This window comes from Sinohyriopsis cumingii, chromosome 8 (genome assembly GCF_028554795.1).
Source record: "Sinohyriopsis cumingii isolate HCF-2022 chromosome 8, ASM2855479v2, whole genome shotgun sequence".
NCBI classification, from domain to species: domain Eukaryota; kingdom Metazoa; phylum Mollusca; class Bivalvia; order Unionida; family Unionidae; genus Sinohyriopsis; species Sinohyriopsis cumingii.
In genome coordinates, this window is record NC_142968.1 from 115,088,574 (window position 1) to 115,376,931 (window position 288,358).

The following is a 288,358-nucleotide window of genomic DNA, read 5'->3' on the forward strand; positions in this document are numbered from 1 at the left end:
GGGACAAAATATTCCATTCACCAAAGGGAAAGTCACGGTGAAACTCCATTTTCGAAAACGGTTATCTCACGACTCGTCAGTCATGTATCCAGTGTACCGAGGCGTTGCTCGACAGCGAGGAAAAGGTTTAGGAGATATGTTAAAATCGGCTTTTCTTTCGGTGGCACCGGTGTTGAAACCGATGGTGACACGCGGATTGCACGCCTTGAAAGATGCGGCCTTGACACACGGCAAAGAATTTCTCCAAAATGTCATCATCGACAAACAAAACGCAAAAGAAGCCTTTTGGAGGGCAGGCAAAAATGTCTTGTTGCAAACGGGTAAAGACCTTTTGGGTCGACGAGAAACTTCTATAAATGCCCTGAACCCTACTGAGTCAGGCATTCCAACTTCCCTGACACCACAGCAAGGACAAGGCAGAAAGAGACGACGAAGAAAACACAATTTTACCAGACTTCACACTTCTAAAGCTAGAAAGACAAAGAAAAGATGAACCGTTCAAGATTTAGAGGTTTTTGATTATTAAAATATTGAGAAACAGAAAAAATGATGATCCGAGAGTCTTGCGCCTGTTCCAAGTCGGAACTGGATGTGTTTGCCATGCCACCCACCATGATGACCATGCAAGAATCCCACTGGGTGGAATTTCATCGCGTCTCCTCTTTGACGGATTCAGCACCTATCGAGTTTGAAATCAAAGCACAGCCCGAAGATTACATCGATCTGAATAGCAGTTACCTATACTTGAAAGTCCAAGTGAAGAAAATGGACAACACTCCTTCAGGAGCCGATGACAAAGTAGCTCCCGTAAACAATTTCATGCATTCTTTGTTCAGCTCAGTGGATTTGTACTTGAATAACAAACTGGTCAGTAGAAGCTTGGATACTTAGCCTTACCGAGCGTACCTGGAAAATCTCTTGACGTACGGAAAAGAGGCCAAGGGCACCCATCTGGATGCTTGTGTGGTATGGAAACCTGACACAGCGGGTGCAACCGCATTTACCGACCAAGCAATTGTAGCAGAAGATGGCAATCCTCACAATGCGGGATATATAGCTCGACGACTGAAAATCAAGCAAAGTCGTAGTTTAGAACTGATGGATCGTTTGCATTTGGACATGTGGTTGCAAGGAAAGTATTTGCTGAACGGGGTTGATGTCCGCCTGAGACTGAATCGTAGCAGTGCCGCATTCCATTTGATGGCCCATGCCAACGAATACAAAACTATCATTCAAGAAGCTCGTCTTTACGTGCTTCGTGTGGAAGTGTTACCTAAAGTGGGAAACGACATCAGTTACACGTTGAGCAGAACGACCGCCAAGTAACCCATACGAAGAGTGGAAGTGAAAACGTTCACCATTCCTGCTGGACTGTGATCCATGATCGAAGATCATCTGTTCCAAGGACAGTTACCCAAACGTTTAATCCTTGGCATCTTGAGCAATGCAGCCTTCAACGGATCCAGCACTATCAATCCTTTTGAGTTTAAGCATAACAATGTGTCCAAGATCGAAGTCAGTCACGATGGCAAAACCTTATGTACCAGACCCTTCGAGCCTGACTTTGACAAGAATTACTTGAGATCATACTTGTCCCTGTACGAAGCCACAGGTCAGTTAGGAACCAACACCAGTCATGGCATATCGTACAACGATTATGCAGGAGGCTATGCTTTTGGGGCTTTTGATTTCACTCCAGACCAAGGCAGCGACGAGGGACATTTCCACTCTATAAAATCAGGCCAGATTCGTGTGGAAATTCAGTTTGCAAAACGAGAACCTGATGAAACGTTAAACGTCATTCTGTATGCAGAATTTGACAATACGATAGAAATCAACAGATTAAGAGAAGTCAATCTACATTATTAGAAGCTATGGAAGACTGTTATCCCTCTTTACCTAGTGGAGAAACTTTGGACATGGAATGTGAAGAGACTGTGGAAGAAGAATCCCAAGACAAAGACGAAGAAGTCATCATGATGAAGTCAAGATGACCAGAACAAGAAGCCCATTTAGTTTCCTGTTTTGCTACAGTCCTGGCAGATAAAATGAAAGAATTGATCAAGGAAGAATACTATGGATGTCACAACAATCATCCCAGTCAAATTCAACACGACAAATGTCTGATGTTGAGTCAAGAAGAAAAATTGGACGAATATCTGGACAAAGCTTCGGGTCTCATCGAGATAGAATTCGTGTTGAATGAGTGGTATAAAGGCTTGGATAAACATTCTTCTCTTCCATTAACCTCTCTGGAGTGCCGTCGCATCGAATCTCTCTTTGACCAGAGTAAGAAGTCGGAGCTAAACGCCTGTGAAGAAGAAAATAAAAACAAGAAAACAAAAAAATGGATACCTGGGAACTTTATTATCTTTTGAACCACAGTTCGTATACTGCTTCTTGGAATCCTGTCGTATGTGCTAAAGATGAACTCCCTCATCGCAAACCTCAAGACCATTAAGCTTATGTGATCAACACGGATGACAGTCATCTCCCAGGAACCCACTGGGTAGCCGTCTACTTTCTTCAAGAAGGATGTGTGGAATATTTTGATTCCTATGGATTGCCTCCTTTGGAAGACGATATCATTGACTTTATGAGAAGAAATGCTCAGACCACACGATTCAATAATGTGAAATTACAAGGCACAGATTCCTTGGTGTGTGGACAATATTGTGTGTATTTTCTGCATCATCGCAGCCTGGGCTATTCTTTAGAACATTTAGTAACTCATTTTGATCATCGTTCTTCTTCAAAAAACGATGTGAAAGTAGATCGATGGTTCTGTGACCATTATACTTATCTTTTGTCTCAAGCTAGGAAACGGAGTGTCTATCAATGGCTTAATGACTTCCAACAGTGGAAATCACAATTTCATTCACAACGTTGTCAGCCTTGTCCAAAATAATGTGTTAGTTAAAAAATGTTTGTTATTTGAAAAAAATATTAAATGTTATATTGTTTAGTTAACGTTAGTGTTAAGTGATTTTGAATAAAAATGTTGTGTTTTGAAGAAAAAAATGTCTTTGTGGTTTGGCTGGCTAAAGGAATCATGATTTATGCTCTTTGACTTCTCTCTCTCTCTCCAATAACACTCATTGAACGTTCCGACTCGAAAACCGTGTAGGGATGTTTTCCTTCACGTCCCCGCTTTGACTTTAAAACCGGGATAGACTCCAGTCTAACCATCCATTAAAGACTCATCCTGCTACGAAGATGTACTCCAGACTAGCTAAGCTAAACGAAGCCTACGTAAATTTGCATAGGGTCAAACACAGTCTCATACCGAAGCCAGAAGAGATAGAGAATGTGAGAATGTTAAAAGTCACTAGACCTAATAGAAGAGCTCTTCAGAGAAGAAATTAACAGGGAGAAAGACTAATGGACAGAGAAGTACAGACTTCAGAAACAGCAGAGAGAGCAGCAACAGCAACAACATCAGCAGCAGCAGCAGCAACCTGAACCTAACAGAGGCTTTGTCGACTGTCGTATCGATACCAAAGAGTTCTTCTTCTCTTTCCGAAGAAGCAGACCTTATCGTGGGAGAAAGCCTATCGTCAGAGCAGGCCGCAATCTTAGAACCTAAAAGATTGCCCTAGCTTCAAGTTCACACACAAACAAAAACAAAACAGCCCTTTTCAGGGCTACCCCAACCTCTAGAAAAGAAATAACAATCGACTGCCTATAATAAGTTAAAAATAGAAGTGCGTGTATAAGTACATGACTTCTTTATCTTGCTTGGAAAGTGAGTGTGTGTGTGTGTGTGTGTGTGTGTGTGTGTGTGTGTGTGCAAGTATTTTATTTAAGTGGCTTGTCAATTTTTTAGAATAATGATGGGTAGTATAAAGAAGTGAGTGAGTGTTTCTTTTAGGTCAGTGCGTTTTGGGTCATGATCTAGGTAATATAAGTTTTGGGTTTTAGGGGATGTTTTCCTTCACGTCCGTGCGTTTTATATGACGATCAAGGTAATATAAGATTTGAGTCTTAGGGGGATGTTTCCCTTCACGTCCGCGCTTTTCGTATAAATTGAAAACCGCTCGGCAGTCTAGCTACCCTTGTTGATTGATTAACACTAAAAAATGAGCAGAAGGCTAGCTAAACTTCTTGAACTTCATGTGCACCTGGAATATGCCAGGCTCATACTGAATGAGCTGGCTGCAGAGGCTATAGTGGAAGAAGGAAGGATGAAAGAGGAGGAGAGAAGAGAATAGAAGAGGTGGAAAAGGAGAGAGGAATGGCTGTACCACAGCCACAACAAGGAAAAATTTCAGAATCCCAGAGACAGAAGATTGGGGTTCTGAAGCCACTCATCCCGCCTCTGCACTCCCAGCGAAAAGAGTGAAATGAGACTGGAGTAGGAGATGCGTGTGCGGTGCCAGGCCAGGGAGGTGCAACCACTAACAGGTGTCTGTGCAGTTAAAAAAAAAACATTCCTTTTCAGGGCTACCCAGTACTCTGCAAAAGATATAGCAATCGATTTGCCAATGTGTGTATGTGGAGTAGTGTGAATATAAACACTGACTCTTTTGTCCTAGAGTGAGTGTATGTGTTTGTGTTTGTAAGCGCTCACGTACGTTTGTGTGGATAGTAGATTTTTAGGTTTTGTAAGTTTTCAAGTACGTTAGTGTGGATAGTAGATTATGGATATGTTTTTTGCTGCTTGGCGTGTGTGGATAGTATAGTTTGGGTTTGATTTGGCTGCTTTGCGTATGTGGATAGTAGATTATGGTTATGTTATTTATCTAGTCATTACTGTGTGAATAGTAGATAATATGAGAAGAGAAAAGTAGGAATGTTTTCCTTCACGTCCGCTTTTTATATAAAAGAACCCCAACGTTCATCGTTCGCACCAATCTACAAAGAATTAAAAAGAAGATGGCTTCGAACCACCTTGACAAAATGAAAAAATTGCAAGACGTTTTGGACACTTTAGGAATAGTGGAACAGATGTTAGTGAAACTGGACATAGAATAAAGATGGAGATCAACAACATCAAAAAGCTAAAGGAAATAATAAGTGACATGTTGAAAGAAATAAAGGAGGAGAAGGAAGATGAAGAGGAAAGGATAAGGATGAGAGCTTGGAATAAAAAAATTGAAAAGTAAGAAGAAATAGAGAAGAGGAAGAAAGAGGAGGAGGAGAAGCAGAAAGAGGAGAAAAGAAAGAAAAAGGAGGAAGAAAGAAGAGAAAAGAAGAGAAAAAGTGTAGGAGAGGAAATAAGAAGCTAGTGGAGGAATAGAAGAAATTAGAAGAAGAAGAAGAAAACCAAAGGCCCTTTTCAGGGCCACTCATAGGTCTCGAAAAGATATTCCCTTTCATGCCTACCTTTCTTTAATCAAATGTCTATTGTCTATTGTGTGTGTGTGTGTGTGTGTGTGTGTGTGTGTGTGTGTTCTATCCCTCTCCCCTGTTCAATTTTCCTTGACGCTAAACAGTCCCACCCTGTTCAATTTCCCTTGACGCTATACAGTCCCACCCTGTTCAATTTCCCTTGACGCTATACAGTCCCATATTCCCATGTTAAATTCCCCTTGACGCTATATCGTCCCAGGGGTTTCCGTAATGTTAAATTTCCCATTGACGCTATATCGTCCCAGGGTGGTTTTTAATGGTAAGTCCCATTGACGTTATATCGTCCCACTTTACTACTCTCATAACTGATGCACCCTTTGCAGATGACTGTGCCCTCATGGCCCATGAAGAGACTCACCTACACGCAATCGTGGACAGGTTCACTGAAGTCTCCAACTTATTTGGTCTCACAATTAGCCTAGGAAAGACAGAAGTCCCCCTACAGTTGTCCCAAACGCTGTCCCTTCACAACCCTGTATCACAATTGGCGACACGCAGCTGCTGAAGGTGGACCGTTTCAAATACTTTGGCAGCACAATATTCAGTGACGGCTTCCTAGAGAAAGAGATCACTGCGAGGATCCAAAAATCCACTCGGACGACTCTGAACCAAGGTCTTTCAGCACAAGGACATACGCCTTTCAAAAAAAGATAAAGGTATACAATGCAGTTGTCCTCACGTCTCTCTTGTATGGTTGTGAAACGTGGACTGTCTACCGAAGACATATCAGTCATTTGGAACAATTCCACCAGCGCTTCCTGAGATGCATCATGAGGATCAAGTGGCAGGACCGAATCCCCAATCAGGAAGTCCTTGATAGAGTTGACACAACAGGCATCGAATCCGAACTAATCCAGGTCCAACTTCATTGGACTGGCCATGTCATCCGCATGGATCAAAACGACGAGCTAGCCTAGGGCAACCAAAACCAAGGCCGCCCTCGGAAGAGTTACAAAGACAATCTCATGACGCACATCAAATGGACAGACCTTCAACCCCACCAGCTCGAGATCGCTGCTTCAGACAGAAGCCACTGGCGAGCTCTGACCAGAAAAGCTTGTTCCACCTTCGAGGTTTACCACCGTCAGCGTCTTGCTTCAGCTCGTGGGAGACGTCAAAGAGCTGTATCTCAGTCACCTCCAATCACCAGTGTCCCATGCCCCACCTGCAACCACCTGTGTGCAGCTGAATTTGGACTTCGGAGCCACAAGCGCGTCCACCGTCGATGAGATCGCACAACTTGTCTTCCTCGGCTCGAGAGACTACCATATATAACGTTGTAAATTTATGTCTGTCTTCACCTGGTTGTGATTATCTACGCAACGTGGAGTTATGAATCGTTTAATAGTTGTATAAAATTGATTTTATAAATCTGAATGTATACAGTGCAGGGCCGGTTACGGCATAAATTTACACCGGAAGTGAGAGCCAACTAGAAAGTCATTAGTATTGTTCAAGAGGTGTTTTTTTTTTTTAGCTCCTACTGATTGCGGACACACAACACTGTCACTTAGATTATTCCAGCCCACAACTGTTTTTACGAAGAAAGAGTTTCTAAATTGTTCTCTTCTGCATTGCTCAACTACAAATAATTTACTATTACTTGATACAAGTTTTTCCTACAATGTTTATACTTTCAAAATTTGGAAAAGATTTGGCTTTAATCTGGCGTTTTTGTCTTAATGATTTTAAAAGTATATTTGGTAGAGAGAGCCGGCATTAAGCCCTTGCCTACTTTATAAAGATGTAGTAGTTATATATTGGGAGTTATATATAAGGGTTTCTTAGCCCAACCCCTATTTTATATAAGGACGATCAGACAATCTTACCCATAGACCCCGAGATAGCAAAACAAATACGAAAACAATTCTGTCGAGGCAACAGCGTCGATTTAATTATTGATTACCTAACTTGAGGACTTATCATGGAAATCATCATAGTCGTCAAAACAAATAGGGTTGGCTCAGAAACAATCCAATACAAGACTACTGCGGTTTATATTTTATATTTTACACACAGTTTTACTATTACCTATTTTTGACATTCACCTAAAATTTTAGTGTAATAACCAATCTTAAAAGTCCAACTTGCTAAAATCAATACTATCAAACTTTTTGTATCATGACACGTATGTTCTAATGCCATCAGACCAATATCACTTATCAACAAAATTACAGAGACCAGATTTTATGATAACATCAGTCTCAATTTGATATTATTGCCATCATCCCAACATAACAAGAAAATCCGTCTAGCGCAGCCTTATAATTATCGAATCCTATAGCCTTACCGACTACATTTATTTTGATTCCTTTGGCTCGTTTTTTATAACTTTATTATAAGCTAGTTTTAGACAGTACACATTACATCCAATCCGATGTTTTTATGATAATCTGAAAGCTCAAATAATTCTCGGCTATCGTAAATCTTTTAATAAATATCATCAGATTCTACCTTGTACATTCGCGAGTCAGTATCTGTAAATAACAATTCTGCATCAGGCCACTTAACCTTAACAAAATCGTTGTGGAACAAGTACATTAACTTCTTTGAATTGTTTTAAATTTTCAGAGGGTTTAATATATCCTTGTTGTCGAACGCCTCGACGATAATATGAGAATCATATCCTCTGAAATTGTAAAAGACAACAGGAACAAAATCCAGTGTGGTATATTTTAAATTACATTTGTCATGTGAAGGACCGTGATACATTCAAGTAATATGACAATGATCTTTTACTTGATCTTGATCAAGCGCCCATTCACAAATATGACATATTTTTGTTGCAGCAAATTCGGCTTCTTGTTTTATTGTCAGCGATTTCATTGCTACTGTTTTAGCGAGTAACATCAGGATAAAATCAATATCGCTGATAAGATTTTTCAGAAGACAAACAGCAGGATCCGCTCCACGATACATTTTTATTTATTATTTTTGATAAACGTTTATCTGCAGCACGGAAAACTTCATATGCTAATCTACAAGAAATATGTTCTTGAATTTTTCTTGTCGACGATTTATCAGTTTTCTTTTCTGCTCCTAACACTGGAAGTGAAATAGACTCAAAATCTGCGTAAATTATAAAAGGCACTTTCATCTTGTGTCTGTAATTTGTAAATTGTAATATCTTTTCATCTTCGCCATTGGGTGGGAATTAATATTTCTGTTATTTTATGAAATCTCCAAGCTGATCCTGATGCTGTGTGCTCATCGATGTTCCTCCATATTTCTTGAAATATATTAACTGACAGCAACATCAAATCTGTCCCAGTTAGAATTCAACGAGATCTAGACGTAATATAAGGATCAGCAAAATCCTCGCGTTGCTGTTGAGATGCAAGTTGTTGAGATTCTTGAATCCCCAAAGAGATATTTAGCTTAGAAAACTGAACATGAAATTGTACTCCTAATTTTAGACCCTTGTTCATGTCAAACTCGGATTCAATTATTAGCAGAAGTAGATGATGCAAATTTATGGCAGATAAATTTACTAGTAAATGCTGATTATCATATCTCCTGCTGTTATCCTACCCGGCAAATGCAGTTGCAACTTTTATATTGATAGCTTTTTGTCGAGAATAATCTTCTCTTTGAGATATCACTCAATTTCAATATCGTATTACTATTGTTTTATATTTATCTAGTAGTACGATATGAAAATGTCAATAAAAGAAACAAAATTGCTATTATTACAATGACACAAACATTGTATCAGATGCCTATTATTATTTCAAATGGTTTTGCGAGATGTCAGAAAATATTATGGGTTCATCCTGGATATAATCTCTCTGCTGGCAACGAGCTAGGAGTTGTGATAAACATTCGAACAAAAAACTCAGTCGAAGTATTAATTCCAGATGGTTATAAATTTGGAGTGAAAGTGGAAGATGATAATTGTATAAGGAAATGTTTTCGGACGACTTCATCTGGACACTATTTAACGATGACATTCCAGAAGGAATGAGAGTTTATCATGTGAATGATCAAGTTACGGACAGTAACATTGCTAACATGTCTTTGCAGGACGAATACAAAACAACATCCGGTCTATGCTTCTTACTATGCAAATAGCAGAGGAATTATCAGAAATATCAGAACAAAATTATTACTGGATGTATCATTAGTAGTGGATATTTACTGGTAAGAGTATTAGGAACTAAAACCGACTATATTAAATATCTCTCACATCATTTTGTTTATGAGGGTTTCATGGGCCAGGCGGTTTAGTTATTGACCACATCAACGATATTCGAACTGACAACCGAAATGAAAATTTAGACCTTGTTTCACAGAAAGATAATGTTTATCGTGGTAGAGGAGGTACTATCAATTTTAGAAAATCTGCAAGACCTATAATAGCAAACATCTCTACTACAGGTGAAGGAATATTATTTCCTTCAATATCATCATCAGCAAACCACTTTAACACTGACTCAAGGTCAGTAAGATTTGTTGCTGATGGCATTTATAAATCAGCATTATCAAAAAAATGTAATGTCAGAATCTTCTTTCAATACGAATCACCTGCTGTTTAAAATACTTGTGCGACATCGATGCTTGTCACATATAAATCAATATTTTTATTTAAAATTTCCTTATCTTATTCGGCTAGGATCTTGCCATATCGGCCTCAGCATTGCAGACTAAGATAAAACAATGTTTTCGTTCTACTTCATAACGTTGCTGTCGCCGCGTATAACTGATAAGGATTCACCACATTATCTCGAGTAACACTATCTATTTTTTATATTTCACATAAAATGGAAAGAATTCTGCTGTTCAGAGATCAATTTTCAGATATATTTCTGAGATCTTCCCTTGTCAGACAACAGTGAGTCCACTTCATAACAGTATCCCTGTCATATCGAACAGATACATTTTTATATTTCTCAAGTTCTGATACCTCAGAATCTGTCAGTAACACGCTAAACGCCAAGCAAGGATCATATTTAACGATACAATTCACATTTTGTTGTTTGGTTTCATCGCTGATAAGTAGCTTGACAGCGTTGAATATCAGTTTAGCTTTGACGATGCTTCTTATTTCATCTGACATTTTATTACAGTAATTAGATAAAAGTCTTATGTATAAGAGATGTCCCAAATAACTTTGTTATTGGCGAAAAGATTGTTAGAACTTTGCTCTGATATCGATCGCGATACTGTAGACTGCAAGCACTCTGAGTGAATTGCATCAGAATTATGTGAATCTAAAACTTGTTGACAGTTAAGATGGAAATCATTTAAAAACTGCTAGCAGTCAAGATGCAAAGCATAAGGATTCGAAAACTCTCGCATTTGATCTTGAAATGTATGTATTTCCTGTCGTCGAGGATATATTTGCTGATGAGCTAGATACAATACGTCAAGAAATGCAAGTTTATGTCGCAGCAAAATCACGGTACAATGTAAACTACCACCTAGCTAAAAAGATAAAAAGTTTAATTTTACTATCTCTGAGCAACATATTTTCTGGGAGATGTTAAAACCGTTCATGAATCGTGGATATCTAGATGTTTATGGTCGTCAAAAAAGAGAAAAAAAATTGATTTTCTGTTTGTTAAGATTTTTAACCTGATGGGAAAGTGTGAGCACTCCGCACTAACAAGATCGCGAAGACAACATTTGATATGGTTGTGTAGGCCAGTGAAATGTAAGTCTATCCGCTTGAAATACGAAAAGATTTAATGTGATTGGATCGTGTAGTGTTCCACACCCTGCGATCGAATCGCTAGCGATTTAATCAAAGATTTTTTTATTTAATTAGTTGGTATCCAACTATTAAAACTATCACTATGACCTCTCCATTTAACCAAACTTCGCTTACTTTTCCTTGCTATTACTCGCTCGATGACGAATATATCCAGGTCTATCTTTTGTAGTTTCTGTTCGTTGAAACTTCAGTAATTTCTTCTCCAGGATTATTATCCCGGGCTAGATCATTCAGCTTATACGTAACGGGTATTGTTAAAATTTTATCCAAAACAAATACTTCATCAAACTAATTTGGGATAAATCCTTTTTCAAATGCTTTCTTCACTAAAGAAATTCTAACATGATCACTAACTTTAATATTATGTCTTCGGTACATATTCTCATTTACTAATACTGGATTATTAGCTGTTTCGTTTGGCGACATTCCAAGTGTTTTATGTTTAGTGTTATTGTAATCCGATACAATCTTTGGCAGATCATCAACATACCTATTAGTGTTTTAGTTGTTAGTTGCTTACAGATCTTTTTTTTGAAAGTGCGATTAAATCTCTCGACGTTGACGTTTTTTCCTTCTTTTTCTATGATATACTTGACGATGCTATTTTGTTCCAGAAACTGCTCGAAATGCTGAGGAAAAATCCCCGCTTCTTGATCAGTCCAAATTTTATTTGGTTTTCTTTCTGTGTTGATTATACTACCTCGCATCGCATTAGTTATAGTCTTTCCTGTTTTATCTATGACAGGCACACTAAACGCGTATTTGCTAAAAGTATCAACTAAGTTCATCAGGTACCATTTATTGTCGTTGTACTTAGCAACATTCGACATAGTTGCAAGATCTATCGCCCATATGTCTTCAACTGCATTTGAGACCAGCCTTCGTCGAGGAAACTTCTTTTTAAGGTATATGCAGTTGATGTGCGAGATTGCTGTGCACTCCATCGTCTCAGAGGATGGGTTATGGCGCATGCGCCTTACTGATTCGGGGCTTTCCAAGCCCAAGTTTACATTTTTTCCAATACTACCTTGGACTAGCTTACGATCAATTCGCTCTCACAGCCCGTGAAACATGCCCCCTTTTGATTACATATATCTTAGCTCGTCTTGCCTCATAATATCGCAACCATGTTTATCGATTTCGTTGTCAAGGTAACATATGTCATGACGCATTGCGATTTCATCAACCTGATTATACTGTTCTTGACCAGAAATTGGCTTGTCATTTTCATCATGTTGTTTATCGAGCGGGTTCTATGGACCTGTGTTTCTGTGACGAGGCAATATTCATCCACGGCTGGGTTTCGGTAATTTGCCAAATAACTTGTGAATATCTAAACAGGATCCGATTACAGCTCGCTGATTACATCACTGACCGTACGTTATTATTTTATCCCGCTCTATACACAGATCGTATTCAGCTTCACATTTACACGACTTGCCTGCAACTTGGCTTTGCATTTTTATTATAATTTAGTCGTCGACTAAAATAACATCAGGAATTCTTGCATTCCTCCAGCTAGTGAGTCATTCAGTTCAGCTTGCTTTAGAAACATACTCTTTTTTCTGCCACAGGTTGAACATGTACTTTTCAGCATTAGTATGTTATTTTTAGTTGTTTCCGTTGTTTTGTTTGTATTTTCCGTTTTACTTCTGCAAATCAGGCAATAATAAATTATTTTTATATTTGCTTGTTAGATAAAATTGCAATTTTGTATTTTTCCAGGCTTGGTTTAGGTATAAATTGTAATATAAATTTCAGACAATCGCTCAGTCCTTTGGATCCGGATGCTTGATAAACATAACACACCAATATTCACAAGCTGCAGTTTTAACTGGCTGAAGTGGATTAGAGGAGTAATTTATTTCTGTACTTGGACGATATAACGTACTGTTTGATAAGATCACTCGGTGGCAGCCCAAACGAATCAAAATAATTATTTTAATTAAGAGCTACCCAATGCGAGCTAGATCCGCCGTTGAAATTCTGAATCTTTATTACACAGCTTTATTACACAGCTTGCTGAAGGTGTTGGCAGAGAGAGGAATGATAACTAGTCCTTTGTAAATGCTCCTCGAAATCGTTCGATGTCTTTCAGTTTATCTTAAATCTCCAAGTTGTTCAACGGCGAGTACCAGGTAGCAACAGTCATCTCCCCCATCCTATTCGCAGCATATTCGGAAGAAGATTTCCAGCTATTCTTGCTAGCAACGGCCTATGAATCCACTTTGGACCGCTGTTGTTTTACGTTTCACAGGCAATTTTGTATTATAATCGTTAGGCAAAATCACTAGGTTACTAACTGTTTAATACCATCATCGGTGACTCCGTCACCGGAACCAGCCATTTATTTAGATGCTCCCGATATTTCCTCTGACGCTTCAGCTGTTCCTAATCTTCCTAGTACTGGTAATAATTTCGGTAGTACCGATTTTGCAATAGTTGCTAGTGCAGGCCCCAGAAAGCCTCATCGGATCGCGTGCGTCTGGCCATAGCAGTAACTTGTGCTGCTGATGATTTTAAAATAAATGGCTTGCGCAATCGTATGTTATTGATTTGCTTCTGTATTAATATCGGTTTTGCCGGCTGAGTGCTAGCACTCGGCGTTTCGAAATCTATCTTCAATGAAACTGACTGTCGTTTAATGATAGCTTGTGTTAGTTGTTTACCTTGTCCCGGCGGTAAGTTTATCTCGTGCATAATATATTTCATATGTTATGTTTCTTTTGTTTGATAAAATGTAATGTTCTTGCACATCACGCTTGCTGTAAAGTGCAAAGCACTTAACACCTGGATACATTCTTGCTAGAAAATTAATAAATTCTACCGCTTGTCTTGTAAAATTGTACTGGTCACATTCACACCAGGTATTTATACCTGGATAGTCTTTCTGCCTTTTATAGAATCGGTTGCCAAGAACCTATCAGATAAAATTAGCGCATGAGCATAATAATTATCAGCTGGAATCCCGCCTAAAGTCCATATGACCTCAATATCTGACATTGATCCAATAGCTCGCATGCTTACTGACGTCAAAGTGAAATATCGGATAAACTCTTCGACTGAAATTTTAATTCCACTGTCAGCATCCTGACACTTTGCATTGCTACCGTAAGATACATGTCAGCACGTGATAAATTTATGTCAGCTAATGTTGCAGCATTAGCTGCAAAGTTGCATTCGTTCTCTCGTTCAGGATATTGTTTAGAATTTATTATGACAAATATTCGTCTGACATCTGGACTGTCAAAACAGAATTGTTTTGTGTTTTACAATTACGCCGATCTTGTCGCTGAAACACAATAAAAACGTGTGTTGGTAACTGTTCAGTTGGTGCTGTTGTTATTCGCCATGTGTTATCAATCGAATTTGGTTCTGCGGTTTGATAAATTTTGTTTTGCATAAAATACACTTTCTTGGTATACGCGGTTAACATCGCCTCAAGTTCGATTGTTTTATCGATCGACGGAACGACTCGTGGCATCCATACAGCTAGTCGTGAAATTACAAACGGGTAATTTGGATAGCATCAGTACCAGCTCGCATCAAACATTCATTTTGTTCAGCTCGATCAAATATAAGTATATATTTGATACCACAAAATACTTTGTTATAGTCTGGACAGAATCCAAATAATGTGCTAAGCGGAACCATCATTGTTATTTGATTTGAGCTGTCTGTGAGTTTTTGTTGTTTAGCGTATTCCTTGTTATAATTAGGTCGCCGAGCATTACTAATTGCACTTTTTATTGCTGCTGCAACAATAGGTCCACTGGACGCATCTGCTGTAAGTGCATCTAAGCATGTTGTGCTGCTGGATCAGCACCAGCTGGTGTTAGAATCAGTCCATTTTTACTGCAGCAGCAGCATCAGTGTCGGTTTTAAATTCGTTTAAAACTGTATTTCCTTCTCCGGTATCTTTACACCACATCATATTTGTTGCAACAGATCGTGAGTAGTCGTCACTGAATGAAACGACGTGAGGAATAGTACTTGCTACTGGCAAATGCATAGGAATATCTGCTACAGTTTGATTGGCAAGCTGATATCTGGCGCTTTTGAACAAACATCAACCGTTGTTCACGAGTGATACCTGAATACCAGCATCAATATTATCAGGCGCTGCACAAACTAGTGCTGTGATTATTCGTCCCTGTACTTCAATTACGGCTTTGTGTGGCAACATATACACGTCTTCATCTCGTGTGTTAACTGTTCGTATACCCTGCTTGTTAGGCTCATTTGAATTTTCATTGAGATACTCAACGTATTGAAATTATGTTGTTGAGGTATCTGTAGTTATTTTCTAGGTCAGGTCAATGCAATTTTTCACAGACATTCTTTATCTGTTATTGTTAGATAAAATCGCGAGCGCTTTAAACTAAAGAGCAGCAATATTGGATCACATTTGAACTGGAAGTTTTTCTGGTGATTTTATTTTTGTTATCAATTTTCTAATAAATTCTTCGCCTGTCGGAAATAGAAGTTATTTTGTTGTTTTAATCAACGCTGCAGTAGTTTCTGATGTTGGTATATTTAAAAAATTACTTGTTTTATATCTTGCCAAGCACTCTGCCCTTGATTTTGTCAGCAATATTTTGTCCTACTGATGTGCCTGCTGAAGATGCGACTCCTGTGTCGAAAGCTTTTTATGCGTAGAATGCAATTGGTGCTACTTTATTTGCAATTCCAGGTACATTTTCAATTAATTTAGAGGATATGTTTCCGAAGAAACCTCCTACTATTTTCGTCGATACATTTTTCGTTTCATTTTGTTATAGAAACTGTCTTATAAAATTGGTTGTGGTCAGCTATATCAACTAGCTGTGATGAGCTAGGTCACTTACTGCAGACGTAGATAAGAAAAATACAATTTCGTTATTTAGCTCGAGCTGTCGACCTGATTGATCAGTCAGAGTCGTCGTGAATAGAAATATTTGATTTTCGACACTAACATTATAGTATATTATGTGTCTTGGATTTACTTGCATTAGCGAACCAGGTGGAGCATCAGGACTAAAAGAATAAATTGTTTGTCCTTGGCTACTTCGTGCTGAATAAGATCAAGTTGCAATTGAACAGTTTATCAAAATTCTATTTATTTATGTGATGCTGACAGCTGATTCATTATCATATGGTGTTGTTGCAACTGCTGCAGTTCCATACTGTTGTTTAATAAATCCGAGTAATGATCCGATTTTATCTTGTTTACTGGGATCGATGAACAAGTTTTTTTTTTTTAAAGAGTTATTCTTGATCTTAATGTATTATAGTTTGGAATTAGCTCAAAATTATCTGATGAGATACCGCTGCTGCCAGAGGTTATAAGATATTTTATTGTTTTGTTGATATCTTAACGTTGTAGTCGCCTTGTTTTATTTTAACATAATTCCAATCGATAATATGTTCTTTTCTTACTCCGAATGTAAAATCATCATTGATGCTAGCTTTAACATTTGCCATTGAGTTCCAAGCAGTAGCTGATACTAGTCCTATTCATCTTGATTAAGTTCGATTTGTAGATTATAAATAACTGACAAGTTTGCACTGTCCGCCATAGTCTGTGATGAATCAGTAGTAATGTTGATAACATTTCTTTTTTATCTGATAGATAAAATTGAACTGCTAACAGTTTGTGCTTTGCGGTTAGCGAATCAAATCACCATGTAAAATATAATATTTGTCGGATGTTAGATAACCGTTTGATATGAAATTATCTAAAGTATTAACGATTTCATTGTCGATTTCTGTGCTAACATTTCCGGCATCTTTTGATAATATTAATTGCATCAACCGGACAACTATTTCAGCTTGGGAGTTAGAGATCCTGACACCGGAATAAAAAATGTCATGTCTTTTTTTGCAAATGGATTCAGCTTTTCTAACGTATTGAGAAAATTTCCATCCACCAGATCCAACCTCTTTAATTTGAAAAATAAAACTAACCATACTTTTTATGCGGACATCAGCTGTAACACCGTCTCTTCAAAATCTAAAATTGTTCTCAATTTCTTCTGGTGATGATGACCGGTAAATTTTCAAGAGAGTCTCATCACCACTCATTTTTTTGTATAATCAAAAACAATCATTAAATTTCCTCTATCATCTTCTCCCCATTCCATTATATTATTTTGCTCAAACAAATTGATTACAAAATTCATCATACTCTTTATTTGTAACTGTTTGAAACAACTTGCTTAAACCATCAACGACCATATCGTCAGTTTTTTCTTTCTAGTCTGCTCCTTTGTCCTGTAGGAATCGGGTCACCTATTCGCTCAACAATTTGCTCAGCAACTTTCTTTTGTCCTTCAAATTTAGCAAGTAATCCTTTTTCTTTTAACTTTTCGATATTTTCAGGTGATACCGCAGAAATATCTGCTTATTTGCCAAACAGCTTCAGTAACAGGTTTAAAAAGTCTTACAATTTGTTCTGCTATCTGATATTGACCTCGATGATCCTGTGCAACCTTTGAAATAAAATGTCTTTAGAACCTCTATTCGTTTTGCGTTCAGTTTTGTAAGTATCTGTAAGATTAATTTTCACAATCTAAAACCTTATCTCTTCCACATCTGAACATGCGATTTCGATCTCGTGCTTCCTTATCAAATAAAAAGAAATTGTGATTTTCCTGAGCAGCAAGCTGATCCGACGCTAGCGTCTCGCCAGAAGCCTTGTGATAAAGCTCAGCAAATTTATCTTTTAATACACCCCCACACTGTTCTCGTGCTATATTTTGTAAGTCAATGTTGTCGAGTCCAGCGAACAATACAAAACATTCTGTATTTCGCCTAATAGATTTTATCTTATCTATCTAGCTGTTGCTGAGTGGGATGTCATCAAAGACAATTATTGTATGTTCATCCGAATCTAGCTTGGCAACTGGAATTAGATCTTGGGTTGTTTTATGATAAATATATCATCACCAACACGTAGTTCATTTTTCAGTTTTCGTCTTATTTACTAAGCAAACCATATTTATCCTGCTGTGGATTTATAGTGTAGATATAAACTCGATCGAAGTAAAACGATGTCTTTAAGTAACATATTTATCAGCAGGTTAGTTTTGCCAGATCCAGTTCGTCCTACTATCAGATAATGGCATTCTGGTAGGTCGTGGTTATGTTGATGTTTATTAATCGCTCCGTGTCAGAGTTAATGATGCTCATTCTATACTAGGTATTCACAAAATTTTATCAGGCGGTCAGAGTTAAATTGTATCGTGCGTTGAGAAATAATAATGAACTATTACACAAACTTTGGTACTCTAATCACTAACTCAACAGAAGAAAAAACTACAACCACTGCGGATGGCGCAGACTTAACAAATTATCTAAACAATATCTGGAGATACAATGGCAGGTAATTTAAGTATGTCAGATCAGCGAGTGCTTGACCTTGAAACGACATATCCACCAATCAATGCAGATAGCACACAAGCAGTAAGCTATTGTCATCTAAAGACGATCATAATAGTAAGTTATCGCTTAGAGGTGGAAAAATGACTGAAAATATCAATATGAATGGAAAAAATAAAAAATCTTGATACCGAATACCCTCCTGCTAATATAAATAACACGCAAACAGCAAGTTATGCACAGCTTAGCGCGATCGATAATAACAAGTTGTTCCTAACTGGTGGAACAATTGTTGGAAATATATAGATGTGGGCGGAAAAATAATATTTAATACTCAACTCGATTAGGCAACGTTGTCCAGTAACGAATTTGTCACAAATGTATCTTAAACAAAACAGGAGGCACACTTACAGGTGCGATAGATATGGTTGACAATAACTTCTACGTATGGACCTGCTCCTACATCCGATCTTGTAATTAAACAATATGTGAATAGTGTTACCCAATCGCTTGCGATTGGTGGTAGTACAAAACGAACTAAAACTAGGTTCGCTTATTTTCCACATCACTCTGATGCTATACATAATCGTTGGGGTTTTGCTGTATCTGCACCAACGCATTATCCAGGAAATAGTCCAAGTTATGCGTTTGCTTTTTAACAGTCCTGTATATGGAGGATTAAAGTGGATCACAAATGGAGAAATAAGTGAATTTTGGATACAAATACAGTGCCAGAAGCCGTAGAAATATGGAGATTTCAACTACGAGGTCGACTAAATGCTTATGTCGGACAAATTTATAATTGACAATTAGAAGGATCGAATGATGGTTCAACATGGACTATGCTGTACAAGGGATTTCTTGATTATATTACTACCTCTCGGCAATTTGTACTTGATCCTGTAACCACAAACAAATACTCGTAGTTTCTATTTATGTTGCCCACGCTATAGGTCCTTACCCAGGTTTGACGATGTTTCAGACATATACAGTTGACGATTTAATGTGATTGTAATATATAATATTTGTTGATTATCCATCAATCAGAGTCGCAAAAGAATTTTATAATTTTATACTAAACCCGAAAACGAGATCGAAATAGCTGATGTTGGTCAGTTAGATCCAGAAAATGTTGAGGATGCAAGAGTGATAAATACAATTGCTCGAATAAAAAAAAAAACAATCTTAAATTCCCCCAGTTTAAATGAGAACAGTGACAACCTTATTAGAGTTGCAGGAATGAGAGGCCCTCAGCTGAAATACGCGATCAGACACTTTGACATAATTAGCAAATACTGTCCTGTAAGTAACCGTTAGGAATGGCGATTGAAATTTAAAGGTTATTGGTAAATACTTTGATTGAGCTAAATAAAGAAAATCTTTTGACGATCGATAAATCAAATCTTGTAAAAACGAAATATCATGGTGGAAGAGCGACTGAAAAATATTCATGATGAGCTTGATAAACTAGCTGGAACAATACAACACAAGTTTTTAAAAAAGTGTAAGCTCAAAGACACATTTGCTAAACGTCCAGTATTTCATGCGTTAGGCATGGACTACTATAATAAAAAGAGGTTTACTTATCGGAAACGGTATATAATAGTGCTGATGCTAACCTGTTAACAACATCATATCTAGTTGTAATAGACTCTTTCATCGGTGATAAAAAGTATGATGTATATCACATTAATGCTGCACTAAACGCGGCATCAAATACTGAGATTAGGATTGAGTCATATGATAATGTTGAACGAGATATATTTTATCAAGAGCTGGACGATATTACAACTGTAGAAGCTAGTATTGATGAAGATTATGACGCACATGATAGCTCTACATAAATTGCGTTGAAACACTATAACAAAAGAAGCTGGAAAGTTACTGACAGATCCAAAGTAGAGAATTATAAAAGAGTTGATTGCTGGTTACCTAAACATGGCATAGATATAGAAGAAACAGATATTCGCGGTCATTTGAGTGTTTCAACAGCATATGCAATTCTCAGGTAGCAACTAGTACTTAAAAATTTTAAACTGGGTCAGTTATGTTATGATGTTAGTTTTAACGATTAAACAGAAGATATTTATCGTGACAGAGTATATGATATTACTAAAATGCCAACAAAGTTTGGTCCTTCATTTTTTTTTTTCAGATCGCAGTTTTAACAGATATCAGATATAATGGTATCTCATCTGAAGTATATGATGAGTACAGAGATTTTCTTGCTGGTCCTGTTAATAGTAAATTTAATGCTCTGGTTGATAAAGCTGCTGCTGAAAATACCTTCACTACGTCAGTTGAAATAATTACTGAAAGTTTTATAATGGCAAAAAGAAGAAGAAATTATTGATATCAATCATATCTCATCGGGTCTCTCAGACAATGACCGGGACGAGCTGATCGAATACTACAAATATTATCATTAAAAAAACTTTACAGTGAAATAACAGATGTGCTGAATTACATTTCAATGATACAAACAATGACTGGAATTGCGTCAGCGTGTGGAACTGCAAATCCGTTATTGCGGATAGATTCCGGAGTAGGTGTAGCTCTATCAGCATAAACAAAAGGATCGAGCCAAAATACGAGAATAAAAATACTTCTTGTAAAATAGCAATAGTGACCTACAATAAAATTCTTAATCAACTTCGAGCCTATCTCAGAGGTGAGAAGCTTATGTTAGATCTGATACAGGAATTACGTGTCAAAGATGATTTGCTAGTTTTTATGATACCGAACAGAGTTGTAAAATATGAAAAACGATATTTAGTAAACTTTGGGTGAAATATTTAATATGGAAGATATTACTGTGGAAGATACAACGTTAAAGAAGAAAATAATTCTTTTCCGAGGTAAGCATATGAGAATTATTCTTGACTATGAAAGTACAGCGCGTATTTCAAAAATAGATATAAGATGAAGTTGTCTCTGGTTCGCACAGAAAATTCGAAGTATTTTAGTAAGATTGCTTTGATCACAGACTCACTTTTGATGTCACTGATGATCATTACAATCCGATATCACAAGACAAATACACAAAAATCACAATTGACGAAGAGCTAAAAAAAAATGTGTTATGTCGATAAATCAATAGCTTCTCTTGAAATGGTATGAAGACGCTTGAACCTGGCTCTCTCATCAGTGGTAAGATAAATTTATATTTTTTATGTCATGATGATGAGAGTTATATAATAGCAAAAGCAGTGACTTTAAAAATAATTCGAAAAGTTTATCAACGATTTCTATTATTATGGAAAGGCTTGGTAAGTTATATTTGTAAGAGTGTTCTATTTTTGTCATGGAGTTTGAAATGTCTTTGATGACAACCGGTTTAAATTGGTCAATAAATATTTGAGCTTTTCCTTTGCTGTCATTTACTAAGAAACCTTTTTTCTTTAGTAGTGTTATGCCAAAATTGTCATGTTTTCTTGATTTTACTTATCTCCAGAATAGTTTAGTGCTTTTATTATCAAGTCCTTTTTAGATAGTATTATTTATGTAGTTGAACTCAGTTAGTTTAAATTCCACTTTTCACTGTTTCTGAAATAATTTGTATTCAGTCCACTGATTTATCTTTTTAGCTCGCTTGTAAAGCCTTGAAATACGTTTTACCATTCTCTTGAGTTTGTTATTAAACCATGGCACAGATTTTCGTGTGGTATAGAGCTGTACTGGAATATTGTGTCCATGATTTTGCAGATCGTGTTCTTAAAGAGAGAGCCATATATTTTCAACATTGTTTGCATTTTCGTATTCATTATTGATCTTTTTTTTTTTGTATAGTTGTACAGCTTCTAAGTATATGGTGTCCAATTCAGCTTTACAGTATGCAGTTCGTTTCCTTGGTTTTTGCTTGGTAAGTTGAGGTGTCATATCAGAATTTATTACCACTATAGCATGATCCCTAATGCCTGGGGTGCTGTACGAAGCTTTAACTAGAGATGGGTTGTTAGTGAACATCAAATCTAACACGTTTCCGTAACGATTGGGTTGATTATGTACTTTGGGTTAGGCATTGATCAATGGATAAGTCAATCAGTGCTTGTTGGATGTCCCTGTCTGCAGCTCCAGGTCTAATAGTTAATTTCTCCCAGTCAGTATCTGGAAAATTGAAGTCACGTGCTAAAATAATGTGTTTGTTTCTATTACGCTGCGAAATTCTATGTAAAGAGGCATTTAGTTGTTAGATATCTTTCATATTCCTGTGTGGCATATAAAAGGATGATAAATATTAATCTGTTGTTGTTTTTTTTAAGCTTAACCGTTGACCAAGCAATCTTGCATTCGGTAAGAAGTTGTGGTTGTTCATCTGCAACGAGTCCTTCCTTGACCCAAGTGAATATATCACCTCCACGACTACCTCTGTCATTTCTGTGAACTGAGTAATCTGGAGAAAACATTTCACATGATTTAATTGCATCTTTTTATGGGTCTTTCCATGGTTTAATTCCTTTTATCCACGACTCTGTTCCACATGTGAGGTCAGGTTTGATATATTCTAAAGCTGATATGAATTCTGATTTGTTCTCTCTTATACTGCAGCAGTTTACAGTTAATTAATAATCTCAGGTTAGCAATTTTCTTGAAATCGGTTGTGTTTGGTAAACCTGCATCAGATCCGCTACATGTGCTTTCAGATCTAATTGACTCTCTTACTCTTCTGCTTGATGATGGATGACTATGACTGTGAGGACTAATTGCAAGAAGTGGACATTTGAGGAGATATAATCAGGTGTAGAATCCATTTGTGTTAGTGGATAGTACGTATTTGATGTATGAAATTCGAAACTGTTACACGTAAATTTGTCCCCATTCAAGTTATCACATTTGCAAAAGTGCCATACAACGCTAGATCTTTCAAGATATGATATGTCTTTAGTGATAATATCCCCACAAGTTATTTGGTGCCATATATTGCAATTAGTAGAGCACACTCCAATCTGTGACCAAGTCACTGAAAGTTCATAATAGCCGCATGGGAATATAGCGCCATTTCCGGGTCCTAGGTTAGGCTGTACGTCACCAGACATGAGCTTGAAGGTGCTATCAACAGTTTTGATATATCAAAATGTTATAATCCAGAATGTCTTTGAATGGATTAACAGTAATCCATAAAGTATTTTAGTTTAAACAGTCAATGACCACTTTGTAATTCCAATGAATATTTTTAACAAATTATTCCTCCCAGTTTATATCTGAACACAATAAAACGTGATTCATCAGAGTGATATTAACATAGGAATGAATAATTTTGTCTACTTAAACATTATATAAAAACCTTAGACACAAGAAAATGACCAGAATGTGAGTCACAATGTCGATTCCAGAACATTATTATGTTTGTAAATAACGCAAGACTTTGAACTCACAGATCAGTAAACAACAAACTTGGTTTTCCGATTCAATTTGAACACGCGCCATCTAGCGGTTGTTTACAGATGTAAAGCTGTAGGCAGTAAGGAAAGCAAATATCTCACATCACAATTCCTCTAAAATGTCAACAATTTTTATAAGTTTACAATGAAAAAGAATGAACATCACTTTTTAGTAAAGTGCATGCAATTACGTTGATCATCATATAAAAAATTCCAGTCGAACTTGCTATGCCTGCATTGGCTTAGATTACAAAATATATTCAGTGTATCGTCTGATGTTTGATGATTATAGGTCATATACTGATGGTGACATAAATGTCCTTATAAGGTTAGGGTCTGCAATATCGTTTTATGGTAGCCAATATGGATCAAAATCAATAAAATGTTGCTTATGATCATACGACTCGTTCGTTAAAAAGAGTAAAATAAGTTAAACGTTCTTAAAATCAGTAATATTTGAATAATAATATTAAATTGCTTTTAATTTGTAATGTTGATATTCATGGATTTACACTTGAATTACATTTGTATGTTCGATTTTATCATTGGATCATTTCGTTTATTGTGGAAATATTATGCCAGTACAAGTGTAGACATTTCTTCGCATAGGTAAGTTGTATTTTATGTTTATTATAATACCTGCATACTACCATACTTAAGTTTGGCGAATACCCCGATAATATAGAGTTCTTCCCCCATGGTACGTTAATCTGGGTCAGCCACTATATGCTGTTTTATTTACATGTATGCGCTTCGATTGAAAACGATTTCTTTAGGAATAGAAAGAGGGAAATTCATTGAAACTTTTCAAATTATAAGTAAGCAGCAATAGCAAAACCTATTAGCATGTACCGGTAAGAACATAAGTACCGCGATAATACACCGTTCCGGGCTACCAAAAAATGTCTAAACCTTAACTGCGATGTATTTAGAGGATTCTGTCTTTTCTACTTGTAATTAATTATAACATCTCTCATACTTGATTTCAGCTGTAACAGTTATATTATTTTTACATGACTCTACAATATCCTACTTCTGATTAAAATTTGTTATCATTTGCTATTTCACCAGGATGATAAAGTCAAAGGTCATGTGAAATAACGAGTTTTGTAGATCTAGGTGTGATTAGATTTTTTAAGGTTCTTATTGTATCAGTATTTTGTTCATCTATTAACATACCCACATCAAAACAAATCATAAATTATTTTCCGTATAGCCTTCGGTCTCACATGTATACATAGCATGTTACTCTGTTATTGGCGGAAACAGGCATTCTCGAAAAGGAATCTTTTCTATCAATCACATGATGTGTCACCTGAAGTATCTTATGTAAACAAACAACCCGCACGAGGTAGGCTAAAATGGTCATATTCCGAACGCTGAGGTCTCGACAACTTCATTATTGAAGCCGACTACTGTGTACCTTACTAAAATACGGGAAGCAGTCAATTGGACTTTTTGCAACAAGTGTTCATTCAAAAAGCATATAATTTGAGTTCTTCTTACTGAAAAGTAATTTTAACATGACTCCATACGCAGGGGGTAAATCCGACCGTGTTATGGCTTATTCCGACCTCTGATACGTGTAATTCCGACCACCATATATGGACCGTACATATACAAGTTTCATCTATAAAATGCAAATATTTTGTTTATCTTGACAGATTTTAAAGCTTTAAATTGTTTTCATTTTTTTCAGATAGAGAGATAGCAGATAGAAAGCGATATCTTTATATAGATAATTGCAGATGTTGTTATTGAAATAATTGTGGAGAAAAATAACATTTTATATTTATTTAGATTTATACCTTTAATTTTTTAAATTGTTTTTAATTACATATTTATTCCCGATTTCTTTTCAAAGTTCAGTACAAACTAATCATAATCCTACATTTTCTTTAAGCTTGTGTTCTTGGTCGGAATTGTCCTCTTATGATAAAGAACCTGGGGTAAATCCGACCACTATACAGAACATTGTATGCTATTGTTATTTGTCATAAAACTGGTGCGATGTTTACTATTTTAAAGCTACGATAGCATAATTGTTATGTTATTGAAAGCTATAAAAATCTTGGATGATTGATGCACGACTAGGGTCCTGAATAATTTTTTTTAATTATGAATGCTGCTTCTGAACTCGCGCGGAAGAGAGAATACTGAGGCGATTACGTCATTTTGTCACGCGATGCCCTTGTCGCCTGGAAACAGCCTTACAAATTTGCATACCAATGAACAAAAAGGACGTGGCAAGTAATTTGGATATCTTTGTTGTAAATAGCCGGACGTACATCCACAGTCGGAAGTACCAAACTGGTCGGAATAGGACCATGTTACATTATCTCATAATTGATCTGGCGTTGTAGCGGAGGGTTAAGTATTGTTTATCAAACATAGAAACTCTACACCTGTGTTGGGTGAACAGGGAAAACAAACACATACATATATCTTTAGATAAACAGGGTGTCATCTCACAATTCCAACCCAGATGTGCTGGGGAGAATGGATGTCTATAAAAGTATTTAGTGTTGAGGTGGTGTTGTAACCAGCTTAGGACGTAGTCAACACTATACATGTTATTTGTCATGGTTTGTTTTTGTTTGTTTGTAATGGCTACTGAAGAGGATGAAGTCCTCTCAATTACCGACCGACCTCGAAACGACTCTGAATTTTGGGCATGAGCTCAGGGGTTCGTTACAAAGGGACTCACTAAACACTCCAAGACACACTAAAACTCTCCTAGAACACATTAAGACTTTATAAAATACCTACTTTAAATTTCAACAACAACAAAAACAAACAAAGAAACAAAAAGTGTGAATATTTTATGTAATAGGAAATGGAGCGAGGTAAAGAGTTGCGAAGGGAAATAACTCCCATTCGGACGAGGAGTGTTTGGGTGCAGTAACGTTAATATTTATTAATAAGTAGCAATACCACGTGGGAGCGAGACATTTCGACCCCAAGAAAATTCCCAAGTCATTTCGACCCTAAGACACTTCAACTCCATCCTAGTGACAATTCGCCCCCAATTCATGCATATTTAAAACGATAATTAGCACATTGCTAATATTAATTTCCACTAATCACGTCATTATTCATTGAAAATTTTCGTTACATGCAAGTTTTTATCCAAAGCATTCATAAAAGTGTTTGTTATACTTGTGTGTAAATTTTAGAACAATTTATAATAAAAACAGTTTATACTGTGACATTTCGATCAGATATATTTTGGTATAATATGAACTGAACTGTTAATTGTGACGATGGTGTTTTATCTTTGTGTAAAATGCCATAGGCATGCCAGGCCTTGCCAGCTTGCCTTGTCTTATAATAGATGCGCCAAACAGCAGCATCGCATTTACGATACAGGTTAGTGTAATAATTCATTATCTTTTTTTATTCTGTCAGTCTTCTTCTAAAAATCTTTATTTATTTATTTATTTCTGTGTTGATCATACCAAGTAGCATAGATGTTGCTTGTATATTCATACATTTTAGATATAAAAATATATGTAAAGATTTTATTCCTTCAAGCTTACCAACTTCATACAGTTGTAGAATTTCTTTATTTTTAGAACATAATGTAAATAATTAAATATTGAATTAGTCAATGATTAGCAAAAAAATCTTACTAGTGTCAATATTTCAGACTGACTCCAACATTGTTTGTAGTAATTGCGAAGTATTAAATGTTTGACTTTAAATACCGATATATTATGTTCTATAGCGTCAAAGGTATTTTACTTCTAAATTAATTATTACTGAGCATGAAGTTAGTTGCTAAATCTTCTTTACAGTAAATTAATACTACGATTACAGATACATATAAATTCTTAATAACTTTCTAATACACAATATATATATATATATATATATATATATATATATATATATATATATATATATATATATATATATATATATATTATGATTAGTAGTATATATAGCCTTATTAATTACAATGTATTTTTCATTTTGTGATTTTATGTACTTTGATTTCTGTATACGTTTAATTTCCTGGAGGAAGTTTGCAAAAATCTGTCTTTTGCTTTTCGGATTTGTATTTCCAGACGCTTTCATGTATGTCGTAAATGTGTTATTTTTTCGTTAACTGGTTATTGCTGCTGTCGTGAAGAGTCCTTCAATCATCCATGAAATGGAGCTTTGTCATGCTAAAAAGTTTATGTATTAGGTCTTGCGCGTGTTGTAGTTTTCAGTCAACGGAGTTTTAGAATGTTATTTATGAACTCTGCATAGTCATTAGTTAAATTCACGTGTTCAGTATTTGTGCAGCTAGGTTTATGAAGAAATATTAGCAGTATAGTGGGGCACCCTTAGCGTCAAAGGGAAAATACATTACAGACCCCCCCCCCCTTGGGCAACTCTGGCATCAAGACTTTTCAAATCACCCTGGGCAACTCTAGCGTCATGGGGAATTGAACATGGGGAATATTGCGACTGTATAGCGACAAGGTGTGTTGGGTAGTAGGTAAGTTCATTGGGCATGTTTATCGTCAGTGTGACGGGACATAGAACTGGATAGAATGATTGGCGGAGCTGGACATATAACTTTATAGAACGCCTGGTGGACATTGTTGCCAATGTCCAGTACCCTGACATCACCTCACCTATTCCATTCCTATTATCCCTATACCAACACCCAACTTTCCCTTATTGGTATACAAGCCCAATATTCCCCATATTCAATTCCCATTGACACTAAATGTGACCAGTGAACTTACCTGCTACCCTACACAACAACCCCACTTTCCCTTGTTGCTATTCAGTCCCAATATTCCCCATGTTCAATTCCCCTTGATGCTAGAGTTGCCCAGGGTGATCTAAAAAGACTTGACACTAGAGTTACCAAAGGGGGCGTCTGTAATGTATTTTGCCATAGACGCTAGGGTGCCCCACTATACTACTAATATTTCTGTAGTCTTAGTTTCAGGCTATTTGTAAAGTATGGTGCAAATGTCGGGTGTTGTTCATTGATGATTGTTTCCAGAAGTTTTGATTGGCTTTCAAAATCTATTGCAGTATTTGCATCTGTGATGCCAGCGGTACCAAATATTTGGGTCATTATTATATCACGTTCATTGCTTTCCACCCATATGTTATTTTGAACGAAGTGTCTGACATTATCCTTAAGATATTTGGTGCAAACATAACGCGTAGCCGAGGGGAATACAGGCTCTATTGGTTTGGTTACAATCTTCTCATCATCATTTCCAAATTCCCTCATTTCAGGCACTTATACTTCCATGGACTCAACTATCAAGGTCTGTAACAATACGCTCCAGAAAGCTCATGTAAGTTCTGTAAGAAGCGTCTGTGTACAGAAGTACAGGACTAATACGAATCGGATGTTCGTTTGTACTGTTTCCAACAACTCTTTAATACGTTATTCTATTGTTTTACTCATCAATAACTCTTTGATATGTTATACTTTCATTTTACTCGTCAATAACACTTTATGCAATTTGTTTTGTACATAATAATGCGAAGAAAGCACAATTTGTTAGAGAACACAATTATCAATAAATATGCATTACTATTTGATAGTGATGATAATGGCATGATCTATGAAAAGGTAATTTTGTATTTTCTTTATTGAAACATTGGAAAGTTATTTTGGTAAAGCTAGAAACTGGCTGTATTAAATAAATTTAAAATGATGAAAACCTACCTTTTTATATTCTCTTACTATGCTTGTGAAAACATTAATAACTTCTCAAATAAACCAGGTATGTGTTTCATTGTTTGGATTTCTTCTTTTAAGCAGTCTTTAATTTGGGACGAATCAGCCCATAATTTGCACTGAATAAGCATGGTCCCAATCAGTCATGATTCGAATCAGCATGATACATAGAGCAGCAAAACTGAGCAGGGGAAGAAAATTTTTAGTTGTGTTTAAAAACAAATTTGCTTTTGATATGAACAATGACGGTACTAATACGAAAAATACGCTTTTGCTAAAATGGATTCAGACTATCTACGAGCTACAATTTCTGCATTACTTAAGACATCTTTAGAATAAGAGACAAACACCCTTTCCATCAATGTGGACTAACATCTTTTAGAAACTCTTTTAAATAATTCAGTTTTCGACCAGTGTTCCTGCGATCTGTATCATGCAATGATATAATCGACTTATCTGCTAAAAAGAAGGCAAGGCTAAGTCAATTCTAAGAGGAGAGTTTATTTAATGTTAGGCGGCATCTATGGATACATGCCTCGTGGCAGCAAATAGGTTTAATTACTGCTCTTTCCAAAGGATTTTGAATCCTGTAACTGCATCATTTTTGCTCAACATGTGTCATATTTTTGGCATGTTTTTTCAATTCGCTATTGAGACAGAAATTCGTACATTGACGGAAAGAATGTAACATGTAGAACACCACTAAATGTATTTATTTCAGTAAATACGTCTTAGTAATAAGGCAGAGATATCGGAAATGCTTAATTACGCGTATTTGGACGCCAGTTTTTGATCTGGAACACAGAAAATCACTGAGGCGGGAGTCCTCCATACGCGTGTAATAGGTGTGCTGCAAAATTCAAAGACTTGCCAGTCCTGCTTCATCCCCCTGCTTAGTGGGAAAATGTGTTGATCATTTAGCTGTGCTGATATTTACAATGACAGAATTCAGTGACTGAAAGACCCCTTGATACATACATGTTGCCATTTTATAAGAGTACATAAAAAAGAACATGCAATAGCTGGGCAGCAAGTTCAAAGGCTTTGACTGGCGGCCGCATGGGAAAATGTAGCTATTTACAGTGATTGAATTCAGAGGCAGAAAGACCCAGAGATGTACATGTGGTCATCTATAAAAGTACATCAAATAAACAACTTTAGCTTTCGCTATTGTGTTCATTTCCGAATGTAGCGGAATAAGCAGTGCACGTGACCTCAGAATCAAGACATGTTAAGACTTAGACAAAATGCCATTCGTAAGTGGGTGACAAGTCGCCTAAAATGTAAACTTCACCTTCTTCTGTTAGGAAAGCTAAAACGACTTCGCCTTGTGATTTTTTAAGAGGTACATTGACTGACCATACCATATTTTTTTTTAAATGTCCCTCGCCTTAGCCCAGTTAGTTCTAGTGTTGTAGTGAAATGTATTCATCAGGGCATCAGTAGCTAGGCCTAGTTTTTATATCAATTACGTTGACAAACAAACTTTTTCCCATTCACAAGCTTATGTTTTGATAACTGATTGACCATTAACCCTTTTCCAAGTAAGGTAGCAACTATCAATTTCCTGCATATCCTTTGATGATAAAACATACAGAATTGTGTTTTAAGATCAGAATCGGTGATCTGGATATTTATTAACTGTCTCTTGTATGTTATTTCGTTGTAAAATTAGTTTGAAACTGTAAGTGAACCAGTAGGCCTAACGGGGAAATAATGGCGGACTTCGTTAAGTCTGGGATGTTTATTAGATTGTCTGTTTTCTTAAATCATCGGGCAAATATATTCAGAAAAAATATACAAATCATTGAAACCAAAGCCTAGGTATTATTTTATTAAAGATTTAACTTTAAAATGCAAATTATGTAGGTCAGAAACGTATGGGACAATGCTATGTTGTGAAATTCGCGAGATGCGCTTGAAGGTCTAAGCCGTTTTCTGAGTGGACACGTATTTGCGAAAATACGGGAAAAACGGCAAATCAAATACTATTTATTTGCCTAAAATCACTAGAAGTACGGATACAAATAAATAAACCATAAATTTGCGATCCTGTCAATGAACTGTTGTAATGAAGCTATATTATAGTGAGTGATTACATTATGAAAACCTCATATGTAAAAATTGATGCACTCACGTCTGTGTTGATTCTGTAAGAAAGAAGGGACTGCAACTTCTGATGGTGGGACTCCTATTTTTACCGAAATGGGAGTCCAGGACTCCTAGTTTTAAAATCCTAGCGAGACCTCTGTAGGGAATAAATTTTATTTTGCAATATACAGCATAAGAAGAGCAACAACTTGGCGGAGAGTTGATCTCTCTCTCCATATATATTATTACGACTGTTTGCTACGGTTCTTTCAGTAATAACATATTCTGGGTTCGCCTAGTACTGGCTTGAGGTGAAATGAATGTAGCATTTTGATTGTGGAGTTTGTATTGATATTTCTGTACAATAAAAGGCTAGAGTGACAGAGGAGATTATAGAGAAGAATGAAGAAAAGTGTGCTATTTAAAATTGTAAATAAATGCAGAATAAATTATGTTTTACTTTTTATCGTGTTCTCTTATTTCCTTTTTCTAATACTCACAAGATCACAATTACATTGACAATTACACAATAGTAATTTTACTTCATGACCATACATTTTTTATACAACATAAACCAAACAAGATTACTTTTTAATACACAAGTTTTCGTGTATACTTTAAGAAACAAAACTTTTAGCATAAATACTTTTATAAACTAAATTTGATATAATGAAGATTATGTTTTTCTAACATCAAAATATAATTATATTGGTGGCGAATTGTACTAACCCTATTTATAGAAATTCTGTAAAACAAAATCTTTAAATGAAATCTGGGCAATTCCAAAATTTTAGACAAATCTGAAATTTGTATAAATCAAAATCTGGGCAAATCCAAAATTTGGACAAATCCGAAATTTGTATAAATCAAAATCTGGGCAAATCCGAAATTCGGATAACTTTAAATCCAGTCCAAGTCCGAATTTTGATATTGTAATAACATAACACTTTCAAAGATGGTTTTTACCTGAATAAAATTAGTCATGACTGATCAAAATATGGATTTAGAATTTTGGTCCGAAAGGAGACAGACGGTTGTGACTTCTATGCTGTCAGTCTCTCGTCTGCAAGGACCGGAGCCTTATTTAAGGACATAGGGTACTAATTATACGAAAGAACTGTGAACCAGTCTAGAAATGGGTGAAGAAATAATAGAGTATTTACGGGTTTGGTTGTCCATAATTGGTTAATAATGAAATTAAAATTTTAGGAAAAATATCTTTTGAGAGCTTATCCTATATGTAATGTAAAAAATATATTGACAGATTTCTACTGATGCAATTTTAGCATTCTTACAGGCTTGACTCAGGAGTACTAAATACTGAAAGTAGCACCTAATTCATTTGGTGCAGAATCAATAACATGTGTTTCATGCACATGTAAATAAACAAAATGCCGCGGCTCATATGGTGTTCTCCACACATAAGCTTGCAGCAAGGTTAGATGTGCATGGAGAATTATAGGTCTCATCATCAGCACCCAGAAATTTTAAGTTATTGAATTTTGAATATGATAGTGTTTCCATATGTTTACTATTAGAGTTGAGTTAGTACCGTGTGTCCTTAAACACTCTATACCCGGATGTTTACACAAACATAAACAACGGGGACACTTGAGGTTCTCCGGTTCGGGTTATAAAGGAGAACGCTACCACCTCGCGCTGAGAACAATGGCGCAATTACAAACCTAGCATAACACGTTCCATGAGGTAATATTTGATTAAAATACACTGTAAACAAGTAAGGCATCATAAAATATCGTCATCTAGTAATATATAATTATCTAACAGTTACTTGAAACATATTGACGAAATAATCATCACAATAGATGAAATGAGTGTCGGTTGATGTCATTCAAAACCAACATGTGCTTTCAACGAGGGACCGTCTCAAGGCAATGTAATCATTGGAAACAAGGTACATGTATGCAACATTTTAAATAATTGTACTAAACATATAGATAAAATAAAATTGTGAGACTAGCATAGGTAATCTGTCATCTGGTTACATATCACTCTATCCATCCGACTAAAGATGTTAAAGCACGAATGACTAATTTTACAGGTAAACAAAATTATAAAGCCCTCTACTTGACCTAGGTCACAATTAGCATTTTCTGGAAATAATACGACTTGATGGAATTTTCCATTGTAGAACATTCTGGGTTCTCAACAAGATAAAATCTGTTATAAAATTATAATGCAAATTAAAGTGCAAGCAAAACGGTCATTTATTTGGTCTTTAACACATGCATATCAGAGTATACAAATGAATATTTATCCAATATTAATGCTTGATTAATGGAAAGAACACGTATTATGACTGTACCAATCATTAAAAAATGACCTTTGTATTCAGACAGTTTAGATTAATTGCATCTGATATATCAAGCATGACCTTGATGTAAAATCAAGGGAATTACAGAGCAACTTTCCTTCAAATTTTGATGCACATTTTGAAATGAAAATTTGTATACATAGCAAAATAGATGAGAGAAGTATGCATATATATATATAAACCAAAATGCATCCTTGCTGAAAGCTTGTGGCAAGCTTGCGGTAAGCTTTGTGCAAGCTTGTATACGCAAGTGCAGGCTTAGGCGAGATAGCTGGATATAACTGCAAGCTTGCACAAGCTTGCGCAAGCTTGTACAAGCTTTCTTGTTTGCTTCAGAAATTAAAACTAGCTTGCACAAGCTTTCTTGTTTGTTTCATAAAGTAAAACTAGTTTGCGCAAGCTTACTTGTTTTCTTCAGAAATTAAAATTAGCTTGCGCAAGCTTGTATTTTTCAGAAAGTAAAACTAGCTTGCGCAAGCTTTCTTGTATGTTTCAGAAAGTAAATTTAAACTAGCTTGCAACAAGTTTCTTCATATATATATATATATATATATATATATATATATATATATATATATATATATATATATACACATATTCATTGCTTGTGAAAGTTTGAGACCATGTATCCAAGTAGCAGGCACCATCACTGTCACGCCCCTACGAAAACAAATTCATGACTTGATGGACAATCATGAAGTGTTCATGAAAGTTCCTCAACTAAGTTCATGAACTTCAAGAATTTTGATGAATCATGTACTTGAAGTTCATGAACACACTGATTAATTTTTATGAACTATTATAATATCTTTGAAGTTCCTGAAATGTCATGAACTAATGGTTCATGAACAATTCAAGTACTTTGATGCAATACCATGGTATTTCTTAAAAAAATGTATATTAAATATCTATATCATTATATTCATAAAATGTTCATGAAAATTTATCATACAGACTTCTCACAATATTAGCGAAATTTAAATAAAGGTGAATTTTTTCTTCTTTTTTTAAAATGATATACTGTATAAAAGTTCATACAGATCTTTAATTCAATACTTGTGTACTTAACCTGAGTATTTCTGGATTAATATGGGAAAATATTTTCTGGCCAGCATCAACAAAATGTATTTGCTTTAAAAAGCTTTCAATGACTTTGTCCTAATGTTTTTTTTTTCTTCTCTCCATTACTGTTATAAACTGCATATTCTATTGACTTAGTCACAGGTTGCCAATTTGCAGTAAAAGCTGAAATATATTAACAATGATTATCCTGATTGGATGACTATGAAAAATGCGTGATATGATTGGTTAATATACGCGCGCGATTTCAACAGTTAAGCTTCCTCAGAAACCAAAGATGATGCAGATGGTTAGGCAAGAACCTTGAACAAAAACCGTGGACTCCATGGAATGGACAGATGAGAATATTTTCAATATCATTTTTTTAAAGTAAGTAGAAGTGCAGAGAAGCGATTTTGAAGAATATGAAGGAAATGATTTGGTGAGAGCAAAATTAGGCGGAAAAGCGTAGCAAGCCTGGATGACCAAAATTGAGTATCTTTTTCTTGGTCATTCGTGATTATTTCAGTAGAAGTTATATGGATATTTTATTGGTTTATATATGTCATCATATTATTTATAACCAAGCTAATGACACGATTTTGTTCAGACCTAATTTAAACTTGCTCATCGAAGTTTTGAAAATCACTAAACATGATCACCCCCACCCCCCAGTTCTCGATACCAGACGTGGTACGATATCAATAGGAGTTGAGATGTTCGAGATCATTTTCTTTTACATGACATCACTATTTCTATAATCTGATGTAATTTGGTAATTTAAAAAAAAAAACCTAAAGAAGATAGTTAATGCGTGAAACTGTTCACAATAAAAGTGCAAATAACAACGTGATGAAACCGGAAGCAGCTATACACAACATGCGGAGTCGGAGTGGATGCATTAGTGACATACTAAGGGCCTATACCACACAAGTCTGGCGTTTTATCAATAAAAAATGGCGAAAATATTTGAAAGCATGAAATAACCGTTATCTGTAATATATACGGTTATTTAGTGTAACGATGTAAAAAATTGTCATATTTTACTGAATAAAACATCCGTCTCCTGTGACTATACCTATGGCCAGACAGATTCAATGAATATAAAACAGTGACAAAATTCTGCAATAATATAAATGCTCAGTATTATGTGTAAGGGATTAAATCATTTTTGAGTTGGATCATATTATTCCAGTAAGTAAAGTGGGGTACAATGATAATGTGCTAAAAGCTAAAAACAATGTTGATCAGAGATTATCTGTAATTAACTAACTTTACCTTTTTCAGACCAGACAGCAGAAAAGTAAAATTGTTAGAGGATGAAGTTTGCAGGTTAAGGAGGAAAATTTGAAAACTGGAGGATCCAAGATGGAAGAGACATTAAATTGTGACTGCTGCAACAATGTTAAAGATCCAAACAGTAATCGGATGGAACAGCTTAAGTTGCAGAAGGAGACATTCAGTAGTGACAATGGACAGGATTTTATTAAATTATAGACCCTGAACATCTTCACCAAATAGGTATCAGACAGGTCAGTCTCTGGAAGAAGATTGGTCAGGATAAACCCCAGCTGAAAGACAGCCCCATGACGATGAAATATGCTTCAACAGTTGATTGCAGGCAACTGCCCCGATATCTCTTGAACATTTTTCAAAGAAAAATTACAGAACATACAAAAAGTGTTGCTAAGGGTAAAAAAAAGAATATCACTTGTCAGTTTAAATTTATCTGAAATCAAATACAGTTTTTAAGATAATATGTTGCATTTTATACTGTATTAACCCCATCCCCCATCTAAGGTTATTGTATGATTCAGGATGAAATAGGTATTTGTGACTTGTCAGGTAATCATATTTTGTTTTATAGGCACTGTTCATGAAGTCATGAATCATTGAGAAGCTTTGTTCATCATTGTTCATGAATATGTTCATGCACTTGTTCATGAATGATGATGATCCAATTTGTGAACTGTTTTCAGTTCATGCACATTCTAGAATAATTCATGAACCTTTTGATGAACTTTCATGAATGGTTCTTGAACCGAGTTCATGAACAGTTCATGCCAGTTCATTCATTATTCATGATCATTTTATAGGGACGTGACACTTACAGCTAGGGGAACACATAAAGCTTCTGCAGTCTTGGGTAAGCTTGCAGTGAATGAATAAACTTGAACAATGGAATTAAACTTAATGTTTTGGCGGAACAGATTTGTTTTCGTTGTTTACAATAGACCTGTCTTACATGTACTATATAAAAACTACAGTGAGTTATAAATTAGTCTGGGAAAATGATTTGGTGTTCCTTAAAGGTATGATATTCAGTCAAACCATAGGAGTCTGACTTTTTATCGTTTTATATTTATATATTACCGATAAGGTAATTCATGGTGTCAGGGATTTCGCCGTACGTCAGACTGCTGTGATATTTAATTACTATGACATGGCCATCCCATTCAGTAACAACTTTCAAGTTTTACTAAATTGAGCTTAAACTATTAGCCGAGTTTATCAATGAGTCTGGAATCAGGTCACAATTAATAGTTCTGGTTCAGTACCCATGAATGTAGTTCTAGTCTATTTTTAGAATATTTTTTACTCTGTCGTTTTGGTGGTGATAAAAAGAGTTTGATTTATGCATTTTTGGTAGGGATTTAAAGGTAATTGTTTATTCTTGAGAATATGAGCCCAGGGTGTGGTTGTCCATGTGTGTTTTGGCGACAGTGCACAGAGAGTAATAAGGTCTTAATGATGATCCGGAAGTGAAATCTGTGCTCTGTTTACAGTGCAGCCTGTCAAAAAAATGTGAGTCAACCTTTGACAAGAACTTCACCATGAAGTCATCTTTGAAGGTATTTTAGATCAACATATGATTTGTACTGATTGTCACACAGTGGAAAGGTCAGTACTGAGAAACAAATATAGAGAATATATAGTAAAATTAATTGTGTTCTATGTCCGTCTGTCATGTGCAGAGCCTTTTCTTATAGTGGGCAATACATTTTATCATCAAGAGTGAGAACTGTATTATCTTGAAAGGGACCAACCATTCATTTTACAGGAGGTGTCCTTTGTGGACTTTGACATATTTCTTCCTTGCCTATCATTTAAAAAAACAAGAATCACAATATTTCTATCACATGATAAAGTTTAATTTACTTTGCCTCTCTCTCTCTCCCTCTCTCTCTCTCTCTCTCTCTCTCTCTCTCTCTCTCTCTCAACAATCAGGTTAAAAAAGAAATGGACGAGAGAGAGATTAATTTTTAAGTAACCCACTTTTACGACAGCAGTGTGAAATGTATGTGACTTTGGAATCTAATAATCAAGACCTTCATCCAGTATCTGAACTTTCGACATAAACAAGACATCATCATCAGTCAGCCATTGAACATCGCAGAGCAGTGCAGCACAGCCACCACGTGCTGCGAAGACAAAGGACAAAAGTGGCAGTGGACAGCAACAAAAGGGCACTGCCGCATAAGGATTTTGCTGGAAGACAAGTGGGGCATCACAGGGAATACACCAGAGCACTTGTCACTAGGAAAATATATTAAAAAAAGGGAGTGAAAAAGGATTGGATAGGCATACAGCATGTGGGCCGTGACTAACCATAAGAATAGAAGAAAAATGGGGTGCGGCCATATACATAGAGCATGGAGCCCATGGTTATCTGTTTACCCAGCCTTTTAATCCGAATAAGCAAAAAAGAACAGATTACCAGTAACCAATTATTAATACAGTATTTTTTCAGTCATCTGCATACAAATTTAAACCCAATTGCCTAACAGTGAGTACATTTTTATTTGTCGCTTAGACAGTTAGTTAATTCAGAATGTTAGGGCCTTTAATTATGAACACTCTGTACTAGTATAATTAGGAATTGTTAAGAATTAAGAAAATTATAAGACTTTATTGAATTTTACTCAATTACAGAGGTGGCTTACCCAGCATTGGTTTTGTTAGGGTCCATTTAAAAATAACTGTACATAAATTTGATTAAGTACGAGCTGGTCTTCAGTATCTCCTTGTGGATAGCCTTCCGGCTGGAATTTCCCTCGCTTTCCACGTCTGGACATTTGTACACATGAGCGGAGATGTAGAACTATTTCCACCTGCCTAAATTAGGTGTCCCAGTGTGACATCATTGTTGCAGACCAATGTTGACTGATGTTACAAACTGCATTGGTTGACACCACAGTGATTGGTAAACAGAAAGTTTTTTTGGATCATGAGTGAATGGGTCTATTCCCTCTCATGAGTAGCCCTCCAGTCAGACCGTTATGGGTGCAAAAAAGGACTCATGGCTGAGGCTAAAATTATCAGTGCACTTTGTGCACATAAACGCCTGGGGGATGAGGTTCTCTTTCCTTCCCCCAGGAACAATTATCAGGCTGCCATGCAGTCAGAAACCAGTGCTTAATGTACTTATGAACGCATACCACTTTAATCCAAATAAGCATGAACTTTCAAACTGTGGAAATCGTTCTTTTTTTTCCATGTCAGTATGTTTTGTTTCGTTTTAACAGAGCTAGTTTCCGAGGTAGGCCAATGAACATAAAAAGCTTGATCTCTTTTTTACCTCAAATGTTTGACAACGTAGAAGTTACATGTTAAGATTAATGTTGAGAAATTTTATTTCAAATATTTTTGGCAAGTTGCAATTAATAATTATCATTGAAAACCTCACAACTCTTGTCTATAATTTATAATCAATGAGAAATATTTATGTTAATTTTGGTAATAATGACTTTCAGGTCTTATGTACAGCTCCACTCAAACGAATACCTGATAACCAGTATCAATATCATACATGTTTACTGGACACGAGAGCTCCCTCCCCAGTGTTTCAGACTCCATCTTAGTGTTCATACTGCTGTTTATTTCTGCCTCACTTGGCGGTAAAGATCAAAGAGCTAACTTAGTAGCACAATGACATTTTTTGGCTGTTTCATTACCATATATACCGGTAACCGAAAATTGGTACACTACTCTTGTGTCCCGAGAAGACCCAAACTAATGGCTGTGATAATATTGCTTTATCTGATGATACTGCATTCAAATCATGAATGTAAAAGAATTAAATATGTATATTTGGTAGGTCACTGACAGTTGTGGTCAAACTAGCTGAACATTAGAAGATGCATTAAAAATGAGAACTTAAAACAACTTGAGTTGTAAAGAAAGTTATCAAAAACTGTATCTGCTGTCATGTATTAAAGAATGCATTAATTATAAAAGCTATCAAAGAAATCAAATTCAGTCTGCATGTTAATAGATAGTAAAGGAAAGTTATGATGTACATAAGATTTAGTGATGAAGCCAGCAAAAAGAAAAGTTGACGCAGTCTGAGTCTAGAAATAGTCTAGAAATAGCCCTAAAAGTTGTTAATTCCATTTGTGAAATCCTAACTTTTTTAACAGTTTTTGTTGTTGTTGAAAGAAACATTTATATTTGTTTCATTTACATGATGTGATGAAAAAACCACTCAACTGCAGTTGATGGCAAACCTGCAGATAGATTTTGTGTCAATTATTATATTTGTCACATGTATAGAGATACTTGTATTCATTAAATTAATTTTTGTAAGCAACATTAATTGCTTAAAGAGGTGTTTACATAAAAATCTGTAAGACATCTACCTTTCAACAATTTTCAAATGAGAAAGCTAGTTTTCCATTAGTTTTATTTCATTGCATAAACAGTATTCTCTTCACCCTAAAACATGACAAATATAATTGTTCTACACTATAATAATTATTATTTTACCTTTATAATTAAAACAACTTGATAACATTGAGTTTTTTGAACAGTGAATGCTGTATTTAGTTGGATACAAGATTCTGCCAACAATATTTTTTTAAACAGTCTTTTAAACCTTTCAGACACTAACATTACTTTGGTTGCCACAGCAACCAAAGTAAATTTATAATTATTTATCATTTTCTGTATGGTTAGTATTTGTTCCTTATCAGTGAACTATACAAGTGAATATAATTCTATTTTAGATGGAGAAAAGTTTTTAATAATAACTACATAAATATTGCATCATCTAAATATTGTAACATACTGAAATGTAGAGACATGTTTGAAAGTAAAGTTTTAATTATCTAGCATAGGCCTAAAAGTAATGAACTGAGGATATGTGATATGTAGAAAAAATTAACTGTCCATGTACACATTCAGAATAACTATATTTGATGGAAAAGTATACACTATATTTGATTTATTTGGTCAAAAATTACTTTTCCACCCATTTTCTTTATTTGGTTGCTATGGTAACCATGAACACTCAAGAATTTCACCAACATTTTTAGTGTTTGCAATCTGCATGCATATTTGCATCACTTTATACAATTTCACAGGAATCTGATTTTTAATAATAGTTCTGAGCTGTTATATAAATTTGGCCCAAAAAGTCTGTATTGTTCGAAAACAGTTCAGCATGCACAGATGGTGCAGTTAGAAACAAATCAGCACTGGTTTCAAGGTCAAGCCAAACAACACAGCACTACCAGATACTTGAAGGGACTGTTTAACAAGTCCACCAAAACCAAGATATGTTGACACTTGGGATGTAAACCTAGTCTTAAAATACCTGTGTATCCTTTTTCCTTTGGAAACTAATCTTTAAGGTTATTAACAATGAACATGGTTGCTCTTATCGCTTTATCTACAGCTCCAAAAAAACAAACTCTAAAATCATTGAATTTACATAACATGACTTGTATGGCAGATACAATAGTATTCAGTTTTTTGGATTTGTTGTAAACTTCAAGACAAGGTTAGAATTTCCAGTTGGAACTACAACATTATAAGGATGAGAAGCTTTGTGCTATGCATACTTTGTTGCATTATCTTGACAGGACTAAAAATCTTCGGAAATCTACTCAAGTTCTGGTATCTTATTGTTGCTATAGAGTTGTGACATCTAGTACTATTGCAAGGTGGCTAAAAATGGTTTCAGAACAATCAGGAATTGACACATCTGAATTCAAAGCTCATTCTTACAGAACTGCTGCAGCATCAGCTGCTTTCAGACAAGGCTGTTCATTGCACAATACATGTATATTGAAAACAGCAGACTGAACATCAGTAAAGACTTTTTCAAAAATTTTATCTAAGGGATATTCAGGCTACTAGTAAGGGTTTTGCTAAAGCAGTCATTAATAGCATATAAATATTTTTTTTTGTTTGATCATGATTTACAGGTTAACATGGGGGCCCCCGGGTGGCCAAGTGGTCTAAAGCGCTCTCCATTATGGATCACTGCCATCTCACCTCTGTCTGCATGGATTCGAGTCTAGGATTCGGCTATTGTGGAAATGTGAGAAAGCTTGCCAGTAGCTTCTCGTGGGTCGGTGGTTCTTCCCGGGGTTTTCCCGGGTTCTTCCTCCACCATTAATACTGGCCGCCATGCAAAGCCTATCGTGTGCTGAAAAATGGCGTTAAACCCAACAACAGCAAAAGGTTAATGTGTTCCCTTTTTCCTATTGATACTTTTTAGAGACACCGTCAATCTTTAAAGATGCTGTGTATACATGTGAGGCCAAAGGCTTTATGGAAAATAATGAACCCCTCATCCAAGTGTTTATGAAGAATGAGGGGCATTATTGGAGTAAAGCCGGAGGCTGCACATGTATACACCAACCCAATCTTTGTTGCAAGCTGAGGTTTTACTACAATGGGGTTTTCCCTCCCTGTCTTATATAGTCAACAAAACACTTCAATTTAAACTATGAGATACCTCGTGGGTGGCTTGTTTATATATAATGCTTCAGGTGACACATCATGTGACTGGTAAAAATGTTTTCTTTTCTTTGAAGAGCACCTGTTTCTGCCAATGACAGAGTAACATACTATTTATACATGCTCAGCCTCCGGCTTTACTATAGTAAGGGGTCATCCATTTTGTACGTACGCAAAAATCTGGCAAAGCTTGACCCCTCCCATTACACATGCATACTTTTGTACACACACCCCACCTGTGTATGTACGTTTGATGCACCCACCCGGAATTCTATAGAATGGCCTATATTTAATCCATGCAAAAACGATCATGGATTACTAATATTAACGTGTTAAATAAAACAGATAGTCCACCGATGTTGAATGTCTGGCTGCATCAAAGAAATAAGCTGTGTAACTTTAAAAAGTTTGTCTAGTGTCCGCTTAAATTCAAATGCCACCTGAAACTGAACCCAGTTGAACAGGTTACGTATTAGATGGATTGTTGTTGAGGTTTCACATGCACATGCACCATTTCCTATGCGTGCGAACATTATCATTAGACCCCCCCCCCCCAATACGCAAGCCTGTGCATTTGGATTAAGTTAACCTTGATGCGTATATACTAAATGGACAGCCCCTAATGCCCCTTGTCCTTAACAGATGCTTGGATGAGGGGTTCATTTTGTATCAGTTTGTAGTTTTCAGTTTTTGCAGGCGTTTCAAGCCTAAGAAATGAGGAGTGTGGACCTAACTTAATGCAGATGATACATTTATCAACTTAACTGTTCTTTTCATCATCATATAAAAAGGTGTGATGTCAGATATTGTTGATATATTAACAGCTTTCAATAATTTCTTTATGTAATTCCAGGAGTAGCCATATTTAGAAGGCTAGAAGAAAGTATAATAATAATAAAAATAATAATAATAATAATGTGGGCTAAGTAAAGTGCCTAATATTTTTAAACTCTAGAGCATTACCATATTTCATGTTATATTTCATACATGAAAAATAATTATTAATTTCAGTGCATGAAAAATTATATGTAAAGTAAATGATTATCATTTGGTGGAACTGACCGTGTACGAAAAATAAAGGGATCATATCTGAACAAGTTCTACAGAACACACACTACTCGACAACCTAACTGTACAAACATACGATGTAAACATATATTTTCTGTCTCATTCTGCTCTCAACTCAAGAATCTAATTACAATAAAAATAAAAGTACTCAAAGACTTTTGTTGTTATTAATGAACAAGAGGGAGAGAGGATTATGTCTCAGTAGTTAAGGGGGGCACTTTACGTACAATGGGAATTAGCATTACAGACCCCCCCTGGGTTAGATTACGTACAATGGAAATTTAACATGGCGAAAAATCGTGGGTCAGATTACGTACAAGGGGAATTAACATGGTGATAAATCGTGGGTCACTCTACGTACAAGGGGAATTAACATGGCGATAAATCGTGGGTCACTCTACGTACAAGGGGGAATTTAACATGGGAATAAATTGTGGGTTAATATACGTACAAGGGGAATTGAACATGGGAATTTTTTTTAAAAAAAAAGGGGTAGGCAATTGAAAGGCTATCTCTTTTCGAGATATATGGCTGGCCCTGAAAAGGGCCTTTGGGTTTATGTTAATATTAATATTAACATAGATGGCATCTGTCACATCTTCTTCTTCTTCTTAAACTCCTTCTAACTGCCGGTCCATACACAAGTACCCTCTTGAGACATCCTTGTCTTTCTATATAAACTCTCCTCATCCATAGACTTGTATCTGTCCTATCAACAACAGTCCACTTGGACCGGACATACATGAGCATGTCCGTCCTGAACATCATTGTTGACACAAGGGTTGAAGATTGAACGTCGGTCCACATCTTGAGGCTCCGAGAAACAGGTGAATCAATGCAGTGAACGGCGCTTATTTATAGGCAGAGGTAGGATTGAAACGGATTGAGTTCATTCACCAATCCGAACACGCGTTACAGAATTCAGCCAGCCGCATCCAATCCGAAGAGAGCAGTCTGTGACGTCACGTAGTCAATATAGATTTGCTAGCGCTTGTGTGCAGTCAATCTATGCGACAGTGATTCAACATGACGGAAACTCAGAAAACGATCCAATGGGGTGTACCAGCAGGGGAGACCGCCCAAGGGAACCCGGACTTACTTTCAGAAGAGGTGAATTGGGATTTTGTGGATTTTCTCTCTTCGCAAGAATTTGTTCCGGAACCTGCGTTACCTTCTTCATTACCGCAAGTGGAGAATTTTAGACAGAGACAGAAAGAAGAATTGGAGAAATTTATGCAACGACAAAAGGAAGCGGAACAAGCTTTTCTCCTACAGCAACAGCAAGAAGAAGAGGTAAGAAAAAAACAACAGCAGCAACAGCAAGAAGAAGTAGCAGCAAAGAAACAAGAGGGTGAAAATCAAACGGTCACGGTACTTTTGGACATTTTAGCGGAGTTAAGAAGTCTGAAACAAATGTATCAGACTTCTTTATTACGACCGGAGAGAATACGACCTTCCCGAGCTAAACACGTCAACCCTGTGACTAAGCCTACCGTACCACCCTTAGTGATTTCAACTCAATCATCATCAACATTACGTAGTCCAGAAGTAGGCCTTGGCCGTGGCAAAGGCTTAAGGCAGTTAAAGTTGATTGCTTAAACTCACCCCTACACCAAAAAAGGCCCTTTTCAGGGCCACCCACATTTCTCGAAAAGAAATACAATTTCAATTTGCCAATAACTCCAAAAGAAAAAAAACCCCACCCATTTTACCTTATAGTACGTGTCTGTGTATGAGTGCGTGAGTGTAGCTTCTTATTTTAAAATCAAAACTCAAAGACACTTACCTTATATCATTAATTTATTCTTTTCTCCATTTTTTTTTACAATCCAATTCACAATTCACAACACAACACTTTAATTAAAAGTTCATTGACTTCTTCTGTCTCCTTGTTTAGTCTCTCTGTTTTTTGAATTTTTTCACCGTCACACTCTTTTCCTCTTCTTTCTCCTCCTCGCTTTCTTCCCTTCTTCTTTTTTTCTCCTGTTTCTTTTTCTTCACCTGTCTTCTTTCTTCCTCATAAGAATCCCTCTCTTCCTCTGAAGAATCCCTCTCTTCTTCTGAAGAATCCCTCTTTTCTTCTGACTCCTCTTGTTTCTTTTTTGGGCAATCTGGAGACCAATGTCCTTTTTCTTTACAATAATAACAGGTATCTTGACTTTTGTCTTTTTTAGTCCCTGTTTTTGTTCTTTTTTGACGGTCTGGACACTCTGAAGACCAATGCCCTTTCTTCTGACAGATATAGCAAGTATCTTGACTTTTATCTCTAAAAGAAGGAGAGTAGTCCGTAGGCTGGTCTGAAGAGAATTTTCTAATGACCCCTCGCAAAGCTCTGACGAAACGTTCCATCTGGTTAGTCTCTTCCATCGTTGTGCTCGGCTTGAGAGTGAAATGAATAGTGAAAGGACAAGACACACACCCTTTTATATACGCTGGTCTGCTATGACTATAAAGAAGCTCATGGTGTTTGAACTTGAGTCATTTGACTTTTTGCTTTCAAGATGAAACGATCTAATTCATTCGAGAAGAAAGAAGAAAGTAAGAGGCAGAAACGTGATCTATCGCCTCGAACCAGGGCTGAAATCTTGGCACAAATTCATGCCAGTGATTTTGAAGAGGACATGAGTGAACCAGAATTTGAAACCTCTAAACCAAGTTCACCACCCTTAGTCAACCCTGAAAAATACTATTCCATTCGAGAGACGGAAAAGCGCTCCTCTAGAAAATTTAGAACTACGGCTTACAAATACACAGTGAAGTTTAAAGATTTCAAGGCTGAAGTGCCGTTAGAGAAAGCAGAAGTGTTCATCACTGAGGTGTGGGATTCTTTGCTCACTGCACTCAAGCAGCAATGTCAACCCAAAGAAGACGATCGCTTGAGACTTTCCATACAACACGACGGTTTGAAATCCCCTGTTTGGATCGAGTTTTGCACCCCTGCAGAATTGACCGCTTCCAAAGTCATGGACAAGATTCAACACGTGCAACAATCTAATGACCAGTTTGACATCACCGATGGAAAAGCCACATTGGACGTGACCCACGTCTCTCCTCCTCAAGGAACTGGACGCAAAAAGATGTTATTGGTGGACGACCTTCGCAACACCAAAAAGAGTCTCGTCCGAATTAACAACTCTCATGACCAGATGTGTTTAGCCCGTGCCATCGTGGTGGGACGAACCTATGCCGACAAGAACGACACGGTAGAATGGAAAAGAACCTGGAACACTATTCAACGTTCCCATCGAGCCAAACAACGAAACGAAGCAGAACTCCTGTTGCAACAAGCTGGCCTGTCCAAAGACACACCCTGTGGCATTCCTGAGATGCAAAAATTGCAAGATGCCCTAGCTCCACGCTACACCTTAAAAGTGCACCCTCAAGAAATGCGCGGGCCTCTGTTGTTTCGAGGCCAACATTTTAAGGACGGAAAATACATTCATGTTTATTATCACGATGAACATTTCGATACCATTACCAGTATCACCGGATTCCTGGGATACAGTTATTACTGTGAGAAATGTGACCATGGTTATAATAATCGAGAGCAACACAAGCATTGTGGATTGAAATGCTCAGGATGTTTGGCCTCTTTACCCTGTCTGAGCGAAGAACCAGTGCCTTGTTCGACTTGTCTGCGCACGTTTGTTAGCCCTACTTGTTACCAACAACATCTGAAAACGCAAGGTTCACAGAAGAAATGCGCTTGTCAACTGCTGAGATTGTGCCCTACGTGTGGACAAGTCATACGTACCAATAATGTCAAGGCACACGTATGTTCAGGAAAGAAAAAATGTCACATTTGTCACCACATCGTGGACTTGGAACACCAATGTTACGTGCAAAAATACCAACCCCCACCAGAGAAAGAGGACGGTCACAAGAAGAAAGGCAATTTCATCTTTTTCGATTTCGAATGCATGCAAGAGACTGGTATTCACATTCCTAATTTCTGCGTGGCTCATCGAGCGTGCGAGAAGTGCATTCAAGGACCTATCTTCAGTCATTGCCCTCACTGCAGCAAGATTCCTGGAGGGCGTGAAAAAATCTTTCGAGGACCGAACACGTTAGCCGATTTTGCCCAATGGGTCTTAGACCCCATCGACAAGACGTGGAGCCAAGAGGACATCGAACTTTACGGAGATTGTCATCGTCATGCCACAGTGATGGCTCACAATTTCTCCGGATACGATGGACAGTTTCTTCTCAGATACTATACGGAACAAGGCACCGAGCGTCCTAAAGTGACTTTGAACGGAGCCAAAATCATTTTCATGCAAGTGGGACAAGTACAGTTTAAAGATTCGATGAGTTACTTGGCCATGCCTTTGAGTCGAATGCCTAAAACGTTTGGAATGACAGAAATGGCTAAAGGGTACTTTCCACACTTTTTCAATACGGAAGCCAATCAACATGCCGTTCGACCCCATTTGCCTGAGGCTCACTATTACGACCCCGACAACGTGCGTACCGAACAACGAGAAGCTTTCTACGCTTGGTACCAGATTCACGCCTCGGACCCTTTCGACTTTCAGGAAGAAATGTTAAAGTATTGTCGTTCCGACGTGGACATTTTACGGCGTTGCTGTGGAAAATTTCGAGAACTGTTCATGGAACACGGAGGGGTCGATCCTTTGAAAGAAGCTTGCACCATTGCCAAAGCGTGTTCCCTAGTGTATCGACAACGATCCATGCCTGAAAACACCGTGGCTGTCATCAGCCCTCAAACGACCCACTTTGTCAAACGTCAATACTCGGTCAAAGCCCTACGTTGGTTACATTACTTGTGCGACAAGGAAGACAAGTGGATTGAGCATGCCCGCAACGGAGGGGGCGAAAAGACCATCGGAACGTATTCGGTCGATGGGTGGGACTTAGAAAACCCCAAGATCGTGTACGAGTTTAACGGTTGCTTATTTCACGGATGTCCTGTTTGTTACCCTGACCGTGGCACTAAAAATCAGTTTTTGCAACGAACCATGGAAGACTTGTACCAGGACACTTGTCAGCGACGCCTAAAGTTGGAACAGGAAGGATACCAAGTGGTGGAAATGTGGGAACACGAGTACGATCACCGTATGAAAACCGATCCCGAGTTTAAACGCCTCGTGGAAAGTTACCAGTTCATGGACCCGCTGAACCCGAGGGATAGTTTGTACGGAGGAAGGACCAATGCCACCTGTTTGCTGTACCAAGTCGACGAAGAGAAAGGAGAAGAAATCAAATACTTGGACGTGTGTTCGCTGTATCCCTACGTGTGCAAATATTGTCGCTTTCCTGTAGGGCACCCGCAATTGTTAACGGAACACATCGACCTGAAAAACATTCGACAATACGAAGGCTTGATCAAGTGTAAAGTTTTGCCTCCCACGAACCTATACCATCCCGTCTTACCTCACCATTGTCAAGGCAAACTGATGTTTCCCTTGTGCCGTACTTGTGCCGAAACGTGCAACCAAGACCAGCCTTGTCATCACAGCCAGGAAGAACGGTCCTTGACGGGAACCTGGGTCAGCGTAGAATTGTTCAAAGCTCTGGACATGGGATACCAACTGTTAGAAGTGTACGAAATTTGTCACTTTCCCAAGACACAACAATACCACAAGGGTGATCCCAGTCAGAAAGGCATTTTCGCCGACTACGTGGATGCCTTTTTGAAACTGAAGCAAGAAGGCAGCGGCTATCCTTCCTGGTGTTACACTCCCGAAGACCAAATACAATTCAAAGAGAAATACTACGAACAAGAAGGCATCACTTTAGACCACATCGAGAAAAACGAAGGCAGGCGATCGTTTGCCAAAGTGATGTTAAATTGCTTGTGGGGTAAAATGGCACAACGACCGTGTTTACCCAAGACGGAATATTTGACAGAACCTTCCCGCTACTTCCAGATGATTCACGACAAAACCAAATACATGAAACACGTGGACGTCGTTCGAGAGAATTTGATCTTGGTCAATTACGAAGAAGATCTGGACTTTGTACAAGACGACCCTTTTGGAAATGTCATCATTGCGGCTTACGTGACAGCCCATGCTCGCTTAAAATTGTACGAAGCTTTAGAACTGTTAGGGGAACGCGTCCTGTACTTTGACACGGACAGTTGCATTTACATCCATCACCCGATTCAACATCACCCTAACATCGAAGGAGACCGTTTAGGAGCCTGGACAGACGAGCATCCCGACGACAAGATTCTAAGTTTCGTCAGTGGCGGTCCCAAAAATTACGGCTACGAATACCGGGACAAACAAGGAGAAGTGCACACGACGTGCAAAGTGAAAGGACTGACTCTGAATCATCGTACCAGTCGAGTGGTCAACTTTGGGGTATTGAAAGAAGCCTTGCAATCGGGAGAGGATGGAAACTTTAAAGTGACCACCTATCAACCGAACAAGATTGTACGTTTACCCACTCACCACATCGTCAGTCGACCCTTGGAAAAAGTCTATCAAATTGTATACCAGAAGCGAGTGCGACTTCCCAGTCACTTTACGTTGCCGTACGGTCACGTCGGTATTGGTCTGTATATAAAAAAGGAACCCTAGGCAAGATCGATAGTTCATTGGGACTACCAAGACCGAGCGAACAAGATGAATACTTTGAAAGAGACATCGTTCCAGTTTGGGGATTGTAAAAAGTTGTATCTTCCTCTAGTGTGACTAATACTGGATGGATAAGACCCAGGCATTGCGACGGAAAATGTCCGGAAGGAAACTGCGATTGTCCATGTGGTTACCATTGTAATTGCGTAACGGAGTTTGCAGACGAGTGCGATTGTGAGCCTTGCGATGGGTACGATGCTGTACGTTGTGACCTGAGCGATGCCGTAAAGCATCATGGGAACTTTAGTGTCACTACTCCTATCATGGAAAGGGATGCTGTGCGTGTCAAACCTGAGGGATGCGAAAGTGATGCCGCTCGTCCTCTTGGACATTTTACTGGGTTTCGTTTTAAAGGGGAATGTTCACCTTCACGTCTACCCCCCTACGGATGTCATCCAGCCCTGAGCAAACTCCTGTTCCTGTCACCCAACCCTCATCGAAACGAACCTGTGAAAGACGAATATTCGTTTCCTGTGCGTTTGTCGGAATACTGCGACTTTGAAAATCGTCTTCAATCGTTCAAAGGAAAATGGCCTAAGTATCTGGGAGGACCGACCCCCGAAGAATTAGCCATAGCCGGATTTTTCTACTTGGGCGAAGGAGATAAAGTCAAGTGCTTCAGTTGCGGTGTGTCACTTCACCACTGGGAACCGCAAGATTCGGCCTACGTAGAACATGCTCGATGGTCACCGAATTGTCATTACTTACCCTTAGTGGGACCGAGACATTGAAGTAACTTACCATGTCGTTGACGAAGAAGAAACCAGATTGGCTAGGAGTCAAATGTTGGACATCACCGAGACCAGTATTTAAACTTCATTTCAAAAACGATATTGAGTCATTACCTAAAGAACTACAAGAGAAGATTTACAAGGAAGTTTGGCAGGGGTTTGCCAGAGTGAAATCTCAGTGGGTCACTGTAGAACTTTTGTGTCGAGAAATTCATAAGAGGAAAGTGAAAAAAGTCAACCAGTGTGTTAGATTTCTTTGGGTCAAGGGTGCATTCATCCTATTGTATCGCTTTAGACCGTTTACATCAAAAGAGTTCAGTGACATTCTTGGACGTTACCCTGAATGGCAGTGGTCAGAAATTACTCACTATGTGGATTACTTTTGTGAATTGTACGGACTGACCTATTCATGAATACTTTACAAGAGAACATTCGTGCTTTGCCTGTGGAGTTGAGAGAAAGGATTTACCGAGAGCTGGTTGAAATACAAGTGAAACGTAAAGAACAACTGCATCCGATACGTCACCAGATCTTTAACCACTGGTACCTGAATGGTATAAGAGAACTGATTCGTCAGAAATCCTTTCAATGGTCAGACATTGTTCAAAACTTTGAGGTCGCTAATGATCGACATGTTCATGATTATGGTTACTTCGAGATTCACCTAGTGCAATGCATTGAGGAAGACAAGTTAAAGGATTACAAACATTTGTTACGTGGAATCTACTTAGAGGAAGATGAAACACCTAAACGAACTCTGACGTTTCGGTTACAGTATGCAAGATTTAGATTCGCTACTGGAGAACGAAGATCCCTGGCTAGAAAGTACGTGTATTGCATCCGAAAAAAAGAGAATATAAAAACAGGCTGCCATGCCACGGTTTATGTCACATGTCATCCAACAGATTCCGTGGAAGGAACTCAATGACCATATTCAAACCGTGGATCATTACCATCAATTATTACAAGAACTGTATCCATTCAATTTGGGACGACAAGTGGTGTGTGTCTTAGTGACTTGTTTTCTGGGATTTCGTTTACCAGCCGATTCTTTGTGGACTCTTTACGATCAGTACTTACCACCTCCATGGCCTTAAATGGTCACGAAAAACTTCTTTTGCTCAAAGCGTTGAGGTTTCATCTGGATACTTATCGACCTCAACAGGAAAAAAAGATTCGTCAACTTTTAGCTACCCAAGACGTGCATGACGATGTGTGTGTAGCTTGTGACTTACATCCCCATTGGACAGATGTCCGTGCCTGGAAAGAATGGGGTTTTGAGGCTTGGACCCAAGAAGTGGCCCAGTATGCACGAGAGTTGTTCAAGGAAAAAAGTTACTTTTCAACCCGTGTTAGTGACGGTGCCAGAAGAACCCGTCACCCAGGACAGGACTGTCGTGGACAGGCCTGAAAGACCCTTTCGGGAGGACACTTGTGTGACCTTACCCCCTACTATAGAACTGGTTAGAACATTACCCAAAACATGTTGTACAGACACTTGTGTTTATTCCACGTTCATAGTTATCATGTGCCTTTTATCCTTGTACTTAAGCCTTTGGCTTTTATGTATTTTTGTCTTTCGTATTCATGTTTGAAAAAAAAAACATTCAATAAACGTGTTCTGAAAAAGTATATAAACTCTTGTCTTGTTTGTTTTTCGTGTCACAAGTGACATTTCTCACACCATGGCTACCTCTGCTGTCTCTGCTCCCTCTTCCTCTACTGTCAAAGTCATCGACGAACACTTAGATCGTGCCAGTTGGGAGGCTTTGTATCTTCGCCATCCCTTTAACATGCTCATTGCTGGACCTAGCGGTTCAGGCAAAACCGAATTCGTCAAACGTTTGATCGAACATAAACATCATTTGATCGATCGACCCCCTGAACGAATCGTGTGGTGTTACAAAGAGTGGCAATCGGCGTACAGCCTCTTGCGAGAAAGTCAAGGCGATTCCATCGTGTTTGTGGAAGGCATTCCTAAAGAAGACGACGGCATCGTCTCTGACTCCCGTCAAACCCATTTGGTCATTTTCGACGACATGTTAGGAGAAGACGAAGAAGAAATTAAATTGTGGTTCACGCGCAAAGGGCATCACCGTAATGCCAGTGTCGTTTACATCACCCAAAATTTGTTTCAACAAAGTAAAGCCCATCGCACCATCAGTCTGAATGCGCATTACGTGGTCTTGTTTAAAAGCCCTCGAGATAAATCGCAAGTGCAAGTCTTAGCCAAACAGTTAGGAACGCCTTGGCTGACTCAGGCGTACGACGATGCCACTCAAACGCCACACGCCTATTTACTCGTCGATTTGAAACCTACCACTCCCGAGGATTTGCGATTTCGTACCCACTTGTTTCACCACTGGTGCCAAGACGGAGGGCATGTCCTGTACACGTCTCCGTCCTCGACTTCATTTCACTCCCCATAAAAAATCTATAAAAACCTCAGACCCTTTTTCGTCTGTCTCACACAGTGTGAACATGACGTCCCTTCAGTCGCATCTTCCCGTCAAATTGATTCGTGCCTTGTATGGCATCAGTCGAGAAAAAGATCCACAAACACGAGCTCGTGTCTTAGAAGCTAGTCTCAAAGAAGTCTTACGATGGTTCACGGTGACGGCACGTCAATTACTCCAAGGAATCATTCAGATTCCTCATCAAACCAAACGCTTTTTCGATCGAAACAAAGTCGCTTTGGTCCAACTGGCCGATCCCCGCATCGACACTCAAACCAAAAAACAATTCATTTTGAAACCTGGAGGGAGCGGTACTCTAGGAGGGGTCATCATTCGTTCACTCTTAAGATGGGATCCTAATGCCCCCAAATTTATCCCCAAAACAAAAGTCCAACGAAGCCCAAAGAAGAAAAAGAAAAAGACCAGGTCCCGAAGAAGAATAACTTCTCCAGTGGCAGGACCCTCCTCTTACCAGACACCACCCCGGAAAAAGAAAAGAAGCCCCCAAAAAATAAACAGAAAAAAGTCCCCAGAAAAAGAAAAGTCCACAGAAGAAAACTAGTCGCAAGAGAGGCACTTCGGCCAGGACGCAACCTTACACTCGCAAACCACGACCTGCCACTGCGGTGACTGCGTCTCCGGAAGCCTCACGTTTATCCACTTCTCCGTTGATGTCACCAGGAACTGAAGAGTACTTGGAGACGTTGATCACACCAAGAACTTCTCCGTTGATGACCCCCAAAAGAACTTCCCCAGTGGCAGGACCTTCCAATTTAGCGGCAGTGGCTGCTGATCACAAAGTACCTTCTCCCAAAATCAAAGTCCATGAAAGATCGGGCATGTTACAAAGTTTACTGGATTTGTCCAAGCAAGAACTGGCTCGATTTAGTCCGTTGCGTACCCCTGCACGACATGTCATGCCTGTCCTCAAACTGATACGACGTAAAGACAATCAGTGGCGACGCGTTCCAGTATAAAAAAGGCTTGTGACCGAGTAGGGTATCAGTGTTTTTTTGCTGCTCCTAAAGACTCAAAGAGGTCACCCTCCAGAAAACCCCAAGGAAAGAAAAGGAAAGGACTGCCACCACGTTTAGCCAAACATGGGGACATGTTATCTGTCCTGTCCAAAGCTTCTCCACCCCTACGAAAAACACTCATTCAAACAGCCTCCAAAGAGGTCATCGATACCGTGTGCGAATGTTGTTTGAACGTTTTGAAAGGCACGATCCCTTTGTCCAAACACCAGAAACAATGCTTAGGCAAACATCGTCACGTTCTTCGCCAAATGGTTCGAAAGAAAATTCCCATTCGTCAAAAAAAGAAGATGTTAGTGCAACGTGGAGGTATTTTACCTCTCTTGTTAGGCCCCATACTGAAAGGAGTCTTGGGAACCATGTTGGGAGGACTGGTGGGAGCAAGATAAAAAGGCCTCGGAAGTTCCAAGATCTCAGAATCGACCCCTGACAACCCCATGGAAGGACGAAAACTAGCTTTAGTGCCTTACAAACGATGGATGGAATACCATCGGTGGAAAGAACAACACACCCCGCATTTGCCTCCCAATCCCAATTTGAGCGAGATGTCCCAGTTACAACACGAATTGCAGTCCTTGATGGATCGCCAAGATTTGTCCGAAACAGAAAAATCGCAAAAGTACAGTCAACTCTTGCAACGACTGCAACTCTTTCACCAGAAAGCTTTAGACGAAACAGCTTTACCCACTCTAAAAGATTTTAAGACCTTGATGAAAAGTCCAGCACCATCATCATCATTACCACCACCACCACTACCATCCCCAAGGGTCACCAGAGATGCTACCCCACAAAGACCTGAGGAAGAAGAGATGCGCGAAGTGTTTCAAACACCGTCAGCAGCTCCCATTTCGAGTAAGATTGCAGCATCCTTGTTGACCCCGTCCCCCACACCCCAACGAGAAGAAATGAAAACTTGGGTTAAAAAGATGATGTCCACACCTCCTTCGACAGAAGTGAAAAAGAAAGAAGGGAAACCAGAAGCGAAAAAAGAAAAGAAGACCAAAGCCATTCCATTGCCACCACCACCACCACCACTACCTTCGACTTCTACTCCCGTAGCCCATCGGACACGTAAATCCGTTTCCAAACCACCCTTTCGACCAACCCAAAGTAGCATCACCGAAGAGTGGGTGACTTATTAACACACCAACACAAAATAAAAAATGGAAAAAGTCTTAGCCAGCATTTACTACGATCCCTCACATCCTGCAGGTTACGCAGGAGTTCAAAAATTGTATCGTGCTGCCAAAACTCGACTGAAAAGTCTCCGTTTACCTCAAGTGCAACGATGGTTACAAGAACAAGCTACCTACACTTTACACAAACCCATTCGACGCAAGTTTGCCAGAAGTCGCACCCGAGTGGAAGGCATCGATCATCAATGGCAAGCCGATTTAGCCGATGTCTCTCATTTGGCCAGCTACAATCGTGGCTACAAATATTTGTTTTGTGTCATCGACGTCTTTTCCAAATTTGCCTGGGTCGTGCCCTTGACTTCCAAATCGAGCAGCGAGTTAGTGCGAGCCCTGCAACGGGTGTTGAAACAAAGCGGTCGTCACCCTCTTCGATGGCAAACGGACAAAGGCACCGAATTTCTGAACCAAGCTTTCCAAAAAGAATTAAAGAAACGTGACATTCATTTTTTTACCACCGAGAATCCCGAAACCAAAGCCAGCATCGTGGAACGTTTTCAATGCACTTTGAAAGAACGCATGTGGAAATATTTTACGCATCACCACACTCTGAAGTACATCGATATCTTACCGCACCTGGTGCAAGCGTACAACCAATCTTACCATCGAAGCATCGGACGTGCCCCGCAAGACGTGACTCCCGACAACGAAGTGTTGGTGTTTGAGCGTCTGTTTGGTACGTCCCCGACGAGGGCTGTCCCCGAGAAAAGTGGAATGTTGGCCGTAGGAGATTGGGTGCGCATTGGCAAAACCAAACGCACTTTCGACAAAGGTTACTTACCTAACTGGACGACCGAATTGTTTCGCGTCACTGGACGAGTACATGGCCGTCATCCTGCCGTCTATAAATTGGAAGACATGAACGGAGAAGTGCTCAAAGGAACGTTTTATTTGCCCGAGTTACAACGTGTCACCAAAAAAGAAGACGACGTGTACGACATCGAAAGCATTCTCGAACGCAGAACCCGTAAAGTGGGCAAACGACGTGTCAAAGAAGTCAAAGTACGTTGGAAAGGATATCCACCCAGTTTTGATTCTTGGATCGACGCTTCGCAAGTCATCGACTATAAAAAGAAGTGACCATCATGCCCTTTCACACAACAGACGCAGCTACGTCGACCACTCCTTCTTCACCTAGTTCTTCTGTGCAAGATTTACAAAAACAACCCTTGTGGGTGTGGTGTGGAGAACGTGTGCCTAAAACGCAAGTCGTCTTTTTCTGCCAAATCTTCGTGGTGTATTGTGTCATCGGGGCAGCCATTGCCAATTTGAGTTTGCAACAAGGAGACAAACAATTGTGGACCATTTTATTGAGCAGTTGCATCGGTTACCTGCTTCCTAATCCTTCCCTGAAATTCTCCTCGAACGGAAACCTTGTGTCCAGTGCCAGTGTCAGTCACCACTCCAACAACCACAACCAGAACCCCATTTTGGACGGAGACACGCCTCTGACGTCCAGTAATATCCCCTCGGACAGTCACAGAACTCTGGAATTATGGGTCACGAAAACCAATTTTACTTAACCTTTCCCAGTGACAGTTCCATGGAGGTGTTTCCCCACAACACGTTGTGCTGTTACACGGCCAAATTACCTCAAGCCATCCCCTTAGATCACGAAGCCCATTGGGAAGTGGCTTTAGTAGAAATGATTCACCCTACACAAATCCAAAACATCACCGAAAAGCAAAACACTTTTGAGGTCGAGATCCTGAACCAACAATTGCAAGAAGCCATGAATGACATCGGGTTTTCAGGGGACACAAGACCAGCCAGCAATCCACCCTTCAGTATCTACACCTTGAAAATTCCAGCAGGGTTCTATTTTAGTGGCCAACATTTGGTGGACACCATTACTTCCAGGTTCGAGTTCGCCTTTGGCAAAGCCCTGAACAGAATCAAAAAAAGTGTCACCCTGGAGTACTATAAAGTGGCTCGTCGCTTCCTGATGAAATTTCAGGATACCCAAACGTTGTCCATCAGTTTTAATCGTGACTTGTTTGATATTTTAGGTGGAGACACAAAAATGGCTCAAAATTTTAAACCGAAGATCAACAGCAATACGGAATTTTACAAGTTCTTTCGATTCCCTGTAGAACTGAACCAAGGACTGAATTTGATGTTCGTGTACTCCGATGTGGTGGAGTATAACGTGGTGGGACACACCTCCGTGCCATTACTGCATGTCATTCCTTTCAAAGTGGATAGTAACACGACCAGTGACCAGGAAGGTGGAAACACTTACCACGTCCACCGGGAATTTGTACATCCTCATTATTTGCCTGTCAGCAAGTCGTATTTGGACACGGTCAACATTGCTATAAAAGGAGATTTGGGACAAAATATTCCATTCACCAAAGGAAAAGTCACGGTGAAACTCCATTTTCGAAAACGGTTCTCTCACGACTCGTAAGTAAGTCATGTATCCAGTGTACCGAGGGGTTGCTCGACAGCGAGGACACGGTTTAGGAGACATGTTAAAATCGGCCTTTCGTTCGGTGGCCCCGGTGTTGAAACCGATGGTGACACGCGGATTGCACGCCTTGAAAGATGCGGCACTGACGCAAGGCAAAGAATTTCTCCAAAATGTCATCATCGACAAACAAAACCCTAAAGAAGCCTTCATGAGGGCTGGCAAAAATGTCTTGCTGCAAACGGGTAAAGACATTTTGGGCCGACGAGACACACCTATAAATGCCCTGCACGCTACCGAGTCAGGCATTCAGCAAGGACAAGGCAGAAAGAGACGACGAAGAAGAAAATACCCTTTCACCAGACTTCAAGCGAGAAAGGCCAAGAAAAGAAGAACCGTTCGAGACTTAGACGTTTTCGATTATTGAGAAAGAACAGAACAAAAAATGATGCACCGAGAGTCTTGCGCCTGTTCCAAGACGGAACTGGATCTGTTTGCCATGCCCCCTACCATGATGACCATGCAAGAATCCCAATGGGTTGAATTTCATCCCGTTTCCTCATTGACCGATTCCGCTCCCATCGAGTTTGAAATCAAAGGACAGCCCGAAGATTACATCGATCTGAATAGCAGTTACTTGTACCTGAAAGTCCAAGTTCAAGATAAGACTGGAGGTGCTATAGACACTGAAGCGGTAGCTCCCGTCAACAATTTCATGCATTCCTTGTTCAGTGGAGTGGACTTGTACTTGAACAACAAACTGGTCAGCAGCAGCATGGATACTTACCCTTATCGAGCGTACCTGGAAAATCTCTTGACGTACGGAATAGACGCCAAGAACACCCATCTCGATGCCTGTGTGGTATGGGAAGCTGACGATGCGGGTCAGTTTGAAGAATTAGAAATTGATACAAAGGATAAAACTAAATCAACAAATGATGGATTTCTAGAACGAAGAAACAGAATCAAAGATGGACAGAGTTTAGAACTGATGGATCGTTTGCATTTGGACATGTGGTTGCAAGAAAAGTATTTGCTGAATGGAGTGGATGTCCGCCTGAGACTGAATCGTAGCAGTACCGCTTTCCATTTATTGGCTGATGCTGACGATTACAAAACCAAAATCCAAGAAGCCAGACTCTACGTACGCCGTGTGGAAGTGTTACCTAAAGTGGGAAATGACATCAGTCAGACGTTGAGCAGAACAACTGCCAAGTATCCGATCCGACGCGTGGAAGTGAAAACTTTCACCATTCCCAAGGGACAGCGATCCATGATCGAAGATCATCTGTTCCAAGGACAGCTACCCAAACGTTTAATCATTGGTATCGTCGAGAATGAAGCCTTCAACGGAGCTATCAATAAAAATCCGTTCAACTTTAAACACTTTGGCGTGTCCAAAATCGAAGTCAGTCGCGATGGCAAGACCTTGTGTACCCGACCTTTTGAACCTGACTTTAAAAACAAGAATTACTTGAGATCGTACTTGTCCCTGTACGAAGCCACGGGACAGTTAGGGACCAACACCAGTCACGGCATTACGTACGAGGATTATGCAGGAGGCTACGCTTTGTGGGCTTTCGATTTCACTCCAGACCAAGGCAGCGACGAGGGACATTTCCACCCTATAAAATCCGGCCAGATTCGTGTGGAAATTCAGTTTGCAATCAAAGCCACCGGTGCTGAAGATAATCCAACGTTGAACGTCATCCTGTATGGAGAATTCGATAATACCATAGAAATCAACAGTTTGAGAGAAGTCATTCTAGATTACTAGAAGTCATGGAAGATTGTTATCCCTCTTTACCTAGTGGAGAAACTTTGAACATGGAATGTGAGGAGACCGTGGAAAAAGAAGAAGTGATCATGATGAAATCGAGATGGCCAGAACAAGAAGCCCATTTAGTCTCCTGTTTTGCCAAACACTTGGTCGACAAAATAACAGAATTGATAAAAAAAAATTGCTATGGATGTCAAAACGATCATCCCAGTCAAATTCAACACGATAAATGCATGATGTTGAGTCAAGAAGAAAAATTGGACGAGTATCTGGACGAAGCTTGGAGTCTCATCTCGAACAAAGACGTGTTGCACCAGTGGTATAAAGACTTGCGTGAACATTCTTGTCCACCATTAACCACTCAAGAGATCCATCGTGTCGAAGCTCTCCTGAATCAGAGTGAGGAAACAGAACGAATAACCGTTTATTCGTCAGACATTTTCAAGCAAAAAGTCAGGATCGAATTGACGACTTATTATTACCTGTGAAGAAGAAAAAACCACACAAATGGATACCTGGGAACTTTATTACCTTTTGAACCACAGTTCGTATACGTCTTCTTGGAATCCTGTCGTATGTGCTAAAGATGAACTCCCTCATCGCAAACCTAAAGACCATCAAGCTTACGTGATCAACACGGACGACAGTCATCTCCCAGGAACCCACTGGGTAGCCGTTTACTTTCCTCAAGAAGGCTGTGTGGAATATTTCGATTCGTACGGATTGCCCCCTTTGGAAGACGATATCATCGACTTTATGAGAAGAAATGCTCAAACCACCCAATTCAATAATGTGAAATTACAAGGCACAGATTCCTTGGTGTGTGGAAAGTATTGCGTGTATTTTCTGCATCATCGCAGCCTGGGCTATTCCTTAGAACATTTAGTGACTCATTTTGATCCTCGTTCTTCTGCTAGAAACGATGTGAAAGTAGATCGATGGTTTTGTGACCATTATGCTTATCTTTTGTCTCAAGCTAGGAAACGTAGTGTCCATCAATGGCCTAATGATTTCCAACAGTGGAAATCACAATTTCATTCACAACGTTGTCAACCCTGTTCAAAGTAGATTGTATTTGAAGAAAAAAAATGTTTGTGATTTGAAAAAGATTGTTTGATGTTATAGTGTTGGAATATTGTTAAAAAATGTTAGAAATGTTGTTGTTTAGTGTTAAGTGATTTTTGAATAAAAAATGTTGTGTTTAGAAAAAAATGCCTTTGTCTTTTGTTTAGCTATAAGAATGTTGGATTGATGCTCTTTCATTTCTTACTATCCCTCTCATGAACGTTGCGGCTCGAAAACCGTGTGGGGGATGTTTTCCTTCACGTCCGCGCTTTGACTTTAAGAACCGGGTTATTTCCAGTCTAACCATCCATTGTCGACTCATCCTCCTAAGAAGATGTGTTCCAAACTAGCCAAGCTCAACGAAGCCTACGTGAATTTGCATAGGGTCAGACACAGTCTGATACCGAAGCCAGAAGAAATAGAGAATGTGAGAATGCTAAAAATCACTGAAGACCTAATAGAAGAGCTCTTCAGAGAAGATATGAACCGGGAAAAAGAAGAATGGACAGAGAAGTACAGACTTCAGAGACAGCAGCAACATCAGCAACAACAACAACAACAGCAGCAGCAGCAACCTGAACCTGACAAAGGCTTTGTCGATTGCCGTATCGACACCAAAGAGTTTTTCTTCTCTTTCCGAAGAAGCAGACCTATTGCCAGAAAGTCTATCCTCAGAGAACATCGCATTCTTAGAAACTAAAAAAGAATGCCATAGCAAACAGAAAAAAACAGCCCTTTTCAGGGCTACCCAATACTCTAGAAAAGAAATAACTATTAATTTGCCAATGTGTGTGTAGGTAGAGTAGTGTGAATAGAAACACTAACTCTTTTTAAAAAATGTGAGGGTATGTGTTTGTGAGTTTGTGTGTTTGTGTTTGTAAGAGCTCACGTAAGTTGGTGTGGATAGTAGATTAAAATGATGTCTTTTTTTGGTGTTTGAGGTGTATATTTGGGGTTAGATTGGATTGCTTTGCGTATGTAAATAGTCTATTGAAGTGATTTATAAAAAATTTTTAGAATAGGAATGGGTAGCATAAAAAGTGAGTGAGTGTTTCTTTTAGGTCCGCGCGTTGTTTTTTTGGTTATGATATAGGTAAGATCAATTTTATGTTTTTAGGGGGATGTTTTCCATCACGTCCGCGCTTTCACTATAAATTGAAACTCGCTCGGCAGTCTAGCTACCCTTGTTGACTGATCAACACAAGAATGAATAGTAGCAGAATAAGCAAACTTCTTGAACTCCAGATACATCTGGAATATGTCAGGCGTCTGGTAAATGAACTGGCTGCGGAGGCTATAATAGAAGAAGAAAGAATAAAGAAGGAAGAGGAGGAGAGAAGACAGAGGGAAGAGGAGGAAAAGAAAAGAGAAGAAATGATGTCGTTCAATATTCCCGAGACAGAGGGTTGGGGTGCTGAAGCGAATCATCCCGCCTCTGCACTCTCAAGACAAAAAGTAAAAAGAGACTGGAGTCAAAGATGTGTGTGTGGCGCCAGGCCAGGAAGGTGCAACCATTAGATAGGTGCATCTGGAGTTGAAAAAAAAACAGCCCTTTTCAGGGCTACCCAATACTCTAGAAAAGAAATAACTATTAATTTGCCAATGTGTAGGTAGAGTAGTGTGAATATAAACACTAACTCTTTTTTTAAAAATGTGAGGGTATGTGTGTTTGTGTGTTGGTGTTTGTAAGAGCTCTGGTATGTTTGTGTGAATAGTAGATTATAGGTTTCTTTATTGTTTCTTAGCGTATGTGGAGAGTATAGTTTGGGTTTGATTATATGAAATGAGAAAAGTGGGGATGTTTTCCTTCACGTACGCGCGTTGATGGGTCATGATCTAGGTAAGATTAATTTTATGTTTTTAGGGGATGTTTTCCATCACGTCCGCGCTTTCACTATAAGAACCCACCACGTTCGTCGTTCGAACCAGTCTACGGAATAATAAAAACGAAGATGGTGGTTGCAAGTGACTTGTTCAACAATTTGGTACATATATACAACTGGATAATAGATGGTATATATGTAGTGGAGAGACTGGAAAAAGAATGGAAGATAGCAGAGTACCTGGACTACGCTAAATGTCTAAACATAGCAAAAGAAGTGATAGCAGGAATGATTGAAGAGGAGGAAAAAATATTGAGAGGTATGATAAATCCCACCTATGTCAGAGTGGGAAGCCTAAAGGAAGCACTTGACAATGCAAGCAAAGTCAGGTGCTTTCTTGAAAAAATGTCACATGGGACAGAGTGCTCTTATGTGGAAAGAGGCCAGGAAAGACTGAGGAAAGGAGAGGAGTTGATGAGAAAAGTGATGGAGGTAGAAGTCAAGAAGATTAAAGAGAGATGGTATAAAGAAAGAAAAGATCAGGAAAACAAAAAGAAACAGGCTGATTTTGAAAGGCTAAATCAAAATTGGATCAAAGTCCAGGAAAAGTTTAGAGCCTTGGGCCATCCAGACTGGATGCCAGAAAAGGAGAAAAAGAAGACAGGAATAGTGACAAAAGTGAGAAGATGGTTGAAGAAGTGGAAGTGTTAGAAGAAACCCAAAGGCCCTTTTCAGGGCCAGCCATATATCTCGAAAAGAGATAGCCTTTCAATTGCCTACCCCTTTTTTAAAAAAATTTAAAAAAAAAAAAAAAAAAAATCCCATGTTCAATTCCCATTGTCCCTAAACAAGCCCAAACTCTATTCCCCATGTTAAATTCCCCTTGTACGTAGAGTGACCCACGATTTATCGCCATGTTAATTCCCCTTGTACGTAGAGTGACCCACGATTTATCGCCATGTTAATTCCCCTTGTACGTAATCTGACCCACGATTTTTCGCCATGTTAAATTTCCATTGTACGTAATCTAACCCGGGGGGGGGGGGGTCTGTAATGCTAATTCCCGTTGTACGTAAAGTGCCCCCCTTAACTACTTGTCTCAGTGTGCAAGCTCGCCTGCATTTAGAGCATATGTAGCTGTTGTGTAATGTTGGCAAAATGATTAAGATGGTTTGAACATGTATTAGTTATGTGTATTATTTATTGGTAAATTGTACGCAACGATATGAGACCACATTGTCAAGAAATTAAGTGCAACTTGTATTTTTACAGCAACAATAATCTCATTATCAGATTGCAATGAAAAAAAAATAACTTGAAATCACGTTTTAGTTAATGGGTGCAAGCGCACATGTGTGAGAGTGAGAGAGAGATGAAACAAAATTGTGTCAGTGTACAAGAGCATATTTATTCATGGTGGTTTTTATTTTGTAGCTTTTGCAAAGAGAAAAAAGACTGTTACCTGACGATTGTAATAATTCTCGTGTATTACGACCTTACTATATTCCATTATCAATAAACACCACTAAATCAACAATTCATTCTTGTTTTAAATACGATGTACATTGTCACAAACAACCACATGGCTATGCATTGTTATTTACACGGTAATTAAACATGCTTAGCACTTTGCTTATTCCAGTTGAAACCAGATTGAGCGCAAGAATCGACACAAGAGGTCAAATCAGCGAGGCTGCCAGTAGGGAAATGAGGCTCTCTTTAGGGAAATGAAAATCTGTCAATGTGCTATTGAAGCCATTGTCCATACAGCAGATGTTATAAGGACAAGTGATCATACATATTACTTTTTATTCGAAATCGCCAATAAAGATAATAGTTGGGTATATTGTAGAATAGACTTGCAATAAAATGTTAATTATATCCAAGTCAAAACAGAACAAGCACTTAAAAGATAGTATATGTATATATACAAATTTATTTAACGGAGTCCGTGACTTTCATATTTGCAATAGAAAATGACTAGGTTTTTATATTTTATGTTTGTATGACTATAATGAAACAATAAGACTAGTTAAGCAATAGTCTGTGATTTTCTCTTTAGCATGTACCGAGATGTAATTTTTGTTGGATAAGACAACATCAAAGGTCTTCTGAACACATTTTAAAATGCACGTGGTGTTTTGTTACGGTGATGGACTTAATAAAGAAAATTAATTAATGATAATATTGAAAGGTGTGGTCTGTGAAGTCCTTTTGTCCATTTTTTAATAAACACCAAAGTAGATATTGTAATGACAAGAGAGCTTGGTGCCCGCATGATTTTTTGCGGGGTGGGTGGGTCAGTCAGTCATGGCCAGGAGAGTTAGTATAGTAAGCAGTCTGAAACTAAAGCTAATATTTACTAAGTGTTTTGAATAGAATCTTGTGACATATTTTCAGCTTCATTTACATGATTAAAGTTGTCAGAATTTATATATTTGCAGTATGATTTGGGGGGGGGGGGTCGCATGATCTTGACCTATGCTGCGGGCGCCCATGCTTATGTGTCAAAATCATTGTATTTTCTTACCAACAATTAATTATTACATTTTGTAAAAACAAAATGGCAATATGCTATTTTCGATCTTTTTTGCGACCGGAAATCTTAGTAGAAAGTTTATGCCCGATAATGTAATGGAGTTTTTTGAAAAATACAAAGTGATATGTACGAAAATTATGATACATTTAAATAATTATTATTTTGATAACTGGATTGTGTAAAAAAATAAAAGGGTATGAAAAAATACATGAAATATGGTAGATAACACATAAAAACATATAACAACCAGCTTACAAAAACAGACACCATAAATTTACAAAAGAAAAACATGCTGACTATAATTAAGGAAGTAAATATTAAATCCTCAAGTCTTTTTTGTAGTCAAAATAGGTGAGTTTTAAGAGCACTTATGAATGAGAGCATAGTGGCATTGTGTCAAAGATCTATGGGCAATTCATTTCACGGAGAGCTGGGCCCTGGTACACAAAAGAACATCTGTATCACTTCATTTTAGCAGGGGGGAACAATGAGAATACAAGTGTCAGAATGGGGGCCCCTGAGTGGTAAAGTGATCTAAAGCTCTAACCATTACGGATCACTGCCATCTCATCTCAGTGCACATGGGTTCTAGTCTTGGGATCAGCAAATGTGGGTATGTGAGGAAGCTTGTAAGTAACTTCTTGTGTGTCGACTGGTCTTTCTGGGGTTTTCCCAGGTTCTTCCTCCACCATTTATACTGGCTGGCATGTATAGCCTATCTTTTCCTGAAAAATTGCGTTAAACCCTATAACAACAACAACAACAAGTGTCGGAAGAAGATTTTCTTGATGTGGTGTACACATTGGTGAGCTCAGATAGGTATATTGGACAGGAACTACTACATGAAATGTAGCATAGTGAACAGATTTTGTTTTTTATTGTGGATTGAATGGGTAGCCAGTGAACGCTACAAAGCACGGGGTAGGTGTGCTCAGTATTTTGTACTCTAAGGATGATGTTTTAACTTTTTAAGGTTTCTGTAGTAGATACTGAGATGAACCATATTGAAATGAATTACAATAGTCCAATCTTGAAACTACTAAGGATAACGAGTGTTTTAATGGCATCAGCTGCAAGAAAATTGTGAATAGAGCTGATGCATCTCATCTCCAGATATGCAGCTTTGCATATGTTCATTTTATGTTGGTGTAATAAGAATGTACTGTCAAGAGTGACATATAGGTTTCATATTATGTGAATTTAATGTTGGTATTATTGATGCTTATTGTTTGATGTAAAGGATTTGAATGAGATCAGTTTACAAGTGGTGCGACACCAGAATTCGATTCATGACACTTGAGAATGGATGAGTGTATAGAATGAAGAGAACAGGGCAGAGACAGAAAGCCTTGTTGAATGCCAAAACATAGATCAACTGGGCTGGAATGTCTTCCATTGATTGACACAAATTTTGTAATGCTGACTATTTAGGACTTGGACCATATTAAAGCTGTATTATGAATACCAAATTCATGCTGGATATGGTGAAGCAAGATATCATAGTCTCTTGTGCTGCAGACAAGTCAAGGAGGATGAGGACTCACAGTAATCTTTCCACTACCCATTATTAACTACTCTCAAGTGAAGTTTCATTACTGTTGTGAGGGCAAATGCTTAAAAAGACTGTTTGCATTCAGATCAGATACAAGTTGGGATAGAACATATAAAACATTGACCTCACAAGAATATTTTAAAAATAACTTTTTGCGAAATTTTTAATGGCTTGGACTAAAATTCTTCAAACTGACAAGAATACATTGATCTCAAGTACTGTCCAGGTCAATCTGGTATAATGATAATATCATGATTATGGTAATTCAAATGAGATATATACTGGGATAGAATGCTTTTAATGAGATGTTTTTTAATGACTCGGAGAGGTTAGAAACAGGGTGGAGGTACTTTAAATAATTAATGTCAAGTGTCAGTTATTTAACAGAGGTTTTACAATGGGAGCTTTTAAAAATTATGAGAATTTCCTGGATGAACAAGAAGTATTGATAGCAATTAGTGAAGGCAGTTTTTGAATTGAAGCACTCATGCATCAGTAATGTCAGAGTCCGGTTGAGTTCACATGACTTTGGAACACTCTTCATCACAAGGCTTTGGGGCGCTCTTCATCGCAAGGCCAAGAAATAAAAATTTGTGTTTCCAGTCGGGTGGCTGTCCCTGTTTTCGATTGCTGACACTAGCACTTCCCTCCTCCCCTCCACTGGGGTAAAACGAAAGTTTTCTGAAATTGATTTGTGCATCTAATTAAGCTGCTTTCCCAGTATTTCAGGTGCTTAGTACATTAGATATACTAATCATTATGATATATATATATATATATATATATATATATATATATATATATATATATATATATATATATATATATATATATATATATAATATTTATAAAAATCAGAGAATCATTTGTGCATCTAATTAAACTGGTTTAGCATCTAATTAAGCTGGTTTAGCCCAGTACAGTGCTTAGAATATTATATATACTAATCATCATATTATTTATAATGTTCAAAAACAAAAAAATATTTTTTTTAAATTCACAAAACTGATCTGTGCATCAAATTGAAGTGGTTTAGCCCTGAATGCTTGAAGTGTTTAGTATATTATAGATACTAATCATTATATATATATATATATATATATATATATATATATATATATATATATATATATATATATATATATGACAAAACTACCAACCTACCCTGATTTTAAAAATAGTGCAATAGGAAACACACACAAGTAAAACCCATTGTAACGTGATGCTTGGAGTCCAAAAGAATAACATTGTGATATAAGTGGGATTGCATTAACAAATTTTTCGAAAAACTTCCCCATAGAAAATGTGCATTGAAATTTTAATGTCATCAGTTTTAACTAACCTCTTGATCATATATTGTTTGTTTTGTTCGCCGGGTTTCATCAGACATCAAATATATTTCAGTTTTTAATTGTATTCATGCCAGTATGATGGAAACTGTACAGTGAAGTTAAGGCAACATTAAACACAGTACTGGGATTAAAAATCTGCTAGGGATATGAATAATCAGCTTTTCTGAGAGCATGTATTTAGGATTTTAAAAAGAGAGGTCACCTGAAGTTAAAAAATGGGAGCCAAGCTGCCATTGCATTATAAGCGGAATCACATTATAACGAGTTTTATCTGTCTTTTTTGCCCAGCTGTGTATACCAACTCCATAGCGACAGATTCAAATGCTGTTAAAGGTTGCTATGTATATTCTGTGTCACAGCTGTATGGTGATAATGAGTCAATTAAAATTGTGTTGTCAAGCTTATCTCTAATGGATTGAACTTTGTCATGAATGAATCCATCATTTTCATATGGAGACCACTCTTTATTCCAAATGCCTACCTTATCCTAGTTTTTGCAAAGGTTCACCTGTCTGTGTGCAGTTCAGATCGGTCTGCCTTAGATCTGAGGCCAAAAGGTCTAAAATCCGGACACAAAATTGGATTCTGACCACAAGCGAATTTTGGGTGGGAAAAAAAAATGGGTCCAAAAAATTAGGTTTTTCCCTCAGTATTTTGTAATGCAACTAGTACGTCCAGATTATTTGGTATCATTGTAGAGCTATATCTGTCTGCTCTTTTGTAATACCACCCACTTTGGTGTATCTTTAATGACCTTGATGCTGCAGAGCTCGGAAGTAGGGTACAGCCTGATCACGCTTACAGGTGGGTTTGGGGCTGAATGAGTTAAGATCCAAATGATTTATTAGTCTTTCAGTATCTGTGCAATCACTCGACAAAACACAGAGATTGAATTAACAGAAAGTGTTATAATTAAGCTCTTGCAAGGACTTCATTAAATTAATGGCCTCTTAGAAATTCAGTGCGAAAAAGGGACAAATAATACATCAATTTAAAATCATCAATTAATTCCAAAAATTGATAAAAACGTAATATATTATGTGTGAAATACCCTATCGTTCATCATTATCATAAAATAATAAGTCAAATGTAAAATTTTAATATGTGATTTGATTGATTTCATGATGATTTTGTAGATAGCACTCGTATTCTTCTGTTGTAAGCAGAGACTTTTGAACAGAAAATATACTACTCATTTGAAAACGATAGAAGTTTCAGTTGCTTCCTATGCCACAGTATAAACGTCCCATTCAAAAGAAACATCCCATAACTTTAGTTGAAATTTAATAAATATGTAAAAGTATCATAACCTCCTGATGGGTTTAGATATAATTACTCGTGTATTATAGATGCCACTATTATCACTGCAGGGCAGCTTCACTGCCAGGAATGTGACTGTGTGAAATTATTATTGAATCCCTGTATGATAACTCCATTGGTCTCTACTGAAACACTTGTGGGGGAACAAGTTTGAACTGGTGACCATTCAATTAATTTCCCAATCTTCAACGCTTTTATCAGACCTAAACGAAAATATTGGTAAAGACTTAACACCTCTGCAAGTCCTTCTCCCCGGCTTTACATGTATGAGCTTGTGCTTCTTATGTGATGCGGCAAAGTGAAGAAATGTTTAGTGTTACCAGTGGTACTGGCTGTAGCCAACATACAGTTATGGGAATATCCTCATCAGCTACACCAACCATCTATTTTCTTTTAGTATGTGAACATCAGCCTGTTATTGGTTTTCAGAGCAAGATATGCTTATAAGATATGTTTATTCATGGTTCCCATTTTGTAAATCACACTGCCTTAGTATTTTATCATGCAAAATATAAAAGCACCATTTGAAAAAGTTGTTAGAATACATTTATGTAATTTTAAACGTCCAATCGATTAGGAATCAGTATACTGTAAAATTCTTTCAATTCGTGGGTTCCAGTTTTCTTGTATTTCGTTGGTGAGACAGAGCACGAATATAAAGTCACAATGAAAAATCAACCAAGTCAACATTCCCACTCCTTATGGAAAAGCATTGCCCTTTTCTTTGTTTTAATACCACGGCTATCTGCAGTGCTGCATATAGTGTGAAATATACATAGTACAAATACATGCATGACGAGGAACACTGAAACCGATATTACAGTTTAATTCAAATGAGAAATTTCATGAACATGAGAAGTTGTGTAAGATTGTAATGACTCTACCTGATGTGCAGTGTAGTATTAAAAGGATGTGTCCTTATTTATTTTCCAAAGTACATAATATTCCCATTTATGAATAGATGTTTGTACAACTAATTGCTAAATGCACAATCAGTAGATTAGCCCTTCATTCTCAAATCTGGACCCATTTCAGTGAGGTCTCCATGAAGTGCTACTTTGTCATGTGCAGATAAGCCACTTTGCATGAATTGGCTCAAGGGTAGATGTTTTAATGTCAGCCGAGACTTGATTTGAATGAACATCTCCACTTTCCTCCAGTTCATTCAACTGTTCAATCACCTGTGTTGAATACAGCTCATGGAATTGTGATTTGAGTCCCACCTTGTAATAAGTTGTTAACAGTTAAATCTAGGGGTTGCAACTTGTCCCTGCGTGTAGCTGGTGCAAACATTGGTATTATCACGTTTTCCTTTAAGTGCGACATTAGCCTGTCTCTGTGATGCGCTCTGAGAACATCAAAGATTGCTACCACCATTTGATTATACTATGTAAGTGGAAGCAAGACACATACAGTGTTCAAATATAGCATCAAAATTTGGTCAAGAAACTGAATTATTAAATCGTCATTGCGTCAGTGAGTTTCTGACCTGTCATGTCCCAGTCACCTGGGAATTTCACTCTTTATGGTAAGCACCTGTCTTTTCAGTGTAGATCAACTAGCCTAAGGGCAGATGTTTAGAATAAAGAGGTTTGCAGTAATTGGTTTCATTCAAGTGTCTAATTGCTAATTGTTGAGAAATTTGAAACTCACGAACATAAAGTGTTTGCAGTAATTAGAAATACAAAATTTCTCCAAAATTGGTTAGCAAATTTTCATTACAATTTTTCTTCCTAACATGCACAGATTTTTTAAAGCAAAAACCTTTAAAATACATTACTATACTTTGCATGCTCACTTCTTGGAATCAGTTCCCTCAGGCATAATTAAACTGTTGCACAATAGTTAATTCTAAAATGGAATTCTTATAGAAAGAATTATCAACTGGTTATGTATCACTAGCCTTTTTTAAATGAAATCTCCAAACAGTTTATCAAAAGATAATAGTGACAGGCCTACTTAACTCTTGTAAGCCATAAACAAAAATACAGCTGTTCGGCATTGCCCATACACCTTCAAGATAGAAGAGGTACAGATCAGAGATGCATGGTTAGATATGTCATTAACACATACTATAACACAAAAATTGTCTCCAACAGGACATAATGTACCATGAATTGGCCCACAATAAAAGAAAGACTTACAAAATCCCATTTAATTCTATTAGATAATATATATACAACTTGGGAGAAATCCCCTACAAATGGAATAAGACAAAGTCATGTATCATCAAAGATGGACTCCTTTACTGCTTGTATCATTATCAAGTTAGAGATTGTTTCCATAACGTGGCTCAATTCCTGTCTGACCAGAGCTGTTTTCAGCACCCCTATTTTGTCATACATTTCAGTAATTTAATCCCTTATTTAAATAGGTTTTATTTGTCATTCTGTTTATTTCCAGTGTTTAATGTCCAAAAATGCCATTAAGTTTCAGTTTGAGCAAGGCTTCCCACGTCGCTAAAGAAGGAGCATTAGCATTTTTAGATGTTTATTTAAAAATGACAGGTACAAGTGGCAACAATTATCTGTGAGACTAGAGTATGGCTGTCTATACTATGATTTTTTCTGAAAAGCAGATCTGTGATACAGTAACAAAATTTACATTCTTAGACTCCACACACATATAAATATGCACAGCTGCTAATTTAGTCTAATAGTTGTAGTTACAGTTCATACTTTGTTTCTAAAGTCCCGCTTCCACTGTTTATAACAATTTTCTCAATTCTTCCAACCTAACTAAAGTTTGGAAGGAAGGAAATTATTTGTTAAAACAACTGTTGGGCATAAACCATTCTTTGAAATAATTAAGATGTTAGGTATAAATGACATTCACATATTTAGTGTAGAAGTAAGAGGTACCACCTCCAAATTCAGTCAATGAAGATGCTCATATTTCTAATCTTTATATAGATTGCGCCATAGGTAGTGATGCTATACATTTGACAAATTCCATTAGTGCATAATTTAATAACAAGAACATTCACATGTAGCGCACATGTTGAGTCGAAAGCAAATAAAGAGAGGTATGCCTGTTCTCTTTTAAGTGGATCTCAGAAAATAAACAAGCATTAGATAAAAATAAGACTCGGGTGAATATTGGTGATCAACTGGGGTGCTGGAATAAACACTGGAGTGCAAATTTGGACTGAAGACAATCCAATACAGCATTATGTTAGCTTCCTGTGTCTACAATGGCAACATCATCAAATCTTGCCTTATATCTTAAGGCTGAAATCGGTAAACTCAAGGATGTCGCACACTAACATTGGATTAATTTAAACACGTAAAAACACAGCGGGTTTTTCAGTTTGAGGGAGAAATTACATAGCTCATAATGTGATAAAACATCGTTATTATTTTGTTTAATGAAACCCAATCATGTTTACAAGCAGTGTCTTTCAAGATTTCATATTATTCCAAAGATTTGGCATACACAACATTTTTGCATGTTAAGGCAGCATTGGGCCTTTAAGCATTCGAGTTTGAACTCCTTTCAGTGTGGATTTAAAGCAACCTTGGGAGTTTAGTGGACTCCCTCTAGCACACACCATACATTTTTGTAAACTATGTTCCCAGTTTTGCATATCTTCTTGTTTGCATTGTTATATTTATGCAGCTTTTAATGTCATTTAAAAATAATGGTGTCAGTCTTTTAATTTAGCCATCATCCTGCATACTCTAGTACAATTTATTTGCAAAGTAGGATAAGTTGTATCTTTCTCATAATCATTATCTGAAACACACTGCATGATGTCACTTTCTCTGACTTTCTCTCACAGCTGTATAGTCTGTTTAAAATCTGTCTGGTCCAGTCAACATTATAGTTCGCTCTCCCTTTCTGAGCTATGCACAAAGATATAACAGTACTACTAAATGTGTGCATATTCATTCCAATACATATCGTTGTTACAATGTCCATTCTGATTGGTTAAATGTTAAAATCTGTTGCAGGTAATTTCCACAATTTATTGTGATGAGCATTTACACCATTTTTACATCTTCCATCTTCCTGTGAGGTTTTGCCACACAGTGACATTTTCAGGGTTTTGGAACACTCTTCCTAAAGTATTTTAGGAAAGGGATAACAGAAGTTTTTTAGAGATCTGACACGGTTAATTGTGATTTGTCTATTTAAACTTTTGTTTTAACTGGACTGTTATTGTTTAACTGGAAAATTTTGAAACGATTTTGTAAAATGTTATTTTCATCTTTTTCAGAAAGCTCTTTTGCAATGAGTTCCCCTGACAGATTCTCTGATAATAGGTACAAGAACTGGCTGAAATGTGGTCTTGCTCTGATTGTAATGAAAGAAGATCTACACCAGCATATACACAATCAAGTGCAGATTCTCCACAATTACTTAATAAGCAAGGTGAATTATGGTGCATCAGCGACCATTCATTGTGGGGTTTGTACATGGCAGGATATCAAATACGACAGACATAAGAAATTGTGGCACATGAACTGCAGCAAGAATATTTGTAATGTATGGCTTCGAGAGATTATTGCAGTACACACAACTCCCAATAACCCCCAAATCAACTGGCGGAACTGTGACATCAGTCAGTGGCCATCTGATCCATACCAGGTGGCCAAGGCCTTTATGCCCAATGGTCAGGTCAATGTAACCAAGCTACCAGAAGATTTGGATCCACCTGCTATACTCTCCCTTCTTTATTACTGCTCTTTTCTTTGCAAGAATGTTCCTAATGCTCAGATTCTTCATGATGTAAGTAATCTGCATTGAATTTCTCTGTCTCTTTCTCTCACTAACATTCCCTTTCATTATTATTATTATTACTTGCAGCCTGTCCTACCTAAAATAAGTTTATTATGTAAGCATCCATTTAATTAAAGCACATTACAACAATTTTTTCTCTTACTATTCACACTTATTATTAATATTTGTAGACTATAAACAAAATCAGTTGAATTTGATGCAGACTCGTTAGATTCACTGAATAAGATCTTCGCTCCTATCTATTTATGTATCTATATATATATATTATTTATTTCAGCTAGATGATAAGATGTACACAATACATGTTAAAGCGCATTTAGCATTGGTATTCATTAAAGATTAAAATGTGGCAAGTGAAATTTTACACACAAATGTACCTAAATAAACCTGGACTATAAACACTATCATTTGTATTGAACATGCTTTGTCAAACTGGCTAAAATGTGACTTCAGAGCATTAAGGCATAACTTTTCATGTGTAAGGTCAATAGTTATTCTAAATTTAAATCTGGCCTGGACCAGATAACAATATTATCTGGACTAGGTTGGTTTGAAATTGGTCTAGTCATTACTACAGTCACAATCTGGACTAGTACTGATTAAAATTTAATCCAACCAAATCTAGTTTCAAATTGGACTGCATAATTATTTGGCATGTGATATCTGTCTATGCGTGTGCATGTGTCTGATACAAATGAATGCTTAGCTAAAATTACATGATGTTTGGTACATATGCCAAAGCAAACAGGGCTAGCTTTAAAAAAAGAACTTGTATAAAGGTTGAGGAGCTATTTCGAGCTTAAATGTTTTGTTTTTGATGTTAAGCGTTTCAGATGTAGAACAGTTCATATCTGAGGCAATATTTATGTTCTTTTAAGATGACTATGCATTTATATTTTTATACCATGCTATGCATACATGTTCACTTTCTTTGTATCTGTCCACCTCTCTGTCTGTCTCTTATGTATCTGTCTGTGCTTGTCTGTGTTTTGTTTTCATTGTATATCTCTATGGCATATTTAGCCTATAAAAATTCAAAACAATTTGTCCCACCTTTCCAAATGATAAGCAGCATGTTAAAACCCTTTGCAGTTAAATTAGTATTTGAACAAGATAATGTAGACCATATTATAAATCTGAATAATACCTTATCCCATGCTGATACCTGTATTTATTTTATTTTTTTAAGCTAATTGAAGTTCGTAATTTGCTGTTCCATTCTGGCAACTTCTGTGTGGAAGATTTAGAAAAAGACACCTGGATCAACAACATGTTGCAGCTGTTACAAGACTTAAAATTGAATGGAACAAAAATTGAAAAGGTAAATTTCATTTTTGGATTAGAGGTTGTCTCTGTGCATTTAAAACAAAGACAGTGATTATATTACATTGCCCATACAGGCATGCGTGGGGACATTGTTGAAGTTTGGATGGAGGAACTTAAGGTACACAGGATTGGATCTGGAGGTGCAATACAATCCTGAGGACATACTGCTCTTGCTCTTTAAAAAAAGAGTAGTAGTACAAAGGTCATCTTTTAAGTTAACTCATAATGTTAGAAATTTCTGTATATAATTATCTTTGAGTGTCCATATATAGCACATTTGTTTTCTTTCAGATTAAAATGGAAGACCTGGATATAAATTTTCGGGAGACGGAGATCAAAGTATTTGAAGCCCTTGTGTCTACTCTAAATTCTGATTTTAAGACTATGTATGCGGCCTTGAATATAAAGATCAATTCTTTAGAAGATTGCCAGAAAGAGCAAGAAGAGAAAATGGGAAAATTGCAGGTCTGCTGCTCTGAAAGTACTGTCAAAGTTGTTACCATGGAAGGTAAAATGGAGTCTTTCGAGAAGGTAAACATAGTTTGCAGTGACATCCCCTTGCACAATATTAAAAAGTCAAAAGAAGGCTTTGCACTGCTGTCCCTCTTTCTTAAATGTTTTTTCTGCAGTACATACTATATTTATACATAATACTGCTTGTGTGTAATTTTAAAATAAATATTTCCAACCTTACAATTTGTTGATGTTTAATTTTATCCAGACCCCCAACATCCCCAAGCACCTTAACACTCTTGCTCTGTCTTCAGAGTGATCATTGTGATATCATGTGATTCATACTTTTGTTAACTCTTAAAATGATTGAAATTTTGTAATGAATGCACAGTCTGTTACTAAATGGCTTTATTGTGTAATTATTAACTCATGACAATCATCTCATTATGATCATTTTTCAGTGGTTAAGTGCTTTACACATGGCAAGTTTCTTTACCTAACAAAGGATTTGTCTGTTGATAAGAAGTACATATGTTAGACCCTACCGTATTAACTGCATATGTTGAGACACGATAAAATAATTTTTTTTTTCCTGTCCCAGAACTTATGGTGAAACATTTTTTCACTTTGGTCATATATCCCAAGACTTAAGAAATGATATAAATTTGTATTGCATTTGTGTTTGGCCCCCCCCCTCCCCCCACGGTGCAGTAAAATAGATAAATAAAACGCCTAATTGATAATAAGAAGAAAGAAACTAACCTTGTGTTGTTATCATTTATTCCTTTTTTCAACATGAGCTTTAAAGAATAAAATATTTCCACGAAATCAGTATAAGTGGCGTAGGCTTCCACACTGTAGCGTGTATCAATTATGTCCGATACCACACATCACGTTGTTCATTGACATGAACATTGAGAAACAATTGTGGTTGTGCTCAAAGGTTTGAACATGATATCCAACTGAAAACTGGAGCCAACAAAATCGCAAACAAGATGGAAATAGTCAACCGATATCTTGAAGACGCCATACACGCATGACACGGTGTTGGGTGGAAAATAATCAAGATTGAATTATATCCAGGTCTACTGTATGACAGTATCTCACAAATAAAAATCATCATTTGAAAACACATTCACTTGAGTACAAGTGACAATCTTTTCACCAGCTCGGGTTACATAATTATCCTTACTATTTACCCACAGACATCAATGATCCTTTGTATTAATTGTAACCACATATGCCAGGCACATAGAAGCCCTGGTGGTGAATAAACATGACTGGCAGCAAGCAGTTAACTCCTTCTTTGAACTTAATGACAGGACATCAAAGACAAAAGGTTATTTTTATTACAAAGCAAGCCGATCTCAGAAACCGACTTTCGTTACTTTTTTCGTAAAGGATATCAATACAAAGGTTATTTTATTGCAAAGCAAGCCGAAATCGGAAGCTGACTATGGATTCTATGAAGTGAGCCGATTTTTTTTTTTTTTGAATATACAAAGACGGCGGAGATATAGAAGTAAACTATGGTTCATTATCAACTGTATTCATGGGAATTCTGAAAATAAATTGAAACAATGGAACAAATTTTAAAGTGATACAGTATAGTGCTTTGTGCACAGATGTCTATGACCCAGCAATATTTGGAGAAAATAAAATCATTTGATGAATTCGTGAAGGCCAGAAGAGAAGCAAACGATTTCGCAAACGAGAGGGAAATAATCAACCAATATATTGAAGACAACTGCCGTTCACACATGGCACGGTGTTAGGTGCAAAATAGCCAAGATTAATATATATCCAAGTCTACTGTATGACAGTATCTCGCAAATAAAAATCATTATTTGAAAACACATTCACTTGAGTGCAAGTGACAATTTTTCGACGGCACAGGTTACAAAAGTGCACCTTTGTATTAATTACTACTACAGATGCCAAGCACATAGAAGCCCTGATGGTAAATAAACACAACTGACAGCCAGCAGTAAACTTCTTCTTTGAACTTTCCAACAGGACAGCAAAGACAAAGGTTATTTTTATTACAATGCAAGCCGACGTCGGAAGCCGACTTTGGACTCGGAAGCCCAATTGTTTTTAAAGGATATCAATACAAAGGTTATTTTATTGTTGCAAACCTGACCTCGGAAGCCGACTCTGGATTCTTTTAAGTGTGCCAATTTTTTAGCTTTGAATATACAAAGACTGCCGAGATAAGAAAGCTAACTATGGTTCCTTTTCACCACTATTCATGAAAATTTTGAAAATAAAGTGAAACAATGGAACAGGTTTTAAAATTACACAATATAGTGCTTCGTGCACAAACATCGATGACTCAGCATCATCCAGAAGAGTTGGAGAAAATAAAATCACGTGATGAATTCGTGAAGGCCAGAAGATAAACAGATCATTTAGCTGACATGATCATTAACATGGATGAAACTCTAGTGTACTTTGATCGCATTCCTAGATGGACTGACGATAAGATGGGCATCAAAAGTGTGAGAATTAGCAAGACTAGTGCAGATTTGAAAAGATCTGACTTTTGTCCTTGCAGTTTCCGCTTCAGATGGTGTGTTGCCTCTAACAACTTTTCATGGTATGAGAAAGCTAAAAAAAATATTCATGTACCAAAAGAATAGATCTTACGTGTGCAGGAGAAGGGTTGTGTTGATGAGATGCTGCTGCAGTGGATTAAAGAGTTTTATCTAAAGTACACAGTTTTATGTTTTTTAAAATAAAATTTCAGCTGGAGTGCAATTTCCGACATGTAATTTTCGAATGATTTTAAAGGTGTCCCATAACATACAACTCAAAAAATGATGTGTCCCAGAGCATACAGTGCGCAAAAAAATTACTTTTAAAATTAATTTATGGTGTCCCAACATATATGGTAAATGCGGTATATATACTTTAAGTATTTAGGATTTGTCGTTATGACGAATTAACTATACTTGTTTATTTTGTTTAGATACAATGTTTGTGTTTGAGTCTTGATACAGTATCGTTTTTTTATCCAGTACAGACTGGAGGGTAATTCAGCAAAATAAAAATAGATGCCAGCTTACAGATAGGTGTAATAAATACATTTTTGTCTGGTGTATGCATCCTTATATGGTACCTAATTGTAATTAAGTTTTGCTATCCAAGCAGTATTTTTACCAATCCATTTATTCCAAAACATTTATGCTAAAATTGTGAATCTTGTAAAATATTTTATGAACTTTAAATAGGCATTTTTGACATATATATATAAAATGGCTCGCATTCAAGTAAAACCTTCAGTTAAGGTGTAGCGGATTGCAGTAGATCACTTATTATGCTGACATTATGGTTCATTGTCAGTAGGATGTATTTTCAGCAAATCACTGAATTGCTGCTATTTGAACAAAGGATTATTAACAGGAATGGAGACTAACCACAACATTGCTGAGTTTAGTCAATGTTGCTGTTGCAGATTTACTTGGGACACTCATGCAACTTTCATTAAGATGGAGAGAATGCTGCACCATGTCTGGCAACCTTTTTTGACATTTCAAGACTGTTCTCTAGTTTTGATGAAGGGAAAGCAAACTGAATGTTTCAAAATATTACAAATAATGACTCAATTTTCGTGTTGCCGTAGTGTATAAAACCTGACTTAATCTATTTTCATGGTCTTTGCCACTGCAAAAGTGCACGCGAGTTTCTTCTTTAGCCATTATTTTCAATGTAAAGTCAAGTGCTCCCATCTTGTACACACAGTAGTTGAATTTAGAGATGGAACCAAGCATTACAAGAATATAATATGGCTTCATAGTGACCATCTTTCAGAGATAAGTTCAAAAGAAAATAATTATCAACCATAATCTTACCAGCGTTTTCTTGGTGTAAATGAATTACCTCATAATGTTTACTTATTTCAGTTTACCCAGGATTTTATTCCAGTAAAAAACTTTTTTGACAACAACAGTGACATACTTGATCATGACCTTATAAACAAGAATACAAAGACTATAAAGAAACTCCAGGATTGCTTTGAAATTTTGAAGACTGAACTGGAAAGCACTGATGCAGAACTGACAAGCATCAAGTCAAGGGTGGAAGGAGTGGAGGATTTAGATAGGAAAGTCTCAGGCTATAGAGTTGATCTTGAGAAATTTTGTAGAAAACTTGAAATGTTGAGTGGTGAGTTTGTAAAAATCCAACCAGTCATATATAAATGGAACTTGAACAAAATTGCAGAGGAGAAAAACATGAAATCTACTGACCAGACATTGGGAGACCAACAGGATGGTAAGTAATTTTACATAATGCTGTTGAAATACTAACTTATTAGCTAGTGCTTTACCGAGTTCAGAGGTATCAACAATGCAAAATGTGTGAAAATTACCATTCACTTTCTGCCCAAATTCTTTGCTAGTTTTTATCATTCATTGGTAATATTATTCAAGGGTGTATAAATTATCAGTGCCTAATTACTTTATTTCTTGAGCTGGAAGACCAAGGGTATTGTCATGTGTCACTCATTTGACATTGTGTTGTCAAAATTTGATTGGCTACTTTGAACTCTCATGTTGATTAAATCTGGATATCGAAACACAATGAAATGCTAAGTTTCCTGGATCATAGAACCCTACCTCAAACCATCAGGAAACTGATAGGTTCCTGTACAGATTCAGACCGGAAACTAAAGATTCACGTACAAACACAAACCCAATCTTGCCCATGAGTCTGGAGTCAATTATTCAGCATATACTGCTAGAATCAAGTAGTTTTAAAATAATTTTTGTGATTTAAGTTTAGATTTCATGTAGTTCATGTGGGTTATTGCAGATTGTTTTCAGAAGAAAATCGTGGTTTTAAGGTGAGGGGTGTGTGGCCTGAGTTCTTGAAAGAAAACAAATGGAAACTTATAGTTTACAACACTTAGAGTGACAGTCCATAAAACCATGTATTGATTCTGCTTTATGTTGCTTTTTGTCATTTACCATAACACAGCAACTACTAGAGCTTAATTCATTTTCAATGTTTTTTGGCAATTTTCATAGCAAAAAATGTCTGGAACATGCTTGAGAATTATCTTACTCTTTTTGATAGAAGTAGAAAGCAATGTATTTGTGACATAGTTTCTCTTTTCTTTTTATGAGTTCCACAGAATCCTGTGTCTTGCATTGTCTTGCCTGCTCTACAGAGGCATATTCAGTCTGTCGGGTAACATTATTGAAGCATGAAAATGTGATAAGTGTGACCTTGCTTTGATTGTGATGAAAAACTATATTATTATATGGCAGTGTAATGAACTCTACCTTGTGCTAAAAATAGACCATGATGCCACTGTGCCCAGCTGCTGCCATATTGTTTTTGGACATTTCACTGAGGTACACTTAGTAACATGTAGCAGTTCATGATAGCTATGCAAAAATAAAGTTGTTTTTAACTGCACTTCCCTCACTATGTAATGTTTTGTTATAATCAGATATAATATGAGCATGTACAGTAATAATTTTATACATTTTATTTCTTTGTCATCCTTTTGTGGACTGCTCCAGTGGCCTAGTAGTCAGAGTGTCCGCCTCTGATGCGGGAGGTCATGAGATCGATGTCCGGTCGAGTCATACCAAAGACTTACAAAAATGGTACTAACAGCTGCCTGGCACTTGGTGCTCAGCATTAAGAGGTTAGTGTTGGGACTGGTTGGCCTGGTGTCAGGATAATGTGACTGGGTGGGACATCATGCTGTATGCCTGCGACATGATGCCTCAGTGCTAGGCATCACTATAAACTGCCACACTGCAGACATTGTAGCGATATGACTGAAAAATTGTTAAAGCTATGTTAAAAATCCAAATCGCATACACACACACATCTTTTTGTATTGCTTTCAAATCAGTGTTGAGTAAGACTCTTATGTACATTAAAGGAATATATATGTGTGTGTGTGTGATTGTGTGTGTGTCCTCCAAAAGAATGTGTTGAAACCAATAATATTCAGTTATATCTATTTTGTTTCCCTTTTAGTTAGTTTTTGTGTGTAAAATGTGTATCATTTTAAGGTGGCTGTCGTCATTAGGGACAGCAATTTTTGTATTGCTGTTGCCATCAATACATGCATACAATTATACTTCCTGACAAAATGTAATTGTATATATCTTTTAATTAAGGAAATGTATTAACCACGTAGTATAAATATAATCAACCAGTGCTGCTCTTTTCAACACCATAACTCTAATGAACATAATGCATACTTTTATGTTCCAAGCTGTCATTCAAAATTATGATTTGTTTGTAAAACTGACATTGAAATAAACACAAATTTTCTCTCCTCTTTTCTTAACTTTGTTACCGATTAACATATCAGAATCAGAAAAGGGTAATAAAATCACTAATGCATAATACGAACAAAACAACAAACAAAACAAAAAACAATGATACATTTTTTTAAATATATAGAATATATATGCAACATTTCTAGATTCTACATGCATAACATCACATCAACTAAGCAGAGTATAATTTTATGTGATAAGCAAAATATAAGAAATAGTCACTTTCCTACATTAATGGCTGTCAGAATAAAAAAGGAATTGCTTGCTTGTCCTTTTTAAAGGAATTTTAAACCCTGTACACACAATGTCAAGTTTAATAAGAAGAAGCACAAGAAGTTGTAAAGTGAATCATGTTGTACTGGTAAACATATGCATTAACAATACCCTATTTCCCACCACTGATTTTGTGATCTCTAAAACCTGATGTAGCAACAATACTACATAGCTCTCCACCAAACCCATGTAGTAACAATACCCTATTTATAGGCAATGATTTGTTTTCTTCAAAATTTGATGTAGTAGCAATACTACATAGCCTTCCCCCAAATACATGTAATAACAATACCCTATTTATAGGCACTGATTTGTTTTCTTCAAAATCTGATGTAGTAACAATACTACATAGCCTTCCCCCAAACCCATGTAGTAACAATACCCTATTTCTAGGGCACTGATTTGTTTTCTTCAAAATCTGATGTAGTAGCAATACTACATAGCCTTCCCCCAAACCCTTGTAGTAACAATACCCTATTTCTAGGGCACTGGTTTTGTGATTTCCAAGCCAGATGTAGTAAGAATACTACATAGCTCTCCACCAAACCCATGTAGTAACAATACCCTATTTCTAGGCATTGATTTGTTTTCTTCAAAATCTGATGTCGTAACAATACTACGTAGCCTTCCCCCAAACTCATGTAGTAACAATACCCAATTTCTAGGGCACTGATTTGTTTTCTTCAAAATCTGATGTAGTAACAATACTACATAGCCTTCCCCCAAACCCTTGTAGTAACAATACCCTATTTCTAGGGCACTGGTTTTGTGATTTCCAAGCCAGATGTAGTAACAATACTACATAGCTCTCCACCAAACCCATTCAGTAACAATACCCTATTTCTAGGGCACTGGTTTTGTGATTTCCAAGCCAGATGTAGTAAGAATACTACATAGCTCTCCACCAAACCCATGTAGTAACAATACCCTATTTCTAGGCATTGATTTGTTTTCTTCAAAATCTGATGTTGTAACAATACTACGTAGCCTTCCCCCAAACCCATGTAGTAACAATACCCTATTTCTAGGGCACTGATTTGTTTTCTTCAAAATCTGATGTAGTAACAATACTACATAGCCTTCCCCAAAACCCTTGTAGTAACAATACCCTATTTCTAGGGCACTGGTTTTGTGATTTCCAAGCCAGATGTAGTAACAATACTACATAGCTCTCCACCAAACCCATGTAGTAACAATACCCTATTTCTAGGCACTGATTTGTTTTCTTCATAATCTGATGTAGTAACAATACTACATAGCCTTCCCCCAAACCCTTGTAGTAACAATACCCTATTTCTAGGGCACTGGTTTTGTGATTTCCAAGCCAGATGTAGTAACAATACTACATAGCTCTCCCTCAAACCCATTTAGTAACAATACCCTATTTCTAGGGCACTGGTTTTGTGATTTCCAAGCCAGATGTAGTAACAATACTACATAGCTACCCCCCAAACACATGTAGTAACAATACCCTATTTCTAGGGCACTGATTTTGTGATTTCCAAACCTGATGTAGTAACAATACTACATAACTCTTCAGCAAACCCATATAGTAACAATACCCTATTTCTAGGCACTGATTTGTTTTCTTCATAATCTGATGTAGTAACAATACTACATAGCCTTCCCCCAAACACATGTAGTAACAATACCCTATTTCTAGGGCACTGATTTTGTGATTTCCAAACCTGATGTAGTAACAATACTACATAACTCTTCAGCAAACCCATATAGTAACAATACCCTATTTCTAGGGCACTGGTTTTGTGATTTCCAAACCTGATGTAGTAACAATACTACTTTGCTCTCAGGTGACATAATATTACTTGCAAATGTAGCATTTCTACATTGTTATACTTGAAATCCTTTTGTAAAAATGTTGTTCCTAGGAGACTGCATTGTTCTGAAGCTGTCATCAACAAGCCTGGTTTAATAGTATGGCCAGTAATAATACAGTCTAGTTTAGATTGTCGAAGGTGCTATTTATAGAACTTAGAAGATATTCAGTATATTGAAGTACTTGTACACAACATTTTAATCATCATGAAATATAGATATTTTCAACAGTAATGTAATGCACAATTTCTTTCTCATGTAATAGAATTAAAATGTAACTAGCATCTCATGCTGTTATTTCTGGTAGTTCTTCCATATAAGGCAGATATTTGGGTAATTCTTTCCTTAGGAGGCTGTTAGTTTCATATAAATTCTGTTCTGCTCTTCCATCGATGTCTTTTCAACATATAGCCTACGCATAGAGTTGTTGTCTCCACTAATACAGAATTTTGTCCTCATCAGTTTTCTGAAAAGATAATTTATTTGAAAACATTGCAGACACTAGCATGGAAATTTTGTTAATGCTATTTTGATCCACCATGCACATAGCATACAATATGACCTTTAAAACAATATATGGTTATAGGGTGCTCTCAACAGCTTCCAGAAGCTTACCCAAGGGCATCACTGGAGAATGGGAAGACCCAAGTGTGTAGTTATGAAGCCTATTACGTATGCCATCTTTCAGATCTCCACCTGCATTTCTTAAGAACCTACATTAAGTATGTATGTGTCAGCATACATATAGATGGATGGACAGGCTGGATCGTAAATGTCTGTGTGTGATTTGGATTTTTAAAGTAGCTTTAACCATTTTTCAGTCATATCGCTACAATGCCCACAGTGTGGCAGTTTATATAGATGTTGGGGCATGATGTCCCACCCAGTCACATTATCCTGACACCAGATCAAGCAGTCTTAACACTAACCTCTTAATGTCTTGGCAGGATCATATAATATCTGCCTTTACAAAAAGCAGAATAATACATTTATTATGAAAACTGAATAAAAACTTCTAAAATATTTTGTAATATTTAGTAGTGAGAATATTTTCAAGATGGTCTTGATCGATTTAATATTAAATTATTTGATTTACCAGTTTACATTCAGTATCTGTTAGACCAGAAGTTGAAAGATTGTGTCAAGTTCCTGACTACTTTGTAGTAATGATAAACATTAATCTGCATGCAATTGCAAAACAACACTTGATATTAAGGCCAATAGACTTCAGATTTCACATGGACAGTAATGTCCATACTCTCATGATGAACATTATATGTGAGAGTTAGAGTCATTGCAGTGATGATTTATCACATAATCTGCATATGAACTATGGCAATTATACAACAAGTCAAGTTAATTAAATCATGGTCTAAGAAAATTTCCTAACCTGTTTTAACTTCAGGTGATGAAAACTTTGATTCCACATGTCCAAAAATGTTGACCGACTAACTGCATGGATCATTTGTTTTTTTCATGCAGATTCTGCTCGTATATTGTTAATTTTTTAGATTTGTAAGGCAGCATCATATCACCATTAACTGTCATTCTGTCAGCATGGTGGTATGCATAATCCTGAAGCCAAGATATTGCATGTTCTCTTCCTTGTCCTTTACCACTCTCTTTTCTGTATCCAGCTGAAATTGTGCCACCCTTAGATTTCTTTATGTATTTGTAATAGAAATGTTTGTCAATCCTATACAAACATCTGAAGCAAATCCACAAACACGCTTTCCATCAACCACTCTGGTGGTCTAGTGGTTAGGGCATCTGCCTCGTATACGGGAGGTCGTGGGTTCGATCCCTGGTCGAGTCATACCAAAGACTTACAAATATGGTACAGTACTAACATCTGCCTTGCTTGGCGATCAGCATAAAGATGTTAGTGTTGCGACTGATCGGCCTGCATGCCAGGTTACTGTGACTGGGTGGGGACATCATGCAACATGTCTGCGGCATGATGCCCCAGTGCTAAACATCACTATAAACTGTCACTCTCCAGACATCGTAGCGATATGACTGAAAAAGTGTTAAAGCTATGTTAAAAATCCAAATCACACATACATACATACACACACGTTTTCCACCATCAGTAAAATAAGAAACATTCTTTTTTGTCCTTCCCATCAGCTATTTTGTCAAAAAAAGCACTCAACTCTGCTTTCAAAACAATTGTTCAGTATCAATATCTTGCTTGTTTGATATCAGTTTCTGTTATCATTTTTAGACAGTAATTCACACGTTGTTTTGCCTTCTGTAAGCATGTTGTTACATTTTGCATAGCTTTTCCCAGCAGCTTGGAGTTACTGTAAGTTCTTAATTGTTTGCTCTTATTCAGTTTGCATGTATCATCGAAGGTGTAATTATATATGCTTAAATCATAGATTTATATGCTTAAATCTTAGGCTTTAGAGTTAAATTGTTATAAAATGTATAAGTTTAAATTTGTTTTTTGTTCTTTTATTTTACTTCATGTTTTGGTACAAGAACATAAACATCAGTAAAACACACTTTATAGCTATAATGATTCAACAATGAACATTTTATCTTCAAAATACAAGAAAATTAGAATTGTTTCAGCTTTTCTAAATGACACTAAAACCCTGAGCATCACCACATGCCCTATCTTCCACCTGCAAATAATGTCATAACTAATTAACAAACATATTTCTTGCTAAAATGCAATTCTGGATAAAGTGCATACATTTGTTGTTGGGTTTAATGCCATTTTTCAGCACATGAAAGGCTATACATGGTGGCCAGTATTAATGGTGGAGGAAGAACCCGGAAAACCCCCGGTAAGAACTACTGACCCACAAGAAGCTACTGGCAAGCTTTCACACATACCCACATTAGCCGAATCCAAGACTCAAACCCACACAGACAGGGGTGAGATGGCAGTGATCCGTAACGGAGAGCACTTACGACCACTCGGCAACTTGCATACATTTGATGTCACATGAAAACTAAGGATAACTAAGATCATGAACATCTTTATATAATGAAGCGAACATTTAAGTGGATAAGTGCATTCATTTGTGTCACTCTCCCCATTTTGAGGCTTAAATTGCATGCTAGAATTGGAAGCTATATCAACAGACTAACATTTATTTCTGTATTGCTGTGATGTGCTTATATTAATGGCACAATAAGAACTGTAAAAATTCTACACATACCTACATCTACAAAACTTACTGTTCCACACCACCTGGTTAAACAATAAATTATACTAAATTTTGATCAGAAGTAGGATATTGAAGAATCATATAAAATAATGTAACTGCAAACTGCTACATCTGAAGAAAAAAAAATGGTAGATATTACAATTAATTACAAACAGAATAGATAAAATCCTCAAATACATTGCATTTATTTTAAGGTTTATAAATATTTTGTGGTATAACATTTAAGATGCTACATACCTTGATACCTTCAGTAAATGGGTTTTCCATCTGGATATCCATGAATCAACTTCTTGAATATGCTGGTTTTGTAGAAGTTATTGATGATCCAAATCCATCAACATCATCTTGGTCATGTTGTCATCTTGAAAAGTATTGTGTTCCTCTGCAACTGATGTATCTGAAGCATCATGACTTTTTGACAGATCTTCTTGCAAAGAACTTCCCAATTTGTCAATAAGTGCTGTACCCAGAACTTTAATACTTTTGGATATAGCATTATCCTGCCACACATAATTTTCCATTAATGAGGTTCCTAAAGCATTATTACTTTCAGTTTCATAATTGTTTTCCATGGAATTGCCTACTTCATCAAAGTCCAAGTCTGTTTCACTGACCATTTCAGTGTTATATTGGCAATACATTCAAGGATTTACTTCAGGCAGCTTATAATATTAACCCATTTAATAAGCCATATGTTTACATTTACTGCTAGATATTAGCAGTTAAAATACAAAGCATTGGGCATTGCATGAATCACATATAGCATAGCTAACGTGAGTAATTGGATTTTATCCAGTCCTTACCCTTCTGAATTGTTTTACAACTAGAGAGCCAATTGGGATCCCATTCATTACCCAACAGGTGCTGACATTTAGTTTGATACTCCCATCATCAGTTCTCAGACACTAGTTAATTGTACAAATATAGTCCAACATAACCCACATGTGTCTTGCTATGTCAGGCAAAAGAACTGCTCTGCCATTCTCTGTAACTGCTATCTCAACAGCTGTAAACTTTGATCTTTTCACACAAGGGATTTGTCTCTCCATTTGAAGTAATTATAAAATAACTTTACCAAACCTGAGTTTTCTCCATAATACAAGTGGGAGGGGGATATACTTTCCTTTATTCTTGAACACTCAATATCCTTGCATGCACTCTGATTAGAAGTATATTTAAGATGGAATAATTTTTACAACAGATGTAGACAGAAATGGGGTTGCATTTCTGTTCTACAGAATAATGTTTACATCATATGGACAAGAACTTTGAGTATGTATGTATGTATGTATGTATGTATGCATGCATGCATGGCACATCTGCCAGTAGCTTCTCGTAGGTCGATTAATTAATTAATTAAATAATTAGTACTGGCCGCCATGTATAGCCTATCATGTGCTGAAAAATGGCGTTAAACCCTACAACAACAAAAACAGCAACAATGGCACATCTGCACTATCATAGCCACCACACAGAGCCAGGTTAATTAGGTAGTAATATTTGTTAAGTTTAATTTGCTGATAATTGTAACTGATGAGATAATCCACTCTCAGATTTGAGCAAATTCATGTGGGTGCTCTTAGGACTGATTGAATGTATATTTAAATTGTATTTGAAACAACTTCCAAACTCAATATCAAGCCCTAATAGTCAGGGTTGGTTCATCATGCTAAAACTATTATACACATAGGTAGACCATCTCCAATCATATCCTAAACTTCAAAGCCTAGAGACAAGAAACGTTTGGAGGACATGTGCAATATTATTAATAAATCAACTCATCCATATATCCAGGATTGCATAATCCCTAAACTTTCATCAAAATACTCAAGATAACAAGTAGATTTACTTTGTGTTTTTGTTTTGGAAAACAGTAACTTTTCCAAGTCTGGACATATATTTGTTCATTCAGAAAGTGCTCTTGTTCTTACATCTTAACGAATCTCTCTCTCTCTCTCTCTCTCTCTCTGTCATTAAGAATATATTTCAACTCAAGTGGTTTTTCACACACTTCTGCTGGAACTAAGGCCAGCAAAGCAACAAATTTATTAAAAAATATATGATTTTAAAATAAATTTTAATCTTTTTCAAATAATCTTGCTAAAATACTTTTCTTATAAAATATATGTTGAAAAGGTGAATGTGTAAAAAAAAACATTGAACAAATATTCTCATGAAGGCAGTCACAGTCTCTAGGCTGAAATTTTGTTTTGAAATCAATTTCATTACTTCTTTTTAACTGCTGAATGTGGTAACCATCTCTGATATTCTTCAACAATAACACCATCTTCAATTTAACTGCTATGGTGGACATATTGGAATCCATATTGGCATCATTATTATATAGGACCAACAAGACATCATAAGAAGTCTTTTGGTGGAAATCCCAAGTTGATATTACTTTCTGTTTTGGAGGAGAACAATCTGGTGTATGCTGTTCATGTTAATCTTTAAATAATCCCAGCCCTTTTTTCTAAACATATGGATAACAAGTTGGTTTACTATATGAATTTGTGGAAAGCATTATCATATTAATGTCTACCATTTTTTCTTTGAATCAGAAAATAGTTTATTCTCATCATACTAAAAATATTTACAACTCGCTCTCGCTGTCTCTCTCTCTCTCTCTACATTATTTGATTGGCCAGATATTTAATATAAAGGCCTCATTGGTTGTTAACACCTGCTGTGCATCCAACTGTGTTTTGCTAACATCATCAGCATGCTAAACAATTATGAGCTCACAGTTAGCAAATTCCTCAGTAAGGAGAGTGCATGGATCAGATGTTTACAGTGATAGCGTGTTTGAGCCCAAAAATCTTCTTTATACCCATAAAAAACAAAGTTTTGTATGGAGACTTTATTTATAATGCTATGGAAAGTAGAAGAAAGCAGGTTTGGATTACTGAACTATAATTTATACTCTGGAAAGCCAATATGCAGCTAGCAAACCTGCACCAGAAAAAGAAACCAAATAACTCTAAGAAACTACCCCTCCTCCACCTGTGAAAAGCCATTTACAATGAGCTAGTAATAAGGACACAAGCACCTACCCCCCCCCCCCCCCCCCGAACATGCAATGGCCCAAATTCGCTATTTAAAACCCAACAAACCCAAACACATGTACTTAAAGTTATATTAGCACCCCATGACTCCGTTCCAGCATTTGCTGGTAAAGAGTTGGAGGTCTCACACTGTTGTTCGTTTCTAAAGGTCATGGTTTGTAATTTATGTATTCCCCATTCTCCCAATTTTGAATTTCATGTATGCATTTTTTTCCATCATGTCAGGTTGTTCTTTGTTTCATTTTGTCATATTTTTTTAGTTGTCCCTGCATGCTGGTTGTGAGATCTACTCCATTACCACCCGGTACGCAGGTCAGTTTCCATTATCAGGTCAATACTTGCAAACACTAGTGCTTGTGAGCGTTTTCTTGCCTTGAACCTTACATGCATAAAGGGGCCCCGAGTGGCCGAGTGGTCTAAAGCGCTCTCTGTTACATATCACTGCCATCTCACCTCTGTTAGCATGGGTTCAAGTCTCAGATTCGGCCAATGTGGGTATGTGAGAAAGCTTGCCAGTAGCTTCTTGTGGGCTGGTGGTTCTTTCCAGGTTTTGTCTCGGGTTCTTCCTCCACCATTAATACTGGCCGCCATGTAAAGCCTATCGTGTGCTGAAAAATGACATAAAACACTACAACAACAACAACAACATGCATGAAACTTAGGATCAAACTCCTTTTTCCTTTGCAGAAGTCCAGGGTTAAAGTTTCCGCTCCCATCCCCATTTTGTTATCATTATTATTTTGAAGTGAACTGCCATAGTCATTAAAGTCTGGTGTGGTGCTGTTTGTGTGTGTTGTGATGTTATGTTATGTGTTATGTGATTTGGATTTTTAACGTAGCTTTAACAATTTTTCAGTCATATCGCTACGATGTCTGCAGTGTGGCTGTTTATAGTGATGTCTAGCACTGGGGCATCATGCCACAGACATGTAGCATGATGTCCCACCCAGTCACATTATCCTGACACTGGGCCGACCAGTCCTAACACTAACCTGTTAATGCTGAGTGCCAAGCGAGGCAGCTGTTAGTACCATTTTTGTAAGTCTTTGGTATGACTCGGCCGGGGATCGAACGCACGACCTCCCACATCCGAGGCGGAAGCTCTAACCACTAGGCCACCGGAGCGGTGTGTTGTGATGTAACTGTATGCTGAAAAAAAGATCATTAGCAACTAATTTAGACACATAGTGCCTCTAACACAATGTGCAGGAGAAAGTGGGCTGAAATCCCGCCAGCTGATGACAGATGGAAGACAGCAGGCGGTGAAGTCAAAATCAAATTACCAAACAAGACTGATAAGTGCGCTCACATAAACACGCAACCTAATGATGAATGATAAACACAGAAGGATCTAACGTTAGGACATATACGAGTGAGTCATGCAAAATACCACAGGGAAGAATGAACAGAAAATAACCAAGAAATAGAGCACTAATTACAAACTAATTCTTAAACATAGGACGAAATAAGAACAAATGAAACTTTTGAAACCAGAATTTTCTTTACCTTGCCTACAATAAAAACATTGATATCCACGACAACAAAAACAACATAGTATATCTCCCTGGAAAATCCATCTCAAGATGTGCTGGCTGAGAGGACATCAGACCACCTTCAAGCAAAAAATTGCATAAGAAAAATCATCTTGTCTATGGAAAAGCCTTCTAAGGTGGCTAGTAAAATTACACCAGAAACTCTTCTGATTAGCATATTTTCCATCACGTCAGCATGTTGGAAAATTTCAAATGTATATAATTTTAATTATTCTTAGTTGAACAAATTTTTGCCATCACACTAAAGTGGATTTGGAATGGGCATACTGATATACAGATATAAGGACAGAAATTTCCTGAAGGATACAAGCAAAATAAAAAGGCACAAGGAAGACTTTTAAGGGCTCGAACTATGTGATTAAGGAAGATATAATGAAGGCAACATATGACTTCACAGTAAAAGTAAAACATGAATCTTTGTAAACTGTCATTTTTGTAAAGGTAGAATAATGCGAACATGAATAATGATAAAAACTCAGATTCTAGATGAGAGAAAACCTGTCAAAACTAAAGGACCACATTCCCAAGTAAAATCTTACAGCATAGTGCAATCTGACCAAGTATGTAAGTAAACTTATAAATTAGTATCATATAACTTTTTAAAATTTAATATATGGAAGTGTTCCTTTCCTACAATATTTGTCTTACATTTGATACTAAATTAAATTGTTTGTAAAATAGCTTTTTTACCTATTTAACCACTAGTTGTTAGAGCATCTGCCTCGAATGAGGGAGGTCGCAGGTTTGAACCCTGGACAAGTCATACCAAACACTTCTAAAAATGGTGCTGACAGCTGCCTTGCTAGGCACTCAGCATTAACAGGTTAGTGTTAGGACTGGTTGGCCTTAAGTGTCCGGATAATGTGGCTGCCGGTGAGACATCATGCTTCATGTCTACTGTATGATGCCCTAGTGATATACATCCCTATTAAATGCCACACTGCAGACATCATAGTGATATTACTGATTTTAAAAAAAAAGCTATGTTAAAAATCCAAATCACACACACTCACACATTTAGCCTTCTTTCTATCTTGACAAGGAAGATACCTATTGTTAACCATGCAAAACTGTAATGGATGTCCCCAAATTACTTATTTTTTGCAATCATTATTTAGTATAATTTGAGTTCTAGCTTGTGTACTTACAAGCAGAGTTAGAAAACCAGTCTGCTTTTGTTTCTACAAATCGTCTAAAGGCTTACTGTCAGACTGGAGAGCAATTAAAATCCACTTCTTTGATGCTGATCATGTATTACGAAAACTGGTCATGGGTGCAAGGGACAGTTTTTATGATAAAATTTAATGTTGCATAAACCTGCTAAATAAATTTTTTATATTAAAAAATACATCAGTGAGGTCAAAGAGGGCCATAATTTTGGATAGGCATAATAAAGCAAAACATAAGAATATCACTCACTTGGCCTGATAAGTCAATGGAAATTCACAGAATAAAATGTTTTTGCACCTTATCCCCAAATTTTTACATGCATTTTTCATTTTCGAAGGCCTGCCATTTTTGAGAGCAATGTTTTGTGATGCTCACAGTGCAAACACCGGCCCTTTCCCTGGTTAATAATTCTGAAGAAAATTGCCTACTTAATAGCTTGATGCAAGTCAAAATATTTTGTCATCCAAGGAGTTTTTGAGATATTCTACTTGTCTTGTACCAACATGTCTACTGCTATAACTGGCTAGCTCTGCTTCCTAGATGACTATGGGTGTTTCATTGGCTACTTACTGTGCAGTGATTATATGAGGTGTACATGCCTCACATCAGTTTAAAAAAAAAACAACCCACAAATCTAAAAGACCTAATTAACAAATATATCCATATCTTTAATTATTAAACAATAATATTTTTTTTAAAAAAGTCACACCACAGCCTTAAGTTAAGAAATTTGCCGTGTCCACTGCATCTTTAATACCTTGAGGGTGGGATTGGGGGGGGGGGGTCGGTGAAGGGTAACCATTGGTAAGCCAAAAGCAAGATTTTTCACTAATACTAAATGAACAGCAACGAAGCAGACTACACAGGTTGCATCATTTGGATTGCTGAAATATTTTAGATAAAAAGAAATTAAAAAAAGCAAAGTTAAAAAATAAGTGACAAACAAGTCATAAATACTCTTATTAAATTACTGGGCATTGGTTTTACCATTTTAAAAACATTTAGATAGTTCACTTAACAACATGGACAATTTGTGTTTTAGGTATCACCTGTGACTTTGTTTACTTCTTGTCTTTCCTCTTTTCTCAGAGAGGGACAATGGATGAGTTATTGAGAATTGCCTCCATGGGTTTGGGAAGCCCAGTCAAAAAAGGATGTTTTAAAAACCTGAAAAAGAATGCAATACTTAATATATCTATTGCAAGATTTGCATATTATAAAACAATGGGAGACATATTAGATCATGTTTGGTTTATGAATGTATCTTCACTTCCTTTGCATCCAACTCAAGGGGAATACATTTTTTTTTTACTAAACAATAACTTTCAGTTTTCCATACACAGAGTAAAAGCAGATGTAAATGGCAACAAGATAGTTTTAGATATTTCAGCTAACAATCACAGGTACACTGTATACACTTACAAACAAAGAATATATAGTTTCACAGTATGCAGATGACACCACTCTCACCCTGGATGACTTTTCAAAGTCCCTTAAGTCAACTCTGTATGTTATCTACTAATATTGTAAATTTTCTGGACTCTGTATAAATAGTGGAAAAAAAATTAAATGTGTATTTATATAAAGTACAATAAGGTACTGTGAAGAATATCATTTAGATTGGAATACATCTTATTTTAGGTATGTAGGTACATGTATTACATTCTCTATAGAGTTAGACAATATGGTCAAGCTTAATTATGAAAGCAAATTCAGAGAAGTTAAATATTTACTTTTACAGTTGTCGGTATGGCCTTGTTTATTTGATGCTTTTGTTGTTGTTGTTGTTGTTGTTGTTTTTGTAGGGTTTAAAGAAATTTTTCAACACATGGTAGGCTATAGATGGTGGCCAGGATTAATGGTGGAGGAAGAACCGGGAAAAACCCTGGAAAGAACCACCGACCCACGAGAAGCTATTGGCAAGCTTTCTCACATACCCACATTAGCTGAATCCGAGACTCGAACCCACGCAAACAGAGGTGAGATGGCAGTGATCCATAAGGGAGAGCACTTTAGACCATTCAGCCACTCGGGGCCCCTAATGCTTTTGTTGAAAGGAAAAAAAAACATTTAGCAGTTGTATATACACATCAGTAAAGTAGAGTAATTTCAAAGGTAATAATGCAGTAAATTGTTAAAGTGCTCTTTGTCTCGTATGAGATTAGTAATAAGGGAAAATAATTATTTAAAATAGTAACAGAATGCAAATATTGTCAACTTTATAAAGCTTGTAATAACAAGCAAATGTTTAGTCTAGTGATAACATGCAAATGTGCATGACCATATAAGTATATGTGTGTATATTGTCTAAGTGTTTGTGTTGATATATGTTTGTATGCTAAATATGTGTACATGTAGAAAATGCTTATAATAAACATATGCTCTTTTTGTCACTCTCACTCTATTCTTTTTGTTTTGCACTCTCTTTCCTTAAGAGACTGACATATTTGTCTCCCTCTTTCTTAATATTGGCTTCTGTACAGTAGCCAATATTAAGTTCTGTATTGGGCTTAGAATATAATGCTATATAGTAGTGTTAACCAATATTCCCTGTAAAGTAATGTGCCACAATGAATTATGATGTAGTCTGTCAGATGGTTCCCTGAACAACTGTAGTCTATGTTCAGGGAAATATAAAAACAAATGATCCTTTCTTTTATGGCAGTGGTGTTTTCTCAAATTGTTCTGTTAGAATTGTTGGCATAAGGTTGTATGACATTTGTGCAAATCAACTTTCACAGATGCATACAACAGTTTTGAAATTTTGTAATGCAAGATTTTAGCTTGGATTCTACATGTATTTGGATCCCTATCTTAGGACAATATTTACAATCCTGTTATTATTATTCATATTAATTATTTAATATATTTTAAAATTATATAATGTGATCAGCACATTGTAATGCCAAATGTTACCTACCATGTGTTTGGTTATTTGATCTGATGCACATAAACTTATTTTTACATAGGTCATTCTTTACCAGTAATGTTTCTTTTTATTGTCATAGTAATGTATTTTTTTTTATTAGGATCTTACTTTTGTTGACATTGATATAACCTAAGCCCAGTTCTCAAACATGTTGAAATTATTGTAATATTATGTACTTTAATGTACACCATCTATGATGTAACATAGATTTGATACAGAGAGAGAGCTTAGTTTGCAGGTTGGATACCGGCCTATGCCACCCTGGGTTAGCATGATATAGAGAGTAATGTCTGAGGCCCAAAAAGTATATTTAATATTGCACTATTATATATATATATATATATATATATATATATATATATATATATATATATATATATATATATATATATAAATTTGGGATTTAAAAAAAATACTCCAGGGGGAAAAAGTGATAGGGGTCAGCAACAAAAAACAGAGATGGTCAGCCAACCAGAAACACACATATTTACTTTTTCTTGCCTAATGTAGTGATTTTTGCTGAGATGTAGCTTAAACATATTATTCTAAATGATGAAATAAGGAAGGAAAGGTTACACTTAAGTGTGATGCAAGCATTAAAAAACAACAACATTCAGACTGTTCTAAAGTGTGACTTGTACATTTCTGACCTTGAATGTACATGGTTAGAACTAAATAATACAGGGAAGAAGGTAGTAGCTGCATGAATATGATGATCACCTAATTATAACATAGCTGCTTGGGAGGAACTTGAATTTAGTACAGAGATAGCCCAATCCACTAAACTTAATCATTTCATTTCAGTAGATTTTGACTGAAAAAGTCTCTCCTTCCTGAATAAAAGAAATCACTGTTTTGAAACTTAAACTCAGTTAATGTGTAAGGATATAGGAATGGTCCCAAATTTGGTTGGCTACATTTAATTCAAAGAAAACTGAATTAAATCTAATACAGTATCACAAAAGGTACTCAAACTATCCAAATATGTATACATGGCTGAAACAAACATGCAAGAAATTACTTAATGTATACATATGGGTGTTATCTTTGTTAGTGATTCCTCATTGTACACACATACTCAATATATTCCTGATAAAACCTGCAAGGAAGTTTAAAACTTTAGAAAGTTTCAAATACAAACCAGATTGATTCTCCTTGGAAAAATGTACACAATGGTTATATTTTATCAAGTTTTGGCTGAACTGTAGCCTCATTTTGTTGAACCTAGGACTAATAATGACTTAATGGACACAATGATTTTTGTGTTAACATACATATATATAGATCTAGTTAAAGCATAATAAAGATGGTATTCCTTAGTAGATATGAATGTAATAGTGCCACTGATGTTCTTGTTTCAGTTTTTGTTTTTGTTTTTATTGACCTTAAAGAATGCAACACAGAGCATACATTCTATGAATTCTGTAATTTTCATAAGTAAATGATAGCTATTTTAAATAAATGTACGACCAGGTATGTGTATCTGCCAAAAGAGAAAGTCTCATTGCACCAAGAGTGACAGTCACATTGCAGTAAAGAGTGACAGTCACATTTCAACAAGAATGACAGTCACATTGCAGTAAAGATTGACAGTCACACTACAGTAAAGAGTGACACATTTCACCAAGAGTGACAGTCACACTGCAGTAAAGAGTGACACATTTCACCAAAAGTGACAGTCACACTGCAGTAAAGAGTGACACATTTCACCAAAAGTGACAGTCACACTGCAGTAAAGAGTGACACATTTCACCAAGAGTGACAGTCACACTGCAGTAAAGAGTGACACATTTGACCAAAAGTGACAGTCACATTGCAGTAAAGATTGACAGTCACACTACAGTAAAGAGTGACAGTCACATTACAGCTTAGGAGTGATAGTTACATTGCACCAAGGGTGTATGTCACATTGCTGTAAAGAGTGACAGTCACACTGTACCAAGAGTGGGTCACACTGCAGTAAAAAGTGACAGTCACATTGCACCAGAAGTGACAGTCACACTTATTAAAAAGTGATGGTCAAACTGCAGTAAAGAGCAAGTCTCCTTGAAGTAAAGAGTGACAGTCACATTGGAGTAAAGAGTGAAAGTCACATTGCACTAAAGTGTGTGTGTGTGTGTCATTTGGATTTTTAATGTAGCTTTAACAATTTTCCAGTCATGCCGCTACGATGTCTAGTGTAGCAGTTTATAGTGATGTCTAGCACTGGGCATCATGTCACATTATCCTGACACCAGGCCAACTAGTCCTATCACTAACCTCTTAATGCTGAGAGCCAAGTGAGGCAGCTGTTGCAACCATTTTTGTAAGTCTTTGGTTTGACTCGGCTGGGGATTTAACCCATGACCTCCCGCATCCAAGACGGATGCTGTTACCACTAGGCCATTGGAGCAGTGTGCAGTAAAGAGTGAGTCACATTGTTCTAAGAGTAACAGTCAGCTTGCAGTAAATTACTTAAGTGGAAGTCCATAATTCATTAGAAAACAATAAATGGTTAATTGCAATCTACAAAACATGTACAGACTGTAAAATGGTGAGAATTACAACAAATTCAATTTCTAAAATCAAGTGAAACATATATGTTACTCCTGCTGACACAAATGTAATATACATTTGTGTTTGCATGAAGTTCAGGCATGTATAATACCTTTAATTAGTTCGCCGTTTTATCCACCATTGCATTCAGTAATCAGTAACAATGATACCATGATTTTCAGAATCACTGCAAAGTTATAACACTTGTGCATGTCTAGTTTTAAAATGACTAGTAGACACACAAACCTTAAGATATCATATTACTACATACTACTGCATACAGTATGAGCAAATATATTATTAATATTATTAATATTACTCTGTATCATACCTAAGAATTAGTTCGCTGTTTTATCCACCATTGCATGCAATAATAAGTAACAATGATACCGTGATTTTCAGAATCACTGCAAAGTTTTAAAACTTGTGCCTGTCTAGTTTTAAAATGACTAGTAGACACACAAACCATAAGATATAATGTTACCACTGCATAGAGTATGAGCAAAGATAGTATTAATATTAATCTGTATTATATCTAAGAATAGCAGACAATGGGACATGTAATGCATTTGGCTTTATCCATGGCAGATATATTAATTAGACTGCTTCATTTCATCACAGGCTTTTGAAGAAATCCAGACTGTGAGTGAGACATTTTATGCAAATTTTCAATCTGTATGTACAATTTGTACAGCTAGCTAAATATGCTTAGTGTTATGAAGTAAGGTTGAGGGGTAACTCACTGTTACCAATTTTTTATATGATTAGCAATAATATCTGAATGATCAGCAGTCATTCCAGGTAATCAATACAGTACTAATACAATGGGACATGTAATGCATTTGGCTTTATCCATGGCAGATATATTAATTAGACTGCTTCATTTCATCACAGGCTTTTGAAGAAATCCAGACTGTGAGTGAGACATTTTATGCAAATTTTCAATCTGTATGTACAATTTGTACAGCTAGCTAAATATGCTTAGTGTTATGAAGTAAGGTTGAGGGGTAACTCACTGTTACCAATTTTTTATATGATTAGCAATAATATCTGAATGATCAGCAGTCATTCCAGGTAATCAATACAGTACTAATACATATGACATAAAATAGCCATCACAAAACCCAAAACATTTAGAATTGAATGTTACTTGGGTTCAAGATAGAGAGATTAGAGGAAATTGAGATTAGATTTCGGTTCAAACCTTTAAATGCATCAGAAAAAAACACTTTTTTAAAACATAGTTATAAGCTATCATGAGACTGACCTTCTTGGATATATTTTCATATAATTTTTACATTTGGATAGAGAAGTGATCAATGATTTGTTTGCAAAACTGACATAGACACAATCTTAAACCTATTTGTTAGGATAGTTTATGACATCAGCACTGTTTAGAGGAAAAGATACTGTTTGCTACATGTAATTGCATTAAATAAACTGAACCAATCAAAATTACTATATTGTTACTATACATAATCATTTATTGTAGCAAGATATTGTTGTCTGCAAGTGTGTGCTAGAAGCACACTGATGCAGAAAATGTCATACAGTTTGAAAAAATAATAGCTACAGCATCATAAATTTGAGTACAATGCTTATTTTGTTTATACTGGAACATAAATCAGTGAGAGAGAGAGAGAGAGAGAGGAATGGATACACAAAACTTGTGAGGGCTGAGTGTTTTTTGGCTTAAAATTCATTTTGGTATGACAATCATATTAGACTAGACATGGTTCTGTATGTAAGTGGTTATGCCTGACTTACTTGCTTGAAAATAATTCAGTATGGTTCTGATAGCTTTTACTTGAATGCCTTTACTAAACAGCAAGTTCCAATCTGTTATTTATTGTACACTTTTATACAGGTGTAAGGGAGTCATGCACATGAAATTGTTGATTATGTTTAGATCTTTATTGTCATCTTCTCTAAACAAAGGCTGACTGTGAACTACAAGCACTGATGCTTTGAAAACCATGCAACTAAGGCAGGTGCTCTGATAATTAACAGAGATTGATGTATCATTGGACAATCAGGACCAGCAAATACATTTAGTAACACAGATTAGAGATAACTGTGGTTGATACTTGTACTAACAGCTGAAATAATTTTCAGCCTAACACCCAGTGTGTCAAGGATATCTTCATTAACTAATTCCCATGGGTCAGTGTTGAACTGAGTCAGTGTTTGAACCATTCTGCCTCTAATGTTAACCCTCTCCATTTGAAAAGAGCATCACTCTGAATATAGAATGAAGATAAGGTATGGTATGTCACTCAGCTGACAACTTATGCTGGTGTGTCAAATTATGTGTGTGTGTGATTTGAATTTTTAAAACATAGCTTTAACAATTTTTCAGTCATATCGCTATGATGTATGATGTCTGCAGTGTGGCAGTTTATAGTGATGTCTAGCACTGCTGCACCATGACGCAGACATGTAGCATGATGTCCCACCCAGTCATGTTATCGTGACACCAGGTCAACCAGTCCTAACACTAGCCTCTTAATGCTGAGTGCCAAGCGAAGCACCTGTTAGTACCAATTATGTAAGTCTTTGGTATGACTTGGCCGGGGATCGAACCCATGACCTCCCGCATCCAAGGCAGATGCTCTAACCACTAGGCCATGAAAGTGGTCTTGAACAATGTAACCATTTGTAACTTTACATGAGCCAGAGAATAATCAATATAACTACCATTGCAAATCTTTTAGAAAAGTAATCTCTAAATGCATTTGGGAACAAGAATTATGAAGTAGAAAAATTCATATACAAGTTATCTTGACAATGAAATGATGTTCACAGTGATAAGACAGGGCATGGCATACAATAACTTGATTTTATATATCAAGGTAGGTACTACAATGAGTTGATAAAAACCCAGAGGTTAATTTTGTTTTCCTTGTTAATGTAAGTATTTGTTCTTGGAGTCTGCTTCATTAGTTATTATATTGTTGACCGACAGAGCCGGATTTTTTTTGTTTTGCTTTTGTTGGTTTTGTCAGCACCATTATAACCAAATACTTTTCCCAAGGACACACTAAAGCAGTTAGCCCAATGCTGGCTTGAGCAGACTGTCAAAGCTTGAATGCTAGGATTATGAGTCTGATTCCCTATGAAATGAACCATCACAGGTTGTTTTACTAGGTGAAATTACACACAAACACACACACACACACACACGCACATACATACACACACAAATACATACATATATACATCCATTGTTCCATCCATACATACATACACAAATACATACATCCATCCATCCATCCATTCTTCCATTCATCTATCCATCCATCCATACACAAATTCATCCATCCATCCACACACACACACATACACACATGCACACATACATACTTACATACATACATACATACATATAGTCTTTCCCATGCACAGTTACAACACATTTACATAAATACATACATAGCCAATAATGATATAGACAGAATATGTGAATTTCTTGCACTTGGAATTGTTGTAAGACAGCATGTTCAAGTACAAAGTGTTACCAAGTGTGGAAAGTATAAAATACAATGAAGTTATAATGTCCTGAACATCTAATTGGGTCAATTATATATATATATATATATATATATATATATATATATATATATATATATATATATATATATATATATATATAATCTGTCTTCCCCAATTGTTTTTGCTTAATTGTGCTAAAATGTTTTTATTTTCAAAATCTAATTCTGAAAACTCCCCATTCAGGTGACCCTGCACAGCTACAGGGGAACAGCTGCAGAATCACATATCAACAGGTTTCTCTTTGTAGCAATTACAGTCAATTGGATTTCAACAAACTGACATTGATAATCTGAAATATGATAGCCTTCATGTCCTCCAGTCCAGTAATTGGGTTTCTCATAAAAGGCAAACTGATATTATTTTGCCTGGTCATTTCTGAAACTCCATCCTTAGTGAAGTGACATAGGGGGACCCTTCTTTGATACAAGTCTGAGAGGGATCACACCAATAAACAGCAGAGCCAAATGGCACAGAAAGATAAGTGGGGGATAAAAGACAATATTTTTGTTTTGAAAGATGTATTGATGACAGAAAAGAAGATACTTCCAATATATGCAACAGCAGTCAGACAACATGCAAAGGTATGTTTTCAATGTCATGATATTTGACAATTGATTTAATATTTTCTTTTAATTTGATAGTTATATTTTCAGTTGACTTTTTTAATCTTATATAATGTAATTTCCATAAACAAAATGACATCAAACTGGTTAATTCTAAACTAGTAAATTACTTTCTTTTAAAGATGGATGAATATTTTATATGAGATTTTCCAAGTCATACTTTTTGTTTTCAATTTATACAGTAGATGTGATTAGCTATATCAGTTATGTATGTAAAATGTGTTGGCTTTAACTGAGTTGCAGATTGAGTTTAAGCTTAAGAATGGCCTTATAGATATTAGTAAATATTCTTTCAAGGTATTTTATATACGAATTTGATGTATTGTGACTAGTACCACAATAATAACCCAAACAGACTTTTAGTCTAAAAGACAATAACATCATTAGGCTGGGTAATAAGAGTTGGAAGATATTCTCCATTTGGTCATTATGAAAGATACACAGTTGCAAGTCCGGTAATGTTAAATACTTCGACCATATATTTATTCATATTTGAAGCATTTGTGGAGAATTAAGTAAAAAAGAACCTCTTCAATATATGCTATGAATATTGGACACTGGTAGGAAGAATACAAAAGACATAATTTTATATATATTGGATAAATGATTATAAAAGTACTTCATAACGAGGTCCACAAACATAGACCACACTTTAAGCAGGATGTGAGTTACCAAGGGAACTCCAAAAATTGAGAAAAAAAATCCCTTTGATATCAAGAAAACTGGTGGGGGGGAGCAGTGTTATGGAACTGTGCTGTTTATTGACCAATTCCTCATTTTACAATCATGTCGATATTAATTTTTAATAACGTGCTTTTTCTAATGAAGTTGTTCGTTATTCTGTTTAAATAATATTTTTTTTCAAAATGTCCAACATATGAAAGATCGTTCCAGCTTTTTTCAACAACCTATCACGTGTTGCGAATTAATTAATTGGAATTAATAATATGTGGGTTTGCAAGTTATCAGGGCATGAGTTATTAGGGAGCGGTGTACTTTGTTAGCTTAATTCCAAATGCACACATTATTTTGCTTATAATTTTGCAAATAAATGTTAGTGATTTTTCAGCATGATTCTGACTAACTTTATTAAATTCCATTGTACAATTCAATACAAATCAATAATGCCTAACATTTATCCCCATGATATGTATCTTTATGCCGATGTAAAGTTTACAGAGGTTTACTCATTCATGTAGTGGGTCTATGAGCCTTCTGTCTTTAGGATATTTGTGACGGAAAATTCAACATTTATATGCTTTAAAGTGTATGTTTCTCAAGATTATATCCTTAATTATTTCATCTTCACAGATTTTATGCAGTTGGTTTTTAGATTAGAAGTAACAAATTAATTTTTTTTGTATCTTTGATTGCAGGAAGGAAAAGGATCAGAAAGCACAGACCAAGAGTTAGCTCTTGTTGAATACACCCACAAATTTTTGTATCTGGCCATTTTTTCAGATGAAAACACTTTATATTTTGTAAAGAACAAATAGCAAAAGTGCAAAAAGAGAAATTGGCATACAGCAAAATGTCAATGAAGCTAGATAAAAAAGGCAAACATATTATATATACAGCTTATCTAGCATGTAAATTGTTTGGACATGTCACCAAAGATATAATTTCAATGAAAAATATTAACAAGAATTGGCTGGAAACTAGAATAAAAAATTATTTAAAATAAGTCTAACAATCTTGTCACTGTGGCACAAAACTGCAAGATTGATATTAATCATATGACAAAAGTAAATTGCTGTACAATCTGTGTGATTTATTTTCCTTTTGAGACCGATTTGATTCTTTCAAGACATCACTGTTTTGAGCAAATCTTACAAACTTGTTCAATCTTTAATGCTAACATATGAAACTTATGACATAATCTCTATAGGAAGTATTTTGTACTATTTTGTGAAGACAGTATATGCACACTTGTTACTGGTTGCTTCTTTGCAAAGATATGATTGCGCTATTATAACCATTAGGGCTGTTCCATTTAAACATACATGGTACCCAGGGAAGGCAGTTTTTAAAAATATATGCCATGGTACTTTGATTTCAACGAGGTCATATTAAAATTATAAGAAATTTCTAAATAGCATCTATGGGTGAGTACCCCACTTTAAAAGTGCCTTCCCTTTGTCCCACATATGTTTTAATGGAACAGCCCTTATTATCTGGAACAAATGTTCATTATTCAGTTTAAAGTGACACACTTGTCAGGTATCTGTCTATGCATTGATCATGGAAAGAAGGCTTAGCATGATCTTCAGGATGACAAACTTGATGTAGGGGTGACATCTTTCTTTGTATCCAGGTATTATTTTAAAATAAAATCTATAACTAGTCACATTTAACATTAGCACCTCTTGGTATAAGCAAATATCAGATGATATGTAAATGTATTCAGGAATCACCTTAAATTTAATTAGGTATATGGTATGTTTCTCAATATAGTGATATTATCACATTCATATACACATTTACTGGGCAGCCAATGTGGGTATGTGAGAAAGCTTGCCAGTAGCTTCTCAAGGGTCGGTGGTTCTTTCCGGGGATTTCCCGGGTTCTTCCTCCACCATTAATACTGGCCACCATGTATAGCCTATCGTGTGTTGAAAATGGCATTAAACCCTACAACAACAACAACAACATTTACTGGGAGCACACAAAATATCAAATATGTCTTCATTTGCATCATCACCTGAACATATTTTCCCAGTAGTCAAAACAAGCATTTTAAGCCGATAAAGCTGCTGTTGTAATTGTTGTTTTGTTTATAAAATATACATTCTTATTGTCTCTTTTCTGAAGGGAAAATCAATTGTACCTCAAAGTTGAATGAGAACTACGTCATTATTTTTGTCCATCTTGATTAATCTTATCAATAAAAGTGGACTTATTTTTGTGACTTCTTCATATGTGTATCATTTAACTACTGTGTTTGTGTTCTTTGAAAGCTAAAAGGAACATCACTGAAAGTTTCCACTGAATAGTTCAGTGTAAATCTAACTTTTTAAGCTCTATCATTAGGTAATTAAAGTTTCAAAGTTGCTGCAATATTAACAGTATGCCTTTTTGACATGGACTCCCATTTTGATTAAAATGTGTCAGAAAATAATAATCGTTGTGCATTGATCTGGGATAGAAATTTTCCCCTTGGGATTACAGATCTGCATCAAACCCTCAGCACAACCTTGTGTACCACTTTAAATTCTGAGCCAAGGATGGAATTTTCATAATTCACACATAGGCATATGATGGATTCTATTATTACTACCATTGGCAGTCTCCACTTGAGAGGGTAGTACATTTGATAATCAGTAGAGTAATATAATAATATAATAAGCATTTACAACTAATATTAAACACAAAGTTCAAGTCATATAGGAATAACAACACATAATTTTTTTATATTCTGGAGGCAATGTGAGGCATAGATCTAGTAATCTTACATCAGATATTTTAAACAACCAAATAAATGGTATACTGTTACAATGCAAATAGGGTAATGTTGCTATTTGTGCTTTGGAATTAACGATGTAGTATTTTTACTACACCAAGTTTTGCAAATCAAATAAGTTAGTGTTACACTGTTAAATGGAAATAGGGTAATACAACTAAATGAACAATGTAGCATTATCTCTACATCAAGTTTTGGAAATAAAGACAATCAGTTTTACAATGTGACCTAGAAATAAAGTAATCTTACTACACAAATTTGGTGATTGACAATGTAGCACGTTACTACATCATATTTTGGAGATCACAGACTCTGCTTTACAATGTCACATGTAAATAGGGTAATATTACTAGATGGGTTTGGTGGAGAGCTATGTAGTATTGTTACTACATCAGGCTTTGGGATCACAAAATCAGTGCCTAGAAATAGGGTACTGTTACTACATGGGTTTGGTGGAAGGCTATGTAGTATTGTTACTACATCAGATTTTGTAGAAAACAAATCAGTGCCTAGAAATAGGGTATTGTTACTACATGGGTCTGGTGGAGAGCTATCTTGTATTGTTGCTACGTCAGGTTTTAGAGATCACAAAATCAGTTCCTAGAAATAGGGTAATATTACTACATGAATCACATAGAAGAATATTTCATCAACATTATTTAATGGGGTGGGGTCCCATGGAATTTTCATCTCAAAATATTAAGGGTATATGTATCGGTGATGAAATGCAAGCAATTTTTGTATTATAATGTTCTAGAAAGATTCATCAAATTTTATTATGATTTATACAGTCTGCAGGCTTAACCACCAATGTAACCAAATATTGGAATGCATATCTATATTCAGATGAACAAATTTAGTGCCTGGTACGTGGTTTTCAGTAAGAACAATAACATGAAAAGAGCACTGAATGCCATTATGCCAGTTCCCCTTTTTCATAATGGCTATTTTTAGAAACTGATATCACTGCATGTGGCATTTCAGAGGTAAAAGGTACAAGCACCATTCAACAGTGCAAGAAGAACTATACTTAATACAAAAACGTAACATTGACACCAACGCCAACAATGCCTTAGCCATAGGAACAGTTACATGTATATGTCTGTGTGTGTGTCCTTTGCTTTGCAAGCATGACAACAATACATAATTTGAATCATTATGCAACCTATACAAATAATCTATTGTCGCTAAAGAAAAGACTTGCTATGTTTTGTTATTACCCTTATGAATGAATAGTCTGCTAGAAATAACTAAATGTACATGCAGTCGTATTTCCACTTAAATCATGTGCTTCTTATATGGCAAACAGCATACATTCCCTCTGTATTAAGTGTCTTATGGGAATGAAAGATTAGAAGGTTTCCTACACAGTGTAAATATCCAGCAAGAATACTAAATAGGTTTGCATGAATGCTAAATAAATATCAAAGCTGAATTCTTAACATTCTCACCTTTCAATATTTTTTCATGCAATGTTTTAATATTGAGTCAGAGCTGTAAAGTAAACTGCAAATCTACACTAAACAGGTACCTATCTCTCGGGTCTCAATACATTCCTTCATGCATGGTGCAAAGAAGTCACAAAAAGCTTTATTTTCAAGATATCCCCTTTGTCGATACTTTTCTCAAGAAATGTCCCCAAAAGGGAAGCTGGGGAGAAGAAAATAAAATCTGTATTGCTATTATCTACATTAGCCACATATTTAACTTGTATTTCAATTTAGCCAACAAGTGTTGGACAAGAAACAATAACTGTAGAAGAGATGAACATACACGTCAAATGGTTTAATAGATTGACAGACTCTCATACATGCACAAGTGTTTCTGCTCTTCACTGAAGTGGTGGGATATAAATCATTCAATCAGTTTTAAGATGAACATTTCATTGATTTGTCCGTCAAATCTGGCAATCAGTGAGGAGAAACAATGAGAAACTAAATTCCCCAAATATCCATTTACAGACTAAGCATTAATCAAGCTTATGTTCAGAATAGTTATCTTCAGAATATAGTTCCGTATGTTTAAGAAACTTATTACTTTCATAACATTCAAGACAAGCTTGCAGTTTGTTTGGAGTTATAAAAATATAATATATATTGCACATTTGGTCCCTTGAAGATATGGAATAAATACATGTATATTCTGTAAAAGAAATTAAAGTTCATTTGTTCTAACTTGTTGGAAATACTTCCACTAAGGAAGTGTGACGCCAATTACGGTCTGTACTGGTGACAGTCTCAAAGATAATACATGTTTCCCTGTAAAATTCATCTCACGAATTCTTCAACAGTTCTTGAGAAAGTGTTGTAGTATTATCTTTATAAATCGGAACTGTGTATAAAGAATCATTCTTACATCCCTAGTCTTATTTCAGGTGTCTGACATTGGAGAAAAGTTTAATTGTTTTTTCTTTATAGTCAGTATTATTAGCAACTAATAAATAAATACATACACTCTGAATAGAGAAGCTAAGAGGAGATTGATGGATAGTTGATTTTTCAAGTGCTTTGTAGAATATTCATAGCAAAAATAAAGTAAAACTGAAATTAAAATAAAATTCAATGTGTTGGAGAAAAAAAATACTAAACAGAAACCTGGGAATCAAGAACATAAATAGATCATTCTGGACAGCAAATTTCAAACAATGTGATGTCAAACTCCAGTCTGCATAGGGCAATGTGATTGCAAAATAGAAGCGAGTTAGACATTGGATTTTGAAATAGTAAACAGGGATGGTCCTGGCTTTTAAAAAGTTGTCACCAAAATAATCTCTAACCTCAATATTTTGTCGCCAATTTTCAAAAAATGTTGCCAGAAAAAGTAGTGAATACTTTTTCAAGTCTATTAATGTAATGGGCAATGAAAATTGAAAAAGATGGGATAGCCTTTACTTTATTGACAACAAGCAATACAGCCATAATGTTACAAAATAAATCATTGCATGACTGTTGTGTGCTACTTTTATGGTCTTTGCATCCCGCATCACAGTTAATGCATAGGTATGACTGTTGTCATCTGAAATAATTGTATTATCAAGTCTAAAATATTTACTTTCCTGACATTTACAGTCTCTCTCTCTCTCTCTCTCTCTCTCTCTCTCATTTGAATAGAAACATCAGCTATTAAGCAAAGTTATATTATGTGTATTATTTTCCAAACAATAGTTTTGTAAGGAACTTTAGATCATGACATTTTAATACTAAAACCCTATGATCATACTTTGCAATGTAAGATAAGTGATGTATAATGCGACCGTCGATTTCATGCATTCAGGAATTAAATGTCCCCGTTATGGCTAGCCCCACTTTATGGCTAGCTTCAAAGTACATCTCCGTCAACCAGGAGTTCAGAAGTTTAATTTTGCCGCACTTTGCATGCTTTGGTTGTAGTGAATTGCTTCCTAAATCCCAAGAATGATCACTGAATGCTGTAGATTTGTTCTCAACAAGCAAACTAGGATCTCCATTCCCATCAATGAAACTTACACGAGTCAAAGCTTGGCAATAATGTACCATATATATAAGCATTAATTGCCATCATTAAATTAAAAAAGGAATGAAGAAACATACCACAGAGCATATGTGCCCCCCCAAAAAAACTCGTTCGGAATAAATATGTTATCTAGTAAGCAGTGTTATATGCATATATGACTTAATAATAAGGAAATAAGGTGGGATATAAAATGTGACAAATAGTTATCACATGTATGGTAGCTTGAGACCACATTTGAACTGTTAACGTAAATTCACACCCATTTTAGGCATAGTTAGTTATAACAAAAAAGGGCATTGTTTATTTGCCAAGCAGTTGCTAGTGCTTTCACTCACTGGAGAACAGGCGGTTTCTTTCAAGTATGTTGAAGAGGCTTGAATCTAACCTTTAGCTATTGTGCACTTTAGGCACAGCTGACCAGAATAGGAAATGGGTGCACGTGGAGGGGGGGGGGGAATAACGCACTCCACAGGGAGAAATGGCAAGAATTTTACGTGTATTGGACCCGAAACATTGGTGAATATTTAGTGAAAATGATGCTTAAATATGCCGCAAAAAAATACCCGATGGTAGCTCCCAATCTACGTGTTTTCGGATTTAATCTCCAAATTTGGTTTTTGAAAAGATTTTTTTATTGCATGACATGCTGGAATAACTGTACGGCATTACTAAATTTGTTGAACGACTATTTTTTTAATTCCTTGGAAATCCTTCTGTACACTTGAAACTTCAACACAGAAGGGTATTTTTTGTTGGAACGTATTTGGATTTCTTGGAACTGTTGGAATTGAAAGGACTTTTAGGAAATAGGAATTCATTCACGATGCTGTAAGATAATTTGTTTCTTTCACTCCTGTATTTTGAGAAATGAATTATTTTCAGTCATGCAAAACTTTTTTGTTTTTCTGTCATGTAGTTTAAGTCCCTGGAGTTGTAACATGGGATTGATGGCAAAAGTAAAAGATCAATGGGCAAAATTACCCGGCCTGGATTCATGTTTGGTGACACACTCCTTCTTCAAAATTTCACAGACAGTTATACATGATTTCATGACTTGTGCCTTGATACATATATCTGCTTTAAGTTTGTATCATATCGCAGCCACGGATGCCCAAGTTTCCAGCTGTTGAGACATTTTCGGGAACTTTGGACCCGTTCATCATGATGTGGTGTTGCACTTGAAGCATTACTACCATCACTACATATAGATGATGTTGGACTGTCAGGTATAACATCAGGTTCAGGGACTGTTATCTAATGAATTTGCACTAAATCCAAATGCTGTTAATTTTGTTAACTTGCTTTTAGGATGAGACGATGAATACGCAATGGTAAACTTTCATTTACCCATGATAAAGTTGCACAGTTTACAGTATATAATTCTGATTGCTATTTATTCCATTTGCTTTGTATTTATACACAGCAATTGGTTCTTAAAAAATAATCAGTTTTCTCAGAAGTTTCAAGAAAACTATTTTATTGGTACATAAAAAAAAACAAACAGAAGGATTAGCTGTCGTTCAATTAATTGTAGCTGTTTCTGTTCACGTCTTCAGAGGTCGGTCGATTGTGGGTATAGTCCGGTAGCATGACTGAGTGTATCATGGCTACGATGTCGTAGTCTCAACTTGATTTGTTGTGGTTGAGGTAGGAGTAGGGGTACTAATTAGTACTAAGTCTAACACAGCATAAAGTACTCAGGCCAGATGTCAACATAGCGGATTATGATATAACAATGCACTGTACAGATAGGTTTGTCAATACTAACAAATGATTTGTTTATGTAACTGATAGATTCCAGTGCATTGTGTATCCAAGTTTGTAGCTTCCTTTCATGATCCCTTTGAATGTCTACACTCCAAATCCATGACTGTATGTACAAATTAAACAGCCTAAAAGGTTGTTGCCAAAAAAAATTGGCAGATGTTATGTTTTGTCACCAATAAGGAACAAATTCGCAATTTGCGACACTAGTAGTTATGTGGGATAGGATAGCGACAATGGGAATTAGCATTACAGGACCCCTTGGGAACATATAGCGACAATGGAAATTTAACATGGAGAAAAATCGTGGGAACATATAGCGACAAGGGAAATTTAACATGGAGAAAAATCGTGGGAACATATAGCGACAAGGGAAATTTAACATGGAGAAAAATCGTGGGACTGTTGAGCGACAAGGGGATTTGAACATGGAGAAAAATCGTGGGAACATATAGCGACAAAGGAAATTAACATGGGATTTTTTTTTTTTAAAAAAATAAAAAATAAAAAAAGGGGTAGGCAATTCAAAGACTATCTCTTTTCGAGAAATATGGGGGCCCTGAAAAGGGCCTTTGGGTTTTCTTCTGCTTCTAATTTCTTCTTTTTCTCCACCAAGTTCTTATTTTATCTCCTACACTCTTTTTCTTCTTTTTTTCTCCTCCTCTTCTTTCTTCTCTTCCTCTTCTTTCTTCTCTTCCTCCTCCTCTTCTTTCTTCCTCTTCTCATTTTCTTCTTTTTCAATTTTTCGTTTCATTTTGTGACGATCGTCGATAAATACCTATGTATCTAAAATCAGCTGAAATTCCTATGAAATCCCACTATCTATTTATAGCTCCAACTTGTGGGTTTTTCCTTTGGAAAATCCCACTATCTTTTAATAGCCTCAGCTTGAGTGACGTTCCTGTTTATGAATTCTAGTATATATGTATAGCTACAAAATGTGGAAATCCCCAAGTCGATATTTATAGTCTCGAAATTTCCAGCGTCAGTGACGTCACTGTACTGAACACTAGGGATAAAATATCAACAGTGTTGCAAGTGGCTGACCTGAATACGCGCTACTGTAGGTAGGTAGGTAGAGTGTATCTGATAGGGATAAAGTGAGTTTTATACGGACAAACAGAGACCAATAGACACACACAACGTACGCGCGCAGACACATACACACACACACACACAAACACACAAACACACACACACAACGTACGCGCGCCGACATACTCACACACACACATACTCTCTCACACACACACACACACACACACACACACACAGAAACACACAACGTACGCGCGCAGACATACTCACACACACATAAACACACACACTATAAAATAGATAAAATTAGTAACTACTTACAATATCAACTTCTATGACGATCGTCGATAAATACCTATGTATCTATAATCAGCTGAAATTCCTATGAAATCCCACTATCTATTTATAGCTCCAACTTGTGGGTTTTTCCTTTGGAAAATCCCACTATCTTTTAATAGCCTCAGCTTGAGTGACGTTCCTGTTTATGAATTCTAGTATATATGTATAGCTACAAAATGTGGAAATCCCCAAGTCGATATTTATAGTCTCGAAATTTCCAGCGTCAGTGACGTCACTGTACTGAACACTAGGGATAAAATATCAACAGTGTTGCAAGTGGCTGACCTGAATACGCGCTACTGCAGGCAGGTAGGTAGAGTGTATCTGATAGGGATAAAGTGAGTTTTATACGGACAAACAGAGACCAATAGACACACACAACGTACGCGCGCAGACACACACACACACACACACACACAAACACACAAACACACACACACAACGTACGCGCGCCGACATACTCACACACACACATACTCTCTCTCTCTCACACACACACACACACACACACACACACACACACACAGAAACACACAACGTACGCGCGCAGACATACTCACACACACACATAAACACACACACTATAAAATAGATAAAATTAGTAACTACTTACAATATCAACTTCTGTGACGATCGTCGATAAATACCTATGTATCTATAATCAGCTGAAATTCCTATGAAATCCCACTATCTATTTATAGCTCCAACTTGTGGGTTTTTCCTTTGGAAAATCCCACTATCTTTTTATAGCCTCAGCTTGAGTGACGTTCCTGTTTATGAATTCTAGTATATATGTATAGCTACAAAATGTGGAAATCCCCAAGTCGATATTTATAGTCTCGAAATTTCCAGTGTCAGTGACGTCACTGTACTGAACACTAGGGATAAATATCAACAGTGTTGCAAGTGGCTGACCTGAATGCACGCTACTGCAGGTAGGTAGGTAGAGTGTATCTGATAGGGATAAAGTGAGTTTTATACGGACAAACAGAGACCAATACACACACCCACACAACGTACGCGCGCAGACACACACACACACACACACATACACACATACACACACACACACATACAGAGGGAAGAGGAGAAAACAAACCCCAAATATACTATCAACACAGAAGGGAGATGATACAAACCCCAAATAAACTATCCACACAAACGTACGCGAACGAATACAAACCCCAAATATACTATCAACACAGAAGGGAGATGATACAAACCCCAAATAAACTATCCACACAAACGTACGCGAACGCATACAAACCCCAAATATACTATCAACACAGAAGGGAGATGATACAAACCCCAAATAAACTATCCACACAAACGTACGCGAACGAATACAAACCCCAAATATACTATCAACACAGAGTGAAGAAGTAAAAGTTTTTTGAAAGCACCTAAGCCCTCACCTGCAATGACCAACTCTGCCAAACACCTACACCCCACCCCACCCCACCCCACCCCACTCCCAACACTACAAAACCCATTTAACCCGTTATTTTATGGCATCAGTGTGTGATTTAGGAAACATCAAGACACAAAATAATGGAGGAATAGACTGACTATTGTTTACCGACTTGCATGCCTAAAGAGCGTGCGTGAAGGAAAACATCCTTCCATTTCAATTCTAACTAAAACATGATCCAGAGGGATAGAGATAGGTGAAAGGGCACAATTTCATAAAGTGTGAGTAGAAAACAAAACACGCCATCCTTATTATACAATGTCAAGACCAAGAGACACGTATGTGTTCTTTCTGGTCTATTCTCTTTTAGAAGATAGTATGAAATTTCACATCAGGGCCAACGCATCGGCTCACATTGTCAATTTTTCCATTTCCATGTCTTTACTGGCACAAGTTCTTCATCATCTTCAATTTCTTCTTCTTCTGAATCCCTCTTCTCTGTTTCGTCTTGTTTTTGTTTATTCTCTTTTCTCGTAGGGCACTCTGAATTCCAGTGTCCTTTCTCCTGACAACGATATTAGGTATCTTGACTTTTGTCTCTCTTTCTTAGACGAAGCAGGTATTCTGGAGACAAATACCCATTTACCTTTGCAGATATAGCAAACTTCATTAGCACTTACACACTTTCGTATGACTCTCATCAAATCAACGACCAAAAGAGTAAGTTTTGTTGCCACTTTCGCATGTGAATTATGCTTTCGTATGACTTTTAGCAAATATTTGACCAGCAGGTCGATCTGTGCTGACTCTTCCATCTTTGATCGTTTGAGAGCGGAATGAATACTCTGACGCTAAGACACTCTCCTTATATACAGAGACCTGCTGCGTATGAAACCTAGTCAAATGTAATTTTGCAATAAGATGAAACGATTTCATTGAGGAAGTAAAAGGCAATGATGTACCGTATCGCCTCACACAAAACCTGAAGTGTTAGTTCAAATCCGTGTCAGCGATTTCGAAGACGACATAACTGGGCTTTAATCAATGCTCTCCATTTCTGCCACAAAACCACGAGTCCTGATTCACGCCAAAAGAAATTTCGTTCGGTCCATAAAAAATAGTATCACATCTGAGAAACGCAAAAACGAACTTCCAGAAAACTGAGAACGACGGCTTACACCTACAACGTAAATGTATGAGTTCAAGTAGTGCGTAAGACTTAGTCAAATTAAATTTTTATAGTCAAGACGAAACGATCTCTTTTCGAAGAAGAAAGCAGACACCAAACGACAATGGCGATCCGTGTCACACAACACTTTTCAAAATGTGTATGATCAGAGGTTTATTTAGCGATCTGCACGGTTAAATTAAATGTTGATGTATTTTGCAATAAGACGGACACAATTTCCATGGGATCGCCCATGGTACGATTGTTCGTGCATTAGTTTAATTTTTAAAAATATTTTTTTTATATAAATCGCCTATAGGATAGACCCAGTAAAGCATGGCCATTCTCGTCACTGTCTGAATAGCTACTCAAGTCAATTCGAAGCGAACGCGGTAAGAAAATAAGTATAGCCAATGAAATGGCTTACAACGGGTGATGCATTGTTTTGTTCTAGGACTGTGTGGCATAATAATCCCTATGTTCTTGCGTTGTTACCATTACAGTGCAGACACTGAAATGTGAACTTACAAGCCCTCTTTGTGTGTGTGTGTGTGTTGTACCATTTCCTCTTACCACATCAAAATACTGAGCGTCACAGTATTGGTTCGCGTTTTCAAGCTGACCATTTTTTTATATCTCACTTAAACATTTCGACATAAACACTCACACTCACATCGGTAGAATCAGAACAGACGTGTTACAGTATTGAGGGGCATGTTATCTTTTTTTTCAAACCAATAAATTTGGGGTTTGTATGAAGTAAAGAACCGAAAGTACAGTGAAACTCAAGGATGATGACCCAATCTGTCTGTCTATTGATGCATGTATTTACTTAAGAAGAAATATGACCTCTAAAACACAAAGAGATACGGCAAGCATGATTAGATTAAACACAACGATGTTTTTCCTTCACGCCTGTGTAATTTAGAGTTTCAATCGTCTTTGAACACAAACTTGGTCTCCTTTTGTAGGGCTTGAAATAATAAAAAAAGCTGAAAAATCTTAAGCACTTTGCTATAGATAATTTCATCAACAGACTAAACAACATAAATACCGTTACAACAATAGAAAGCCTTAAATCTTCTATCAAAAAGAAATGCATGAAAAAAATTAAAGATTAACGATAACTAACCAATGAAACCGAATTTAACAAAGGCAATGACATGTGAAGAAATGCCTCTCACTTTGGAAAGGTAGGCGAATGTACTCTGTCATGCACCATCAACTTGAAAAAAATTATAAACAGAGAGAAACCTGAATTCAAAATTCAGTTGTTTTTTTCTTCAAAATTATTTCGTTTCTTTTTTCTTTTTTTTTTGGAACAAATCTAAGCACTAATATAGAGTGGAAAAGGGAAAATGCACATACAAGCTTTGATATTTCTGAAAAAATGAGGGGATATTCCTAACGTTCATAACCACCTATATATGCTTGGACTTGTCTGTGACTTATCCACAAAACAAGATGTACATATTTCTGGTCAAGCTGCAAGTGTGTGCGTGTTTCTGAAAATGGTAAAAACTTGGATATACAATTTTCTCGTGACACTTATAAAGTGAAGAGTCTGTGCAAGTGTCAAAAGCCAAAGTCATATAAGTTTTGTATTTTGTACGGCTTGTAAAGATTTCCACTTTAGGAAATGTGAAGTATCACAAGTTATTATCACAAACAGAAGTGGAACATAGGGGCTTGCAAGAAAGAAAATAACCCAGACAGTTGGTGTCATCAAGAGTGCTAGAGACGGTACCCGAACTTGCTTGCTTGCTTGCTTACTTGAATTAAAGTGATTTTCGCTCTAATGGAGCATGTATCACTGGTTTAATAACGCACCGCGTGATTTTTAATTACTCCTGGGGAAGGAAAGAGAGCCTCATCCCCCAGGCTTTTATGTACTCACAGACTATTTTTAAATTTAGCCACTCAGGTGTAGGACTAACTAGTCCTTAACAACCTGACTGAAAGGCTTTACACATGAATGGGAATTGTCTCACCACACACTCATTTTTCTGTCCGAGCGTGGTAAAGGAGGAAAAAGGTGCTCAGCAAGACAGCCATGGATGTTAAGTACTCACCAAAACGCTAGCCCGTACTTATTTCAAATCAAGTCGTGTCACCAAAAAAGACGACTTGTACGACATCAAAGGCATTGTCAAACGCAGAATGCCTCAATGCTAACTGGCTAGGTCTGCAGTTCTTGCTCCCGCTGCTGTTGCGTATATTTCTTCCCTCCACACCGAGTTCTGGGCCTAATTATTTTAATTTCGTTGTACCCGAACTTACATTATCCATATTATCACCAACAAAAAAAAAACAAAAAAAAAAAAAAACGCACAGACCTAAAAGAAACATTCACTCACTTTTTTACAGAATATTACTATTTTTAAAATTTTGATAATCGACGGAAACGAACAACTTAGAGTCACACTTTCTAACCAAGATAAAGAAATCATGTGCTGATAGACTCACTTCTGTATTTTTTCTTCTAACTGACTAACATATCATAGGCAATGGAATGTTATTTCTTTTCGAGAGTATGGGGTAGCCCTGAAATTTTTTGGGAACTTGAAGCTATGGCGATCGCTTAGGTTATAAGATGGCGGCCTCCTCTGACGACAGGCTTTCTCACAGGATAAGGTCTGCTTCTTCGGAAAAGAGAAGAAGAACTCTTTGGTGTCGATACGACAATCGACAAAGCCTCTGTCAGGTTCATGCTGCTGCTGTTGCTGCTCTCTCTCTGCCGTTTATGAAGTCTGTACTTCTCCATCCATTCTTCTTTCTCCTTCTTGAATTCCTCCTTGAAGAGCTCTTCTTTCAGGTCTTCAGTGACTTTCAACATTATGATATTGTCTATCTCTTCAGGTCTCGGTATCAGACTTGTCATGACCCTATGCAAATTCACATAGGCTTCGTTCAACTTGGCTAATCTTGAGCACATCTTCGTAGGAAGATAAGTTAACAATGGATGGGCAGACTGGAGACTTCCCCGTTTGTATTGTCAAAGCGCGGACGTGAAGGAAAACATTGCTACACGGTTTTCGAGCCGGAACGTTCAAATAGTGTTATGGGAGGGATAGAAAGAAGTCAAAGAGCATCAATTCAACATTCCTATAGCCAAACAAACCACAAAGGCATTTTTTTTCTTCAAAACACAACATTTTTTATTCATGCTAACAAACAACTCTAACATCTTTTTAACAATAATCTAACACTATAACATCAAACATTTTTTTCAAATACCAAACGTTTTTTTAATTCACACTCTACTTTAAACAGGGCTGACAACGTTGTGAATGAAATTGTGATTTCCACTGTTGGAAATCATTAGGCCATTGATGGACACTACGTTTCCTAGCTTGAGACAAAAGATAAGCATAATGGTCACAAAACCATCGATCTACTTTCACATCGTTTCTAGCAGAAGAACGAGGATCGAAATGAGTCACTAAATGTTCTAAGGAATAGCCCAGGCTGCGATGATGCAGAAAATACACACAGTACTGTCCACACACCAAGGAATCTGTGCCTTGTAATTTCACATTATTGAATCGGGTGGTTTGAGCATTTCTTCTCATAAAGTCGATGATATCGTCTTCCAAAGGGGGCAATCCGTACGAATCGAAATATTCCACACATCCTTCTTGAGGAAAGTAGACGGCTACCCAGTGGGTTCCTGGGAGATGACTGTCGTCCGTGTTGATCACGTAAGCTTGATGGTCTTTAGGTTTGCGATGAGGGAGTTCATCTTTAGCACAGACGACAGGATTCCAAGAAGCCGTATACGAACTGTGGTTCAAAAGGTAATAAAGTTCTCAGGTATCCATTTTTTGTTTTTTTTCTTAAGTCATCAATTCGATCCTGACTTTCTGCTTGAAAATGTCTGACAAGTAATCGTTTTCTTCGCCTTGTCTCCCAACTCTGATCCAACAGAGCTTCGATGCGATGGATCTCTTGAGTTGTTAATGGAGGACAATAATGTTCACGCAAGCCTTTATACCACTGTTGTAACACGTCTTCTTCCGAGATGAGACTCCAAGCTTCGTCCAGATATTCGTCCAATTTTTCTTCTTGACTCAGCATTAGCATTTATCGTGTTGAATTTGACTGGGATGATCGTTATGACATCCATAGCAATCTTTCTTGATCAATTCCTTAATTTTTTTTCTGTCAAGACTATAGCATAACAGGAAACTATATGTGATTCTTGTTCTGGCCATCTAGACTTCATCATGATGACTTCTTCGTCTTTGTCTTGGGGTTCTCCTTCCTCAGGATCTTCACATTCCATGTCCAAAGAATCCCTACTATACAAACATTGATAAAAGTCTTCCATGACTTCTAATAGTGTAGAATGACTTCTCTCAAACTGTTGGCTTATATCGTATTGTCCAATTCAGCATACAGGAGGACGTTCACCGTATTATCTGCGCGTAGATTTTCTGCAAACTGAAATTCCACACGGATCTGGCCGGATTTTATAGGGTGAAAATGTCACTCGTCGCTGTCTTGACTTACAATTCGTTAGAGAACCGTTTTCGAAAATGGAGTTTCACTGTAACTTTCCCTTTGGAGAAGGGAATATTTTGTCCCAGATCTCCTTTTATAGCAATGTTGACAGTGTCTAAATACGACTTACTGACGGGTAAATAGTGAGGATGTACAAATTCACGGTGTACGTGATAGGTGTTTGCACCTTCCTGGTCATTGTTTGTGGTACTATCCACTTTGAAAGGAATGACACGCAGTAACGGCACAGAGGTGTGTCCCACCACGTTGTACTCCACCACATCGGAATACACAAAGATCAAATTAAGTCCTTGGTTCAGTTCTACCGGGTTTCCAAAAGCTCTGTAAAAATCCATATTACTTTTGATCTTGGGGCTCATATTGTTTGCGACCATTTCTGCATGTCCAGCCAAAATTTCAAACAAACTACCATTGAACCTGAGGGACAATGTGTCCGTATCTTGAAATTTGATCACGAGACGATGAGCCACTTTATGGTACTCAATCTTCACACTTTTTTTGGCTGTGTTCAGTGCTTTGCCAAAGGCTAAGTTGAACCTGTCCGCAATAGTGTCCACCAAATGTTCACCACTAAAATAATAACCTGAAGGAATTTTCAAGGTGTAGATAATGAAGGCTGGATTGCTGGCTGCTCTTGTGTCCCCTAAAAACCCGATTTTGTTGATTTCTTCCTCCAATTGGGCATTCAGGATTTCCACCTCGAAAGTGTTTTGCTTTTCGGTGATGTTTTTGATTTGTGTTGGGTGAATGATTTCCACTAAAGCCACTTCCCAATGGGCTTCGTGATCTAAGGGGATGGCTTGAGGTAATTTGGCCGTGTAACAGCACAACGTGTTGTTGGGAAACACCTCCATGGAACTGTCACTGGGTAAGGTTAAGTAAAATTGGCTGTTATTGCTCATAATTCCAGAGTTTTGTGGCTCTCCGAGGCGATACTGGAAGTCAGAGGAGTGTCTCCGCCCAAAATGGAGTTGTTGTTGGAGTGGTGGCTGGCACTGACACTGGACACAAGGTTCCCGTGGTTCCCGTTCGAGGAGAATTTCAGGGAGGGATTGGGAAGCAGGTAATTGATGTAACTGCTCAATACAATGGTCCACAATTGTTTGTCTCCTTGTTGCAAACTCAAATTGGCGATGGCTGCCCCGATGACACAATACACCACGAAGATTTGGCAGAAAAAGACGATCTGCGTTTTAGGCACACGTTCTCCACACTACACCCACAAGGGTTGTTTTTGTAAATCTTGCAGAGAAGAATTGGGTGAAGGAGTGATCGCAGTAGCTGAATCTGTGTGAAAGGGAATGATGGTCACTTCTTTTTATAGTCGATGACGTGCGAAGCGTCGATCCAAGAATGATAACTGGTCGGATATCCTTTCCAACGTACTTTGACTTCTTTGACGTCGTTTGCCTACTTTACGGTTTCTGCCAGTTAGCACTCCACCCACTTCGAGAACACAAATAACATCTAGTCAACAGCCGACTATACCTAACAAACAACCCGTCCCGGAAAGAGTGGTGGCAAAACAAAGGTCCAATTGTCTTAGACAAACGGTATGGCAAACTCAAATGTAATTATCGGAGGCACTACGTTCTTTTCTCACTCCGATACTACAGGCAATCTCAGCTGAAATAACAACCACAACAACAATAACAGCGACAGACACCATAGCGGCGGATTTGAAACTATCTGAAGAATTAGTATCAGAACCAGAAAAAGAAATTGAGGCGGTTGAGGAGGAGGAGGGGGACGCTGACCCTCGTTGAAAAGTACACCGAAATGGGGCTAGATCAAGCATTGTATGACGTCAACATAGCAGGGCAGTTTATTAGAGCCATACAATACGTTGCCTACAGATCTCTAGACAACTTTAAACCAAGACCTTCTCAATGGGATTAGGGGTCAGAGTTCTTCCCCAATTCTACAGACAAACCTACACTGGATACCCCCCTCAGTCAACTGGTAGAAGCCGCTGCTTACATTACCGCCCATCATGGCTACGCATTTCCTGATATCAAGAATCATGTGACTAGGAGTGCGGGAAAGAACGTGAAAGCAAAAGAGAGACGTGTTACCTTCTAACAGAAAAAACAGACTTTTTTTAGGGCTCCAAAAGATTGCTTTTTATTAAATAGGGAACCATATTTGGCTTGGTATCCCTCCTTGACTAAACTATTCTCGAAACAAACTTGACCCATTGGAACACTGCAACAAACCTAACTTTTTAAACCTAACAGTGACCAAACTGGTATATGTCGCTTAGACATAATAATTTAAATAAGATCAGTATGGCTATTTTTATGTACACTAAGAACTAATATTAGACAGATATGTTAGGAAATTTAACAGACTCGTTAGATTTGAACTAATTGCACAGGTGGTTAACACATTATTGGTACTTATTATTGTCGATTAGCAAAAAACAGAACTTAATTTGAAATAAGTACGGGCTAGCGTTTTGGTGAGTACTTAACATCCATGGCTGTCTTGCTGAGCACCTTTTTCCTCCTTTACCACGCTCGGACAGAAAAATGAGTGTGTGGTGAGACAATTCCCATTCATGTGTAAAGCCTTTCAGTCAGGTTGTTAAGGACTAGTTAGTCCTACACCTGAGTGGCTAAATTTAAAAATAGTCTGTGAGTACATAAAAGCCTGGGGGATGAGGCTCTCTTTCCTTCCCCAGGAGTAATTAAAAATCACGCGGTGCGTTATTAAACCAGTGATACATGCTCCATTAGAGCGAAAATCACTTTAATTCAAGTAAGCAAGCAAGCAAGCAAGTTCGGGTACCGTCTCTAGCACTCTTGATGACACCAACTGTCTGGGTTATTTTCTTTCTTGCAAGCCCCTATGTTCCACTTCTGTTTGTGATAATAACTTGTGATACTTCACATTTCCTAAAGTGGAAATCTTTACAAGCCGTACAAAATACAAAACTTATATGACTTTGGCTTTTGACACTTGCACAGACTCTTCACTTTATAAGTGTCACGAGAAAATTGTATATCCAAGTTTTTACCATTTTCAGAAACACGCACACACTTGCAGCTTGACCAGAAATATGTACATCTTGTTTTGTGGATAAGTCACAGACAAGTCCAAGCATATATAGGTGGTTATGAACGTTAGGAATATCCCCTCATTTTTTCAGAAATATCAAAGCTTGTATGTGCATTTTCCCTTTTCCACTCTATATTAGTGCTTAGATTTGTTCCAAAAAAAAAAGAAAAAAGAAACGAAATAATTTTGAAGAAAAAAACAACTGAATTTTGAATTCAGGTTTCTCTCTGTTTATAATTTTTTTCAAGTTGATGGTGCATGACAGAGTACATTCGCCTACCTTTCCAAAGTGAGAGGCATTTCTTCACATGTCATTGCCTTTGTTAAATTCGGTTTCATTGGTTAGTTATCGTTAATCTTTAATTTTTTTCATGCATTTCTTTTTGATAGAAGATTTAAGGCTTTCTATTGTTGTAACGGTATTTATGTTGTTTGGTCTGTTGATGAAATTATCTATAGCAAAGTGCTTAAGATTTTTCAGCTTTTTTTATTATTTCAAGCCCTACAAAAGGAGACCAAGTTTGTGTTCAAAGACGATTGAAACTCTAAATTACACAGGCGTGAAGGAAAAACATCGTTGTGTTTAATCTAATCATGCTTGCCGTATCTCTTTGTGTTTTAGAGGTCATATTTCTTCTTAAGTAAATACATGCATCAATAGACAGACAGATTGGGTCATCATCCTTGAGTTTCACTGTACTTTCGGTTCTTTACTTCATACAAACCCCAAATTTATTGGTTTGAAAAAAAAGATAACATGCCCCTCAATACTGTAACACGTCTGTTCTGATTCTACCGATGTGAGTGTGAGTGTTTATGTCGAAATGTTTAAGTGAGATATAAAAAAATGGTCAGCTTGAAAACGCGAACCAATACTGTGACGCTCAGTATTTTGATGTGGTAAGAGGAAATGGTACAACACACACACACACACAAAGAGGGCTTGTAAGTTCACATTTCAGTGTCTGCACTGTAATGGTAACAACGCAAGAACATAGGGATTATTATGCCACACAGTCCTAGAACAAAACAATGCATCACCCGTTGTAAGCCATTTCATTGGCTATACTTATTTTCTTACCGCGTTCGCTTCGAATTGACTTGAGTAGCTATTCAGACAGTGACGAGAATGGCCATGCTTTACTGGGTCTATCCTATAGGCGATTTATATAAAAAAAATATTTTTAAAAATTAAACTAATGCACGAACAATCGTACCATGGGCGATCCCATGGAAATTGTGTCCGTCTTATTGCAAAATACATCAACATTTAATTTAACCGTGCAGATCGCTAAATAAACCTCTGATCATACACATTTTGAAAAGTGTTGTGTGACACGGATCGCCATTGTCGTTTGGTGTCTGCTTTCTTCTTCGAAAAGAGATCGTTTCGTCTTGACTATAAAAATTTAATTTGACTAAGTCTTACGCACTACTTGAACTCATACATTTACGTTGTAGGTGTAAGCCGTCGTTCTCAGTTTTCTGGAAGTTCGTTTTTGCGTTTCTCAGATGTGATACTATTTTTTATGGACCGAACGAAATTTCTTTTGGCGTGAATCAGGACTCGTGGTTTTGTGGCAGAAATGGAGAGCATTGATTAAAGCCCAGTTATGTCGTCTTCGAAATCGCTGACACGGATTTGAACTAACACTTCAGGTTTTGTGTGAGGCGATACGGTACATCATTGCCTTTTACTTCCTCAATGAAATCGTTTCATCTTATTGCAAAATTACATTTGACTAGGTTTCATACGCAGCAGGTCTCTGTATATAAGGAGAGTGTCTTAGCGTCAGAGTATTCATTCCGCTCTCAAACGATCAAAGATGGAAGAGTCAGCACAGATCGACCTGCTGGTCAAATATTTGCTAAAAGTCATACGAAAGCATAATTCACATGCGAAAGTGGCAACAAAACTTACTCTTTTGGTCGTTGATTTGATGAGAGTCATACGAAAGTGTGTAAGTGCTAATGAAGTTTGCTATATCTGCAAAGGTAAATGGGTATTTGTCTCCAGAATACCTGCTTCGTCTAAGAAAGAGAGACAAAAGTCAAGATACCTAATATCGTTGTCAGGAGAAAGGACACTGGAATTCAGAGTGCCCTACGAGAAAAGAGAATAAACAAAAACAAGACGAAACAGAGAAGAGGGATTCAGAAGAAGAAGAAATTGAAGATGATGAAGAACTTGTGCCAGTAAAGACATGGAAATGGAAAAATTGACAATGTGAGCCGATGCGTTGGCCCTGATGTGAAATTTCATACTATCTTCTAAAAGAGAATAGACCAGAAAGAACACATACGTGTCTCTTGGTCTTGACATTGTATAATAAGGATGGCGTGTTTTGTTTTCTACTCACACTTTATGAAATTGTGCCCTTTCACCTATCTCTATCCCTCTGGATCATGTTTTAGTTAGAATTGAAATGGAAGGATGTTTTCCTTCACGCACGCTCTTTAGGCATGCAAGTCGGTAAACAATAGTCAGTCTATTCCTCCATTATTTTGTGTCTTGATGTTTCCTAAATCACACACTGATGCCATAAAATAACGGGTTAAATGGGTTTTGTAGTGTTGGGAGTGGGGTGGGGTGGGGTGGGGTGGGGTGTAGGTGTTTGGCAGAGTTGGTCATTGCAGGTGAGGGCTTAGGTGCTTTCAAAAAACTTTTACTTCTTCACTCTGTGTTGATAGTATATTTGGGGTTTGTATTCGTTCGCGTACGTTTGTGTGGATAGTTTATTTGGGGTTTGTATCATCTCCCTTCTGTGTTGATAGTATATTTGGGGTTTGTATGCGTTCGCGTACGTTTGTGTGGATAGTTTATTTGGGGTTTGTATCATCTCCCTTCTGTGTTGATAGTATATTTGGGGTTTGTATTCGTTCGCGTACGTTTGTGTGGATAGTTTATTTGGGGTTTGTATCATCTCCCTTCTGTGTTGATAGTATATTTGGGGTTTGTTTTCTCCTCTTCCCTCTGTATGTGTGTGTGTGTGTATGTGTGTATGTGTGTGTGTGTGTGTGTGTCTGCGCGCGTACGTTGTGTGGGTGTGTGTATTGGTCTCTGTTTGTCCGTATAAAACTCACTTTATCCCTATCAGATACACTCTACCTACCTACCTGCAGTAGCGTGCATTCAGGTCAGCCACTTGCAACACTGTTGATATTTATCCCTAGTGTTCAGTACAGTGACGTCACTGACACTGGAAATTTCGAGACTATAAATATCGACTTGGGGATTTCCACATTTTGTAGCTATACATATATACTAGAATTCATAAACAGGAACGTCACTCAAGCTGAGGCTATAAAAAGATAGTGGGATTTTCCAAAGGAAAAACCCACAAGTTGGAGCTATAAATAGATAGTGGGATTTCATAGGAATTTCAGCTGATTATAGATACATAGGTATTTATCGACGATCGTCACAGAAGTTGATATTGTAAGTAGTTACTAATTTTATCTATTTTATAGTGTGTGTGTTTATGTGTGTGTGTGAGTATGTCTGCGCGCGTACGTTGTGTGTTTCTGTGTGTGTGTGTGTGTGTGTGTGTGTGTGTGTGTGTGTGAGAGAGAGAGAGTATGTGTGTGTGTGAGTATGTCGGCGCGCGTACGTTGTGTGTGTGTGTTTGTGTGTTTGTGTGTGTGTGTGTGTGTGTGTGTCTGCGCGCGTACGTTGTGTGTGTCTATTGGTCTCTGTTTGTCCGTATAAAACTCACTTTATCCCTATCAGATACACTCTACCTACCTGCCTGCAGTAGCGCGTATTCAGGTCAGCCACTTGCAACACTGTTGATATTTTATCCCTAGTGTTCAGTACAGTGACGTCACTGACGCTGGAAATTTCGAGACTATAAATATCGACTTGGGGATTTCCACATTTTGTAGCTATACATATATACTAGAATTCATAAACAGGAACGTCACTCAAGCTGAGGCTATTAAAAGATAGTGGGATTTTCCAAAGGAAAAACCCACAAGTTGGAGCTATAAATAGATAGTGGGATTTCATAGGAATTTCAGCTGATTATAGATACATAGGTATTTATCGACGATCGTCATAGAAGTTGATATTGTAAGTAGTTACTAATTTTATCTATTTTATAGTGTGTGTGTTTATGTGTGTGTGAGTATGTCTGCGCGCGTACGTTGTGTGTTTCTGTGTGTGTGTGTGTGTGTGTGTGTGTGTGAGAGAGTATGTGTGTGTGTGAGTATGTCGGCGCGCGTACGTTGTGTGTGTGTGTTTGTGTGTTTGTGTGTGTGTGTGTGTATGTGTCTGCGCGCGTACGTTGTGTGTGTCTATTGGTCTCTGTTTGTCCGTATAAAACTCACTTTATCCCTATCAGATACACTCTACCTACCTACCTACAGTAGCGCGTATTCAGGTCAGCCACTTGCAACACTGTTGATATTTTATCCCTAGTGTTCAGTACAGTGACGTCACTGACGCTGGAAATTTCGAGACTATAAATATCGACTTGGGGATTTCCACATTTTGTAGCTATACATATATACTAGAATTCATAAACAGGAACGTCACTCAAGCTGAGGCTATTAAAAGATAGTGGGATTTTCCAAAGGAAAAACCCACAAGTTGGAGCTATAAATAGATAGTGGGATTTCATAGGAATTTCAGCTGATTTTAGATACATAGGTATTTATCGACGATCGTCACAAAATGAAACGAAAAATTGAAAAAGAAGAAAATGAGAAGAGGAAGAAAGAAGAGGAGGAGGAAGAGAAGAAAGAAGAGGAAGAGAAGAAAGAAGAGGAGGAGAAAAAAAGAAGAAAAAGAGTGTAGGAGATAAAATAAGAACTTGGTGGAGAAAAAGAAGAAATTAGAAGCAGAAGAAAACCCAAAGGCCCTTTTCAGGGCCCCCATATTTCTCGAAAAGAGATAGTCTTTGAATTGCCTACCCCTTTTTTTATTTTTTATTTTTTTAAAAAAAAAAAATCCCATGTTAATTTCCTTTGTCGCTATATGTTCCCACGATTTTTCTCCATGTTCAAATCCCCTTGTCGCTCAACAGTCCCACGATTTTTCTCCATGTTAAATTTCCCTTGTCGCTATATGTTCCCACGATTTTTCTCCATGTTAAATTTCCCTTGTCGCTATATGTTCCCACGATTTTTCTCCATGTTAAATTTCCATTGTCGCTATATGTTCCCAAGGGGTCCTGTAATGCTAATTCCCATTGTCGCTATCCTATCCCACATAACTACTGACACTGGTGAAGCCCCTGACGATCCCTGGTAAAATAAGATTGTGAACCAGTGGTGTTTTCTTGGCAGCGCAAGTTGATATTTTAAAAAATATAAATTAATCACATAAAATTGTGAAATAATTGGAACTCCCTATCTTATGTCTGAAACGACTGCCATATAACCTTGTTAATACAATTCAGATAGTAACTTTGACAACAGATCACTGTCCCTAAAAAATGGTAACTAATGCTGAAGGCAAATCAAGTCATTCATTCTGTGTTTCAGACATGCATCTTACTTGAATCATGCTGTTTACCTATATTTAAACGATGCTCCAAGAACATTGCAAACAGGAGTAGCGCTTTAATGATTGCTCAATAGTGCTAAGTAGAACTAATGAATGACCCCAAGTACATGTGTTGACAATATTGCAAAAGTCCGTTTTCATATTTGCTAAGACAGGGTCTTAGCTATGATTGCAGTTGTGCTGGGGTTGAATGGAACGAGGTTGTGGTCAGACGATTCAGGACAAATATTAGTTCTAGTTCATGTCATTTAGCCGCAGTATGAACAAAATTTGAAGTTGGTTTTGTATTATTGTTTTCAAGGATTATTTCCATCAATATGAATAAACATGTCAGCTGTAAAATGAAAATAGTAAAGCCTTACATTGTAAATGGAATTATATGAAGAACATTTACAGATATAGTCCTAACTGGTTGGGTTGTATAGTCATTATTGTTGCTTAGATAGATAGAGCTGTTAGTGAGCAGGAGCATATCAGGTATACATCTTTAAGTATGGTCAGTTAAGTGCAAAATATTGGATACAACAACCCAGTTTATATGTGCGATTATAACCTCATTACCATGTATGTTTAGTGGCTGAAAGGTGTGGAAAGCTGAGGATATACACCATCTTTAAGAAGTGTTCGAAATCCTGAAGAAAGAAGTCACAGTGATTAAGTTTTAATGGATGAAATGCTGTTATTATATGATGCACTCTATTAGTCTGGTAACAATAAATGAAGATGTATTTAAATTTGAATTTGAGTCCCATAACTAATATAATCACTTTTTATTAAAGGAGATCATAGTGACCAAATTTTTGTTGCATGTGCACGTGCTGCCAAAATTTTTACACATGTGAGGGTTATATTATTAGGTATCAAAGTATAGTGGTTACAGTCATGAAAGGAGCACTAAGTAGGCTACATGTACCCAGTTTTAATATGCAGAACATGTCCGTTCAAGTTAAACTCTCTGTAAATTTGGTGGCAAGAGTTAAAATGATTTTCAGAGTTATACTGTGGACATGTTTTAAAAAAAATATTGCCTTGAAAATAGGTCACAGTGACCCACTTTTAGTGCTTGACACATCTTCATATTTAGATGCAGCAGCTGCCAAAGATTTATGTCATTAAGTGAAGTTGAATAGGACTTACTGCCCTTTTAAGGAAGACTGATCCAAGGATGCATTCGCTGACTGACACAGATAATGCGAAGCCTATATGCCATCCACATCTCCATGTAGTGATATCAGAAGAAAATATTTTTTAAAGGATGAACCCTTGGCTCAAAGACATGATGCAGGCCAGGATTTATACAGAAAAAGATATGTCATAATTTTGTGGGTAATTATTTAAAAGATGAATGAAGAGACCAACATGGGCAACCTACCAGACTCACATTAAACTGAAATCCAAATATAATAACAACTATGTGATTGAAGCAGATTTAGAACAATTTCAACCTGCTGGCACTGAACATAGCAAACACTTTCTGTTCACCATCAAAATAATTTTAGTACAACAGAAAAAAAAATCCAAGTTAAATTTAATTCCACACTGGTTTTAAAATTATGTCAAAAATAAGTTTCCCACCTGGGAGAAATGCCTTTTCTTACAGTTTTGCCTCAAGTCTTACAAAAATGACTTTTAAAATACAGACATCTGGAATAAAAGCAAAAACTACAGAAATATGATTGTTATTGTAAAATATAGATAATATGCTCTTCCTTATTTGAATTGGATCCATGTTTTATATTATGTTTGGTGGAGTTTGTCAGGGAACCAAACAGTCTTTACAGTAGTATATCAGACACTAATAAACTGCACATTTTGTTCATGCAAAACATCTGCTTGATCAAATTGTTGATTATAGAATTGTCAAAAAATGGTATCCAGCAAGTGATAGGTGGCAGTGGACAGTTTTGTAAATTGGTTCCAGGTAAAATTCTTAAGGCTGTGACCGTTGTTTGGCTAACCTTGTTTAATAATGAAAGATATGGACATATTTGTGAATTAGGTGTTTCAGGCATGTTTTCTTCCAGAAATTCATGAGGCATGTACACCACCCATATTCATTTTGCAGGGTAACCAGTGAAATACCAATAGTCGGCTAGGAAGCAGAGTTAGCCACCCTTAACAGTAGACACACAGGTTCAGGGAAAGTAGAATATCTCAAAAACTGCATGGATCAATTGCGTCAAGCATTTAAGTACAGAGTATACTTCAAAATTATCACCCAGGGAAAGGGCTTGCATTTACACTGTGAGCATCACATGCTCTCAAAAAACGCCCTTCAGAAGTGAAAAATGCATGTATACATTTGTGGTTGGTGTGCATAAATTTTTTATTATATGCACTTTCATTGACTTCAGGTGAATGCTATTCTTAAGTTTTGGTTTATTATACCAATCCACAAATATGTGTATGTTATTTTTTATGAATTTTTATATTAGGCAGGTATATGCGGTATTATATTGGTGCATAAAAACTCTACCTTGCAACCATACATGTTCAAGGTGAGAGGGAAAATAGGCTTCTTAAAAAGTGTTAATACATGTAGTTAGAACAGAAGAATAAAGAGTAATATTAAGATTCTTATAAATATAAACTGGTAACAATTATGTTTATTGAACATGTCGATATAAGTGTGTCTCTTGGTGATAAATGTGATTTTTGTCATTATTTGAAATTGAAAAAATATTCAAAGAATTATCTCAGTTTGAGAGAGAGAGCAACAAGTCATTGCAGTCTGTACGGTTCAGAACTAAAGTTTGTCCAGGTGTACTACAGGTAAATAAGGTCTCTGTGTACTTTACAAACTAAAAAAATTCTAGTTGAATATGTTTACCATTGCTGCATCAGTTTTGAATACTGAGCTTTTTAAATGCATGTTTTACAACTTTACAATAGCAGTTCATGGCAGTTTGTTACACCTTACTGAAAACTGGTGAAACTTATGGAAGGAAATCAACTGCCTTACTGAGAAGGTCTTTATAGGGTTGTCAAGTGTGACCTGGTTGCTGTAAATACTAAATGGTTACTTCAGGGGCCATAAACAACATGAAGTTGATCAGAACACATGATAAAGAAAATTTGCACACAGATTGATATCAGCAAATGAGATAATTTTGGAGATAATGTCAAAATATGTTGCATATTATGTCATAATAAATATTTTCCATAAAGTCTGATTAATGTTATTTTGGAGATGTGAAACACATGCAGTGTTAATCCAAGTTAAAATACCTTAGTGTCTGCTAATACAAGGCAAAAAAAAAATAAGATCAACAATTTCATTAAAAAAAACAACATTTTCAACAGATTAAGAAAATAAGATTCAGTGTCTCTGTCTCTGTATTAATGTTTGCATGCTATCCCAATTATGTTTGTAGCATAACCATCAATATCCAACACTAATTTATGTGCAACACATACTCTATTCACATTTCAGGAACTCTTGTTTACTGCAAGTCAGGAATGGTGGACATAAATGAAAGCATTGGACATTTATTAATTTGTTAGTAGTATTTGCCTAAATACCTGGGGAACACTTGTGTACATCATGTTCCTTATTGTATTCATCTTGCATTAACATGTGTGGAAAGTGATTTATCTTCTCTCTCCATATCTTGCTTTTATTTTCCATAATATAGGCATGCATCATATGTGAAACTTGTAGCCTTAGCTTTATCAGCAATTTTTCATCATGTGAAATTTTAACATTATTTCATTCCTTAATAAAAAGAAATACATTAAATTATTGGTGAATGATAAAATTCATCTGTTTTTGTCACATTGTATTTGTATACTTTACATTATCATATATTTTTTAGGAATGCCAGCTGCTTGGACTTTTACAAAGGAAGAAATTGATAGGGCTTGGGTACCTGTGGAGGGATTACTTGTAGAAGATCTTGCACCAAGTTATATTTTGACTAGCTTGACTTTTCTTTCTGATAATGAACGTCAAGCCATATGTCAAATGGAATCTAGAGGTGAAATGGTAAAGGTGCTGCTGTGTAGAGTAAAGGAACAACTACCTGATGCTTTTTGTATTCTCCTCAACGCTCTGAAGGAAAAGGGCCCGGAGCAGCTCGTTGAAAAATTGGTTAAGATCATCAAGGGAACCTGTATTTTAAACTATGGTATGTTATGTCAGATTACATAAGTGAAAATGGTTGTAGGTCTTTAAGTCTAATTTAGATTCCCATTTGCTAGCACTTGGTTTTAAGTATCCTCCTGAAATAAATGTTTTTCCCAGAAGATTTTTTGACAGACATGAGGCTCAAATGATATATGTAATGAATACTGATCTGAAAGACAAATTAAGTCTCAGAGCAACAGTTCTTCAGTGGAATAAACTGACAGTGAATGCATTTAAGCATAACATGTTATATAACATGGAGTTGGTTCATATTCTATTTGAAAATTTTCTCTGGTTGATGTACATGCAGAATATTCATATTTAGATTACAAAATTGTACACGCTTTTCTTTGCAATTGATGTTCCTGTTCTCTTTCTGAAAGTTAAGGAAGGACTATCGTTTTTTATTATGTCCATACTTGATTTGGTCATATCCATCCATTTTTATCATCCTAAACTATATTGTGAGGGTGATTCCTCAAAACCACTTGGCAAAGACAAATTAAATTTCATAGGATTGTTTTTATTCATATATACTTGATCAGTATAGTTTGTACATAGACATTTTCATTGAAAATATTTGCATGTTGTGTGCGAAAATGGCTTGGTCTATGCAGTTTTAATGTTTAGAGTCAAATCCAAATAGCTGTATATTTGACAGCATTTTTTTTATCTTTGTGCACTGTTGCCTAAATATTTTTCCTTAGCGGAAGATCTGTTGGAACCACTATTCACAACAGCCTATACTACTCAAATTAGTATTAATCCTTTTTTGTAATGATTACTGGAGGTTATAGTTCTGAATAGATATTGGTAAAACTTTGAATATATGATAACATCATTTCAGTCTCGATATACTAGTAATATCTATGCATCATACTGAGGTGTTCTAGAATCTAATAGGCTTGACTTGCTACTTACTGCTTTAGAGGCCATATATTTTACCAGACTCTGATCATTGGATATATATGCTTATAGCATCCAGATCTCATACTAGTCCAATTTTGTGTGAGATCTATGGGTACAAATGTGATGAAGTATCATACAGTTGGCTGAGTTTGTAAAAGCTATAGAAGCTGTATAATCTTGGTACATTGAGATCGGATTAGTTTGAATGTAAGTGCCATTCATGGCATTCAGTGAAGTGTCCATGGATCATATAGGCAGAATTGATAACGCTCATTCTGAACTTGTGTTGGATGCATTCGTATATACATACGAAATGATGGTTGATAATGTTAGACATGTATACAACCTTTATATAGATGTGTTTATATATCAAATGATGGTAAATATGGCTAGTCATTATACCTGCCAATGGGTACCTCAGTACCCACTTTTTGATAATAACCATGGTAATAAAATTAGCCACTGGATACCTGTTTACCAGATACAAGTTTTCTGCTAGTACATGTGGCCCCATAAGCCATTGGTTTGAATAGGCAGCACTCAATTTATTTTTAAGTTGACAATCCTCTTGATTAAGCCACAAATTTAATACATGTACTTGTTCAGAGTTCTATTTCTTCTATTTGTTTGATCATAACTCTTTAGCTTGTTTTCCAACATGAGAACCCTTTGATTAAGCCACAAGCTTGAAACTTGCTCAGTGGCAAGTAAAAGAGAATGGTTATTCCATCTTGCCAGACAATTGACATGTGCTCAGTTGCAACCTTTAATAGATTTCAAACACTGCATGATCAGAGTGTTACTTACAGAGCCGAAGCTCATTCACTACACAAGCACCTGCATATGACAGTGAGGCCAAGGAAAGGGAGTTAGATGATATTTGCGTCGATTTACTAGACAGCGATGGAGGATCTCAGAACTTGATCAGATAATGAGGATTAATTCTTGGACTTTGTACCAGATGACATTAGGTAGTGACATTTATAGGATACTGAGAATTTTAAAAAATATGGACTTCACTTTCATTATTTATTTGTAAGACTTGTAGAACTAACATATTATTGGATATTGTGAATCTGATCATTGTGAACTATTTTTACACCATGATGTGACCTATAATTGAATTAATGGATTTTTATCATATAGAGAGATTCAAAATATCAATCATTGTGGATTTTAGTGGATTTACTTTGAAGAAACTGCAAGTTGTCAATTGACTTGTGACATATTTCACATGATTTTATACACAGTTTTGATACTTTTTTAATTTCTTGACTGAAATTCAGACAGTTTGAGGAACCACGTTGACAGTTATAAAACTTGATGTGCAACATTAATATTGCAGTATTAAAATCTGACTTGCATTGACTTTCAGCCCCAAAATCCAACATGTCATCACTTACCATGAAATTGAACGTGAAGGAAGAGGATGGAACCATAGTTTCGAAAACTGAAATAGAAATCGCAGGGAGCATAAATAGGTTTTCATCAGTTTTTTCAGAACATTTGCAGTTGATAGTTACAGACGTGATAGTAGGTAGCGTCATCATACATCTTCAACCGCTCAGCGAACATGCACAGGCGACACTGGCATTTTTCTGCAAACATGGTGGAATAAAAGACTTAGTATTAAATCTGTTACGGAAAAAGGATATATATGCTTCTCTCCCCGTTGGTGAAGTATGGATAGAGGTGGAAGTATGTCGTCATGAAGAAGACGTAGTTTCCGAAGGTGAGGCCAGTATAAAAGAAGCATCTATTGTTTGTGAGCATGTTATACTTTTAGGAGCCAGAACTTGTGAATAATGCTTATAGGTGTCCTGTACTTAAGAAAAGAGCATTATGTCAGAAATGCATTGTAATGTTTAAGACATCATTGGAATAATATCTTACTTTGAGGCCATTTTTACTTTGATATTTTCTTTCAGAGTTTGTCTCTAGGAAAAACAACTGGTAAATTCAAATTTCATAAATAACTGTTGATTCTGGCTTATTACTTGAAAGCTCACAAGTGAGTAAAACCAAAGTACAATTGCCAGACATATAGTGACCAATATTTGAATGTTAATTTTGTCTAAAGAAAACAAAAGGCATTTTGCATAACTGCGAAGTGACAAACTAATTGCATGGTGAAAAGAATGGTAGTTGCATATTTTGCCTTTGTTTTGTTTTGCTTGTTAGTGATAAGTGCAAATAAGAACACGTATAAACTTTTTATACTTTTGACATATTACAAAAGTCTCTGCAAGTCAAAAACTTGGATGTTGTCTTGAATGCGCTTTTAGTTTTTGGGGACTTCAAAGTGGTGGTAATGTGGCAAATTTGAGTTTTTAATTGAACACAGGCCTATTTAGGAACAAATTTAACTGTCAATTTCATGTGTACATAGTTTGTGGTTGATATATAGTGGATATGGCATAACCATAACAAATACAGTCACAAATGCTTGAATTATTCACTAAATTAAAATGTGGTCCTTGTCAGACCTTGGCCTTGATTCTGTTTTCTTACAGCTTAGACAAGTATCTTACCTTAATTTCGCTGCTTTGTTATTTAAATATCTGAACATGTACTTTCCATTTAGATGCAAGTGAACCTTGGAGAGACTTCGCAACTGAGAGTTTTGAGGGTGTCAGTATCGATCATGTGATCAAGGAGAACTTGCGTCTTCAGTATGGAAGACTATTAGATGAGATTGAACCATTACATTTGAAGAAGACATTCACTGACAAAGGAATTCTTAATAAATGTTTCTTGGAGTTGTCAGATTTAGAAAGAAGACGAGAGAGAGCGGCATATTTCTTGGATAAATTGTTGGCTATAGGCAGTGATGAAGCACTTGTAACTCTTGTGGATGCTCTGAAAGAAAGTGGAAGAGAGAATCTTGCAACACATCTTGTTGCAAAAAGGTCTCCATATCTCAGTGACACAGGTAGCTATAATTGAAATTTTAAAGTATGGAATATATGTTGGCTAATTTGCTATATTTTGTGGTCCCCGTATTAGGTATTTCTAAGCCATAAGCTTTGTAACAAACATGCTTTGCTTATATGTGATACTGGTGATTTTTTTTGCATTTAGTTTTGCTTCTTTGTATTTATCTCACTATATTCTTGATGATGGTTGGTTTAAAAAATAATCTGTCAGTGTTATTTAGATGACCAGAAGAACCCACTGCTACAGGATCAAGTATATTGGTTGCAGTTTTGATGTCATGGAAGACTAGACAATAAATTTTACATTTATTTTGTACAAAGACTACATTATGGGCAATCATGAATGAATAATTGAAAAGTGTCTGTTTTCTATTGGTGATGGGATGTTTTTGATAAGGCTGTGTTGGTGACTGCAGTTGTTGAGGAACATTTTCAGAGGCAATTCATTTCAGTGAAACAATAGATTCTTTGTAAATTGATTGACAAATTGGGTGCATATACTTTTTATGTGCACAATTTTGCTTTTAAAATGCTCTCATCTACTGGCTTAAGTTGAGGAGTGTCGGCCTTGGATGCGGAATGTCATACCAAAGACTTATAAAAATGGTACTAGTAGCTGCCTCACTTGGCGCTCAGCATTAAGAGGATAGTGTAAGGACTGGTCTGCCTGGTGTTAGGATACTGTGATTGGGTGGGACATCATGCTACATGCCTGCGGCTTGATGCCCAGTGTTAGACATTGTTATAAACTGCCACACTGCAGACATTGTAGTGATATGACTGGAAAAGTGTTAAAGCTATGTTAAAAATCCAAATCACACACACACAAACACGCGCATACACTCTCATCTACTAGTGCAAAGTTTTTGCAGGTTGTTTGAACTAATATTAAGAGACTATTTATTAACAAATAGAAAGGTTGCTCCAGTGGCCTAGGTGGTTAGAATATCCACCTCTGATGTAGGAGTTCGCGGGCTCGAGCCGAGACATACCAAAGACTTATAAAAATGGTACTGGCAGCTGCCCTGCTTGGCGCCCAGCATTAAGAGGTTAGTGTTAGACTGGTTGGCCTGGATAATGTGACTGGGTCGGACATCATGCTACATGTCTTTGGCATGATGCCCCAGCGCTAGACATCACTATAAACTGTCATACTGCAGACATTGTAGCAACGTTAAAAATCCAAATCACACAAACACACTCACAACTAGATGTATAGAAATACATTATTTGGCAATAAATCAAACCTTCATTAATTTGAAGAAAATAATGATGATAAATGATGCAGAAGTATGAAAGAAAACAGTAATTGGCAGTGATGAAAGTTGAATTGGAATCAGATTTAGAAAACACTCTTTGGCATAACACTCTCTAGCACACTATATAATCTACGATGTCAGCAATTTTCGGCAACTTGACAGATTGTAACAGCAACCTAGGATGAGACATTGAACTCGTACGACTTCAGCTTTTTCAAAACATTAGAGTTTCATACACAGCTTTAGTACAGGTAATTTTATATCATAAATATATTTATAAATTTTTGGCATTGAATTTATATACTTATAGTATGAAAAATGTGAATGTACAAGCTTTGTTTATATTTTTGTTGTTGCAGTCAGGAAAGACTTTTCAGCCCCTGGGTTCAGACTCTTTCCTTGTTCACTTTCAAATGTGAGAACATAGCATGCTATGCTTGATCCATTATAGTCATAGATGATACATCACAGATGATGCAGCACCAGAGATGCTGCCAGGGTGTGAATTTGCATGCTTAGAGACTAGTGACGTACAAGAACTTATGCAAATTAAAGTTGTGCATATGAAAATGTACTCTGTGCAGTATACAGTTTTTAATCAGCCATTCACCCTTAAAAGTGCATGTCATGATATAAGTCACACTCATAGAAATATGGTAATGCTTGTCATGTTTTTTTTTGTAACAGTTTACACATCAAGCTTGACATAAATGGTTGTTAAGCTAAATTTTGATGGGCAACTTTTGGCCCCAGAACAAGCATTGTCATAGTTTGGCCCTTGCGTCATGGAAGTTTTACAAATGTGTGTTTATAATACAGGCGACACAGAGAACCCAATATCACTGATTCTCAGCATGGCTGATCTTTAGATTATGATCTCGTTCTTCAAGTACTGGTTGATTATAGTGATGAAGTTTATTTTTGAAGTTAGGAAGTATATCAGATTGTTGGAGCTGGGAAAGTATTAATGGAATTACCAGTGTGTGATATTGAATCAGAAAATGGTGTTAAATATGAGTCTGATGTACATGCTGGTTGGACAAAAGAAGATGGCAAGCCAGTAAACCCCTCATTTCAGCAATATTTTCAGATTAAATGTAGAAAAGGCAAACAAACAAGCTGAGTTGAAATGCAGACAAGTTAAAAGTTACAGTGCACTTTTTTTAATCTCATTATAATTGAGTCCTGCTGGATCTACCAACCATATAGCCCTATCATAAGGGTTCAGATAACTTTTAATAAATAAGAATCTAAAATTGAAACTAAGAAGTAAAGATATTTATTTGATCAAAACACTTCTGTCTTAAGAAGTAGACTATGGCATTAATGGACTTGAAATCCTAATACAGCATTATGCAAAGGTAAGTTTGGCATAGTGGTCAGTAAAGTACTAATTCAAGAAAGTGAAACTTAGGCAGAGCTTATGTTGGAGCAGAAGAATCCAAAAGACAGTGGAGAATTATACATAACAACCATAAAGAACTGTTTTCAAACTTGTTCCAGCTGGCTAAGCTAGCTAAGTTTATGCCCCTTCAGGCAGCAGACTGTGATAGAGGGTTTCAGTACAGAATATTCATAGTCGAGTAAGAACAGATTAAGCTCAGGAACATCAAATTAATGTTTATGAGACTAGAGGCAACATCTTTCAGAGATTTTAATTTTAATAGGGCTCTTACAGGGTGAGAGGAAGAAAAAGTTGGATATTGAAGTGTTAGGTAAATATTGAACTTGGCTGTTTTCTCCTCTCTCTCCATTTTGTTCATCCTCCCTTTTTTGACAAGGGGGAGCTACCTCCCTGTAGATAAAATACATGGCAGCATCTCTGGCTGGCACAGGAAACAATTCAAATTAATCTGCTTCTCTGAAACATGTACATGGTGGACCAAGTATTAAACCTCTTTGATTTTTGCTAGAGCATTTCTCTTCATTAGGTTATGAAACGCAAATGAAGCTACAACTCACACACACACACACACTCACACACAAATCACAGATGTTTATCTAAATAAATAATAAGAAGGAATGATAAAAACTTGTATTATCCTGGAACCTTTGATAATACGTTATGGCTGTTCCAGTAAAACATATACCCGCCCCCCGGGAAGGCACTTTCAAATTCAACCAACCCACAACAGAAGCAATTAAAAAAAAAATATGATCCACCGTCAGATGTTTTAATCGAAAAACACTGTCCCCTACAGAAGCATATTTTTTTAAACTTAATTTCTGGCTGTGGGTTAGTGGGCGGTAGAAGCAATTTTAATATTGGGTTGGGGACAGAAGCGATTTAAATGACAGCTGGCTGGAGGTAATCTACTGAATTCTTATAGATCATATAATCTACTGCATCTTTATATTTGTATTCATTCATTATAATCAATCTTTTGTCCTTTGTTTGTTTGTCTGTCAGCCAAGTTTGTCTCTGATACTTTGAAATCACAAATTTTCAAGGTGGCTTATTATTTGTAGATGTCATTGATCAGTCCCTTAATACCTATTAATTTAACATCCATGAATACAGATTTTCTAATAGATATTTCTATTCTAATACAGAAATCATGAATTTGTACCCTTACTAAACTGATCACAATCTCTTGCTATTTTTCTTTGTTCTCAGGCACGCTGCTTTTGATTAGAATAATAGTTAAATCGTGTATTGCTTTAAATGTGTGGTCAGATTGTATGATTCCTTGTTATTATTTTTTTCAATAAATGTTTTGGTAAACTTATAATACATGATTTGTCAGAAAAAAACCATTGATGCCTGTCAAAGTAATGTTGCATTATTTCTGTCTACTTTTACACTATATCATGTCTTGTAAGAACATCTTTTTCAGTTACCGATGTTTTATTTTTATGCCTTGTTGCAAGATTAATATAAAGTTACAAAAAAAATATAGCAAGTCAAACATTTTTATATCATTAGTTAGATTTTAAAAAATGGATGAAAGTCATGGAATCATTTTTCCCAGAGTACTCATAAAATCAATGTCATTGCAGTTAACTGTATTGTCAACTGCATCATCATCGTCACTGATGGCCTAGCAGTAACATCCTGCACTTTCAATCCAGTTGTCACAGGTTCTATCTCCCACTTTTAGTCTTTCATATGAGACTTATACCTATGGCCTGAGGGGCTTTCATGGCAGAGTGGTTTAAGATGCTTGTCTTGTGATACAGCTCTGAGGGGCTTCCATGGCAGTGGTACAAGATGATACTTGCCTCCAACGTGTAAGTGAGAATGTTGTTAGTTACTTGTGGAAGGTCAGTGGTTCTACATAAGTGGTGTTTGGTGCCTCAAAATGACTTGGATTTTCTTCAGCAGTAAAACTGCCTGCCATATATAGATTCTTTTCATCTGAAAATGGTGTAAAGGCCATACTGATCAACCGAAACCCGAAATCTCATGTCTAAATGACTTCGGCTGTTGGAGAGAAATGTCAAATCAACAGAGGCGCCATGTGCCCAAGTGTACTAAGGTGCTTGCTTTTACATCACTTGCACATCTCACAGAGTGAGTTTGTGTCACAGATCAACCAATTTAGGTTGGTGGTCTTTCCGGGTTCTTCCTCCACCCAATATATTGTTAAAAATTTTTTAAAAAACCCACAAATCAAACCAAACTAAATCAACCAACTAATCAACTGTGGCAACAGCAGCAAAGATACTAGTCAATCATTTTTGCCACAGCTGTTTGAGTTTATAACTTTTGACTCGAGTAATTTTTGTAGACCTTTGAATATCGTCATTTATGCCTTTCTGACAGTTACCTGAATGTCATCATCAGTTGGTACAAATGGATTTTTCATGGTGAGCATATGAGATGGAAAAGTCTTGAGCAATCCTGCATCACACACTGCCGAAAAATTTACATATTAGCTCACTTAAATTTTCTCTAACAATGTTCATTGTTCCAACTAGAACTGTTTTAACTTATTCAAGCTATATTCACCAATATCTTGAGATATGCATCTGTAATAAATATTTGTAACAAAGTATGAGAATGCATCAATGTTTTTCAATGATGCATTTGAATTGAGCAACAACCACAATCAACAAACCAAGAAATAAAATTCCCATCTCTCAGACAGAAGTAGTGTATAATCATAATCTGCCAAAAGATTTTTAAATTTTTAAATTTGCCAAATATTTTTCCAACCATACTGATTGGAAATATCACCAGAATGGACAGAAACAGACCAGAAGGTTAAAATCGATTTGATATGTCTTTTAAGTAGCTAAATTGATATTGGTTTAGTTAACTCTACACCCTTTATTGTCTTCCTTTTGATGAAATTTCTTACTGAAGCTGAGAAAATAATGTTGCACACATAAAAAAGAGGCACACTTCTACTCATTATTGTTTTTATTATACTTCTCCATTCCAGCCTGTTCTTATGATCTTGTCCCCCCACATACTGTTTATCTTGTTTATGATATGTATCTAAATTTCTTACTTTTCCTACTACTATACAAATGTTCTGTGAATATGCATATCAGTGTGAAACGCAGCGGGAAGACTAAATCCAAGATTGAAAACCTCTACATTTCTGGATGTATTCTGCTTGGATTCCATATTTCTGCACAAAACTCAAAGAGTTAGGACTCTTTTTACTAATTCAGTTCCCACTGTAAACCTGTGCAAACACCATTATATTAAAATTCAGTAACTTAAAATTTCGAGTGCTCATGATCAAATTTGTATCAGTATAGACACATCTATGACAACAGCTTTTGTGAAAAGAAAACCATAACAGCCGCACCATTTTCTGGATCTATACAAATTTGAAATGTGTGCTTTCAATACTGCACCAAAGAGTCAGCTGCTGATTTCAGTAATGAGTTGTCCAAACTCAGGTCTGTACAGGGACAGAAATTATGTTAATAAAACAATGTCCCTTACTTTTTTCAGTTACAGGGGCAGTCAAACCCATATATACTCTATTTTATCTTCACTGATTTATAGTATGGTTCTCATTCTTTCACATCTGTAATAATGTGAGTCCTTTAACAACTCTCAATGGTTGTAAGCCTTTTTCGACCATGCTGACTGGACACACTGTAAGATAATGTTCAAGTAACAGAAATACCATGGGATAACCAGAGACCAATACAATCGAATAGTCAAGTTATCTCCCATGCAGGGATGCTGACAGGATTTCAGGATTTACTCTAAGTTTTGTGTGTGTGTGATCTCCAATGAGGAAGTCGTGGCGGGAGGAATAGCCATTGTTAAATATCTCCCTAACACTTAAATATCTGTCACTCTTTTTTACTGTTCCACTCTGTTAAAGATCTACTGAAATCAAAATTCTCGACGAGATGTCATCTCTAGTTGTATAACGATTATTACTGTGATGTCATTGGGCATGGTCACGTGGTTGTGGTGGGGTCTTGGTTGGGATGGCAGAAAGGCCATAGGCTTACTCCATATTTGACAGCTAATTATGATGTTGTCAAAAGAATAAAAAAATTTCTAACAATTCAGTTGGACTCGGATACTTGATTCATAGTCAATGAACAGGTTCTAAAATTGATGTGTTTATTTTGGAGCTATGTTCCTCCATCACATTCAAGATTTGGATATACCAAAGGTGAAATTAGTACAGCTGCAACCTAAACAACTATCGTGGCTACTTTAAAATGTTGTTTAATGTGAGACTTTAGTGCAAGAACCCGTAGCTTCAGTGATTTTTGGGTTGAAAAAAATCATTTCTTCTCAAACAACTCAATTTGGTGCAGATTACATTGTTTTTTAATGATAGTTAATGATGACAATTCTTGATGTGTAAAAATTGCACAAGAAATGAACAACATCAGATCAGAAAATCACTACCACTGGGAAAATACTGATAGGAATATAAAGAAATAATGATATCATTATTTAAGTAGAATATGTTGTGACAATACAAGCGCTAGTTCTACAACTTTGCAAAATACATCTTGTACAACTATTCTGTTGTTTCTAACAACACTGTAATATGGCAATAATTTCTGCCCACTTTTTACTTCAGTCCCTTGCTAATTAATAGTTTTAGATTTTACAATACTAAGCATATTTTACCTTTTGACAATAACACATCATTACAAATATTTAGATTGCAAGAAAATAGAAGTTACAATTTTATTAAAAGCACTGGTACCAGTAAGACTAAAGGAGATGGTAAAAAAAAGAATCAGGATGAACAGATTAGTAGTGTAGTAAAGAATCCATATATCAGAATGACATCATCTTTTTCATCAATTTCATCATTAGTTAATGACACTGCTTAAAAATGTAGTGTACTAGATAATAGACTTTTTTAGTTATCCAATTTGTAATACAAATACCAAATGATGGCTTGGAACCAAGTGCCAAAAGGTCTGCAGAAAATACTACCATGATCAAAATATACATAGGAAGAACTGAACACAAATAGGACAAATTTTATCCATCTTGCCTTGAGTTTACACAGATCAGCCAGTCTCTTATGTTTAATGTCATTTAATTTTTGTACATAGAGAGCATGTACTTCATTTGGTCATACACCTGCATGATATACAAGTTTGTCTCTTTATTCTTTTGTTGCCATAGTGGTTCTGCTAACTAGAGATCTACACACACTTAATTATGTTGTATGGGGATTCTCTGATGTTCCATATGAGCATTCATCTGTTAATTGTTTCTGAATTTAATATGATCCTCCTCCTCAGCGTACGAATATTATTCTGTGCTGTGTACTCCTTTCATTGCCTGCTGTCTGAAACGCATATGCATAACTAGCTGGAACAAGTTACTATTCTTTATGGTTGTGCAATTTCCAACATCTCACAGGTATTCTCTTTTGGATATCTCTATTCCAAAAAGAAAAGTTTTGAACCAAAGGTCTTGTTAGGATTTTAAAACTAAGAGTCCATGGCTCCCATTTTGGTAAAAATATGAGTCCCACCAGCAAAAGTTGCAGTCCCCTCCCAGAAAACTATGCAAATTATAAGAACTATTGGTTGCCATAGAGTTTAATTTCTACATTCATTCATTGACATAGCTCTTGTTTGTCCATTGGAGTTTGTCTGAATTTTTTCGATCCAAGGAAGGTCTTATTCAAAGCACTAAGCTAGGCATCACAAACTTTCTTACACTTGGCTACTGTCCCTTCCAAACTATTAGTTCTAGCAACTTAGCACTCTCCTGAATCTCATTACAATCTTCCTCGGTTTACCGTTGAACCCCAAAATACTCATTCAAGTCTAAGTCTCAACATGTCATGATTCCGAGGTCACGTGCACTGCTTATTAAGTCACACTTGGAAATGAACACAATAATGAAAGCTAAAGTTGTTTATTTGATGTACTGTTATAAATGACCACATGTACATCTCTGGGTCTTTCTGCCTCTAAATTCAAGCACTGTAAATATCAGTAGATTTTTCCCACCCAGCTGCAAGTCATAGCCTTTGATCATGCCGCTCAGCTATAGCAGCATGTTCTTTTGATGTACTCTTATAATGGTGACGACTGGGGGGGGGCGGCTTTCAGCCACTAAATTCTGTCTTTGTAAATATCAGGAGAGCTAACTGATAACACATTTTCCCACTATGCAGGTGACTGAAGCAGGACTGGCAAGTCTTTGAATTTTACCGCCCACCTAAATAAAAAATTGGCTTTCAAATACGTGTGATTATAAGCGTTTCCGAGACCTCTGTCAGTTTTCACTAACATGAACTTTGCCAAAGATTCACTTCCTTGAATCAGTGATTTGCTGCCTCTTATGCCAGATTTTTCTCTTCCATAATGCTGTATTGGGGTTTTAAGTCCAACATTCCCATAGTCTGTTTGTTCAGACATGGGTATTTTGCATAAATATAACCGACATATTGTCCATCCAACACGTACATCGGACTCGCACTCAGCATCAATTTTGGGCTCAAATCACACAATGGTATTTCCAGTGACATTTTCCCAATGTTCAACAGACCGATATACATGAAATTCATTGTCATCATAGCTATCACCAGCCAGTATTTGCCGACTGAAAACGTCGTCTGAAGACAAACCGTGTTGTGATTCAGCCATTTTGGTTTGCTGTGTGGCCCGTATTTGAAACACGCATTTGTAAAACTTCCATGATGAAAATAAGGCTAAAACTACCATAAAATGCATCGTCCAGGGCCAAATGAACGAATCAAATTTAGTTTAACAGCTATTCATGTCGAATCGAAGTATCTGGACGTCGCATCCACAGGTGCTCGACGCAAGATTGATGTTCAGAAAAAAAATACAATCATCTAAAGGAAAAAAAAAATCATACAGAGTGACAAAAATGCCTTAGATTACCCCCGATGACCCGTTCTGACATAGGACCCTCTGTATCATAATATATAAGAGAGAAGGCACGGAACTTCCAAATACTTCGCTCCACCCATGACCCTCGATTTCCTTCTGCTCTTTCCATCTTTAAAGGCGCACGACTGTACTATATGGCTTGATTTACTTCTGAGATATTTTTCTATCCATCAAGCCATCATTGACTTTTCTGCGTTGTACCAAACAAGTTACGGGCTCCGAAACGTGCGATTTTCGCGAAGTTTACCATTGTGGACACTTCCGTGCTCCTATGATAACCGGTGACAAGAGCGATATGGACAATGTTTTCAACTCTATGGTGCATCCCTTCTTGAATTACAGAACAGCGGTAGATGCAAAAGTAAGTTTTTTACTTACCATTCACTCTATTTAACTTTAGGAATCCTGTTCCGTGCAAGAATTATATTGTCTTCTTCACTGCACAACACATCGTATACATGCATCTCTATTTTCAAAATAGGCGGCACTAACGTCAACGCTGAAATATGATTGGCTCAAAAGGTTATACTTATTATTATAGGAGCACGGAAGTGTCCACAATAGTAAACTTCGCGAAAATCGCACGTTTCGGAGCCCGTAACTTCAGTTTGGTACAACGCAGAAAAGTCAATGATGGCTTGATGGATAGAAAAATATCTCAGAAGTAAAACAAGCCATATAGTATGGTCGTGTGCCTTTAAAGGTGGAAATAGCAGAAGGAAATCGAGGGTCATGGGTGGAGCGAAGTATTTGGAAGTTCCGTTCCTTCTCTCTTATATATTATGATACAGAGGGTCCTATGTCAGAACGGGTCATCGGGGGTAATCTAAGGCATTTTTGTCACTCTGTATGATTTTTTTTTCCTTTAGATGATTGATGTTTTTCTTTCTTAACATCAAGCTCGAATCGAGCACCTGTGGTCGCATCAAGCGCTGTGAGACAGCTGCGGCAGTGCGAATTACGTCGCGAATGCACTTTTTAAAGTTAAAAGTTTTATAAAAATTGCATACTGCGCAAAGTACATTTATTATATCCGCGACGTTGACGTAATTTGCTGAACGCGTATCACTGCTTTAAAAGTACGCGAATTCGTACAAATTACGTGCGCTCGCGTGTACTGGCATTGATTGATTGATTGGATTTACGACCCCTGCGCCCAGAAGGGCATGTGCGACGGGTTTATTCCCGCACATAGGGATACAAAATGTTCCGGGGGGATGGAATTAGTGCCACATCCCCCAGGCGTGTATGTACTCAAGAAACACTGCTAATTTAGCCGTCAGATCGTAGGACTATATGTCAGACCCAATGTTTTATTCACGTTCGACTGCTAGGAGGGGGTTAGATGCGATTTTAAATATGTATTGTTTTTTTTTCTTCTGACAACCCTACCAGCGATTTCTCATTTTGTTAAAACAGCCCACAACAGAAGTGATTTTCCTAACCAACTTTCCACTGTTAGAATCAAAATAGTTTGAAACACAACCTCCTACAGAATTTTTTTCTTAGTGCCGTCCCCGGGGGGGGGGGATATATGTTTTACTGGAACAGCCCTTATTATACACTGTCTCTTGAAAAATGTATTTATTAAAAACAGGTTAAACAAATGAACCACTAGATGAGGCAGAACTTAGAAAACATATGACACTTTCTAAACGTTTTACAAATAAAAATAACCCTCTTTTATTTATAATATGTGTCTTGTGTTTTTAATCATTTTTCTTTATTTTAGATGACATTGATGAAAGTTTGATTCAGGTTGTAAAAGCATCGCAAAAACATGCTGAAGGGTCTATACTGTGGTCATGCTGTTTGAAAGTCACTGTTGAAAAAGATGTTGGTAATGTAAAACCCTCTATACTTATACACAAAATGTTGATTTTTCTTGAACAAAAATATAATGAAGACAACTATTATGTTGCCTTCATGTCTATGAAGAGAAAAACAAATATATAATATTCAAAGAAACGATGGAGCAGAGTCTCTTCAACTGCATTGGAATAATAACATAATGACAGCTAAGATATTTTGATTTTATAAAATCTACTATTAGTATAGATAATATTGTGATGAACATTGTATTGAAATCTCTGTAATCCTGTGTCTTCAAAAGTATAGAAGAGAAGTAAATATGTTGATTTGCAATCTTCATGTGAATATTTATGATATGATTACCATTCCAGTTATGTTTCATTTTTATCAGATGCATCTTTGAGTTTGCATTTATGTTCTGCTTCCTTTGAAAGATTTATATTTAAAAATCGTTGAGATTTTAATTGCCTGGTATTTCTAATAGGATATTTCCCCTTCCTGGTATAGCATCAGTAACTGATCAGATTCTACAAAAATAATTTTGATATTAAATATTTTCGTTTGCATGAAACAATCCATCTTCTATTATTATGTTAGTAGTAAAAAGTGAAGACATTACACAGCATTCCTTTAAAACAAATGAGAATGCAGTATGTTTATGTTTGTTAGTTTGTATATGTGTTTGTGTGTGTTAGTCACTCACTACCTACTATACTTAGAATGTCTTTAATTCTTTCTATGTGCCATTTATAACGTCTCTTGATTTATGATGACACAAGCTTTTGAAACCACCTATCTTCCTTCCATCGTCCAGTATCTATCAATTCCCGGCTGTACTTTTTCCATCGTATACTCTGGAAAAGGATGGAATACGATGGAAAAACATGGAAAACCCTGGAAAACGATGGAAAAATGAAATATTCTGCAGAATTTAGCATGGAAAGCCTGGACATTGTGCATGGAAAATACTGGACATGCCTGGAAAATGCTGGACATTTTGGACTTTGAAATTTTTCAGCATGGAAAACCCTGGAAAACGATGGACATTTTGGACTTTGATTTTTTTCAGCATGGAAAACCCTGGAAAATGATGGACATTTTGGACTCTGAATTTTTTTCAGCATGGAAAACCCTGGAAAAGCATGGACAGTTTAGACTTAGAATTTTTTGGATAAATTTCAGCATGGAAAACCCTGGAAAAGGATGGACAGTTTGGACTTAGAATTTTTGGGATAAATTTCAGCATGGAAAACCCTGGAAAAGAACTTAGTCAATTTTCAAGATTGGTACAAAGAATTATTTTGAATTACCTAAAGAAAGAGCAATCATGACTAAACTGCGCTGTAACACAGATTTTTGAACTTGAAACTAAACTATTATTTCAAACCTATGATAAATATATACTGAGAAATAGAGGACACAAGTCAAATAAACAAACTAAACCATACACACACACACACTTGACCCCTGCTTTAAAAAAACAAACTACAAGTGTTGAAGTAGTACATCATTTATTGTATGTACCACATATGTAATTAAATGTTCATTATCAAAAGAACATCACTATACAAAAATGTTGGTGTAACGCAAACTATACATGTATGAAAAGATATCCTGAAAAATTAGTTAAATCCTGACCAGAAAATATCTGGTGCATATAAAATCATAAATATGTCCAAATCTGTTCACCACATGAGCTTGACACTACAGTGTATAAGTCTGAAATTCTGCTGTGCAGTGGTGAAAGCCATTTTAGTCCTTTTCATGATGATTGGGGAGAACAGTACCATAAATGGCATTTCTAATTTCAACAACAATAATAGGTTCTTGAAGACACTTGATCCTATTTTTGATGATGAAAGGAAGTCTTCTTTCTTGTCAGAGCCAACTTCATTCCAAAGAGATGTTTGCTCATAATTATTAGTTATGTACACCTGTACAGTCCCCAGTTTCACACATTTCTTCTTTATCGGAGTACAATTTTTTGCAGATCTCACAATAAAAATTGTATTTGAGATACTCCTTACTGAATTCACATTTTTCCTTCAAATCTTTGACAATTGTCAATCCTGTGTTTGCTGAAGGAAGATGGAACTGAATTAAGTCCAAAAAGTCACATATTTAGCATCTGACAAATTATGTCTTGTTGGCAAAGCCCCAAGGACAATAACATGTTCAGACTTTGTGATTTCACTACAGTATATATCTTGTTATAGGGCTATGACATAAAGTGGGGGATCTGTGACATGGGATGGGTAAGAATGAGTTGCTTCATTCACCTGATGATACTGTTCATCATCTGAACTTGATTAAAACTCTATACTTTCTTCTGAGTCAGATGAAAAACTCATGTCACTGTCACCATATCTAGTTGGTTCATCTGTTGATATTCTCATTATATTTGAAGATTAGTATTACGTACTGTCACCAATTTCATAATATCCAAGACCAACAGAACTGGATTCACCTAGATCAACAACACTGTAATGAGAAATACAAATTTTAGTGAACATGTATAATTCATATTAAAATCTTAACATTCAAACATTATTGTTTTGTTGTGGGAATTGAATATGTACAGTTAATATTACACTGTTACAGTAGTTTAGTTTGACAAATCCAATGTTAATGCATGCATCATTTAAACATGGGTAATGCAAATATGATACACAATGAATGCATGTAAATGACAAGTAATTTATACACAATAATATACTCAATCATACAAAGTACATGTGATACAACATACACTTCATAAATGTATGTGATGTTTTCAGAAAAACAACTCAAGTTTCATAACGTTTTAGGGCATTATAAGAAAAATGAAAGTAAAAATTATATTTAACATTTTAAATAATTAAAAACTGAAGTATGACAATGCATAACAATAAATTATTATATCTTGTTCTGCAAGAATCAATACTGATCAGATATTTCCTGGAATTTCTGTAATTGGCTGATTTGGTTAAATATGGTGTACATTGTGCATATATTGTGTATGGTGTGTTGGATAACCCATACAGAGTGAATGTTCTGTTCAAACACGTACACTGAATATTCTGTTTGTAAATACTGAATGATTTCACCATATACTCAGAATTTGTTAACTCTGAAAATTCCACTTAGTGTTGTACAGTGAAATTTGTTTATTCCTTAAATTATTGATATGGTAATGAAACTGTGTTTAAGATATGAGCCATGTTAAGCTGTGAATGTACTAGGTAAGAACAAATGTATAAAGAATAATGCTTATCTTCACACAAATAAACATTGTTGTGGGAGACAGCTGCAGACATTATTTAAAATGTAAAAAAACTCTCTATTACTCCTGGAATTACCATTGTTTTCTCTTCCTCCAGTACATGGTGCTTTTAGGAATGGACTTTGTGGAATTAACTTCAAGCTGCTTATATATTTTGTCCTGAACACCAGTACCTGTAATACACAAACAGCATTAAAATGTTTACAGACTGTACAGTCAGACTGATTAAAACATTAACATATCGTTCAAAAATCATCTTCATGGTAAAACTTGTGTACATTTTAATCTTGCTAAGATTAATGTGAAATTTTTCAAAATTTCTTTTTCCAGGACTTAAGTTACTTAAGTTATGATTTTACTTATATATGTAGCAGTCTGAAAATTTAGCAGTAACCTAAAGACCTTTTTGGACTAGATCTATAAATACTCAAGAAATTCACAACTTTATCATAATACCAGAGCAAACCCTGTTTGGGCTTACATGTATCACTGGAGTTAACATTTCCAAGACTGACAATTACAAGGTTATGGCTGTTAAAATAAAATTCCACAAATTAGGTTGCTTTGAAAGTTATATATACATATATACTGAAAAACAAAAATACCTACTCTAATTTTAAAACTGGTGCAAAAGGAAACTTGTTTTTGACCTTGTATATCTTTTCACATTTATTAAAATACTTGCTTACAATTTAATTATCAGTCATATATATATAGTGTTGGGCGGTTAATCATATAGTCAGTTTATACTTGGGCAAACGAGATAAAGTCGAGACTCCGTTTATTTCATACTCACCTATAATATTTGGGTGTCCAATTTGTGTTGTCTTTCCATTTGTGTTCCACACCTCGACACGATATTGCCTCATGGTCGTAAACTTTGTCTTCTAAAACCACTTTACTGTAAACCAATCATTCCCCAACATATCCAAATCACGGCGTTGGTATCCGATGTATAGATATTAACTCTTTAGATAAATCATAAATCAAAAGAGAACAAAATGTCTGATTTTTCTGTCAAGTATTCGCCTTCACGTATCGGAGTCACGTTTTTGTCATGCAGTAATAGCCGAGGTTGTTCCGTATGATGATGGCTGATGAAGCTGACTATGATGGGATATAAAATTATGTACTTATTTTTTTTAACCAATTACTACATTGAAAAAGCCGGCATATTTCGATTTCATGCGTTAGAACCAAATTTTCTGTAAAAAAAAAAAAACAAAACAAAAAAACAAACCGTTTCTGTAAAGTTTGGTTCCAAATTTGGCACCGTAAAACGCTTTGGATAACCAGTCTAGAATTTGGGCGCAATTTTCGATTGGAGTGTCATTGAAATTGTGAAATATAAAATATCCCAGGATTTTAAGATGACCACTGAAACAGAAATATCACTGGTTATATGGGTGAATGAGGCATAATCTGTATGGCTGATGTACACTCGCCACGAAAAGAAATGAAGGAATATCGCACGGGAGAGAAAGTGATAGCGGTTTGTCGTGGATTCAAGGGATACCATGAGTGTATTATTGCGAAAATAGCAGGTAAGTCATTACTCAGTCCAGTTGTAGCAAAATTATTTGCACGGCCGCCAAGTACCTTAGCTGCGAAAGACTTCGCGTGACGTAAATTTACGGAAAGCTATTACGAAATATATCCTATGGAACAATTTTTTTTTTTTATGCTGTTTGAAGACTGATAAATTAAACGTCAAACTTGTAAGGATATTGAAAGGTATGTGTTATGTTTTAAGCTTTGTTTACATAATTGGCAACATTTTTTACTTATCCTAATGCACAATGACCAGTCATCTCGTGTCTGTCTTTCAAAAAAGTTGGTACGTGCCGGCCATGCGAATATATATTTCCAAATTGTAAATTTCACTTTAAATTTTATTCACCCTTGATATTATTAATGATCTGACTGGTATTTGTATTTTTTACATTTTCGTTATTATTTTCCAGACAGTGTGCTCTTTGTAGCAATAAGTTATATTTGTTTTAATTAATTTTAGACTGTGACTCGGAAATATACCGGTAGATCTCTTTTCCAATTAATCTTCAATTCAGATTATGGCTTGTTTCTGTCTATCCAATTTATATTCAGCCATTTCAGTAATATTTAATAGTAACTTACTGTATTATTAATAAGAATGTACAGTTGTAAACTGTTGGAAATGATTATCAATTTTCCTCACCAAAAATACTTGTTTAGTTTGTGTCCTTTAATTTCAGAAAAAAGTGGCAAGGCACAGTTATGTAAACAACTTGATGGCGACAGCTTCATTGAAATTCTTCGATCTTTTAATTTTGAATTAAGCAAGCGAGAGGTAATACCACATTTGTTTCAAATTCAAATGTCTAGAACATTAGCTGTAACCTGGAGTTGTGTATATAGATAAGTAAATATATCAGAAACTTAGTGCATATGAATCATCATGGTGAAAATTTGGATTAAATTTTTTTTCACACCCAGCATGAGGCAGAAATATGTCAGATTTTGGATTTTAACAAAGCTGCTAGATAAATATTCAGAATGCTGTACAGCTCTGTTGAATATATTGGCAAGACACTAACTGGGGCAAGAGCCAATAATAAGCACACACAAGGCCACCTCTCCAAGACCAGTCCAGAATTCAAATAATTTATGGTATATTTTAAATTATTAACCATGCATTTTAAACTTTGTTAACCTATGACAAAATATATGCCAAATTGTAACAAAATTTTTTTATGAACTAAGGCTGGAACATTATTATGAAATTTAAACGTATCCACAACTACTACTTGAAACATTATAGTGTAGACAGGCAATATTCAAATGGACAATGTAAATCTACTTTCAGTTTAAATGGTATAATCACAACTGCATGTATATGGTAGCCAGTTTGTGTGTGCGTGATTCAGATGTTTAGTAACGTAGCTTTAACAAATGTTTAGTCACATCGCTACGATGTCTGCAGTGTGGCAATTTATAGTGATGTCTAGCACTGGGATATCATGCCACAGACGTGTAGCATAATGTCTTCTACCCAGACACATTATCTTGACACCAGGTTGACCAGTCCTAACACTAACCTTTTAACCGTTTACCTTATAGAGCATAATTACAAAGTGCAGCATGCTATAAATAGAGCACCTGTTACCTATACGACTCCATACGCGTAGGCCTGCCTGTTAACTGTTAAGCATTGTAGTGTATTTTATGTTAAACAGCAATTGTAACCATTTTACATTTTTGGTACACATCTATTATGTGTGGAAAAATTTAAGATTAAAAGTCTGATTCTTATAGCTGCGTAAATTTTTTTCACTGAAGAATTTTTTTACGTGCTTTAAAATCTTGAGAGGACTCATTCACCGTCATGTCAGTGAGGCCGCGTGACCAATCGTAGCTGCCATTTCTCATACTTGAAATTTACAATTTGTCGTCTGCATCTACATCACTAAGTCATCTGAATTTGATAATTTATGAAAACTAATTGCTGCCTGCATCAATATCAGAGCCTTTAACTAAGTTATTGAATCTTTCGTAGTTCTGATTCTAATCGTGAAAACTTCCTAAGTACTGAATGAAATCCGCGACCTCCATTTTGGAGAGTGGAGATTATGACCCAGTTACTTTAAATAGCAGATAGCGACCAGGGCATAAACAGTGACCACGTGATCCGATGTAATTGTCATTCACAGAAATGAATGTAGTATCTAAATGGGTGTTTTCCCCGAAGGTGGCGCTATGAAAACCAGCTTAAAATGGCTGATGTTTACAGCAGGCGTCAAAAGGCGCTTCCACGTGAATGGAGTAGAGGCGTCAAAAGACGCTTGCATGAGGTAAAGGGTTAATGCTGAGCACCAGGCAAGGCAGCTAATAGTACCATTTTTTTAATAAGTCTTTGGTATGACTCGGTTAAGGGTTCAAACCTGTGACCTCTCACACCCGTAGCAGGCGCTCTAACCACTTAGACTTAGGCCACAGGAGCAGTTAGGTAGCCAGTTTAATTTGTGATGGAAACCACAGGTTTTTAAGCCTATCAAGTTAGTCATCAAGCCAAGTGCCCCATTACAATTACCAACCTCAGGTATTGTAAAAGTACTGTAATTGCATGAAATGTTTCAGGCATAACTCTCATTCTCTCACTCCCCTCTCTCTCTCTCTCTCTCTCTCTCTCTCTCTCTCTCTCTCTATATATATATATATATATATATATATATATATATATATATATATATATATATATATATATATATATATATATGGGATTGAAATAAATTTGAAATCTTGCTTGATTCTATTCATTAATATACAATGATTTGTATTTCAGAAATCATGAAGGAGAAGTATAACATTGGGGAGGTGATGGTGAAATAGAAGCTTTGCGATTTGGTTAAACCATCAAGAGTACCATCACTTCCACAGACTCCAGTGGTGACAACAGAAAAATAAGAAATGTGGTGAATGAACTATGAAACAACACGTGTAAAAAAAAATTTTAAATTTTTTTAATTAAAATTGAGATAGAAATTAATGTGAATTTCTGTTATTTTGTTGTTAAGATTGCTTCAGAATAAATTCAAACTATAACTAGAGTAAGAGAACATATTTTTAGAAACTTGGATGATGTTAAGGAGCCAGTAATCTGGATTTTATGACACACCAGCAGAAGTGTAGCGATATTTATGACAACTTAAGCCATGTTGTCTACTGAATACTAGTGCACAACCTATTAAGCTACCAGTGACAAGTATAGTTTTTAATTTTTGTTTCCTTGTTTAAAAGTTACTAAACATCACAGTCAATACAAGGAGTTGGTTGGGGTAATTTGGATCATGTTCTTCTTGAAATTATCATCAAATAAAAGTTGCATCACTGTTAAAAATCTCGTTTTCATAAAATATTTCAACAATTTTCAGCTAAATTTTAGTGTTGTCCAGGGTTTTCCAGCCTACCCTGGATAAAGACTGGAATATTAGTCCAAATGCTCCAGCATTTTCCATGCTAGAATTGTCCAGGGTTTTCCATCGTTTTCCATGCTAGAATTGTCCAGGGTTTTCCAGCCTACCCTGGACATAGCCTGGAATATAGTCCAAATACTCCAGCGTTTTCCATGCTAGAATTTTCCAGCGTTTTCCATGCTAGAATTTTCCAGCGTTTTCCAGCCTTCCCTGGACAGAGGCTGGAATATTAGTCCAAATACTCCAGCGTTTTCCATGCTAGAATTTTCCAGCGTTTTCCATGCTAGAATTGTCCAGGGTTTTCCAGCCTACCCTGGACATAGGCTGGAATATTAGTCCAAATACTCCAGCGTTTTCCATGCTAGAATTTTCCAGCGTTTTCCATGCTAGAATTGTCCAGGGTTTTCCAGCCTACCCTGGATATAGGCTGGAATATTAGTCCAAATACTCCAGCGTTTTCCATGCTAGAATTTTCCAGCGTTTTCCATGCTAGAATTGTCCAGGGTTTTCCAGCCTACCCTGGACATAGCCTAGAATAATAGTCCAAATACTCCAGCATTTTCCATGCTAGAATTGTCCAGCGTTTTCCATGCAAGAATTGTTCAGGGTTTTCCAGCCTACCCTGGACAGAGGCTGGAATATTAGTCCAAATACTCCAGCGTTTTCCATGCTAGAATTTTCCAGCGTTTTCCATTGTTTTTCATGGAATATGATGGACATTCTACAGCCGGGTAGCTTCTTATTCCGACTCGAACTAGAAATGGTATCTCTCTGAGGTCTAGTTAGTCCCAAACAAACTGATTTTCCTCAGACATTCTAATATGGGCACCAGGGTGATTGTTTAGAGTTGTTTGGAAGGTTATTTTGAAATTGATAAGTTATCTGTTTTCTTAGAATAAAACCCCTGAAGAAAAGAAAATTCAGCTAAGAAAGTCCTTTAACACCAATGCTAATTTGGTTGATGTGTTTAATGTATTTTTATATATTATATTGAGATAACCTGAAAGTTTCAGGAAAAATTTACACGTACACATTCTAATTAATATGTCTAAACATTTTTGTAAATGATATTCGCAAAAGCTATAACTTCTTCCTATATACATAGAGAGAGAGAGGGAGAGTGAGTGAGAGAGAGAGAAGTTAAGACTTAAAATACGAAATAGGTAGCCCTATTTGGACATTTTCTTATTCTGTAGGTGCTTTTCAAGGAGACATTTTAATGTATTGGTAATAATGACAGTCTTCTTCTGATAGAGTTTACCATTATTAATGTGATTTGCAATACATATTGTTGGAAAGGAGCTTAGCTAAATATATTGTCAGGTTTGCATGTTAAAAATGAGTAGTATAAAGGATATGACAGAAATAATGTATAATTTACATGATCTGACAAAAAAATATATTAATTTACTTGAGGTACAAAATTGTTGTGGATTTCATGGTTGACCTACCTTTCCTATTCTCAGTCCAAATGTAACTTTACTACTGACAGATTAATTTTAAAATAAGTTTAAAGAAAGAAACACCAGATACATGTTAATAACTAGTGTCAAGTCATTTCAGGGGACTCTTGCTGTAGGATCCAGTGAGAATATAATGTTAGAACTGTGATATCAAGTTAAAATACTTACAATACATGTGTCAAAAGTAGGGCTTCTGTCCCATCTCAGGACATTTGGTGCCCAACAACATTTCTAGTTAATGAATATTAATCGCTGTACCTTAACCATTATTACAAATGTTTCTGACTGTTTGTTTTCCTTAGCTTGATTAGTTTGAATCTCATTGAATACAACAAATAACCAGTGATGTATATGTGTTGTTTTGTTTACAGTAATGAGAAACATAGATACATTTATTTTGGGTCTTCCTGCATTGAGGACATAGATAAAATGTTGGAACACTGCAGTAAATAAACATTTAGGAATTTTGATCTTTTCCACAACCCTTTCTCCTCGAACCCCAGCCGAGCAGCTAAAAGTGACAATCATTCCAAGCAGATTAATACCCCAAGTAAAATACTACCTTAGGTGATATTCTTCCACCATTTTGTACAAGAGTAGAATGGACATGGTGATGAGTGCATGGAAGTTCTCAAAATATAAATTTATGTAACAAAATAATGAAATGGCAACTCTTAAGCAGTCCATCAAGAATTATCAAGAATTTGGATTTGATATCAAATTCTTGACTGACAAATACTATAATTTTATTTTGTAGGGAAGGAAAAAGATGTGAGGCACCCGACAGAAAAAGGTAGACATTAGCCTTGTAGAATCAAACAGCATGTAATTTTTTTATCTTGTTACTTTTAGATCAAATAATATGAAAGTTTAACTTTTGCAATAGCATGTCAGGAAAGAGGTGGATGTGTTATGAATGATAGGCTGCTAGTACATTTATCAAGAAAAGCAATTAAAGCTATAATGCTTTAAGAAACAGGCGTATTGTTTTGTTGAATCATCATTTTATTTTAAAGATGTTAAATTTAATTGAATGCATGTATATATGCCTGTATATATGTATGTATGTGCTGTTATTGTAGACTAACTAATTAGTCACAAATATGTATATTAATTTAAGGATAATAATTGCTGTGTTTAAATACTGTGAGTGATAATTAGATGAGTTCAGAAAACTTTATTAGGTAACTTTTCAGCTGAAAGATTGGTATACATAGTTTGCTTTTAAGAGTGGCTCTACATTGACTAATTTGTTGGCATGTGTACCTGTGACAATTTTGTTTTACTGTGTATTGTTTCTGTAAATAATTTAAATAGATCACACTCAGTGACCCACAGCATATTCCTGAATTGAAACATCTAAACATCCATTCTATTCTAATATACCTATTTCATCAACTTTGCAAGGGGCATTAAAGAAGTTAATCATAGTACCTTGTTAAACCTCATGATATATGATCATGTTCCACATAGTTTTATTTGCTAATAATGGAACAAATTATTTATATAACCGATAAAGTTGTGGAAAGATGTGGTCCTGTTGATCAACTTCTTTTATTGTATCAACTTTAGATATAAAGTGTACCTGTTCGATACAAATATAGGCAACATGTAAAAGGTTTCATTACATTATAATAACATATACCAATATATAAGAACCGAAATGAGGGCAAGAAAGCAAGCAGATCCATACAAAAATAGTACTAGGTTTAGAATGAAACATTCTATAGTTGAAAAAATAACTAGTGCTGAAATGTGTCTTCATTGTCTCTTGAGTTATGATGACACAAGCTTTTGAAATGGCCTGTCATACCTCCATGGTCCAGTATCCATCAATATCTTATTCAGATTATGACCATTCAAACTAGAAATGGTACCTCCCAGATATCCATTATGATAATTCGGTTGGTAATCTTGAAAGCTCCTCTTTCTAAAGATGTATATATGGGTAGACACATTCACCCTGAGCTATGTTTGGTCCTAAATGCAAAAATGATATCTTTTTGGACATACAAATTTCCACTAATATGGACATCCTAAAAGTTGTGTTATCCCTAAACTGTTGAAAAGATGTTCATGAAGTCATGAAGCCTGACATAACCATTCCAAGGTCTAGATAGTGCTAAACAAAAATGATTTTCTTCAGATGTCTGAGATTGGTACCAGGGTGATTGTTTGAAATTGTTTGGAAGGTGACTTTGAAATTGATTAGTTCATTATTTTCATACAATAATAACCTGAGAGAAAATAAAACTCACCTAAAAAAAGTCCTTTATCACCACGAAAATTTAAATATTCACCAATGTTTGGAAGCATGATTAAATTTATAGTTGTTCACTCCTAAATGTACTTTCTGAATTGCCTCTCTTGCATTTGATTTCCAAATTTCCTCTCTTGTATTTGACACGGAATAGCCTCTCTTTTATTTGACACTTCTTGATATTCAGAGGTACTTCCATTTTCCAAAAATGGTATGTATTAAAAACTATTTAGAGCATTGACTATACTTAATAGACTCTTAAAGAACAATGCTAATTTGGTTGATATGTTAAATGTTTTTTTATATATTATAGAGAGATAATCTGAAAGTTTCGGGGAAAATATACATGTACACATTTTAATTAATGTCTAACAGCTTTTTGTAAATGATATTCTCAGAAGTGTAACTTTTTGTCATATAAATATATATATATATATATATATATATATATATATATATATATATATATATATATATATATATATATATATATATATATATATATATATATATATATATGGAGAAGTGCTGCTTTCTTTCACATCTATGTTTGTTCAAACTTCAAATACGAAATAGGTAGCCCTATTTGGACATGATCTTATTATGTAGGTGGGTTCAAGGAGACATTTTAATGTATTGGTAATAATGGCAGTCTTCTTCTGATAGATTTTACTATTATTATTGTGATTAGCAATACATATTGTTGAAAAGGAGCTTAGCTGATATGTTGTCAGGTTTGCATGTTAAAAATATGTAGTCTGCATGATCTGACAGAAATAATGTTTAATCTACATGATATGCCAAAAAAAAAAAAATGTATCAATTTACTTGAGGTACAAAATTGTTGTGGATTTCATGGTTGACCTACCTTTCCTATTCTCAGTGCAAATGTAACTTTACTAATGGCAGATTAATTTTAAAATAAGTTTAAAGAAAGAAACACCAGATACATGTTAATAACTAGTGTCAAGTCATTTCACGGGACTCTTGCTGTAGGATCCAGTGAGAATATAATGTTAGAACTGTGACATCAAGTTAGAAATGCTTACAATACATGTGTCGAAAGTAGGGCTTCTGTCCCATCTGAGGACATTTGGTGCCCAGCAACAATTGTAGTTAATTAATATTTATTGCTGTACCTTAACCATTATTACAAATGTTTCAGACTGTTTGTTTTCCTTTGCTTGATTAGTTTGAATCTCATTGAATGCAACAAATAACCAGTGATGTATATGTGTTTTTTCTAAACAGTAATGAGAAACACAGATACATTTGTTTTGTGTCTTCCTACATTCAGGACATAGATAAAATGTTGGAACACTGCAGTAAATAAACATTTAGGATTTTTGACCTTTTGCACACAACCCTTTCTCCTCGAACCCCAGCCGAGCAGCTAAAAGTGACAACCATTCCAAGGAGATTAATATCCCAAGTAAAATACTACCTTAGGTGATATTCTTCCACCATTTTGTACAAGAGTAGAATGGACATGGTGATGAGTGCATGGAAGTTCTCAAAATATACATTTATGTAACAAAATAATGAAATGGCAACTCTTAAGCAGTCCATCAAGAATTATCAAGAATTTGGATTTGGTATCAAATTCTTGACTGACAAATACTATAATTTTATTTTGTAGGGAAGGAACAAGGTATGAGGCACCCAACAGAAAAAGGTAGACATTAGCCTTGTAGAATCAAACAGCATGTAATATTTTTATCTCGCTACTTTTAGAGAAAACACTATGGAGGTTAAGCTTTTGCAATAGCTGACATGAAAGAGGTGGATGTGTTATGAATTATAGGCTGCTAGTACATTTATCAAGCAAAGTAATTTAAGCTGTAACGCTTTAGGAAACAGGCGCATTGTTTTGTGGAATCATCATTTTGTTTTAAAGATGTTAAATTTAATTGAATGTATCTATGTATGTATGTATTTATGTATGTGCTGGTATTGTAGACTAACTGATTAGTCACTAATATGTTTATGAACTAAAGCATAATAATTGCTGTGTTCAAATCCTGGGAATGAAAATTAGATGAGTTGGAGAAAACTTTATTTGGTAACATTTCAGCTGAAAGTCTTGTATAAATAGTTTGCTTTTAAGAGTGGCTCTACATTGGCCAATTTGTTGCCACATGTACCTGTGATGATTTTGTTTTCCTGTGTATTGTTTCTGTAAATAATGTAAACAAATCACACCCAGTGACCCACACCATATTCCAGGATTGAAACATCTAAACATCCTTTCTATTCTAATATACCTATTTCATCAAATTTGCAAGGGGCATCAAAGAAGTTAAACATAGTACATTGTTAAACCTCATGATATATGATCATGTTCCACATAGTTTGATTTGCTAATAATGGAACAAATTATTTATACAACCAATAAAGTTGTGGAAAGATGTGGTCCTGTTGATCAACTTCTTTAATTGTATCAACTTTAGATATAAAGTGTACCTGTTCGATACAAATATAGGCAGCATGTAAAAGGTTTCATTACATTGTAATAACATATACCAATATATAAGGACTGAAATGACATCAAGAAAGCAAGCAACTCCAAACAAAAATAGTACTAAGTTTAGAATTACGCATTCTATAGTTGAAAAAAGTTACTAGTGCTGAAATGTGTCTCCATTATCTCTTGATTTATGATGACACAAGCTTTTGAAATGGCCTGTCATACCTCCATAGTCCAGTATCCATCAATATCTTATTCAGATTATGACCATTCGAACTAGAATTGGTACCTCCTAGGTATCCATTATGATGAGTCAGTTGGTAATCTTGAAAGGTCCTCTTTCTAAAACTGTGTGTATGGGTAGACACATTCACCCTGAGGTATGTTTTGTCCTACATGCAAAAAAGATATCCTTTTGGACATACCAATTTCCACTAAAATGGACACCCTGAAAGTTGTGTTATCACTAAACTGTTGAAAAGATGTTCATGAAGCCTGACATAAACATTCCAAGGTCTAGTTAGTGCTAAACAAAAATGATTTTCTTCAGATGTCTGAGATGGGCACCAGGGTGATTGTTTGAAATTGTTTGGAAGGTGACTTTGAAATTGATTAGTTCATTATTTTCATACAATAATAACCTGGGAGAAAATAAAACTCACCTAAAAAAAGTCCTTTAACACCACGAAAATTTAAATGTTCACCAATATTTGGAAGCATGATTAAATTTATAGTTGTTCACTCCTAAATGTACTTTCCGAATTGCCTCTCTTGCAATTGATTTCCAAATTTCCTCTCTTGTATTTGAGACAGAATAGCTTCTCTTTTATTTGACACTTCTTTATATTCAGAGGTACTTCTATTTTCCAAAAATGGTATGTATTAAAAACTATTTAGAGCATTGACTATACTTGATATACTCTTAAAGAACAATGCTAATTTGGTTGATATGTTAAATGTTTTTTTGTATATCATAGAGAGATAATCTGAAAGTTTCGGGGAAAATATACATGTACACATTTTAATTAATGTCTAACAGCTTTTTGTAAATGATATTCTCAGAAGTGTAACTTTTTGTCATATATATATATATATATATATATATATATATATATATATATATATATATGGAGAAGTGCTGTTTTCTTTCACATCTATGTTTGTTCAAACTTCAAATACAAAATAGGTTGCTCAATTTGGACATGGTCTTATTATGTAGGTGGGTTCAAGGAGACATTTTAATGTATTGGTAATAATGGCAGTCTTCTTCTGATAGATTTTACTATTATTATTGTGATTAGCAGTACTTATTGTTGAACAGGAGCTTAGCTGATATATTGTCAGGTTTGCAAGTTAAAAATATGTAGTCTACATGATCTGACAGAAATAATGTTTAATCTACATGATATGACAAAAAAGAATATATTAATTTACTTGAGGTACAAAATTGTTGTGGATTTCATGGTTGACCTACCTTTTCTATTCTCAGTCCAAATGTAACTTTACTAATGGCAGATTAATTTTAAAATAAGTTTAAAGAAAGAAACACCAGATTCATGTTAGTAACTAGTGTCAAGTCATTTCAGGGGACTCTTTCTGTCTGATCCAGTGAGAATATAATGTTAGAACTGTGATATCAAGTTAAAAATGCTTACAATATATGTGTCAAAAGTAGGGCTTCTGTCCCATCTCAGGACATTTGGTGTGTAACTAACTGTAGTTAATTAATATTAATTGCTGTACCTTAACCATTATTACAAATGTTTCAGACTGTTTGTTTTCCTTAGCTTGATTAGTTTGAATCTCATTGAATACAACAAATAACCAGTGATGTATATGTGTTGTTTTGTTTACAGTAATGAGAAACACAGATACATTTATTTTGGGTCTTCCTGCATTGAGGATATAGATAAAATGTTGGAACACTGCAGTAAATAAACATTTAGGAATTTTGATCTTTTCCACAACCCTTTCTCCTTGAACCCCAGCCGAGCAGCTAAAAGTGACAATCATTCCAAGCAGATTAATACCCCAAGTAAAATACTACCTTAGGTGATATTCTTCCACCATTTTGTACAAGAGTAGAATGGACATGGTGATGAGTGCATGGAAGTTCTCAAAATATAAATTTATGTAACAAAATAATGAAATGGCAACTCTTAAGCAGTCCATCAAGAATTATCAAGAATTTGGATTTGATATCAAATTCTTGACTGACAAATACTATAATTTTATTTTGTAGGGAAGGAAAAAGATGTGAGGCACCCAATAGAAAAAGGTAGACATTAGCCTTGTAGAATCAAACAGGATATAATTTTTTTATCTCGTTACTTTTAGATCAAATAATATGAAAGTTTAACTTTTGCTATAGCATGTCAGGAAAGAGGTGGATGTGTTATGAATGATAGGCTGCTGGTACATTTATCAAGCAAAGCAATCAAAGCTATAATGCTTTAAGAAACAGGCGTATTGTTTCGTTGAATCATCATTTTATTTTAAAGATGTTAAATTTAATTGAATGCATGTATATATGCCTGTATATATGTATGTATGTGCTGTTATTGTAGACTAACTAATTAGTCACAAATATGTATATTAATTTAAGGATAATAATTGCTGTGTTTAAATACTGTGAGTGATAATTAGATGAGTTCAGAAAACTTTATTAGGTAACTTTTCAGCTGAAAGATTGGTATACATAGTTTGCTTTTAAGAGTGGCTCTACATTGACTAATTTGTTGACATGTGTACCTGTGACAATTTTGTTTTACTGTGTATTGTTTCTGTAAATAATTTAAATAGATGACACCCAGTGACCCACACCATATTCCTGAATTGAAACATCTAAACATCCATTCTATTCTAATATACCTATTTCATCAACTTTGCAAGGGGCATTAAAGAAGTTAATCATAGTACCTTGTTAAACCTCATGATATATGATCATGTTCCACATAGTTTTATTTGCTAATAATGGAACAAATTATTTATATAACCGATAAAATTGTGGAAAGATGTGGTCCTGTTGATCAACTTCTTTTATTGTATCAACTTTAGATATAAAGTGTACCTGTTCGATACAAATATAGGCAACATGTAAAAGGTTTCATTACATTATAATAACATATACCAATATATAAGAACCGAAATGAGAGCAAGAAAGCAAGCAGATCCATACAAAAATAGTACTAGGTTTAGAATGAAACATTCTATAGTTGAAAAAATAACTAGTGCTGAAATGTGTCTTCATTGTCTCTTGAGTTATGATGACACAAGCTTTTGAAATGGCCTGTCATGCCTCCATGGTCCAGTATCCATCAATATCTTATTCAGATTATGACCATTCAAACTAGAAATGGTACCTCCCAGATATCCATTATGATAATTCGGTTGGTAATCTTGAAAGCTCCTCTTTCTAAAGATGTATATATGGGTAGACACATTCACCCTGAGCTATGTTTGGTCCTAAATGCAAAAATGATATCCTTTTGGACATACAAATTTCCACTAAAATGGACATCCTAAAAGTTGTGTTATCCCTAAACTGTTGAAAAGATGTTCATGAAGTCATGAAGCCTGACATAACCATTCCAAGGTCTAGATAGTGCTAAACAAAAATGATTTTCTTCAGATGTCTGAGATTGGTACCAGGGTGATTGTTTGAACTTGTTTGGAAGGTGATTTTGAAATTGATTAGTTCATTATTTTCATAGAATAATAACCTGGGAGAAAATAAAACTCACCTAAAAAAAGTCCTTTATCACCACGAAAATTTAAATATTCACCAATGTTTGGAAGCATGATTAAATTTATAGTTGTTCACTCCTAAATGTACTTTCTGAATTGCCTCTCTTGCATTTGATTTCCAAATTTCCTCTCTTCTATTTGACACGGAATAGCCTCTCTTTTATTTGACACTTCTTGATATTCAGAGGTACTTCCATTTTCCAAAAATGGTATGTATTAAAAACTATTTAGAGCATTGACTATACTTGATATACTCTTAAAGAACAATGCTAATTTGGTTGATATGTTAAATGTTTTTTTATATATCATAGATATATAATCTGAAAGTTTCGGGGAAAATATACATGTACACATTTTAATTAATGTCTAACAGCTTTTTGTAAATGATATTCTCAGAAGTGTAACTTTTTGTCATATAAATATATATATATATATATATATATATATATATATATATATATATATATATATATATATATATATATATATATATATATATATATGGAGAAGTGCTGCTTTCTTTCACATCTATGTTTGTTCAAACTTCAAATACGAGATAGGTAGCCCTATTTGGACATGGTCTTATTATGTAGGTGGGTTCAAGGAGACATTTTAATGTATTGGTAATAATGGCAGTCTTCTTCTGATAGATTTTACTATTATTATTGTGATTAGCAATACATATTGTTGAAAAGGAGCTTAACTGATATGTTGTCAGGTTTGCATGTTAAAAATATGTAGTCTACATGATCTGACAGAAATAATGTTTAATCTACATGATATGCCAAAAAAAAAATGTATTAATTTACTTGAGGTACAAAATTGTTGTGGATTTCATGGTTGACCTACCTTTCGTATTCTCAGTCCAAATGTAATTTTACTACTCTCAGGTTAATTTTAAAATAAGTTTAAAGAAAGAAACACCAGATACATGTTAATAACTAGTGTCAAGTCATTTCAGGGGACTCTTGCTGTAGGATCCAGTGAGAATATAATGTTAGAACTGTGACATCAAGTTAAAAATGCTTACAATACATGTGTCGAAAGTAGGGCTTCTGTCCCATCTGAGGACATTTTGTGCCCAGCAACAATTGTAGTTAATTAATATTTATCGCTGTACCTTAACCATTATTACAAATGTTTCAGACTGTTTGTTTTCCTTATCTTGATTAGTTTGAATCTCATTGAATGCAACAAATAACCAGTGATGTATATGTGTTTTTTTCTAAACAGTAATGAGAAACACAGATACATTTGTTTTGTGTCTTCCTACATTCAGGACATAGATAAAATGTTGGAACACTGCAGTAAATAAACATTTAGGATTTTTGACCTTTTGCACACAACCCTTTCTCCTCGAACCCCAGCCGAGCAGCTAAAAGTGACAACCATTCCAAGCCGATTAATATCCCAAGTAAAATCGTACTTTAGGTGATATTCTTCCACCATTTTGTACAAGAGTAGAATGGACATGATGATGAGTGCATGGAAGTTCTCAAAATATACATTTATGCAACAAAATAATGAAATGGCAACTCTTAAGCAGTCCATCAAGAATTATCAAGAATTTGGATTTGATATCAAATTCTTGACTAACAAATACTATAATTTTATTTTGTAGGGAAGGAACAAGGTATGAGGCACCCAACAGAAAAAGGTAGACATTAGCCTTGTAGAATCAAACAGCATGTAATATTTTTATCTCGCTATTTTTAGAGAAAACACTATGGAGGTTAAGCTTTTGCAATAGCTGACATGAAAGAGGTGGATGTGTTATGAATTATAGGCTGCTAGTACATTTATCAAGCAAAGTAATTTAAGCTATAACGCTTTAGGAAACAGGCACATTGTTTTGTGGAATCATCATTTTGTTTTAAAGATGTTAAATTTAATTGAATGTATCTATGTATGTATGTATTTATGTATGTGCTGGTATTGTAGACTAACTGATTAGTCACTAATATGTTTATGAACTAAAGCATAATAATTGCTGTGTTCAAATCCTGGGAATGAAAATTAGATGAGTTGGAGAAAACTTTATTTGGTAACGTTTCAGCTGAAAGTCTTGTATAAATAGTTTGCTTTTAAGAGTGGCTCTACATTGGCCAATTTGTTGCCACATGTACCTGTGATGATTTTGTTTTCCTGTGTATTGTTTCTGTAAATAATGTAAACAAATCACACCCAGTGACCCACACCATATTCCTGGATTGAAACATCTAAACATCCTTTCTATTCTAATATACCTATTTCATCAAATTTGCAAGGGGCATCAAAGAAGTTAAACATAGTACATTGTTAAACCTCATGATATATGATCATGTTCCACATAGTTTGATTTGCTAATAATGGAACAAATTATTTATACAACCAATAAAGTTGTGGAAAGATGTGGTCCTGTTGATCAACTTCTTTAATTGTATCAACTTTAGATATAAAGTGTACCTGTTCGATACAAATATAGGCAGCATGTAAAAGGTTTCATTACATTGTAATAACATATACCAATATATAAGGACTGAAATGACATCAAGAAAGCAAGCAACTCCAAACAAAAATAGTACTAAGTTTAGAATTACGCATTCTATAGTTGAAAAAAGTTACTAGTGCTGAAATGTGTCTCCATTATCTCTTGATTTATGATGACACAAGCTTTTGAAATGGCCTGTCATACCTCCATAGTCCAGTATCCATCAATATCTTATTCAGATTATGACCATTCGAACTAGAAATGGTACCTCCTAGATATCCATTATGATGAGTCAGTTGGTAATCTTGAAAGGTCCTCTTTCTAAAACTGTGTGTATGGGTAGACACATTCACCCTGAGGTATGTTTTGTCCTACATGCAAAAAAGATATCCTTTTGGACATACCAATTTCCACTAAAATGGACACCCTGAAAGTTGTGTTATCACTAAACTGTTGAAAAGATGTTCATGAAGCCTGACATAAACATTCCAAGGTCTAGTTAGTGCTAAACAAAAATGATTTTCTTCAGATGTCTGAGATGGGCACCAGGGTGATTGTTTGAAATTGTTTGGAAGGTGACTTTGAAATTGATTAGTTCATTATTTTCATACAATAATAACCTGGGAGAAAATAAAACTCACCTAAAAAAAGTCCTTTAACACCACGAAAATTTAAATGTTCACCAATATTTGGAAGCATGATTAAATTTATAGTTGTTCACTCCTAAATGTACTTTCCGAATTGCGTCTCTTGCAATTGATTTCCAAATTTCCTCTCTTGTATTTGAGACAGAATAGCTTCTCTTTTATTTGACACTTCTTTATATTCAGAGGTACTTCCATTTTCCAAAAATGGTATGTATTAAAAACTATTTAGAGCATTGACTATACTTGATATACTCTTAAAGAACAATGCTAATTTGGTTGATATGTTAAATGTTTTTTTATATATTATAGAGAGATAATCTGAAAGTTTCGGGGAAAATATACATGTACACATTTTAATTAATGTCTAACAGCTTTTTGTAAATGATATTCTCAGAAGTGTAACTTTTTGTCATATATATATATATATATATATATATATATATATATATATATATATATATATATATATATATATATGGAGAAGTGCTGTTTTCTTTCACATCTATGTTTGTTCAAACATCAAATACAAAATAGGTTGCTCAATTTGGACATGGTCTTATTATGTAGGTGGGTTCAAGGAGACATTTTAATGTATTGGTAATAATGGCAGTCTTCTTCTGATAGATTTTACTATTATTATTGTGATTAGCAGTACTTATTGTTGAACAGGAGCTTAGCTGATATATTGTCAGGTTTGCAAGTTAAAAATATGTAGTCTACATGATCTGACAGAAATAATGTTTAATCTACATGATATGACAAAAAAGAATATATTAATTTACTTGAGGTACAAAATTGTTGTGGATTTCATGGTTGACCTACCTTTTCTATTCTCAGTCCAAATGTAACTTTACTAATGGCAGATTAATTTTAAAATAAGTTTAAAGAAAGAAACACCAGATTCATGTTAGTAACTAGTGTCAAGTCATTTCAGGGGACTCTTTCTGTCTGATCCAGTGAGAATATAATGTTAGAACTGTGATATCAAGTTAAAAATGCTTACAATATATGTGTCAAAAGTAGGGCTTCTGTCCCATCTCAGGACATTTGGTGTGTAACTAACTGTAGTTAATTAATATTAATTGCTGTACCTTAACCATTATTACAAATGTTTCAGACTGTTTGTTTTCCTTAGCTTGATTAGTTTGAATCTCATTGAATACAACAAATAACCAGTGATGTATATGTGTTGTTTTGTTTACAGTAATGAGAAACACAGATACATTTATTTTGGGTCTTCCTGCATTGAGGATATAGATAAAATGTTGGAACACTGCAGTAAATAAACATTTAGGAATTTTGATCTTTTCCACAACCCTTTCTCCTTGAACCCCAGCCGAGCAGCTAAAAGTGACAATCATTCCAAGCAGATTAATACCCCAAGTAAAATACTACCTTAGGTGATATTCTTCCACCATTTTGTACAAGAGTAGAATGGACATGGTGATGAGTGCATGGAAGTTCTCAAAATATAAATTTATGTAACAAAATAATGAAATGGCAACTCTTAAGCAGTCCATCAAGAATTATCAAGAATTTGGATTTGATATCAAATTCTTGACTGACAAATACTATAATTTTATTTTGTAGGGAAGGAAAAAGATGTGAGGCACCCAATAGAAAAAGGTAGACATTAGCCTTGTAGAATCAAACAGGATATAATTTTTTTATCTCGTTACTTTTAGATCAAATAATATGAAAGTTTAACTTTTGCTATAGCATGTCAGGAAAGAGGTGGATGTGTTATGAATGATAGGCTGCTGGTACATTTATCAAGCAAAGCAATCAAAGCTATAATGCTTTAAGAAACAGGCGTATTGTTTCGTTGAATCATCATTTTATTTTAAAGATGTTAAATTTAATTGAATGCATGTATATATGCCTGTATATATGTATGTATGTGCTGTTATTGTAGACTAACTAATTAGTCACAAATATGTATATTAATTTAAGGATAATAATTGCTGTGTTTAAATACTGTGAGTGATAATTAGATGAGTTCAGAAAACTTTATTAGGTAACTTTTCAGCTGAAAGATTGGTATACATAGTTTGCTTTTAAGAGTGGCTCTACATTGACTAATTTGTTGACATGTGTACCTGTGACAATTTTGTTTTACTGTGTATTGTTTCTGTAAATAATTTAAATAGATGACACCCAGTGACCCACACCATATTCCTGAATTGAAACATCTAAACATCCATTCTATTCTAATATACCTATTTCATCAACTTTGCAAGGGGCATTAAAGAAGTTAATCATAGTACCTTGTTAAACCTCATGATATATGATCATGTTCCACATAGTTTTATTTGCTAATAATGGAACAAATTATTTATATAACCGATAAAATTGTGGAAAGATGTGGTCCTGTTGATCAACTTCTTTTATTGTATCAACTTTAGATATAAAGTGTACCTGTTCGATACAAATATAGGCAACATGTAAAAGGTTTCATTACATTATAATAACATATACCAATATATAAGAACCGAAATGAGAGCAAGAAAGCAAGCAGATCCATACAAAAATAGTACTAGGTTTAGAATGAAACATTCTATAGTTGAAAAAATAACTAGTGCTGAAATGTGTCTTCATTGTCTCTTGAGTTATGATGACACAAGCTTTTGAAATGGCCTGTCATGCCTCCATGGTCCAGTATCCATCAATATCTTATTCAGATTATGACCATTCAAACTAGAAATGGTACCTCCCAGATATCCATTATGATAATTCGGTTGGTAATCTTGAAAGCTCCTCTTTCTAAAGATGTATATATGGGTAGACACATTCACCCTGAGCTATGTTTGGTCCTAAATGCAAAAATGATATCCTTTTGGACATACAAATTTCCACTAAAATGGACATCCTAAAAGTTGTGTTATCCCTAAACTGTTGAAAAGATGTTCATGAAGTCATGAAGCCTGACATAACCATTCCAAGGTCTAGATAGTGCTAAACAAAAATGATTTTCTTCAGATGTCTGAGATTGGTACCAGGGTGATTGTTTGAACTTGTTTGGAAGGTGATTTTGAAATTGATTAGTTCATTATTTTCATAGAATAATAACCTGGGAGAAAATAAAACTCACCTAAAAAAAGTCCTTTATCACCACGAAAATTTAAATATTCACCAATGTTTGGAAGCATGATTAAATTTATAGTTGTTCACTCCTAAATGTACTTTCTGAATTGCCTCTCTTGCATTTGATTTCCAAATTTCCTCTCTTCTATTTGACACGGAATAGCCTCTCTTTTATTTGACACTTCTTGATATTCAGAGGTACTTCCATTTTCCAAAAATGGTATGTATTAAAAACTATTTAGAGCATTGACTATACTTGATATACTCTTAAAGAACAATGCTAATTTGGTTGATATGTTAAATGTTTTTTTATATATCATAGATATATAATCTGAAAGTTTCGGGGAAAATATACATGTACACATTTTAATTAATGTCTAACAGCTTTTTGTAAATGATATTCTCAGAAGTGTAACTTTTTGTCATATAAATATATATATATATATATATATATATATATATATATATATATATATATATATATATATATATATATATATATATATATGGAGAAGTGCTGCTTTCTTTCACATCTATGTTTGTTCAAACTTCAAATACGAGATAGGTAGCCCTATTTGGACATGGTCTTATTATGTAGGTGGGTTCAAGGAGACATTTTAATGTATTGGTAATAATGGCAGTCTTCTTCTGATAGATTTTACTATTATTATTGTGATTAGCAATACATATTGTTGAAAAGGAGCTTAACTGATATGTTGTCAGGTTTGCATGTTAAAAATATGTAGTCTACATGATCTGACAGAAATAATGTTTAATCTACATGATATGCCAAAAAAAAAATGTATTAATTTACTTGAGGTACAAAATTGTTGTGGATTTCATGGTTGACCTACCTTTCGTATTCTCAGTCCAAATGTAATTTTACTACTCTCAGGTTAATTTTAAAATAAGTTTAAAGAAAGAAACACCAGATACATGTTAATAACTAGTGTCAAGTCATTTCAGGGGACTCTTGCTGTAGGATCCAGTGAGAATATAATGTTAGAACTGTGACATCAAGTTAAAAATGCTTACAATACATGTGTCGAAAGTAGGGCTTCTGTCCCATCTGAGGACATTTTGTGCCCAGCAACAATTGTAGTTAATTAATATTTATCGCTGTACCTTAACCATTATTACAAATGTTTCAGACTGTTTGTTTTCCTTATCTTGATTAGTTTGAATCTCATTGAATGCAACAAATAACCAGTGATGTATATGTGTTTTTTTCTAAACAGTAATGAGAAACACAGATACATTTGTTTTGTGTCTTCCTACATTCAGGACATAGATAAAATGTTGGAACACTGCAGTAAATAAACATTTAGGATTTTTGACCTTTTGCACACAACCCTTTCTCCTCGAACCCCAGCCGAGCAGCTAAAAGTGACAACCATTCCAAGCCGATTAATATCCCAAGTAAAATCGTACTTTAGGTGATATTCTTCCACCATTTTGTACAAGAGTAGAATGGACATGATGATGAGTGCATGGAAGTTCTCAAAATATACATTTATGCAACAAAATAATGAAATGGCAACTCTTAAGCAGTCCATCAAGAATTATCAAGAATTTGGATTTGATATCAAATTCTTGACTAACAAATACTATAATTTTATTTTGTAGGGAAGGAACAAGGTATGAGGCACCCAACAGAAAAAGGTAGACATTAGCCTTGTAGAATCAAACAGCATGTAATATTTTTATCTCGCTATTTTTAGAGAAAACACTATGGAGGTTAAGCTTTTGCAATAGCTGACATGAAAGAGGTGGATGTGTTATGAATTATAGGCTGCTAGTACATTTATCAAGCAAAGTAATTTAAGCTATAACGCTTTAGGAAACAGGCACATTGTTTTGTGGAATCATCATTTTGTTTTAAAGATGTTAAATTTAATTGAATGTATCTATGTATGTATGTATTTATGTATGTGCTGGTATTGTAGACTAACTGATTAGTCACTAATATGTTTATGAACTAAAGCATAATAATTGCTGTGTTCAAATCCTGGGAATGAAAATTAGATGAGTTGGAGAAAACTTTATTTGGTAACGTTTCAGCTGAAAGTCTTGTATAAATAGTTTGCTTTTAAGAGTGGCTCTACATTGGCCAATTTGTTGCCACATGTACCTGTGATGATTTTGTTTTCCTGTGTATTGTTTCTGTAAATAATGTAAACAAATCACACCCAGTGACCCACACCATATTCCTGGATTGAAACATCTAAACATCCTTTCTATTCTAATATACCTATTTCATCAAATTTGCAAGGGGCATCAAAGAAGTTAAACATAGTACATTGTTAAACCTCATGATATATGATCATGTTCCACATAGTTTGATTTGCTAATAATGGAACAAATTATTTATACAACCAATAAAGTTGTGGAAAGATGTGGTCCTGTTGATCAACTTCTTTAATTGTATCAACTTTAGATATAAAGTGTACCTGTTCGATACAAATATAGGCAGCATGTAAAAGGTTTCATTACATTGTAATAACATATACCAATATATAAGGACTGAAATGACATCAAGAAAGCAAGCAACTCCAAACAAAAATAGTACTAAGTTTAGAATTACGCATTCTATAGTTGAAAAAAGTTACTAGTGCTGAAATGTGTCTCCATTATCTCTTGATTTATGATGACACAAGCTTTTGAAATGGCCTGTCATACCTCCATAGTCCAGTATCCATCAATATCTTATTCAGATTATGACCATTCGAACTAGAAATGGTACCTCCTAGATATCCATTATGATGAGTCAGTTGGTAATCTTGAAAGGTCCTCTTTCTAAAACTGTGTGTATGGGTAGACACATTCACCCTGAGGTATGTTTTGTCCTACATGCAAAAAAGATATCCTTTTGGACATACCAATTTCCACTAAAATGGACACCCTGAAAGTTGTGTTATCACTAAACTGTTGAAAAGATGTTCATGAAGCCTGACATAAACATTCCAAGGTCTAGTTAGTGCTAAACAAAAATGATTTTCTTCAGATGTCTGAGATGGGCACCAGGGTGATTGTTTGAAATTGTTTGGAAGGTGACTTTGAAATTGATTAGTTCATTATTTTCATACAATAATAACCTGGGAGAAAATAAAACTCACCTAAAAAAAGTCCTTTAACACCACGAAAATTTAAATGTTCACCAATATTTGGAAGCATGATTAAATTTATAGTTGTTCACTCCTAAATGTACTTTCCGAATTGCGTCTCTTGCAATTGATTTCCAAATTTCCTCTCTTGTATTTGAGACAGAATAGCTTCTCTTTTATTTGACACTTCTTTATATTCAGAGGTACTTCCATTTTCCAAAAATGGTATGTATTAAAAACTATTTAGAGCATTGACTATACTTGATATACTCTTAAAGAACAATGCTAATTTGGTTGATATGTTAAATGTTTTTTTATATATTATAGAGAGATAATCTGAAAGTTTCGGGGAAAATATACATGTACACATTTTAATTAATGTCTAACAGCTTTTTGTAAATGATATTCTCAGAAGTGTAACTTTTTGTCATATATATATATATATATATATATATATATATATATATATATATATATATATATGGAGAAGTGCTGTTTTCTTTCACATCTATGTTTGTTCAAACATCAAATACAAAATAGGTTGCTCAATTTGGACATGGTCTTATTATGTAGGTGGGTTCAAGGAGACATTTTAATGTATTGGTAATAATGGCAGTCTTCTTCTGATAGATTTTACTATTATTATTGTGATTAGCAGTACTTATTGTTGAACAGGAGCTTAGCTGATATATTGTCAGGTTTGCAAGTTAAAAATATGTAGTCTACATGATCTGACAGAAATAATGTTTAATCTACATGATATGACAAAAAAGAATATATTAATTTACTTGAGGTACAAAATTGTTGTGGATTTCATGGTTGACCTACCTTTTCTATTCTCAGTCCAAATGTAACTTTACTAATGGCAGATTAATTTTAAAATAAGTTTAAAGAAAGAAACACCAGATTCATGTTAGTAACTAGTGTCAAGTCATTTCAGGGGACTCTTTCTGTCTGATCCAGTGAGAATATAATGTTAGAACTATGATATCAAGTTAAAAATGCTTACAATATATGTGTCAAAAGTAGGGCTTCTGTCCCATCTCAGGACATTTGGTGTGTAACTAACTGTAGTTAATTAATATTAATTGCTGTACCTTAACCATTATTACAAATGTTTCAGACTGTTTGTTTTCCTTAGCTTGATTAGTTTGAATCTCATTGAATACAACAAATAACCAGTGATGTATATGTGTTGTTTTGTTTACAGTAATGAGAAACACAGATACATTTATTTTGGGTCTTCCTGCATTGAGGATATAGATAAAATGTTGGAACACTGCAGTAAATAAACATTTAGGAATTTTGATCTTTTCCACAACCCTTTCTCCTTGAACCCCAGCCGAGCAGCTAAAAGTGACAATCATTCCAAGCAGATTAATACCCCAAGTAAAATACTACCTTAGGTGATATTCTTCCACCATTTTGTACAAGAGTAGAATGGACATGGTGATGAGTGCATGGAAGTTCTCAAAATATAAATTTATGTAACAAAATAATGAAATGGCAACTCTTAAGCAGTCCATCAAGAATTGTCAAGAATTTGGATTTGATATCAAATTCTTGACTGACAAATACTATAATTTTATTTTGTAGGGAAGGAAAAAGATGTGAGGCACCCAATAGAAAAAGGTAGACATTAGCCTTGTAGAATCAAACAGGATATAATTTTTTTATCTCGTTACTTTTAGATCAAATAATATGAAAGTTTAACTTTTGCTATAGCATGTCAGGAAAGAGGTGGATGTGTTATGAATGATAGGCTGCTGGTACATTTATCAAGCAAAGCAATCAAAGCTATAATGCTTTAAGAAACAGGCGTATTGTTTCGTTGAATCATCATTTTATTTTAAAGATGTTAAATTTAATTGAATGCATGTATATATGCCTGTATATATGTATGTATGTGCTGTTATTGTAGACTAACTAATTAGTCACAAATATGTATATTAATTTAAGGATAATAATTGCTGTGTTTAAATACTGTGAGTGATAATTAGATGAGTTCAGAAAACTTTATTAGGTAACTTTTCAGCTGAAAGATTGGTATACATAGTTTGCTTTTAAGAGTGGCTCTACATTGACTAATTTGTTGACATGTGTACCTGTGACAATTTTGTTTTACTGTGTATTGTTTCTGTAAATAATTTAAATAGATGACACCCAGTGACCCACACCATATTCCTGAATTGAAACATCTAAACATCCATTCTATTCTAATATACCTATTTCATCAACTTTGCAAGGGGCATTAAAGAAGTTAATCATAGTACCTTGTTAAACCTCATGATATATGATCATGTTCCACATAGTTTTATTTGCTAATAATGGAACAAATTATTTATATAACCGATAAAATTGTGGAAAGATGTGGTCCTGTTGATCAACTTCTTTTATTGTATCAACTTTAGATATAAAGTGTACCTGTTCGATACAAATATAGGCAACATGTAAAAGGTTTCATTACATTATAATAACATATACCAATATATAAGAACCGAAATGAGAGCAAGAAAGCAAGCAGATCCATACAAAAATAGTACTAGGTTTAGAATGAAACATTCTATAGTTGAAAAAATAACTAGTGCTGAAATGTGTCTTCATTGTCTCTTGAGTTATGATGACACAAGCTTTTGAAATGGCCTGTCATGCCTCCATGGTCCAGTATCCATCAATATCTTATTCAGATTATGACCATTCAAACTAGAAATGGTACCTCCCAGATATCCATTATGATAATTCGGTTGGTAATCTTGAAAGCTCCTCTTTCTAAAGATGTATATATGGGTAGACACATTCACCCTGAGCTATGTTTGGTCCTAAATGCAAAAATGATATCCTTTTGGACATACAAATTTCCACTAAAATGGACATCCTAAAAGTTGTGTTATCCCTAAACTGTTGAAAAGATGTTCATGAAGTCATGAAGCCTGACATAACCATTCCAAGGTCTAGTTAGTGCTAAACAAAAATGATTTTCTTCAGATGTCTGAGATTGGTACCAGGGTGATTGTTTGAACTTGTTTGGAAGGTGATTTTGAAATTGATTAGTTCATTATTTTCATACAATAATAACCTGGGAGAAAATAAAACTCACCTAAAAAAAGTCCTTTATCACCACGAAAATTTAAATATTCACCAATGTTTGGAAGCATGATTAAATTTATAGTTGTTCACTCCTAAATGTACTTTCTGAATTGCCTCTCTTGCATTTGATTTCCAAATTTCCTCTCTTCTATTTGACACGGAATAGCCTCTCTTTTATTTGACACTTCTTGATATTCAGAGGTACTTCCATTTTCCAAAAATGGTATGTATTAAAAACTATTTAGAGCATTGACTATACTTGATATACTCTTAAAGAACAATGCTAATTTGGTTGATATGTTAAATGTTTTTTTATATATCATAGATATATAATCTGAAAGTTTCGGGGAAAATATACATGTACACATTTTAATTAATGTCTAACAGCTTTTTGTAAATGATATTCTCAGAAGTGTAACTTTTTGTCATATATATATATATATATATATATATATATATATATATATATATATATATATATATATATATATATATATGGAGAAGTGCTGCTTTCTTTCACATCTATGTTTGTTCAAACTTCAAATACGAGATAGGTAGCCCTATTTGGACATGGTCTTATTATGTAGGTGGGTTCAAGGAGACATTTTAATGTATTGGTAATAATGGCAGTCTTCTTCTGATAGATTTTACTATTATTATTGTGATTAGCAATACATATTGTTGAAAAGGAGCTTAGCTGATATGTTGTCAGGTTTGCATGTTAAAAATATGTAGTCTACATGATCTGACAGAAATAATGTTTAATCTACATGATATGCCAAAAAAAAAATGTATTAATTTACTTGAGGTACAAAATTGTTGTGGATTTCATGGTTGACCTACCTTTCGTATTCTCAGTCCAAATGTAATTTTACTACTCTCAGGTTAATTTTAAAATAAGTTTAAAGAAAGAAACACCAGATACATGTTAATAACTAGTGTCAAGTCATTTCAGGGGACTCTTGCTGTAGGATCCAGTGAGAATATAATGTTAGAACTGTGACATCAAGTTAAAAATGCTTACAATACATGTGTCGAAAGTAGGGCTTCTGTCCCATCTGAGGACATTTTGTGCCCAGCAACAATTGTAGTTAATTAATATTTATCGCTGTACCTTAACCATTATTACAAATGTTTCAGACTGTTTGTTTTCCTTATCTTGATTAGTTTGAATCTCATTGAATGCAACAAATAACCAGTGATGTATATGTGTTTTTTTTCTAAACAGTAATGAGAAACACAGATACATTTGTTTTGTGTCTTCCTACATTCAGGACATAGATAAAATGTTGGAACACTGCAGTAAATAAACATTTAGGATTTTTGACCTTTTGCACACAACCCTTTCTCCTCGAACCCCAGCCGAGCAGCTAAAAGTGACAACCATTCCAAGCCGATTAATATCCCAAGTAAAATCGTACTTTAGGTGATATTCTTCCACCATTTTGTACAAGAGTAGAATGGACATGATGATGAGTGCATGGAAGTTCTCAAAATATACATTTATGCAACAAAATAATGAAATGGCAACTCTTAAGCAGTCCATCAAGAATTATCAAGAATTTGGATTTGATATCAAATTCTTGACTAACAAATACTATAATTTTATTTTGTAGGGAAGGAACAAGGTATGAGGCACCCAACAGAAAAAGGTAGACATTAGCCTTGTAGAATCAAACAGCATGTAATATTTTTATCTCGCTATTTTTAGAGAAAACACTATGGAGGTTAAGCTTTTGCAATAGCTGACATGAAAGAGGTGGATGTGTTATGAATTATAGGCTGCTAGTACATTTATCAAGCAAAGTAATTTAAGCTATAACGCTTTAGGAAACAGGCACATTGTTTTGTGGAATCATCATTTTGTTTTAAAGATGTTAAATTTAATTGAATGTATCTATGTATGTATGTATTTATGTATGTGCTGGTATTGTAGACTAACTGATTAGTCACTAATATGTTTATGAACTAAAGCATAATAATTGCTGTGTTCAAATCCTGGGAATGAAAATTAGATGAGTTGGAGAAAACTTTATTTGGTAACGTTTCAGCTGAAAGTCTTGTATAAATAGTTTGCTTTTAAGAGTGGCTCTACATTGGCCAATTTGTTGCCACATGTACCTGTGATGATTTTGTTTTCCTGTGTATTGTTTCTGTAAATAATGTAAACAAATCACACCCAGTGACCCACACCATATTCCAGGATTGAAACATCTAAACATCCTTTCTATTCTAATATACCTATTTCATCAAATTTGCAAGGGGCATCAAAGAAGTTAAACATAGTACATTGTTAAACCTCATGATATATGATCATGTTCCACATAGTTTGATTTGCTAATAATGGAACAAATTATTTATACAACCAATAAAGTTGTGGAAAGATGTGGTCCTGTTGATCAACTTCTTTAATTGTATCAACTTTAGATATAAAGTGTACCTGTTCGATACAAATATAGGCAACATGTGAAAGGTTTCATTACATTGTAATAACATATACCAATATATAAGAAGTGAAATGACATCAAGAAAGCAAGCAACTCCAAACAAAAATAGTACTAGGTTTAGAATTACGCATTCTATAGTTGAAAAAATTACTAGTGCTGAAATGTGTCTCCATTATCTCTTGATTTATGATGACACAAGCTTTTGAAATGGCCTGTCATACCTCCATGGTCCAGTATCCATCAATATCTTATTCAGATTATGACCATTCAAACTAGAAATGGTACCTCCTAGATATCCATTATGATGAGTCAGTTGGTAATCTTGAAAGGTCCTCTTTCTAAAGCTGTGTGTATGGGTAGACACATTCACCCTGAGGTATGTTTTGTCCTGAATGCAAAAAAGATTTCCTTTTGGACATACCAATTTCCACTAAAATGGACACCCTGAAAGTTGTGTTATCACTAAACTGTTGAAAAGATGTTCATGAAGCCTGACATAAACATTCCAAGGTCTAGTTAGTGCTAAACAAAAATGATTTTCTTCAGATGTCTGAGATGGGCACCAGGGTGATTGTTTGAAATTGTTTGGAAGGTGACTTTGAAATTGATTAGTTCATTATTTTCATAGAATAATAACCTGGGAGAAAAGAAAACTCACCTAAAAAAAGTCCTTTAACACCACGAAAATTTAAATGTTCACCAATATTTGGAAGCATGATTAAATTTATAGTTGTTCACTCCTAAATGTACTTTCTGAATTGCCTCTCTTGCATTTGATTTCCAAATTTCCTCTCTTCTATTTGACACGGAATAGCTTTTTTATTTGACACTTCTTTATATTCAGAGGTACTTCCGTTTTCCAAAAATGGTATGTATTAAAAACTATTTAGAGCATTGACTATACTTGATATACTCTTAAAGAACAATGCTAATTTGATTGATATGTTAAATGTTTTTTTTATATATTATAGAGAGATAATCTGAAAGTTTCGGGGAAAATATACATGTACACATTTTAATTAATGTCTAACAGCTTTTTGTAAATGATATTCTCAGAAGTGTAAATTTTTGTCATATAAATATATATATATATGGAGAAGTGCTGCTTTCTTTCACATCGAGGTTTGTTCAAACTTCAAATACGAAATAGGTAGCTCAATTTGGACATGGTCTTATTATGTAGGTGGGTTCAAGGAGACATTTTAATGTATTGGTAATAATGGCAGTCTTCTTCTGATAGATTTTACTATTATTATTGTGATTAGCAATACATATTGTTGAAAAGGAGCTTAGCTGATATGTTGTCAGGTTTGCATGTTAAAAATATGTAGTCTACATGATCTGACAGAAATAATGTTTAATCTACATGATATGCCAAAAAAAAAAAATGTATTAATTTACTTGAGGTACAAAATTGTTGTGGATTTCATGGTTGACCTACCTTTCGTATTCTCAGTCCAAATGTAATTTTACTACTCTCAGGTTAATTTTAAAATAAGTTTAAAGAAAGAAACACCAGATACATGTTAATAACTAGTGTCAAGTCATTTCAGGGGACTCTTGCTGTAGGATCCAGTGAGAATATAATGTTAGAACTGTGACATCAAGTTAAAAATGCTTACAATACATGTGTCGAAAGTAGGGCTTCTGTCCCATCTGAGGACATTTTGTGCCCAGCAACAATTGTAGTTAATTAATATTTATCGCTGTACCTTAACCATTATTACAAGTGTATCAGACTGTTTGTTTTCCTTATCTTGAGTAGTTTGAATCTCATTGAATGCAACAAATAACCAGTGATGTATATGTGTTTTTTCTGAACAGTAATGAGAAACACAGATACATTTGTTTTGTGTCTTCCTACATTCAGGACAAGATAAAATGTTGGAACACTGCAGTAAATAAACATTTAGGATTTTTGACCTTTTGCACACAACCCTTTCTCCTCGAACCCCAGCCGAGCAGCTAAAAGTGACAACCATTCCAAGCCGATTAATATCCCAAGTAAAATCGTACTTTAGGTGATATTCTTCCACCATTTTGTACAAGAGTAGAATGGACATGGTGATGAGTGCATGGAAGTTCTCAAAATATACATTTATGCAACAAAATAATGAAATGGCAACTCTTAAGCAGTCCATCAAGAATTATCAAGAATTTGGATTTGATATCAAATTCTTGACTGACAAATACTATAATTTTATTTTGTAGGGAAGGAACAAGGTATGAGGCACCCAACAGAAAAAGGTAGACATTAGCCTTGTAGAATCAAACAGCATGTAATATTTTTATCTCGCTATTTTTAGAGAAAACACTATGGAGGTTAAGCTTTTGCAATAGCTGACATGAAAGAGGTGGATGTGTTATGAATTATAGGCTGCTAGTACATTTATCAAGCAAAGTAATTTAAGCTATAACGCTTTAGGAAACAGGCACATTGTTTTGTGGAATCATCATTTTGTTTTAAAGATGTTAAATTTAATTGAATGTATCTATGTATGTATGTATTTATGTATGTGCTGGTATTGTAGACTAACTGATTAGTCACTAATATGTTTATGAACTAAAGCATAATAATTGCTGTGTTCAAATCCTGGGAATGAAAATTAGATGAGTTGGAGAAAACTTTATTTGGTAACGTTTCAGCTGAAAGTCTTGTATAAATAGTTTGCTTTTAAGAGTGGCTCTACATTGGCCAATTTGTTGCCACATGTACCTGTGATGATTTTGTTTTCCTGTGTATTGTTTCTGTAAATAATTTAAACAAATCACACCCAGTGACCCACACCATATTCCTGGATTGAAACATCTAAACATCCTTTCTATTCTAATATACCTATTTCATCAAATTTGCAAGGGGCATCAAAGAAGTTAAACATAGTACATTGTTAAACCTCATGATATATGATCATGTTCCACATAGTTTGATTTGCTAATAATGGAACAAATTATTTATACAACCAATAAAGTTGTGGAAAGATGTGGTCCTGTTGATCAACTTCTTTAATTGTATCAACTTTAGATATAAAGTGTACCTGTTCGATACAAATATAGGCAGCATGTAAAAGGTTTCATTACATTGTAATAACATATACCAATATATAAGGACTGAAATGACATCAAGAAAGCAAGCAACTCCAAACAAAAATAGTACTAGGTTTAGAATTACGCATTCTATAGTTGAAAAAATTACTAGTACTGAAATGTGTCTTCATTATCTCTTGATTTATGATGACACAAGCTTTTGAAATGGCATGTCATACCTCCATGGTCCAGTATCCATCAATATCTTATTCAGATTATGACCATTCGAACTAGAAATGGTACCTCCTAGATATCCATTATGATGAGTCAGTTGGTAATCTTGAAAGGTCCTCTTTCTACAGCTGTGTGTATGGGTAGACACATTCACCCTGAGGTATGTTTTGTCCTGAATGCAAAAAAGATATCCTTTTGGACATACCAATTTCCACTAAAATGGACACCCTGAAAGTTGTGTTATCACTAAACTGTTGAAAAGATGTTCATGAAGCCTGACATAAACATTCCAAGGTCTAGTTAGTGCTAAACAAAAATGATTTTCTTCAGATGTCTGAGATGGGCACCAGGGTGATTGTTTGAAATTGTTTGGAAGGTGACTTTGAAATTGATTAGTTCATTATTTTCATAGAATAATAACCTGGGAGAAAAGAAAACTCACCTAAAAAAAGTCCTTTAACACCACGAAAATTTAAATGTTCACCAATATTTGGAAGCATGATTAAATTTATAGTTGTTCACTCCTAAATGTACTTTCCGAATTGCGTCTCTTGCAATTGATTTCCAAATTTCCTCTCTTGTATTTGAGACAGAATAGCTTCTCTTTTATTTGACACTTCTTTATATTCAGAGGTACTTCCATTTTCCAAAAATGGTATGTATTAAAAACTATTTAGAGCATTGACTATACTTGATATACTCTTAAAGAACAATGCTAATTTGGTTGATATGTTAAATGTTTTTTTATATATTATAGAGAGATAATCTGAAAGTTTCGGGGAAAATATACATGTACACATTTTAATTAATGTCTAACAGCTTTTTGTAAATGATATTCTCAGAAGTGTAACTTTTTGTCATATATATATATATATATATATATATATATATATATATATATATATATATATATATATATATATATATGGAGAAGTGCTGTTTTCTTTCACATCTATGTTTGTTCAAACATCAAATACAAAATAGGTTGCTCAATTTGGACATGGTCTTATTATGTAGGTGGGTTCAAGGAGACATTTTAATGTATTGGTAATAATGGCAGTCTTCTTCTGATAGATTTTACTATTATTATTGTGATTAGCAGTACTTATTGTTGAACAGGAGCTTAGCTGATATATTGTCAGGTTTGCAAGTTAAAAATATGTAGTCTACATGATCTGACAGAAATAATGTTTAATCTACATGATATGACAAAAAAGAATATATTAATTTACTTGAGGTACAAAATTGTTGTGGATTTCATGGTTGACCTACCTTTTCTATTCTCAGTCCAAATGTAACTTTACTAATGGCAGATTAATTTTAAAATAAGTTTAAAGAAAGAAACACCAGATTCATGTTAGTAACTAGTGTCAAGTCATTTCAGGGGACTCTTTCTGTCTGATCCAGTGAGAATATAATGTTAGAACTGTGATATCAAGTTAAAAATGCTTACAATATATGTGTCAAAAGTAGGGCTTCTGTCCCATCTCAGGACATTTGGTGTGTAACTAACTGTAGTTAATTAATATTAATTGCTGTACCTTAACCATTATTACAAATGTTTCAGACTGTTTGTTTTCCTTAGCTTGATTAGTTTGAATCTCATTGAATACAAAAATAACCAGTGATGCATATGTGTTGTTTTGTTTACAGTAATGAGAAACACAGATACATTTATTTTGGGTCTTCCTGCATTGAGGATATAGATAAAATGTTGGAACACTGCAGTAAATAAACATTTAGGATTTTTGATCTTTTCCACAACCCTTTCTCCTTGAACCCCAGCCGAGCAGCTAAAAGTGACAATCATTCCAAGCAGATTAATACCCCAAGTAAAATACTACCTTAGGTGATATTCTTCCACCATTTTGTACAAGAGTAGAATGGACATGGTGATGAGTGCATGGAAGTTCTCAAAATATAAATTTATGTAACAAAATAATGAAATGGCAACTCTTAAGCAGTCCATCAAGAATTATCAAGAATTTGGATTTGATATCAAATTCTTGACTGACAAATACTATAATTTTATTTTGTAGGGAAGGAAAAAGATGTGAGGCACCCAATAGAAAAAGGTAGACATTAGCCTTGTAGAATCAAACAGGATATAATTTTTTTATCTCGTTACTTTTAGATCAAATAATATGAAAGTTTAACTTTTGCTATAGCATGTCAGGAAAGAGGTGGATGTGTTATGAATGATAGGCTGCTGGTACATTTATCAAGCAAAGCAATCAAAGCTATAATGCTTTAAGAAACAGGCGTATTGTTTCGTTGAATCATCATTTTATTTTAAAGATGTTAAATTTAATTGAATGCATGTATATATGCCTGTATATATGTATGTATGTGCTGTTATTGTAGACTAACTAATTAGTCACAAATATGTATATTAATTTAAGGATAATAATTGCTGTGTTTAAATACTGTGCGTGATAATTAGATGAGTTCAGAAAACTTTATTAGGTAACTTTTCAGCTGAAAGATTGGTATACATAGTTTGCTTTTAAGAGTGGCTCTACATTGACTAATTTGTTGGCATGTGTACCTGTGACAATTTTGTTTTACTGTGTATTTTTTCTGTAAATAATTTAAATAGATGACACCCAGTGACCCACACCATATTCCTGAATTGAAACATCTAAACATCCATTCTATTCTAATATACCTATTTCATCAACTTTGCAAGGGGCATTAAAGAAGTTAATCATAGTACCTTGTTAAACCTCATGATATATGATCATGTTCCACATAGTTTTATTTGCTAATAATGGAACAAATTATTTATATAACCGATAAAGTTGTGGAAAGATGTGGTCCTGTTGATCAACTTCTTTTATTGTATCAACTTTAGATATAAAGTGTACCTGTTCGATACAAATATAGGCAACATGTAAAAGGTTTCATTACATTATAATAACATATACCAATATATAAGAACCGAAATGAGAGCAAGAAAGCAAGCAGATCCATACAAAAATAGTACTAGGTTTAGAATGAAACATTCTATAGTTGAAAAAATAACTAGTGCTGAAATGTGTCTTCATTGTCTCTTGAGTTATGATGACACAAGCTTTTGAAATGGCCTGTCATGCCTCCATGGTCCAGTATCCATCAATATCTTATTCAGATTATGACCATTCAAACTAGAAATGGTACCTCCCAGATATCCATTATGATAATTCGGTTGGTAATCTTGAAAGCTCCTCTTTCTAAAGATGTATATATGGGTAGACACATTCACCCTGAGCTATGTTTGGTCCTAAATGCAAAAATGATATCCTTTTGGACATACAAATTTCCACTAAAATGGACATCCTAAAAGTTGTGTTATCCCTAAACTGTTGAAAAGATGTTCATGAAGTCATGAAGCCTGACATAACCATTCCAAGGTCTAGTTAGTGCTAAACAAAAATGATTTTCTTCAGATGTCTGAGATTGGTACCAGGGTGATTGTTTGAACTTGTTTGGAAGGTGATTTTGAAATTGATTAGTTCATTATTTTCATAGAATAATAACCTGGGAGAAAATAAAACTCACCTAAAAAAAGTCCTTTATCACCACGAAAATTTAAATATTCACCAATGTTTGGAAGCATGATTAAATTTATAGTTGTTCACTCCTAAATGTACTTTCTGAATTGCCTCTCTTGCATTTGATTTCCAAATTTCCTCTCTTCTATTTGACACGGAATAGCCTCTCTTTTATTTGACACTTCTTGATATTCAGAGGTACTTCCATTTTCCAAAAATGGTATGTATTAAAAACTATTTAGAGCATTGACTATACTTGATATACTCTTAAAGAACAATGCTAATTTGGTTAATATGTTAAATGTTTTTTTATATATCATAGATATATAATCTGAAAGTTTCGGGGAAAATATACATGTACACATTTTAATTAATGTCTAACAGCTTTTTGTAAATGATATTCTCAGAAGTGTAACTTTTTGTCATATAAATATATATATATATATATATATATATATATATATATATATATATATATATATATATATATATATATATATATGGAGAAGTGCTGCTTTCTTTCACATCTATGTTTGTTCAAACTTCAAATACGAGATAGGTAGCCCTATTTGGACATGGTCTTATTATGTAGGTGGGTTCAAGGAGACATTTTAATGTATTGGTAATAATGGCAGTCTTCTTCTGATAGATTTTACTATTATTATTGTGATTAGCAATACATATTGTTGAAAAGGAGCTTAGCTGATATGTTGTCAGGTTTGCATGTTAAAAATATGTAGTCTACATGATGTGACAGATATAATGTTTAATCTACATGATATGACAAAAAAGAATACATTAATTTACTTGAGGTACAAAATTGTTGTGGATTTCAAGATTGACCTACCTTTCCTATTCTTAGTCCAAATGTAACATTACTATTGGCAGATCAATTTTTAAAAAATATTTAAAAACCGAAATGCGAAAGAAGAACTGCAGTAAATAAGCCTTGAGGATTTTTTACTTTTCGCACAGCTAAAAGTAACAACAATTCCATACCGAGTAATACTCCAAGTAAAATACTTTCTTAGGTGGGATTTATGCTATTAAAATATAAATTTCTGCAACTAGATAATGAAACGGTATAACTTGAGCAGTCCGTCAAGAATTTGGTTTTGATAGTTAATTCTTGACTTACAAATACTGTAATTTTATATTTTATTTTTATGGGAAGGAACAAGGTTTGAGGCATCCAACAGGTGAAGGTAGACATTATCCTTTTAGTATCAAACAGCATGTAATTTTTTAATCTCAGTACTTTTAGGAAAACAACATGGAGGTTTAGCTTTTGCAATAGCTGACATGAAAGTGGTGGAGGTGTTATGACTGATAGGATGCTGGTACATTTATCAAACAAAGCAATTTAAGCTATAATGCTTTAGTGAATAAACACTGATTTTTGTGTAGAGTAACTAAATTTATCCCAATTTCCAAATATGTATATGAACTGACAGGAGAAGAATTACTTTGTTCAAATACTGGCAATGAAAATTAGATGAGTTTGAGAAAACTATGTTATGTGACTTTTCAGCTGAAAGATTTGTATGCATAGTTTGTTTTTAAGTGTTTAAGAGTTGCTCTGCATTGTCACATTTATACATGCATTTATATATATATATACATCCATATATATATATATATATATATATATATATATATATATATATATATATATATATATATATATATATGTGGGACTTTGGAATATCCACAAATAAAAGGGGCACAGATTTATATTAAAGCTGCAAGTGTGTGCATGTTTGGGAAAATGGTGAAAAATTGAATAGAACCTTTCTTGGGACACTTGTATAGTGGAAAGTCTGTGCATGTGTAAATGAGAAAAACCTTAAGTCTCATAACTTTATATGGTTTGTAGGCATTTCGACTTTAGAAAATGTGAAGTATCACAAACCATTGTCATCAACAGAAGTATAATATAGGGTTGTGATAGTTGTTGTTCAGATAAATCCAGTAAACTTCACAATGCAACTGCTCTGTCTTGTACTTTGGTCTTACTAGAGATCACCTTTGTAGTTGTACTGGTAAGAGCAAGAGATGTCATCACTGCTGTCAAAGAAGGATGTCTTTAAAAAAGAGGTTTACTATGTTTTTTACAAAGATAATTTAGGAATCACAAATGCTAAATCAGGGTTGGTTGGCATCGTGGTCAAAGGCAAAGTAGAAGTGAGAGAGAAAATGGGATATTGTTGCTGAGCACGTGATTTTCTGGAGTACATATGCCTCCTAACAGCACAGTGTCTACTATCTTTTGAGTGCAGCTGTCTTTCATGCAACTTTTTATCTTTTGTGGTAGGTTTTGAATCAAAATGATGTCAGCTACTAAGTCACAGAAGATAGAAAGACACAGAAAAAGATGGATATTTCAAAAAAAGACTCACAGATAGAGTAGAGACCCAAATAGAAAATTATATTTGTATTGGTACAAAACATTTATTGAAGTATATACACGAGCTCTATGGCTTGTGTTTTTTGTCTAAGCATTAGCTTTTTAATACATAACAATTGGACATGTAACAAGAATATTTACAAGATATCTACATATTTATCTGAGTATACCTCTCCCTCAATATCTCGTGCACGATGGGGGTCCACAAACATTGACCACACTATAAACGTGGTCGGAGTTACTGAGGGACCTCCAAAAATTAAAGAAAAACAAATTGCTTAAACATTGAGAAAACCGTGGGGGGGGGAGTTAGGGGACTGGGCTGTTTAATGACTGAATGCTCATTGTACAATGACTGAATCCTCGTTTTACAATCACGTTGATATTAATTGCTAATAACGTGCTTTTTCTAATGAATTTGTTAGTTATTCTGTATAAATAACATTTATTTTCAAAATGTCCAACATGTGAAATGTCATTCCAACTGGTTTCAACAACTATAACGTGTACGCGAAAACATCGGTGTATTACGTTACTGCTTTTTGTTTTGTTGATTAGTCTGGTTCCCGCAATGGTATGTAATAGTATCCTGCCAAATCGGGAGTATGTTAGCAAGGAGCTAGACTAACTGTTGATACACCACCAAACAAGATTCCTTTTCTTCAAAAATAAGCGACAATTATTTCATGAGACAATCTTCTATATAAAACTCAATTTTTGATTTGTTTTATTAGTACATTATTGATATTGTGATTTCATTGGAAGTAATAGTGAAACTTCTTATCATACCTGAGTATGTCTTTTGGTGCCAGTGCAGGAATTCTCTGAAACTCGCTTGCCCACAATGGTCTGTATCTGAAACCAAGCTCTTTATTTTATGAAATATTTGTTTAGCTTGGATGCCTTGCTATCTTATCATATTTATGAATGAGTTGTTTAATTTAAGGCAGTTTATGTTACATATACAATATTTTTTAACAGTCTTCGATTGATCCATGAAGTGAGTTCACCTGACATATGACCGGGGCCGCTAGATTTTAAGTTTGTAGGATTTGCGTGCCACCTCCTTTATTTGATCCAAAAGACATAAATAACATGATAATACAAAGGAGGCCAGTTTTTAAATCAGTGCAACACTACAACAGATACTTCTGCAAGTCAGTTATCAAAACACGGTCAGCACTTAATTAGGTTCTCAGAGAAACGCTTGAGGACATAGCTTTTATGGTAGATGGACACATTTTACGTCTAAATACACATTGCATTTATGATGATTACACTTAAGAGGAACTAAAAGATAGAATTAAAACGCAAATTTCACTTAAAACTTATTTGGTATAATTGTTCTGCCTACACTAGGCGTAACATTTCATTGATCAAAATTTCCTTGAACATCTTTAATTACGGTGTACTAAGAATGTCGTTTGGAAAGAAAATGTAACCACTTATATGACTTCTTAATAAAAGTTGATAATTTCAAAATGTTGATTAAAATTTTGAGGCCCTATTTACCATTTTTGACTATAATACGAGAGATATATCAACGTTACAGTTATCAATTTTGATCGCAATTTTCTTCAAGATTTAAGAAATAGGGATCTTTGTTTTTGGAATTTTCTGGTTTGGAAAAATGGAAACCATGCCTGACCCCACGTTATAAGCAGGTTCGTGCATTATTTGTGCAAGTTCTTTTAGGGAGTGGGGTATGGTTGGTTGTTTGCATATGTCTATGTCTATGCTTTGTTTGTCCCTATACAACCCTTGACTCTATATAGACCCACCATGTTCAATTTCTGTTCGAGTCTATAGAGACCCTATGTTCAATTTCCATTTAGGCTATATAATCCCACCCTGTTCCATTCTCATTTGAGGCTATACAGGCCCACCCTGTTAAATTCCCGTTTATGGCTATATTGTCCCAGGCTTTCTTTGGCTATAGTTAAAAAAAAAAAAAAAACAATTTTCCCTTTGAGGCTATATTGTCCCCCTTAACTACTCTCATGTGTGAATCATGTTGTATTTGTTTGTTCCGGCAGATTTGCTTGAAATGAGACTTGTTAAATGCAAAGAATGGTACAGTCTTGAAAGTTGAAGAAAGGTTATGCACCACAGCTTTTAGAGCAACATTTCCAATTACTGCTAATAGGGAAACAGCAATTGATAATTAAAGAGTAGGCATTCTTGAAGGATGCTAAATTTATCTTCATTTTGGAATTTTTCTACCTACACAATTTAAAAATAAAACTTTTAACTCTTTATTTGAAATAATATAATTTAGGCAAATTGGAGCTGAGCAGTTGATTTTGTATAAAACAAGAATTAATGTTATTGATTTGCTACAGTATGTGGCCAAGTGGTTTAAAGCACTAGCCTTTGCCGATCACTGCCATTCACATCTATGTGGGTTTGAGTATCAAGCTTGGCCATTGTGGGTATGTGAGAAAACTTGTCAGTAACTTACTATGGGTTGGTCGTTCTTTTAGGGGTTTTCCAGGGTGCTTACTTCACCAGGTATAATGGCCACAATGTATAACCTATCGTGCACTGAAAAATGTCATTAGTCCCAAAACTACATCAACACCAATATAAGTCATTGAATTATTTACTTATTATCTGTTGTTGAATCTGGTCAGAATTAATGCTTTAGAAATTAATAGATGAAAGTCAAATGAGTGAGCATAAATGCAACAATCAAAGTGAACACATTAACAGTATTTTTGAAGGGCTAATAAGGGCTATAATTAGTATGAATGATTGAAGATAAACAACAAGCAATAGGGATTTACAACCTCTGAAACCAAAACCTCTTCTACCTCCAGTTCAGGGGGGCCCCGAGTGGCCGAGTGGTCTAAAGCGCTCTTCGTTACGGATCACTGCCATCTCACCTCTGTCTGCGTGGGTTCGAGTCTCAGATTCGGCCAATGTGGGTATGTGAGAAAGCTTGCCAGTAGCTTCTCGTGGGTCGGTGGTTCTTTCCGGGGATTTCCCGGTTTCTTCCTCCACCATTAATACTGGCCGCCATGTATAGCCTATCGTGTGCTGAAAATGGTGTTAAACCCTACAACAACAACAACAACAACCTCCAGTTCAGAGGGGTTAACAAATTTCTACAGGGATAACTGTAAAGCCATGCAAAATAAGAAGCCATGTATTGAAAGCAATCAGTGCAATTAGAAATAGATTCTATAGCCTTGGCAAACATGTAGCTTATCCGTTTCGGGTGATATAGAAGGCATTATTGATAGATATCATTTGTTCAGCTTATGTGTAATATATGGTTCAAGTTAAACAAGAGGGAAAAGACTTATGAACAAGAAGAAATTCCACTTAGATATTGCTAAAACCAAACCAACGTACAACACTGGAGACTCTTTTTATTGTACAGTAAATACAATCGTGTACTGTGGATGCTTATTTCATGACCGAGTTTGCATAGTAGTAGGCATTTCAGTTCATTTGCAAAATATGATCATGGTATGATGGATGTTCAGAGATTTGAACTTCTAGTTTAACATGATTGCCCCCCAAACTGCACATACTAACTAGTCTGGTTTTCCCAAACTTTCTGTGATGTGTATGTGTATATCTTCAGGCAGTTAACCTTTCTTTATTATTTCTTTTTATTTCACTCGTACAAAATTTGTTCAGTTTTGACCGATGAGTTTGCAGATGGTACTACTGTAAAGGTGTTTTTCTTTATTGTCATTTTTTTAAAAAATTGACCCCAGTTCTGATATCAATGTTTTTATTTTACCATCAGTCTTACACACCTTATTGAACATTATTGGTTTATTGATGGATTTTTTCAAATCTTTTAAATCTTAGATTGAAGTATTATTTTTATTTGCAAGGATCTAAGGCCTTAACTTCAATATTAACAAAGAAAATCAGACTGGATGGGAAATAAGACGTATAGTGTAGAACCACTCATGATAGTTTACAATTGTAATGGGTTACTGATTGGATATAAAGATGTGGCAGTCTTGAACATCTTGTTATTTCTACTCCTGAATGGATAGTTGAATAAACATGGGATTTTCATTGAAAGATTTATTCTGATGCTAGGTTGGTCCTGATCGTAAATGGTCATGTTCTGATATCCAGTATAGAGGCCACATCAGCCATCTAGACAATCTTATTACTGTTGTTCCTCCTCAATAAAACATAATATTGCTGTGGGGTTTTCATCAAAATACTTGTCATGTCCTGTTTGTCCAATGTTAAGCAGCACGCTTGCACATATAATATGGCCAGCACTGCAACCATCTTGAAAATCTTATTATTGCTACACCTCTTGAATGGATGTTTGTAATCAATATATTGTTTCTAATAAATGACTTCTTATGATGCCTAGTTTTTAAAAGAAAACAGAAAACGATACTGCTGAGATGTCCAGTATAGCCACCACAGTGGCTATCTTGAAACTCTTGTTACTTGTGAATGAATGGTCATATCAGCCTGTGGTTTTTATTGAAAGATGTCTTATGAGATCTACTTGGTTGTAAATGATGTCTATTCCATTTCTGCAGACTAACATGAATTGGCCGCATCTGCAGTTACCAAACTTTATTGAAGGTTTGGCCTTGAGCCTATTATGAATCCTATTGATTTAGGTGTTAAAAGCTTAAAAACAGAAGATTTCTGGGACTGAAGGAAGAAGGATATCTGCGCAATTACACACCTTTTAACCATCTACAGTTACTAGACCTTGTGGATATCTTGCACCCGGGCAGGGAAGCATGACGTATATAATCATAAGACCAATGGTCAAGGTCACTGTGACTGAAAGTTTTTTCCCTCCCATATGACACTGTTAGTTCTACATTACAGACCTGGATGAAACATCGTGGAAGGCTTGCAATTAGGAGAAACCTATTTGGGATTTAAAGGTAACAAGTCATGGTCACTATTACTGAATGAAAAATGGTTTCAGGTGAAACATTTCATTGATCTGCATGAGCAACTGTCTGATGCAGGACAGTGGTATAATGTGTTATTGTTTTTATTTCTTCTAATCTAAAATAGTTAAGGTAAGATAGATCCAATTTAGGATCAAAATGATTGTTCTTCACATGAGCAATGTAACAATCTAGGCACAGTTGTAATTGCAGTTTGAAATGCATTTCTTTGAAAAAAATGCAACTAAATAAATGTTACTCTTACTTCATTAAATACTTTTCTTAAATTTGGTTGGAGAATTAGGCCTTGGAATCTCTGCTTGCTAGCAATGAATAATTTTAGAATTCAAATATTAGAAAGAAAGAAAAGTAGATATCGTGGTGAAGTTTTTATTTAGTTTGATGTTTAGATTGTAAACATCATTCCACCAATTCACTTTGTGTTCAAGTCACATTTGGTTTGAATTAGTTATTTTGAAAATTATCACCACTTCCTTCCAAAATGTTATAATTGTTTTTTATAGTACTTCAAATTTTCTGGAAGAGAAAAGTAACAAAATGTTAAAGTTCTTTACTTGATGAAATTCCATGACACAAATAACATTGTTGAGCGGCTGTATATGTGAGAAGTCATTTTTAAACTCATAATAAAGTTCTCGATTTGAACAATTTGTAATTTGATGTCCTTGCATCACTCATACATTGCTAGTTTTCTTCTTGTTCAGGCTAACATGAAGAGCTTTCTACAACATTGCTAATGTCTTATTATTATCCAATTTTTAAAGCCTACCCATTATATGTTGCCTTAGGTGACTTTGTTTTTGTCCCAGCATCTACACCCAGGTGAAAACTTTGAAATGTTGCCTAGCTTCAGCCTCTAACTCCACCCCCAAGTACATTAGCTTGCAGTATATAAACCAAACTACATCTAGTATTATTTTCCCTAGTAGGGACCAAGCAAATAAATGTAAAACGTTGTAATGGTCCAGATTTGCATTAAAAATTATTAATTTTATATTTTCTAAAAATTGCAGCTAGAGTTAATTTTTTACAAGTTAAATCCTATCACATTCCCACCCCGAGTAGCACATAGAGTAGAAGTTAAATTACTTAAATCGGAATTCAGACTTGTCATCAGAATTATTATGAAAACATCAAGGGTTTCTTTTTAATGATGCCACATAAGCTGGGATAACATCCTGTAATGCTAGGGTTGAAAAGATGTGATTGAAACAGCGTTATTTAAAGAATTAGCACATCTACCCTGACCCTGGGCATTACTTTTATATGCATACCCTTATCCAAGTATGTACATGTATGTAAATACCTCCTATGAGTCCAAAAACTACCAGCTCCATTGTTCAGTTTAAATGGTGTTATGTCACTATACAACAACCACAAAAGGTACTGTACTTCAACAGTTTTATTTCAGAAACACCATATTTGAAGTTTCTTCGCACAGTAACAAATTGTACAATGCAATTTGGCAAAGCCTTTTCTTGTTTTACTAAACTAATGCCATTTTGGTACGAAAAGTTTCCCAGATGGTCACTGTTTTTAATATCAGTCAATCATTAGACAAAATTATATAAAATCTTCTCAGGAAATATTTATGTTTGCGAATTTATGAATTATTCAGACCTGTCTTGCAACATTGATCAGTAGGCATCAAAAACAATTCCATGAAAGTAAAACGTATGCCATAAGAAAGAAAATCATTACTTTTATTATCGATACCGATGGAATTCCACTTGTTAGTAGAGAAACCTGTACTTTCACTCAGGACATTATAATTCATGTAATTCATGTCAATTTCATGTTTTTCCACTAAACAATGACAAATAATATCCATGACAACAATATAGATATGGTCTATATGTATTTGACATTAAAACCACAGCTATTTATGGTTTATCACAAATAATATTTTACAACCTTGCACAAAAGATTATATGATGCTTAATTTTCTTTTGATTTTGATAATATCTTTATTTGGTTTGGGAAATATAATGTCTATGTACAAATTATTGGCCTCATTCTTATCGAAAAGTAATCCCTTCGACATATTCTTCATGAATTTAAAGATTATTTTGAATAAAAAAGAATTATTTTGTAGTTAATGCTTTGTTAGTTACAATACGATATATATATATATATATATATATATATATATATATATATATATATATATATATATATATATATATCGAGAATGAGAGAGGGGGGAGTTTGATACCTGCTTAAGAATTGATAATGTTTCATGTTGATTAACTTCAAAAACTCAAACTGCATACACTAGAGTATCAAGGATCACTTTAAGTCATATATTGGTTGCGATCATACAAATACCATTTAAAACTTTAAACTTTGTCAAGCTAGCGGACTCTCAGCGTAGTGTTGAGTGATCAAGGACAAGAGTATTGGAACTAATCTGTATGATTAGCAGATTGGCTAATAAATCCTTGTTTTGAGATGATCCTTTGTCAGTAATATAATACTGTACTGAAAATCAGTTTGATATTGACCTACATAAATATATAAACATATTGCTATAAAGTTTATTCTGCATTGCTTCTAAATCAAAGAATGCTCTAAGTGTCAGTTTTTGTTGTCTTAAGCTTAATAGTAAAACATAATACAATCGAATTAAATTTAACACTGGTGAAAAAAAAAACACCTTGCTCATATAAACATTGTAAAATGTCTTAAAACACCATTTTGTTCCTGAAGAAATTTAAAGACAAATGAAAGTGTTACACAATAGTTTCATTTTTATTAGATTTATTAAAACAAAACAAGATTAGCACGTGCAAGATTTCAGTACATATTTAAGGTAGTCTAGTTGAAGAGAATTAGAGTAAAAACTCGTCGAACGTTCGTGTTTGTTTTAGGGGGTTAGGTGGGTTTCCTTTTTCTTTTTTTAACCTAGAACTGAGTATCTCACAACAACGACTTTGGCCACATTACGGCAATGCCTTTCTGACCTGTCATGTTACCCACATGATTGGCTGGAGCAGAGCTTTCTCTAGTCTCTTGAAAAAAGTCTTTCCAAAATGAATTAAGTCTTTACTGTTTAACTGCTTGGGATAGAATTCATCTATATATTTAGTGCTTCACATTATCTTAAGGCATACTTAAACTGGGCCCTGAATTTCATCATCTCGCATAAAAAAAAACCTATGCTTACTGTTATCACGCCATAAGATGCAATAATCCGGGCCTTCTTTACGTGAATCTTTTATTATCAATCCATCCCGGTATCACATAATTTTTAGAATTTGCAATGTGGGCAACAGTATTAATAGCGTCTGCTAGGACTTTCACAACAGCACACTACAATATATCAACAGCCTACCTATCCTCAACATGAAAACAATTTACAGCATTGTATAACACAGCTTCATATTGCAACAATACACAATGAGTAATTTGTCACTCATGCATGCCCAGGAATGATATCTGACCCATGCCTTCTTGATTTGTATATTGGTCAGCATTTCAAAAATGCGTGTTAACCTGTGACTGAATCTTCATCGCGAGTTTATATTTGAGGATGTTTTGGATTAACATATGATCTGTTTTGATTTGTATACATTAGAAGGTTCAGTACTGACAAGTAAATGAAGGTACTATGTAGGGAAGATAATTTTGATCTGAGTTACGAGTCTTATTGATTGATCGCTGACGCACAGGTAAGCAAGTGTAAAACTAAGTGGCAAATGTGTAATGTGATAAAAGGGATAACAGGAAATAAAACTGGAATAAAAATGCAATGGAAGCATGAGATAGTGGTATTGAGCGAGGAACCTGTTATGTATATTTGATTTAATTATATCTGATTTAATATACATGTATATTTATTTCAATTTAATTTTTGACATGATATTGTAATGTAAATTTATTCACTAGAGATGATAACTTTTTTTTTCAGAAAATAGTTTGACCTTGACTGTTCATTTTATAAACACCAGGTGTTGAACTAGATTCTGACCTTGGTTCAAAATTTGTAGCAACCACGTAAACAAGGTCATGATGGGACTATGTGTTTAAGATGTAAACAATTTTTTTATTTTTTTATTTCTTAGAGTAAAATGATTGGTTTTCATCAGGGCCACACTGGGTGAACATGATTATTAACATGTACATTATATTCTATGAGCTTCCAGAACATAATCATGTGATCCCCTGTTTACGTTTTAGAAGGTGATATAACCTCTGTTTTGCAGAATTATTCGCAGTAGAAGCTGGGTTTTCTCTTGCACTGGAAGTTGTATGTTGTGCTGTTTGGAGTGATTTCAAATTACTTGGATTCAAAAGGATTAATTCTGTTATTTTTCTGGAAAATATGTGTGCTCATGTGAAATTGTTGAATAAGGACAGCTTTTGTTAACATTTATTCAGCTGTCCAAAACCGGAGTGATAATTCTTGTTTCTACAAGGAACTGTAGACTTTCATTTTTACAGAATTTTTCCAGGGAAATAAATTATTGTATTTTTTTCAAAGCTTGTTATTTTCACTTTTTCTTGTGTTACTGTTTATTCGAGCCTAAACGCGTGACATAAGAAACCGAACAGCTTTCTGAAAACACACACATGTAAGAGGAAAACGAAAGGAAAAATATAAGTTCAAATTATCGGGAACAATTATCGCTTTGCGAATGGAAACAAATTTACAGTCAGTAATAACTGATAAAAATTTCTTTTTAAAACCCATCATAACATGAATTTTTAAAAATAGCATCTTTGATTATAAATGGTGAAATGAGTGAGTATTTTTGAGATACAAAATAGAGAATATTATCCGGTCATAGAAAATTTTGTTATATGATCGCTTAAACAGCCCGTTTATTCGTTGGTATGTCTCTACTGTCACACGTAATTTTAATCTCCGCAAACCAACCATGGGAAATTGACTGCAACATTTTTTCATTTTTTCAGTCAATTGAAATGAGTTCATTAGTATCTATATTTTTAAACAATACTATCTTTCCATTGTATAATTTCATGACTGCACAATTTTCCATTTAAAGGTAAATTTCGTGGCATTATATATTGCTCCATTTTAGCAATGGAATCAGAGATTCGTAAAATTTAAAATCGTGCAGATATTATGAATTTAAAATTATATATTATTGTTAAAGACTAAATCATAAAAGCTAAACACGCAAAGTTTCCGAAAATCAAAAATAAATATTATTTGGCAGTATAATTTATCTCCTTATATGGTAGCATTTCCTAAATCTGAATCTTTTAAAAAAAAATGTCCTCGTTGGCCATGATCTACCAATGTCCACGGTCACCATGATATTGTCAGTAGTGTGCATCCGTAGTTTCTATTGATAGTTCAGACTAGGTGTGTAAATTCATGTTGTTCATGAGGTACCAGTGTCCACGGTCTCCGTGATATTGTGAATAGTTGGTTTGTATTGATAGTTCAGAATAGATATGTAAATACGTCTTCGTTGTCGATGACATATCAATGTCCACAATCTCCTCGATTTTGTGCGAGTCCTTAATTTATATTAATTGTTAAGACTAGACCATATGTGTAAACATGTCCCTTTTAGTCATAATGTACCAATGTCCACGGTCTCTGTGATTTTGTCAATTGTGTGTGTCCCTAGTTTGTTACGTGATAGTTCAAAATAGATGTGTGCGTCCTTAGTTTATATTGATAGTTCAGGCCACATGTGTAAATGCGACATCATTGTTCATGAGGTACCGATCTTCACGGTCTCCGTGATATTGTCAATAGTGTGCATCCCTACTTTGCATTGATAGTTAAGACAAGATGTGTAAGTGAGTCTTCATTGTCCTTGACGTACCAAGGTCCACGGTCTTCGTGATTTCATTAATAGTGTGCATCCTTATTTTGTGTTGATAGTTCAGATTAGATGTGTGCATCCCTAGCTTGTATTGATAGTTCAGGCTACATGCATAAATGTAATCGTTGTTCATGAGGTACTAATGTCCACAGTCTATGTGATTTTGTCAATACTCTGCTTCCTTAGTTTGTAATAATAGTTAGGTTACATGTGTAATGAGTCATCGCTGTTCGTGAGGTCTCGGTGATTTTGTCCATAGTGTGTGTCCCTATTATTGACAGTTCAGACTAGATGTGTAAATACGTCTTCGTTTTCCATGACCTATCAATGCCCACAATCTCCTCGATTTTGTCAGTAGTGTGCATTCTTAATTTGTTTTCACTGTTTAGTGTGTGTGTGTGTGTGTGTGTGTGTGATTTGAATTTTTAACGTAGCTTTAACAATGTTTCAGTCATATCGCTACGATGTCTGCAGTGTGGCAGTTTACAGTGATGTACAGCACTGGGGCATCATGCCGCAGACATGTAGCATGATGTCCCAAACAGTCACATTATTCTGACACAGTCGCTAATTGTTAAAAAAAATAGGAAAAAATTTTGATCACCGCTGGGTACCTGGAGCTTTCCAAAGAGAAAGAGTGCCGTGGCAAATACAACCGAGAAAACAAACACCGCGGTCAATCGGCAATAGCAAGCACATCCTGTACTTATGTATCAAAATAAGGCTATGCAGACACTATATATTCCAATTTTCCAATTTAGAATGAATTCCGAGCAGGGTCGGCCAGACCATATACACAAACTAGGCAGTGACCTAGGTCGCCAAGCTTTAAGAAGTACCAAATTAGAAAAGAAGTAATTGTTTGTTCTCTATGGTGGAGAGGGGTTTGCCAAATTCATAGATCGTATAGGGTGTTCTGACATTGGTTTATATGGCATGAGTTATCTATCGATTGCTTTTCTTTGGTGAGACAGAAGTGAGTCAGATGGCATTTATTTCTGTTATTTATATCCGTTATGGATATGAAATAAAGTACAAATTAAGGGGTTTGCAAATTTTTATGGCTGCACAGCATAATAAAAATAACGTTCAACAAAGACGGGCGACTTAATTAATTACAGTTATTTGCATTCATTGAGTCGGAACAATAAAAAATGCTGACATATGAAAAATATCGAGCAATATCTGATGTACCTTAGCTTTTAATCATCAAAATGGACTGTTTTGTGAAGATCACTAAATGATCTGCTAGTCCTGTTCTAAGGCGTAATATAAATAATACACGGCGAGACATGTACTACCATGCAAGTAATCTCATCCATCTTCACACATTTTATTTATACTAACAGTATGAGAAGTAAACTATGGGATAGGTATTTATTAGGTCGACCTATCTTGGCACAGACTTGAAAGTCCATATATTTTCAGCTTTGTCAATAACATTCATTTAAGAGTAAAAGATCGCAAACATGTTCTTTTAAGCCCCGTTAATTTTGAAACGTTATACATTAATGCTTTCTTACACTGTGGACTGTTGGGACAAAATCTTTTGATCGATATATAGAAATGGCTGGTCAGATAACAGAGGCTTGATTTGCGCTACAACAGATTAAAAATTGTTTGACCAGTTTGTAGGAGATGGGAATAAAGAGAGGCCGGTTTAAAGAAGTGCCACTCTAGTGGATATTATTGAAGATCTATTTGTGTTTTTTTCATGAGAGAGAGAGAGAGAGAGAGAGAGACAGAGAGAGAGAGAAGGGGGAGGGGCCTTAATCATGTAATTAAGATTTCGTTAGTGTTTCATAATGCTGAGTAATGATCATAACCTTATTTACAGAACAAATGGGCGATGAAAATGGTCGAATGTTGGACGAAGTGATCAAAAATTTAAAAAGCCAGAGAAAAGTGAAGAATATTTTGCTTTTAGGCCTCCCCTCAGCTGGCAAGTCATCACTGATCAATAGTCTTGTTAGTCTGATCCTTGGGAAATATATTCCTGTAGCAAGTGTTGGACAGGGCGATCAACTCACCCATACCTATACAGCACACAGGTAAGGTGTTGTGTGTGTATGCTTTGGATTTTTAACGTAACGTTAGTTAAAAATTAGCCCACTAGGCCACCAAACAGGTAAGGTATTTCTTGAATAAAACAAAAATTACACAAGCTTACTTTCATTTATAATTATATAGATCAAAGAATTATTGATTGTATCAACGTGCATTTTTATTCAAATTTTACACGAACCAAGCCTTTTTTAAAACGATATATTGTTTTGTATTCGGTGAATACATTGTGTGAATTTTTATTCGTTTGAGGTGGAAATGACTTTTAGTAATATTGAGACGGCCATAACATGGAGTACTTAAATGTTCAGATAAAAAGGACAATATTATGACATATTATTTTATAAATATAAAATGCTTTTGTTGTAAAAAGATAACTGCATAATTACGGAAGGCCTAAGGCTTCTATTTTAACCTATGTTGAACATATCTTGTTTCAAACAAAACAAAAAAGCAACAAAAAAATACAAAAAAAAAAAAACCCAACAAACATATCACTGTTAAGAAGAGTTCACATTCCTCCTGGCTATTAACTATTTTGACAACCACAAAATTGGTCAGATAAAAGAGTTGTTCAAATTAAAAAAATATATACTACTGAATGTGTTGCAAAATTGTAACCAAATAATCGAACAAAAGACATTGTGTGTGTCTGTCTGTGTGATTTGGGTTTTTAACTTAGATTGACCTATTTTCCAGTCATATCGCTACGACGCCTGTAATGTGGCAGGCTATAGTGACGTCTATCAGTGAGGCATCATGTCGCAGACATACATCGTCGTGTTCGACCTGGTCACATTATCCTAACACCACGCTGACCATTCCTAACTCTAACCTCTTAATGCTGAATGCCAGGTGATGCAGCTGCCAGTATCATTTTTAATACAGTATTGTGTAAGACTCAGCCGGGATTCGAACCCGCGACCTCTCGTATCCGAGGCGGACGCTCTAATTACTTAGACCACCGAAGCGATCAACAGAAGAAATTACTCATATATAAGACAACCATGCACAAATAAAATCATCTTTTGCAGCCAAGACATTTTCTTTTAAAAAGTCTCGAAATTTGCTTAATAGCCTATGCCTACTATAACAATGAAATATTCGGGATATAATTTGCGCTTTCATAAATTTACATAAAAATACAAATGTTGTTATGGCTCATCAATTTCTATGTCAATACAAATATTGTCTAGTATCAGCAACAAGCTGAAATAAATTAGTTGAAACAAAATAAAGTTAAAAGTTTTAATTCCTGTAGCAACAGCCATGTAAAGTTCGCAAACCTGACCGTTTCTCTGTTTTATTTTTTTGTCTTGTCCATGTTTTGTATTTGCCTCCGAAAAAGACTCATTAAAGAGTCGACAGTGCTCAGGCTAGTAAGATACTAGTTTTGCACTGTTCGTTTGCTGGATCCAGTACTCTTCAAAGGATTGTTATTCGCCATTTGAGTTGTATTCTTTATATATATATATATATATATATATATATATATATATATATATATATATATATATATATATATATATATATATATATATATATATATATATATATATATATATATATATATATATATTAGAATCGAGTAACAAACCAGCTCAACACCGATTAGGTGTTCTTTATTGCATTTGAATCATGATAAATAAAGTCATTCTGTGAAAGCCAACGATTGTATTTCGCTGTTTGTAAAGTCAAATGTAAGCGCGTAATATTGGTACATATTAAATACTTAGTTCCGGACAGCGTGATATTAATAACACGGTTTAGATGAAAAATCCGGATCCGAAAGATGACTTTATATAAGATGGTGGCGCACAAATGTATACAACTGGGACTTCATTTCTGAAATAAAATGCACTTTTCCTCGAATATGGTCTTGCCGTCAGGCGGTTGCTCTCTGTTAATATACAAACTTGCGCAGAAAATGGCTTGCGCTTTCAAGTTATCAAAATATGACGTGGTTTTGTTTTATGCGATAAGAGAAGTCAGTATATTGATGTTCTGGTTTTTAATGTTGCATTTTAATAAACACTGAATGTAAAAACCCGTGCAATCTCTCTGTGTCATGCATTGAAACTATGATAAAATAACTGACTTATCCTTTCTGTCTAAGATACGAACATTTTGGTATCACGGAAGATCACTTGCGAGGCTCACCCAACGAAGTTAAAGCTCGAATCATTCATCGACAGCTACCAAACGTAGATGATTTTGTTGGACTTGGAAATGAAAACACCGATGAACTGAAAGAAATTTTGGGACTAAAAGTATTCGGTAATTTTCATTCCTTGATCCAATTTTTCCAATTGCGGATGAAAAATAAATTCGCAAAATGTCTTGCTTCTAACACAGTACGCATGCAAATACTGTACACTTGCTGAAAAATACAATGAACGCCTTGAAATGTCTAAACAGTTTAGAATACAAACAATATTTTGATCAAACCTTTTGTAATAACTATAAAAATATTTAAACATCTACATACTATTTTCATAGATTTGTCATTATTTCATATTCCTTCAGCATTGTCGGGAACACGTGACCTTTATGTCTTTCGACCGACTGGAAATTACATTAAATGTACTAATTAATGTTTAAAGCTTTGCAAAATTAGGAAGGATACCATATGTCAAGTGAATAATTATAGGTTACTGCATTTGTATGGGAAAATATGAACGAGCTTTTTTATGGAATACTGCAAGACCTTGGGAGTGTGCAGTATATCTTTCTGACAAAACGAGTTCATATTTTCCCATACAAAGGCAGTAACCTTTTTTACTATATGCTCATTTTTTAAAATTCTACCTAACGTTTAGTTATATAAACAAAAAACACTACAAGAAACAACGTAAATGAAAGTATGCCGCATTCCAGACTAAATACACAAGCGCATATTCATCATTACACAAATCAACATTATTACTGCGCACATAACTTCGCCCAGATAAATTTGAACTTAGTCGCGCGCTCGACATAACATTCGAAAGAAAATGGCGTGTCTAGTTTTAATTGAAATTTGCAGTCATATTGTGAATGAATGTGCATTGCAACAACTTTTCCATTTGATCCTGAATGAATAGACTTTGGTATTTTGTTTTGATTCGACGAAAGTTTGTGATTTTGGACTTGATTCATCTCTGCAATTTATACATGAAATACATCGGATTGAAGCGGCGCGGGAGAAGCGTGTTTACATCTGCAAATGTGTTTCTGTTTCTGTCGTTGAATGTTTGAAATCATAATGTGGGAAAAATATGAAGTCTTTCAATTGCAATTATCAAAAAGACGCTATGGAATTTAATGCTTATTTCATTTTGAGTGCAGTAATGATGATGCAGTCGCACTTATCATCGAAATTGCAGCACAATTTCGAAATGTGTAATCCAGATTGAAAACATATGACATGGCTAATGTAATTCGGATTTGCAGAATTAAGAAAATACATTTTGAGGAAATTCGGGATGCAAAACTGTAAGTATACTTTATTTTGCCATTCTTATCACCAGGAAAAGAAGAGAGTATATGACTTATCACATGTATGTTATTTGTAATGAACTTATCTTGCGTCTGTTATATACTGTAGCTAGCACAAATCCGTAACATTGTATCAACGCGAAATGTGCCAAAGCAGCTGGTATATGGCAGTCCACGAAACATCTGTTTTAGTTCATTCATAAACAAATGCAAACAACCACAACGTAAAGAGCCTCTTACGCGAGTGTACATGATTTGTGTACAAATCAAAAGTGTTGGCGTCTTCGTCCATTTTTTGTTTACAATAGAAAGTATTTCCTTTAAGCACCTGAATGCTATATGTGTATTGTCGCGCGGATTCAATATCGGTTAATACTGCACGATTCTGACTATGTAAAATTAACGTGAAAAAAAATGAGCATATAATAATACCCCTTCTATGTTTAGCAAATATTACTGTAGTCAAGCGGTATTTAGCTTGAGAGTTTTCCTATTGAGAAAATGTGGTGCATTACATTTTATCGGAAATCGGTTCTTTAAAACATTGCAGAGCAAACTTTAACACACAATCAATTCGTAACTGGCATTGATTCACAACTGGCAACGTGTTTTCACTTCCTTTTATCATCTTAAATGTATGCGAATTTCGTTTTCCTTTAAACCCTTCAAGCTCAGAATTATATTTACTTTTGATATTTATTTGCAATTAATGTTTAAAACTCTTATTCATATGAAGGTAACCCAAAATAAAGTCGTAAAATGTTTTACATACCCATCTGTGTTAATATGTCTGTCTTACGTTCTTTACTTCACATTATGTGTCTTGGTCCACAACAAAACATATTTAATAACCACGAAGTCTTATCACCTGGCAAATATAATTTACATAAAATGAATCTAACGTCCTGTTTACATTAGTGAAAATATAAATTATGCTGCTCCCCATTCGATTGCACATAACACGAGAATCTCTTTACAGGTCACCTTGAACCGGGCATCCAAATAACTGGCCTGTGCGATCGTCTGAGAAGACATGGATTGGGATGTTTAAGAAGCTGGTACACAGAATCCAAGGAGGAATGGAAGACAGATGCCGTTATTTTCGTGCACAGTGTTGCAACCAACGAGATCCCAAAGAAGCTAATTGAATGCGTTCTAGAGATCATCAAACCAAAGGACGCTCTGCGTCCTATCGGTAAGAATAGCATATATCGAACATGAGACAACAATTATTCTATTCAGCTCATATTTGGATCCTGTAAGAAAATATACAGAATTGAACATAATTATTGAACCAGATTCCAGTTTGTGTTGGGAATAAAGCCTACCGAAGTTAACATTAGTGTAATTAGTTGCAGTAACGAAGAAGGTGAATGAGAACAGGAACAACAACACGTAGCTGTGTATATGCTCATATTCACGGGTATGTTTATTGCATTGATCAATTAATTTACATTTTCAGCTTTTGTATACAAGAGATCCAGAAATTTGTGAAGTATGCGAGGCATTGGACATTGCAACTGTAAATGTATTCCATATTTATGAAGTTATTGGATAATGCATATCAGCGGAACGTATTGGAAAGTTTGACGTTTGTTGATAACTACATTTAATAATGAGAGGAGTGTTATATATGTCAGATAGGAAACGAATGTATGTATTATTAATATATTTTTATAAAGAAATTAATGTTTAACCAATTCTTTGTGGTATAAATTAAATGGATCATGATGTGAACCACGTGAACACAGATATGAATAATTTGTGACAAGTATATTAGCAGATGTTCTTACTTGTGTAAAACTAACAATTTTCCACAAATTAAACTGAAGAAACAATGCTTGAAATTAAACTGTGAAGAAACGATGCTTGAAATTAAACTGTGAAGAAACAATGCTTGAAATCCATGAAAAGGGAACTTTTTTCATTTGGGGTTTTGTCCGAGCTATAACATTTCAGTTATTCAAAACTGTAAAATCAACTGCAAAAAGCCCAGTTATATTCCAAAATATCAGACGAGAATAAAGTTCAAATCTGTATGAAAATTTCCGTAACTGACGTCAAAAGAGGAAGTCTTATTCAAACGACATACAGCTGTAGAGTGTTTAAAAGCGCATTTTGTGATGTCCACGATTACAATCAAACATATCAAAAAAGTAGTTTTGATTTTATATAATATCCAGTACCACTTTTGAATGCTGCCAGATTGGCAATTAAATCGTTTAATGACAATCCGCCATCCGCCACCTCAAATGGTGATAACATTAGTTAATAGATATCGGCATCACACAAACCCACACACACAGACACACAGCTTTCTGATAAGTATTCTAGGTTTATGCAGGCGCGATCCCGTTATGGAATTATATGTAGGTAAAGTCGAATATAACACATTTAGTAGAAGAATGAAATAAGAAAAATAAATATAAAGTTTTAGCAACTTATAAGTTTCCAAAAGTTAATTTTCGTGTCACATTGGTTCATGATATATTTCGCATCACATTAGTGGTGTAAAGCGCTCTCCGTTACCGATCATTGCCATCTCACCTCTATCTGCGTGGGTTCGAGTCTCGGATTCAGCCAATGTGGGTATGTGAAAAAGCTTGCCAGTAGCTTCTCGTGGGTCGGTGGTTCTTTCTGGGGTTTTCCTGGGTTTTTCCTCCACTATTAATACTGACAGCCATGTATAGCCTATCGTGTGCTGAAAAATGGCGTTAAACCCTACAACAACAACAACAATAACAACGCATCACATTAGCTGATAATATCAACAGTATGGTAACAAACAAAGAAAGGTGAAAGGAAGAAAATAAAATTCATTAGCGAAAGGTTTCTTAAAAGCAAACATAGCATAGCAATAACTGATAACACGAACAGCATAGTACAAGCAAACATAGCATTACAATACCTGATAACATAAACAGCGTTGTACATTCAAAACGTGCATGTAAGCTATAAAGTGAATGCATGATCTGGATGATTGTTATCAGGGCCGGCGCCAGACCCGGCCAGACTATCTGGCGCCCTAGGCAAAGTTAGATTCTGGTGCCCCCCCCCCCCCCGAAAATATAAATTTCAAAATTTATAAACAACAATTTTTTTTATAAATATGCGCTCCCTGAAATCTGCGCCCTAGGCGGCTGCCTAGTTTGCCTATATGGTAGCGCCGGCCCTGATTGTTATGAAAATTAAAAGTATGTCATGATGATGATAACGACAACAACAACAACAACAACAATAATAATAATAATAATAATAATAATAATAATAATAAGAACAATAACAACAACAACAATACTAATAAATAATAATCAAAATGTAATTGTAACTGTTAGCATTGCCAACATACTTGGTATCACCTTTTCATTATTATTATTATTATTATTATTATTATTATTCCATAATATAAAAAAAGATGAGAAATCAAAAGTAAAATTGTGTTAATCGTGTAATAAACATTGCAATCAATATGATGAACATGTTTTAATGATTATGAGTAAGATTTACCACTCATGTCTCTGTATTATATATTAGAGTTGGGTACCATGCACAGTTATTTACCTCATTATACCTCGGTATTTCTGAACTCATCTCAATACGTAACGCGGTATAATGCAATTATATTACGGACCAACAATTCAATGGTCTGCTGTCTGGGATGTGGGTTTTTCTTTATTTGATAATTTGTGGGTCTCATATTGCACGATATGATGTTTCTATTATTAGGAGAGAAAGAATATCTTGAGATAAAGGAAAATACAATAGCTCGCCTCGAATGAAAGTCGTTGTATCTTCCTTCTACCCAGCAATACATCATCAGTATTTTATAGTAGATGAGTTTTATATTCGTATGTCACCTGATGAATAAGTTGTCATCTGAAAGTTTTAACTAAGTGGGATGATTAAGCTTAGCTATAGCTGACACGCTGTAAAAGGCATTGTGCTGGCATTATAGATTTTGTTCCTAAAATCAGCAACATTGAAGCCTTCAATTAACTAGCTACGCTCTTGATGTAATAAGCAGGGGAACTTTGAGTGGGATGCCAACATCCGGGAAGATATTTATCAGAGAGAATCAGTACATATAAAACACGCTTACTTAACAAACAAAAAATATTTAGAGAAATTACGAGAAACATTTAGTATTTTGAAAATCGTATATGAATCTCGGTCTTACAGAGGAAAACAATGTGAATGCGAGAAGCTCAAACTGCAACGAGGATCATGTACAGTGTGGTGAAGTATAAGGTTGTATTTGGCGTAAGATAAATGGTATTAGGCGCTAGTTGTAATTAAGTGGATGATGAAGCCTTAGTAGAAGACAGGTCTATATAGGGGTCGTCCATTTAGTACGTACGCAAAAGTCTGGCAAAGCTTGACCCCTCCCTGTACACATGCGTACTTTTTGAATCCCTTACCCCCTCCCCCCCCCCGCGTACGTGCGTTTGACGCACCCCCCCCACATTTCTATAGAACGACCTATATTTAATCCACGCAGAAACCATAAAGGATTAATAATATTAACGTGTTTAATAAAACAGTCCAATGACGAATGTCTGACTGCATCAAAGAAATAGTATGCTTAACTTAAAAGTTTGTCTAGTGTCCGCTAAAATTCAAACGCCGACTAAACCCAGTAGAACAGGTTACTATTAGACAAATTATTTTCGAGGTTTCACCCCACCCACCCCCCGTTTCCAATGCGTACGTACATTATCAGTAGTCCCCCTCCATAGGCAAGCGTATGCATTTGGGTTACCCCCTCCCTCGTCTTTCCGTACGTACTAAATGGACGGTCCCAAACCGTTAGTATCTAGCATGCTGATCTCTTTAGGGACACTACCGCTCATATGGTGACTGGTAGTGTCATCCTATTGGCTTTCTTCAATTACACTCGATTACGCTAACTGTAAGTCGTTCAGGGTTGATAGAGTTACTATGAAGGGGAATTACCCGGAGTAAGCCAATTGATTGTAAGGGGTTTTGCTTGACGCTGATTCTCATAAAATGTATTTGGCGGAGAAACTCTCAGATCGCAAGAAGATAGAGCAATATGTTCTCCGTTACGTCATATCGACAAGGGATGCGTGACTCAGTTACGACATCCAACAGGTGTTACGTTACTCGGGTGCTTGTTGTAACCAGGTTCCAAATATATATGCAAAGAGCAGACAAAACTGGATCCATACGTGCCTGGGAGTGAGAGTCAGAGTGACTGCTCAGTTTTCCTACACTTAAAGGTGACAAAAACCCCGACCTGCACAATTTTATTGTAAATAGAAGGATGTTTAGTATTTTGTGTATATAATCTATCCCGACTATTTTTTCTTTGCATCGACTGTATTGGCACAAACATTTCATACAAAAAATTGTCCTGTATTCCGAGATCAAACGTAAAGAACCTGCCCCGAATTTATTAGCTCCCTTACATACAAACAGGACGTGACGTCATTTGAGACGATTAACTTACAAGAGTTGTAATCAATTTGTACAGCGAAGTGTCAAGTAGAAACAATATGGTTCAATGCGCAGCTCTAAATTGCGTGAATAATAGCAGTTCTGGAACAATCCTCAATTATTTTACTCTTGTTTTTTTTCCATCTTTGAAACGTAAGAAATTATCTACCAAATCAAATAACATTAAAGACATGTTTACGCTTTTTCATTCAATGTTTCCAACGTCAGTTTATTATGCATGTTGAAATTTTTATGTAACTGCATCGGATGCATAAGCATTTTCTTCCACACTTATGATCAAGACTGTCTTTCCATTCGTTATGTAATAAACCCCTCCTTCTTCATTCATCTGGTTTGTATAATGTCGATAATAGAAAAATAAATCACTTATAATTGAAAGTCTGTGTGTTCATATAAACTCGTTAGATTTCTTACACACCGGAGCACCACGATACAATATTGTAAACAATTTTTTAAACAAATGTTACTGTTAACTTTCTTGATTGATAAATCTATTACAGTAACATTATTCATTAATGTGGTAATTACTCTCAAACTCGGACCAGGCTGATTCGGTACAAATCGCTGACGCTGACTGATTCGGCCCATATATCTAGCTGATTCTCCAAACTTCCAAGCTGATTCGGACCATGTGAAATGTTATTCAGTTTAGTCCAGGATTAAAATGTGACATTTAAATTTGTTTTTAAAGATGATCTTCTCATTATGTCCCAAGTACGTTGAGCAGTTCAAATATGCATTTAAAGTAACAAAATCCCGTTAGCACGCGTGATCATGGTATTGTTATATATAATAAAATAACGTAATCCTGTTTATTGTGCATCGGCAATTTAGTAGTTAGATATTTTTTAAACTTCTGATTCAACTTTAAATAGTTTGTTTTTTCGCGAATTAATAAAATTACGAACACTGACAAAAAAGAAGAAATAAACTAAATGATGGGCGTAGTACATGATAGCTTTCAGAAACAGTCCGAATTCTGTGCATTAGCCATGATGTTGAACTCAATAGGGACCGGATTTCCTGAGTAGGCGTCAATGATGGTTTTTATCGACTTCAAGTATCATTCGTCAATAGTTAGCAAATCTCAATGAAAATCAGATTAAATTGTTCAGTTAGAGAGATGATATTATAACCTTTTGGATTATTGACGGCAAGAATTCAGTCGATTTCGAGTTAAAGAGGTCTATGCCTTAAAGTCGTCTCAGGATGAATTTAGTTATTTGGTTGGAGCCCTTTCATGTATAAAACTGCCGATGTCACATCATGGTTACACCCGCTCTATTTTTTCCAATTAAAATGCATTTAACGATTTGAAGAGCAGAGCAAAAGGGATAGATACCACTTCTTTTTTGTTAAGTACAGAAGCGGAGTTGATCAAATGGAAAAGTTGAAAAGTTGCAAATTTTATAGATTTAATAAGTTTTTGTCTTAGTTGAAGAAAAACAATAATAAATAAAGCCTTAACAACCATGGCGAGTTCTCCATAATTCATTATCAACAATGCCAGTCTGTACACAGTGTCTCAAGTGACGTCACACCCGCTGTTTTTACAGGGGGAGGGAAGCGCGTTGTTCTATTCAAGATGGATCGGGATAGATGATCGGTTTTTCAAGAATTTGTTCGTAACGAGTAAGATTAAAAGGTACAAATTTTCTGGGCATCTCCTTGCTATCAGTAGTCAGTATTGCTTGCCAGAATTCTGCTAAATCGTCTTCTGCTTCACACCTTTCAATGGCTCCTACCCGAAAGTCAGCATTGCGTCAGACAAGGACGCGATGCATGGTGTTTGCAGCTCATCATCTCCAGGAAAAATGCTGGGAACATGATGCGTTGACGAGACGAAAGTCTTTGACAGGGTCAGCCGTCGGAACCTTTGGCAGATCATGGCAACATTTGGTTGTATAGAGAAATTCATCCTAACGCTTCGGCAATTCCATGGTGACGTGTTCGTTCTTGTCGTGGATGAGGGCGAATCGTCTAAACCATTCACAATCAGTAATGGAATCAGGCAAAGCTGCGTGCTCACTCCAACTCTCGTCAATATGATGTTGTCTAGCATGCTTAATGATGCCTTCCTTCACTACGACACTGGGGTCAGCATCAGAAACCGGACCGACCCCAAGCTATATATCGGTGGAGACTACAGATGAATGAGAAGTGACAGGAGGTGCCTGTTCGAGATCTATGCTGGCTGATGACATTTTCCTGAGTATGCTTGTGTGTGTATGAATTTGATTTTTAACGTAGCTTTAACAATGTTTAAGTCATATCGCTGCGATGTCCACAGTGTGACAGTTTATAACGTTGTCTAGCAATCGGGTATCATGTTGCAGACAAGTAACATCATGTCACACCCAGTCACATTATCCTGACATTAGACCGACCAGATCTAACACTATCCATTTAACGCTAAGCGCCTAGCGAGGCAGTTGTTAGTACCAGTTTTACTTTCCCTGAATCTTAGTCGGACATGCAAAATAGTATGGATCATTTCTTTTCAGCTTGTGACATTTTCGGTCTGAAAATCATCATTAAGACCGAAGTAATGTACCGACCGGCACCAGAAAGCTGTACTTCGAGCTTACATCATAGTAAAAGGCCAAACCCACCAGGCAGTGGACACGTTCACCTACCTCGGCAATCACGTGCAATCCGTATTGATGACGAAACAAACGCCTGTCAGACGATACTCAAATGTCTGGGAGCACGAATGATTTAGTCTTCAAACAAAAGTAATTGTCTGCAAAGTCATTGTGTTGCTGACACTGCTTTATGCACGAAAGCCGCGGACAGTGTACACACGCAATGCCCAGGAGATGAACCATTTTCACATGGACTTCCTGGGGATACTGGTAAGAATAAGATTGCAGAACAAGGTCCCAGACACTAAATTTATAGTACATGCAAACATTCCAAACATATATACTTTGCTGATGAAATCACGGTTCAAATGGGCTGCCCACATCGCCATAATGTCAGACGAGCGATTTCCAAAGATGATCTACTGGGGTGATCTGAAGGTGGAACGCGATATCAGGCAGGTGAGAAGTAACGCCATAACTATTCATAAAAATCATCCTTGAAATGGTTCAAGCAATGGCATTTAGTCCCGGGGAGATCTCTCACAGGATCCCTCCATCTGATGCAGTATTATTCATAATGGAAGTACACATTATGATCTGAAGAGAAATGCAGAGAAGTGCAGAAGCATGAGGTGCACCCATCTTGTAACTGTAGCATGTCCTTTTGCCTGAAGAGTCACTCACGTGCTTTCATAAATAAATCAGGTAGTGATTGCATGGCCATCTTAGAAGTCGAAGGATGAAGAACAACACCCTTGCTCCCAAAGTAGATACGGGTTAGAGGGAATTGATGCAACCTTTTCTTGCTGAATTAAGAGATCGTTACAGAATGCATTCCTTGTCCAAAAAAAGCTATCAGGTAGGGTCAAGTTCACGTCACCTAACTCTAGAGCTCATAACCTTTCCAACACTAATGTATGTTTTGAACGTACTTACATTAAGCATGGAAGAACCAGGCCGTCATGTGTCTCTACAACGGAGCAGGTAGTGCCTGATATTACTTGACTGGCCAACGTAAGTTGGAAAAAAGATATTGTGGCATTCAGTAACTTTATGAACAAATACAGAATTTTCAGTCTTGACAGAGCAAAAAAACACTGTATGACATACGTATGTGGAATAATACGATCAATATATGCGATATGGACATGAGCGACAATCGATATGGTGGTCGTAAGAATACAAAATAATCTTATGCTATTTAATATAGGTTCATGTTTATTGTTGTGGTTTTTAAATGTTTCCTGCATGGAGCATGGTAAAACAGCTATATTGATATGAACCATTGTGCTTTACTAATGTCGAAAATGCGAAAAACTTATGTTTACCAAAACAAAAGCAAACCAAGAAAGGTAACGGTCGTAACATCTGACCCTGTAATAGTTAACGTGGATGATGCTGAGGTTTCAAAAATTGCGTTTTCTTTGTTGCTGAGACGTACTTTCAATTTGGATTTTTCATGTTGCATTCGACTTTATAAAAATAAGTTTAGTAGATATTTTAATACGTGACTGATGTTAGAAAAACTGCATCATGTTACTAATGACATAAATTTAGATTCTGTACCGTTCAGTGGGGAAAAATTGGGCTTACTGCCGTGGAAGACATTTTTTTATACAGAGAATACGATATAATGTTTGACATTTGATTACTAAAAGATGGTACATCATTGATTAATATGAAGGCACAGACTTTTGAATTTATCTTCTGAAAGCCAAATATAGCTCTTAAATTACATCATTTTGAGAACTTATTATATATATTTCACTTAATTTTTCTCAGAAAAACATTTATTGTGATTCCTTTTACAGTGGCTTATATATATATATATATATATATATATATATATATATATATATATATATATATATATATATATATATATGAATGATTCATTTTCAGATGTCGATTATTATGTGGTGCTTACTAATATGGACAAAGTGGAGTCGGGAGACGTATCAGAAGATAATCTGAACGAAATTGAAAATGCCATTGCAGGCGTATTTGGATTCCGTGGCTTCAAGGAATACAAGCTCGTTAAAGTGACCAACTGGAGCGATGATGTTAAATTCCCTGACTCATCCGTTGAGGATCTGCTCGTGTCAGACGAAAGAAGCCTGACTCTTAATAACCAGCTGCTGAAGCTTCTTCGCAATATGTCCATTACAAAAGCGTTAGTCAAACCTAAAGACGATATTGGGTTTCCTCAAGAGATATGGTTTAGTCTTTATGGTTATTTCACCAAAAATATCAGAAACAATCACTTGGATTCGAAGAGCAAAAAAGACATTTTCTTTGCGGCTCTACTGGGTTTACTTGTTGTCATTGTTGTATATCTCTTAATGAACAATAAAAGCAAGTGAGTGACGTGGACGCTATAGTCAAGTGCGCTCAACCCCGTTCATTGCTAGCATTGACAAGACGTGTTATTGTGATTTCAACTCAGTAATGTCTATTGTATTAGTGACTAACCGGTGTACCTATGAAATATAATTCAACTTTTGATTCTTTTCAAAAGCCACAGAAGCTACTATCATGTGTGTTTTTAATAAACCAGCTCAATAAATATATCTCATGACAACAAGACCTTCATTTTTCTATGTATAAATCTGATATTACAGAAATATTGTTCAGGATATGAGCAAGCTTTGACTTTCGTTACATACCCAGATCTTTGCATCGGCGGCATATCGATTTAGTCGTGTCCAGTAGCACGTCCGTCCATGCAGAGAAGGTTGAAATGAAATGCAAACTTGAATTTGAAAATAGACAAGAGAATGAATGATTTGTGCTATTAATTTGACATTTAGAGAAACGTAATTTCAAAAATGGATTCTTTCATTAAATTTAAACAAAATTTTGGCTACAGTTTTCTTGAATAATATATCAAAAGTTGCTATCACTTTGTAGCGTCTTTGTTTGCAATTTATCGTGTGTTTATGGAATTTGGTCTGTGTAGTTCTTGTATCGTTGTAAAGCGTAAAGTTGATAAAGTAACCTACTTTTCGCACAATTATTGTTATTGTTTTAGTTTCAACCCCAGTGTAAAAGTTCCGTTATCCTGTCAGATCTGAGTATCTGACCTCCAGATCACTACAGGGTTATAAAGGTCACAGCGAAGACTTTAGGTAAACAAATTATTTTGTCGTTAAAGATAGGCCCTTGTGTACATTTCTTGTCTTTGCGGCAAGTCAATAGCTTTAGGCATCCTATGTTCAACAAACGGGAATATGGTGCACAGTCTGGAACTATTCATATATGCTGTAAAGTGTCTGTGATATACATTTCTCATTTTACACAATGAAGATATGGTACATATATGAAGCTTGTTCAGAATGTTCCAGGCATAAGTTTTATACTCTCCACCTGAACGTTGGTTACAGTGACCTACATCTTTTGCACTCAGATTTTATTGATAGCAGGTTAACCGGAATGTAAGGTGGATGCTGCAACTGATAGAGGTGTTTGCTATATGGAGTAATGCTTTCCTGTTTGTACCTTGTGCTGGATATCGTAATGTTCGACGACTACTGTATAATCTTTCAAACGATCATGAGACAGGCCATAAACAGACATGGTGGGTCGGTGGTTTATGACACACCAATACTTTGTTGGTTATATCGTACAAGCCATATAATGTATTGTGCAGTAACCATGGACACATCATGATAGCTGGTTCAAGCTGCTCCAGTGGTAGAAATTGAATTCGTGACCTTCTGCTCATGAATCATGCCTCAAGCTTTACTAGAATAATAGATCACACTGTTCGAAGTTAAAGCCGCAGCAATCAATTGTCTCGCGTATTCATTTCTTGACTAGAACGGAAATCACATCAATGGATTGAAAGTTACAACTACGTTCTTGCAAACAATGTTATATCGAATAGATTATAGGTATAGCCTCTGCGTTCTTTAAGTCCTCGTTTCATGAGTAGAATAAAAGTCACGTCACACATATCAAAGTTATATTCTCTACGATCTTTGAAATACGCGTATCTTTACTAGGATGAAAGTCAAATCGGACATATCAAATTTACAGCATCATTTCACATTTAACTCTTCAAATACGATTTATGCCCTGTGCAATTTTGTTATTATAATATCATATGTATATTTGACTAATATGTAAAGGAAAGCTGTATATCTATATCTTTCTTTTTCTTTATGAGGGGAGGTGTTTCGTGTGTGTGTATATATATATATGGTGTTTTTGTCAATAGGATCAACTTTCTCATCCAGTCAAGACCTTTCATTTAAAAGTGTTTTAACACAACCTGGTCTCCAGCTGTCGTTTGCATAGTAATAAATGAGTAGCCTAAGCGGGTAAATAAGTCACTGTTCGACTGTCAACGATTCTGAGACTACAATCTGAATCAAAATTGACACACTGGAGAGGAATATTGCAAAGCCGCACTCTACTTCCAGAATAAGAGCACTTTCACTAAACGAAGACAAACTCAAAGTACATGATAATACAAGACCCTGAGAAGTTCCAGTTGTGGCCCTAAAATTTTAAAACGTAGATTGGACTGACAGACCCACCTTTAATAAATATATAGCATTTCGACCTCAATGGTTCATAATTGTCCATGATAATCAGACTAGAGGTCCAACCATTGTATTGCTTTGACCTCCTTGAGATTAGAGCATGTTGAATAGATCTATATTTATTTGTTACTTATTTCTCAACCTGTAGCAATAAGAAATGGCGTACCTTTTCTTCTTACAAGAAGTAAACGTAGGAAGAGATAATGATTTCTGTTCAGTATTATCAGCAGTTTGATTAATATAAGTTTTGCTAGATTAAGATTTGGAAGTACTCATATGAGACGGATATGATTTTTGTACCAAAATAGCTGCTGAGAGGAAGACTAATGTTATTTTGAGAGTCAAGGAATAGTCATCGACTGTACGAGAATCATTTTCTAACATCACCACATTTTGCTCATCAATTCCTGGACCACATCATGCAAATCACTTTATTGTACAGATAATGTAATGTAGACATCTCGAGCTTTGCCAACAAATATCAAAGCTTAATGTTATTTTGGCCATTTCAGGCTTTCAACGGTTTATTCACAAATTAGAAAGTATTTGAATACGTCTCTTTCTTTTAAAGGGGCTACCAACCTAATATTTCTTGCAACATCAAAACCTGAACTTCTGTGCATTGGGGCGTGTATGTTCTGCCTGCCAGTTCTCTTTCTCTCTTCCCTCTCTCTCTCTTCTCCCGGCATCTGTATTTGCATTTGTTTCTCTGTCTTTGCATTTGTTTCTTTTCTATTTATCTCAGTATCTGCATATGATTCTGTTTCCTCGTTCTGAATTTGTAATTCCACCATTTCTCTCTGAAGCCGAAGTTTCGTTTAATTCCAATTACATCTGGTTTTAACAGTAATTCCTTAAAATTACCTATCCAAACCAGATACAACTTACTAAACAAACTCAAAGCTCTTTTATCCAAAACATTTTTGTCCACCAAACACTGGACCAAAATATTTATTTCTTCTTTTGCTAACAATGTTTTCTCTGTCTAAATAGTATGTCTGGCAAACTCAAGCAACTCATTTTTCTTCAGAGACTCTAACCCTTCCTGGGTAGGATTTGAAAGAATATTGACTACATTAGTTGACATTGTGAGTGCTTGTTGGCTTCAGAAGAAATTGATTAAATGTATGAAATTGAACTCTTCACCCGGGACAATGAATATTCCGAAAAAAATTCATATTAAGCGTTAAAGAAATAATTTAAAAACGTTCGTATCCTGCACAAGCCCCAAATTTATGTTACGAATATGATCTTAAGCTAAATAACAAAAAGCAAAACCAACAAGTTTTTGTAAAATTCAGCAAATATTCTAATTCTCAAAGTTATAAAGGGAAATTGACTATGAACCTACAGTATTGTGAATCGAATCCCAAATAATCCTAAACGTTCTATAAAAAGTTCAAAAGAATAGAGTTTGCAATCCAAGGTTGAATGTGCTGATGAACCAATTGATTTGCATAGTTTTAAGTGACATGGTATGATGTGTCACAATGATATAATCCAGAATGTCCTTAAACTAATTCACAATAATCCAAAATTAGTGTTATTTTGCAAAATGTCAATGAGCACATTGTAATTCCAATGAATAATTTTAAGCGGCTTATTCCAGCATTTAAAAATTCTAGAGATTGAACTTTAAGGAGGAATGAATAATCTAAAACTCTATCCTCAATCATGAACAAAAGCAAAGAACACAATTCTAAATAAATATACATAACACTTGTGGTTGAAGTCAAATTCTCACCGATGGACTATTCAATTTGCTATTCGCGACCTTCTCGAACTCGTACACACGTTTGGTAATGCTAACGTATCTTATTCTGCACACAAATCATGTATAATGCACACCTCCCTTGCCCGGTAACAAAAACCTTCTTGAAGTGGAATGTTTCACATTTTATGATGGAGCATCTTCTCTGTATGTATGAAGAAGCGGAAATCGGATTATAGAGTTAACATGTTTAAAACACCATGAAGAAGTACGTCATATCGCGAAAGGAGCTAAATAAAATAAATATATATTGATATATACGACGTTTGATTACCATATTACTGTGCAAGGATATTAATTCAAACATACAGGCTTTGAAACTCTTTCTTTACCGTGTGCAGGAGGCATATTTTTATTACGTTTCTTCCGACTAATATGTGCAATTTTTCAGCAGGGTATTTAAGACGTTTGATTATAGAATCTAATGCAACGCGGATGTGAACCTAATGGAATATTACTGTTGTACTACATTGTTCTTATCTTAAATAATTCTTCAGGTATTTCCGAAAACAATAACAGCCAGGATATACAGCTGTTGTTCTACTTGTATCTAGTGTCTGGCATCAGACTAGGGTCACGCTTGCCTGGCGGACGGCCCAAAGATCAGTGTAGCGGACACTCTAAAAAACCATTCTGCGATCGTAAATCCCAGATCTTAATAACTACTTGACAGGTACCCGCGTTTATCCCAAGGGAAAGGGCAAGTACGATATTTGTATATTCCACTGACATTGTTTGTTTTCAAACATTCAGCGCACAATCGATTAGCTTAGATATTACCGGCTAGACAGAGTTTTGGTTTCGTTTGTTTTTCCGCATAGTAATGCAAGCAGGTTATTAATTGCCGAAGCATTCTAAGTTAAGATACATCAAGGAAGTCGACCAGGGGTAATCAGAGACCTGATAACCATTACTTCACTGCAGCTGACGTCTCCGTTCGTCGACTATTTCGCAACCGGTTTAGTTTACAATCCCCCTCCCGCAGAATTTTAGAAACATAATCTCTTGTTATTCAATACGAATGTATTGTATATATATATATATATATATATATATATATATATATATATATATATATATATATATATATATACTGGTGTAAGAAAATAAAACAAACTATTTTTATTGTCACTTTTACACAATTGACCTTTCACCCCCTCTCATGGATCTTAGGGACGCGAGTCAAGGATAACACCACTCTGGCAGACTGTTATCACAGGAACAGCATAACTACAAATTTTCGTGAAATTCAACCAGTTAGTTTAGGACGAGGTGTGGTCACGGACATACAGATGGACGGACTGACAGAAAGTATCGCTGTGTTCCCGGCGTTGTTGACGTGAGTGGATAAAATGCTTTTAATCTTGTGTCACCTATGTGTGACTGATTCCTTTACAACTCCATTGATCAAATGGAGCGGCAAAATTCAGTCGATCATACGTTGGCTTGAGCTTAAGATTTTTGTAAACCAATCAAGCAGTACTTGAGTTCGTTACGTAATGGTGTCCATTTTGAAACTCTAGCTCGAAATTATATTGTATCTTTAGTGCAGATTTATCCGATCAAGTGTATTTATATACTATGAGGCAGATAGTTATTGTTTCACAATAGTCCTCACTAAATTTAGTATTTTACATCTTAATATATGCATGTAGGTATATATATATATATATATATATATATATATATATATATATATATATATATATATATATATATATATATATATATGAGAGAGAGAGAGAGAGAGAGAGAGAGACTCTTCCCACTCCCAGTATCGTTTCTCACGTACTAAAAATCTCTTAATATGGTAAATTCTGTAATGTGGGCACTACAAAAAGAACAGGTGTCACACCTGTATGCATCTAAGAAAGTGTTTACTTAGTATTGTTCACGCACACGTCTAGGATGTATGCCATGTGCCTATTTGTTATCGACCTTAAATAGGCATAAACTTTAAATTGGGTTTTCTCCTCTTCTTCTGCTGCTGCTCTATCAGCAAAACTGGTATCTAACATGCTCTCCTGGAAGGGCTGACATCTATAAATATGTTTAACGTCTTTTTTTTTGATGTTTCTGAATAAAGTCAACAAGTCCAACAATTATTAACAGTATAGATACAAATGGCTGAAGAGTCGAATACCAATTTCAGTAATGAGTTTCTTGACTGATTTGTATTCTTCCATATAACTAGCATCACTGCGATTATTTATGCAGTGCATCACTGTTTGTTGTATCACGTGGCTTTCAGGTTACTTTCAATTCCCATTCTCTTTTCTTTCCTATCCTTGTCACCTCCCACCAACCTTGAAATATCACTGCGCAGGGTATGGAGCCTATGTGCATTAATATGTCAATTTCCATCAGCCATTCCAAGGTCAATCATAATGCATTGGTCATTACATCATGCATTGTGGTTAAGTAATTACGTTCAAATACCTGTATGAACCGATTCCAAGAAAGAAATTACTATGTCAGAGGTAACTAACTAACATCATGAAATTAAAACGACAAATATTATAACCTAATTTGTTACAAATTGTACTTTCCCTCGAAAAATCTTTATACTGTGTTTTGTGTGGCATCATTCTCTACATTTCTTTAATCACTACACACTTGGTATGAGAAATAGTTCCTGGTTTGAATTAAAATGATTCCTTTGAAAATAACATTTGGTTTTCCTCTTTACATTGACATTATCGACACTGTAATATGTCGACAGGTAACGATGTAAATTTCAACGTGTGACTGAGGTATTTGTTTTATATTGTTAAAATATTTTCTGCATTGAAAATTGTCTTTTCTTTCTTATCTGGGGAGTTAGTAAATGTTTACATTCTGACCTAACCTGTTTTTGGCCTTAGATTCAAGACCAAAACGATCATACGTTTTGGATTTGATAAGTAATGTATAGAAAACGAATATTTCGGCTGCCATAAACCTTTCTTAATATCTGATTCATGAATACAAGTAATATAAGAAACTTTCAGGCATCCAAGGTATCAACTTTGTAACATAAATACATGCACAGCTGTATAACAGACATACAGAAATTTAAGAAAAACACCAGACAATTCATAAAAAACACCAGACAAAGCATTAAAAACACCAGACAAAGCATTAAATTGCTGCATTTATTCAGTAATCTACATCTATAATGTTTGAACTTGGTAAACAATCTCTGAATTGCAACATTCAATCTTATTATCTGTCGGCATTACATGAGTGTCGATTATATCATTTACTGTGCTCATATTACCGCCTAAATTAATGTAGTACATCCTTGGTCCTTAAGATTGTCAATACACAGTACTATAAAAATTTATGTTTGGTATATTTTGAAATTCAAGCAAAAGGATTTACTTTCATACACTTTGATCTATGTACTAAAGTCGACAACCTAAGAATTACTTTCCTTTTGATATCTGACAAAATGCATATGAGCTCTTGGTGAGAGGAGATCTTATTAAGTGCAGAACACACAACCCTTTATAACAGCACAAGGCTGGAAGAAATGTGTCGGAACACCCGTTTTTTAATGAAATGGAAGCATAAGCGTTTTGTACGCCTTTCTAATACAGAATGTAAAATCAAATATAATTAACATAAAGTTATATTATTCCGCGTAAGACTAAGAAATGGAAGACAAAAACAACATCTAAGGAAAACATAATCTAATATATTCACTTTATATAATTAGTTCCTTTCAAAATAGGTCTCTGTCCAATTAAGAGATGATACCACAAAGGAAAGCAAAACGTTGACCAAGTCAGAAAAGTATTTAGAGTTTAATGTTCGAACCAATAAAATATGCAATAGGTATCAACTGTAACAATTATGTCAATTAGAGAATACGTCATTTAAATCCCAGCAAAAACAGTGTAAAAAATGATATTTAATATGAAATATTTCAGAGGTATACACTATTTATAAGCAAACTAGTGGGTGTTGACAAGCCAGTTTTCCAAAGACTTGGATTTCATATCCAAACGTGAAGATGCCTAAGCCACACCTATAATTACGTTGACTAATCACTGCATATTTAATTTTTTTGTTATTGTTGTCAGATGGAAATTACAACACAACTGTGTTTCATACTACAACCATAGATCAACCCTAAATAAGAATAATTTCAATTTTAGAATGATACATTTTCTAAATATAAATGACAGTTACAAATTTTGAAGACTTCAGGGTTTTGCTATTGTACGTGACGATATTCAATTTCATTTAATTATTATAAATTATATACAAAAAGTAGAAAACCATGCTACCGCTAAAAACAACCGTCGAATCGCTGTAACATAGGTTTGTGTTTTTCCCTCTTCATTCCCCATTAACTAATCATTTCCAATGTTGAGGAGCTTGAATGCATTGTGTACAGTCACACAAATTTACATGTAACTCATTGCAAAGGATGAGTACAATTGATTCATTTTATACGATCATTGAAGTTTGCATGTAAATAAACTATATACATTAAATCTCTAAATATAAAGTACTGAAAACATTCAACGTTACATTACATGTATATCAGTCAGCTATCAGGAATACGAATAGAGTTATTATATGTTAATAATATAACATTTACATCAGGGAACAGTTTATATGTATGATATGAAAAATACTTGGAAAGAAAGAAAGATAAAAATGAAAATACGAAAATGAGAAGCGACAACAATCATAGTAATCCACTAATATTTACTTCCATACACTCTTATAACTCTTGCTTCTAACAAGTATCAAACCTTTTCAGCTGCACAAGATCCATCTAATATATTTTCCATTTGCAGGCTTCATAAGCAACGCATTTTTGTACTTAAAATTTCAGTTTATCAGTTGTCTTATATATATTTATATATATATATATATATATATATATATATATATATATATATATATATATATATATATATATATATATATATATAATTCAATGTAAATGTTGTATATGGATCACTCTGATATTTGATATTTTGTTGGAATCATACCATAGTATCACCCTGGGTGAGATACCGTGATATGTCTTTGGACATGACACTTTACTCCAATTATCTTGGCGCTATATTACCAACTTGTGTTGCTATGCCGTAAAACACCACACCAAACCAAAACCAAACCCTCTGCGAAGTGATCATTACTACGTTTATATAAAAACTGTAATTCATATGTTACAGGATTCGTGGGGGCCCCAAGTGGCCGAGTGGTCTAAAGCGCTCTTCGTTACGGATCACTGCCGTCTTACCGATGTCTGCGGCAGTTCGAGTCTAAGATCCAGCCAATGTGGGTATGTGAGATAGGTTACCAGTAGCTTCTCGTGGGTCGGTGGTACTTTCCGGGGTTTTCCCGGGTTCTTCCTCCACCATTAATACTGGCCGCCATGTATAGCCTATCGTGTGCTGAAAAATGGCGTTAAACACCACAACAACAAAAACAACAGGATTCGTGAAGTCATAATGAAAATGTGTACAATCGAATTTTAAGCTTCAGGAACTAATGATTCCAGCAAAATGTAAATGTTACATTTTTATGAATAAAATATAGTAATTAAAATAAAAATGAATCTCAGGAAATAAATAACAAAACTATAATTTAAACTGTTTACAAATAATGGCAACATGCGCTTGAATAGCATGTCAATATACGAGTAGTTCGTTTCTAAAGTTGTAAACAATTATTTCTAGCTTTCTGCGTAATAGAATGCGATTTTAACCAATCTACTAGTAAAGACTGTTTTCCAAGTCATGGTAATTGTTTAAAAATTATATGGAAATTAAAAGAAACCACAATATAATCTTTATTAAAAAACGTCAAAGGAAACTGCAATGAGTGTCAAACACCTTAAAAGCAGGAAAGTGCCATATGCAGTCTTGCAAAAGACTGGAGACATTAATTAGACTATACTGTTAAAAAAAATACATCCTGGTTTCTACTGAAGCAGTTAAACAAAAATGATAACAAAAGATTATGTACATGTGTTCATCAGAGGATTATGTCAGAAGTACACTATGATGTTTGCCACGACCGCAACAAATTGTGGAAATGAAAAGCAGAAAACAAAATCGAGCTTGGTGCTGGGGTATTACATCGCTTCCCTTCATCCATGCTGATCACCTTGTTAACCGACTTTATTAATGGAGTAGCCAGCACGCTAACCTTTCTAATTTAATAGTAGCATCGTATGCTGTTTCAATAGTGTTTGTGTTTGTCTGTCATCCAAAAGATTACCAGTATGTTACTACACTCTTCCATCGAGTCAGAAAAGGCTATTTCTATTCGCTTGCTCTTTCTCTTTGTCTTGTTTATTTATTTTTTTTTTGTGTCTTAATTTCTGTTTTCTCCTGCGTTGAAGAAGAAGAAGCAGGGGAAGATTGAAGAAATGCAGTTTTTATAATCTAAGGCCCTCTAATTTGTTAATGAATACATTTCAAATCCATATTTTATAAGGGACAAACATGAATAAGTACAATCTTAGCATCTTTGCTCAAATTTTACCAGGATGAATTCCAAAACATATTATAATTATATCAATACATATGAGCAGGATGAACAAATGAAAGCGCGGAAATCAAATGTCTGTACGGATTGGAGATGTACTCTATTCCGTATGCCAAAATCATGCATAATAAACACTACTTTTAGTATTTAAAGAAACGATTAGTAACTGCTTACTAGTATTTTCATCCATCAGATGCCTTGTATGTAACAAAGATTGTCTGGTTTTCAGTGTCAAGCAGGAAATGCTCTTCAAGGACGCTAGTTGATCAATGAAACGACAATGCAGTCATCAGTTTCTTACCTTGTAATCAAAAACTGAGCTTGAGTGTGAAACCGAGCTTCCAAAGCAAGTAAATTAAATTCCGCCTTTCAAATTTAACCTTGGTTGTGATTGGTCAGAACAAAAGCTCAGGATTAAACTCAAGCTCAGGGTTTTATAATCTCCATGGCTGGCTTCTGGTTCAATAAGTTTGCTCCGCATAAAACTTGGTTTAAGGACACTGGCTGGTTAATTAATCAAAACTTCATTCATCAATCTCTTGCTTATGAAGGGCGACAACGGAAACAGCGGCCATTAATATGTAACCATTAGTATTTATAAAGAGGTCAAGTGCTAAAGGTTTTTCTTAAAAAGAAAAGACACACATCTTCTACATCATTTGGCCTATTCAATCGAATGTTCGGTATTATATTACTATATGCCTATTGTCCGTACCCTCATTTTGATGATGTTCCTACCTAAGCTATATAACCAGAACACTATGTCTTCAAAGCACAAGTTGTAGGCAAGACATCGAATACAACAGTATCTAGTAAATACATTAGACTATTCAGGTGCGAGGTACTATGTTTTTGTTAGCGTCGAAATAGGGTCTGTAATTATTGCAAAATGGTGTATAATTTTATTAGACTATTACATATTTTGCCTTTGAAAATGTTTTATGGCGCACTTTGATACATCTTTGCTAGCTCTATATGTTGCGGTAAATGGTAAGTCAATAGGAAATCAAAATGTTGGTGTTAGGTGTAGGTTATCTTCAGAATGGCCGTGTAGATTAACTATTATTCAATTGTGTTAATGAACTGCCTCAACCTTTTTTGGTTAATAGTGCAAAGATAACTGCAAGAAATAAAACGGCAATCACTGAAATATAAGTGCGAGTCTTATACCAGGGAGTAACAGTATCACCACGTCTGTGCTCCTCAGTATCTGACGGACGTTGCATGTCATGGCTTGACGGACTTTGTTGCGTTTCTTTGTACGTTTCGTCATCGTGCAGGACAGAAAGACTGCGATCAAATACCTATTATGGAAATTAAAGTCTATATGTATACGCATGCATACATGAATGATGGATGGATGGTTGAATAGAGGAACAAAAGGTTATGTAGCTCGAGAGGCACATGAAAGGTTGATTAATAATTCGATCTGTATGTTTAGAAGATGGACTGACAAACAAATAGGTGAATGGGTGAAGACGCACAAGGAAATGTCCAATAATAATTATACATGCATTTTATTTTGATAAATAGTCATTAGAGATTGAAACATTTAGAAGCTCGTTCTAATTTATTTTCTTAAGTTTGAAATCTGAAGAAAATGTCAAAGAAAAGAACCGTGTCTTTTCTATTTCTAGAGTCACTATACATTTGTAAAATTTTATGTCAGCATTGGGGTCAACTCGGCTGAGTTACGATTCAAACGCGTTTCCCGAAACAACATGATGAAGATACGAGTTGGTGATAAGTGAATAAATACATGCAGTTATATATGACTTAAACACAAACAAGAATAAGTAGAAATATTGCATGTAATTAGATATGATTCAAGAAAGGAACGGGAAGAATATCACATAACTCATTCAAATCTTTACCGTATGCATAACAGGTTCTTGAAGACAAAAAAGCCACAACAAACAAAGAACAGCAACAAAATCACACCAAACAATAACAACAATAACCACAAACCCCCAGTAACAACTTACTGTACAACTGTAACATTGAGAGAGCTAATTACAAAAAATAAATAATGGATCGTAAAGCGAAAGTGAGGAAAGCAGAGGAGAAAGGAATTTGGATCACCTGAACGAGAAACTCAAGAACTGGTACATCAAGTTCCGGTATAACATCTTCTGTGCGATAAGTACCGTCAATGTCGTCACAGTAGTTTGAACAGAGAAGCAGACGGTGCCTTGAAATTCCCAGGCTTTGCATAAATTGCTTTTCTATACTTTTCAACTCTCCATCTGCTTTCCTTTCAAGCGGGCCGGCGTGCGTCAGAACGCCAAATATCGGAACGGCTGAAATTAATACCACAAATAAGTCATAAACTTTCTGCTACGCATCTGGTTATGAAATAATAATAATAATAATAATAATAATAATAATAATAATAATAATTGTCATTATTATTATTATTATTATTATTATTGACGGTTGGTAATTTGAAATTCATTGCTAGGGTCTCTTTCTAGATTTGCAAAACAATCTTAAGAAGAAAAAATAGAAATAAGAAGTCAATGTTATCGTGCTTCTGATATTATCATAACACGAGCACTGGTTCCTAGATATTATCTGTAGCTTAGGGTGGTGACAAGATCGGAGTAACATAAAGTAAAGTGCTCACAGGTGGGAATTTCAGCTTTTACTCGCAAGCTTTGAGGCTGAGGCTTGCATAATTTCATGCACATGGGAAACTATTGAATGTTCAAACTCGTCCAAAGGTAATTAAGATCTCCAGAGGTATTATTGCTGTGGTAATATTCCTTTATGATATGCTGATGATAAAAATATGTTCTGAACATGCTATATCGCAATGAAACATGTTATATCACAACGAAACATGTTATATCACAATGGAACATGCTATATCACAATGAAACATGTTATATCACAAGGAAACATGTTATATCACAAAAAAATGCTAAATCACAATGGAAAATATTGTTTGCAAGAAATATAAACCTATCTAAGATATTGAAAGATATCAGTATTTCTAATCATATATACAAGTCTACTGCCATTAAATTTGCATTAAAATCTTTCTCGAAGAAGTATCAGAAGTGTGTTTATGGGTTCGTGTTTGTTGGTATATGTATAGAAGAATAAACCTGCTTCTTTTGTATCTATCTCGACCGCTCCCTATTGGCTGGGCAGCATTAACGACGGACTTAATAAGATTTTCAGGAAGGTTCTGTCTAGCTGAAGCAACAAATATAATCCTGCTGATTTTGTACACATTTTCATCCTTCACGTTTTGGCTGTACTTTCCTTTAAGACCTTCAATACCGTGTTCTGAATAATAATCTATCGCTTCCTTTAAACCATCTCCATGGCCTAGTTTCCCAAAGAAAAAGATCCTAAGTAACTCGTCTGCAGGAACGCTTCCATCCTCCGGTATACCCGGGATGTCAATGAGATTTGGTAAAGATACACCAGCATACGTAGCATTCTTTTCTTGACAGCATCTGGAAAATCTGACATGGAACGAAACGTTTTTTTTAAAAAAATTGACCTTCCAGCTTTAAAAATGAAACCAACACACAATTATTAATAACGAAGCAAAATATGCCTTTTTCCTAAACCAGCTGTCTTTTTTTTAGACAACAAATGGTCAAGCCTCAGTAGACTCGGACGAAGATAGAAGCAACACTTTCAACACGGTTGATATATATATATATATATATATATATATATATATATATATATATATATATATATATATATATATATATATATATTCCAACCGTACTGTTCACGATTTAGCAATATCTAATTCCGTTTTCCACAAGTTCCACCTCATGCTTATTGTACCAGGGATCTATATTATGGAAGGAGGATTACCGCTATAATTCTATACATGCAGTTTCTATTAGTATATAATGTACATTCTAGCCTGCATTATTCTATTTTGCATTTTCCATGTGCGTAAGACGTGCATTCAGGATTGCATTATTTACATCTGCCAATAATTCTTTCTAAATTGGATATGCTTGAAACTGAAATACTGCAATTATATATCATCAAATTCCACGTGCATATTTTCAGTATTACGTATGTCAACATTCTAGATTTTCAATATTTCAATATTACGTATGGCAACATTCTAGACTGAATTTGTCCATCTCTAAGTTTCCTCGCTGTATTCTGATATTTAATTTGATTACATGTTAATCACCATATTGCTAAAAATACATAACATCTTAGAAATTACAATGTAGTGCAGTGAAAGTTACAACTTAGATGATAATATAATAAAAGCTCGAATATTGTAATCTATGCCATCTGTTGTCATAATGGTGGGTAACTGGAATATTGTAATCTACGCCATCTGTTGCCATAATGGGCGATTATTGTTATAACAAGTCAATAATTACTCTAGAATTTAACTTTTTGAAATTAAATGTCTTGCTAACCTAAAAACGTTTATACATTATGTACAATTAACAAATTGCTGAGTAAGAAGTAAGATTTATTTTGTGTTCAAATTTTTATAGCTGTGAAAAAAGACTGAAAACTATATGAACTTTGCTAGGTGTTCATTTATTTCAAAAATCGATTAAACATTTTGGTTTCATAAATATTTCAGAAATGCTTTTATTCTGAGAAAAAGAAGAAAAAAATCTATCACGTGATGCTCTTTTGTGAATGTATTCACATAATCAGCCCCACAGGAATTCGACGACTCATTTGGTTTGAAATGTATGATTTGGAGTATGTAGAGGTACATAAAATTAAATGGTTGTTTTCCAAGGCTAGCACACATTTATATAAATAAATTCGTATGTTTCTGACCAAACAATGCGTTATATGCATTGTGTCAGAATCGTTTTTATGCTGACCATTTATTTCAGCAAAGGCATATCTTGCTAATCAGTCTCCCATTTCATGCACGTGAATATAAAAAAGCAACCAGTACGTACATATGTGTGTGTGTGTGTGTGTGTGAGAGAGAGAGAGAGAGAGAGAGTTGTTAAAAGCCAGATAGCTTTATCACATGGCGGATAGGGAAGAGCACTGAACTTTTAAACTGGAGATTATGCTGAACTACTGATGAACGGTTAAGGTGAAGAGTGCTTTATTCTGAATTCTTCACCTGTAAAACGTGCATTCATTTAAAAAGAAAAAATATCCTGAAAGAAGGAAGCATTTATATTGTCTTATTATTCAACAAATATTTCATTGCTGTCATAACATGGTCAATCGGATCTGTAGTTCAGTCCTCCATGATTAAAATGAACATTGATTTGCGTCACTAATTTTAATCTGTTATCATGGCGTCCTCTGTTGTCGTAACGGGACATTAAACTATTGTTTCTTGCGTCAAGCTAACAGCCAACTTGCAACTTTCATAACCTACATTGTAACTTTCAGGAGGTGAACGTTTTGCCTATAATATTTGAGAGTGTTTACAAAATGAAAGTTGTCAATTACAAAGTGAAAAATTATAACTGGAAATACACCATTAAGAATGTTAACGCATACAATATTAAAAAAGGCATAACTGGTCACTCAAACGGAACCTGAAGACCGGAAATCATATCTAACATACTCAGAAATAAATATTGGCAGATATAAAGATGCAATCTAGAATGTGCATCCTTTACACATTGAAAATGCGAACTAGAATGATACAAAGCAAAATATGCAGCATATAACTAATAGGAGGAATAAGGCATAATATAATTTATTGCATGTAATTATAGAAAATACATCAAGAGAATTATGGCTGTGATCCCTCTCCATACATTTTGGCCTAGCTTTGGTTTGCTTGCTGTGTTCATTAGGCATGCCTTAGAAAAGGGATACTCAATAATCATGGTATCTAAGCGCATATCTCCTTCTTTGGAAATAAAACAGAATCATTTGTTGTTATTTCATTATGCAAGTCTTAGTCTGACGTCTATATGGAGAGATTTCTATTGCATACGTAATCAATACGATGTCTTGAGACGAGTTACCCGTTGTGATGTGCCGACATATTTATAGTCACGCGATGTCATATACATACTTAGGCATTTATATCGTCGACGGTACAGTGAGACGCTATAGATAAGCTAGTTTGTCCTCGTGTATGCTTATTTTACTAACCCTCAACGACCACTATAAATATATACCAGTCTGTTTTTTCTCCGTTAGCAATGTCAGTATGTACAGCATGACAAAGTCGCCGTATTTTCTGACTCGTTTTCTCTTTAATGGGGTAAAGTAAATCACGGTACTCAAAAAGAAATGGAAAGGGTACAAACTGAGAGAGCTGTATTGTACCTTTGGACATAGGTAGTCACACCTCTTTTTCCACCATAGTCACCGATGCCTGCATATTCACGCCAGCGTTTTCCACTGAAGGCTGCAGCAATCGTGTTGATAAAGGAAGATTTTCCAGCACCATATGTGCCGATAACACATACATTGAGCGGACGCTCAGTTCCACACACCTGTATTATTTCTTTAATGTAAGACCTCTTCCTGTATTTCAAATAAAATATACTTGCACCCAAATGGTTAGGTTGATAAATCAGCCACTTATCTGTATGGATACTGAATGAAGTTTTACGGGCTGATCTCACCTATTCTTTAAAATGTGCAAATATTTGCAAACACTCACGTCTACACACATGGGTTTTTATGCATTTACCATTATTTCTCGTTACAGTCGAGTTACCATCGGCTGAAATGGTTCTTTTGCGATATGTTTATACGCTTTCGGCATCAAATCCTCTGTTTCACGACTTGTAAGTCTTTGTGGAATAGCACAACCGTGTGTCCTGTGACAATTTTGAATTTCGCGCTAGACATGGCTGTTACCAAATACCGGTAACTGTCTAAATTGTACGCAGGTGTGTTCGGGAAAGATCTGCATGCAGCAAAATTGCACATTGTAATGAACAAGTGACATGATACCCCCAAACCGTCCATCAGTACCAACACAGATTTTTGGGTTGATTTATCTATCATTTGGTAACATACATCTGCCATGACAATAATTTTGGCTGAATACATCAAATCGAATTAACCAAGAGAAATAGTACGTAATACACATTTATTGCGACAGATTAACGCAAGTATCGCGACTAGTCAAAATACATTTAATTAATGCTACAAGTCAATATATTTAATAAAACGTATACACCTTGACAAAGTTACACATCAAACCTTTATTTTCTTTTAGTGTTTTTCCTATTCAAATTCAAAGGCTTGGCGGTTCGACTTATATTTATGTACTTAAAAAGGCTATGCTAAGCGTTATTCGTTGCTAAGGCTGCCGATATTTGTATTTTTATTCGCAAGCGTCTTGACTTGTTCATGTTATCAAGTATGCAACTATAGAATGGCTGATAGATACAAAACACAATGCCATATTTGTAGTTTGTATAGCAGTACACGAAATGATTGTTAATTTAATGATTCTTCTTTTAAATTATTATGTTTTGCCATATGATGAGACTCTCATCTACATTAAATGAAAAATTAATCCTTTTTGGATTCTTGTACTTAGAAGTTATAGTATGCACACGTACCACACACATATGCATGCATATGAAAGAAACAAATACAACCTGTAGCCCTGCTAAATTGCGTGCTATTTATTTTCAAAAATTTGAAGATTCGGCACCTTGGGGAAATTGGGTAGAAGAGAAGAATTACATTTTCAAAAATAGATGCATGTACAGTGATATAAGGTATTTACCTGAGTGAATATATATTACATACTGGCGCATGTACAGTGATGCAAGATATTTACCTGAGTGAATATATATATATATATATATATATAATATATATATATATATATATATATATATATATATATATATATATATATACATATATTAGAGCATGCATAATGTTTCAAACCATTCCATGCAAGAGTAAACATTGGGTGGTTGTGAAAACAGGATATAACGATAATGAAAATATATAGCCACCGTCGCAGAAGTTCTTCCCTCTCCTTTTTATAACCTGGCATTGGTAGCAGGTCTTCAACCCTAAAAGAAGAAAGTAAAATCCATTAAACCACCAACCAATCAATCACACCCACCTATCTAGTTATCTCCTACCCCCATCGTCTCTCTCTCTCTCTCTCTCTCTCTCTCTCTCTCTCTCTCTCTCTGTTGTGTGCTTGTGTGTAATTAGATTTATACTTTGATGAAAGAGTAAATGCATTGAATTTTCCTTTTGTGTCAAGTGAAGAGAGATCATGAAAACCGAACATTGATACACTTTGACATTTACCTCTTAGATAAGGCTGTGTAAATAAGAAAAATTGATTAAATTGATCATGGTGACGACCTAGAATTTACTAATCTAACTGTGGTACATGACACACTGTACTGAAGAATAACAGTGATGTTGGTCTATGACCGTAAACACTGGATTGGATTACAAAAAAATATGGAATATGGCGGCTTGTAGAATGCCAATATGTAACATGGCCTCTTGTAGTATGCCAGTATATAACATCTCCGCTTGTCGTATGCAAGTATGCAACATGACCGCTTGTAGTATGCCAGTATATAACATCTCCGCTTGTAGTATGCAAGTATGCAACATGACCGCTTGTAGTATGCAATAATTAGGCGAGCTTAATAACACTATAAAGATGACCGTGGAAGTACTGACCAGACACTTTTTTAAATTGGCACTGACAATGAATAGCTGAATGTGGTACCCAACACGTGATTTGATTTGAGAGTGATGCATCAGCTTAGCTGCGTTTATGTCTCTTTGTGAATCTACTGAATAGTTCGAGACCAGTAACTAAACACTGATCTTGACCTTTGACCCTTCACGCGAAAAAAAAAATTGACTTGAGGGTTATTAACAAGATGTTTTATAGTAAGGATACATAATTGCACCAGATTCTTTGGCACTAAAGTAATAGGTCGGGCAGGGGAAGATAACTCACTTTGAACATGTGGAACACGACACACCCTTTGGTTAAGATAGATCGAACTTCAGTCATTTGTCCACTTTAAATATCTGACACTGACATGGAAGCTATATTATTGGTCTACTGCATAGCAACTCAGATAGGTAATGTAGTAACCAGACAACCGAAGTTAACAGTGCCTTACCCAATGACAATACGGTAAGCGATCTAGGATGAGCCAATGGTAGGATTCTAACCCAAGCCCTATCAGCTGTTTTTTTTTTTATATACATGATGATTTCTGAGTCATGGCAGCTGCTGCCCAAAAGTTTGTGATGATATTTAAGTATGCTGGTTTATTAGCGCATACGCGAATTAAGACTGACACTCGTGTGGACGCGGAAATATATGTAGATAGATAGATATAGACAGATATATAGATATATAGATAAATAGATAGATATAATGAGTGACAGTGAACGATAGTAATAGGCATATACCCTGTTATAATATATTGCCATTTAAATAGATTAATAATTAGATCACAGATTGATGGAAGGATGGATATGAGTCAGTGAAAGCATATGTGGTTTTATGAATATATAGGCACTTAATTGCATGGAGAGACTGAAATGCATAGATATTTGCACAGTATGGTATTCAGGAAACACATACACATTTATATGTACAAAATATGTCGTAACATAAAGAAGGATAAAATAAAGTATCATGTGTGTGTGTGTGTGTGTGTGTGTGTGTGTGTGAGAGAGAGAGAGAGAGAGAGAGATTGTCATCAGTGACGGTGCAACAGTTTGAGGCTCCAGGGGGAGATTCTCTTTAGTGGCACCCCAACATTGCTATGGAGAATGGTTCGGATTATATCAGACAGCTCCGGTGGCCTAGTAGTTAGAGCGTCGGATGCGGGAGGTCGCTGGTTGGAATCGCGGCCGAGTCACACCAAAGACATAAAAATGGTACCAATGGCGCTCAACATTAAGAGGTTAGTTATAGGAGTCGGCCTGGTGTCAGGACAATGTGATTGGGTGAGACATCATGCTACGTGCCTGCGCATGATGTCCCAGTGCTAGACATATTTGTAAAACTGATACACTGCAGACCTCGTAGCGATATGACTGAATAATTGTTGAAGCTACGTTAAAAATTCAAAACACACACACATTTATGATGTCAGCTGTCAACCTCCTTCCCACTCATAAAAGTGTTATAAACTGCCATTCCCCTGTTACACTAAAGTGAGGGGGAAATACCATAAAAATTCCAGCTGCCAAAAATATTCCCTCTTCTCCTGGTGCCCAGGGTAATTGACCCACTTCTCACCCCTTGCGCTACCACTGCTTTTGATAATATTGCATAAGAAATATTAATTGCCATTGTATTTCTGCGATTAAAGCCATTTTTCAGCACATGGCGGCCAGCATAACTGTTAGAGGAAGAACTCTGGAAATCCCCGGTAAGAACCACCGACCCACAGGAAACTGCTGGAAAGCTTTCTCACATACCCTCTTTGGCCAAGCCCGACAATCGAACCTAAGCGGACAGAGATGGCATTGATCGGTTAAGGAGAACGCATCAGAACCATTGGCGCCAGCCCATACGGGCAAGGGGTGGGGGAAGTCCCCCCAACCCCTGGTCTTTACCTATAAAGATGTTTTGGCTTATATTAGTAATACTTAATAGCTGACCACTACATGTATGTCCCCATCCCGATATATATATATATATATATATATATATATATATATATATATATATATATATATATATATATATATGCTTCAATTTGACTTTATCGGGGAACGCTCTGGTGGACTAAGTGGTTAGAGCTTCCACCATGGATGCTGGAGGCTGTGGGTACGAGCCCCAGCCGAGTGATACCAAAGAGTTGTAAAATGGTACTAGTAGCATGATGCCCCAGTGCTATATATCACTATAAGCTGGCACAATGCAGTCATCGCAGTGATATGACTGAAAAACTGTCAAAGCTACGTTAAAAATACAGTTCACAAACACACACACACACACACACATTACCTTATACAGTGTGCCCTAGAGTGTATAAAACACTGTACGACGATGATTCATTAACGGATGCTGAAAATGTACTTACCTGTCGTCACTCATTGCTGTTCCCGAATCAAGTACAGTACTGAAAATAAAGAGGTCGACTTTGTGTTTGAGAGGACGTGTTCTTTCGTTTTCGTTACTCGGAAAGATAGTGCCTCGTTATGGACATAATCAGAGGGATATACCTTTTCAAGAACGACACTCTTTACAAGTTTTAATTGGATATTTAACACTATAATCAAGCAAATCGAATGATAAGTATCACAAATTACAATCTTATTTTGTTTTTTTAAATATATTTTAAAAAAAATTATTTATCGTAGCTAATGTGCAAGTACTACTTTTGCTTAAGATAAAGAAAACAAACCTTCCCAGTTCAGGACTTCAAGAGTTATGTCCCTTCCACTTGACGTGTTATTGGTTTTAAAATTTAACAATACAAACCAGAAAGAAACAGGGTACAAATAAGATAAAGATGAAGTTTCGCTTCAATAGAGCAATTTTATCAACAATTAAACTGGAATTGTAATCACCTTTTTGATTTAAATCATTTTTAACACTATTTTGATTCCTATATCTGACTTAAAAATCATTGGCAAATCCAGCAAATTAAATCAAGAAAAATTGAGATTGAAACGATCTTTTTATTTTACTAAGGATAAGAATGCAATTTACTCTGAACCCGAATCAACGCCCACTCATAAACAAAATAAACAAAATTCTAAGCACGCTTCATAGAAGAGGTGTCGCTCCGGTGTTCTTGCCTCGGAACTAGCAAGAGTTATTGACATTCAGTTCAGGCCTTTTTCTCTAAGCTATTAAATTTACACAAAACTTATATGGAGATACAGAATATTTATGTTGTTCCACTTTATGAGGATCGCCCTCAAAATTTAGAATTTATGAGGACCACTCTCAGAATTTGTACTTTATGAGGACCACTCAGAATTTAAATTTTATCATCTTCCAACGAGCGGAAAGTAAGAAAAGGAACGTGGTCTGTATTTTGATTAATTTATGAGTACCACCCTCAGAATTTAGAATTTATCAGGAACACTATCAGAATTTGAACTTTATAAAGAACACTCTCAGAATTTAGACTTTATGAGGCCCATCCTCAGAATTTAGATTTTATCATCTTCCAACGAGCAGGAAAGGAAGGAAAAATGGGATCTGTATTTTGATTAATTTTGTTGAAACTGTGACGAGAACCCACACATGAATTGTAAACAAACTTGTGAAAACATAAATTCGTGCTTATTTTGCCCCTGGTCATAACTTATCCGCCTATGCAATCTTGATTGCTTTTGAGAGAGGGAGCGAAATCTGGCATGTGGCTGCCCACTTGGTTGTCGTTATTATATTTGGGCCTAAAATATCAGTTGCAGTGTTTTTTTCTTCATCATGCTCTGACTAGATGATGTATCCTCATGATTTCCCTGGTTGTGGTAATAAGGAAACGTCATATATGTAAATGTCCTTTATTTTAATGTTACATTTTTACTTGATTTCCTCAAGTTATCCTTTACGAATACCTTGCTGTAGAGAAGATGGTTACCACCATTTTGTGTGATTGCACTGTTTAATAGCACGAACAAGCTAATCACTATTAGGAAGCGTCAGTTTTACAATAAGGAATGATAACTAGTTGGGACCACAGTTTTTCGTGCCATTCTTTCGTAGAATATATATATATATATATATATATATATATATATATATATATATATATATATATATATATATATATATATATATATATATATATATATATATATATATGTGTGTGTGTGTGTGTGTGTGTGTGTGTGTGTGTGTTGTTGCGAGCTTTAGACTTTATTTGCAAATGTATAAAACGACATGAAATATAACAAACAAAATGTAGATAGCATTACATCGTATATGACTGTTTCGCTTTTATTTTATGATCCTTCTCTTTTTATGTGCACTATCTTTATTGCTATATTATGCAATTTATATTTAATTCAGCATGTACGGACATTTGATATTTTTATGTTTTCTTATAAAAATCATGGTTATAAACTAATAAAGCTTTCATACAAATCCTGTTTCTTCACTAGCATACATATGTTTCTAGGCAATATTTCTTATTTGACATGCAAAGGAGACAAACATAACATATTGTACAAAAAACGTTTGTTTATTTATAGGTTATTGCATTTGTATTGGAAAATATGAACGAGTTTTCTTGGATATTGCTCGACCTGTAGGAGTGAAGTATCCGTCCGATAAAACGAGCTCATATTTTCCCATACAAATGCAGTAACTTTTTGTTATATTCTCATTTTCGTATTCTGTCTAAGACTTAATTATTAAAAAAAAAACACTTCAAGAAAAAAGTAATTGAATTTATTCTGTATTCCAAAATAAATACGCAACCGTATTTTCATCAATACACAATAACAATATTAATGCACACATAGCACAGCCCAACGACCTTTAAACTTAGTCGCGCACTCGACATCACCTTGAAAAAGAATTGTTTTGGTCTACTTAAAATTGAAATTTAAAGAATGCACATTGCAACAACTTTTCTAGTAGTTCTGGAATGATTGGATTTTGTTTGTGGTTTGTTGGTGGGGGGGGGGGGGGGTCCTACTCAATTGCGCTGATTATGGACTGGATCTTGCTGTGTCGATTCCACATGAGGTACATGTGACTTGAGTAGAGAGGGACGCATATTGACTCAGTTGCATGTGTGTTTCCGTTCTGTCATTGAATGTTTGGAATCATAGTGTGAGAAAAATATGAACACTTTCGATTGTAACAATCAAAAAGACGATATGGAATAACATGTTCATTTCATTTTGATTGTAGAAAGGAGAATGTTATTGCAGTTGGAATGTAGTCGAAATTACATTACAATTTCGAAATGTGTAATCAAACTGTAAAATCCGTGACATTGTTAATCTAATTTGGATTAGCAGAACTAAGAAAGTATATTTTGAGGAAATTCAAGTTGCAAATATGGAAGTATATTTTTTGCAATTCTTATTACCAACTAAAAAGACATGTTTATGCCTGGTCACCTGCATGCTCTTTGTAGCCACCCCAGCTATGTTACGAAAAAGAGAGTATAATAAAACGGTTAACGCATTTGTATGGGAAAATATGAATTCGATTTCTCGGATGGATACTTAACTCCCACATATGTCTATCGCTAGTCTAAATACAAAACATTGCATCGAAAAAGTTAAAGCGGAAAATTACAAAGAAGCTGGTGTGTGACAATCCATTCAGGCAGCTGAAATAAGAATTCTCCGTCGTCTTTGCTTATTGGCCATGATGTCCTTAGCTTTCTACCTAAACCTTCAGTTGCATTTTTTTCCTCTCTAATTCAGTACCTTCACTTATAAATTGGTACGTCTCTGATAGATATGCGAATGCCCTTGCACTTAGTATGCTTTTCTATGCTATTTTTATATACCCCAGAGAGCACTGGCCATAGTCTGAACCATTCCATTAACGAAGAGTTACGAACATTTCTCCTAAATAACTGTTTAAATGATCAGAATGGTATTTTCAATACTGTGTCTGTCATGTTTGTTGTAGACATTGCGAATATCACGTTCATTCATTTCCTTGTTTGAACGATTCACTTTTGACTCAGTAAACTCGTCCACAGTGTTCACTTTATTATCTCTATTTTCAAATAGACGAAACAGCTGCTTTATGTCTTACACAAACAAATCTAATCAACTAAACCTTAAATTTGGGGAGGTTGCGGAGGATCGCAAGGATTTTTTGAGGGTGGCTAAACTTATCAAAATATGGAATCGGAGTTGTAAGACACAGAAAAGATAAAAAAGAAGAACCAGAGTTTATACTGACCGGCGAATTTGGAAATGTCGTCATTGCTGCCTACGTATCAGCCTATGCACGCTTAAAATTGCACGAAGCCTTACACCTGTTAGGAGATCGAGTCTTGTACTGTGATACGAATGGTTGCATCTAAATTCATCGCCCTAATCATCCTCATCCAACCATCAAAGGAGACCGTTTAGGGATATGGACGGATGAGCACCCCGAAAGCCAAAGTTTTGCTAGCGGCGGTCCTAAATGTTACACCTACGAATACCCAGAGAAACGAGGAGAATTACACACCGACAGCAAAGTCAAAAGAATGTCGCTCAACCATCGAACGAGTTAACTGGGCAACTTTGGTATAATGAAAGAAGCTTTGCAGTCTGGATAGGATCAACACTTTAGTGTTGCTGTTTTGTTGGTTTCACTGTGGGAAATCAGAAGACTAGTGACAAAGACAATTCCGAAACAAATATGATTTTAAATTTCATAATCGATTTCAATTCTTCTGAAATATTTCTTAAATTCGTATGCGGGATGAGCCCCTCCCCCAAGTTTTTGTTACGACTCTGTGTTCATACACTAAGAAACAGAATGAAGCAAAAACCAACAAAGTATGTAACACTTAATAAAAAATTTCATTATCAAGGTTATGACAAAATTTAGCATGAACGTATAGTATTATGAATTAATAATCCTTAAAGGTTCTACTCAAGTCGAAAACACTCGAATGTTCCTAGTGAATTTCAGGTCCTCGAATGGGCTGGTCCTTAAAGGTTCTACGCAAGTCGTAAACACTAGAATGTTCCGAATGAATTCCAGGTACTCAAATGGGTTGGTCCTTAAAGGTTCTACTCAAGTCGAAAACACTCGAATGTTTCGAATGAATTCCAGCACTCGAATGGGCTGGTCCTTAAAGGTTCTACTCAAGCCGAAAACACTCGAATGTTCCGAGTGAATTCACCGCACTCGAATGGGCTGGTCCTTAAAGGTTTTACTCAAGTCGAAAACACTCGAATGTTCCGAGTGAATTCAAGGTACTCGAATGGGCTGGTCCTTAAAGGTTCTACTCAAGTCGAAAACACTCGAATGTTCCGAGTGAATTCAAGGTACTCGAATGGGCTGATCTGTCAACAGTTCTGATGCATCAGAATAGCTTTGTCGAGAACGCCTTTGAATTAATTCACAATAATTCCAGAATAATGTTCTAGTCCAATGAGTATTTTGTAATTCTAATGAATAATCCCAACAAATATCTCCTCTCAAAGTAATCGATGAATACATTCGATATGGTAGTGATGAGATGCCTCTCAAAGTAATCGATGAATACATTCTATATGGTAGTGATATGATGTCGAGCAGTGAAATAATATGTCAGGAATTTTCATTTCGTTCAGAGTAAGTTCGGAATGCTTGTTGACAATCATTTTCTTTTAAAAGCTATTTTCTTTCTTTCCAGCTTTTGTTGTATTTGTTCGTTTAGTATTTCTACGACCTATGTTGTTTCTCCGTTATATTCAAGAATATAGTGGGATGAATCATTTCTACAGAAGCTACTTTCCAATCTGCTTCATTTTCTAAGTTGCATTGATTGATGTAACTTCGCCGTGAAACTACACAAGTGTTTGGAGGGAAATACATCCAGAGAACCGTCGTTGCTAAAGTAAAACAAAATTTAAAACAGATACCAATCGGTGGCTCATGCTGTTGTTGCTGAAGTTGTTATGGTTTGGAATGGAAATCCCCTTAATGCTACCACTGCTACATTTCAAAGATGGATTCGAACGCAGATTACCCGCGAACACTGTCTGATTGTTTGATATGTGCGTCTTTCGTTTCTTGCTCTGTGAATTTTGCCGTCATCCTCATTTTAAACCATACGTTTACTTCTGGTCGAATCGACATGGGCGTGAACGTGCTTGCAAGACTTGATGTCGACTTTGTCGTGGGTGTTTAAGTGGCAGTTCATCTCTAACCGTGTCTTTCGTCTTGATCCTCGCTATCTCCTGACGTGGGCTTTTGATTGTAAACTTAGAATGCATTGAATCCCTCACCAGGGCATTGCATTTTCTATTGTGCCAAATGGAAATATTGATTTCGTTCAGCAATACAGAGAATTGTTGCCATCAAATCGTTGGACAAATCCAATGTTCAGTTTTTTTTTCTTGATGCATAAGAGGATGGGATTTGTCTTAAAACATACGAGGATGATCAATTTGGAACGCGCAAAAGCAAACGCGCTTTACTGTTTATTCAGTTGGGAAAGCTTTCTTTACTAGCTTTCGCAATTTATTTTCTTTCAAGGAGGCATATGTTGAGGTTGCTGTGCTGTTGACGTGGCTGTTGTTTTGTGTTCGGTCAACATTATTCTATTTGGCATTTACAGTTGGTTTGCAGTCTCGTCTATAGTTTTATATTGAAATATTTGTCTGTATCTTTGCACTCTATCCATTCCTGACAGATCCGATGGCTCAATCAATGACTATAACTCTTGTTTCAAGTGATCTGGTGTTATGTATATTTGATTTAATTTATATTTGATTTAATTTAATTGTCTGTATGTTTTAAATCTTTGTACATGTTAAAGTAATGCAAGTTTGGTTAGTGGAATTTGACATTTTCAAGAAATTAGTTTGACCTGACTGTTTAGAACTTTGTATCTTTTTGCTGACCTTGAGAATCAAGTAAACAATTTCTTTATTTAAATTCATTCTTAATGTGCGATTGATAATAGTGAAATGGAGGCTGACAGGGACTACGTGACATTAGATAGAAATAGTTTCTACGATGTTTTAGAAATTCTGGTTTTACCGGAGGTTTGACCCTCATCAGGGCCTCTGTTTTGCGCAGTATTCAGGTTATATACCGATGTCTATAGAGAATTTAGTCAGTCGGGCTTTTAAACAATTGATGTCAAAGTGTTCTTTTTGTTGTGACCAGTCTGAAGTTACATTTTAACTTTTATTCAAATTATTTGGACTCTAAAACAATAATTCGTTTTCCTGGATTTTTTTAATAGTGCTTATACAGAATTCTTGGACAAAGACATTTCTATAAATTTTATTCGGAATTCAAACACCGGCATAGTATTATTTTTGGAGCAACCAAGGACTGTAGACACAACATCACTATACTGACTATAGTATATGTCATCGCTTTCCATTTGTGATTTTTTTTCGGGACTCGAACTAAAATTTCATTAGAACATTTTATTATTAGGACTTCTTATTTAACTATTCTTGGATTATTTTCGAATTAATTTTGGATTTGATTCTTAAAACCGTAAGTTCATTTTCTCAGTTATACATTGTTTTTCCAGGAAAATAAATTATTTGTTAAATTTTGCAAAGCTTGTTGTCCTCACGTTTTCGTTGTTACAGTGTATTAGAGCATAAACACATAACATACGAAATTGGGGGCTCGTCCGGGATATTTGAATTTTGGCTAATTAATTTAGAAAACGTTTATTTTTTAAATCTGAATTCCTCTAGTTTTTTAAACCTTTAAAAATCGTAAGTATTCTTTTACAGTTTTGAAATTTTTTATGTAATCAGCAAGCTTTCTTTTAAATCCTACCCTAGAACAAGTTGATCTTTTCAAAAGAAGATGAACTGATTCAACTTGTCAGAAAATATGATCTTTCTGAGGCAAAGGCTTCCTTAACGAAGCAAGAAATAAAACGTATTGTAGTCTAGTATTTGGTAGAAAAGAATGTTTTGGATAAAAGTGCTTTTGTCTCGATCAGTAAGTTTGTATCGGACTCTGATGTAAAAGAAGAGGAATTATAATTAAAATACAAGATGTAATTGGAGTTGAAAAAACTGTAACTTCAGAAAGACAAAGAGGAAAAGCAAATGCAGTTGCAATTGGAGAAAGAAAAAGAACCAATTAAATTGGAGAAAGCAAAAGAACAAATGTTATTACTGAAAGAAGAAAAAACTATTGCTGTTACAATTTGAGAAGAGGAGAGAGAGAGAGAGAGAGAGAGAGAGAGAGAGAGAGAGAGAGAGAAAGAAAAAAAGAAAGACAAACAAATGCAGTTGCAATTTGAGAATGAGGGGAGAGAGACAGGAAAGAGGGAAAGAAAAACAAACGCAATTGGAAGAGAAAGAGAAAGACAGACAAATGCAGTTACAAGAAAAACATATGCAATTACAATTTGAGAGAGAGAGAGAGAGAGAGAGAGAGAGAGAGAGAGAGAGAGAGAAAGAGAGAGAGATGTTGATAAAAAGTGAGAAGGAAGAGAGGGAATATTAATGTAGAATAAAATAAATGGAACTTGCAAGTTAGATTATTGCCCTCTTTTAGAGAAAAAGATGCAGACAAATATTTTCCTTATTTTGGAAAAGTTGCTGAAAATTTGACATGGCCAAGGGAGCATTGGACTAAATTATTACAGTGTACACCTTTTGGCAAAGCTCGAGATATATATGCATTCATTCATGTCAGTACAGCAGAGTGCTGACTATGATTTGGTGAAGGAATGCATCTTAAGGCGTCATGAGTTAGTCCCTGAAGCAGATCGGTAAAATTTCAGAAACTATAAAAAGAAGCTAGACAACTTCATGTCGATTTTGCTAGAGAAAAAGAGCAGTTATTTGATAGATGGTGCTTAGCCAAGAAAATTGAACAAGATCATGAAAGTCTCAAACAACTTGTATAACTTGAAGATTTTAAGAACTGTATCCATATGGACGTTAAAACTTATCTTGATGAGCATCAGATCGAAACCTTGGAAGATGCCGCTCGTGCTGCTGACGAATAATCTTGAGCTCATAAAGTTTCTTTTGTAAATATGAATTTAACTTAGCAGTCTTCTGGCAGAAAAATATTTCAGCCTAATACAAGTCCTTCTAAATCTCAAACTGGCACAACTTCTAAAAATCAAACTTCAGATAAGCTTCATCAAAGATCATTGTCTCTTCCTACGTGTACCTATTACAAAAAGAAAGGACACGTTATTTATGATTGCAACAAATTTAAAAAGGCATCAGAATCAAGACAGACCTATTCCAAATGCTCTTATTTCTAACAGGTCAAGGTCACGGTCATGTATTGAAAGCATTACATTTGTTGGGCCTAATAAACCACAGTATGATTTTGTTATGGAGAGTTATGAACCATTCTTATCGAAAGGTTATATATCACTCTTGGGTGAATCGGCCAATCCTATCTCTGTTAAAATTTTAAGGGACAAAGAATCTTTTCAGAGTCTTTTATTATCAGGTACTTTGCTGAAAAGTCTTCTTCTAATGATAGTGTTCCTATTCAGGGAGTAGAGTGCGGCTTTGTTAATGTTCTTCTTCATTATGTAAATTTGTCATCAGACTTAGTCTCAGGACCGGTGACAGTCGGAACAGTGTTGCTTTTCCCATTGACGGCATTCATTTATTAGTAGGCAACGACCTAGCTGGAGACCAGGCTGCTGTTATTCAACTTGTAACTGACAATCCTTGCTTGGAGCTGAAAAAAGATCAAATTGAAAGAGAATTTCTTGATTGATTCCCAGCTTGTGCAGTTATCAGAGCTATGGCAAATAAAGCTCTTTAGAATGATGTTGATAAGCAAAGCATTCATTTAACTGACACATCTATTGGTTTGGCTTTTGATGCGGTCACTTTAAATGCTTATTTGAAGCAATCAGAAGGTATTGATCAGCAGTAATAGTCTATAAACTACTCATTCTCTTTATTCTAATCAGGGTGATAAACGACAATAACTTGTCGTCGGACAGGAAAACGATCCTAAGATCTCCTGTTTGTTTCAATGGGCCTATAGTGAAACTGAAACCACTGAAGTAATTGTCTGTTATTTTACTGAAAATGGAATTCTTCTGAGAAAATAGAGACCTCACGAAGCACCTGCTGAAGATGAGTGGTCAGTAATCTATCAAATTGTAGTTCCAAAATCATACAGACAGGAAATACTTAGTTTGGCCCATGAAACTCCTTTGGCTGGTTATGTAGGGATTATTAAGACTTATCACAAGTTCTTGACTCATTTTTATTGGCCAAAAATCAAAAGTGATGTTAGTAAATACTGTAGATCTTGTCATACCAGTCAAATGGTAGGAAATCCCAATCAGAAGATACCGAAGGCTCATGTGCAACCTATTCCTGCATTTGACGAACCATTTAGTAGAATTATGGTAGATTGTGTTGGTCCCTTACCTAAGACCAAGTCAGGTAAACCAATACTTGTTGACCATCATGTGTGCGTCAACAAGGTTTCCAGAGGAAATTACTTTGAGGAATAATAAATCTAAAACAATAGCTTCCTTGTGGTTTTGTTTTTCGATGATGACGTTTTGTAGAAATTCTTTCAAAGCGTGCCATCCTCGTGTCACCATCGGTTTAAACACGGGGCCACGGAACGAAAAAAAGGTTAATTTCAGCATATCTGATAAACCATGTCCTCGTTGTCAAGCGACGCCTCGGTACACTGGATACATGACTTAGAAATCATTAGAGAATCTTTCTTCGAACGTGGAGTTTCACCGTGACTTTCCCTTTGGTGAATGGACTATTTTGTCCCTGATCTCCTTTTATAGCAATGTTACCAGTGTCAAAATACGACTTACTGACGGGTAAATAATGAGGATGTACAAATTCGCGGTGAATGTGATAGATGTTTGAACCTTCTTCGTCGGCGTTCATGGCAGAATCCACGTTGAAAGGAATGACACGCAGTAACGTTACCTGAGGTGTGTCACACCATGTCGTACTCCACCACATCGGAGTACGTTAAGATCAAATTCATTCCTTTGTTCACTTCTACCGGGGAACGAAAGTATCTTATATAACCATAGTTATTGGCAATGGCTGGTATGGTGACCTTTTGCTAATCTTATCCGTGACGATATAGAGGTCGCCACCCAAAATGTCATACAATTCAGGACAAAATTTGTAAGGATGAATATTTGTTTGTAATGGTGGTGTCTGAGTGCTTGCTTCTAGACACTAGAATTGTCATAAGACATACTCTTTATCTCTTTAGACACTAATTTTTAACTGTAAATGTTTCTCTGTAAGTAAAAGTGTTTCTCGTAATAAAATATCATACCCCCCTTTATCCAATGTATTGCAAAAGTAGACGTTATCTTACAAGAAATTGTCTTTGTCACCGTAACATATTATATCATAATACTTTAATTTTGTGCAAGAATTACTGTTTGATTATAGTCAGAAGATTACACTGTCCCTATAAATTGCCATGTAAGCTAAGCGTATATACTAGTATTTTTGGGGTATGTATTATTGGTTATGTGAGGCTGACCTAATGGGACCTGAGTGCCTTTTCCAAATGATATCAAGTCCATGTACGTAGATTAAGTGTTTGAAGCTCTACGAACCGTGCTACCCTAAAATCTCTCTCTCTCTCTCTCTCTCTCTCTCTCTCTCAGCAATCAAAGTTGCTTTATTTAATCCTCCTAAATCAAACCAGTTTAAAGTGTAATTTCTAGATAATCGCACGTGAAGTTGATTTTATCGAACCGTCGTTTAGTTTTTGTTTAAAATTGACTTTAATTGTTTTAATTAAATGTTGTGAGCAGATGAATTGAAAATCGAAAGTTTAAATAAGTTGACCAAATATGGAGGAAAAAACCCTTCTACCTCCCCCTCCTCTACCCTCAAAATGTATATCACCTGTATTTAGACTAAAGCAAACAAAAACGCTGAAGAAAGGATCAACTTGTATACTGGAAGGAAGTTTCTAAACAGCCATCATATCGCAGTAGCAAAATAGTATTAATACGATATAACAGTGTAGCACTGGCACCTTGTGACGACAAGACTACCAAAATTGCTTCCCCTCTCCCTTGAGATATCACCCACATTAGGCAGATCCAGAGTGGGAAAATTGTTCATCTAGGCTATATTTTCCGGATTAAATGCTTACCACGAAATCATAATAGTTTCGTGCCTTCCTTTATCACCTAAAATACTATTTAGATTTGAAAGCGATGAAAAATAACACATCCCCACATTTTTTTCCCCTCAATATTATTTGTTAAAAACTCACAAATCATCGCTGTTCTGCCCAAATATATGATTTGGCAATACTTGGCAGTATGTTTGAGAACCAGTCATGAATATAATGCTTGCTTTGCCCTGATATGGCGATTCAGATGGGTCTACTTGACACGTATGACCAAGCTCTTCGGAAGGACTCGTTCTCTTTTAAGACCAGCTGCTTCCTGACGAAAAGAAACGGATTCATGTTTAGAACTCAGCTTTCCTAAAGCCATCAAAACATGTGAGTCAGTATCTAGGCCGATTTATCGTCACTAGTGCAAAATGTACCCTTGATTTCACTATGTACACATACATAAGGTTAAGACCATTTTCGTTCGCGTATGGCAGTCCATTAGAGCTCTAATCTGAAAACGATTGGCTCGGTTAGGCGAAATCGAGAGAGCGAACATAATAAGCTTTCCAAGCGCATCATGTGTGTAATGTGTGAGATATATCTCTTCATTACACAATCAGTTTCTCCATTACGCAAAATCGAAACTTCCAGTTCTCGTAAATCGAATTACTTGGTCATAATGTGAAATTTCCATTCTACTTTCACTATCTATTAAAGTAACAAGGTATTTATGGTATTTTGCTTTTTTTTTCTTCATTTTTTATTTATTGATAAAAATTCACGATTTTAATAGCATAAATTTGACAAAATTTCAGCTGTGACTGCACACTATGTTGTTACATTGAGCGGGAACCGCCATATTTGTGAAGCTGTCTTCTTGTTTTCACATTAACTAGATGCTTGTATAAATGTGTGTACAACCAAATCAGTTTTACACGCTAACTATAGCTTTAAAAGATCACCATGAGGTGAAATCGTGTTTTTATTGACAGTAAATTGTTTTTGATTGTTCCGAATGAAGTTATGTTTGTTTGTGTTTCCAGTGTTCAGTTCGCCAATATGAATATTTAGAAATCCACAAATGTACTGAAGTAAATGAGAAATCTTAAAATGCATTAAGTATAAATATGAATATATATATATATATATATATATATATATATATATATATATATATATATATATATATATATATATATATATATATATATGTGTGTGTGTGTGTGTGTGTGTGTGCGTGCAGATGTGTGCATGTGTTTAAAACGATTTAGAGAACTCTTTCAAGTGCAACTGACATGTTCTGTATGTTTTTTAAATAATATTGCTACTAATAGTTCTTTTTAATTTGTAGGCCTGACGACAGACTACCAGCTATCATTGCTATCATTGCCATCGCCATAGCTTTATATACCCGTGTTTGTCCCACACTGCATCCAAAAGCGGAATATGTGAAAAGTGACGTCAAAGACTTGATGAACTTACTTGAATTCACAGAGAGACTTTTTGAACACTTATCTAGTGTTAAGTCCTGCCTGTACGATATTACGCAAATTACAACTCGTCTCGAAAATATTGAGCAAGATTTAAAGAAATTAGAATTGGTTACTTATAAAGATGACCTTTTTAACCTCGTTCAAAAGGAAGAATTGGAGAACAGACTTAGAGAAATTAAAAATGATCTGTCGGCCCACATAGATTTGAATACCGAGAAGATGCAAAGGCTTGTAGAAGGCGAGGTTCAGAAGTTGAAGCATGAAGTAGGTGTTAAATTTCGTGCTACTAAAGATACGGGGCAAGAACAAAAAGAACTTTATGCAAATATGATGTCTTTGAAAGAGAAGTTAGATGAACAGTCAAAATTTTCGGACAAGAAAAATGCAGAGGCGGCGAAGGAAATGCCCCAACATAACAAAACTTTTAGTGGCCTTATGGTGTCTGTTATGATCCTTAGCAGAAATTTAAAAATTGTCGCTGAGAATGTGACAAGAATTTTTACAGAAACACTTGTATTAAACAAGAGGATCAACGATCTAATGGAAAATGAACTTGATAAAGGTGTGTACATGGAATGGGAGTAATCAGACTGCTTGTGTATGAGAGAGAGAGAGAGAGAGAGAGAGAGAGAGAGAGAGAGAGAGAGAGAGAGATATTATTCGGCAGAAACAATGAAACGAGGTCAGCTAGATCCAGTTTTCTAATTCCTGCATTGTTTAAATTATACCACTCTAAAATTTGATCTCTTGCAAAATTTGTCAGAACAGCAAATAACAATATTTTATATTCTTCAGAAAAAGGCGAATGTCTGTCTCCTTTCAAATAGATTTTAATTTGCTTTTAAAAATACATTCTCTGTATATCACGTTCAGCGAAGGGAAGCTCAAATATATATTTAAATATTTTAACTTCGATGTATCATCTTCGATATTTCATTACCGTGTCCGACCTCAGAGGTAGCATAAGAGGTTAGAGCGTCCGTCTCGGATGCGACAATTCACGGGTTCGAACTCCGGCCGAGTCAGACCAAAGACTTATAAAAATGATACAAGCTACTGCCTTGCTTAGCGCTCAGCATTAAGAGGTTAGTGTTAGGACTAGTCGACCTTGTGTCAGGATTATGTGACCTGGTGGGACATGACGCTACATGTCTGCTGCATGATGCCCCTGTGTTTGACATCACAATAAACTGCAATTCTGCATATACTGTAGCGATATGACTGAATAACTGTTAAAGCTGCTTTAAAAATCCAAGTATCACACACACACACACACACACATACACACACACACACACACACACACACGGGCGTCAGCAGGATTTTTTTGCGGTGGGGGGCTTAAGTCAGTCACGGCCGGGAGAGTTAATGCGTAGTTCCGTGCGTAAGCAGTCTGAAACTAAAACTAATATTTACTAAGCGTTTAGAACAGAATCTTGTGGCATGTTTTCAGCTTCATTTGCATGGTTAATCTTGTCGGAATATATATATATATATATATATATATATATATATATATATATATATAACGCGCGCGCGCACTTTACCTGGTCCTAAAATTGTGGTAATCATGTATGTAGCATCTTCGATATATCTTTACAAGGTCTTTAATAATGGTAATTATAATGTAGCATATTCGATATTTATTTACAGGGTCCTTGATAATGGTAATTATGATGTAACATAGTCGATATTTCTTTACAGCGTCCTTGATAATGGTAATCATAATGTAGCATTTTCGATATTTCTTTACAGGGTCCTTGATAATGGTAATTATGATCAATACAGTTCTACTTGTCCTTGTAATTATCTACCTTGTTGCCACAAAGGACATCAACAGGCATAACAATATGGATGTTGATATCGGACACCAACACTGAAATGCTAGATCCAATGACAATCCAACACTGTATTCTGTAAGCTTATTATTTACCTATCAGCTATAAAGATGGCATATAAAAAGTATAATTATAATTATCCTCATGTTTGAACTGAGTGTATGTCGTAGTTATTTCTAGTCCTAAAGTTCTCTGAGAGAGAGAGAGAGAGAGAGAGAGAGAGAGAGAGAGATTCCTTGGTAAGATCAAATGGCATTTGGGGTTGGATATTAATAATAATAATAATAATAATAAGCAAGCAATTTGTCTTGCAGTGGAAGCATTTCTGGTATTGTAGTTCATTTTGCTTGTTTTAGAAAGCTGATACCTTGCGAATTCACGTTAGATTCGTGATCATTCACCACAAACAGCAGCCTCTCGTATTGCATAGCACAATGACATTTCTTTCAATTCGTGAGATAGACATTTCAGGTTATGCATTAGAGAAAATCAAGGATGCAAACACAGTTGTGAAATTAAAACGGGCATATATCTGCTTTACGTATCAAAGTTTTAAAACTAATATGTTAAGTGATTAGACACGTTCATAAGGTAAAATGGACAGAGTAAAATCATTTGATGAAAATAATAATAAGAAATGGTTAAATCAAATACAATTTAATTTGTACCAAACCAAAAGAGGCTAACTCAAGATTTCAGCCACAATAGCTACATCTGTCCATTGGAAAATTTTAAGACATCCGTCAATTCAATGAAGTTTCATATTCACTGAATTTCAACCCTACTGGCTGTAACATCTGCAGGACACAGAAGAATTTTAACCAACCCGACTACATGATGTCCCATGAGACGCAGTGTCGGTGGCAGACCGTTTACAGATTCGGCTTCTTTCGGCCCAATTTCACTTAGCAATGCTGCATGCAATGACATAGAAATAATACAAAGTAGAGACCTCAACTATTTTACTGAACAAAGGTACAAGGCAACGACGGAGAATCAATACAAAGTAGGGACATATTTTATTGATGTGTATCAGAAAGACAACATTTTCGGTTGCTTGGGCTGAGCACACTCTCTGGGGTTTTGCCTAATGGCATTTGTTTATTTAAATTCAGCAAGGAAAGTCACAATATCCACGAGAGTAAAGTGTCTTGCATAAGGGCAAAAATGGCCAACCGAATCGGCCTCTCTATGAATACCTGTGTTGGAGTCCATTGTGTTAACCAGTGAGCTACTGCACCTGTTCCCAAGTAGAACAATTTAGAACATATAAAGCACCAGGTCTTAATGTTCAGTCAGTCAGCAAAGTTACATCCGGTACAGTTGAAATATATGAAGATTTATTTTGTTCGATGTTTATGAAAGCAACGAATAACCTGATTTACAATGTCGATGATAATTCTTCAAAAGTATAGAACACGTATTTACAGGAACCATATTGTTAACTTCCATTCAGTTTTCTTTGAAGGTAATGCTGTAATTAGTAACATAGACATTGTTAATTTCAGGAAAAATAGTCATTCTCTACGTCAGGGACCCGAACTCTCGACAACTAAACTACACAAAATTGTACAATGAAGATCTGGAGACTGCAACAAGGCAACACGAGCTGTTTAACTTGAATAGGCTTTCTCGTTTTGTAAGTGCATACGATCAACTGACAGGCTTTCAGAAATTGCATCTGAGGCAAATCGTTGTAGAGACACTAGATGTTCGTTAATTTAATTAGATTTTAGTTGGTTATTTGGACCATAGAGGGTTCGTTCCTTGTTTGTTAACTGTCTTCTGTAGATTTGTGCATGTAATTTAATAAAAGAGTCCATGGAAATAAATGGAAACTTTAAAATCAAGTCTGAAATCATTTAATCTTTAATAGATTCTGAATATTAGTGACAAAGTAAGTTGATGATTTTACAAGATGATCACGGTAGATAACCTGCTATTTGGAAACAATGGTTCGTGAGCGCACATTAAAATAACGATCGTAGCCCGTGAACGGGCATATCAGTTGTCTACGAAATTATTTTTTGATAAAAAACTACAAATAAATTTATTAAGAAAAACACAAATCATTTGTACGTTGTCTTTTTGGATTAAAATTCTTTTGTTTCTTTATTATGTATATTTAATTTACATTGTTATTTATTGTTTAATTTTTATTTTATTTCATCAAATGCTAATTTAATGTAACATTGTATGATGGACTTGACCTTGTCCAAAACTGAGATAATTTATGCTTGACCCGAATTGACTTTTTTACTTTATTCTGTTTAAACAATACATAGCTAAATTATTATATGTGTGTATGGGTTTAAATGAGAATTATTGTTAATAAAAGTAAATATTTTTTTTGTTCAGTTCTAGGTTTTGAAATTTCCTTATTGTATTTTACATAATCCACGTTATGGTGTTTATCTTGTAAACATCAGGATCATTAGAGATAATTATTTTCCATTAGGTAATAGTTTTGTTTTAGAAAATGCTAATTCTGACTTGAGGTCAATTAGATAACTATATAATCTTGTAGCTGAGAGGATTTGTCGGTAGAACATTCATGTTGCAATATATGTTGTGTCCAGTATTTCAATTTTGGGCTGGAAATGTTATTTCTTCAAATTATTGAATTCAAGTGATTATTTTCTCTGGAAATACAAAAGTGCATTGATAACATTCTTGGACAGAGATATTCACTGGAATATATAGTGAATTCAACCGGGAATTATATTACTGTGATTCAAGAAAAGACTGTTGATACATCAAAACTCTATAAGCTACCACAAACACATAATCACCTTCAGTTTTTGGATTTATTCTGGACTTCTACTTAATATTATTCAGGACTTTAAATTAGTATGACTTGTGTCTATAATTCTTGGTTAATGTTGGGAGTTAGCGGATTTCAGTTTTACAAGTATAGTCAGACAAAATATTGTCTAACCAATTAGATCATGAGGACAATTTGTGCTGTATAGCATGTATAATTGTAAATAATGTATGAGTGATATAGATGGTATAACACTCGCGTGTTGGTTGAGCAGAAAGCGCCGATGCATTAAATTATTTTGTTGACAGTAATTTGCTCCTAATTTTATCTTGGAATGTGCACTTCATTGTTACCAGTAATGGGGTTAGTTCAATAATGATATAAGCTTTACGTGCTTATTTATAATTCTACAAAATCTTGTTGAAGATAAAATAGCAACTTTTCAGATGCGTTTGACTTACAATATATATTGACACAAGGGGGACGTCTTTCACCAACAATGTTTGAATTTCTTTATAACCTATGAACAACAATAGTGTCCATACTGATATAAATATAGATTATGTTATCTCTTTAGATTATTTGCTTCTAATTGTGCTTTTATATGAGCAGTATTTGAAAAGCTCCCCTTGAATCTGTCTGTAATTTTAATGCCGATTGATAGACAAAATTATTTTCTATGCACTGGTGTACATGCCGGATGACTGCATGTATATGTTTGTGTAACATAACATGGTTTAAAGACAGTGACGTAAAAATGTTGTCGAAAGAAAACAAGCCTGCTATTGTGCCAAAAGCTTATTGTAAAATAAGGGCACTCATACTATTATGTGTTTTATATATATGCTTACATTCATAATGTGTACAGATATAAATTATATCCAAAAAATGTAAACTCCTTTTATAATTCATAAGATGGTTGCGAATCCATGGAAGATGAGTCTCGTTCTGGAACAGTGTTGTTTATCATTGGTAAGTCATACTTGCCTGATGTGAAGGGAGCAGTTGATGAAAATGCTCGATGCACAGTGGAAATATTTATATTGCCTCGGGCATAAATTCAGCAGCTGTTTTCATATATTTTAAACTCAAATAAAGCACAATAAACCTAGTACAGGTTGAGTTCCTTATTTGCTGACTTCCGGTCATACACGGACTCAGTTGGGTATCGCCCAAACAACTAGTCACCGAATTTGAAAGAGTGTCCAGATACGTTTGAATGAGGATATCACAGTTGGAGAAACATGGATTTACCTATATTGACCCCGAATGAAGAGAAAATAAAAAATTCTGGATTGCAGAAAATGAGTTGGGACCCAAAATCACTGGACTAAGTCGGATTGTCAAGAGAATTTCATAGGCATTATTGTTTGATACGAAAGGCCCGATCGTCCTGTACCTAACTTTGCTAGAGTCACTAAACATTTATGTGCTTCCAAAGTGTTGCATAAGTTGTGGATCACCGATGAACCACCGGTACTTTAAGTATCCATCTACTTTATGACAACGCACTAATACATAAATCTGCCGTTTGACAGACTTCATCAGGGAGTTCAACATCCAGAACTTTGCCAAAGTTTCCATACAGCCCTCATTAACTCCAAGTGATGTTTGGCTGAATACCATTTTCAACCATTCGCTAAGGAAGGACGATTCGAAAGCCGCCATTAGGTTGAAAGTACAACTTTCGAATATATGATCAACACACAATAAATTAAATTCATAATAATAATAATAATAATAATAATGAGGACTTTGTATAGCGCCTAATCTTTAGAATCTCTAAGCGCTTTACAACATTAGACAACACCTATAAGATAAAAAACATATAATAATATTATTACAAAAACAAACACCATGAAATTAGAAAAAAAAACATTAAAAAATAAAAACACATGCTGAGAATATTCCAGGTAGGAAACATTATTAGATCTTTACGTTTGTTCTTGCAGTCGAAATAAGTGAGTTTTGAGAGCCCTCTTGAATGTGATCACTGTATCTTTGTGTCTAAGTTCAGTGGGCAATTCATTCCACGTTGCTGGGCCTTGGTATATAAAATAAAGCTGTCCATATGACTTTGTTTTCATAGTGGGAATAATGAGTATACGATTGTCAGAAGAGGAGCGTAAGTATCTTGCTGGTGTGTACACATGGGTGAGATCGGATAGGTATGTTGGACTAGTGTCCGACAGTGAAACGTAGCACAGAGAACATATTTTGTGTTTGATTCTGGATCGAATGGATAGCCAGTGTAGGGTACAGAGCAGCGGGGAGGTGTGCTCTGATCGTGGTACTCTAAGTATGATCCGAGCAGCTATGTTTTGAACTTATTGAAGTTTCTGGAGGAGATATTGAGATGAACCAGACAGAATTGAGTTACAATAGTCCAATCTTGAAAGTACTAACGAACAAACAGGTGTTTTAGTGGCATCAACTGAAAGCTATTTGCGAATTGAGCTGATGCGTCTCAGCTCAAGATATGCAGCCTTGCATATATGTTCATGACATGTTGGTGCAATGTGAGAGTACTGTCCAGAGTAACACCTAGGTTTCGTACTGATTGCGTGAATTTAATGTTGGCGTTGCTGATATTTATTGTTTGAGGTAAAGGATGTGAATGAGACAGTCTTTGTGTTGTGATCAGAATGGCCTCAGTGTTATCATCATTCATCTGCAGCTTGTTACATGTCATCCACGATTTCACATCAGAAATGCACCTCTCTACACCTTGGATGGCACTTAATAAATGGGAAGTTTCTCTGAGAAAGTGGGTATATGTGTATGGGGAGTAATTTGACATAATGTTCACTTATAAAACAAATTGTTGTACAGCATTATAATATTAGAAATATTTTAAATATTCCTCCTTTGCAGACGATGCACTTTTATTTCTCAGATAAAGAGAACAGTCATTACAAACCATTCTAAATAAATTGGAGTGATATACCCTATCTTGTAATCATAAATTAACACTTGTAAATCAGACTTGTGTTTTATAATGGTGAATTATTAGAATAGGTAGATTCTTGTAAGTACATGGGTGTGCATTTAATCCAAAGTGATTCCTAGCTACGCAAACGTCAAGGTGAGTTTACTTATGTTTTCACCAAGGAATTGTTTTAAAAACCTCATACATGTTTTAGTACACGATTATTATAGGGGAAGGACATCTACTTATATGTGTGTTGTCTGTAGTGAACTTGGAGATACCACTGAGGGAAATTAGAGGAATACGATCGTTAAAACTTTGAACTCGAATATTGTTAAAGAGGGAATGATTGATTTTTCGACGTTAAACTGTTTTATAAAGCGATGGTGCTACTTTTACTGGAACAAATTAACCAATGAATAAAAATAGACTTTTTGTTCTGTATAAGCAACAATATATTTCATGTGTGTGGTCACAATCAAGTAAGCCAGAAGAGGGCATGGTTGTGATAAAAGAAGCTCGCTTCAAAAACTGCAATTAGTAGCTTTAGAGCAGTATTATATTTCGGGAATGGGTGGTTATGGGGAAGTACCAAGGAACGATCATCAGTGGGCTAGGTTAAGGGGGATAAGAAATCACCGGTATATTTATATAATGTCTCTCCACGCGTTTTAGGTATTATCTGAGAGCGCCGATAATGATCTCATTCATCAGGGGATGCAAAGCACACGTCATAGCCAACGAAATTGGTCAGGGAATTGTGTTATATCGAAAAGCTTGGAGAGACCATGGGGAAACGTAACCTCTTTTTTCGGGCAGCCACTTTTACGTATACTACTAATTAGAGTTGACTTTCTAGAAGGCAATCGTGAGAGTCTGCTGGTGGTTATATAATGATTTAACACAATAACGAAGTCTTGACTGGCTGGCAAGATTGTAGCAGACGGTGGTTACATAACGAGTTTACATAAAAATGAAAATCAAAGACACTAATCATCAGAGGGCGCTGCTGTATATTATGCTAGAGAGGTAATAAATTATATTTGCGAAACTTTCCAAAACACCGCCGATCATTACCAAGTGACAGAAAAAAATTTGAGGATCTACCCTACATAAAAAATAAACCACGTATTTGAAATTTTAAAAAATCGCTAACAAAAGCAACAACATGGACAATCTATTGATGAGCTCTTAGCAACATGTGAATTCGCTGATAAGGAAATAAATGTTGACTGTCAACACGTCTTAGACGTCACGCACTTCGTGAAGAGATGGGCCTGGCATTCTAACATTCACCCATGCTCTCTGACAGGTAAAGAACAGAAATAAAAAGAAACAAAATAAGAAAGTGAGCTAGAATGACAATGGCGTTACGAAGGAAAGGACAGAAATTCGACGTTTTAGAAAGAAAGTAAAAAGTGGCAGCAAACGACAGTGCAGAAATCAAAACTATAGACTTTGTGGTGGCAACTTTACACACAAAGAAAAACAATACCCAACAAAAGAGAAGCAATGTAATTTTGCAACAAGAAAACTATTTTACAGAAGTTAGTAAATCAAGATTCAAGACAGGAAAAGAAGTTAATCAAGTAGAAAGTCAACTAGAAAACGGTGGTACATCTGACATATTGGACGAAGATAACGCCTTTGGCTTCGACGCTCGAGACAAAGTCAGTACTCTTAAACCAAAACAGTCTCAATCAATGGTGGAATTAGAATAAGAAGAGGTGCTGAGTGACACATGACTGGGCATTAATATCATGGACTAACATTTATTTGTGAAGCAGAAACATAATTGTAAACTGCAGATAACGATTGATCGAGATTGTATGTATCTTCCAAACTCGTCAAAAATGTCATTTTTCGAGTTATTTCCATAGACTCCTTTAGAGCATTCGAAATCCAATCAATGTGATTCTACCCATTTTTACCTTAACTTAAGACTGGAATAATAATAATAATAATAATAATAATAATATAGTCTTCATTCGAAGCAGCTGCTACATTAAATAGAGGACGAAAGGGAAGCTGTTGCATATACATGTCTGTCACATTCTGTGACTTTAGGAATGTGTCACCAAAATCTGACAGATTAACCATTTTTTGTGATACATCTTTGAGTCGCACTGCTTGATAACGACAGGATGGTTGGATGTATTGCATGCACACACATGTTGAAAAAATGAGGCAGACAGGAAAAGGACAGAAACAATCACACTTGGACAAAGTTTGGAACATGCACTGATGGAGAGATGGTCAAGCAAAGAACAAAAGCTGCTCTACATTTTATATATTAAAAGTAGCAAGCATAGTATCTTTCTTTCTTCCTAACTCTAGAGTCGGACACACACACACACACACACACACACACACACATATACATATATATATATATATATATATATATATATATATATATATATATATATATATATATATATATATATATGTGTGTGTGTGTGTGTAATAGACTGACTAAGAACAGCGCAAAACTTGTATCTAGCTAGCCTAACGCTTTCGGCTCTTAATGAGTCATTTTTAAAGGCAAATACAAAACATAAAGACAAACAAATAAAACAGACAAACCGTTGTCTTTGTAAAACTTTACATGACTATGACTTGTTGCCGATGCTGAAAGATATTTTATATTGACCTAGAAATCGATGAGCCATAGTGTCATCTGTTATATTATTTAATATTACGTATGTGCAAATTATATCCCGGATATTTCATTGTTATAGTTGTAATTGTAGTTTATTGGGTGACTAATAAGCAAATTTAGAGAATTATTGAAATAAGGAATATGCCGGCTGCAAAAAGGTAATTCTATTTGTGAATGGTTGTCTTTTTCTAGTCTTCTTGGTTTAAACCGCTTGGTTTCAATGTTCTAAGACGGCGTATCCAGTAAGATTCATTTTCTTTCCTGGTTTCGGAACTCCATTTGGAGTTGTGAGCAATTGCTGTAAGTGTTATATCATTGAAAGTGTGGCCATGGGAGGAGAAGTGTTCTGCGACTGGGCTTCTGTACAGCTTCCTTCTCATCCAGTCAGATATATGAAGGTTGATTCTTTTGTGTAGTTTTTCAGTTTCTCCGACATATTTGATGCTACAGATCTTACATGTGATGAGATAAATTACATTATCTGTTTTGCATGTTTTGTTTGATCCATGTATGTTCAGTTTTTCTCGAGTCACTGTGCTAGAAAATGTCCTGGTTTCTATCATATGTTGGCAGGTTTTGCACCTTTTATCGCCACAGGGGCCAGATTGACTAGTGTGGTCTTGGTTAGTGATTGGCGTTAGCTTCGCCCTCACCAGGATGTCCTTGAGGTTTTTTGTTCTCCGGTAGGATACTAAAGATTTGTTCGGGAGTATTAACTTTAGTGCGTCACACGATTCCACGATGGGCCAGTGTTTCCAGATGATTTTACCTACTTTGGGGTTGTCTGGATGGTAGGCAAGGACAAATGGTATCCTATCAGCCTTTTCCTTCTCTCTGTATTTTAATAGGTCATTGCGGTTTGTTTGTTTCGCTCTTTGGAATGCCTCCGCAATCAGGTCTTTGTCATAGCCTCTGTAAGTCAAATGTTTAGATAACTCTTCAGACCTTTTTTGGAATGTTTCATCGTCGGAGCAAATTCTGCGTATCCTCTATATGGAGTTTCTTTACTACCAGTCTGGTTGTTGTGTCCAGGAACAGATGTGATTATTGGGTATATTTTAGCCAGTGAGTGAAACACCATGATTTGTTTTGGCCATGAGATGAAATATATCACTTATTCAATCGGAGCAAACGCAGTTTCTTTATTGTACGCTCAAAATGTTTTGTAGCTAAAGTGTATACTAGACTGATGTGCTACATTTCTTTCGATATTTTCCGTGGTTTGCTTTTGTTCATGCTGTGTTGCATGAACGTTTGCACATATACTATTAGTAAGATATTTTATTCTTTCCTAATTCAAATTAAGGAGCACATTCTTGGAAAGAAAATGAGTATATAATGGGATTTAATCGCAGTTATCCTGCGTGACAGGTCGACATTGTACCACTGCACCAAGCGATTGACAACATGGCGAATAAATATGTTTCGTCATAATGTTTTCAATGTCAACTGAAAAAGGCACCTGAGTAAAAAAAACCACCTCTTGATAATCTCTTGGAAAATCCATTAATTCACAAACTGGCTGAAATAAATTGGTTTATTCACGCAGAAAGAAAACAAACAAACAAACAAACAAACAAAAAATCCCAAATAAACAAAGAAAAAAATAGGATAGTAGCCATGCATAAACTGATTTTATGTTACATCCTAACAAATTGTAACATGTTCGTACATTAGTACAGGATAATTTAACAATCACAAGAAAATATTATATTGTTATCTATTTATATAATATGTGTATCAATATTTAATGTATATGATATATTATTATATCATCTTTTCTCCGTTAACTTCACGTTGTCAGGATGGTGCAACATGTTTCCATCATGCACCGCTTCTTACTACACGGCACGTGTCTAGGTAAACTATCTTGTGTGTGTGTGTGTGTGTGTGTGTCTGTGTGTGTGTGTGTATGTATGTATGATATGGATTTTTAACGTTGCTTTAATGACTTTTCAGTCATATCGCTTCACTGTGGCAGTTTTAGTGATGTCTAGCACTGGGGCATCATGCGGCACCCATGAAACGAGATTTTCATGCTTTTAGAAGAATAGACGTTTAATTTCAATATTTTTCAACATTTTGAATCTAACAGAAAATAACTTCGAATTCAAACTCAAAATGTTGATTTAATCTGTGTACCGTTTGTTGCAATCATCAGCATGCGACCTTAGACAATATCACAATTTAGTAGTACATGCGTAAGCCCACTGAAGACAAAATGAAATGTAAATAAGATTCTTATGCTGCGCTATACACCGTATCAGCCAGCGCTTTCTTGCGTCTTTGGGATAAATGAACGCCACAATAACACACACACACACACACACACACACACACATACATATATATATATATATATATATATATATATATATATATATATATATATATATATATATATATATATGCGCATTTGTTACAATAGCTAATGGGCCGATGGAATATCATGCCCAATGCCAGGGGTCTCAAACTCAAACCACACTGAGCGCCGCATTAGAGCGATTTCGATGGCCCATGGGCCGCGCCACCATTGTTATTTCTCATGACACTTTGTGACGCCAATGATTTTGCGAGTCACATGAAAGGGCTCGGCGGGGCGTTGTGTTTGAGACCCCTACACAAATCGCCATTGTACTTGTATAGTACAACATTATGAAATCACGACAATATATAGGTCTACTGGTTGTCACGTGGTTGAGTGTATTTTGTAATTTGATTTAATGTTACAGAAAACCCGGGTATTCCATGACTTAATGGGTATTTTAAAACTTAAATACATGCCTTGCTTTTCCATTGGTGCTCCTAAATATGTTGCATGCACGCTACTAAGAGATGATCAATCACAAGAATACATGGGATTAAAAATGAAAGTAGATTGCATTATTCCATTAATATGTAACAGCTAGGGTGACTGGGGTTTCTCATTCGTTATTTTACAATGGACACGCAATATCAACAAGCGATGCCGACGAATTCAGATAGTCAGTAACCCCCTCCCCTCTCTCTGTCTGTCTGTCTGTCTCTCTCTCTCCATTGTCGCAAAGGCCCTCTTCATTCGAAATGACATAGTGGCTTTTCTCAATAGGTCTATGAAAGCAAATTCCTTCTTCATCGGAAGAAACGTACAAGTTTTTCTCAACAAGTCTAAGGAAGATTGTTTTACTTAATGTACGTCTGTTTGTTTAATTATTCTTTCGCAACAGATATAAGGTCTCTTATTCGAAACAGTTTTAAAAACATCCCTCTTTACCGTTACACATTTTCGGTCGTAACAGTTGCAGGGAAGACTCTTTCTATGATACCCCTTGCAGCATCGAAATGAATACATGGAACTATGTTAGTGGTCATCCATTTAGTACCAACACAAAAATCTGGCTAAGCTTGACCTCTTCCCCCTTCCTGTACACATTCGTACTTTTTTGCATATGCATTTTGGTTAACCCCCCTCCCCCTTCGTGCGTACGTACTAAATGGACGGCCCCTTACGTCAACATATCTTACTTTGCGCAACACTTTTCGTGCATTGGGGTGAGCTATCTTCTACTTTCTTCATCTGTGTGTGTCTGTATATGTGATGTTTTACGACAATATGGTCTTAAAATAAATAACAGAAAAGCGCGAAAACCAACAAGTTTTGTAAAATTCAATAAATAATGTATTTCCCTTGAATACAAAATGAAAATTTAGAAAGAACTTTCAGTATTGTGAATTAAATCTCTTATAGTCCTAAAAGTTCTACCACAAGTCCCCAGCAGTATAGAGTATTCCGAATGAATTGAAGCGGTGCTCCAAATGATATTTAAATGTGATAATGTGCATGAGTCTGGAATAGTTTCATGTGCTACCAGTCTTGGTGTATCATAATGATATAATCCAAAATATCCTGATATGAATTCCCAATAATTTACAAAATATTGATTTAGTAATATTTTAAATAAATAAAAAAATCCTTCAAAACATTTCTCTATTGAACACAACCTGATTCCACTAGGACTGATGTTGATATGGAATGAATAATTTCTGAAGTAGGCAACTTTATATAACTCCCCAGCTTAGCTATGTCGCAATTAGCATTTTCTGAAAATATGTTATCTTAATGGAATGTTCCATCAAATTCATAAACAGGGTCAGGTCTGTTTACTTAATTTTTTCCAAGCTATCTAGGGAAGAGCTGGCAGACCAGGTTTTTTTCTGATGGGAATACCAATGTTCTAAACTCAGATTCAAGTAAACATGGTTACCTATAAATAATAATAATCTTGATATATAAACTAAAATCATAGACAAGTATTAGCTATATATGTCGTTTACAACAACAACAAAAAGATGTGAGTGGTCAGATACTTCTCTACATTCAATTACTGACCAAGGTCACCCACCTAGTACAAAGTAAATGTACATATCATGTAATGATGGGCAGAAACCTGTAAAAAATAAATATTAAATATACATAACAAATATTTGTGTATGTGCGTATGTAAGATACTTGGATTCATAACTTAGCTTTATCAATTGTTCAGTCACATCGCTACGACGTCTGCAGTGTGGCAGTTTATAGTGATGTATAGCACTGGGGCATCATGTCCCACCCAGTCACATTATCCTGACACCAGGCCGACTAGTCCTAACACTAACCTTTTAATGCTGAGCGCCAAGCGAGGCAGCTGTTAGTACCATTTTGTTATGTCTTTTGTATGACTCAGCCGCGACCTTCCGCATAACAAATGAAAAAGTTTTCAAATCATGTGTGTGTGTGTGTGTGTGTTTGTGTGTGTGTATGTACCTTATTTGTAAAAAAAAAATGGTTTATGAAAAGGAGTTTGGTTAAAATACACTTTAATAGCTATCAACATGTCATTGCATATATTTATTCTTTCCTTTATTCTTTTTCTTCTTCCAGATTACCATATATCCTGGACAGTACAAATATTTGTTAACATAAAAATAAACTTATAAAGACAATGATGGAGTAAAACAAAAAAGAAGCTTTTGGTAACAAACTAAAATGAAATTACGGAAATCATATCTCGAGTAAACAAAAACACCATTATATCTTTACAGCCACAGGGAATCAATGTTTATCAAGACACCTCAAAGAATATGATGGGTATGGGAACATCATTTAATCTATTATGACACTGTATTTTGTTCTCGCGTTGCGGTTCACGTCAAAATAACAGATGATAAAACGGTATCGCATTACACGTCTCAATACAAATGAAATAAAATACGAATATTTTCGTTCAAACATATTATAATTTTTTTTATACAGAATTGGACCTGTTTGTATTTTTGACAAATTTTGGCAAGGTTATGAAGGGTGAGATATCAAAGGAGACCGTCGAATTCATCGATAACGACAGTGCTGGCTCATTTTGCATCCATGCTTGTAAAGATACAAACTCTTGAAAATAGCTAGCTAGTGTGACACTTTTGGATTCCGAATTGTGCTGCAGACAATCTCTGCGAATGGGTAAAACTGGCGAGTCTCTTAACAATCAGCTGCTGAAACGTTTTCGCAATGTCTCCATTCCAAAGCTGAACACGGGTCGATAGATGAGAAAACACCCTTGCAACAACTTTGGCTCGCTATAAAAAGGTTTCTCGGAATGCAGGGCTACATTACTGCAACGAATACTATCATTGTGGTTGTTTTCTGTGTATTTATTTTTGTGTTAGTTTGTTTTCTTCTCATTAGATAAGAGTCATTTAGTGAAACACTATCACTGCCGATACAGTTCAGTTCCGCTGTATGTGACACAAATGACAAATATGTTCCTCTTAATGGTCCAGTATTCTTGTTGTTTACTATTTACAGCCATTCCATAAAATACAATTAGAAAATTAATTATTCAGTCAACAGTCTTAAGATTTTAAGTCATAAAATTAGACACAGTTGTATTTGAAAGTGTTTTGAAATGTGTATGTAGGAGATAATTCCAATTTACTATCAATAAGACTAAAAAATGAACTTGTTCTTGCTCTGTATATTTATTAATTGAATACTTTTGTGAAACCGTATATTGAAAGAATGTACATAATACTGAGAATGTGAGTAGAATGCATTCTTTATTTTGACATGCATATAAATAGCACATACTTATTTCCCCAAATAACACAAAACACAGTAGCTACATGTGCATAAAAGAGACAATCGTTCTTTTTGTTTTTAGATTTAAAAAAATTCAAACACAAAATACACAGGGCACACAAGTGAACAAAGACAGATGTAAGATCATTATTAGAAATGATACCGGAGACCATATTTAAAAAGGATGATTATAAATGTGCACACAAAGAGTTAAATTCAAATGCTAAGATATGTAGATGTGGGTGTTTGTATGGCACACTCATCATGAGAAGGACACGCAAGCGTCAACGAAATATGATCCTTCAGTTTCAACAAGTGGAAACCTACTCGTCCCATTCCACGTCCCTCTATACGAATTTAAATACCAACGGAATGTTATTTGTCCAAAAAGACGTTTGCAGATCGATAGAAAGTTACATACTTCTGAAAACTCTGTCATCGCGTTACCGGTAAGTGGTGTGGCCAAAATGACACCACTTATTAGATTCATTGGGACAGCCTGATTGGCTGTTCTTACAAAGACTGTTGTGCCCACTTTTAACAGCAGCTGTTCGGCACTGTAATTCGTACAATGTCCTTCATCCCAATACCTTTCACAGTGTTCTTAAAATTATTCCACATATTAGTTATGCAAATATTTCTTCATCATCTTTGTACAATATTGATTGCAATTAAAATGCACAATTTTCAAGATCATTTTCGGGGAAAAATAACATGAACAAGAACGGTCATCAAAAGCAAAATCTAAACACTTTTTTTTATAATGCACTGCATGGTGCAATATGGTGGTGGTGGTGGGGTACCATAAGCTATATGCATGGGAAGGTGCTTCGAATTAAACGTCACCTGTCTTAAATGAATACTTAGCATTAGCCGGACATAGGAATCAAACTCCATTACTATCTGTTACCTCGAATATTCTAATTTTGGCAAATTTTGTTTACACACGTTCGTTTGCAAGCATTTTCAGTTTCTAAGGTTTTTTATCATGGTCATTTGCAAAAGGCCAAGCTTCCAAGGTTTTGTTGATTCCTCCGGGTACGTATGTACCAAATGTGCCTACTTCATGTTATACTTCTCCTTTTCGTTCCTCTCATCAAGGGTGAACTTTGGGCTGTATCCGACACTTCCAGTCGCGTCAAGTCATATTGTACTTCTTATAATTTTTCTCTTCATCAGGGCATCGCTCTGGTGTAATGAAAATACCTGCGGACAGGGGACAGCACTCTTCGAATCATACTTCTTCATATACATGTAATAAATACTAAGGATATGTGTCGTATTTTATCAGTTGTGTGACTAGACAAGCAGACTAAGTACACTATACGTTCTAAATTAGAATGTGTTTTTAATGTTTGACATATTGCATATGAGAGAGAGAGAGAGAGAGAAAGAGAGAGAGAGAGAGAGATGCGTGTGGTATGTTTGTGCAAAGGATATAATCAGCAGTTGAAAAGATTAGTATTGCAAGTGTATGACACGCACAGGCAGAGTTTACTCGACAAAACATGGCAACTATAGATTCTTGGGATGAGAGAGAGAGAGAGAGAGAGAGAGAGAGAGGGAGAGGGGTGTGGTTCGTTTGTTCAAAGGATATAATCAGCAGTTGAATAGATTAATATTGCAAGTGTATGACAGAGTTTTGTGGACAAAACATGGCAACCATAGATCTTGGGATGAGGAAAACACACTAAGAGTCAAACTATCACGCTGGATTTTTAGAAAAAATCAGCAAAGTCTAGTCTGTGCGACACTGTTGCAGCTCTATGTTTTTAAACCGAGAATAGTATGATGAATACACCTTTCAATAATCAACAAGTGATCTTAGAAAATGTGACCTTTTTAATAGTTCATGCTCACGCCTACTGAAGACAAACTCAAATTAAAAGAGATTATTTTGCTGCGTTATATCAATGTTGCTTGCTTCTTTTACGATAAATGAATGTCAAACGTTCGTTCTATCTCTGCCACAATAGCTACTCGACTATCTTTATGCGTTCTGTCTCACTCAGTACATTTCAACTAAAATTGAAGAAAGACAATTGTTATGCCTACTTTTTATCAGGGAGTTGCGGTGTTTTTCTTTGAGTAACTTTTGTTTAGTATTTCAGACAACCTAGGTGTGACGTCTAGGCTAATTTTACACTTAAGTACACGCCACGCTTCTCCATTGGTTGACCTAAATGGGCTGTATACACGCAGTTAATCGATGATAAATTACAAGAATGTCTGGAATCGAAAATAAAAGTAGAAGATTGCATTATACAGTAACAACTAAAGTAACCGAAACTCATTCATTGAGTCACCCACTATGGACACACAACATGAACGTATGATGTCGACGAATTCAGAAACAATCGGTATGCTACTATCTACCCCTCCCCCTCTCCCTGTCTATCTCTCTGTCTGTCTCTCTTTCTGCCTATTGTCAAAAATGCCCCCTTCTACTGAAGATTACTTAACAGTTTATTCCAACAATTATAAGCCAGATTGTTTGAGGTATTGCGCCACCGTTTGTTGTATTATTTATGTCGTAACATTTGGAATTATGATTCTTTTTCTTGCAATAGTGGGGGTAAAGACTACTTCTCTCTTAGCTGTTTCTATCGTAACAGTTGAAGCGAAGCCTCTCTGTTGTGATTCATGTTGTAGTATCTAATTAAATAATTTGAATTAGGTTGCTTCAACTGAACAGGATTCAGATCACAATTCATTTTTCCATATCGTCTCTACATTACTGAACTTTCACTGACTTCAAATCAGTATAGATCAAACGTTAATCTAAAATATATTCAAAGATGATTTCACGATGAAGAACGTTTCATAGGGTGACCGGCATTTCTTTTAGAGACTGGATTGTAAACAAAGCAATGAGCAATGAAACACGGATTTCCCTTCCGGATCATCACCAAAACCCAATTATTCACTGTGCTTTGTCGCTGAAATACATATAGACAACCACACCATAAGCTTATATTCTAAACCATTAACAATTACCTTTAAATCCATAACAAGAATGACTAAATCTAAAACTTGTATCACCACAAAAATGATATAGGGAAAAAATGCTCTAAAAATAAACTGGGACTACATTTGTGGGTCGTGAACCTTAATTAATAATTTTGATCTGATTCCATATATTTACCTGTACATTTGTAAATAATTCAAGTCCACAGGGGAGATCAGTTCTAGCAGTGGAGATAAGTTTTAGGAGACGTAGCCCGCCCGGCCTATTTCAGTTCCTAATCCATAAACACCTTCTAGATTCCAACTGACCATTGCCCACCGACGATTTGTCATACACGTGTGCATCCCGTGTATGTCCCCAGGCGATGTTCACACACACCGTGGGGCACATCGCCCCAGTATCAATGCAGCCGCATTATCATATTGATACACACATTCCACTGATAATCGATCTGTACTGCCTGTAAATCAATTACTTGTGTAGGTTTCTAATACCCCGGTCGTATCTGTGCGCGGGTACGTTGATGGCATTCAATATCAACCAACATGGTCTTTAATTCCACAATGCTGATTGTTTTATCATCGATGACCACAGGGTATAATTTAGAGATTTTATTGATACTGCTTTGCGCTCCATAAAGACGTTCTGCGTAGACACCTATTCAGTTATTTAAAACTGGACAAAACTATTCTTGAAGCGCCACCTGCCACACGGGTTACTATCCATAAAACCCGGACTGCAAATCCGAATGGTGCACTGATGATGGTTTCTGCAGACCCAATTTAGGCAGCATTATAGGACTCACGATACTAATTCAGTTCCTATAGTAAACCTATGCAAACACCGTGATATTAAAAATTCAATAACTTAAAACTTCTGATTGCTCATGATCAAACCTATATTTATCAGTATAGATGAAACCTGGATGTCAGCTTCTGTGTAGAGGAAATTATATGAGCAGCGGAATTTTCTAAACCTGCATGTGTTTGAAACATGTGCTTTCAATTCCGCATCAAAGAATCAGGTGCTAATTTTAGCAATGAGTGTTCCAAACTCAAGACTGTTAAAGGACTGAAATTCCATCAATAAAACAATGTCTCAATTTTTTCACTTACAACTAGGATAAGCTTCAAACGATTCTTTTTCCTAAAACATAACTTACATCACTAACCAATCCTGGCCAACCTAACCCATATATTCTCTATTTTATGTTCACCCATTTCCACGCTGGTTCCCATTTTTCCATATAATTAGTATCGTGTGTCCTATATCCACCCTTGGTTTTCTGGGCAGCCATAGGAATAGTAGTTTAAAACATAAGTAAGCAATGTGCATAGTTCTGCTTGTCAAAGATTACGTAAGTGAATATTAAATTATATTGCAAGTTCATGTTCACATAAAGAGCAATTGTGCATTTCGGGCAACATGTAAATATTTTAGCTTTATTTAACAAAATCAGAAAAAAGTTAAAATAAAGCTGTCTAATAAGAGTCATCTTTTTTAATATCACCATTTATCTCTCGTCAATTTAATACTGAAATATATTACCAGCCTTGTCATATTATGAAGCTAATGAGTAAAAGGTCAAGGTGACAATCTCCATGTACATGCATTATTACAGAAAAAGAGATTTAAATGAAAAAAATTACCTAAAATTCATCCCAGAAGACAAATAATTTAAAACTAAAGTACGGTTGACATAAGTCCATTAAAATGCAAAATACGAACATTCAAAACATTCACTGAAAGAAACTAGGGGGATGCAAATTCATGAGAGGTCATCACCATTAAGCATGGTGGAAGAGACCTAAGTGATCATATATGAAGCATTATGTTTCAAAACACAACTATGAAATATCATATTGCTTACTACAATTAGTCTATAAATGGTAAATTGTATAAATTTTATGCATGTATTGCTTAGATATAAACCAAAGTGCAAAACACTCCACCTCACATAGTAAAATCCACACACTGTTCCCCTCCCCCCTTCTTGGCAACAGTTGATATATCTGAATCTGTGTTTAACATCCCACTGAAAGCTACTCTGTGGTTTACAAAATGTATTAATTTTGCTTGTTATCCACAAATAGAACCATATGATTACATTTAATGTAAAGTTAATTGCACTTGCATATGTGGAGTCACTGTTTTGCTGTGGCTGTCTATAGGACTCAGGATACTAATTCAGTTCCCATAGTAAACCTATGGAAACACCATGAAATTAAAAATTCAATAACTTACAATTTCTGAGTGTTCATGATCAAACCTATATTCATCAGTATAGAGGAAACCTGGATGTCACATCTATGTAGAGGAAAGGATATGAGCCGCAGAATTTTCTGGAACTGCATGTGTTTGAAACATATGCTTTCAATTCCGCACTAAAGAGTCAGGTGCTGAATTTAGTAATGAGTGTTCCAAACTCAAGACTGTTCAAGGACTGATATTCCTTCAATAAAACAATGTCTCTATTTTATTTCACTTACAACTAGGAAAAGCTCTCAAAACATTCTTTTTCCTAAAACATAACTTACATTATTAACCAATCCTGGCCAGCCCAACCTATATATACTCTATTTTAGGATCACCCATGTCCAGGCTGGTTCCCATATTTCTATATAATTAGTATCGTGTGTCCAAAAAGGTCAACAGTGGTCGCCGCGATGATTTCGCAAATAGCATCCAGGACAAGGCATGTGTTTGCAATTATAGAGTTAAGTTAAAATGTTTTCTTGGTAATTTCATCTCCAAAATGTTTTTCTGCTTAATTGTTTTGTCTCGTTGATAGCTTTGGATATACATTACAGTTATTATATTATAGTTGTTTTCGTGAAGTGTAAATACTCGACAAGGCGGCATTGTCCACACTTATCATATCTGCGCGCTAGGCCCTCACAATGAATCTTCTAGCCATTTGCCTTCTTTAATTGTGGATATTTACTGTACGATCGTAGAAATCTTCGTGGGAAATATTCATATATCCAGTGATTGTCCCTTCCGTAGTTTTATGCCAGGAACTATTCGCCCCACATTCCTCTAAGAATTGTTGTACAGAAAAGCGCGACTTTGAGGAATAACAGTCAGGATCATTATCTTCTTAGTAAAGTCAAAATTGAAAATTGGTTGATATAACTGTCAGAGATTTTTATTTGAATGGACTGGTAGGCGTGATATACTCCATTGTTGCAGTAACAATACCTACGTGTTTTTATCGCTTGGAAACATAGTCGGCAAAAGGACGTTTTCACTTGCTAATGCAACGATTCCAAGCTGGTTTCGAGCTGGTCTTGAACACACCGAGGTGATTCGAACGGTCGATTTGTATTTGACCCTGGCAAGAGTATATTGAAGTGTATATAAGAGAGCGCTAATACTATTTTCACCCTAGAAGACTACAAAGATGTTTCAGACCAAATGTCAAAGAATTGTATTTGTGAATCTTAGTTATAATTTACAGGAACAGTGTTCAACCATCCTAAGCTCAATAATTAAAGAAAAATATAATTTGATTTGAACCCGAAATGTCTCAGTGAAGAATAAGACACTCGAATTTGCTAGGTCACTGAGAACTCATAATATGTAAAGGAAATGAACTCATAATACAGTTAACTACGCTATGATGCACCATTCCCTAATTATCGGTGTGGAAAACGAATCAATTTAGACTTACCATCGCCTATTATTTTCGATATAGTACATATTTAGTTTAATTGTACAAGTGGTCCGGCACATTTATTTTGGTATGGTAAGCCTCAATTTATTAATTAACACTTGCACCAAAAATAATTTGAGTAGTTTTGCACCTTGACGTTGGTCTGTTTGACTTCCTCTTGTATAAGAGTCTGTTTCTGCTTTGAGAATGATAGGCGCGTCACAGTACCCGATTACTTGCTTAAGTCAAGAAATCATTGTTTCCTGTTTGAGAATAACAGACACACAGAAATACATTATTTATCGACTTAATCTGTCACAAAAGACCAAGTTTTAGTATAAAACCCTTGTCAGAACAGAAGACGTGTACTAAGTTTTGTTTGTGGGCAACTCTTTGTCTTTCCCAGCATATAGAGGCGGTTAGAACTTCCGAGATGTCCCCTCCAAACGTTATCCGTACCTAAAGGCGTTATCGCACTATTTTAAGAGTCAGTAATGATATGGAGGTTCTTTATCTTTTCCATATTGGACCAAGCTTTATGTCTTGGGGTCTAAGTTCAGTACACCCCTCCCTCCAGACAGTTGTGTGTTGGGTGAGTTCCCATCCCTTATCCCCTCAAAACGGTTTGTGAACGACCTCCGCTCTGAGGTCTCAGTATTGGCTGTCGCTCGTCTTGTCTAACGTTTATATCTGTTTGTACATTAGTTTAGTACGGGTTCCACCAGACTTTTAAAAATTGTCCTCTCCTCCTTAATTTTATGGTGCGAGCATGAGTGTAGTCGCTCTCTCACTTTCCCTTGTTCTTTTAAGATGACCATTATGTATCTTTCTTCTTCCCAATAATTATTTTCCACAATATTTTTTCCTGCCATGGTTTTAATAAATAACGGCTATATCTATATTGATGTATCATTAACTTCGAAAAAAGTGTCCTTCAACTCCGCATCAAAATTTAATTTGTAGTAGCTCTTCCTTTGGCTTCTAATTTCCTCTGCTTCTTCCTTCCTTCACCTTTTCGTTTCCAGTCCTTCCCCATCATCTCTATACTTTCCATGTTACAGTAATGAATGCGTATCAGCTGAAGAAAATCGAAATTCTACCATTACGGTAAAGTTTAAATTATACGTCAGCTTTAATGTTGTACGGCTTACTGTCATAGAGAAATTTTTATAATTTTTTTTTCCAGCACAAATTCGAGAATTAAATGTTCAATTACTGGATGAAACAATTATCAATCTAAGAAGCCAGAAAAAAGTGAAGAATATTCTGCTTGTAGGCCTACCCTCTGCCGGTAAATCATCGCTCATCAACAGCCTTGCGACTCTTATTCATGGGGAACATCTTCCTGTAGCAAGTGTGGGGCAGGGCGTACAACAAACACATACGTATGCAACACCAAGGTACGACATTCATGGAGATATAAGCTTGAGATACAGTATGTTTGAAAAGTTTTGCAAACAAAAGAACGGAGAGCAATTTATGAATCTAAATAATTCATTAATTGAAAAAGATCATTTAGTGTAGTGTAAGAAGCGAGAAAACTAATTTATCCATTCGAACAACTGCTGTACGTTGTCATCATTACATGTGTATTGAAAATATGCATAACAATCAAGCAACAAAAAAAGTAAATGTGCATATTTTCTCGATTCTAAATATGCCATTGTATATTCCAACAAGCTATATTATGGCAAAAATCTCAGATGAATCGCTCTATCATTCGACGTTTCCTTTTCCATTTAAGATACAATCATTTTGGGCTGACAGAAGATCACTTGAAAGTCTCACCAAATAAGGAGACCGCTCGCAACATTCATCCATATCTACCAAACGTGGACGATTTTATAGGACTTTCAGATCAAAACACGCCGGAAATAAAGGAAGTTTTATCACTTAAGGTGTTTGGTAAGTATAACACCTTGGTCGATTATTTTTGAAGGTCTACTTAATATTTAAAAGCAAAGCAAAATTTACACCTGGTCTGATCGATTTAACATTATGAGACAAAAATGATGGCAGAGATCGAAATGTGTGCCTCAAAAACCGTTACTTTTTCCCAATAACGTATGTACCTTATTTATAGAAGAAAGTTTTATTAAAACTGGATTTGTTTGGAATTCATTTTCATAGTTATCAAAACATTATTATATAGGTATATTCTTTCCCATCTTCATTTTCTCCCACCAAATAACCATAATATCATGGGCAGAGAAAATTATTTTTGTTAAATAATTGACAAGACTTTTTAACCAATGATATCATTACCCAAAAAGAAACTTATGGTATAAAACTGTGAAACCAAAACACGGAAATCATGTCCCGACTAAACAAAAGCACCTAAATATCTTGCAGAGTCTCGGTGGCTCAGTGTTTAACAGTGGACTCAATACCAGATGTATGAATGTTCGACTTACCCTTATCGGATCAGTACGTGCCGTCTTATGCAATATTCTCCACACTACTAGCCACAGAACAATTTTGCTTCAAGGTGTTTAAGTGCATAAATAAAAGTCCACATCTTCAGACTCTCACAGTTGTAAATATATTGTAAAATTTGATTTAGCCGCAAACATTAGGCAATACTTAGCCACAACTTTGCGTACGGATGGAAAATGATACATTTAAGTTTACATGGTCATTTTTAAAAACTATTTTTCTTCAAAGGAGAATGTGGATTTGGATTTTTAACGTAGCTTTAACAATTTTTCACTCATATCGCTACGATGTCTGTAGTGTGGCAGTTTATAGTGTTGTCTAGCACTGGGGCATCATGCCGCAGACATATAGCATGATGTCCCACCCAGTCACATTATCCTGACACCAGGCCAACCAGTCCTAACACTAACCTCTTAATGTTGAGCGCCAAGCGAGGTAACTGCTAGTACCATTTTTGGAAGTCGTTGGTATGACACGGATGGGGTTTGAGCCCACGATCTCCCGCATCCGAGGCGGACACTCTAACCACGTAGGCCACAGAGCGGTCGCTTCTAAGGAGAAGAACAACTGATCTATTTGCAATAGAGAGGGCCCCATATGGCGAGCATTAATAAACTTTGCGCAATCCTGTCTAATGAAGGTTGCTCACATTCCAAAAGGATGATGTTTGAAATACTATCTTTAAAACTTTATAAACTGAAGTCAAAGTATATGGAACTTTAGGCTTGCTGGCGCCGCATATACTTTGAAAAGCAACACTTGCACATTCTCTTTGTATTGATAGTTAAGTGAATGAAATTATTAAATTTGTGAATAAGTAGTACAATTTTTATCCAGTCAACGTGATATTTATGCATATGCATATTTTCTCCCTTGTATCCTGACTGCTCCAGTCCAGTGGTCTAGTGGTTAGAAAGTCCGCCTCAGCATTAAGAGTTAATGTTAGTACTGGTCAACCAGGTGTCAGGATAATGTGCCTGGGTGGGACATTATGCTTTATGTCTGCGGCATGATACTCCAGTACTAGACAACCCTTAAAATACCACACTACAGACATCGTAGAGATATGATTGAACAATTGTTAAAGATACGTATAAAATCCTAATCGTATTTCTCCCTTGTGTCCTACCATTCTTTCACCAATTATTTCATCTGAAAACTATCTCCAGGTTACCTTAAACCGGGTATCCAGGTAACTGGCTTATTCAAACAACAAACAGACTATGGCGTGGGATGTTTATCAACTTGGTACAGGAACTCCAAGGAGGAATGGAAGACAGATGTCATTATTTTCGTGCACAATGTTGCAGTGACGACTGTTCCAAAGGAGTTGATTGCATGCGTACTAGAAGTCGTGAAACCAAAGGATACACTTAGTCCTGTTGGTAAGAATTATTACCGAACTTTCTCTTCGGTCTTGCTGAATGTGAAATCTCAGATGTTAGAATGTAATTTATTGAATAGTATTTTAATAGTCGCGATTAAAGAAATACCCTTTCTTGCTGAGGTCTTTACAGTAAAAACATTTAAGGAATGATTTATAAATTGTATATACATGCATATTATTATATGTAAAATTTATGGCGTAATGTATTAATGCTAAGAATATTAATATCTATCTGTCAGTGTTCAGGTTGTTAGTATGTGAAATCTAGTATAAAATACATCAAAATCATTTACCATCATTTTGCAATGCAGTGATTATATAAAATATTCTCTCATGAAGCAAATGCACTAATTCTGAATTATTGCTGTCAAGAACGAACGTGTCACTAATTTTAATTACAAAGAAGTAGCGTATGCGGACACTGAAGTTAGGATTGGCAATATCAAGGTATAGAGATTATAAAAGATATGATGAAGTCAATGTCGAATGTTTGTGGTAGCGCCACTGTTTAAATCTTTTAAACTGGCTGTGGCCTTTAATCGCGAGTAAGCAACTCTTTTTAAATATTTCCTAAAATTAAGTTATATAGCAAACGCCTGTTCAAACTGACACCCAATCTGATTATAATCAGATCTCCACTGTCCTACGTGAAGACCTGACCGCAACCGTTTAGGATCATGTGCTGGTGACCTTTGTTATTACTATGATAGCTAATGTTATCTGCCAATCAGATGAAATCTGTGCTTGGAAGAGTGTGCAGTATGGCTTAAGAGCATCAGTGTGTGCCGAACGATTTTATTCACTTTAAAATGTCTGAAAGCTGCGTTTCCATTGGCTAATTCAAAATCCACCGGAAAATAACCACTATGCGGTCGCTATCAAATTTTCACGTGGGACAAAAGAGATCTGATTTTAATCAGATTGAAGATACACCTGGAAGGATATATGGTGAATGGGAAACATTATTTAATATAGTATAAAGATTTGACTTATTCTTGAGTTCTTGTTCATTTTAATAGATTATCTAGTATAACGGTATCGCATTAAACAACTCAATACAAGGAAACGGAATATTAATATTTACATTCCGAAATATCATAAAATATCATATTTTACAGACGTGGACCTGTTTGTAGTACTGACAAATTTTGACAAGGTTAAAAGTGGTGAAGTATCGGAGGAGACCCTCAAATCCGTCGAAAACGACATTGCCAGCTCATTTGGTTTCCATGGTTTTAAAGGCTACAAGCTCTTTAAAGTAGCAAACTGGTGTGACAGCGTCGGATTCCCCAATTCTTCCGCAGACAATCTGTGCCAATGGGACGAAATGGGTGTTTCTCTTAACAATCAGCTCCTGAAACTTCTTCGTAGTATGTCCATTCCTAAAGCAGAACACGAACCGATAGGCGAATTAACGCGCTTGCAACAACTCTGGTTCCAAACATACAAGTTTCTTAGAGTGATGGCTGGAAAGTTGAGGGTCTATCTGGGTGCATACGACAATATCACTGTGATTTTTGTCGGTGTATTTATTGTTTTTGTAGCCTTTTTTCTTCTTCTGAGGTGATAATCACGTAGTCAAAAGAGACTATATCGACACCGATACAATTCAGTTTGCCGTATCTCAAATAACACTCGTATTGTTCTTAATAGTTTAATTGAATTTACTGTTGTCAACTATTTACAGTCTTATTGAGAACATTACATAAAATGCACGTAATTTTAACATGAATTATGCAGTCAACAATCTTAAGTTTTGAAGTCGTATAATCATATGCAGTGGTTCTAAGAAAACATATAATAAAAAATTGCTGTTGGAGGTATACTGTCCAATATATTGTCATGGACAAGAAATAAAGAATGAAAAAATTTCTTGTCTGTATTTATATGTAGAATTCGTGCAAAACGTCATACTAATTAACAATCTCAATGTGGATAGAATGCCATCTTCATTTTGAAATGCATATATATATATATATATATATATATATATATATATATATATATATATATATATATATATATATATGTATATATCTAGATTTGATTTAATTTAATTGCTTGTTTGTCAGTATTAATTTTTTTTTATTCCATTGCATGCTATTTTAATGTAACTTTATTTACTGGATTAGACATTGTCCAGAAATTCAGTTCAGTCTGACCTGACTGTTTTTCGTAAACAAATAATAATAGAAACGTTGTATCTAATGCTGAACTAGTTCCTGACATTGATTCATAAATCAGTGAGAGTTGAAGTAAACAACTTTAATTTTTTAAAATTCTTTCTCAGAGTAAGAATCTAAAGTGAAATTTAGGCCATACTTGGAATACGTGACAAATAACATTTATCAGTTAGGTTTTTCCAGTGGACTGGTTCACATCCGGGCATCTGCTTTGCGTCTTACTTAGACTTAATTTTGATGTTTTGAGAAACAATAGTCTTTCTGTGCCTTAACACTGGAGACGTCCAAGTGTTTTATGTTGTGACCAGTTTTTTTGTGCTAATTATTTTGTTTTCTTCAATTTATTTGGATTCCAAGAGATTATGTTTCCATGGAAATATTAATGCTCTAAATTAATTATTGGACAAGGACAGTTATCGAAATTTACACAGAATTCAAATACTGGACTATTATTTTCTGTGATTCAACAAATAACTGTTGACACATCAGTACGACGCTGGCCACATCATACGTCATCGCCTTCCATTTTGGATTTCATCGGGATTTGAACTCAGTTTCATTAGGACTTTTTATTACTGGACTTCTTTTTTAATTCTTGGATTATTCTTGGATTTCTTTTGGATCTGATTCGTAAAACCGTATGCTCCTGTTTCACTTTTACCTTGTTTTTTTAGGGAAATAAATAATTTGTTAAATTTTACAAAGCTTGATGTCTTCTACTTTTCTACTCGCGCTTTGTAGGAGCCTAAACGTAACTATATATATATATATATATATATATATATATATATATATATATATATATATATATATATATATATATATATATATTACTTATTGCAGACACTTATTTTCCTAAGTAATACAGCACACGGTTGATACATCAGCAAAAAGAGCAAACTTGATCGAGTTTGAGACTGCAACGTTGGATAAATCACCTTCAGTCTCTGAAACTTGACAAATTAAAGATTTATAGATGGACATTCTTGCCAGTTTCTATTGACTCTTTTAAATAAAAACTATAAAGATAAAAGATGTAAAGTGGAAAAGACTTCGAACTTCCATCGTTCTGTCATTGAAAATCGAAATACAGAAATAAAATAAGATGATAATATGTTAAGTTATTCGCTTTTGTTAATGTTTCACAAATACAAATGAACTGTTTGACAGATTTTTTTTAACCTATTCACATATTCAAAATATTACAGTATAGAAGCCTGCTGTCATGTATTACTCATTCTATTTCTTACTGTTTGTACGTCTCACGAGAATCACCGAGTTAGATTCCAGATTGGTGGAGATCATAGCGCGCACTGGTAACGTATGTCACCAGAAAGATAACAATTGTTACACAATAACTTTACTAAGTCAAAAGGTTTTTCTCTTTTTTCTTTTATTCTATTGTTTAGGAAGAAGCGTGCACATCAGCTGGCAGTAAAATTGTTTATTCACATCAAATAAATCAATGAAACTGACAGAATATAATACGATCAAATGTTTGGAAGGCAATGTGGTGCCATATTATTCACTCTTATACACACAGTGTTCCAGAAATATCAAGCTGATATATGCGTTAATGAGAGTAACATATGATGGTCAGAGTTTTATAAGAACTGTGGAATAAAGGCTTTTTGAGCGTTGCAGCATGTCCTTTTATAACCTAAGTTATTCACTCACTGGTATAAAACTCTTAGAACAAACTTTATTAATGTAGTCTCGAATATATGCAGTATATATCAAACCTGTTCTTCTATATTGCATAAAACAATAAACTAAAAAAAAAAACTGAAATAACCCACGTGCTGAGTATAAATTTTATGCCCCACTGTTTCCCAGCTGTGGCGAGATTACACGTTGTAGGGTAATGCTTGTGGTGGTCAATGTTACTGAAGTTTGCGCAATGTATATTTTAGACCATAGGTAGAAATGAAGATGCATTTGCCCGTTGGGTTATTACACCATCTATTTGGGTCATATGACTTCAAAGTACACATCAGAACGTAGAATAATTACAATTAATTACAATGTAGTTCCTGATTTACTCATTTGAAGTTAAGTTGCCAACATTTAGGGTGCAAGGACCAAAACAGGCACATAAACCGTAGACAGAATTATGGCATACTTTGATAATGCTATATCTTTATTGTAACTGACTGAGTTATTTCTTTTCAAATGAAGACATTGCCACTGTACCAAAATCTGTTGTGATGAGGAAAAACAATCCGTTCTCGGTTGCAATGATCTCCATCTGATCATATCATTGCTCATTTGCCAAAAGACACAATACATTGCAAAGAATACAAAAACGTATCGGCAGATTAACAGTGCTGCCCAGCCAATTATGCACTTACGTTCATGGTAATTGTAAAACTTGGCAATTCAAGCATCCTACCATTAAGAAATAGTGATATTACGAAATAATACACTTGTCTGTAACACGATGCATCATTTAGACCTATAACCAAAAGTTTGAGTCGCGTGGGTTTTCTCTTAGCATATGAAGTGTCCCATTGGTTAATGGCTGTTGGCATGTGCGTTTTTTATGGTCAGTGAGTATATACATACTTATAGAATGTTAATCTCACAGTTTTCAAACCATTACCCAGGTTTAAATTGTCTGGAGGGTAAGAGTGAACCACGCGACCAGTGGTAGCTGCATGTATAAAAATGTTGTATGCCTAATATAGGGATTTTTATAGTGGTGATCTAAATAGCTATAAAGAATGGGTCCAGAAGCTATGTCCCTTGTTGGTAAAACCTTAGCATGTGGTCATTGTCAGCTGCATGAATACAATTGTGTTTTCGTGCCCAATATGTGTATACATGGTTCTAGGGTCGAGGTCGCAATGGTGGGTTTTATTATGACCCAAGGGTTAAGTCTCTATGGATTGGAAACTTCATGCAGGTTTGTCCAGTTTGATACGTGTTCACACTTCGGTCATTGATCAAAATGTACCAATTCTCAGAAATGTATGATGTTGTTGTTGTAGTGTTTAACGCCATTTTTCAGCACACGATAGGCTATACATGGCGGCCAGTATTAATGGTGGAGGAAGAACCCGGGAAATCCCCGGAAAGAACCACCAACCCTCGAGAAGCTACTCGCATGCTTTCTCACATACCCACATTGGCCGAATCCGAGACTCGAACCTACGCAGACAGAGGTGAGATGGCAGTGATCTGTAACGGAGAGCGCGTTAGACCACTCGGCCACTCAGAAATGTATGATAAGTAATTCTGATTTGAAATGTGTATAAAGTCTTCCCTACGTAATTAACCCTAAAATCAGTGACCTGATCAAAATTAGTGAAGTGCTGACAAGATCCACATCCATAGTACCAGAACTGTCTTAAGTTTCACGGGTCTAGAAATCATGGTGTGGAAGGAGTTGAAATCATTATAAATATATGTACGTACTGACTCATTCACAATAACCCACGTAGTGTATGTAGTTTGTTTCTTTTAATATGTTTATGAACACTGGTAAAATAAAATTTGTTGAAAGACATAAAAAGCAACGAAGAATCAGCGATTTACGATCTTCTGATGTCTGTCTCCCACACAGATGAACTTACTGAATAGATATGGATATCGTAATTAGATTACATCATTTTAAATAGCATGAAATATATTGAAATATAAATGAAGGATGTAAGTGTTTGAACATTGAAGGCAAAATTATTCAGTATAGAGTAATATCAGCACCTACTTGATTGGTTCAACGTATACATAACACCATCTGACACTACTTTGATAATGTTATATCTCTGTATCGCAAATCCCAACTATATCAAGGGTGATGCTTTCCTTGACCTTATGTCTTGTGGCATTGCTCTCCTGTACTTTTGTGGGTTAAACTTTTGTGCGCCGTGTACTAGTCGCATCATACCGTCTCCTGGCGAGAGAGAGAGAGAGAGAGAGAGAGAGAGATGTGCATTTACTACCGTAAGAATATACGCTTGGGCTTATATTGGGACAATCTATATCTATCATGGAATAGACCAGTATTTTACCCTCTCAGATGAATCCCACGGTTAGCCAATATGCAACGTACATTACGGAAGATGCATTACTATGTAGACAGGCATGGTCAATTACCCGTGTAATTAGGCTTATATTTGTTCTTACTTATTTTGTATCTCCTAAATGTAACTAGGAGATAAGCTTTGTCATTAATCTTATAGCAGTTTCACACATTTCATTAAATATACAATGAGCAAAAATTGCTCCCTTAAATCACTTTAGATTGAATCACAGTGATAAGAAGAAAGTACTAACTCGTATGAAAGTATCTGAAGAAGATAATAATGTTACGCTCTTCAGTTTCATAAGACCAAATATCCGAAATTGCATATCAAGAATTCTGAAATATTACCGACGGATTCTTTAGATAAAAAGTTACATATGTTTGGAAACTAGTATCTTATATTTAAATATTATTAAAACGTGTTTTTCTAATAAACTGTTCCGTGATGACAAGATTTAGACCTACATTAGAAAAGGTACGACAATTTAAATGCAGTGTTATTTCCTTCGCTTATATTTAGAATGCTGGTGCATAAATTATCACTTTAAACATATCTTAGCTTGTGAAACAATTTATTGGAACAAATAGTAGGTTACCCAACAGCTACCATCCGAACGACGAATAATTTCGAACGTAGGAAATTCGCATCCTTTGCGTTGGAGCCCCACCCTGTGGAGCAAATACTAGCTTTGTGTATTTCTACCTGATGATATAAGGGGACAGGCGTACGGGCAGATGTTCTTAAAATACACTGATAGCCTCGTCTTGAAATAATAAATAATTATGATAAATTTATAATAATATGTATATAATGTGCACTGCAAAATGAAACAAAAACAACAAACAAAACTAAACTAAGTTCAAGCCTAAACAAGAATATATAACTAATGCGCATTTGTACTATTCACTGCCTTTAAACCAAGCAACAGAAATAAACAAAACTAACGTAATGTTGCAACATTTCGCAGTACATTCTATCATTGTCAGCATGACATGCAAACATTAAGACTGACTTATGGGCTAGGCTTGCAATAACTAATGGTTAACCTCTCTTGTTTGGTTGGGCACAATTGAATTTTAAATAGAGTCTGCTCGATAACAGTCAGACAGAAGGAAGAGACCAATCTTAACGTAAGGTTAATTGCGGAAAACGACAGAGTTGAAGCAAGTCTGACTAACAAATGTTTTGGGAAATCTTGAGCCTTTGAAACATGTGTCATAGAATGATATTTTCCGGAATGGTTATTAATAAAGGCGTTCGCGTTCGCGAGAGAGAGAGAGAGAGAGAGAGAGAGAGAGAGAGAGAAAGAGAGAGAGAGAGAGTTATTATGCCTTCGATGGGAATGTTACAATCATTAAGGTTAGAGAAAGTTAATCCTGATTGGTTAAGCAAAACGAGGCTGCATGTGTTCCCAGACTAATTCAACGTTTAAGTGATCTCCCAGAGTCATTAATCAGTCTTAGTTCTGAAGGGGGCCAGAAGTTTAGCTATGGGAATTAATACGTATTTCTCATTAGATTGTCCAAGGGACATGTGTCGGAAATTCGAGAACACAAATAGTGAGATATTCAGCTGCACAGTAAGGGCGAGTCTCGATAAAGCACAAGAGTAGTCTCAATTGCATGCAATATGTCAGTTGATGCAAATTTGTAATTATTTGTTGAAATTTTTCATTTTAAATTAATACTTCAGTTTTTCTACAGTTTAAAAAATAATCGTACATTCATCTATGTTGAATGTAGTAGGAATCATATAGTGTAGGAATTGCATTCATTACTTTGATGCACATTGTGAGAATTAATTTTGTGTTATCAATGTTATATGAATCTCGTATCCTAAAGATTTCATGCATTTGTTTATGATACGAATTTTGAGAAGTAAATTACCTGTTATAAATGATTTGTATCATGCATGGCGAGACTTAAGTTTTCTATGTTAGTGAATCGCTAATTATCAAGGAACGTAGTTAGGACAAGGAGTGAAGTCCATTAAATCGTTTGTGCAATTAAAATTTGAATTCTTTTCAACCGACAATCGATAGTTTTAGGATTAGGAACGTGTGTCGACTGTCATAGTTCATCTAGCAATTTGTAGCATATAGCGGTGCGTAATGGGTTATTAAAGAGGTTTAATTAGGTCATAGTTACAGTTAGGAATGTGAATAGCCGCTAAAAGAAGACATAAACTCACGTTAATAGGTTGTTTGTGTATCAGATCAGGTTGTGATATGACCATTGCATAGTTCTGTTGAATAACGATTGGACAGTCGGACGTAAATAAAATTTTGGAACATTCTTTGATCACAGAGGGAAAACACCAGACACGTATTTGGGTTCGGCAATATATTTTGTTTGAAGGAAAAATAGCTCCATACCTGTAATACACAATGGAAAAGAGTATAAATCTGCAACCAGGGCGGTTGATGACGAGAGAGAGAGAGAGAGAGAGAGAGAGAGAGAGAGAGAGAAGAGAGAGAGAGAGAGAGAGAGAGAGAGAGAGAGAGAGAGTGATCTGACACCAACAGTGATTTAGACAAGACCGGACGCAACAAGGTGATGCTGACATGCCGGAAATTTGAGTTCGATTAGTCATTCGATTATATGATGAAATTTGTTATATTGGTTTAACAGAAAGGCTAACTGAATTTCGCATGTAACTACACTTCTAAGAGAAAGTGTTTCATTCAAATGGTATGTTCAATTTATGTAATTGATTAAAGTGTTATATTTTACATACGGGGGCTTGTGTTGTTCTGTGCCATATCTCTGCTCAGACTCTGTTATTCCATTCATTACTTTTATATTTTATTTGATTGTGTATTCGATCCAAAAATCCAAAATAGACATAAAAGTAATGTTATAAATCTAAAAGAATAGAGCCACGTGTTGAATGTGCTGAAGTGTCAACAGTCTTGATCTATCACAATAACGCTGTCCAGAGCTACACTGAATAAATTTATATTAATCCCAGAATCGTCGTTGGTCGAAAAAGTATTATGAGAATTTTGTAATCCCACTAAATAATTTATATAAAGGATTCTCTCAGACTGAATCTAAACACAGCACTAAATACTTTGTTACACTGAAAATAAAACAAGAACAGTAATCAAATAGGAACTGGGAACAATTGTTCACTTCTCTCGTTATATACATTTCCAAGACTGGATAACGAATCCATGTTGCAATACATCCAATATGCCTTATGTAGCAACACAAGCCGCCTGACTTAATCATTCAATGGAAGATTCCTGCAAAACTGTAAGCTGGTTCATTATATAGAACATGAATCCAAATAAACAACGATGTAAAGCTCATTGTCTTAAAATATAATCTATACTCATGGTGAAATATAGCTATGTAATATATTGTTTATAAATGATCTATAATCATGGACAAACCGTTCCACAAACTAGAGATGTACGTGCCTGTCTTGCTAAAGAAAAAGAAATATATATACAAGATACGATAATAATATATTTATATAGGTAGGTATCGTACGAATGACAAAATTATACATAAAAGAAATACAGTACCTCTATACACGAGAAACATATCTTCAATCAGAGTGTCTTTTCCATTGATTTGCATAATGTCA

General features: G+C 35.5%; 4 protein-coding genes and 3 long non-coding RNA genes across 35 annotated transcripts; 5 read left to right on the plus strand and 2 right to left on the minus strand.

Annotated features, from left to right (window-relative positions):
• The first annotated feature begins 26,095 nt into the window (after positions 1–26,095).
• Positions 26,096–217,873, plus strand: LOC149794433 (uncharacterized). 25 transcript variants are annotated; one of them, XM_089968640.1, is made up of 28 exons: positions 26,096–26,174; positions 73,885–74,396; positions 75,598–75,729; positions 76,026–76,265; positions 80,093–80,462; positions 132,797–133,108; positions 135,392–135,748; positions 136,601–136,948; positions 148,266–148,373; positions 158,780–158,815; positions 161,922–161,957; positions 164,992–165,027; positions 168,118–168,153; positions 169,797–169,820; positions 171,204–171,239; positions 174,324–174,359; positions 176,003–176,026; positions 177,398–177,433; positions 179,088–179,111; positions 180,505–180,540; positions 183,547–183,582; positions 185,225–185,248; positions 186,633–186,668; positions 188,323–188,346; positions 203,094–203,307; positions 205,437–205,597; positions 207,777–207,992; positions 216,763–217,873. In XM_089968640.1, exons 2-28 carry the CDS (start codon positions 73,899–73,901, stop codon positions 217,221–217,223), a joined length of 3,897 nt encoding a protein of 1,298 aa, XP_089824766.1. In that variant the 5' UTR covers positions 26,096–26,174; positions 73,885–73,898; the 3' UTR covers positions 217,224–217,873. The 25 variants fall into 25 exon arrangements, with proteins under 25 accessions (XP_089824766.1, XP_089824770.1, XP_089824767.1 ...); XM_089968644.1 differs by lacking the exon at positions 188,323–188,346; XM_089968641.1 differs by lacking the exon at positions 185,225–185,248.
• LOC149794434 (uncharacterized) lies at positions 102,882–106,117 on the plus strand. Its single transcript, XR_016423030.1, has 2 exons — positions 102,882–103,174; positions 104,593–106,117. It is a non-coding gene; the product is annotated as an uncharacterized LOC149794434 (long non-coding RNA).
• Positions 150,606–152,476, minus strand: LOC149794435 (uncharacterized). The gene is made up of 3 exons (XR_016423029.1): positions 152,404–152,476; positions 151,684–151,780; positions 150,606–150,826 (listed from the first exon to the last, which is right to left on the minus strand). It is a non-coding gene; the product is annotated as an uncharacterized LOC149794435 (long non-coding RNA).
• Positions 153,013–156,483, plus strand: LOC149794436 (uncharacterized). The gene is made up of 3 exons (XR_016423031.1): positions 153,013–153,151; positions 153,842–153,936; positions 155,929–156,483. It is a non-coding gene; the product is annotated as an uncharacterized LOC149794436 (long non-coding RNA).
• A 6,420-nt stretch (positions 217,874–224,293) lies between the features above and the next one.
• Positions 224,294–238,764, minus strand: LOC149794437 (uncharacterized). Of its 3 annotated transcripts, XM_089968680.1 has the most exons (6): positions 238,677–238,764; positions 235,605–235,664; positions 233,944–234,144; positions 230,791–231,152; positions 229,759–229,976; positions 224,294–228,980 (listed from the first exon to the last, which is right to left on the minus strand). In XM_089968680.1, the coding sequence occupies exons 1-6, from the start codon at positions 238,688–238,690 to the stop codon at positions 228,765–228,767; spliced, it is 1,071 nt and encodes a 356-aa protein (XP_089824806.1). In that variant the 5' UTR covers positions 238,691–238,764; the 3' UTR covers positions 224,294–228,764. The 3 variants fall into 3 exon arrangements, with proteins under 3 accessions (XP_089824806.1, XP_089824807.1, XP_089824808.1); XM_089968681.1 differs by lacking the exon at positions 233,944–234,144; XM_089968682.1 differs by lacking the exon at positions 224,294–228,980 and having other exon boundaries at positions 229,785–229,976; positions 230,787–231,152.
• An 11,775-nt stretch (positions 238,765–250,539) lies between these two features.
• Positions 250,540–255,306, plus strand: LOC149794438 (uncharacterized). Of its 2 annotated transcripts, none has more exons than XM_089968684.1 (4): positions 250,540–250,718; positions 251,679–252,382; positions 253,576–253,736; positions 255,167–255,306. In XM_089968684.1, the coding sequence occupies exons 2-3, from the start codon at positions 251,800–251,802 to the stop codon at positions 253,698–253,700; spliced, it is 708 nt and encodes a 235-aa protein (XP_089824810.1). In that variant the 5' UTR covers positions 250,540–250,718; positions 251,679–251,799; the 3' UTR covers positions 253,701–253,736; positions 255,167–255,306. The 2 variants fall into 2 exon arrangements, with proteins under 2 accessions (XP_089824810.1, XP_089824809.1); XM_089968683.1 differs by having other exon boundaries at positions 250,540–250,714.
• A 14,997-nt stretch (positions 255,307–270,303) lies between these two features.
• On the plus strand, positions 270,304–281,850 carry LOC149794439 (uncharacterized). Of its 2 annotated transcripts, none has more exons than XM_089968679.1 (5): positions 270,304–270,467; positions 276,007–276,130; positions 276,475–276,635; positions 278,336–278,551; positions 279,672–281,850. In XM_089968679.1, the coding sequence occupies exons 1-5, from the start codon at positions 270,419–270,421 to the stop codon at positions 280,118–280,120; spliced, it is 999 nt and encodes a 332-aa protein (XP_089824805.1). In that variant the 5' UTR covers positions 270,304–270,418; the 3' UTR covers positions 280,121–281,850. The 2 variants fall into 2 exon arrangements, with proteins under 2 accessions (XP_089824805.1, XP_089824804.1); XM_089968678.1 differs by having other exon boundaries at positions 270,305–270,467; positions 275,917–276,130.
• Positions 281,851–288,358: the final 6,508 nt, after the last annotated feature.

What these genes read in the sequence shown, in the direction of transcription:
- LOC149794433 (XM_089968640.1), top strand. Translation starts at nt 73,899, where the DNA reads ATGAGTTCCCCTGACAGATTCTCTGATAATAGGTACAAGAACTGGCTG. An exon ending in AAATGGAGTCTTTCGAGAAG is followed by an intron (nt 76,266 to 80,092) that starts GTAAACATAGTT and finishes TACTTATTTCAG; the next exon opens with TTTACCCAGGATTTTATTCC. An exon ending in GAGGCACCCGACAGAAAAAG is followed by an intron (nt 158,816 to 161,921) that starts GTAGACATTAGC and finishes TTTATTTTGTAG; the next exon opens with GGAAGGAACAAGGTATGAGG.
- LOC149794437 (XM_089968680.1), bottom strand. An exon ending in GTGACTACCTATGTCCAAAG is followed by an intron (nt 231,153 to 233,943) that starts GTACAATACAGC and finishes GTTCCATGTCAG; the next exon opens with ATTTTCCAGATGCTGTCAAG. An exon ending in TCGAGATAGATACAAAAGAA is followed by an intron (nt 229,977 to 230,790) that starts GCAGGTTTATTC and finishes TATTAATTTCAG; the next exon opens with CCGTTCCGATATTTGGCGTT.
- LOC149794438 (XM_089968683.1), top strand. An exon ending in GGAAAATGAACTTGATAAAG is followed by an intron (nt 252,383 to 253,575) that starts GTGTGTACATGG and finishes ATTTCTTTACAG; the next exon opens with GGTCCTTGATAATGGTAATT.
- LOC149794439 (XM_089968678.1), top strand. Translation starts at nt 270,419, where the DNA reads ATGGACACACAACATGAACGTATGATGTCGACGAATTCAGAAACAATC. An exon ending in TTTATCACTTAAGGTGTTTG is followed by an intron (nt 276,636 to 278,335) that starts GTAAGTATAACA and finishes AACTATCTCCAG; the next exon opens with GTTACCTTAAACCGGGTATC. An exon ending in GGATACACTTAGTCCTGTTG is followed by an intron (nt 278,552 to 279,671) that starts GTAAGAATTATT and finishes CATATTTTACAG; the next exon opens with ACGTGGACCTGTTTGTAGTA.